The 288,358-nt window shown below is 40.2% G+C and overlaps 2 protein-coding genes and 2 pseudogenes across 2 annotated transcripts; 2 read left to right on the plus strand and 2 right to left on the minus strand.

The window, feature by feature from the left end:
- Positions 1-263: 263 nt before the first annotated feature.
- On the minus strand, positions 264-108,396 carry PRKAR2B (protein kinase cAMP-dependent type II regulatory subunit beta). The gene is made up of 11 exons (XM_061197601.1): positions 107,904-108,396; positions 77,515-77,550; positions 39,307-39,359; positions 32,003-32,086; positions 22,258-22,364; positions 18,642-18,795; positions 13,900-14,001; positions 12,423-12,497; positions 3,214-3,279; positions 2,947-3,085; positions 264-548 (listed from the first exon to the last, which is right to left on the minus strand). Exons 1-11 carry the CDS (start codon positions 108,211-108,213, stop codon positions 415-417), a joined length of 1,260 nt encoding a protein of 419 aa, XP_061053584.1. The 5' UTR covers positions 108,214-108,396; the 3' UTR covers positions 264-414.
- A 50,933-nt stretch (positions 108,397-159,329) lies between these two features.
- LOC133096590 (large ribosomal subunit protein uL22m-like) lies at positions 159,330-160,290 on the plus strand (annotated as a pseudogene).
- A 45,778-nt stretch (positions 160,291-206,068) lies between these two features.
- On the minus strand, positions 206,069-233,524 carry PIK3CG (phosphatidylinositol-4,5-bisphosphate 3-kinase catalytic subunit gamma). The gene is made up of 10 exons (XM_061197602.1): positions 231,518-233,524; positions 228,347-228,412; positions 228,009-228,234; positions 226,453-226,556; positions 224,017-224,163; positions 222,529-222,619; positions 221,479-221,609; positions 220,390-220,501; positions 219,036-219,193; positions 206,069-206,347 (listed from the first exon to the last, which is right to left on the minus strand). The coding sequence occupies exons 1-10, from the start codon at positions 233,510-233,512 to the stop codon at positions 206,069-206,071; spliced, it is 3,309 nt and encodes a 1,102-aa protein (XP_061053585.1). The 5' UTR covers positions 233,513-233,524.
- Positions 233,525-233,976: 452 nt separating this feature from the next.
- LOC133096591 (calpain-15-like) lies at positions 233,977-237,844 on the plus strand (annotated as a pseudogene).
- Positions 237,845-288,358: the final 50,514 nt, after the last annotated feature.

Genomic DNA, 288,358 nt, shown 5'->3' on the forward strand with positions numbered 1-288,358 from the left:
ATTCACTGCCAAGTTCCCTCTTACATGGGCGTAGTCATAACATATCAATCTGAGTGAGTCAAAATGAACACACATTGCCTATGACAACATCCTTTAATTATCTTCTTAAACACAGGTACTTCCAGTATATTATAATCATCTGAATAAACCTTTCAGTCAAATCATAATTTTGTGGAGTAGAAAGTCATTTTATCAGTATGTCGATATTTTTTTGATCTACTCTTTTAGAAAGTGATGTTAAAGCCTATTGACTATTAAATCACTACTCTGTTTACTGATACACTGTAAATGTAAAAAAAGGAAAAAACCTGATATCACAGAAAATGCTTGGCATCTACACAAACACATTCTCAGTGGACTAACCACTACTGTGTAATTTTGTCACTATAGGTCTTCTTGCTCCATACTTTTGCTTCATGCAGTGGGTTCAACAATATCCATGTTTGTTCCAAACAGGGCAACTAATTGTTCTTCATAGGTAGCGATGTTCCTTTTCATAATTTCCATGCAAGGTCCCAAAAGCCTTTCAAATGCTTGCACATCCATGGCTAAGAAGCAGGGAGAATAAAAGAAAAATAACATTCTTTGCAAATCTGCAGAATTTCTAAGTCATTTATGGTATCTATTCTGCATATGACAATGATGCAATGGCATTTTTAGATAAATATCAGATACAAGGAAAAGGCATAAAGATAAAAACATTCCACTTCAAAAAGGAAGCAGCCAGTGTCCCTCGGCAGTATGATGTCCTATTGGAGGTTCCTGATCCAGGTTAAAAGAATGAGGGACTGTTATGTCAAGACCTTGGAATTTTAAAAATAAATTGGTTTTGATGTCACCACCTTAGTAATATGAACTCAAGGGCGGCAAGGGAGTGCTTTCTATCTTGTTTTCCCTTCTCAGGGTTTACGATGCTATGCTGTGAGGAATCCAAATGTTACCTTTTATGATTTTTATTCTTTCATACTATGGTCAATTCAAAACGGCAGCCAAAATAATGATTTTATCCACTGTGTAAGTATGTATTCTATGTCGCTTAGCTTGCCTATCTCGAGCATTTTCTAAAACTGAATTTATAATATACACATGAAAATATGATCGTACTATCATACAAATACAAATTAAAATACTTTTTTTTTTGCCTCTCAAATTTGCAGAAGTAAAAAAGGCAATGTTGACAATAGAGTGAACAGACATTCTTGCACTGCTGGTACATGTAAATAAGTACAAATAAAAGTGATCTCGCAATATATATCAAAAACCATAAAAAGAAAAACCCACTTCCAAAAAGCATTTCTCAGGAAAAGTCCTATATATGGAAAAGTAGTCTCCGCATACAGCCACACAAAAAAGCTCTCCCCCCACCCCCAAAAATGGAGCCAAAACTCCCAAAATTATTTAACAGTGGGGAAGGATTAAATAATTCATAATGTGTATATTTACCTAATGTTACAGTCTGATGCAATAAATATGAGAAACTGCCTAAGCTATAATGGATGAAAAAAAGCAGTTTACAAAACTGTTTTAAAACAGAAAACCCATACAAATAAAAAAGATGAGAAGGAATTATAATAGGATGTGGAAATTGCTCGGTGGTGGTGGTATCGGGTGACTCTTACTTTTTCCTACTTTTTCTGTATTTCTCAAATTTAATGTGAATATAATAATTTATTATAGAAAAAAATTAATGGGATTTCACTCACATCGCCTTTACTCCTACTGTCTAATACCTCTACTCAGGGAAATTACCTGTCAGCTTCTAATTGTCTTCTTTTTCATCCAAGTATAACCCTTGATTAATATTATATTATTTAAAACCTTTCAAAAAGTAAATTCTCTAAGAAAATTCTGAGGATATTTGCAAATCTTAAGAACATCGAAGCTAAATTTATGCTACTGTACTGAACTGCGGATGAAGAGCACAGAGTGGCTAATTACTTTTGAATCATTTCCTTGAAGAAAATGTCACCTAGGGACTTCCCTGGTGGTCCAGTGGTAAAGAATCCGCCTTACAATGCAGGGAATGCGGGTTCCATCCCTGGTCAGGGAACTAAGATCCCACATGCCGCGGGGCAACTAAGCCCGCATGCCACAGCTACTGAGCTCACGCGCCTGAACTAGAGCCCGCGTGCTGCAAACTACAGAGCCCACGCGCCACAACCAGAGAAGAGAAAACCCACACGCCACAACTAGAGAGATGCCCGCGCGTTGCAATGAAAGATCCTGCATGCCGCAATGAAGAACCCATGCGCCGCAACTAAGACCCGACACAGCCAGAAACAAATAAAAATAAATAAATAATAAAAATAAATCTTTAAAAAAAGAGAGAAAATGTCACCTATACTCATATCTCCTGAATTATATTTTTCATTATTAAACTAAGTTATGTCTCATATATAAAATCTCAGCTATATATAGATGTCTTCTAGCTGAAGATGGCATTTCTGCTGAGCTGCTGTGTGGTACACAGAAGTAATAAACAGCTGAACAAGATTTTATTGTGCTCTGACAAGCTTGAACCTTTGATTCCTAGTACAAGATGAATAAGTATTCCTACAGACATTCCAGCTTTCCCTTCAAAGCTTAGTGTACCTTATAAAAATGCTGTGTGAGCCTTCTTTTTTTGAGGAACACAGTGTATGTTGTTTATTTTAAAAATTCGATATAAAACTTGGTACTCAGGATTCTTATTTTAACAACATACTAAAATGTTATTTCATGCCTATAAAGAAGAACACAATATATAAGTGTGTGAAAATTTTTAAAGGAACAAAGTTGGCTTCTACAAATCGACTTTATAATGCAATGAATCCTAACCTTGTTGTATTTCGTGGGGACCATAAAACTTGTGAACCCAGTAAGATAATCCGTACAACATGAATACGTACAATGCAGACAGAACGATTTCAACCAGGGCAAGCATGCCCAGGGCTGCATGAGTCCTACCTAAACATTTGACGGTCCCGATGGCGTGTGCGGAAGCAGCTCGGGGCTTGTTAGTTACCAGAGCAAGTTCTCCGAAATACTGTCCCCGAGAGCACCGAGCGATTTCTACTGCACCGTTCTCCTCCGCCTCTGACTTACCCTGACAAGGTGATGGAAAGTATTAACTTTGACTCAGTTTAAGAAAAATAAAAGTTAACCTTAGTCTAAACATCAGAAGGAAAATCTATTATGTTTCTTGCTAATATTTCTTGGATTTTTAGGACTTACCTTCCTTTTCATGGTAATTTTCACTTCTCCAGATTCTACAATGAAAAAAGAATCAGCCAACTCTCCCTATCAGAATAAAACAAAAACGGAGGGTGAAAATGCAAGTTTAGCTGACGGCAATCCTGGCGCCCATCAGGCCCCTGAAATCAATCCCACCATGATTTGCCTGAAAGGTGAAACCCCACAGGAGCAGGCTATGTCCCCTTCTAAGTTGAGACGTTAAGATCAACAATTACATTGTAACAATTTCGTTTGTAAAAAATTATCTGAAATGATATACTATCTAGCATGGTATTTCTGCTAAAACTAGCCAAGAAAATATGGCAAATAACACTGAGGTAAGAATTTTGCCTGAACTGCAGCCTGGATAAAGCACATACATAGTTAGAAATGCTAGCACCATTTCCCAGCAGCATTGCCTCTGTCAGCTGCTCCTATGCTAAAACGTGCCACTCTGTGTGTCCTAATCTACAAGCATCAGCATGGTGACCCGAGATAACCCAGTGACTCCCAAAGAGAAGAAAGCAAACAGACTTCTTAGGGAGCAGTATGTGTGGGCCCAGATGTCTGTCCTGCACCTGGCTGGGGACCAAGCTCTAGATGCCAGTTTACTGACAAGCCACCTCAAGGCCCCAAAAAGACTTCTAAAAGAAAGTGTTGCCATTTCTAACTACACATAGCCATGTTCTCGTTTTGGATTTTAAACAAACTGCCTTCACTTCCAATGATGCCTTCTGAATTAAGTACAGTAGTATAATTACAGAAGATAGCAGATACTGACTTTCCTAAGCCTCTCAAAGTGATTCTGGAGAAACTTAGGTATTTCAGAACTCTTTAGTACAATTCAAGAAATACCGTATCAGATTATATCACAAGGAATGTTGAGTCTTGATTATACTATACTATAGTGCAGACCTGTATGTTTATAAATGCTTAAAAGACAACTAGTATCTAAAGACACCTTTAATAAACTCTAAGTATAGTATACATATCTCCTTTCCCTTACCTTTATATCAGGTTTTCATAAGAGCTTCATGTTAAAATTTCAAGTATCTTAAATCATAATAGGTCTATTGACAGCCATGTAATTTTGTTTTCAAAACGTGCTCAAATTGCATGTAAAACTAACAAATTAAGTCCTGCAGGTTGTGCCAATGTCACTTTCCTAGGTTTGATATTGTACTAGCGATGCCAAGATGCACTGGGAGAAACTGGGTGAAGAGTTCATGGGACTTTTTGCAGCTTCCTGTGAACCTGTAATTATTTCCAAGTAATCTAAAAAAAATCATTTCAAAAGTGCTCTATACTTTGCGGTTTTTCAATTTGTATCGTAGACCCTCAGCCTTGTTCTCTAATTTGTCTCTACGTCGTCCCAATCCCTGACTGCACTAATCTGTATGTATGTGGGAAGTGTGGGAGGATTGATTGATTTACTTGTTTATTTGCCTTCTAAAATAATTACTCTTGAGAGACCTTCAAGATGGCGGAGGAGTAGGACATGGAGATCACCTTCCTCCCCACAAATACATCAGAAATACATCTACACGTGGAACAACTCCTACAGAACACCTACTGAACACTGGCAGAAGACCTCAGACCTCCCAAAAGGCAAGAAACTCTCCCTCGTACCTGGGTAGGGCAAAAGAAAACAGAAAAAACAGAGACAAAAGAATAGGGACGGGACCTGAATGACTGGGAGGGAGCTGTGAAGGAGGAAAGGTTTCCACACACTAGGAAGCCCCTTCACTGGCGGAGACGGGGGGTGGGCAGGGGGGAAGCTTCAGAGCCACAGAGGAGAGCACAGCAACAGGGGTGCAGAGGGCAAAGTGGAGAGATTCCCACACAGAGTATCGGTGCCGACCAGCACTCACCAGCCCGAGAGGCTTGTCTGCTCACCCGCCGGGCGGGCGGGGCTGGGAGCTGAGGGTCGGGCTTCGGTCGGATCGCAGGGAGAGGACTGGGGTTGGCTGCATGAACACAGCCTGAAGGGGCTAGTGCGCCACGGCTAGCCGGGAGGGAGTCCGGGAAAAAGTCTGGACCTGCCGAAGAGGCAAGACACTTTTTCTTCCCTCTTTGTTTCCTGGTGCGCGAGGAGAGGGGATTCAGAGCGCCGCTTAAAGGAGCTCCAGAGACGGGCGTGAGCCGCGGCTATCAGCGCGGACCCCAGAGACGGGCATGAGACGCTAAGGCTGCTGCTGCCACCACCAAGAAGCCTGTGTGCGAGCACAGGTCACCATCCACACCGCCCCTCCCGGGAGCCTGTGCAGCCCGCCACGGCCAGGCTCCCGTGATCCGGGGACAACTTCCCCAGGAGAACACACGGCGCGCCTCAGGCTGCTGCAACGTCATGCCGGCCTCTGCCGCCGCAGGCTCGCCCCGCCTCCTCCGTACCGCTCCCTCCCCCCGGCCTGAGTGAGCCAGAGCCCCCGAATCAGTTGCTACTTTAACCCTGTCCTGTCTGGGCGGGAAGAGACGCTCCCAGGCGACCTACACACAGAGGCGGGGACAAATCCAAAGCTGAACCCCAGGAGCTGTGCGAACAAAGAAGAGAAAGGGAAATCTCTCCCAGCAGCCTCAGGAGCAGCAGATTAAATCTCCACAATCAACTTGATGTGCCTGCATCTGTGGAATACCTGAATAGACAACGAATCATCCCAAAATTGAGACAGTGGACTTTGGGAGCAACTGTAGACTTGGGGTTTGCTTTCAGCATCTAATTTGTTTCCGGTTTTACGTTTATCGTAGTTTAGTATTTAGTTTATTATCATTGGTAGATTTGTTTATTGATTTGGTTGCTCTCTTCCTTTTTTTTTTAATATATAGATATATATTTTTTTTCCCTTTTTCTCCTTTTGTGAGCATTTATGTGTATGCTTCTTTGTGTGATTCTGTCTGTATAGCTTTGCTTTTACCCTTTGTCCTAGGGTTCTGTTTGCCCTTTTTTTTTTTTTTTTTGTATAGTTTTTATTTAGGGCTTGTTATCATTGGTAGATTTGTTTTTTGGTTTGGCTGCTCTTTTTTTTTCTTTATTACTTTTTAATTTTTTAATTTTTAATAATTTTTTTTACTTTTTATTTTAATTATTTTATTTTATTTTTTTCTTTATTCCTTTCTTTTTTTCTCCCTTTTCTTCTGAGCTGTGTGGCTGACAGGGTCTTAGGGCTCCGGCCGGGTGTCAGGCCTGTGCCTCTGAGGTGGGAGAGCCGAGTTCAGGGCATTGGTCCACCATAGACCTCCCAAGGCCACGTAATATCAAATGGCAAAAGCTCTCCCAGAGATCCCCATCTCAACACTAAGACCCAGTTCCACTCAACAACCAGCAAGCTACAGTGCTGGACACCCTATGCCAAACAACTAGCAAGACAGGAACACAGCCCCATCCATTAGCAGAGAGGCTGCCTAAAATCAAAATAAGGTCACAGACACCCCAAAACACACCACCAGATGCGGTCCTGCCCACCAGAAAGACAAGATCCAGCCTCATCAACCAGAACACAGGCACCAGTCCCCTCCACCAGGAAGCCTACACAACCCACTGAACCAACCTTAGCCACTGGGGGCAGACACCAAAAACAACGGGAACTACAAACCTGCAGCCTGCAAAAAGGAGACCCCAAACACAGTAAGTTAAGCAAAATGAGAAGACAGAGAAACACACAGCAGATGAAGGAGCAAGGTTAAAACCCACCAGACCAAACAAATGAAGAGGAAATAGGCAGTCTACCTGAAAAAGAATTCAGAGTAATGATAGTAAAGAGGATCCAAAATATTGGAAATAGAATGAAGGAAATACAAGAAACGTTTAACAAGGACCTAGAAGAACTAAAGAGCAAACAAACTATGATGAGCAACACAATAAATGAAATTAAAAATTCTCTAGAAGGGATCAATAGCAGAATAACTGAGGCAGAAGAACGGATAAGTGACCTGGAAGATAAAATAGTGCAAATAACTACCACAGAGCAGAAGAAAAAAGAATGAAAAGAATTGAGGACAGTCTCAGAGACGTATGGGACAACATTAAACGCACCAACGTTTGAATTATAGGGGTCCCAGAAAAAGAAGAGAAAAGGAAAGGGACTGAGAAAATATTAGAAGAGATTATAGTTGAAAACTTCCCTAATATGGGAAAGGAAATAGTCAATCAAGTCCAGGAAGCACAGAGAGTCCCATACAGGATAAATCCAAGGATAAACATGCCAAGACACATTAATCAAACTACCAAAAATTAAATACAAAGAAAAAATATTAAAAGCACCAAGGGAAGAACAACAAATAACATACAATGGGATCCCCATAAGGTTAACAGCTGATCTTTCAGCACAAACTCTGCAAGCCAGAAGGGAGTGGCAGGACATATTTAAAGTGATGAAAGGGAAAAACCTACAACCAAGATTACTCTACCCAGCAAGGATCTTAAAATAAAGGATCTTAAAATAAAGACTATTACAAGAGACAAAGAAGGACACTACATAATGATCAAGGGATCGATCCAAGAAGAAGATATAACAATTACAAATATTTATGCACCCAGCATAGGAGCACCTCAATACATAAGGCAAAAGCTAACAGCCATAAAAGGGGAAATCGACAGTAACACAATCATAGTTGGGGACTCTAACACCCCACTTTCACCAATGGACAGATAAACCAAAATGAAAATAAATAAGGAAACACAAGCTTTAAATGATACATTAAACAAGATGGACTTAATTGATATTTATAGGACATTCCATCCAAAAACAACAGAATACACTTTCTTCTCAAGTGCTTATGGAACATTCTCCAGGATAGATCATATCTTGGGTCACAGATCAACCCTTGGTAAATTTAAGAAAATTGAAAACGTATCTTTTCCGACCACAACGCTATGAGACTAGATATCAATTATACGAAAAAAATCTGTAAAAAATACAAACACATGGAGGCTAAACAATATACTACTTAATAACCAAGAGATCACTGAAGAAATCAAAGAGGAAATCAAAAAATACCTAGAAACAAATAACAATGAAAACATGACGACCCAAAACCTATGGGAGGCAGCAAAAGTAATTCTAAGAGGGAAGTTTATAGCAATACAATCCTACCTCAAGAAACAAGAAACATCTCAAATAAACAACCTAACCTTACACCTAAAGCAATTAGAGAAAGACGAACAAAAAACCCCCAAAGTTAGCAGAAGGAAAGAAATCATAAAGATCAGATCAGAAATAAATGAAAAAGAAATAAAGGAAACAACAGCAAAGATCAAAAAAACTAAAAGCTGGTTCTTTGAGAAGATAAACAAAATTGATAAACCATTAGTCAGACTCATCTTTAAAAAAAAGGGAGAAGACTCAAATCAATAGAATTAGAAATGAAAAAGGAGAAGTAACAACTGACACTGCAGAAATACAAAAGATCATGAGAGATTACTACAAGTAACTATATGCCAATAAAATGGACAACCTGGAAGAAATAGACAAACTCTTAGAAAAGCACAACCTTCCGAGACTGAATCAGGAAGAAATAGAAAATATAAACAGACCAATCACAAGCACTGAAATTGAGACTGTGATTAAAAATCTTCCAACAAACTAAAGCCCAGGAGCAGACGGCTTCACAGGTGAATTCTATCAAACATTTAGAGAAGAGCTAACACCTATCCTTCTCAAACTCTTCCAAAATATAGCAGAGGGAGGAACACACCCAAACTCATTCTACGAGGCCACCATCACCCTGATACCAAAACCAAAGATGTCACAAAGAAAGAAAACTACAGGCCAATATCACTGATGAACATAGATGCAAAAATCCTCAACAAAATACTAGCAAACAGAATCCAACAGCACATTAAAAGGATCATACACCATGATCAAGTGGGGTTTATCCCAGGAATGCAAAGATTCTTCAATATACACAAATCAATCAATGTGATAAAACACAGTAACAAACTGAAGGAGAAAAACCATATGAACATCTCAATAGATGCACAAAAAGCTTTTGACAAAATTCAATGCCCGTTTATGATAAAAACCCTCCAGAAAGTAGGCATAGAGAGAATTTACCTCAACACAATAAAGGCCATATATGACAAACCCACAGCCAACATCGTTCTCAATGGTAAAAAACTGAAACCATTTCCTCTAAGATCAGGAACAAGACAAGGTTGTCCACTCTCACCACTATTATTCAACATAGCTTTGGAAGTTTTAGCCACAGCAATCGGAGAAGAAAAAGAAATAAAAGGAATCCAAATTTGAAAAGAAGAAGTAAAGCTGTCACTATTTGCAGATGACATGATACTATACATAGAGAATCCTAAAGATGCTACCAGAAAACTTCTAGAGCTAATCAATGAATTTGGTAAAGTAGCAGGATACAAAATTAATGCCCAGAAATATCTTGCATTCCTATACACTAATGATGAAAAATCTGAAAGAGAAATTAAGGAAACACTCCCATGTACCATTGCAACAAAAAGAATAAAATACCTAGAAATAAACCTACCAAAGGAGACAAAAGACCTGTATGCAGAAAACTATAAGACACTGATGAAAGAAATTAAAGATGATACAAACAGATGGAGAGATACACCATGTTCTTGGATTGGAAGAATCAACACTGTGAAAATGACTATACTACCCAAAGCAATCTACAATCCCTATTAAATCCCTATTCAATGCAATCCCTATTAAACTACCAATGGCATTTTTCACAGAACTAGAACAAAAAATTTCACAATTTGTATGGAAACACAAAAGACCCCGAATAGCCAAAGCAATCTTGAGAAAGAAGAACAGAGCTGGAGGAATCAGGCTCCCTGACTTCAGACTATACAAGAAAGCTACAGTAATCAAGACAGTATGGTACTGGCACAAAAACAGAAATATAGATTAGTGGAACAGGATAGAAAGCCCAGACATAAACCCACGCACATATGGTCACCTTATCTTTGATAAAGGAGGCAAGAATATACAATGGAGAAAAGACAGCCTCTTCAATAAGTGGTGCTGGGAAAACTGGACAGTTACATGTAAAAGAATGAAATTAGAACACTCCCTAACACCATACAGAAAAATAAACTCAAAATGGATTAAAGACCTAAATGTAAGTCCAGACACTATCAAACTCTTAGAGGAAAACATAGGCAGAAGACCCTATGACATAAATCACAGCAAGATCCTTTTTGACCCACCTCCTAGAGAAATGGAAATAAAAACAAAAATAAACAAATGGGACCTAATGAAACTTAAAAGCTTTTGCACGGCAAAGGAAACCATAAACAAGACAAAAAGACAACCCTCAGAATGGGAGAAAATATTTGCAAATGAAGCAACTGACAATAGATTAATCTCCAAAACTTACAAGCAGCTCATGCAGCTCAATATCAAAAAGCAAACAACCCAATCCAAAAATGGGTAGAAGACTGAAACAGATATTTATCCAAAGAAGATATACAGATTGCCAACAAACTCATGAAAGGATGCTCAACATCACTAATCATTAGATAAATGCAAATCAAAACTACAATGAGGTATCACCTCACACCGGTCAGAATGGCCATCATCAAAACATCTACAAACAATGCTGGAGAGGGTGTGGAGAAAAGGGAACCCTCTTGCACTGTTGGTGAGAATGTATATTGATACAGCCACTATGGAGAACAGTATGGAGGTTCCTTAAAAAACTAAAAATAGAACTAGCATACGACCCAGCAATCCCACTACTGGGCATATATACCCTGAGAAAACCATAATTCAAAAAGAGTCATGTACCACAATGTTCATTGCAGCTCTATTTACAATAGCCAGGACATGGAAGCAACCCAAGTGTCCATAGACAGATGAATGGATAAAGAAGATGTGGCACATACAGACAATGGAATATTACTCAGCCATAAAAAGGAACGAAATTGAGTTATTTGTAGTGAGGTGGATGGACCTAGAGTCTGTCATACAGAGTGAAGTATGTCAGAAAGAGAAAAACAAATACCGTACACTAACACATGTATATGGAATCTAAAAAAAAAAAAAAATGTTCTGACGAACCTAGGGGCAGGACAGGAATAAAGAGGCAGACACAGAGAACGGACTTGAGGACATTGGGGAGGGGGAAGGGGAAGCTGGGACGAAGTGAGAGAGTGGCATGAACATATATACACTACCAAATGTAAAATAGATAGCTAGTGGGAAGCAGCTCCATAGCACAGGGAGATCAGCTCGGTGCTTTGTGACCATCCAGAGGGGTGGGATAGGGAGGATGGGAGGGAGACGCAAGAGGGAGGAGATATGGGGATATATGTATATGTATAGTTGGTTCACTTCGTTATAAGGCAGAAACTAACACACAATTGTAAAGCAATTATACTCCAATAAAGATGTTAAAAAATAATAATAATATAATAAAATAAAATAATTACTCTTTTCTCAGCCTCACACACCTTGAATCTTGTTTCACATATATTGAAAAAGACAATACTTCAGATAAAGATTACAATACAGTGTAATATTGTGATACAAAAATTACAGAATTTGTTAAAAATCTGTTTAAATCATGCAATCAATGCTTCAAAACTGTAACTAGGAAATAAGGTACTATCGTTGGTATGCTTTAACTGTGTTCATAAATCCTACTTCTTGGTAGGTCTGTTCTAACCAAGATGCGTATGTATTGCTTCTGGTTCCAGTGGGATCTTAGAAAAGCATTAGGGGTTAAAGAGCATGCTGGCCCCTTAGTGCCTGTAGTGCCTGGAAGCCAGTACAGTACATGGTGCAGTGTGTTCCCTTCTTGGTTTATTTCATCAGGAAGCAGCCTCAGGAAGTTTTGCCAATGAACCGATCATGCAAAATTCTACATCTACCAATGCTCCTTCTGGGTCCTTATTAATAAATCTCATGGAGTGATTACCATTTGTTTTCCTCTTATAAATGACATTCTTTATACATGGGACCTTCATGTCAGGTACAAATATAAAATTATGCAGAAATCCATTTGATGATTTAATACATATTCATTAAGAGTTAGTTACAAAAATAAAAATACTCAAATAGCTTGATGGCTGTAAATTAAACCATTTTTAACAGGTCATTTGGTAGAAATGATATTCATTTAACCCATCACTACATACTAATTATAGACACACATGAAAATTTTATCAAGACTTACAGTGTGTAAGAGTCTTTTGGAAAATAACCCCAAACTGAATTCCATAAAAAGTATTATACCTGAGCAATGATTTGTTCTCCATCGTTGTATACTTTGGTGCCTATCACATCTACCACTTTCAGGCGCTCAGAAACCTATAAAGGAAAAAAAGATAATACACTTGATAATACCGTATTTGTATTTAATAATACAAACACAGTTGTATTTGATAATACAAATGGGTTTGAACTGTGCAGGTCCCCTTATATGCAGATTTTTTTCAATAAATATACAATTGGCCCTCTGTATCCACAAATGCGGAACCCGGGGGCTAAGGAGGGCCCAGTGTGAGGGACTTGCGCATCCGCAGATTTTGGTATCCACCGGGGTGGTCCTGGAACCAATCCCTGTGGAAACATAGGGACAACTGTATTAAACAGACTAATCAGGTAATCGTAACTATTTCAGGCGTTTAAAAATGGTAGCCTATAGGCCAAATAAATTGAGCAGTGTGTGGGTTTGTGTGTGTGTGCATGTGTGTGTTATATTAATTAACTGCCAGCATTTTAAACAAATTTTTCATAAAAACTTGAATTTCCAGCTTCTCTTGAAAAATCAGGGCATTCAGCAACACTCAGCCCTTATTTCCATGCAGCAAAAATAAACTCTGGTGGGCTAGCAGCTGTTTCTTTAGATGGAGCACATGTTTTCAAGTTTACCATTTCTTCTTTTTATGTACCTAGCTCTGAAGGCGTTTGAATTTCCAACCCCTGACCTATTTTTATTTAAAGAGATCTGCTGCTGGAGAAGTTCAGCTGCCCAATATGCATTCTGAAATGTGGCCCGAACTGCTACTCGGTGGATACTGACAAGCCAACAAAGAGACATGTTAGCAGACTGGTCCGTCAACCCCAAGGATTCTGGCCGAGATGCTAGAAGGATGGCACTGCTATCGCTAAGGTGAGGAAGAGAGGGAAGGAGGTTTGGGACGTGTTAGGTTTGAGATGTCTTTTAGACATCCCAGAAGAAATGTTAAATATGCAGTTAGATAAATGAGCCTAGTGTTCAAGGGCAGGGTCTTGCCCGGTGATGTCAATTTTAAGAAGCATCAACATAATAGACATTTAAAGCCAGGGGATTTGCCAAGTTCACCATGTGAATAAGTGTAGCCTGAAAAAAGAAAGAGAGACCTTAGACTGTCAATTTTAAGAGGAAAGGAATAAAGAAGGAGAGGCCAGTGAGGACATTCTGTATTTAGATAACCTCTTCCTATAAAGGCTATTGCCTACATTTATGTGACTAGTTTAAGTTTGCTTTTAGATAGAGACCACATATAAATCTGCTATAGATGCTCCTAGGAGTCTATTACTTGTAAACGACAAAACAAATGCAGTTACAGGCAGTAAAAGAGATACTAAGTTATAAAAACACCGTAATCTTTTCCAATGAAAATATGGATAGATTATTATTCAAAGAAGCCTTCTACAGAACTAAGTATTCCTAACAAAACAGAATCTTTTAAAGCAAAATAAAATAAAAGCACAAACATATACTTACTTCCAAAGATTTAAGGAATGGCAGTGACTCAATAAAGCTTTCATACATTTTTCTCTTTTTGGCATTATTTTTTACAATTATCCTCCTGAAGGTTACCCTGTCCTAAAGGCAGAATATCAAATACAAAGATAGTTAAAAGGTAGACTTTATGGAGAAAGAAAGTTTGAAGAAATAGTTTCATTTTATTCCCTGTAAGGAACAAACAATAATTGAAGATTTTGAAATAGAAAATTAACATTACTAAACTTCTGACTCATTTCAGATTTTTATTTCTTTAAGCATAAATATAGAACCATATTCATGTTTTTAAAGAAAGCAACAGTTTACTTTTTATTCAGAACAGATCTGACCAACATGTAACTGGCGGACTACACCCACTAGGTGGCGCTGTCGCACCATTTAAAAAATATACCAGCTCCTTGTTGGTTTTCCACCCCCAGCTTTTTGAGATACAATTGACCTACAGAATACTGTGTAAGTTTAAGGTACACAACATGTTGATTTGATATATATTGTCAAATGATTACTACAGTAGGGTTAGTTAACACCTCTATCACCTCACATAATTACCACTTCTTTTTTGGGGTGACAACGTTTAAGATGTACTCTCTTAGCAGCTTTCAAGGATGTAACACAATATTGTTAACTATAATCATCATTTGTACACTGGATCCTCAGAACTTATTCATTTTATAACTGCACCCCCCCCAGGCCCTGGCAACCACCATTCTGCTCAGTTTCTATGAGTTCAAACTAGCACTGAGTTCTTTTGCTATAGATAACAGCCTTGGAGGGTTACAATTCGGTGGGACATGACTAGCATTGTTTTTGAGTTATAACTGGCATACGACATTATATTAGTTTCAGGCATACAACATAATGATTCAATATTTGTATATATTGTGAAATGATCACCACAATAAGTCTAGTTAACATCCGTCACCATACGTAGTTACAGAATTTTTTTTCTTGTGATGAAAACTTTTAAGATATACTCACATAGCAACTTTCAAATATACAATACAGTATTATTAACTGTAGTCACCCTGCTGTACATTACATCCCCAGGATGTATTGATAACTGGAAGTTTGTACCTTTTGACTCCCTTCACTCATGACCAGCATTTTTATAAAAAAAAACAAAAAACAAAACCAGAATAGGAAATCTGAGTGTGCATCCCTTTTAGTAAAGTGTTGAGTTATATATTTATTTCAGTTATACACAAAGGCACACACACACATGCACTGGTGGTGACATTTCCTAATGTGTTTCTTGTGGGTTGCGGTAAAAAATACATGAAAACCAGTATCAGAAAATGTTTTTAAATCATGAAAGTACAATGTAAAGAGATGTTGGAAAATTATTGACTCTAGGGTTTTTGTCACCTTTTAAAAAAGGTGCACAGAAAAACTACAACTTTCTTGAGTAGACTCTGATTCCAGTGTTTATCATGCTCATCATTCTAAAATGTTCCTATGTTTATACTACTTAACCTCAAAGATACCACACTGAATTAAGGAACTAGGGAAAACTTTAAAGATAATGGCTCAAAAAATGGTTTTCCTACAAATTTTATATTTTAAAAATTCCTACAAAACATTATTTTAGTTCTCAGTTAAGAGCCCCTAGAATTATGTTACTTCGGCATACACTGATAACTGTACCATCTTAATAGAAAATAAAATTAATTGGGATATGTTCTTTAATTAATAAATTACTATGCCAACATATTAGCGCTGAATTTAAATGAACTGATATGATGGAGAAAAATACCAGTGAGGATATAAGTCTCTAGGAAATTAAACATCCTGTTCTCCAATTTAGTTTACTACAATTTTATAAGGGCTGTAATTTGGACTTGTTGTACTCTTAAATCATTTTTATAAAAAGAGAAAAATTTTCAAGATAATTAGTAAAAATATTGAAATAATTTCCAAGTCTCGTTCTGCATCAGAATCAGCTGCTGTTTTTTAAAAAAAGGTTTATTCTAACATCCCAGACTTTAATGACTCAAAATCTCTGCATATAGCACTCTATAATAATCTGTATTTCCTAAAAGCTCCCCGAGTGATTCTCATATGTAATCAGGTCTGGGAACCAGCTGCAACACCATTTTATGAACAGAGTTTACTGCAAAACAGAGAAGACTAGAAATAGGTTAGCAATTTAGAAATTAACCGTAATGAGCTACACGTCTCAGGAAAAATTTTCTGTTAGTGCCCACCTCTTCACACCCACTGTGACATATAAATAAAATCCACAAAGTCCCATTTCAAATGTTTTCATCCTAGTCATTTCAATCAATCATTGCCCCTCTGAATCACCAGCATGGTCCTGTAGATCAGTTAATCCCCCAAGGCTAACAGAGACCTAGTCTTATTTACAAAGTTAGACTATTCTACAAAGGACTTTTCTCTTGAGACTTGCTTATCTTTACACCTGCACTTATGTGGCAGAGCTGCAACCTGTTGGTCTTAAAAGCAAAATCTCTTTTCTACTCGGCTTTTGCTGAAAGGGGGCTAGTTAGGCGAGCTGCTAAGAAAGCAGGTTTGAAGTATTAATTATGTTAATTATTATAATTTTTTTAAAACACCTATTGCACTTATGCACATCCCCAAGGTGATTATCACAAACTGCCCACTTTCATAAAGCTTGAAACATGTACAGATTAGTAACAAAATCTCTGAAAATGCTTAATCCTACCTGAGAACATAAGTATCACACGCCCTGGGAAATGCTGGGCCTTTGTCCCTAGTTCAAGGTTCCCTCCAGGGCTGAGAGAACTATCAGTATTCAAAGGGCAACCCGCTAAGTGTGTGACCTTGTTCCAAGGACCTGCAGGGAGAAGGCTTCCTTACCATGTGACAGTCTGACCCTGGCTGGCAACCCTATCAGGATGATTAAATTTTAAATGATACCTTCCTTAATGAAAGAGATAGAGACCCGCGGCTGCGAGGGCAGGCAAATGCTTCCTAGGGGCCGAGTCCGCTCGGTTTGGAGTGTTTATTTTGCTGGCTTTGGGTATTCAAATCTTTGATAGCCCTTAAGACACTTCAGCTCCCTTCCACCTGAAACAATTCCAATTTTGCTTCCACCACTTAAAAAGTGACTCATCACATTTTTAATAAGTAAACAGCAACTGCCTGGGTCTAATAAGAAGAAATGCACAATATGTCTTGTTTCTCTGATCAAGAGCTATTTTTATCAGTTGGATCCACGTCGGAGTCAAAGGCTGAGTGGTGGCTGAATAATGTGTAACTTCTCTGAAGCTACAGTCCTTGGGAAGGAGATTGTTAGCAAACTTCCTGTTACTTCAACCTCGCCTCCTTCCACAAAAGGATTTGAGAGAAATAACCGAGTAAACGCATGTCAAAACTATAGGATGGGATGTTTTCAACAATTTTAAAAGGAAATACAAGTATTGTCAACACTCCCTTTAAATCAGGACTGTTTAAAGTATGTCCTGGGCACCGGCAGCCACTGGTGTCTCCTGGGAGCTGGTGAGAAATGCAGAATCACAGGCCTCATCCCAGACCTGGTGAATCTGAATCTGCATTTTAACTGGATTCCCAGGTGATCCCTAAGCACCAGATTAAACACAGTCCAGAATCAGCTTGGCTTGGGTCGGCTACTCTGCATCCTAAGATCATCTATGAAAAGAATCTCCCTCCCCCACCAACCCAAATGTTTGGTTTTTTTTTTAATATTTATTTACGTGGCTGTGCCAGGTCTTAGTTGCGGCACATGGGATCTTCGTTGCAGCATGTGGGATCTTTAGTTGCGGCGTGCGGGGGTCTTTAGTTGCAGCATGCGAACTCTTAGTTGTGGCATGCGGCATCTGGTTCCCTGACCAGGGATCGAACCCGGGCCCCCTGCATTGGGAGCATAGAGTCTTGGCCACTGGACTGCCAGGGAAGTCCCCCAAATGTCTTTAAACCAACTTTTAAGTCTTGTAGAAACAGCACAATTAAGAAATTTTCTTTAAAAGCCCAGGTCTGAGAGTCCCAACCCTGAGTCTGATTAAGTTTGTCTGTGGTAGGGCCTAGGTGAGATAATTTTTTTTTTTTAACACCTCCAACAAATTCTGATGTGCATCCACGTGAGAAGCACAGGCACCAAGTATTTTTTCTCCACACAGCTGCTTGGCAATGCAAAGTTGTTACCAATCAATTTATACAGCACAGAGAGACTCAGTTTATAGTGGTTTCTCAAGCATGCATGAGAATCACCCAGTGGGCTTGCTCAAATACAGACTGCTGGGCCCCATGGCCAGAGTTTCTGAGTCAACGGGCCTGAACCAGTAAGTGGGGCGTCAATTTGCATTTCTAGCAAGTTCCCAGGTGATAGAGATGCTACAGGTCAGGGGCCCACACTCTGGGAACCACAGATGATAATATTTACCACAGATAGCTATCTGAAAAAAACAGCACTGAAGCCTTTGTTTGTGTGGCTGGTTGGTTTTTAAGAGTGGGTAAAAGAGGAACATTTTGGATCTGAGTGTCTTTCCCACGGCCAGTAGGTTAAACTCCTGACTCAAATTGGGAAAAGAACATGAAGTTTTAACTCAGCACAGTCTTAGTGTCCAATAGTTCAGCATCTAGTAGTTGCTTAATAAATTCCCTGATGACTGATGATGATCCCAAATAAATCTACCTATTAGAACTAAAATACTGTAGCCACCTGGCTTCTGTCATAATGATTTTTACAAATGACATTCAGGTCAAATAAATAGTTCACTCACCAAGCCCCACAGAGCACCGGGAGAGGTAGCAGTGATTGTAGCTGCTCTGGGCGTATTGTACATTAAGGCCAGTTCGCCAAAACTCCCACGATTGTCATAGTTGCCAACACACCTTCCAACACCATCACATTTCACGTAGATATCAAATGTTCCTCTGTTACACATGTGAAAAAGAAGACGCAAAAGTAATTCAAGTAAAATCTCATCACGATAAAACATGAGCCCTGGGAAATACAACCTCATTCTTTTTTTAAAAAAAATCATTTATTGCTTAGTCTTATGGCTGGGACATCATAACACGTTCACCCAGTTAAAATTTTAAATGTCTAGAAGGGTGAATAGTGCCCTGGCCCAGCCATTCAGTTTCCTCCCAGATACGCCACTGCTCCCAGCTTCTTCTGCATCCTTGCGGAGATCTTTACGTCGGGGAGCAGCGGAAGCTGGGCGGGCGCACTGGGAGTCGTCCACAGGCACAGTAAGGTAACGCGAGTCCTCCCTGAGACTCAGGACACACCCAAGGGTGACAGCCGAGGATGGGCTCTTATTCTCCTTTCCCCTCTAATGACAACAAGTAATAAAAGGGCATCAGTATGTGAAAAAGACACCACCAGTTCCAGACAAGCAGGAAGAAGAGACCATCCACGGGACGAGGGTAAGGCCCATACATGTGTCTGCTGTCTCATCGTCTGGGGCAAATGAGACTAAACAACAAATATGTAAGGTATTGAAATAAACGATAAAAATATAACTAAGACTGCAACCAAATGCAATATGCAAAGACAACCATCTGAAGGAATGTGTGTGAATCTGCTGACTGCAGTGATCTCTGAGTATAAGAATTGTGGAGGATTCTAGGGACATTCACTACGTAATTAAAGAGTTTTTGTTTCTAAAATGAATATGTATTACTTTTGAGATCAGAAGAAAAGACTTTTTAAAAAGAATATATAGCTCTAACAATCTGGTCAGGCACTGCTGTACAGTACTTACACGGTCCTTTAAAATCTACAGGAGGGGCCGGCAAGCTGAGGCCCAAGACTGGCTGCCTGCTTCTGTAAATCAAGTTTTATTGGAAGGACAAACACAGCGGCGCTTTCTGCATTCTCTGTAGCTGACTTGTGCTATGACAGCAGAGTTGAGTAGCTGCAACGTAGACCTCATGGCCCAGAAAGCCTGCAAAATTTACTCTCTGGCTCTTTATACCATCTGGCCCTTCATGTTAGACTGACCCCACAATCTAAAAGTGGTAGAAATTCAGGCTAAATATCTGATCCTGGTCTTTTTACAGTCGTTCTGTGCTTATCTTTTAATTGGGTTTTTTTTTCTAGGCAAGTAAAACTGTCACTGCGCTGCATATTATCCAGATCCTGTATTTCTGGAAACTGCATTCTTCTTGTGGAGAACTGTCTTTCCATGTACTGTATCTTATCAGAGAACACTGTTTCAGGGCTTGCTGAAACACCTGTGAGGGCAGACAGGAGAAACTCTTTGGCTTTATTCTGTTGGCTAAACTCTAGCAAAGACAAAACAGGGAGTGCTTTTAAGATTAAGAAAGGATTATTAATGGTAAAGATACAACAAAAGCAAACACATAGGATATTAGAGACAAAAGATATTCATGAATAAGAATAACTGGCTTTTAATATAATTCACAGCTAGAATGGCTGTTTCAGGAATACCCTCTGGAATTTGTTTCATGAATAGTTATTTTTCAAGTATAGATTAATTTTTCTATCTATACTCTTTACACGTTTGCACTAAAACTGTTTTCTACTTTGAATAGGATAAAATACACAACAAATGTGTTGATGAGAAGTATAGTGAGATACTAGTCCAGCTGAAATCATATCAGTTTAAAAATCTGCTGAAATACCGTGTGCTGCCTTTTCATATAGATTTCTCCCCTGAGAACGTGAGGCCCTGGGCAGGGCAGAGCCACGAAAAGAGCACACACAGTGGCCAAGAGACCCGGATGCTGGGTCGGCTCCACACTCATCATCTGGGTGACCTTCGCCGACTTGCATCACTTCTGTGGGCCTAAAAATTGTCATCTGTCAAAAGGGTGACGAGGATGTAACTGAAAAGGGAAGGTACTATATACAAATGTAAGGCGTTTTTATAGTCAAAATACCTACTAAAAGAAAATTATTCCTGTACTACCTTTGGGGTTTGCATAGACCCCCTACAATTCAATACGATTAAACAGCTGAGTGAATTTCTGAGGTGTTTCATTGATGAAAGCTCTTAATGGTACCAGAATCATGACTTTAATTTACATGTGGGACAATTCTAAAATCATAGAGTCCAGCCCCAGCCCTGGCTAGTGCAGCTCTCCCGGGTCACCACGGACTTAGGGATGAGGGACTGAGGGACTCGGAGAGCATGTGCTACTGATGCATGAAAGGTACCACCCACAGAGCCCAGATCAGGGAACGAGGGCTAAGCAGACGGGGGCGGGGGGTGTGATTTTCTGCGGAGCCTCTGAGTAGAACACAACTTGGCCCAGAGAAGCAAATGTAATCCGACAAATCAGGCTGGGAGATGATCTGTGTTCCATGCAAGCAGGGCGGGGGTTGGTGGTGGTGGGGTGCTTGGGGAAGCCAAACGTCTCATCCCGACCTCATCACCATGTTACAGAAGTGCAGAAATGAAGACCCAGTCCAGGCTGTGCCCCACCTTTTACATCTTAGGGTTGTTACCTAAGTATTGCTAAAAGCACCCTGTTCTTTTTTTTTTTATGTTATTTTATTTTAATTTTTTATAGCTGATTTTAATTTAATTTTATTTTTTGATACAGCAGGTTCTTATTAGTTATCTATTTTATACAAATTAGTGTATATATGTCAATCCCAATCTCCCAATTCATCCCCCCCAGCCACCCCGCTTTCCCCCCTTGGTGTCCGTCCATACGTTTGTTCTCTACATCTGAAAAGCACACTGTTCTTTGATGAAGTCAAGCACAACTTAAATTTTCTGAAATTAGATTTTCAATATAAATGCAGGCCTTCTCACTTAAATAATTCCTCTACAGAGTTTTTAATAGACAAATATAATAATGCATAAACGATTTCTGGAAAGACACGCAAATTACTCACTCTGCTGATTAGATGATGCTAAAGCAGTAGGAAGAGAGACTAACTTTTCACCTTAGGCCCCTCTGAAATATCTGAATCTTTTAAGCCATTAGCATGTTTTACTTCATTAAGTAATGACGGAAGAAACTTTTTAGAAAACATAATAACAGATTGAGTTATACGGATTCAATATCCCAGATGTTGTATTATGCTGCTATTCTCACAGTAACAGCCATCTCTAACTCTGTAACAGGCATCACTACCTCTCAATTAGAAGTTAACAAATGAGGAGGCTCCCAGTAAATGACAGATTTCTAGATTAACCAAAAGTCACCAGTCTCCCATACACGATGCCTCTTTCCATGATGTAGCACGGTTTCACTGCATGGGTTCACTGTAGGTGTGTAGGGCCAGTTACACAGGAATAAGGGTCAAGAGGCAATAGCAATTATCGTACATTAATCTGTCAGTCGTTATAATAACCACTGAGATTTCCACAAAAGGTTCATTACATTTCAGCTGTGAAGCTACACAAAACTTACCTATCAATTACATAAAAGTTGTCGCCATCATCACCTTGATCAATTACATGTTCTCCTTCCTTGACCAATTTTTCAAACATGGCATCTAATACTTGAGACATCTGCTCCTATTTTTCAAAAAAGAAAAGACAATCTTGGTTTATCTAGAACATGTTTAGCTTTACATTTAAAAGAACCATAATTAGCTTATACTTCTGTGAACAAGCTCAAAGAAATGGAAATATCATCATGGCCATTAAGTCCTGTCAAAAAAAATACACAGAACAGTCCTCCTCACCACATACAAACCAGATGATTATATATTTACTCTCATATTCAGTACCTGAATAAAAGTAATTATAATTAGTCTATTTCAGAATATTTGAAACTATCACCACTTTAATATGAAAAATTAACCACCAAACCATCATATACCTTGTGAAATATAATCTCAGCAACTAAAATGATCAAGTTAATAAAGAACTACTGCAAATGTCTTTTAAAGATACCTAAACTTTTACAAAACTTCCCTATTTTGGTCATCACTAGAATTTATATAGAGATTACCTAAATATTTAGTGAATTTAAATCCTGACTCCAATCCTTCTTGGTTTAGCACCAAAAACAAAATAGAACCAAACCAACAAAAGCAAAATCAAAAAAGATTGTAGCAAATATTCCATCACTCTCTTTTGTCACTAAGGTTCTCTTCAAGAATCAACCATTTACCTCCCTAGGACAGATTTATTAAAACTGAAGCCAGAAACATCAAACCTATCAGTCAACAACTATTTAAAAATTTTTATTCTGCTAAAGTGTGCTTGTCAAGGCTTAAGGATAAACCTCGGCTAGTGAGAATAAACTAGGAGGCAAGAGAAATATTTCCTCAGAACAAATACAGGAACAATTAAAAAACCTTTGAATAGTTAAAAACAAATGGATATGGAGAAACAGTATGGTGCACAGTAACAGAAAAATCAGAAGTCATAAGAAGGCTTCAAGTCACTCCCAGGCCAAAATCAATTACTATTATAAACAAATTAAGGAGCTGAAGACAGATTAGAGGGGGAAAAAGATGCAAGTGGAAAACACAGATTGAAGAAACAAAATATTCTGTATCAGAGCATGAACAGACCACGTGTGATTCTCTTCTTTTTGAGACGCCATTAACATTTCATAGAGACTATCAAGGTACGACTCCACAACCATGAGAATGGGAAGGGGAAACTGGAGGAGAGATTTCTAGAGCAAAGGGAAGTTAAATGGGGGCAGAGAGAGCATGCAGCCCAGAGAAGGGCAGGTGGGCCTGCAGTGTGGAGAGGCTGACCACCTATCAGAACTCCAGAGGCTCCAGACTGGGAAACAAACACCTGGTCCGGTCAGAACGGGACTGAGACACAGCTGAAACAGGTAGACCGATTCAAAATCCTCCACAATCAGTTGATACCTTCCTTCCAAATGCCTCAACCCTGAACACAGAACACCTGGCAACCAAATATTAACCCCAATTCTTCCCAGACAAAAGATCAGAGTCAGGTTCTTGGGAGAAACTAAATAAATAAGAGAGAACTAGAACAGTTACTGTGAAGACCGGTGCCCTGGAACAAGGACCTTCACTTGCTGGGATGAGGGGTTCCCCCATGTTAACAGCTGGCCCCCTGTCACTTAACCAGCAGGACACTGGTGGACAGCCCTGCCATACTTATTCAGGGCTCCACATCAGCTTTCCGTGGCCCCTCTGGTAGCCTACAAGACTAAGATAAACAGCAGTATAACACCAAATGAGCTAGAAAATTCAAGAACAGTGACGAGCTTTAAGAAAGTTCTACTTTGTATACCCAGAGATGTTCAAGACAATGTTATATCCATGAGATGAAAAACAGGATATTTAGAAAAAGAGCCAATCAGAGAAGAATGGGTAAGTTGAAAACTGAAAACATGATTACCAAAATTTTTTCTTCCTTTTAAATATTTTATTTTTGAGAGCAGTTTTAGGTTCACAGCAAAATAGAGCGAAAAGCATAAAGAGTTCTCATAAACCCCCTGCCTCCCCCCAGCCTCTCCCCTACTGTCAACATCCCCACCAGAAGGTACATTTATTACAAGTGATGAACCTACACTGACATCGTTATCACACAAAGTTAGCAGCTGACATCTGGGTTCACCCTTGGTGCGGTGCTGTACACTTGGTGCGTTTTGACAAATGTATAACATGTACCCCCCATTACAGAATTTTCTTGTAAAAGAACTAAGAAGGTAAATTAAAATAAAAACTTCGAAGAAAGTCGACAGATGAAAAGACAGGAGTTCCAGACAAAGTGATATTAGAGATAACAAAGGGGAGAAAATAATCAAAGAAATATGGGATGAATTTTCCAGAACCACAAGATGTAAGTTTTCAGACTGAAAGGGCTCACTCAAGGGCCCGGCGCAATCAAGGACCAGAACCTCCACACCCACACGACAGTGTGATTTTAGAACATCAAAGATACAGACCTGACCTGCGAAGCTTCCAGAAAAGGGGAAAGGAGCTCTTAAAAACACAAAAAGATGTTCAACTTCTTTCAAACTAAAGAGGAATGCAAATCAAAATTGAAAGGAGTACCCTTTTTCACCTGCCAGATTCAGAAAGATAAAAATGTTAGACTAACACACTGGTGGAGATGGTGTGGGAAGGAGGGTTCCTCCCGCAGATGGCTGATGGGAATGGGTCTCAGAGGGCGCACTGTCGACAGTCGGTATCATTTCAAACGCGCTACCCGTCACCTCACTCTTCCTTGTCTAGGAAGTTATTCTATAACACATTTGTGAAATGACATGTGCATGGGCATTTTTCACTGCAAAATGTGCATTGTAATAGCAAAGAATTGAAAACTCAAGTTTATCTACAGGGCTCTGGATAAATAAGTTTGATACATCCATGCATTGGAAAGCTATGCAGCTATATATAAAAAAAAAAAGTATGGATTTTAAGACCCCCCTATCTTTTACTGGAGTTGCTGACAAGCACGAGAACACTCAAAGAAGGGCAATCAGGAAATCTGAAACCCTGCTGCAGGAGGAACCTCAGCGAACACATGCTATCTGCTGCCACAATGATAATGTTGGTGAGTCCAGAGGCCAGAACTGGGACTGCTGGGTGGAAGTTTCTGGAGATTTTGGAACAATGTAAAGACCTGCCTAAGAAGGACAGCTGTCTAGCAGTGACAGGGCAAAGAGATGAGCTCCCTGTTGCTGTCAAGACAGGCTCCCCATCTTCCACATGCTGTCAAAAGGGCTCAGTGGTTTTCAAACTGTTTTCTGGAAGCCAGGGATTTTGAGGAGGTGCTTCAGTGATCGATTCTGTAAACAGTTGATTTTTTTAAACCATTTTTAAAAATTGAAGTATAGCTGATTTACACTGTTGTTAGTTTCAGGTGTACGGCAAATGGATACAGTTATACATATACATTTCAGATTTTTTTCCCTTACAGGTAATTACAAGATATTGAATATAGTTCCCTGTGCTATATAGTAGGTCCTTGTTATTATCTATTTTATATATAGTAGTGTGTATATGTTAATCCCAAACTCATCCTTAAAGTGTGTTCTAACCATTAAATATTAAAACTAAAGTAAATCAACCTGTTCGGATGGATTATATATACATTTTTTATGACGTAAAATTTCATGTCACATAAAGTTAACCATTTTAAAGTGGACCAGTGGCCACAAAGTTGTGCAACCACCACCTGTACCTACTTTCAAAACATTTCTGCAAAAGCAAACCGTGCACCCATTAAGCAGTCATTCCCCATTCTCCCCTCCCACTAGGCCCTGGCAGCCACCAATATGTTTTCTGTCTCTACGGATTTACCTATTCTGGATATTTCATATAATGGAATCACACAATATGTGATCTTTTGTGTCTGGCTTACTTCACTCATTATAATGTCTTCAAGGTTCATCTATGTTATAGCATATATCATACTTCATTCCTTTTTATGGATGAGTAATATTCCACTATATATATACCAACACACACCACAATTTACTTACCCATTCACCTGTCGATGGACACTTGGGTTCTTTCCACCTTTTGGCTATTGTGAATAGTGCGACTATGAACATTCATATACAAGTATTTATTGGCACACCTGTTTCAACTCTTTTGGATCTACACATGGGAGTGAAATTGCTGAGTCATATGGTAATTCTACGTTTAACTTTTTGAGAAACGGCCAAGCTGTTTTCCACAGTGCCTGGACCATTTTACTTTACCACCAGCAATGTACCAGGTTCCGATTTCTCCACATCCTTGCCAACACCTGTTATTTTCCTTTTTAAAAAAATGATACCCATCCTAGTGGGGGTGAAGTGGTATTTCATTGTGGTTCTGACTTGTATTTCCCTAGTGACTAATCATGCTGAGAATCTTTTCATGTGCTTATTGGTTATCTGTATATCTTCTCTGGAGAAATGTCTATTATTCAAGAACTCTGCACATTTTAAAGTTGGGTTGTCTGTCCTTCTGTGGTTGAGTTCTAAGTGTTCTTTCTGTATTCTGAATACGAGGCCCTTCTATAAAGCTCTTCTAAGAGTTTTATAGTTTTACAGCTTACATTTAGGTCTTTGATCCATTTTGAGTTAATTCTTGTACATGGTGTGAAGTAGGAGTCCAACCTTGTTCTTTTGTGTGTGGATATCCAGTTGTCCCAGCACCATTTATTGAAAAGACTGTTCTTTTCCCAGTGAATGATCTTGGCATTTTTGTTGAAATCAAATGGCCATAGATGTATGTGTTTGTTTCTCGACTCTCAACGCTATTCCATTGTTATGTATGTCTATCCCTATGCCAGTAACACACTGTTTTGATTACTGCAGCTTTGAGGTAAAAGTTTTGACATTGGCAAGTGTGAGTCCTTCAACTTTGTTCTTCTTTTTCAATATTATTTGGGGTGCCTCTTCTTGTATATACAATGTTAATACATTAGACAACAGCAAAATGCAATGTGTTTTCACGGTTTAGCTTTATAATACATAAATGCTACCAATTTAAACTGTTATAAAAATAAATACTGATAAAAATAATATTAAGAAAGAATATGAAAACTCTATAAATACAGATAAACTGTTAGAAAAAAAAAAAAGAACTGGGCAAGAACTCTATGTGTAGAGTTTGCTGCCACCAAAATTTTAAAAAGAATATACCTGTATATACATAGAGTAACCCTAGAAAAATACGCATGATAGTGCTAAAAGAACTTGGCTCCTGAGAAACTGGATTGCTGGGAGACAGGGACGGAAGGCAGATCTCCTTTCACTGACTACTCTTTTGTTCCTTTTGAATTTTTGTAAATTCTATATGCATACTGATTTAAATTTTTTAATTAATTAAAAAACCAAACTCTCCATTTAAACAGAGAATATAACATTACATCTTTATGTGGGTAAGAAAAACTTTGAGAAGAAAGATGGTGATGGGTTTGCAGGACGTGGCTTTCATCCCCTCCCTGGGTCCCCGTGTGAGCTCTAGCACCTATGTGTGAAACAGCAAGCAGCCAGGGCTGAAGATGAAGCCAATGGGGAGCAGTAAGACAGTGCCTTCTCGATGTGGTGCTAATTGGGAGTTCATCAACCCAGGCGACATACGGTCACCTATCAAAATTATGAAGTTTGATTAAATGGTTTACTAATATTTTATTTTGCTCATTATTTATATTTCAACTCGCTTAGAGCAGACAGAGGGGGGCTATCAGCTTTATTGATTAGCTAGCTCTAGCCCTGAATGTCAAATGGAGAAAAAGATGACATATAGTGCTATAGCAAATTTTTTTTTTGTTATCTTGGAATTAGCTGCATTTTAAAACGTTATCCAGTTTAAGAATTTGTACATGGATCTATGAAAAAGTAATCCCTGATAAAATACAGAACTATTTCTTTTAGAACTTCTCTATGTGACAGGTGTCTGTTCTAGTCAATCAAAATGTAATTTCCCCATAATTATGCACAGAGTGAAAAGAACTAGGAAATATTTAATATGCAGAGGCTTATCTTGGTGACTGACAGCTACTGTAGGAAATCACATCTTATTCGCCTACAGAATGTAAATTAGAGACTGAGCTCGGTAAAAGGGCTTTGACTCCCTTAAAAAATAACAATTTACTCTCCATTAATGAAAGAGCCTATCACATAGCATAAGAAGATTATTTCAGTTTGCCTAAAATTAGAAATATTTCAGAAGAAAAATGGCCTACTGAGTCGAGCATTAAAATATTCATGAAAAGAATATCTTCAAAGAGGTTAATAATTATAAATGCTGTGCTCAATGTATGAATATACAGAACTCCAAGGAAAAATGTTCTGAGGTCTAGGAGGTGCTAGATTTTCAAGCTAAACAACGCCTTTAGGAAAGTCAAGTGAGATAGTGGATGCAAAGCCAACACTGTTCTTCTTGCTGGTTAGTAATTACTGCTTCCCCTTCCTCCTCCCAAGTTTTTCCATTTCAGGAAAAGGTACCACCTCCGCAGCCAGACACTGGGGGTCATCCGAGACTATTTCTGTCGGGTCCCGGTTCATTCAGTCAGCAGGTACCAACTTCTGCTCGTCCTGAGTATTTTATGAAACCATCCCTTCCCCCCTCCTCCTCAGTTGGGCGTGTTTCTTTTCCCTGGACCACAGCATGGCTCTTTCCTGGATCCATTTCCTGGCATGGATCGCGGTGCGGTTTCCTCACTGAGCTCCTTTCCTTTGTTCCTGACCTATCCGTCTCTCGCCTCTAACTCCACCCCCTACCCTGCCACCACAGTGACCTCAGACACACCTGACTGTTACTTTCTCTGCTTAAAATGCTACTGTCTATAGTGTGTGTCCGCTGCTACGGTGCAGCATGCCACGCTGCTCCTTCCTGACACGGCACACACGTCTGAGCCCCACCACTGGATGTCTTCCACTTTAGACTCCAGCGTTAACGCGCTCTGTGCTTTTCGTTCAACTGGCGATTTCCGACTCATTTTCTGAGGCTCATCTCAGGTGGCCTCTCCAGCTTCCTGGATTCTCACGTGGGGCTGAGAGACCCTCATCCTCTCATAGCGCCCTGACCGTATTACAGCATTTATCATGTTTTACCAAATTGCTTTGTATGGGTATTTGAATCCCTCACTAAATGATAAGTTCCAAGAGCACAAGAACCATGTCTAAGTATTTTTGTGGCATCCTACGCTTCATACAGGCCCTGGAACATAGTGGGTGGTCAAGGAACTGACCTGAAAGGAGCTGCTATATGATAGGCAGATTATATAAGTGGAATATATAATTCAATTTAAATGCATCTGGGTTATGACAAGAAACATATACGATAAAAAACTAGAAAGCTGCTTAAAATATGAACTTAAAATCTTCAATCTGCTATGTTTGGGGATAAATTTCTTATTCCAGGTGGTTATTTGCTGAGAAGAATTAATTGTTACTTATTTATATTCTGTATCATTCTTAGAAGGATTTAAGATAGTAGGGAAATAAATCAAAATGGTATGAGCTCAAATTCAAAAAAAGATCTTTTGGAAACTATCTAAATATATTTACTTCCTCCCTATGAAACATTCAATAATGATAACTTATGAACTTGGTAATTTCATCAACAGGCTTTTTCTTTTTTGTCCCTATGAACTGTGACCTTTAAAATATATATATTGAAGACCTTCATCAGAGCAGCGAAATCTAAAAAAAGGCTTAAAAAATGCCTATGTTTATAAAAATAACCATTTTAATTAAAGATGCTCCCTGCCAGAATATACCAGGAAAAGTTTTTTTTTAAATTATTTTAAATGCAACCAAAATTTTCACAATGCTTTAAAAGAGTTACAGTTGAAATGGCAAGAAAAATCAATTTAATTTAGAGGATGGAATAGAATAGGCAGCATGCCAGGAAATTATAACTGGCAGTGATTTCACTCATGCCTGTTCATCACTTAGTGTTTGACTCCACAATATCACTGTTCGGTCACTGCTAAAGCACTAAAATACCGGTTGAACTGAATAGGGAAGCATGCAAACAAAATAACATATGGTAGTACCAAAATACTGACCTCGAACATTTTCACATTGGGCTCTGGTCCTTCCTACTCAAAGTATGGTTGTGGGCTGACAGCGTTGCCATCACCTGGGACCTTGTGAGAAATGCAGACTCTCAGGCTCCACTACTGATCTACTCAACCAGAATCTGCATTTTTAACAAGATCCTCTGATGATATACAGGCATATTAAAGCTTGAGAAGTACTGTTTTTGGTGACCCTGAAATTCTCCCACGCAAAGCTCTGGCCTGAAAATAGAGAACCTTCTTGGCTGAAGCTTACCCCTAAGGATAAAACTAAGGATTAATTTCACAGCTGTCTTCTGTGTGTATCTGAAGCAAAAGAATTAAATACTTAGTTTAGTTCCAATAGCAAAATTATCATCTTATACACACACATAAAGTTGTATCTTTCCACTAATAATTATTTGGTCTCATTCTGGTGGGAGATCATTAGAGATCATAGTTTCATGTCCTTTATTTCACAGAATCATTATCATTCTAGATAAATGAAATCTGAGATTACTTGGAAGCCCATCAAAATTTAACAAGTTCCTTTTAGTCACTTATTCTACTATTTAATACTACCAGGAAGATTTTCCATTCATAAACGAAATTCCTAAATTTTCTATCTTAATCCCATTTCTTATTCTTCCATTGTTAGATAAAACCACCAGCAACCCTTTCTTTAGAGCTCCTAGTTTTGCAGACTTGGTGATAAGTAGAGGACGTGGATCAAAGTGGACAAAACTTGTATTATGTGGCCCTAAAACAAAATCTCCAAAGTCACACAATATAATCTGTGATCCTGGAGGATATAACATTAACATAAATGGTATAAGAAACCAAAGAGCTTTTAAAAATAATTTCAGGGTATAATATGACCCAGCATAGAAGATATTGTATAAAGCAGTACTTTCCTCTTTATAAAAAATGGCCTTTTTAAAAAGACCTCTCTTAAAAGAGTGGGTCTTGATTAATGCGTTCTTCTCTACGGCATCAATCCGAAAACTATTAAGATGTTGAGTTTGACCAAAAAAGAATCGAGGTAAGTTACCAAAGTTGACTCAGGTTTCACATGGGGAACATGGCAGCAGGGGCTCTTTCCCAAATGACCATATAGCAGTGAATAAGCATAATCCGTGATGATGGAAGCAGAGCATTTAGGTCAGGGTGAAGGGCAAAGTCTGAACAGTATGGTCACTCTAGAAATACACCCCATACCAAAGACTAGAGATTTCAAAATCTTTACAAAGAAAAAAAAACCCTCTACCTTTAAAGCCAAGTAAAACTTTACTTTAAAAATATGTATAATATGAAAGTCATACATTAAAATAATGACTATTACTGACTGGTGAAAGAGGCATTCCCCCATGGGCCCTGTACATCCCTACATGTTCCTGTTGAGTGGGCGAAGAATGCAAAGTCTTAACCTCTCTTCACCTGGGCCACTTCTCAGGGCTGTGTTTGCAGCAAGTAACCTTGAGGGATGAGAAGTCTTCCGCTGACAAACAGGCGCTCACTCCTTGCTATGACAGCAGCGACCTCCCCAGCTCCTAGAACACAACCCACTGCGTATGCAGACATCTGCAGTGGGGCCTTTACATCGCCCTGGGTGATGTTAGCTTGTAAAGAGGGTGAAGTCCAAGATCCTGCACAGTTCTCCACACGAACACTGAAAAAAAACCATTGCTACTATTGAGATTTTATCTTACCGGATCCAGGTTCTTAAACAGCAGGATGTCTTTGCAAGCTTCTTGCAATCGATTTCTTTGATCATCAGTTTTTGGATGTATAATCTAAAAGGACACCAAATAAACAATTAGTCTACTCACCTTATTCATATGGGATAAAATTTCCTAGCAGGATATTAGAAGGAAGAACGGTTAGTGCTGAGGTTCACTTTAGGTGACTAGACATTAACTACCAGCCTGCTAAATAGGGGAAAGTAATACAGTTTGTCTCAGGGAGGTGGTGTACATTCATCAATGCAGTACTTGAAAGTTTTTTCAAAGGAGTGTTTCCCCCAGGTTAGCAAGTTCATTCTGTAAGGGTCTGCATTGGCTAATCACTAAAGACACCAAGGCTCCAGTCAGCAGGAACATACAAACGGACAACATGTTGTAACAGCTATGCTGAAAATCTACAGACTGCCTTTATTCTGCTTAATACTCTTTAATACTGTTTCATACTCTTTACCACTGAATTTAATACTCTTTCAGGATGTAGCTCTTTCCTTCAAAACTTGATAAAGCCTCTAGACGTGAGTAAATTCTTACCTGTGTATTGCATTAGATGTTAAATACATTTTTATGCACAATGTATATATAATAACTATGCCCACGGAGAGTGATTTTCCACAGGGAGCAAGCAATCACGCACTGTCACACCAAGGAGACTATGGATCTGAGGGAGAATGAATCCAACAGTCTTGGTGCGCTCATCTGAGAACGAGTTCAAAGAAAACCAGTGTACTGTTTGCTCAGAAACTTTCATTCCCGAGGGTAAAGGCCAACAGAACGCCTTCTGCAAGTGCGGCCAGCTCTCCTGAGTCCCTTCTGACCAGCAGAAGGCTCACCGACTTGGACCCAAAAGGCCCATTCTTCTGTGAACGCGGGTACTGTGTAACTATAAAATGAGTCTGCGAGGCAAGAGATGGTCCTAAAAGCAGAAGACATCGAGTTGGTCTCCTGGAGACCCATACACCATCTTTTCCTATTCTAACATTCACACACAGAGTGACTGCAAGAGAGGAGGCTAAGCAGGAGCCCCACCGTCACAGCAACCAGGATCGGGCAGCGGTGAGCTTTGTGCCCGTGAACACATCACAACTCACAACGGGAAATTAAAATCGGCATTTCAAACCCATCTCAGATGGCTGAAAATCAGGCCCAAGAAAAACTGAGGGAATGTACAGTATATGTGTACTATTTATGTGTGTACTGCTTATAGACTATACACGCACAAAAAAGCAGTATACACAGTATACTGCTACATACTATTAGCCAGTGAGAGTGGACGTTGCTGCAGTTTTTCCTCCAAGGGTAAGGGATATGCAAACTTTTGTTTCCTATCTAATCAATATTCACCTCAACCTAGATTCTACGATGGCACGTGGACCCAGAAAAAGCAGATCCTCCTGCCTAAGAACTCACTGCTATACAAAAAACTTTTAAAATTTGGATATGAACTAAATCATGCCAACCAAAATTCACACGTGCCTACTTCAAATAAGGAAGGCTAACACAATAAAACAAAAAGTTATTTCTCACTTCACAAAAGCCATCTGGAACTTAGAACTGAAGCAATCATAAACGTTTGCCTGCTGAGAAGCTCTATCCTCAGAGAGAAAAGGTTGGGGATAATGTGTCGCTGATGTTGAAATGACTTCCTAGGCCCAAGATGGAGCCACCTCTGTCCGGGGTGCCACGTCCGCAAACCAAAGCTTAGATAACTCTCGTGTCCCTATAAATGCCCCGCTTTGCCAGAAACACAGAATATCCAGTCAGCCAATCCCCAAAAGCCAAGCCAAATCTGGGCTCTACGCTTACTTCCTTGTTCCTTATTTATTTTCTGTTTTTCTCTTCCTTGTTCCTTACTCTTTATCCTATAAAAGCTTCCTACCCTCCACCCCATTTTGCAGCTCTCTGAACCCTTGGGAATGGAGACTGCCCACTTCGTGCAGTGTTAAATAATGTTTGTATCACTTAAACTGTCTTTTTAAATCATTTTTAACACCAGCTTGTACCTGCTTTACCCTTGTCATCAGTTTAAGTCTTTCTCTCCTGACCCATTCACTTTGTATGAACACCTCACACAAAATCCCACCTTTTGCTTTGTGACCACCTAGAGGGGTGGGATAGGGAGGGTGGGAGGGAGGCGCAAGAGGGAGGGGATATGGGGATATATGTATACGTATAGCTGATTCACTTTGTTATACCGCAGAAACTAACACAACATTGTAAAGCAATTATACTCCAATAAAGATGTAAAAAATATATACATATATATAATGGAAAAGAATCTGAAAAAGTTATATATATATATATATATATAATTGAATCACTTTGCTGTACACCTGAAACGTTGTAAATCAACTATACGTCAATAAAAAATTTTTTAAAACCCACCTTTTTCCTCTTCTTTCTCTCTCCAGCTACTTCTCTTATGAATTCATATTTCCAAATCTTGTTTCTCCATCCTGCCACCCTTACTACTGTCTACTGCTCTCCTCTTTGTTTCCCTTTTTCCTTTCTTCCCTCTCCCTGCCATCACTCCTCAGTGCCCAGAGTCCGTTATCTATCACAGCCTCCACCCCCGGCCATGAAAATCCTGCTCTGCATCCTGGAAAGCAAACAGTCAGAAATCGGGTGAATCTTTGAAGCTCTGGCTCCCCTGCCCTGTACCAACTGCTCAGAAGACGCTCTCCTACTTCTAGAGACTCATTTCCTTCTGTTGGATTTGGTGTGATCCGACATATGAGATCTGCATCTGGATAACTAAGGCCTCGGCAACGTGCCCAAATGTGATTTTTATTATACTAGAGGCCACTTTGTTTTTTATTAAAATTTATTTCTGATTTCAGGATAAAAATCTTATTGGTTAAACAAATATTGATGTAGCACTTACTATGTGCCAAGCACTGTTTTAAGGGCTTTAAAAATTTTTAAAGGGCTTTATTACTAGCTTTATCCTAGTAAGAGATCCCATGAAGCAGGTGAATGCTAAGTGAAATGAGTCAGACAGAGAAAGACAAATACTGTGTGATCTCTCAAGAGAAAAAAAGTAAGAAAATTAACTGGCCCAGGTACCTTCTTCCATGTCACACAGTTCAGAAGCTGTAGAGCTGGGATTCACCCCAGCTGTAGGCTGGCCACAGAGTTCATACTAGAAACCAGGGTCAGCAGACCATGGCCCGAAGGCCAAATTTCTTTTTGCATGACCCCTATGCTAAGAATGATTTTACATTTTTTAATCATTGGGGGAAAAAATCAAAAGAATGTTTCCTGACACATGAAAATTGTATGAAATTCAAATTCAAATGTCCAGAAATAAAGTTTTCATGGGTCACAGCCACAGCCGTTCATTTATGTGTTGTCTATGGCTGTTTTCCTGCTATAACAGCAGAGCTGAATAGTTGTGATAGAAACAGCACAGCCCCAAGAGCCTAAAGTATTTATTCTCTGAAAATAGTAAAATTCCCCCCAAAAAAAGCTTTACAGGAAAAGTCTGTCAACTCCTGCCATAACCTCTGTTGTCTTTCAATCAAAAATAAATTAGAAAAACAATAAGTAACACTGAATTACATGTTTTCTTTAAAGGAAACACTGTGCATCTATTTTGTTAAGCAAGGGAAGTCTGTACAAGATATTTTCATACCTGTCCAATCTATTCTCCACACAGAGCTGAAAGTAATCTTTTAAAACTTTAAATCAGAGCACCGCATTCTCCAGATTAAAACCTCAATGGAGTCCATCACATTCACAGAGAATTAATCCCCACTCATTCTCCACCCTCACCTCAGCCACTCAGCCTCACAGCCACACCTGCTTTTATTCAGAGCCTCCGACTCCTCCCACTCTGATGGGCTTGGGTCAACCCAAAATGCACTCCTGGGCTTTTGGCAAGACACTCTCCACGTGCATCCTCTGGTCTCACTTCAAGGAGCCCTTCTCCAACTATTCCATTTCATTAGGGACGCTGTTGATCTGGGGGGTTTGGTTTGGTTTTAATTCCTACACCCTGTTACACTGTCCTTTTAGCACTTCATATTTTGTGACTGTTAATCTACTAGCTTGTGGTGGGCTTCTGCTATTAGACTCTAAGCTCCAAGATGGCAAGAACTTCTCCGTCGTGCTCACCACTGTGTACCCAGCACCCGGCCAGATATGCAGAAGGCACTCCCAAAACACTTCATGGAATAACAGAAGAAAGAAATGCTCCATTCTTAAATTTACCAGCCCTTCTCTGCCAGTTTCTACAGGCTAGATGTATATAACCCTTACATTTTCATTTGTTAAAGGTATTCCAACCAAAATCTAATTTGTTGTTTTCCAAAATCAGTCTTAAGTGTTTGAATTGTCTTTGAATACATATCAAAGAATAAATATCTGTTTATACTACTCTGAGATTTTGGGATTTGATAATATAAATAGAGTCTCTGAAATAAGACAAAATGTCCAAATGAAATGTTAGTTTATCGAAATACACTTCATGTTTTCCTTACAGACATTTTCCAGTATCGGTTTAGAGCCAATTAAATTTTGAAATCTGTAATGATCATTTCCAAGGGCTATGGTACAAGTGCCTTATAGTATCTAAGACAAAAAATATTACAATATTTTAGTATTCTAACATTAAAATATTTTAATATTTAATATTTATTAAAATGTTTAATATTTTATTTTAAAATATTTTAATATGTAAAAAAAATTAGTTTTTAGTAGAGAAGAGTCAACCTAATGGATAACCCATGACACTTCATTATAATGATTAATATATCATTAATAAATTAATTTAAAAAATTAATGTTGAAGGGTGTTACAGGGACAACTCGGGGTGAATGCCCAACCCACAAAGATGCCTCCTTCTCTAGGAACTGCCCTCATTTATTTATTTTTTAAACAATTTTTTAAAATTTAAGCATTAAAAAAAAATTTAAGTATGGTTAATTTACAATGTTATGTTAGTTTTGGGTATATAGCAAAGCGATTCAGTTATATATACATATATATACATATACATATTCTTTTTCAGATTCTTTTCCATTATAGGTTATTACAGTATATGAATATAGTTCCCTGTGCTATACAGTAGGTTCTTGTTGGTTATCTATTTTATATATAGATAGTAGTGTGTATATGTTAATCCCAAACTCCTAATTTATCTCCACCCCACCCCCTGTTCTTCCCGTTTGGTAACCCTAAGTTTGTTTCTATGTCTGTGAGTCTATTTCTGTTTTGTAAATAAATTCATTTACATCATTTTTTTAGATTCCACATATAAGTGATATCATATGATACTTGTCTTTCTCTGTCTGACTTACTTCACTTAATAGAATAATCTCTAGGTCCATCCATGTTGCTGCAAATGCCATTATTTCATTCTTTTTTATGGCTGAGTAATATTCCCTTGTATATATGTACCACATCTTCTTTATCCATTCCTCTGTCAGTGGACATTTAGGTGGCTTCCATGCCTTGGCTGTCATAAATAGTGCTGCTATGAACATAAGGGTGCATGTGCCTTTCTGAATTAAGAGTTTTCTCTGGGTATATGCCCAAGAGTGGGCTTGCAGGATGCCCTCATTTATAAGTGGGATCCCCCAGCCAAAGTCAGGCCTGTGAGAAACTCTCCACGGGGAAGCTGGGATTTTGAACTGAGAGAGACACATTAAGAGTAATGGGCAGCTGACTCCCTTTCAATGTCGATACTCTTAGGTGCTGCACGAATGCTGTGGAAGGACCCCAGAGGGGGCTGGCTCCTGCCTGCTAGCCACAGCCTAGGGTTTTCTTTAACACTTTCAGGAATTCTACAAGATTTCCAAGCATATGTCCAATAATTCCCCAATGTTTTCTTTTGTATTTTATCTCAGTGTGATTGTTTCTTTCCCACAGCCAAATGAATTTTAACTGGTATAGCCTCCCCAGCAGGACTGTTAGAAATTAGTTGGAGTGATCCAGCCAAACCACTTTACCAATCACGTGGACCAAATGGTAGCTAACAGTTTTCGAGTCTATGAGATACTGTATATTGTTTTCAAAATGTATTTTTAAATGTTCTTTTCTATTTAGATTTTTACTAAGGTAAACCAGCTCATCGAACATCTCAATTACCAAGTTTTATCATATACATTTATACACAAAGAACGTTGTCTTCAAAGTCACCCACTAGTGTTTCTGCGAGATACATAAATAAAGTGTAGGAGAGGGGAGGGTTTTTCAGACTACATGGAGGGGTAACAGCACATTACACATTAGAGACGATACCTTGATCCTAAGGCAACATAATTTTCAGACTGGAATTTATGGACCTGATCAAAATACATAAGTTATAGTACTGAGAAATGAACACTGCAAGTCTGGTGCTGCGAATCCCCGTGGGGACAGGAGTGAAATGGGATTTTCTCCAAAATCTTCTGTGTCATTTAAAGCTCCTGATCTTTCTACCACTGGATTTTATTTACATTTCAGGGAGCTTAATGATGTAATGACTTAGGGATCCAGTATCTGCTTTTCTATGTTAAAACTCAATCTTACTTTAGTATTTTTCAGAGCTACAGAAACAGATTTTTGTTTTATTTAAGGCCAAATAGAAGAAAAGAAACTTTTGCAAAGTATGTACTCAAAAAAAAAAAAAAAAAAAAAGTACATGATTACTTTCCATTTCCAGGCTCAGTAATCTCCTATTGAGTTTACTTTCTACTAAATAAATAATAGGAGAATGGAGCTAAAGGACACAGCTTTAAAACTGTTTCAAACCAAACTGGACAAAGTCTTGCAAAAACATTAAGACCTCCAAGAAATCAGCTTCTGAGCAAACTATCAGACTCATAGATTTTAAAACACAATAACTGCTGTACTGACATTTTAGATGTAATTTCACTGTGATTTTTTGTTGTTGTTTCAGAGTAAGCTTCTGTTGTGATAAAACAGTAGGAGCAAAAGGCTTTTCCCAGCGTTTTTCTTGCCTAGAAATACTTACTTGTCTAAGAAAAATAACATTATCACTTTGGGAAAGATAGCTAAAAACATTTTTCATCACACACTATATTTTTGCAAGAGAAATAAAACCATCTTTCCTCTTATCCAAAGAGAGAGACGCTTTGGATCGAAGTAATTATACAGAACATGAAGAAGAAGTAAACTATCAGAGATAAGACTAGGAAAAGAAACAGTCAAAATTAATTCCATTATGCCTCCTGTTAACCTATATGCCTGTTAACACCTTTTCTATTATTAGTTTCTTTATCCAATACGGGAGTATAATTTAAAATCAACGCATTCAGTAAATTACATACCCTGGACTCAGCATCATCTTCTTCTTCATCAGGATTATAAGCTTCTGCACATACTATAAAAATAAAAATGGACATTTTAAAGATTCCTTCACCAAGAAACATGCTACAATAAATATATCTTTAAAAATTAGTGAACAAAAAGAGTGCTGTGGTGTAAAAAACCATTAATTCACCTCACCCAGGGCAAGCAGTCTACCCCCCAAAGCCAGTTTGCTATTGCAATTTATAAGGAATTTACTACAATATAAAGCTGCACTTTAAGACACTGATAACTGCTTCCTTTCTCTTATTCAGAGAAACATAGCTAACCTCTTTCACCTTCATTTCCAAGCTATAGAAATGCATAAGATCAAAAAATTACCTGAAAGAACACACACACACACAAAGTCTAAGTCTGCTTTGAAATGATCAATTTAATCAAGCAGTTATGAGTAACTTTCATAAATTATCCATAACTCAATCTTCCAGGAACAAATACTATTAATATTTTGCATATTCCTTTCCAGTCTTTATTCTGAGCTGAGCTCATACTGCATCCACAATTTTAAAACCTGCTTTTTCATTTAACACTTAAGAATTCTGTATGCCATTGGAAACATTTTGTAAATATTGTTTTAAGGATTGCTAATTATTTACATAAGCTATAATTTACCACACCCCTAATGCTAGACACGAAGCTGGCTTCTGTTAAAACAACCTTGCAATAAACATCTTCATGCATAAATATTTGTCTACATTTCAGATTATGCTGTGGAATTATTCCCAAATGTTATTTTGGGGGCTAAAAGGCATGACAACTTTTAAGGCATATTTATCACCATGTTTCTTCCCAATGGGATTATACCCATCCAGTGTCCTATAAGAAATGTGTAAGGAGACTCCTCTAAATGGTACCGCAGACTTAGACATCAATGCTCAAAATCTCTGCCAATTTAAATGAAAAAAAGATTTAAATTTTTAAGTATTACTGAATTTGAACAATGTTCAAATGATTGTAAGCTGACTGTATTTCCTCTTTTGTTCCTATGTCTGAGGCATTTATTTTTGTATTTGGTTTTCTTTTTGACTTATACCAATTTCTCAATACCACTTCGTCATATTTTTTATAATCATTTTATCCAGTTTGCTTTTTTTTTGGCCATGCCATGTGCCTTTCAAGATCTTAGGCCCCCAACCAAGGATTGATCCGGGGCCATGGCAGTGAGAGCGAGGAATCCTAACCACAGGACCACCAGGGAATTTCCTCCAGTTTGCTTTTTAACTATAATTACCAAGTTTTTTTTGTTTTTGTCTTTGTTTTTTTTAACCAATTATGCATGCTGTTTGTTTTTAATGTAATGACATCAGGGAAGAAAATTCCCCAATATGATTTAAACCCAATGTTAAACATCACAAAGGTACCATTGCTTTTGAGTTTGGTATTTGTAAGTCTTCTTTATTTGCAAATCTACAGATCTGTAACTTCTCTTCTTTCACTTTGTAAAGGTAGACCTTTTTACATTTACCCTTTAATCCATGTGGACTTGATTCTGGCATGGATGTAGAAATTTAAAGAGCAGAGGACAGGTGAAAGGCTGACAAATGTCTTTCCAGGGGCCTCAGGATGGTCTCAGGAGTATTGTCATCTTTAGTTCAACGACTGTCATTATTATTACAAAACCTGCCGGTAGCTTTCTTTTCTCCAGGCATTGCTCTATACACCTAGGCCAGTGAGTGCTTCTTAACCAGGGCCTATTCTGCCCCACAGCATGATATTTAGGCAATGTCTGGAGACATTTTGGTCGTCACAGTTGCGGGGGGTTAAGAGGAAGCTGCTGGGGGAAGCCAGGGATGCTGCTAGACACCCCGCCCTGCACAGTACAGCTCCCTCTCCCCCTCTCCCCAAGAAAGAACGACCTGGTCCAAAATGTCAACAGTGCTGAAGTTGAGAAACCCTGACCTGGTGTATATTTTCCCCTTCAATCTCGCAACAACCCTAAGATAGGTGTCATAATCACCACCTGGCAGATGAAAGAACAGGGCACAGTTACGTATCTTGGCCAACATCACACAACATCGCACATCATCCTGTAGCACCACAGGACTTGACCCTAGGGCTGTCTGGCTGACTCCAAAGGCCTTGTTCTTTTCTTTTTTTTAATGTTTTAGAAAGCAGCTTTATTGAGATAGAATTCACATGCCATACAATTCAGCCATGAAAAGCGCGCATTCAATGCTTTTTGGTATACTACATTATTAACTTTTAAAACCTGTGGTAGAATATATATAACACAAAATTTGCCATTTTTAAGTATACAATTCAGTGGCATTAAGTACATGCACAATGTTGTATAACCACCACCACTTATATCCAAAACCTTTTCATTACCCTAAGCAAAAACTCTGAAACCACAAAGCAACAACTTCCCATTCCTCCCGCCCCCCGCCCCTGGTAACCTCTAACCTTTCAGACTCTGTGAATTTGCCTATTCTAGGTACCTCACGTAAGTGGAATCATATAATATTTGTCCTTTGTGGCTGGCTTATTTCATTTAGCATGATGGCTTCCAGGTTCATCCATGTTGTAGCAGGTGTTAGAACCTCATTCCTTTTTATGCAAAGGCCTTGTCCTTAACCACTGTTCTGTGCTTGACGGCTTTGGTGAATTCACCAGCTCAATGCCTGGACATCAGCATTCCGCCTCAGAAACCTAACAGAAGGGGACCTTCTTCCCGGGACAGGCTCCCATTAAAGAACCTCACTGACGCATATCACCAGAATGGCAGCTTAGTAACTAACTTCCCGAATCAGTATGGAGTCAGCGTTACCAGCCAGCTCTCTCCTTGCAGGAAGACCACAGGAGAAGCCAAATCACAATTAAAAGGTTCCTTGGTGAGAAGGAGATGGGAGGAAGAGAGAGTTTGTCAAATAAATTGACTATTTAATGCATCAGTCTGGGACAGCCCAAGGCATCCATACACAATACACATGGCCCTGCTCATGTGGCCCAGACTCTTGAACTGTGTTGCTGCAACTTTCCTAAAAGCAGGAGAGCATCTACCTCTAAAGCTTGGCTCCATAACTTTCTGTATCCATCTTTGACCAACCTCACTGGCAGGACTGATACATAATTTGCAGGGCTCAGTGCAAAATGAAAATATACGCCCATTTTCAAAAGTTAAGATTTTTAAGAGGGCAAGAGCAGAACACTAAACCAAATTAGAGGCCCTTGTGAGGCTGGGGCCTGTGAAGTCAACCACTGTCATAGGATCTATATGTTCAGTGAGGTGACAGCGTCGATAAGATACTATGTTCTTTAAGGTAACCTGTTATAAACAGCCTTGACCCATTAGTGTTGATCTTAAGTTTTAATTCACAGAATGAAATCTTAATCCTCTAATTTCTAAGTTTCAAGTCCCTAAATGCTGACTAAAAATCATCACTAGTAAGAATCTATTTTCTTTCTAAATAACTTATCAATTGCCCCAGTATTATTTATTACTTAACACCCTTCTGATCTGTGATACCTACCTTATCACATGTTTGTTTGTTTATTTCTGGGCTATCCATTTCATTGAACCATTTATTGTGCCAATATTACAAGGTTTAGTTCTTGGCACTGATGTGCAATTGTTTCACTATATTAAAATTCACCTACTGCCTCCTCCTACACCCAAATCAAAATACAGCACCTGCAGTTTTGTGCACAGCCATGGTGGCTCACACCTCCTTATCTTCACTGCCACAGTCTCCTCCTCCTCTCCGAGCCAGCCCTTCTCTCCAGCCCCAACTAAAAAGTCCGATTAAGAGTCACGTGTTGACCTCTCGCCTGCACAGGGCTAACTCAGGATACCCCACTGCTGTGCTCCCTTTGCATTGTCCCTAGAGTGTGGGCACAGCTCATTACCATCACCTACCACACTTCACTCTACCAAAGATGTTACCATCTGTTGCCCCTTCAGGCTGGAACTGTAGCCCTTCAGGGACTGACTGTGTGCTTTGTTCATTTCTATATTTCCCTAGCACTGACCTGGCACAGTGCCTGGCTCAATGCATTTTTTTGAATGAATGACTGACTGATGAACAAACAAGCTTGACAGTCCTTGAAGGCAAACACAATGTCTCTTTTAAATATCTCCCAATAGTCTACCTGTATTATACACTCTCAAACAAACACACGTAGAATGAATGAATGAATAAAAAGTTGTTCTTTTTTGTTAAAATATCCTGCACCATTTGTCCAAAAAAATGGGGACAGAGAGGTTGAGTGAAAATGAGGACCTTTTGTCTTGTTCACCAAGGGGCCAAGCACAGAGATTAGGAGTTCAGTAAATATCTATACAAGGAATGAATGGATGAAAGACTATGTCTGGATGGATCCTCAAACCAAAGCCTCCAGATAACCTGAGCTGCCTCGAATTTTTTTCTGAATTGTAGCCCCTCCCTCCTGGGCAATCTGAAATTGAGCTGAAGCTATATATTCTATTCTTTGTTTGGCAATTACACAGTAATGAAGAGCAGAGTCTTTTTCTTTATGTGAACCCTACATTGGGTTTTTCCTGTCATGTTGTGCATATATGTATTTCGATAATACATTAGTCATCTAGAATGCTCCAAGAATTTAAGTAGTTTCCCACATTGCAGACAGTGTAATGTGCACTGGTGTAGCCAGACAACTGTCAGGGTTTGCAGGACAGAACAGGGAAATGAGAACTATATTGGGTCTGCATCTTCTGGGGCTTGGCCCTCAATCTCTTCATGCACTGCGTGCGTGCGTGCGCACGCACACACACACACACACACACACACAGTGTGATAGACAAGGGACAAGGGTTTCTTTTTCCTCCTGGTGCCAAATACATGTTGTCTTTTCCAACACCATTTCTCCAACTCTCTGACACCAACCGAATGTCCAACAATTCAAATCAATTCTGACACTACCTACCCGCAGTTAGCATCAGATCCCACAAGTTAAAGGGCTCAGTCCCACAAGAGTGCCCCCACTTCAGACACCAATCACAATTCCCAGGCTACCCATACTTCTGACCGACCAGCTATAAACTGGGGGTTCCCATGACGCCCTCCTCAGGTTTGATAATTCACTAGAATGACTCACAGAACTCAGGAAGTGCTTTCCTTACTCTTAGCAGTTTATTATAAAGGATACAACTCAAGTACAGCCAAATGGATGAGATGCACAGAGCAAGATATAGTGGGAGGGGGTCAATGCCCTTTCTGGGTGTGCCACTCTCCCGGCTCTTTGTTGTGTGCCCCAATCTGCAAGCTCTCTGCACCCTGTCATTTAGAGGTTTCTATGGAGGTTTTATTACATGGGCACCAAGTGTTAAATCATTGGCCTTTGGTGATTAACCCCATCTCCAGTCTCTCTCCCGTTCTCCGAGGTTGGGCTGAAAGTTCCAAGCTTCCAATCAAAGTTTGGTCTTTCTGGGACCAGCCCCCATTCTGAAGTTATCCAGGAGCCCCTCAGCCAAGAATCACTGGTTAGCACATCAAAGAAACTCAGGAGATCCCCAGGGTTTTGGAAGCTCTGTGCCAGGCGCCGGGACAAAGACCAAGTATCCCTCTTATTATACCGCACAAGGGATTACACCAACTCCCAGGGTTTTTCACCAAGTGCCCACTATACTTTGTCGGGAATGTATAAAAATCAGTACAGTCAAAACAACTGTGACCTGGACAAGATTACATAACCCTGTGCGCTCTGACAAAGCTAACAAAGAATAAAGGAAGCAGACCAAGCCCCATGAGTCACTGGGCCTCAGCACCTGGCACGGAGCCTTGCACACAGTATACCCTCAATAAATATTTGCTGAAGGAATCAAAAGCGAATGTGGCCTGTACAGAAAGACTGCATGGTTTAGAGGCCTAAAACCTAGGGAAAAATGGACTTCTACAAAATATATGAAATTTACTTTCCCAATGTTCTCAATACACTAAGATTCCAGCACACTTATTTAAATGATAATCAGATTAAAATAAAGCTATTATAACAGCACAGGTGTATTAGACAACAGAGCTCTGATTCAATATGGTTAAACTTAGCTTACTGAAGTGGAAATGTCCTCCTACAAAGGGAAAAAAAATGTACCTTTAACAAATACTAGTTTAAGGCATGCATTTTCAAACAAGAAGATTAGCTGGAGGAAGGGGCGTAAAAAACAACCACCCTTTTTTTTCAATATAAAACACAGATATACATACAATTCTTAACCAGATATATAGTATATCTGTTGTATTAAAATCTCATGGGGGGGTGTGGCAGTTAGGGAGAAAAAGTCTAAAAAGACTTGGGGTAGACGCAATGACAAAAATAAGATTGAGCGACACTGGTACACAGGTATACTAGTTGTAAGTGAGTAAAGGGAAGAGGCACAACGACAAGCCATAGACTTTCCCCCTCCCCCCTTCACTCACATTTCTGCCCAGGTAACTTGGTACCTATCTGCTGTGACATATCAGTGATCACCTTAAAGTGTAATTCATAAAGCAAAGGCATTTGGACAATATGTCAAAATACAGACGTTCACATTTAGATCCCAAATCACATTCAAGCAAAAGGACCCACAGGAAATCTGATTTATTCATTCAAAAAAATAGTTTTTGAAATGTGGGAGGTGATGCAAAAAACACGATGCAAAGTACCTATATTATCACTCTGTATTATACTATGTAAGTTGTTACATCTATGTATTTTATATAACTTTATTTTTTATCGAAATATAGTTGATTTATAATATTGTGTTAGTTTCAGGTATACATGATTCAGTTATACATACATGTATCTTTCTTTAGATTCTTTTCCATTATAGTTATTATAAGATATTGAGTATAGTTCCCTGTGCTATACAGTAGGTACTTGTTGGTAAATATTATATAGAACTATGTACCATGTATAAACCATTTGTTCTCTCGGCGATCACAGCCTAGAAAACAAGAAAATAGAAATAGAATAGCCACAATAACACTAGTGCCACGATGGAGGTGTGTACAAAGTATGTAGGAGCACAGAAGAGAAAGGGGTGACCTGCTGCTCAGAGAACAAGGCTTTGCAGAAAAACAGACTCTCTAAATAGTTAATGAAGAATGGGAAGAAGTTTCCTGAGAAAAGAGGAGATTGTTTTGTTCACTGCTGTATTTCTAGCACTTGGAAGAGTGAATGGGACACAGTAAATGTTAACAAAAATGGCTGAAGAAATGAATAGTTATTTTAGTATCTCTTCATTGCCCCTTAGACCGATGGAAACTGCATCTGTCAGGGTAGACTGGCTTATGCTACAGTAACAAGCATCCCCAAATCATCGTGACTTAAAACTACAGAAGTTTACATCTCGCTTACACTATATGTCCATCTCAGGACAGTGGGTACTCTGCCCCATGTGTTCTTTACAGAGGGATGCAGGCTGACAGAGCTGCCACCATTTAGAATGTCACCAGTCCCCAAGACAGTGGCAAATTACTCACTGGCTCCTGATGGGGCTCAAGACACAGCACCGCAAAACATGGTACCCCAAAACATGGCACACTGGCATACTATCTTAGGCTGAAGGAGTTTGAGAAAATCTCAGAAGCAGGAAGGTCACTCTGACCTTCACCCCCCTCCCCTGCCTTTCTTCCCTGAAAGTAGGAGATAAACCTCCCATGTGAAAGATACCTTCTCCTTGTACCAGGAGGAAGGGAGACATTCTTATCACCAGGGCAGAGAATGCTGTATAAACAAACTTTGTTACTCCTTCACCATTTAACTACCCACAGCCCAAATCCCTTTGTCTTGTCAATTCTTCACAAATTTACTGTTTTTTTGTCTAAAAGGTGTAAAAGCCTCCTGCTCTGGTCACTTCTTTGGGTCTTCATTTTCTCGTGAAGGCTCCCATGTATATGTAAAACTTCAATAAAATTTGTATGCTTTTCTTCTCTTAATCTTGTCAGTTTAATTCTTAAGCCCAGCCAGAGACCCCCAAGAGGGTACTGGAGAATTTTTCCTCCCCTCTGCTCCCAAAGCTTCAGCGTGGAAGTGATGCATGTCACCTCTGCCAAGAAGGAATGTACATCACATTTCATAGGACAAGTGACATGATCTTTCCTAACGTCACGGAGACATGGAAGTGTGATCTTACCATGTGCCCAGAGGAGAGAACACCGTCTGATGGCCCTAAACCCAAGGATTCCTCTCCCTCCTTCTCTCTCTATTAGGGGCTTAAAAGGGGAGGGAGAGAGAGAGTATTGAAATCAACCTCACAGTTTACTTACAAACAGTGAAAAAAAACTTAACTTAAAAATCTACAGAGTAAGGGTGGCGCAGTGGTTAAGAACCCACCTGCCAATGCAGGGGACACGGGTTCAAGCCCTGGTTCAGGAAGATCCCACATGCCGCGGAGCAACTAAGCCCGTGTGCCACAACTACTGAGCCTGCGCTCTAGAGCCTGCGAGCCACAACTACTGAAGCCCACGCACCTAGAGCCCATGCTCCACAACAAGAGAAGCCACCGCAATGAGAAGCCCGCGCACAGCAACGAAGAGTAGCCCCCGCTCACCAAAACTAGAGAAAGCCCGCGCACAACAATGAAGACCCAATGCAGCCAAAAATAAAATAAATAAATTTTTAAAAACTCATTATAATCTACTATGTTACTGCCTATATTTCAGCTATAATACAAAAAGAGCAATATAAACACATCCTGAACCTATCTTGCAGAAATGTTGGCAAGCTTCATTAAATAGTACTTAAGTGAATATTTAATTCCCAAATCAGTTATGTTCATGTCAGAAAAATTTTTAAGATTTTAGCCAAGATACTTAACTGTATAATCCTGTCTTGGTGAAATGAAAGAAACACAGCTTCCACTTAATCTAGTTGGTTTTACCTCTCCCTAAGGTTATCAATGGGGCTTTAAGAATCAGCCCCTCAAAACCATCTTCTGGTTCTCTATAAAATTTTTTTTAATTTTATATTGGAATATAGTTGATTTACAATGTTGTGTTAGTTTCAGGTGTACAGCAAAGTGATTTAGTTATATTTATCAAGAACCATTCATACCTCACAAGTAAACCACCATGTTCAGGACACTATTGGATCAGTGTCACTAAGATACTTAAATGAGCAGCAAAAGAGAGCTTCAAACAAATGAGAATTTGCCCATCACTTGCTATTTTCCTATTATTAAAGCTACAGAAACCAAAACATTTTTTAATCTGTTTTTTAAAAAACATGTAGGAAGCAACCTAAATGTCCATCGATAGACAAATGGATAAAGAAGATGTGGTGTATATATAAATACATATATACATACATTTATATATACACAATGAAATATTACACAGCCATAAAAAAATGGAATCTTGCCATTTGTGACAACATGGAAGGATCTAGAGAGTATTATGCTAAGTGAGATAAGCCATACAGATAAAGACAAATACTGCATGATTTGACTTACATGCAGAATCTAAGAAGCAAAACGACCAAACCAAACACAGACTAATAGACACAGAGAACAAAACAAGTGATTGGCAGAAGGGAGGCATTAGGGTGGATGAAATAAGTGAAGGGGATTAAGAGGTACAAACCTCCAGTTATATAATAAATAAGCCACAGGGATGTAATATACAGCATAAGGAATATGGTCAATAGTATTGTAAGAACTTTGTATGCGGACAGATAATTACTAGACTTATCCTGGTGATCATTTCATAATGTATATAAATATCAAATCATTATGTAGTAAACCTGACACTAACATAATATTGTATATAAACTGTATTTTTTTAAGTGTAAATTTTTCTTCAAAAATGCCTCCCAAGGAAAAACAAAGGACTAACTATGTCACAACCCATATACACATGGTAAGTAAATTTTTATTCTAGACTTGGGTTCCAAAGCAATGAAAAACTTTAGTTATGAAGTACGTGGACTCAATCATTGAATCTATCCCCAATCCACTTTCTTTCCACCACATGTTCAACCCATATACATTCAGTCTATAAAATATCCATCACCTCTTTTAATAATTAACTCGTTTATAAGGAGTATGGCACAATTAAGAGGACAAAGCATTCAACACGTTTATAAAAAGAAGCATGTCTATCAACATGAAGTGTTTCTGTGAGGAGGAATCCAGAATAGGATAGACTCAAATACTCTACAGAATACCACTGTTCATAGGCTATGAGTAGCCTGTGGGATTCAGAGAATGGAGGAAACACCATATGTGACCTCACTCCCTCTCACATGGAACAATGGTCCCCCTGTAGCTACTGACATTCCTTCCATCAGTAAGGATTTAAGAAAATTAACAATGTGAAGATCCAAGAAAGGTCAAGTGCATGTAATCAAAGGACCCAATTTCTGGGTATTTTCCAGATCATATATTCCAAACAAATGTTCTTTAAGTAAAAGTATAAAAACTTACAAATGACCAAGAGTAAGACAAATAGATACAATAAAAGAGCCTTAAGAATAATTCTGAGAACATATTTTGATAACCATTAATGCTTCAAAGCCCTTGTATGTGCTTGCCACTAGCCACTACAATTCCTCAAAGATATTCTCCAGAACTATTAAGTAGCAGACAGCAAGTGGATCTGTTTGTACTAGAGGACAGTGGTGTAATAGAAATTATATTTATGCTTTGCTGAAAATGGTCTAAGGAAGACTTCTGAGCATTATATTTGATGCATAGTGTGGGTTTTCAGAAATTAATAGCCAAGGAGAAATCAAAAAAGAATTCTAATTCTTTGATTAAAAGGCCAGCAAACAGTTTCCTAAGAGTTTGTGCAAATGCTCTATTGTTCAGATAATGTGATCACCTCTTGGCATTGGTCTGAGACCTTGAATCACATTAAAGTAATATGAACACAAGTTCTAGCTGATAATGAATGATACACTCATATTTATCAAAATAGAATTTTGTCCTTCAGACACAGCAGAGCTACGTAAAGCTTAAAAATAATTTTGTTTACTGTTTTTGAGACTAACACTGTCTAACATGTACCTATGAGAGGATTACAGGAACAGAAAAACTACAGATTCTTCTAATTTATTAATAAACTTTCAGAACCAATATCATTTGTCAAGATGATTCTTGGATGTGATATTTGGACTTAAATATAGCTAGAGTTACAGGAAAATAGTTTAGTCAATTTCCAGCTTCCAGATTTAGTAATAAAACTAAATGTAAGCATTACAGGAATATCTTTCAGTTAAGTCTCTCTATGTGATTATCAGAAGTCTAATAAGAATTTCGATGCTATTTTAGAAAAATATCATCTAACTGTAACAGGACAATGCATACTAACATCCAAACACTTATAATATATAATATATATACACAAGTAAAAGCAAGTCAGTCTAGCTTATTCATTATTTAAATTCAAAAGAAATTAATCCTAATAAACAGCTTAGTAGGATTTTCTTCTCCGAGCAAAGAAAAAATCCATTTCTAATTTTTTAAAGAGAAACTTCAAAAAAAAGTCAAGATTTGTGAGGCAATAAATGATAATGAATTTAAAAGAATTTTTAATTTAAAAAATGATATAAAGTTAAGATAGGAGATATAGAAATAAAATAGCAATTAAGCATTTAAAATCTAATAAATTAGCAAAATGACATGATTTTACCAAAATTTCATTTTGGAGAGGGTGCCCAGCTTAGAGTGAACTTTTTCATACACTGCTGTGAAACTCTAAGCGGCGGGTGGGGTGGAGATGGAGGGGTCAGTCTGAAAATAGTTATTAAAAGCCTTGAAAATGCTCGTGCTTAATTCAGCAAGTGCTCTTCAAGTAATCTAATCTGAAGACATCCTGACAGCTGAAAACAGAAGAAATGTAAATTCCCAACAATAAACAAATGAATTATGATAGATATCCATACATACTACTGATATACTCTACATCCATTTAAAGATTGTGTTTTACAAAAATATCTAATAACACAGGAAGATGTTCACCAAATCTGAATTAGGTTGCTTTTTTTGTTTGTTTGTTTGTTTTTAAAAAAACAGGTTTCAAGACAGATAAATGACCTGAGCCCACAGATAGTATGCATGAAGTCTGCAGAGGAGATACCAGAGTTCATACGGTGGTTTTCTTCTTCGAAGTGTGATTGTGATGATTCTACTTTTCCTATTTGTGCCTTCCTAGGTTTTCCTCTTTTTCAATGTGCTGTGTTTATAATCAGAAGTAAAGGATTTTTTTTCCAAAAAGAGATGATTGTAAAACTCTTTGAAACATTCATATCTCAAACATAAAAGGGCTTAAAAACATAATAAATGTTGTTACCTTGCCAAAAATCACTTTCTTTTAAATGCATCTAATCCCTTTTCAAAATAACTTTTATAATTTAATACTTCCTAAAAACATACAGCTTCTTCAATTGGCAGAATCAAGGTACAAAAACTTATTAGAAAGTAGTTACGAAAAAAAATCTCATTAACGATATTATTGTAAAACTGAACTCTTTCTAATAGAACTTTTCACATAAAATAAAAATACTGACCTGATGTCTACCTTAATCTTATAAGAATATGGCTTCCTCTACACCTTGAATATTAAAAAAACATCTTCAGGTGTTCAGAACAGCAGAGTGAGGAGTATGGCAACTCCTCACCCCAAAAGCAACGATAAAACAAAATACAATTTTCACAAAAAAAGTAAAACAAAAACATTTCAGGACTCTGGAAATCAACTGAAGGCATACAAATTGAAAAGCATTTATTCATGAAAAACTACTGAACCTCAAGTTAGAACAGCGGGACTGTAAAAACACTCCTGCGTTCTTCCTTTACTCCCAGCTACTACCACATTCACAACACTTCTGACACCACGCGTGAGAGAGAGCTAATTCCCACACTAACCCATCCTCCTTCAATAGCCGGATGTCCACAATTCCATTCAGTTCTGACACTATCGACCTGGAGTTAGCATCAGATCCCACAAGTCAAGGGTTTAGTTCCACAAGACCACCCCCCACTTCAGATGCCAATCACAAGTAGTAGGTCCCCAGGTTACCCACAACTTCTGTCCAACGTGGCTATATATTTTAGGTCCCCAAGGCCCTCTCCTTGGATTTGATCATTTGCTAGAACAGCTCACAAAACTCAGGGGAACATGTTTACCAGTTTATTATATAATAAAGGATATGATAAAGGGTACAGATGAACAGCCAGATGAAGAGATACATAGGACAAGGGCTGGAAGGGCCCCAAGTGCAGGAGCTTCTGTCTCCGTGGAGTTGGGGTGCATCACCCTCCCAGCATGTAGATGTGCTCACCGAACCCTGTACTTTGGGGATTTTTATGGTGGCTTCCTCACATAGCCTGATCATCATCACATGATTGATGATGATTAACGCAATCTCCAGCCCCTCTCCCTTTCCCAGAGAATGGCAGGTAGGGCTGAAAGTCCCAAGCTTCTAATCCTGGCTTGGTCTTCCTGGTGACCAGCCCCCATCCTGAAGCTATCCCCAAGCCCACCAGAAGTCTCCTCATTAGAACAAAGACATTCCTATCACCCAGGAAATTTCAAAGGATTTGGGAGCTCTGTGTTACGAACAAGGATCAAAGACCAAACATTAGGACAAAAGATGCTTCTACCGCTCTTACGACTTAGAAAATCATAAGGGTTTTAGGAGCCCTGTACCAGGAACTGGGGACAGAGACTAGTATACATTTTTTCCATTATTTCACAGGGAGTCTACGGCATTCCTGCTTAGGACTGCTACCCCATATGCCCCAGCCCCAGGATGGTCAGCAGCGTAGTTTTACCAGCTTTGCCGCTGGAGGTGGCTAACTTAAGAGTAAAGTGCAAAAAACTCCATGCCCAGCAACACAGTTGGGAATGGTGATCATGGTGGTAGACAAACAGCAAGGCTAGCAGGTTACCTAGCTGGAGGCTGTGGTCCTGGCTGCAGCAAACATCACACTAACAGACTAACCAGAAATTTTTAAAAATGAGACAACCACAGAAGAGCTTCAAAAGCTCTCCAAGCAACCATGGCCCACTGGAAGGCTGTGTGGGCACACAGGAGAAACCGGACAGGGCCCAACCTATCCAAATATCCCCGGCTGTCCATGAGACTGTAGCACATGCAGAGAACACAGAGATGGCAGTCAGATGTTAGATACACTTTAAAACTACCTGAAACAATTCAAGAGAAAAAAACCCAAACAATCCAATTAAAATATGGGCACAGGATCCGAAGAGACATTTTTCCAAAGAAAGCATACAAATGGCAAGCAGGTACATGAAAAGATGCTCAACATCACTAAGCACCAGGGAAATGCAAATCAAAACCACAATGAGATATCACTTCACATCTGTCTGAATGGCTATTAATTATCAAAAAGACAAGAAATAACAAGCCATGGTGAGAATGTGGAGAAAAGGGAACCTTTGTGCATTATCAAATTCGTGCAGCCACTACGGAAAACAGTATGGAAGTTCCTCAAAAAATTAAAAATAGAACTACCATACAATCCAGCAATTCCACTTCTGGGTATTTATCTGAAGAAAACGAAATCACTGTCTTGATTATTTACAGTAGCCAAGACGTGGCAGCAACTTAAATGCCCATCCATGGGTGAATGGATAAAGCAAACGTGGTATTTACATACAATGGAATACTATTCAGCATAAAAGAAGGAAATCTTGCCATTTGCAACAACATGGATGGACCTTGAGACCATTATGCTAAGTGAAATAAGGCAAACAAAGACAAATGCTGTATGATCTCACATGTAGAGAATCTTTAAACAAACAAACAAAAAAATCCAACTCACAGACAAAGAGAAGAGATTGATGGTTGTCAGAGGGGAAAAAAAGCTACCGAAATTTGAACATGCTCCCCAACTCACACAGAGATCCATCAGCTAAAGGCATTTGACTATAACCTCTAACCAATCATGGACTGAAAACTAAGCCATGCAGACACAGGGGCTAACCCTGGAGAGCCAGGGTTAAAATTTTTTTAATTAAAAAATTTAAGGGACTTCCCTGGTGGCACAGTGGTTAAGAACCCACCTGCCAATGCAGGGGACACGGGTTCGATCCCTGGTTTGGGAAGATCCCACATGCCGTGGAGCAACTCAGCCCGTGCGCCACAACTACTGAGCCTGTGCTCTAGAGCCCGCGAGCCACAACTACTGAAGCCCGCGCGCCTAGAGGCCGTGCTCCGCAACAAGAGAAGCCACCGCAATGAGAAATCCACGCACCACAATGAAGAGTAGCCCCCGCTTGCCGCACCTAGAGAAAACCGGCGCGCAGCAATGAAGACCCAACGCAGACAAAAATAAATAAGTAAATACAATTTATTTAAAAAAAGAAAAAATTTAAAAAGCAGAGACATTAGCATCTACACACCATGGTGGAGACAGAGTCCATAGATTTAGCCCAGCAAAGTTGCTAAACAAAAAAACAGCAGAAACAAGCCTGACATGGAGTAAATCAGAATTCAGAATTGCTACAAAATATAATCTAAAATGCCAGCTCTCAGCAAACTTGTAAGGCATGCAAAGAAACAGGAAAGTGTGTTCCATACTCAGGAAAATAGGCAGTCAATAGATATTGTCTCTGAGTGGGCCCAGCTGTTGGCCTTCTCAGACAAAGACCTCAAAGCAAACCATAATGCTTTGGAACTAAAGGAAGCCATGTTTAAAGAATTAAAGTATGATGACAATAACTCAATAAAGAGAATCTCAATAAAGAGGTAGAAATTATGATAAAGAAACAAATGAAATTCTGAAATAGAAAAGCACAATAACTGAGATGAAAAACTCACTAGATGGGTTCACCATGTCTGAGCTGGCAGAAAAAAGAATCAAGAAACGTGAAGAAAGATCAACAGAAATAATTCAATCTAAAGAACAGATTAAAAAGAATGAATAAAAATGAAGAAAGTCTCAGAGACCTGTAAGATAACATCAAGCATACTAACCTGCACATAATGGCAGTTCCACAAAAAGAGAGAAAGACGTAGGAGAAACAGGAAAAAATAATGGCCAAAAAACTCTCAAACTTTATGAAAACTGTTAACTTACAGATCTAAGATGCTCAATGAACCATAGCCTAGCATAAACACAAAGGAATTCATACCTAGGCACATTTTAGTTAAACTGTTAAAAGTCAAAAACAAAATCTTCAAAACAGCTAAAGAAAGATTTATCATATATAAGGGAAAAATAAAATAATTAATGGTTAACTTATCAGAAACAATGGAGATCAGAAGGCACTGATGACATATTCAAATTGCTGAAAGAAAAACATTCTCACAAGAATTCTGTATCCAGCAAAACTATCCTTTAAAAATGAAGGTGAAATGAGTTCATTCTCAGATAAACAAAGACTAAGAAAATGTGTTGCTAGCAGATGTGCCCTACAAGAAATACTAAAGGAGGCCCTTTAGGCTGAAAGGAAATGACACCAGAGGCTAACTCAAATCAGCAAGAAGAAATGAAGAGCACCAGAAAAGATAAACATTTGAGTAAATATAAAAGACTGTATAAATACACACATTTGCTCTTTTTTCTCTTAATTTTTACTTTAAAAGACAGGATTGCATAAAGCAATAATTATAACACCAAACTGTTGGGTCTGTAACATATATAATACATATGTCAATAACAGCACAGTGAGCTGACAGTCTAACCTTGCCTCCTTCCACTCCTCCAAGTTCACACACCTGAGCAAGGCAGTCTGATCATTCCATGTGGCTATCCCCACGAAGAGATCACCTCTTCTCAGTTTGTTCCTGGGTAATAACTGAGGTGAAAGGGGTGGCGAGGACAATATGGACTTATTTTGAAACATCAGGAATCCATCTTGACCATTCTTGGGCATGATACATCTCTGACCAAAATTTTTAATGCTTCTCCCAACATACAGAATAAAGCCCAAATTCTTAACAAGTCTTTAAAGGACCCCCCAGCCCATGATCTGATTCTAACCTATTTTTCAAGACTTTCCTCCTATAATAAAGCCCATATATTTCTAACCTTATTAGACTATTCACTATTATCTCAACACATTATTATTTCACGTGGTTTCCCCACTGGAAATGTATCCCTTCCACTCCCCATTCCCAAAATCCTACTCTCTCCTATCAAAATCCTACTCTCTCCTCAAAGCTCTGCACAAATGCCACATCCTCCCTGACACTTTCCCCAAGCACGAAAGTTAGAATTAAAGGTTCCCTTCTAGGTAGGAACACAGAGTGCACCTTATTTGTATCTTCATTTCAGTGGAATCATGTGGGGGGCTAAATTCTAAACAATATATGAGGCAAAATCTCCAACAGTCAATGTTATTCTTGAAAATCCCACAGGAAGCCATTGCTGAAGATGGCCATATAGTTCTAAGTCCACAATAATGCGTTTTCTCTCCAGCATTAGAACAGATTGCTTTTTCTTCTGTTGGGCAGCAGAAGTTGTTGCTGGCTTACATTAAGAAGCCATGTTGTGTGGAAAATGGATTCCTTTGAACCCTGGAAGTGCTGTTACTCTGAGAGGCATACAGGAACGGAGCAAGCCAGCGAGAAGGGTAGACCCCCATCTCCGCCTCACCCACTGAGGGCACAAACTCACTGAGTGGACTGTCCATCTGTTCCTTTGCGCACAAGCTCCCTGTAGAGTGTGTACTATGGAATCGGAGTGGTGGCACCACAACCCAGCTCTGCTGTGCCGTCCTACAGCTGTCTGGTAGGGCAGTCATGGGTACAAGGTCAGCTCTTCCACAGGCTTGGGCACAAGCTAAATCCTCCTCACCTTTAGCAATCTCACTGAACAGTGTCTTGCGAATAGTGAGTTAATGGTAAGTGCTTTTTAATTTAACTGAAGGGACGGCACAACCAACCAGATACAAAGCCATCTCTTCTACAGTTATCAGAGTATAAACATTCCAAAAACAAACATTTTTTTGCACCAAAAAGCAGTTCTCTCACAAATTACAAACCCTTGCAAGTCTAGGGAAAAAAATCCACTCTGATTTAAAAATTCAATAACTTTGCAAAATACGAAGGAGCCAGGTGGTTGGCTGCTCTTAATGTTCAGAAGAAAATAACATCAAAAAAGTTTGTGAAAGGAAAATTACAGTGACCTTTAGCCTCCCATTTTATCTCTTAGAAAAACTTGTATAAATGTAAAGTATTATTTCTTCCTCGAGGCGCTTTCCATTAGTACCCAGATGAATTGATACTCAAGATAATAGTTCCATTCTTTTAAAGAGAAGCGACATTTGTCTGGTATTGGTATTTACTGTCACTCTGCGTGTAAAGCATTATTCTATCATGAAACGGTAATGTTTCTCAACAGAAAAAGACAAATCCAAATGGGTCACCTGCAGTCATACAGGCAGGTGGTGAAACAAGTGACAGGAGCGTTCCTCACACCCAGAGCTCAGGGCTCATCAACTGTCTTTGATTCACAAAGGTACTGAGTACACTGCAGATGTCCCCTTAGGCTGGAAAGGAAGTTCACGAGCCATGGGAGAAGCCGCCTTCCACAAACACAGAGGGCTTCTTCAGGGCAGTCAGTCTAACCTAGGAATCAGCTAGCAGACAGGATCCTAATAACCCAAAATAGGGCAGATAAAATTACTTCCCGGGGAGGTCAGGGTTTCCAAGCCCTGTGTCCTAGCAGACCCCTGACAGGAAAACGAGACAACTTCCAGGTCAATCCAGGATGGCTGGGCTAATTAATTAGAACCCTTTCCTGGGATCTTTGGGGGGCTTGAACCAGAGGGAATGTCAGGTGGGACTCTTTCTGGTGGCTACTGCTGTAAAGTGTGGAGCTGTGGTGGTCATATTCCCATCATGTGGAGAAAGCAGCCTACAGCAGGGGAGAGAATCAGAGACAAGAGATGGGGAGATCCCTACCAGTGTTCAAAGCCCAGGTGCCAGGTGCCCAGCTGCATTCCTGCCCTCCCTGTGGCTGGATGATTTTGTGAGAACCCCACCGCCACCATTATTTCAATAAACTTTCCAGTTTCACTTGATGGAATTCAACATGCATTTCAGTCACTCACAATCAAGGAGACCTCAGAAATTAAGGGGAACACTGGTTCAGAAAGATCAGGACAATAAGGAAAACAAGATAATAAAGGTCCAACCAATACCAAAAATAACTAAAAATAAAACCATACAGCAGTCACTGATAAGGAAATAGTATTTGCAAAATAACACGTTCAAAATCTAATGACTATTCAATGGAATTCTAACAACACAAGTGGGTGATACGTAACTCGGGGACCATGTATGGTTCTGACAGAAGTACCCATGATTCTTTATGTATGATATTAGTCAGAGAACGCAAATGATAAAGGTAGTCTGCAAAACTGAAATTCTTCTCTTCCACCAAGTTTTGCTGTCTTGCAGAACAAATAAGGTTGGCCTTAGGTCTTCAATTTAGTTTTTATGTTCCATGGATTTCAGAACCATTGACTGGTATTTTTAACAGTTTTATTATTTTTATGAAAATGACACACGCACTCTGCAAACAACTCATTTTTTAACTATTAAAGTTTTGTTTTACTATACGCAAAATGCCTCTAACTTTAGCGAAGCTAACACACACAAACGACCTTTCATTACTGACTATTTGTAAAGCTGTGCTTGGTATTTATGACAATAAAGTACTAAAAAGGGTCCCTGCACCCTACTAGCTTATATCCTGCTTAGGGAGATTGATTCATCTAAGACAGGAGTATAAATTATTATCCGTGGTTATACAGAGTGACTGATCTACAGTGTGGGGAAAGGGCATGGGATTTACAAAAAACTGAGGTGTATCCCAGCTCTACCACTTTTTTCCTGCCACTTATTAATTGTGTGACCTCTTTACATTACTAAGCATTATCAATCTCAACTTTTCTCAGCAGTAAAATGTGGCTATTAAGACCTACCTCACAGAGGTGCTGTGATTAAATAAATGCCAGCTGTATAAGAATCACATGAGGTGTAAACCTTGAAAAACAGATTGACATATTTGGCTTAAGCTATCAAAAGACATAAGGACGGAGTAGACTAGATAAACATTCACACTTGCCTATGAATGAGACTAAGCTGCGGTCCTTTGCACACACAATTCCCCTGGAACGCTCCCCCCCCGCCCCCCCTGAGCCCTGCCACCCTGTGCTTCCTACCTGTTGGCCCAAATGTCACCTCCTGGGAGAGGCATTCTCCCCCATGCCAACAGGTGTCATGAGTCACTCAGTGAAGAACTGAGTCACCCCACAGATTCTTATTCAGGATGACACCTGAGTGGGGCTTTAGTCCCTAAGAAAGTCTGTGCTGAAGAGCACACATCCATAGGGAAACTCACTGGGTTCAAGCTTTACCCCCCAGACAAGCTGAAGGATTTTGGACCAGTTATTTAACTTCTCTGTGCTTCAGTTTCCTTGTTTACAAAATGGGGATAAAAATAATAACTTACTCAAAAAGTTGATGAGAGGATTACATGGCATATCTTAAATCAAAGAATGTTTACAATACAGTAGGCAGCCACAGCTAGACTGGATGGGGAGGTTTGAGTTAGGGGTAACAGAAAACAGGGTTACAGGGTAACTGAGTCTAAGTTCTTCAGGGCCTTGAGTCGAATATCAATTTAAAATGTATAGAATTTATGATGTGTGATACGTAGGATATTATGACAAAGATGTGCCAGATGAATTAGGAAAAAGAAGGAAGACTAAAGCAAGAGAGATTACTTAGCCTTGTTACAGCGACCTATGTGTGTTGTAAGTGGTACGGTGCCAATAGAAATAGAAAGAAAGGAGAAGCCACAGTGAAAGTCAGCACTAATCTAGCGACAGACTAGATACGGGGCCAAGGTTATCAAGTGTACACATGAATAATTTAATTAACAGGTATGGTTTCTATCAAGAACTCACTACAGTACAACGAAATCTGATTATCACATTACACTGAGTTACTGAATATCAGAAACAAATGTTTCTAATGAAACGAATATGGGTATTACTAAGTATAAGCCAATAAGAAGCAGTATCTTTTTGAAGCAATATGAAATTAAAACGTATTATTTTTATGGTACAGAACAAGAAGTAAATTCTAGCACAGTAATATAATATACCAATGAAAATTTTGAGAAAGCAGTCTGTTAAGATGCATTTTTTATACTTAACTCTTTCAAGAAGATATTCTTTTGAATATTAATTCTAAGTTATTCTGCAACATCAACTTTCTTCAACATTTGCCTAAATGATGATTTCAAACAAAAATTACTTGAACAAATATAGCATTCTGGTGAGAAAAAAGTTAAACATCATTTACTGGGAACTCAATTTATTCCCTCTACCTGCATTTGTATCTTTCACTGAAAATTATTAAGACTAGAAAATGTATAGAAAGTAGGAAACTAATAGATGATCCTTCTATGTCATACACTGTGCTAGGGACCTGAGCTCACTTAATCCTAACAACCACTGTAGCGGGTAGGGCACCCAATGTCCAGTTTATAAATGAAGACACCGAAGCCAGAGTTCACACACAGCTAGCACACCAGGGAGCGCTTGGATTCTTACCCACGTCTTCAGATGCCAAAGCACAGGAATTTTCCCCTACAATGCCCAGTCTCCTGGGTCTACATAAAAACAAAACATATCACGGATAGCCAAGACAGGGATTTCATGAACCAACTAGGTAAACGGAGAAAAGGGGAACAGCATTCATCGTTATTATAAAATACCTTTGCAAAACACAACTGGCTATACCTATGAAGGACCTTCATAAACTATGGAGTTTATGCCTTTATTTTGTTTCCACAAGAAAGTACTCTTCATGACAGCAGGGAGCTTATGTATCTTGCTCACCATGGCAAGGCCTCAGATCTACAATTAAGAATTTCCAGCACACTGAAGAAACTCAATAAATATTTGTTGAATGGCAGTAGTTCCATCTTCGTCAGCAGAATGGAGTATTTGAAAGAGCACAGGGTTGGCAGACAGAAGGTCTGAATTTGAATCCTGTCCTGCCCCTCTGTTGCTGTTACCCTGGACAAGGGCTTAACCTCTGTGTATCAGTTTCCTCACCTGTAATGTTAGGACAATACACTACCTGTTCTATAGAGGTGCTTTAAGAATAAAATTAATTACTACATGCAAAGCACTCAGAACAGTTCCTGGCTTACGGTAAGCCCTCAATAAATGGTAGCTATTATGATTATTCAAAGGGTTTCTCAGTGGAATTCCAGGTTCTAATTATATACAAATTTGTACACAGAATGGACCCATAGCATGGAACTAAAATTCTAACTTTTCAATATAGAATATCTTTACCTCATGCATACCACATTTCTAATGCCCTTAGTACTTCTGAAGTTAAAAAAGGAAGAATTAAAAAAAAGAAGTCAGTATTTTATGGATGAAAATGGTTTTGGAAGGAAAACCATGAGAAGTGGTTTACACAAATGTTCCTTATGTATTTATTTCATTTCTCTGCTAGATTCCCAATCTAAAATTAACCTTAAGTAACAGGATTTGAGTCATCGAAACAATACAACATACTATTTCAGAGCTGCACATGTCCTTAAAAGGCACAAATTACAACATATACTAATTTCCTATGTATGAAAAAGTGTTCTTGCAGTTTTATAAAACTACACTGTGATTATTATTTTAAAAGCCCTGAAGTATATATAATCTCAAAGAACATGAAAATATGATGCAGAAACAAAATGTCATTTCCCTATGCCATTTCTTGCTCTACGGTTTGGACAGAACAGAGGTTGCTTGTTATATATACTGACTAGCACATCTGAATCATAATTAATGCCTCTTGTTGGGGTTACGAGGTGCTTCAACCAACAGTTTCTAAATAGATAATTCCTAGTTCTGATCCCTCATTATTCACCTAAAACAGGAAAGCATATTCAACAATGTTCTCTGAAATATACCTAAAATTCACAGCTGAATTCTGTGTTACAAAATGTGTTTTGACTTGTACTAAAATAATAGTTGATATGTGTCAGTTATATTTTAAGAACACAATTAATAATTGATGTTATGATCGAGCGGATTCATTCTAGGAATATAAGGATAGTTCAATATTAGAAAATCTGTTAATACAACTTAACATATCATTATGTTAAAAGGGAAAAAAAAATGCTTGTATGAATGCCATGAAGGTATCTGACAAATTCTATTCTTAACTTAAAAAAAAAAATCTCAGTAGTATTAGTAATGCTACTAGGAAACATATTATATTCTTACTATTCTGTAGGAAATGGGTTAAATATTTTACATTGATTATCTCATCAATCAGTTAAGAATACCCCATGAGTTAGGTACTCTTACCACCACAGAAAATGAACTAAAGTTCAAAGAGACTAAACAACCCTCTCAAGGTCAAGCAGTTAGTGAATGGCAAAGCCCAAATTTGAACCCAAAGCCATCTGACCTCAGAGCTCAAACACTTAAATCAGTAAGGGAAAAAAAAATTTTTTTGAACAGGCAGTTAACAGAAAAATAAATACAAATGGCCAAAATTAATGAAAAGATGCCAAGTCTCGCTCATAAATTTTTTTAAATGCCAACTAAAACATACTGATCTATCGAATTGAGACAAATTTTAAAATTCTGCAATTATATGTTAAACATGAGTATAAATTAGTATACTATTTTAAAGGGCAATTGGACAATGCCTACACAAATTTCACATGCTCATACCTCTGACTAAGCAATTCCACTTCTAGAAATATATCCAATGGATGTACTTGCACAATCATGCAAAGACACATGTACCTAAAATGTAAACACCCTGTTATATAAATTTTAATGTATCCATATAATAGAATACCATTCAGTCATTAAAATAAGAATGAGGTACCTCTAGATGTAAGGACATGAAGAGTAGTACAGGGCATACTGTTAAGTGAAAAAGGCAATATGCAAAGCTGGATATAATTTTAATTCTAACTAAATATGTATGTGCATAAAAATGTCCAGGAAAGTACTCAAGAAACCATTAACTGTGGTTACCTCCAGGACAATGATTGGAAACAATGGAAGAAACAAGCACCTGTAGTGTTCATTTTATACCTTTTGTACCATCTGACTTTTTACTATGAGCATGTACCAACTTTATAACAAAGAGATCTTTAAATGATATAAAAGGTACATTATGCACTGATTACAGCTATAAAAAACATGGCTACTGATTCACAAAGATTCCATTTTAGAAACATATTAATAGTTGCACTTGATATATAGTGGGAAATGACCTCATCATTAAAAAGGCCAAAAAGAAAAAGAAAAAAAGATGCTGACTTATTGTTGCCGAAGATAAGGGAGAGCTGAAAATGATTTCAAATCAACACGGAGAACATGAACAAACCATCACCTCTCGGCCCTCCCCTCCGCCCATGCCCACCTCCCCTGGTGCTTCTCATCTCACCCTCTCCCTTCTGTCCCCAAGGAGCATCTCACATACTGTTTTTAGACTGCTCAGAGTGCTGGACTCAGTGGTTCCTAGTTTATACAAACAGATGTTAACTCAGTCTTTTTATTTTCTAGAGGATCCATAATTGCAATAATACAATTCTATAAACCAAGCAAACATGACTTATTCAGTTCCAAGCACCTTCCTTAGGTATACTTGCATCACTAATCTTCTGCTTGATTTGCAGACATCCGAAAAGCATACAGATGGTAGTCATGACAATATAAACTAAATTGATTTTTCCCAATATTAATAATTTCTTTTCCTTCTCCAGGGAGAAACAAAGAGGCATAATAAACCTCACTAAACTGCAAGCAAATCGTTTCTAAAAATGTAGTTAATTCTACGTATAAACAAGTAGTATCATGGTTTATAATATTTCCAGATACTTATCCATTAATTTGGGTGGCAACACAGTATTTTCAGATATCTAGCTGAAAAGGAAAGGGGATAATACTTAAATTTAGATCAAAATTAATCTGAATCAAGATGTCAAGGGGCAGAGGCAGAGCATAAGTCACACCAGGAACTGCTTTTTACACACTTTGTATAAGGACCACTTTGGAAAAGTTGGTTTTAATAAATGGTAGCATCACATGCTACACCAGTTCAGGGTGACGATTTTTTAATAAACCTTTTCTGATACTAAGAAAGAAAAATAAGAAAAAAAAAAATCTGAATCACTCAAACTGATGGCTAAAAGCATCAGAATGTAAACCATTCTGTAATTTTGGGCACAGAAAACTTGACTAACCTTGGCTGTTAGTAAACAACAACAATAAATTAAATGCTTCATTTGTAAGAGTATGTGTAGAAATACAATGCTAGAATGGTACTAGAAACCAATGCTTTTCCTTTGCTTTGTTGGAATTTAGTATATAAAATATATAACATAATTTCAAAATTCAGGATGAAAATTATAATGGAAATATAGCTAGGAGTTGTTCGATTTAGTGTACTCCAGAATCTTCACAAACAAGGGCATGATTTGGCTGTGAAGTATCCAAGATTTTTATAGTACTACTAGCTTGTGACTTCCATTTAATAAAACTGTTAAAAACTACTTCGATTCAATTTTAAAGAATAAATTAATCATATTAAAAAAATAAAAACATGACCTTAAGCATGCTAAACTCTTTGTGCCTCAGTTTTCACACCTGTAAAATGGAGACAATAAGAAACCCTCCTTCAAAGATGGTAGCAGTGATTCTCGTGGGTTATCATGGGGAAGGCGGCTAAGAAGCAGTGCCTGGCACACAGTCCATCCTGCATATATTTTAGTATCATCATCACCACCTACAATACCTTCACAAATTAGACTACGACGGCTCATAACCAAAATAAATGGTCCTTTGAATAAGCTTTTGAGCAACTTCTCGTTAGAGAAATTTATTCTTTGACGAAAGCAAGGGGGAGAGCTTTAGGAATTATAAATTCCTGAAAAACATTCATGACTGTTAAAAACAAGACTACAGGCCCAAAATGGAGTTGCCTCTAATAAGCCTCAGGTCACCAAACTGAGACTTGACTTAATTACAGTTTCTGCTCTCCCAGAAACTGAATCTTAAATCAGCCAATCAGGAGTTGCCTGGTCAGCCCTAGGGAGGCCATCTGCCTGATAGACCCTGCTACTCCCTAAAGGAAAGTGACCTTGCAATAACCAACTCACTTTTTTCCTAGTGTAACTTCCTTGTTCCCACTCCCTTCTGCCCATAAAATTCTTTCACTTGGGGCAGCTCCTCGGAGCCCCTTTCTATCTGCTAGATGGGACGCTGCCTGATTCGAATCAATTTTTCTCAAGTAAACTCTTAAAGTGTTTAATATGCCTCAGTTTATCTTTTAACAGGACTCACAGGCTGCCTTCAGAATATGTAAAGGTCTCTGCCTCTGAATCTCTGTCCAGGATGAGACATACAGGGTGATTCTCCTGCGGCTACAACAACAAACCAAGAGACACCAGTCCCTCTGATTATACAGTTTAACAGGAAGAACCCCTTCTGAAAGATTTAACTAGAGAAAAACTTCAATTTTACTTAACTTCTAATTTAACTGCCTAGGTGATACAACATGAATGTTTATTTTTTTAATCAATAAAAATAAATAAAATAAATAAGAATAAATAAATAAAATAAATAGTTCTGGATTATAAGCCTTTTCACTATTCTAATTCCCAGAATAGCTCTCAAATCTAAGAAAGTTACTTAAAATAGATTAAATCGTCCCCTTCACGTAAATGTGCTGAAGAAAAGAAAAGCAACGCTATAAGAGGGCCACAAAATCTGAATAAAGTGAAAATACCAAATAAAAAGGTAACTTTAAAGTAGCGGCTTATTTTTAGAAAGCCACAAGAGTTGAAGTTTTCAGTTTCTACAGCAGTTCACCACTCAGCAACCTGTTGAAACTCAGCTGTGAAAAGAACCCTAGAGCATGAAAGCCATGTACATTTTCTGGAGCACTTTGCGTCTGGTACCCTATTTATGTTATGCAATGAGCATATCAAACTACCTGCATCTGTTCTTAAATGAGAGCTATAACTGAGAATTCTGCTTTAAAATATCTAAGTAGAGGGTCAGTTCCACCTTTTTTGATGAAGGTCAGTAAAGATGATGACATTCATAATTCCATGAAACAAATATAATGATACAATTATTTAAGCTGTTTAGTCTTTCAAATGAAAGGCTCCTCTTTTCTACCATCCTGAAAACAACATACCGTTCACCTATATCTTCATTTTTTAGCAATTTGATTATACAATCTTATGTAAAACAACAACAACAAAATCAATGTTCTCTGATTTTAATAATGCAAGACTGAAGGTAGGAAAAAATGGTGGTGGTGGTGAAACCCGCTTATTACTTGGATACGTTCTGTGGTTTTTAGCTGTACCATTAATTTTCAGAAAACGTGATCAAATGATTAGCTAGACACTGTTGGCCTCTCAGAGTCTCAGAATCCAATGACAGTAACATTCTCCAGTAATCAGCTCCGAGAAGCAGCTGGTTCAATCTGATTAAGGGGGGAAGGGAGGGCTGTACATACACGCATTTAAAATTAAAGGTTAAATCTTAAAAAGCAGATCATATAGCTTATAATTTAGGGGAGACTGAAGTTGCTTTTCTGTTTTTATCTAAAAAGCTAAAGGATGTTACATTTGAGAGAAATCTCTCCCATCTCCCCACAAATATCAACACAGTGTTAATTAAGTTAATCCAAATTTGAAGTAAGGGAATCAGCTATAAGAGATCCACTGAATTATGCACTTTGGCCAATTAAAATTAAGAGGGAGAGATTATAGGAGAAAATATAGATACTAATATTGTGGCATTTTGATTAGATTAAAATTTGACAAATCGAGCGTAACGATATATAAAAGTTTATTTAGCACTCATGTGTCAGGCACTGTGTTTAAAAAAAAAAAACCAAGAAGACTTTGCCTACATCTCTTCATGAATTACAACAATTCAGTTTTACAGAGGAGGGTTTAAGTAAGTTGCCCAAGTTCATACAGCTAAACAATGATGCAACTAAAATCCTAAACTACGTCTGTTGGCCTCTGGCCCAGACCAGTGCAAAACACGCTGCAGGCTCTCGTTGAATATTTGATCAATAAATGGAAGAATGGCCATTCCAAGCTCTTCGCTTCTATACCTCCTGCCTTCCGTACTCACGGTAAACATCAGGAGGTTAAGGTGCTCTCACTGGGAACCTGACAGAGTTAGCCTTAAAGAAAGTTTAGTTAAACAAGCATTCATAGTGAATAAATTATAACCGAAAACACCCTCCATCCAACTCTGCCCTATTTGCTCTGTCATCCTTGGTCATCCACAAGATGCAAGACCCTCCAGACAACCACCTTTCCCCAATTTCATCTCCACACTTTAAGCTTCGCCACTGGTCCCGGAAGGCAGGGCATGTTTACTGTTGCTCTACCCAGCGCCCAGCACTGTGCCTGGTGATGCTAACTGCTCAATAAATATCTGCTCAACAGCTGACCTGTGGGACAGCCCCCTGCCCCGCTCCACTGTAAGAATACCACTACTCTCAGAAGGTCCCACCCCCTACACACGGTGGGATCCGAATGATAGTAAGGGGTGCCCCTGGCTCCCCACTCTGGTATCCAGACCAGACGTGGTACTCCTTGCCGATGCCCTGCTCCCCTTAGATTTGTGGCATTCAGGCACCCTCCAGACCAGCATCTAGCTCTGTCTTCTTTCCACTCCAGTTTTGCCATCATCACAGAACACATCAATGTCCATGCCCACCCTCAATTTTTTTTTTAATTCCTTGACTCCAATAAAGCTTCATCCAATATCCACTTTAGCAGTCTCACCCCGCAACTAATACACGCTGGTCATGACTCCTCTGGAATCTTAAACCCCATTATAACACATCTGGCCAATTCTTCCCATTTTTCTAGGATGCCCATTTCCTTACTTTCCATTCTTTTTTTTCTTTGACTTCATCCAGAAATGCCCTTTTCCCTCAGTTCATTAATTAGGATGCTCACGGTTTAGTAGAGGGAAAGAGACACGAGAATAACCACAATATCAAACGATGTGTAATAGTAAGAGCAGCATGGATGCATACTCTATTCACAGATGGCATCCAGAAAGAAAGAAAGGGTGCTGAGTGGTGGGGAACATGGTGCGGGGTGAGTTGTCCCAAGGCCAGACAAGCGAAGCCTGTGAAGCGTTCCCAACGTGAGGAGGCACATGGATGCCGGAAGCAGAGGTAAGGACACGTGTGCCACGAACCTGGGGCCGGCCCGGCCCGCCCCTCCCCTCCCCCGCACACCAGCATCCTACCTGTCCAAGGGCACCACTCACATTGCAGTCTGCTCTTACAAAATGCCCAAGTGGTAAAATATGGTTTTTGGTTTTGTTTTAATCATCAGTTCCTTTAGATAAATGTGCATTTTCCCTTTATAAAGCTTCTTATGAGAACTTTCATGTCTCATACAGATCACACCGAGGTCATGTCACCTAAACCTCAGGGTACACAGTGAGATAAGTCCAGAGAGCGGGAGCATCTAATAGTAATAGTTGTACTATTACCACTGGTACAGCGATGTGTTACCACCGTGGCAGTTTCACTACCGTTTACAAAAGGAAGGGCCTGCAGTGGACCGGGGGCGAAGGGGCAGGAGGAACTGGTCCTTCACACGGAGAGTTTGCAGAGCAGTGACCTCCACTCTGATCACGCTTAGAGGACGGCTGCGATAAGTTCAAATGTCCACTCTATCTCCTCCTGTCTGTTTCAGAGGCAGTGTCCAGGGACCAGGGCACACAAGGGGCTGAGCGGGCTGCACAGGCCTCCGTGCCATCTTTCAAATCCCTCCACATCTGCTGGCCTGAGGACACTACAGGAGCAGGAGACGCCCTGCCCAGCCCTGATCTGTACATCAAGGTTTTACTACTGCCTCTCTCTTTCCCTTCCCCGGGGGTCCCTAAGAGAACTTTGGAGAAAATGCAATAAAGCTCAAGAGATAATCTCCCACTGGCCTTGAGATAGTTTATCAGCATTCCTGAGCCTAACAAAAAAGAACCAGAGACTGAACACTTGCCGTGGAGCCCACTGGGCTCTGTTTCGCACTGCATGCCAGAAGCACCAGTCAGCTAGTACTGCCAGAGAGGAAGGAGGAGGGAAGAGGCTGAGGGTGCGAAGGGAGCAGCACGTGCTCTGTTCACCTGCTCTGACTCGTGATGAATCCCAGGGGAGGGTCTGTTTTAACAGGAGCCTGGGAACAGAAAGAGAACAGGGACGGAGGTGATTTGGAACCACTCCCCCCCCCCCCAAAGAGCCCCGGGACCTGTGCTTTGGCCTCTCAGAGGCCCTCTCCAGGTCCACCTCCCTGCCCAGCACGGGCACCTCTGGTTTTACCCAGCTGCCTCAGTGGAACTGTCTGACTCTTGATCTCAGCCCCACCCAGGGTGTCGTCTTTCTAAAGGACTCTCTGTGTCAAGTTTTGCAGTCCATGAGCTACTTCTGACCCCCCTCAAATCCAGTCCAGGCTCCTGGAGCCCCCTGCCCGTCTAGGAGACCCACGTGGACAACAGGCTGAGAGTGTGAAACTAAACTGGGGAGAACACTGTGTGAAGTGTTTTTCATGGATTATCTTGTTTAATCACTACAATCATTCTGTGAGATAGGTATTATCTCCATGTTCTACCTGGAGAAACAAAGGCAAGTAACCAACACACACACACACACACACACACACACACACGCGCGCACACACACACACACACACTTTTAGTAAGTGGATATGTTAGTAGCAGAGCAAATACTCCAACCTAGGTCTCTGAATCCAGAGCCTATACTGCCTCCCCTGATAAGAGAGATGCTAACATTTTGAAGCAATGGTTAAGTTAAAGGCAAAAATAACTCCTGGCCTTCAGCTGCTGCTGTCCATGGCCTTGGGCATCTGCTTACTCCAGGCCACAGGTGACTGATGGCAGAGGTCAAGTGCAGAGCAGCATACTATGAAAAAGGACTTATAATAAAAACAGCCCTACTAGTGATAAAACACAAATACTCCACTTATCTTCCTGCTGAAACCTATGTCATAAGACCAGCTCAAATGGCACACTTTCTGTGAGCCCCATGCCCGGGAAGAACTATACATTTTCTCCTTTTCACTTTGTGGATACTGTGGTATTTAGCACACTCTGAGTCACAGCCAGCTTCGCTGCTAGACTCTGAACTTCCTAAGGGCCCTGTCTTACTCTTCTTGCATCCCTAGCACTGTATCTGGCACAAAGTAAAGAATCAGTAAACGTCTGCTGAACGGATTAGTAAATGAATTAAAGTAGTATTCTCCTGGAATGCATTATCTAGTGTTGGTGATTACCAAGCTTGAAATGAGCTTCTAATAACAAAATATAAACGTAAATATATTCATACTAGCAAATTGGTTTGAAAATATGAGAATGACCTCTGGGAAAAAATAATTTGGGGGTTAAAAGCTCTTGTCAAATAACTTTAAAATAAAAACAACGAACACCAAGGCTACAAAATCTTTCCAAAACAAAACAGAAGGAAGCATATGCGCCCTGAATCAAGGAAGCATATGTTCCCTGAATCAGATTCAAGACAAGATCTGAACTTCTGCTATTTCACTACTTTTCTTGGGGACTTAATCATTTTCTGTTTGGGGTGATTTTACTGAGTTTTTAATGTGCCATTTTACACAGTGGGTGTGTGAGATTCAAAGAGTTAATTTCACCTCTGAATTATTCCAAATGCTAGTTTAGGGAAAATTAGAAGATTTTAGATCTGTTAAAAATATACTATAGAATTCAATGCTCATGTTATGGCTAAAAATTGAAGAGTGGCTAATTATCTACATGTGAAAAGAAAATTAGCCAATTCATAATTTGGAGCTCCATTTTCACTTCTATTATAAGAAATAATGACATATTAGAGCAAGTAATGCTCAACAGCAGTCCGTGAAAGCAATACATGGCAATCAATGGGGCATCGTGACCAGACAGTGGACATGCCCATACAATGTAAGAACTCATAACAGGTGATAACTGGGAACTGCCCCACTGTTGGGGATAACCGTCAGAGCTCTAAAAAAGCAGATTTCAAAATTTCAGGGAGCCATTTTGTGAAAGACAATGACAGCGGAGTCATGACAATTAAATGCAATATAAAATCTTTGGATGAGCCTGAACAAAAAGAGACAGAGAGAGAGGGAGAGAGGACACAGCAAGACAACTGAGGAACTGGACCCTAGACTATAGATTAGATAACAGCATTGTATCAAAGTTAAATTCCCTGCACATTATATTATTCAGAAAACGTCCTTGTTCTTAGGAGACATGCATGAGGTATGTAGGATTCCTAAAAGGTTCAGTTAAAAAACTAAAAGTGTGTGCCAGTGCATGTGCAAGGAAGGAAAGAAAAGAGCATACAAATGTGGCAAAATAATAACAGCTGGGAAATCTAGATAAAGGTGTTCAATGAACTATTCCTCAAACTTTTCTATAAGCTTGATTTTTTCAAAATAAAATCCTGAGATTAAAAAAAATTCAGAGAGAGGTCTGACCTCCTAAGAAGGCACTGGCTCAAGATTAATGGATCATTTCAATTTGTTTTTCAATTCAGAGCCAAAACCACAGAGAAAAATCATTATACTCTTTTTTTAAAAAAACTTTAATGTACAAACAATAAAAAGAGAGGCCCATATTAAAGGATGAACATCAAATAGTGTTATGACTCTTTAAGGCCTTTTTATGACAGACTAAGACACAGAGTTGAGCATTTTATTGTTTTGTTTTGTCTTAAACTATATTCAAGAGAGCTGACCACTAACATTTTTGAGAGCCTAGACACTCTGCTTTATTAAAACCATCTAACTTAACCATCATAACAAAGGTGAATACAGCTGCTGTGACCCCAAAATGAAAGAAAATGAAAATAAGGAAGTAACACTCAATGAGGTAAATAACTTACAAGCAAATTTACACAGTAAATGGGTGGTTTGAACTCAGGTCTGTATAACTCTACATCCTAGGGTCTTTCCCATATAACATACTAGATGAACAACAAAGCAACAGGATTGTTGTCTGGTTTAAGTTTTACTCTTCAAAGATTTATTCAGCTACTACCTCTACTACTACCAATAATTTTTAATAATAATTACAACAATAAATGGTATGTTTCCCGTTTTTCCACTAAAAAGAATAATCTTCCAAAACAGAAAGTCCATAATAAGCTCTAAGAGAAATTAAATGCAAAACTGTCAGTGTTAATTCTATCAAAACTCTAAAATAGATTATGTATATGACTTCCGTGTATTTAAAAAGACATAAGAAGTGATTATTCAGAGTATAAATGGATTAAAAAAGAACAAAAGCAGTATTTCTTTTTCTTTTGTTTAACAATAGGATTATGGGGTACTGTAAGGTTATGGATGATCATACTGCAATATATAAATGTATCAAATCAACATGCTGTATACCCTAAACACACACAATGTTACATGTCAATTATATCTCAATAAAAATATAAGTAAACAAACAAGCAAACAAAGGTTATGGGGTGCTGTCAGGAAGATACCAGAGATACATTTACCTGGATTTCAAAAACATCTGACAAAATGAAGCAACTGACAAAGGATTAACCTCCAAAATTTACAAGCAGCTCATGCAGCTCAATATCAAAAAAACAAACAACCCAATCCAAAAATGGGCAGAAGACCTAAATAGACATTTCTCCAAAGAAGATATACAGATTGTCAACAAACACATGAAAGGATGCTCAACATCACTAATCATTAGAGAAATGCAAATCAAAACTACAATGAGATATCATCTCACACGGTCAGAATGGCCATCATCAGAAAATCTACAAACAATAAATGCTGGAGGGGGTGTGGAGAAAAGGGAACCCTCTTGCACTGTTGGTGGGAATGTAAATTGATACAGCCACTATGGAGAACAGTATGGAGGTTCCTTAAACAACTAAAAATAGAACTACCATACGACCCAGCAATCCCACTACTGGGCATATACCCTGAGAAAACCATAATTCAAAAAGGGTCATGTACCACAATGTTCATTGCAGCTCTATTTACAATAGCCAGGACACGGAAGCAACCTAAGTGTCCATCGACAGATGAACGGATAAAGAAGATGTGGCACATATACACAATGGAATATTACTCAGCCATAAAAGGAAACGAAATTGAGTTATCTGTAGTGAGGTGGATGGACCTAGAGTCTGTCATACAGAGTGAAGTAAGTCAGAAAGAGAAAAACAAATACCGTATGCTAACACATATATATGGAATCTAAAAAAAAAAAAGGTCATGAAGAATCTAGGGGCAGGACAGGAATAAAGACGCAGACCTACTAGAGAATGGACTTGAGGACATGGGGAGGGGGAAGGGTAAACTGGGACAAAGTGAGAGAGTGGCATGTATATATATACACTACCAAATGTAAAACCGATAGCTAGTGGGAAGCATCCGCATAGCACAGGGAGATCAGCTTGGTGCTTTGTGACCACCTAGAGGGGTGGGGTAGGGAGGGTGGGAGGGAGAGAGACACAAGAGGGAAGAGATATGGGGATATATGTATATGTATAGCTAATTCACTTTGTTATAAAGCAGAAACTAACACACCATTGTAAAGCAATTATACTCCAATAAAGATGTTTAAAAAAAAAAATCTGACAGTTTCATCATCATAAGTCTTGTAGAACTTATCCTATTTACCCTATAAGGCAAGACCCTACTCTTCCAAATGCCCACCTGTTTTTATCCATTAATCACACTCCACTATATGCCTTTCATTCCTGAACCAAGTGGAAAACTAACTTATGAAACCCTGAAACTGCTACAAACTCTTAAAATTCTAGGAATTAATTTTGTTTGAAAATACTGAGTGAAACTGATTCCTTTTACTTATAGAAATAAAAACCAACAGGTTTGTGGGCAGGCACTGAAAACTCATGAGGAGAGTTCAGCAGAAAAAGTGTTATTTATAAAAATGATCTGAAATTATGTATTTGTTAAACACATCCTTAATATAAACATTGCCCTCATCCTCATGAACCATAACAAAAGAAAAAGGTATAAAAGGGAGAAATGTTTTGTTCGAAGTATTCAGGTTGAAATATTTACTTTTGATAGGTGCGGTACGAATATCAAAAGCCAAAACCTCAAAGATGTAGGAAACTCAGTCAAATTAGGAATATATCATAACACACTATTTTTAAATTTTCATTCAATCAAAAGTGATTGAAAAAAAAAGTGATTGAATACCTAGCACTACACATAGTATATTTATTGTTATAATGTATACATACAGTACTTATTGTTGTAATTATTATTAAAAAATAGACAAGTAAGGGGCTTCCCTGGTGGCACAGTGGTTAAGAATCCACCTGTCAATGCAGGGGACACAGGTTCGATCCCTGGTCCGGGAAGATCCCACATGCCGCGGAGCAACTAAGCCCGTGCACCACAACTGCTGAGCCTGCGCTCTAGAGCCTGCGTGCCACAACTACTGAAGGCCAGGCACCGAGAGCCCGTGCTCCGCAACAAGAGAAGCCACCGCAATGAGAAGCCCACGCACCGCAGCGAAGAGTCGCCCCCGCTCGCAGCAACTAGAGAAAGCTCGCACGCAACAGCGAAAACCCAAAGCAGCCAAAAATAAATAAATAAAATAAATAAAAAAAAAAAATAGACGAGTAAGAAATAAACTCTTGTATCAAGAAGTAAACTTTCTTTTTTATTTTTTTTTATTTTTAAATTTATTTATTTATGGCTGTGTTGGGTCTTCGTTTCTGTGCAAGGGCTTTCTCTAGTTGTGGCAAGTGGGGGCCACTCTTCATCGCGGTGTGCGGGCCTTTCACTGTCGTGGCCTCTCTTGTTGTGGAGCACAGGCTCCAGACGCGCAAGCTCAGTAGTTGTGGCTCACGGGCCTAGGTGCTCCGCGGCATGTGGGATCTTCCCAGACCAGGGCTCGAACCCGTGTCCCCTGCATTAGAAGTAAACTCTTGTATCCTACATTTCTGGTTGACTTATTTTTTTTCCCTTAAATTACAGGTTTCACATTACAAATTTAAAGTTACAATTTACTTCTGAAAAGAAAAAGTATTTCTGAATTAAAACTTCATCAAAAAAAGATACCCTAAGAAATATTTTTAATTATCAGATATGAATTTCCCTATTTTAAGTAGATATCTATTTATGTTCAGGAAATGCTACTTCAAAAGAAATTGAAGTCTACTACTGCATTGAATTACTTTTCGTGACTAGATTAAATTAACAAAGAGAACTGTAGAATTTCCTCCCCAAGATGTCTTAAGACAGTTTCTGTTTTCTTTGTCAAAAAAGTTTTAGACAAAGACCATTGTTCTTTTTATCCAAGGCAGTAAATATAATTTTATTTCCCTTGCCTGAAAGACTGAAAATGTGTATAAAATGCTTACCACAGTGCCTGACCCATCAGGGGTATTCCATAAGTCAGTTCTCCTTTCCTTCCAATAATTAATGTCAAAATTCATTCTCATAGTGCTTTCCAGCATGTTATATTATTAGGGTAACAATATTTACACCTTTTAAGGCTTTTACAATATGACTCCTGAATGTTGATATCATTTCATTTTTCTTTAAATCAAACTGCTCCCTGTTGTTTTCACTGGCATTTCCTATTGCCTATCACTTGGAAAAAATGCAACATTTGACTTGAACGTGTATTTCTTTGCCGGCATTCTAGCTTGTCTACATTTCCAGCCAATCTTGCTGAGACACACTGGACACAGATTTAGCAGTGGTGGTGGGGAGTGAAATAAGGGTGTTTCAAAACGAACCTATATACTAGAGCCCCTGATCCTTCAACTGATGCTAAGTATACTGAACAACAAATATTAATGAAATTTGCCCAGAAATAAATGTCTCATGTCAGTTTGAGGCAGAAAGGGAGACAATTTATTCTAAGAGTCTTAACTATGTTCCTACAGAAAGAATCTTACATCACGGAGACAAGATATCACACTACTGATTCTGTCTTATTGTTCCTCTCTGTTTCCACCACTGCTCATGAAAGACTACATATTTATTACACCAGAATACGATCACTCTTGATAGCTCTACTCTGGGATAAAGTCTGATTGATGCCTTACTGACATAAACATAATCTCTCATTCCATGAAAGGCATTATAATCTACACATTGTTTTCAACATTAAAAATAGATATGTCTCAACATTACAAAAAGCTCAGGAGGATAAAGTAGATACCATGACAATACAGCATATTATCCTAATCCCTGTCTTTTTCCTTATAGACCTGGTCACCACCTAATAAGAGTAAATTACACCAGTAACTGCTGACAAATTAAAAATAAAACTCAATCTTAAAACACATTTAATAATATAGCACAGATGGAAATTAGGTAATTTTATGAAACAAATGACTCATTTGTATTATATAAATGTCAAAGATGATCTGTTTGAAATTATTTCTTGTGTTTCTCAACCAAAAAACTCTAGTTATATATAAAAGAAAGTCATTTTCTCAAACCAAACATGGTAGTACTTCACTTGTCCTCTATCTTTAGAGAAGAAGGTATTTCACAGAAGTGAATTTTCCAAACAATAGTTTATCCATTTCAGCGCCCAAACTCATTTAGGATAGAAATGCTTTCAACTGTGTACTATACTTCCCCAGCAATGTAATGTAGGTGGTGCCCAGTATAGTGAACCAAATTTAAGCACCTGTCAATGGTTAAGGTCGCCCTCACTGTGAATATGCAGAAAGTTACTGTGGTATCTCTAGGACAGCAATAGCCCCTGGGGCATGAACAAATATAAAGCAATTTGCTCCTATTCTGAATAGGACCCCATGATGACAAGGTCTTATATCGGAGTGTTATGAGTTTTCCTGTCCTTTATTAAAAACTCTCCATCCCTCCCTGTTTCTAGAGTGTCCTTTACCCAAGTTCTAAATTACTGCTTCTAAACTGTGACTGGCAAACCAGATAACCATGTAGATAATAATTTATCAAGAGCAGAAATAAACAAACTGGGGTAAGAGTCTCCATACATTAGCCTCAGTGCACAGTGTGATTTTAAGTTTAGCCACTCAGTGGGTATTTCCAATTATTTTCTAGTTCTTGATTTTATCAGATGGTTGTGTTTTCTGGGAAAATGACTGACAAATAAGTTATTACTCTATAGCAATTATTCTTTTCATACCTTCTTATCCAATCCATTTTAAAAATGTCACCATTAGTGAGCAAAATCCATCATCAGACTTACCTGAGGCACGTCTCGTAAATCGGTTTATTACTGGAGCTGAAAGAGAAAAGCGGAATAATATGATTAGATAAAATTTTAATTTATCCAAAACCCTGAAAAGGACCTAAATCGTTAAGTGATCCCATAAATTAAATAGGAGAAAGATATGAATGAATAAATAATGTAAGAAGAAAACCCATTAATATATGAAAATTAAATGTTTAAATTCACTAGTAGCCAAAGAAATATAAATTAAAATCAATATTCCACCTGTTAAATTAGTCCCCTCAACACACTTTAAATGAAACTCCCTAGTTATGTGTGGCTGAAACTACTTAACTGGGACAGTGCCAATCTATATATATTTTTGTAAACAATTTGGCAATTACATCTAGTGCCATAAAAGGTGTGTCTCCTTTAAGAGAGTAACTCTACTTTTAAGAGATTTATCCTAAAGAAATATTACTAGAGAAGGAAAAAGATACACACCCGTGTGCGCACACACACACATCTATTCAACAGCATCATTTTTACAGTGAAAAAATTTGGAAACAAAACTAAAAATGCTCACATATACTGATATCATTATTAGGTAAAGGATGGTATATTTGTGGTTTTGACAATTTTTGTGCAACCCAAAGGTCTATGATATGCAAATCTATCCGTGGAAGGCTGCAATTTCAGGCTGGTGTATGGGAGTGCATTGCTCAGCTGGTAAGCCCACCCTTGGCCCACTCCCTGCATTCAACTTAGCTCTGTTGTTTCTTCTTGGTTTTGCTTACAGATATCTTACAGTTATCTCAAGACATTAGGTTTTTAAAAACTTTATTTCTTGAGAGGAGCAGGTAAGTTTACAGTTCATATTATATACAGAAAGGACATCATGTATTACACAGTATATTTTAGTAGCAGGATGTCATGGGTCTACTGTGATACTTTTTAATACCTCAATACTTTTAAAACAGTAATTATAAAAAGACTGTTTACACTATGGAAATAGGTCAAGTAAAAAAAGAAGACTTAAAATTTTTGTCAGCATTACGGTTATAGAGCACAAAAAATATAGATGCTTCGGAATAAGTACTAGAAGAAAACTCTGTCAGATGTTTCACACTAATCCTTGCAACCATTCTATTAAGTAGCAGCACCGCAACATTACTGATGACAACATTTTACAGTAAGGCTCAGAGATATGGATTAGTTTGCTTTAGATCACATAGTCACCCTGTGGCAGAGCTTGAGAATTTGAACTCAGGCACTTCTAGCACCAAAATGCTGCCCCACCAAGAACAGAAAGCAAAAATACTGATGCCTGAAATCACCATGTAACAGGTAAATATTTCCTTCCATATTGATCTCCATTGTTACTAAGGATTAACTGTGTGAAATCATTCACAAACCCAATTATTAAAACACTATAATTTATAGCAAAATTACATACTCTAAACTGAGCAAGAGAGAGAAAACTTCCACTATTTATATACCAAAATAATTCAGCCATATAGCTGCAAAGTCACAAATTACTTATATAAAAATCTTTCATCAGGTAAAGTGTAGTTATATTTTATATATCGCACGCACAAAAAATCTTCCATCAGTTTTCTTGGACACCTTCAACCCCCTTTTTCACAACTCTTTCAGAACCTAGTCTAAAAAAAGCCTCCCCAGCAAGCTACAAGGACAGGGGAAACTTCAACCACAGGAATGCAGAATAGATAGTGCTGGCAGACCAAGGCAAGATGAAGGTAAAAAGCATATCTCAGCCTTGGGGCAAGAAACAGAGCAGACACTCTCCTCCCCCTCTAGTCTCTCTAGACAATGAAATCACAGCACTGTGAGCTTCTGGTTTGAAATGTTCGGACATCTTTGTTCCCTTGGGGTCCCTTAGGTTTCTGTGCCCTTTTTTTTTTTTTTTTTTTTGGCCACACTGCACGGTTTGTTGGATCTTAGTTCCCTGACCAGGGATTGAACCCAGCCCTCAGCTGTGAAAGCATGGAGTCCTAACCACTGGACTGCCGGCGAATTCCCTGTGTCTTTCTGAAGTGTTTAAGGCAGAGATTTTCAACGAAGCGGCATCACCATCTAGGAGGTGTATTCTAAAGTTGTGGGAGCAATTTTTTCAACTGTCACAATAATTCAGAAGACATCCTTGGCATTTGACAGACAACGTACAGGACAATCCTATACAACAAAGAACTGTCATGAATCCCAAAACTTTTGTCCTGCACTACTTTCACATATCCCACTGGACATTCATGTTGGCAAACAAGTCAATTTATAACCACCTGAGCCTAAATTCTAACACTGTTTATACATAAATAGTATTATTATATGCAGTTTTAATATACATCAGATTTTCTACAACACAAATACAACATAAATCAAAGGAATTTGGGGGTTTTTTGGGGTATTTTTGTTTTGTTTGGAATTTTATTAATAGATGTTCATCATTTCAAAAAATCATGTCACTGCTATATCACTTGTGGTATCTGAATAACCAGTACAATACACCTGATCAGACTACATTTGCAGCTTTCATATTCTTAGTGATTCTACATGTAAGTGGGAGAATCTAACTGCATTATGTTTTCTTGTGTACCTGTAAGCGCATACCTACTGAAACACATTTTACTTACTATAAATTAATTGCCCTATTTCTCCTTTATATTTTTGCTAGAAATTATATCAATTTTTAAATTGTACGTAGAGAGGTTCTATGACTGTGACTTCCATTTCCCAATAGTCAACGGGGCACAGGACTGGGCAGTTAAGAAGATGGGGGCACCAGGCATGTGGTACCCAGTAGTTAAGGTAAACACTGGGTTTTGACAAAATTACCAAAAATCCAATCCCTCAAAACATATCCCTTCATATCCACTTGCAGGGATGAAACACAAGTGTTTCCTGCACCGACTCTTGGCAAGCTAACAATAACCTTCACAATTTTTCTAGACTTTTTAGTTTAGTTACCAAAATGGGGAAGAAGATTGAGACTCAGGGTGGAGGCTCTGTTGTAAGTAAAGCGATGTGCATCTGGGCATGGGGTGCCTGGTGTTTTCTCTCTCAGGAACCCAAGTACAGGGAAGGGGAGCAGGCGGAAGGTGAGGAAGGACGCCCCACCGGGCGCCGACTGGGGTCAGGAGGCGTGGGCTCCACTGCTGGCCCCATCGCCTTCCGGGAAACCCTGGATGAATCGTGTAACTTTGACCTAAATCCTCAATTTTAAAAACATGCAAGGTAAGACCTGCCCTCCTTAATTCAAGAGGGGTTTTATGAAAAAATAAATAAACATCTTTGAAAGTGCCCGTAAACTATAAACTCCTATTCAAATACAAGAGATTGATGTTTACTATGAGCTAATATTACCAATTTTAACATTACATTTTTTGCATATACAAAGTAAACAGCAGCACAAATTCACAAAAAAGTTAATAGATGATGCTTTAAAATGTGCTAAGTCAAATTAGGTTTCCTCAGACTCTTGGTTTCCACCTTTATGTTTTCCTATTCTATAGATATTCTGTAAGTGTATTTATACACACACACACACACACACACACACACACACACACTAGGAGAATACAGAAGGAAAAATATAGAAAACGTATTATCTGCCTGGAGAAACAAATATGATTTAAGAATATACTAAACGCCCCTAACATTTTAAGGAGATATAACCTAAGATCTTAATGAATCCTAAGGAAAAATACAGAAATGTTTATATCGGTTTGACTTTCTCCCAAGTGCCATTCCAGCGCAACACTGAGAGTCCTGTGTTCCTATGAATGTCTTTGCGCTTGTCTATCCAGAGATCCCATCAGTTCCCAAACTAGACGGGTCTTGATTCCTCAGCCCCCAGAAGTATAACTGATTCAAGTCTTCTTTAATCCTGGAGTATCCTTACACGAAAAACGCTCTACTACTTGAGGTGGCTGAATGAGCCTCTCTGTTCCTAGCAGTGAAAACAGCCTCCCACACCTGTGACTGGAGCTCCCCGGAGCCAGCAGGACCTGCTTATCTTCTCACCTCTTTATGCCTAAAGCCCAAGATAAGCAGTGCCTGGTAGGTAAGAGGCACTGAGTCAACAGCTGTGGCGTGAATCAATCAACTCTGTGAAGTAAACAGAGCAAGTCTCCTTGTCCCACTTATTCCACTGTCTATTGGATGTGGATGCCGGGCACTGGGAATGTGACAGAGTCCCTGCCTCTGAAGAGCTTGACCAAGTCGGGGGTATTTTCACATACTATGACTGCAAGGGCTTATGCCATGCACGCAGCTGCCCTAACAGAAAAATTTAGGTAAAAAGAGAAGTTCCGTAGAAGACTAGAAAACTTAAGAAATTCTATAAAAACAAAAGCAGTCAATTGAAAGCATGAACCAATGAGTTTGGCCTTCAGAAAGGAAAGCCAGGTTGATAGTCATGCAGATAGTTTGCATCTCTGAGCATAATGCTGGGAGAGAAGTTCCAGGTTAAAGAAGTAAGAGCCCTGAGTTGTGATTTATGGTCATTAAACACACACACACACAGCCACCCTATCTATATTGGAGCCACATTGGTTAAATGGACTTTTGCAGAAAAGTGTTCATATACCCTGAAGTGAGATGTACACAACAATCTTGGAGTCAGCACAATAATTAGCACCCCTAGCCTCCTATGAGTCGCCTTTTCTAGCAATGAACACTTTCCAAATCTGCTGTCTAAATAAAAGATTCTAGAAGTTATGTCAATTGAAACCATGTTAACTAATTATATTTGACAGAATAAATACTTAGCTCAGAGTAAATTAATTTCTCTTATGCCTGGGCTTCAAAAATTAAAACTGAAATAAGGCTCACCCTTGAACCAAGGAAGAATTAACTTTTTAAAATATCAACAGCAACGAAAGCAAATAAACAACAACAAAACCTGAAATATTTTGCTAATTAATGTAACAGGCACAATTTTCAAACGTTTTTATACAGGTTTAATTTCTGACACTGAAAAGGACCATTTATTTTCTGTGTCTTTGTGAAAGCCATGTCTGCTCAGAGTACTTCTGACTGGACATGATGGGAACTGTTTGAGAAGCCGGCATTTGGGGGACCAATTTTCTTCTCCCTTTTTGATTATACAGCATGAGATCAGGCATCAACCTACCCTACACACAGAGCATGGCTGCAGGTAGGGCTGAGTGAAATGAAATAGACATTCAGCTTTTTAAAAATGCCAGCTTTAAAGACCACTAAAAGATGTACAGTTTTGTTCTTTCTATTCACAGAGCAAACTCCTCAAAATATAACTGATATTCTAAAATGCTGAAGTCATAAAATATAACTATTACCCTAGGGGGAAAATACACTCCTAGTTACTTTCGCTTACAAAGGAACTTGATTCTCTACTTTTTTTTTTTAATTTATTAATTTTTTTTTTTTTTGGCTGTGTTGGGTCTTCGTTGCTGTGCGTGGACTTTCTCTAGTTGCGGCGAGCCGGGGCTACTCTTCGTTGTGGTGCGCGGGCTTCTCATTGTGGTGGCTTCTCCTGTCGGGGAGCACAGGCTCTAGGGCACGCGGGCTTCAGTAGTTGTGGCGCGTGGGCTCAGTAGCTGTGGCTCACAGGCTCTAGAGCGCAGGCTCAGTAGTTGTGGCGCACGGGCTTAAAAAGTCCCTCTACTTTTTAATTCATGAGGATTCTACCAAAAATACCCTCTTAGAAACAGGAAGAAAAATATAGCTTTAGCTAGCAGAGTCCTAAGGTAGCTAAGCTTATAAAACCACACACAGAGCTGATGCAATACCAATGTCGAGAAAAAGGCTCCCAAATACTTTTAGGATTTTAAAATGTGGGCTCAGAAGAAAAGCAGGAGATGGGAAAGGTCATTGTCAAAACTACATCAATTCAGGGACTTCCCTGGTGGTGCAGTGGTTAAGAATCCACCTGCCAATGCAGGGGACACGGGTTCTAGCCCTGGTCCAGGAAGATCCCACATGCCGCAGAGCAACTAAAGCCCGTGCGCCACAACTACTGAGCCTGCGCTCTAGAGCCTGCGAACCAAAACTACTGAGCCCGCGCGCCTAGAGCCTGTGTTCCGCAACAAGAGAAGCCACAGCAATGAGAAGCCCATGCACCGCAACAAAGAGTAGCCCCACTCACCGCAACTAGAGAGGGCCTGCGCGCAGCAACTAAGACCCAATGCAGCCAAAAATAATAATAATAAAAAAAAACTACATCAATTCAATCTCTGCTTCCGCATATGCTAAAACTGTCTCTTCTAAATTTATGGGATCAAGTATGTGCTAAGCAGATTTATGGAAACTAATGTTTTGTTTGTAAGAGTGAACAATCCAGGCTAGACCACTAAGAATACTAGGAAAACCAAAAGCTCGGAGAGTTTGAACTGTCACACATCCCTGAAGTCACAATAAAACAGACCCAGAAAAGGGTAATTAAGAAAAATAAAGGGCTCTGAAATGAAGACTAACTGAGAAAACAATCAGGGGAATGTGATTAAGGTTGGCCTAATCATAAAAGTACAGTTTTAGAAAATACCATATTCAAATCCTCCCCCTTGTCTTCACAGAATGAAGACGTTCCTGCTGTTCTAGGCTCAGCTCAAATGTCTCCTCCTAAAGAAGCCTTTCTCTAAACATTCTCCAGGTCCTCTCAATCACATCATCCTGCTTCTTTTCTTCCAAGCATTATCAGAAGACATCTAGTGCATTATGTTTACTGTGTTTCTTTACACACTACTGAGAGGGCAGTGTCCTTCCTTGTCTGTTTTACTACTGTATCCCCAGTGCCTAGAACACTGCTTGATATAATATGTATTTTGTTCAACAAATACTGAATGAAAAGTGCTAATGAAAAATTAATATAATAAGGGTATTCCCTGACACTTAAAGATTATTTGGACAAATGTAAGTGATAATTTATATACATGTTATATTTATGAAACCCATAAATTAAAATACACTACCAGCTGAAACGTAAAATAGACTTAAAAACAGTAGACCCTGACTGACTGGCATTTGGCTTTTTGTACAAGCAGCAAAAAAGAAATCCCATTTATGTCCATAATTACAAAAATGTAACCCAGATGCTAGTTTCCAGCAAAAATAATGAAAAATTTCACAAGATAATTAGTGCGGAAAGCAATGGCACTTCTCAATTAAAATGTGGAAAAGAGGATTTCAAAAGCATCCATGTTTCCAACAGTTTTATTTTTAATCAAGGTGAAACTGACATACAATGAAATGCACAACTCACTGAGTTCTGACAAATGCATACACCTATATAACCAACACTCCAATCAACATATAAAACATTTCCAACGCCCTGGAAAGGTTCCACAAGCCCCCTTACGGTCAATTCCCACTATCCCTTAGGAAACTACTGTTAGGATTTCTACCACCATAGCTTAGTTTTGCCTGTCTGTGAATTTCATATAAATGTGAGATTTATTCTCACTGTTGAGAGGATCAATAGTTCTTTTTTATTGCTGAGTAGTATTTCATTGTGTGAATGCACTACAATTTGTTTATTCATTCTCCTGTTGATTTTTTTTTCCAGTTTGGGCTATTGTGAATAAATCTTCTATAAATATTTTTATACAAATCGTTTTATGAACATATACATTTGCTTTTCTTAAGCAGATGCCTAGAGTGGGAATGCTGGTTCATAGGTGAGTGAATGTTTAACCTTATAAAAACCTGCTGATTTCCTAACGGTTTGTACCATTTCATACTCTCATAGGTAATAAACAAGAGTTCCAGTTGCTCTATCTCTTTGCTAACATATGTCATCTTATTTTAGCCATTCTTGTGTTTAGTGGCAACTCACTGTGGTTTTAATGTTAATTTCCTTAATAACTAAAAATACTGAGCACCATCCCATGGGCTTATTGGCCATTAAGTCTTTTTTTTATTTTTATTTTTAATAAAACAGGTTTATTATTAAAGGACTTCCCAAGTCTTTAGTACTCCAAATGACATTTGTTTTTTGGGTTTTTTAAATAGATCTTTGTTGGAGTATAATTGCTTCACAATACTGTGTGGGTTTCTGTTGCTCAACAAAGCAAATCAGCCATATGCATACACATGTCCCCATATCCCCTCCCTTTTGAGCCTCCCTCCCATCCTCCCTATCCCAGCCCTCTAGGTCATCACAAAGCACCGAGCTGATCTCCCTGTGCTATGCTGCTGCTTCCCACCAGCCAACTATTTTACATTCGGTAGTGTATATATGTCGATGCTACTCTCACTTTGCCCCAGCTTCGCCCTCCCACCCCATGTCCTCAAGTCCGTTTTCTATGTCTACCTCTTTATTCCTGCCCTGCAACTAGGTTCATCATTACCATTTTTTTGTTTTTTTAGATTCCATATATATGCGTTAGCATATGGTATTTGTTTTTCTCTTTCTGACTTACTTCACTCTGTATGACAGACTCTAGGTCCATGCACCTCACTACAAATAACTCAATTTCTTTTTATGGCTGAGTAATATCCCATTGTATATATGTGCCACATCTTCTTTATCCATTCATCTGTCGATGGACATTTAGGTTGGTTCCATGTCCTGGCTATCATAAATAGTGCTGCAATGAACATTGTGGTACATGCCTCTTTTTGAATTATGGTTTTCTCATGATATATGCCCAGTAGCGGGATTGCTGGGTCATATAGTACTTCTACTTTTAGTTTTTTAAGGAACCTCCATACTGTTTTCCATAGTGGTTGTATCAATTTACATTCCCACCAACAGTGCAGGAGGATTCCCTTTTCACCACACCCTTTCCAGAATTTATTGTTTCTAGATTTTTTGATAATGGTCATTCTGACAAGTGTGAGGTGATACCTCATTGTAGTTTTGATTTGCATTTCTCTAATAATTAGTGATGTTGAGCATCTTTTCATGTGTCTCTTGGCCATCTGTATGTCTTCCTTAGTGAAATGCCTATGTAGGTCTTCTGCCCATTTTTTAACTGGAGTGTTTGCTTTTTTGATATTGAGCTCCATGAGCTGTTTGTATATTTTGGAGATTAATCCTTTGCCTATTGTTTTATTTGCAAATACTTTCTCCCATTCTGAGGGTTGTCTTTTCATCTTGTTTATAGTTTCCTTTGCTGTGCAAAAGCTTTTAAGTTTCATTAGGTCCCATTTGTTTATTTTTGTTTTTATTGCCAGTACTATAGGAGGTGGATCAAAAAAGATCTTGCTGTGATTTATGTCAAACAGTGTTCTTCCTATGTTTTCCTCTAAGAGTTTTATAGTGTCCAGTCTTACATTTAGGTCATTAATACATTTTGAGTTTATTTTTGTGTATGGTGTTAGGGAGTGTTCTAATTTCATTCTTTTACATGTAGCTGTCCAGTTTTCCCAGCACCACTTACTGAAGAGACTGTCTTTTCTCCATTGTATATCCTTGCCTCCTTTGTCATAGATTAGTTGACCATAGGTGCGTGGGTTTATCTCTGGGCTTTCTAACTTGTTCCATTGATCTATATTTCTGTTTTTGTGCCAGTACCATACTGTCTTGATTACTGTAGCTTTGTAGTATAGTCTGAAGTCAGGGAGCCTGATTCCTCCAGCTCCGTTTTCCTTTCTCAAGATTGCTTCGGCTATTTGGGGTCTTCTTTGTTTCCATACGAATTGGAAAATTTTTTGTTCTAATTCTGTGAAGAATGCCATTGGTAGTTTGATAGGGATTGTACTGAATCTGCAGATTGCATTGGGTAGCATAGTCATTTTCACAATATTGATTCTTCCAATCCAAGAACATGGTATATTTCTCCAACTGTTTATGTCATCTTTGATTTCTTTCATCAGTGTTTTATACTGTTCTGAGTACAAGTCTTTTGCCTCCTTAGGCAGGTTTATTCCTAGGTATGTTATTCTTTTTGTTGCAATGGTAAATGGGAGTGTTTCCTTAATTTCTCTTTCTGATTTTTCGCTGTTGGTGTATAGGAATGCCAGAGATTTCTGTGCACTAATTTTGTATCCCGCAACCTTACCAAATTCATTGATTAGTTCCAGTAGCTTTCTGGTGTCATGTTTAGAATTTTCTACATATAGTATCATGTCATCGGCAAACAGTGACAGTTTTACTTATTCTTCTCCAATCTGTATTCCTTTTATTTCTTTTTCTTCTCTGATTGCTGTGGATAGGACTTCCAAAACTATGCTGAATAAGAGTGGCGAGAGTGGACATCCTTGTCTTGTTCCTGATCTTAGTGGAAATGCTTTCAGTTTTTCACCATTGAGTATGATGCTTGCTGTGGGTTTGTCATATACGGCCTTTATAATGTTGAGGTAGGTTCCCTCTATGCCCATTTTCTGGAGAGTTTTTATCATAAATGGATGTTGAATTTTGTCAAAAGCTTTTTCTGCATCTATTGAGATGATCATATAGTTTAATTTGTTAATGTGGTGTATCACATTGATTGATTTGCATATATTGAAGAATCCTTGCATCCCTGGGATAAATCCCACTTGATCATGGTGTATGATACTTTTAATGTGCTGTTGCATTCTTTTTGCTAGTATTTTGTTCAGGATTTTTGCATCTATGTTCATCAGTGATATTGGTCTATAATTTTCTTTTTTTGTGATATCTTTTTCTGGTTTTGGTATCAGGGTGATAGTGGCTTTGTAGAATGAATTTGGGAGTGTTTCTCCCTCTGCAATTTTTTGGGAGAGTTTGAGAAGGATAGTTAGCTCTTCTCTAAATGTTTGATAGAATTTGCCCGTGAAGCCATCTGGTCCTGGACTTTCGTTTGTTGGAAGATTTTTAATTACAGTTTCAATTTCATTACTTGTGATAGGTCTGTTTATATTTTCTGATTCTTCCTGGTTCAGTCTTGGAAAGTTGTACCTTTCCAAGAATTTGTCCATTTCTCCTTTCTCTAGTTGTTTTAAGTGTAGGGTTAGATTGTTTATTTGAGATTTTTGTTTCTTGAAGGGAGACTGAATTGCTATAAACTTCCCTCTTAGAACTGCTTTTGCTGCATCCCATAGGTTTTGGGTCATCGTGTTTTCATTGTCATTTGTTTCTATGTATTTTTTAATTTCTTCTTCGATTTCTTCAGTGATCTCTTGGTTATTTAGTAGTGCACTGTTCAGCCTCCATGTATTTGTGTTTTTTACAGTTTTTTTCCTGTAATTGATTTCCAATCTCATAGCGCTGTGGTCAGAAAAGATGCTTGATACGATTTCAATTTTCTTAAATTTTCCAAGGCTTGATTATCAGTGACCCAAGATGTGATCTATCCTGGAGAACGTTCCATGTGCACTTGAGAAGAAAGTGTATTCTGGCACTTTTGGTTGGAATGTTCTATAAATATCAATTAGATCTATCTGGTCTATTGTGTCATTTAAAGCTTGCGTTTCTTTTTTTTTTCCACACACACACACTGTATTTTATTTTTACAAGAGATAAATAGACTGACACCAAGCATTGTAAATGGATGACCACAACAAAAGCAACAATTACCAAACACGAAACACACTCATACTATGTCATAATATTGACATTCAGTCCAGTAATCCTCCACTGTAACAGCTCCTTTACTTTGCAGTGAAAATTGATTTGTATATTCTTTGCCTCTGAGTCCTTGTGGGATTTTTTTTTTTTTAATTCAAACAGAAAGTCACAAAAATTATAATCATCCTCATCAGTTCACTCAGTCCCATGTAATTTTTTTTTCATCTTGATCTTTTGTTAGCACTTTTATGAGTTCATCAGTTTTTCATTAGAGTTCTGAAAATAAAGCTTGTGTTTCTTTATTTATTTTCTGTTTGGATGATCTGTCCATTGGTGTAAGTGGGGTGTTAAAGTCCCCTACTATTATTGTGTTACTGTCCATTTCTCCTTTCATGGTTGTTAGCATTTGCCTTATGTATTCAGGTGCTCCTATGTTGGGTGCATAAACATTTATAATTGTTATACCTTCTTCTTGGATTGATCCTTTGATCACTATGTAGTGTCCCTCCTTATCTCTTGTAACATTCTTTATTTTAAAGTCTATTTTACCTGATACGAGTATTGCTACTCCAGCTTTCTTTTGATTTCCGTTTGCATGGAATATTTTTTTCCATCCCTTCACTATCAGTCTGTATGTGTCCCTAGGTCTGAAGTGGGTCTCTTGTAGACAGCATATATATGGGTCTTGTTTTTGTATCCATTCAGCCAGTCTGTGTCTTTTGGTTGGGACATTTAATCCATTTACATTCAAGGTTATTATTGATATGTATGTTCCTATTACCATTTTCTTAATTTTTTGGGGTGTTTTTGTGGGTCTTTTTCTTCTTTTGTGTTTCCTGCTTAGATAAGTTTCTTTAGCATTTGTTGTAGAGCTGGTTTGGTGGTGCTGAATTTGAATTCTCTTAGCTTTTGCTTGTCTAAAAAGCTTTTGACTTCTCTGTCGAATCTGAATGAGATCCTTGCTGGGTAGAGTAATCGTGGTTGTAGGTTTTTCTCTTTCATCACTTTAAGTATATCCTGTCACTCTCTTCTGGCCTGCAGAGTTTCCACTGAAAAATCAGCTGATAACCTTATGGGGATTCCTTTGTATGTTATTTTTTGTTTCTCCCTTGCTGCTTTTCATATTTTTTGTTTGAATTTAATTTTTGTTAGTTTGATTAATATGTGTCTTGCTGTGTGTTTCCTAGGGTTTATCCTGTATGGGAGTCTCTGTGCTTCCTGGACTTGGTTGACTATTTCCTTTCCCATGTTAGGGAAGTTTTCAACTATAATCTCTTCAAATATTTTCTCAGACCCTTTCTTTTTCTCTTTTTCTTCTGGGACCCCTATAATTCGAATGTTGGTGTGTTTAGTGTTGTCCCAGAGGTCTCTGAGATTGTCTTCAATTCTTTTCATTCTTTTTTCTGCTCCTTGGCAGTTATTTCTACCATTTTGTCTTCCAGCTCACTTAATCGTTCTTCTGCCTCAGTTATTCTGTTATTGATATTTCCTAGTGTTGTTCATCTCTGTTTGTTCTTTAGTTCTTCTAGATCTTTGTTAAACATTTTTTGTATTTTCTCAATCCATGTCTCCATTCTATTTCCGAGATTATGGATCATCTTTACTATCATTACTCTGAATTCTTTTTCAGGTAGATTGCCTATTTCCTCTTCATTTATTTGATCTTATAGGTTTTTACCTTGTTCCTTCATCTGTGATATATTTTTTTGCTGTCTCTTTTTTTTTTTTTATTAGTGGGATTGTGTTCCGGTCTTACTGGTTGTTTGGCCTGAGGCTTCTAACACTAGGGTTTGTAGGCTATTGGGTAGAGCTGGGTCTTGGTGCTGAGATAAGGAACTCCATGAGACCTCACTCCGAGGAATATTCCCTGGGGTCTGAGGTTCTCTGTTAGTCCAGTGGTTCAGACTCGGAGCTCCCACCGCAAGAGCTTCGGCCTGACCCTGGGCTCGTGAACCAAGATCCTGCAAGCCACCTGGGGCAGCAAAAAAAAACAAACAAGAAACAACAAACAAAAAAACACAACAATAACAAAGTAAAAAATAAAATTAGACTAGGAAACTAACAGATATGTTAGGAAGAATATAAAAATAAAAATATAGATAAATTAACAACCGGAAGGTACATCAGTACCACAATAGTAAAAAAGAGGGGGAGGAAAAATTTTAAAAAGGTGGGGGGGGGGAAGGCCTTGGCTGTGGAGGGTGGGGCCTAAGCAAGGGTGAGGTTTGGGTGGTGGGCGGGGCCAATGCTCAGGACCCACAGGGCTGGAAAAGGCTCTGGGGGCTGTGGTGGGTGGGGCTTAGGCTCAAGGAACAGAAGGGGCCCAGGCGTGCCCCCCACCCCTGGTCTCAGAGGGCAGTGGACCTCACCTGGGAGTCCAGCAGGCTTCCTGGGCTCAAGTGGGCAGGGCAAATGCCCTCCTCTCCTCTCCTGCTCCTCCGGTCTGGGAGGGCCCCTCCCACCTGCCTCTCCTGATCTCCCTTGCCTCCCTCCTCTGCCCCCAAGGACCCACGCAGCCTGGAGGGGACTTGGAGGGCAGGGGATCTGCCTGGGAGCTCAGCAGGCTCCCTGGGCCTGAGTGGGCAGGGCAATTGCCATCTGCTCCTCACCCACTCCTCCTGGAGGGCCCCTCCCACCTGCCTCTCCTGGTCTCCCCGGCCTCCCTCCTATGCCCCCAGGACCCATGTGGCCTGGATGGGGCTTTGGAGGGGGGATACCGGCCTGAGAGCTCAGCAGGCTCCCCGGCCCGAGAGGGCCAGGCGATTGCCCTCCGCTCCTCTCCCGCTCTTCCTGGAGAGTCGCTCCCGCCTGCCTCTCCTCATCTCCCCAGCCTCAGGGGCACCGATCCTGTCTGGCCTCCACTTCTCCTTTCCCCTCAGTCCCCCTACATCCTACCGGTTCACTTTGGGGTTCTTCCCGTCTCCTTGGGTGTCAGAGTCCCCCACCATGGGCCGGCAGGCACCCTAGTTGTGGGGAGACACTAACTCCACATCTTCCCACATGGCCATCTTCTTTTATGTCTTCTTTATTAAACTGTTTAGGTCTTTTGCTCAGTTTGATTAGCGGCTTTTTGTTATTGAGTTTTAACAGTTCTTTTTATATATTCTCAGTAACAACTAATTAGAATATGCAATAGAAAAATATCCCAGTTATAATACCAACAAAAATAATATGTTACTTAGAAATAAAACTAAGAAAAGACAAGAAAATCCTTTATGGAGAAAATGATAAAACACTGAAGAAATAAAAGGAAGACCGGATAAATAGAGATATGCAATGTTCATGGAATATTTATGTCTCCAAATTTGTTTATAAATTCCAACAAACACCTAATAAAGTTTTTCACATCATTGAGGAAGCTTATAGTAAAAGTTCTGTGGAATAATAAAAGCCCATGAATAGTTAAATAATTCTGAAGAAAAATAAGGTGGATGTACTTACTTACCACATATCAGGACCATATAAAGTCATATTAGGAGAAAGAGAGAGTAATGAAAGAATGGACAAACCAACAGAACAGAACAGACTGTAAGTACCTTCACATAAAAATGGAAAATTGATGTTTAAAAATCAGTGGGGGGAAAAAAGTCAATAAGTGATGCATATTTTTAAAAAATGAAATGAGATTCTCATCTCATACCAGGCACAAAAATAAATTATAGATGGATTAAAACCTTAAGTGTGAAACTCAAGACTTTTTCATTTTTACAAGAAAATGAAGAGCTTATCTTTTTAATTCAAGGTAGAGATAGATTCCTTAAGGCACAAAAAAGTATAAGTATAAAGGAAGGGATTAATGTTAGGCTACAATAAAATCAGGAAATTCTGTTCTTGAGTGAAATGGTATGAACATGAATGAAAAGAGTGAAATGGGTGAGGGAAATTAAGGGGTACAAGCTTCCAGTTACAAACCATGGGGATGAAATGTACAGCATGGGGAATATAGTCAATAAAAATGTAGTATCTTTGTATGGCAACGGATGGTAACTAGACTTATCATGGTAATCATTCTGCAATGTATACAAATACTGAATCACTATGTTGTGCACCAGGAACTAACAAAGTGTTGTAGGTCCATTATACTTCAACAAACAAAGAAATAAACTCATAGAAAAAGAGATCAGATTTGTGGTTACCAGAGGCAAGGGTTGAGGGGGTGAGCAAATGGATGAAGATGGTCAAATGGTATAAATTTCCAGTTATAGGATAAATAAGTACTAGGGATGTAATGTACAATGTGATTAATATAATCAACACTGCTGTGTGCTACATATGGAAGTTGTTAAGAGAGTAAATCCTAAGAGTTCTCATCACAAGGAAAAAACACATTTTTCCTTTTCTTTTACATCTATATGAGATGATGGATGTTCACTGAACCTCTTACGGTCATCATTTCATGGTGTACTTAAGTCAGATCATTATGCTGTACACCTTAAACTTGTACAGTGCTGTATGTCGATTACATCTCAATAACACTGGAAGAGAAAACAAAGGAAATTCTGTTCAGCCTACATAAACAAAATGAAAAGACAAGCCCAAAACTGGGAGAAGATTTTTTTCAATGCATGTTACCAACAAAGGATTAGTAACCAGAAAGTGGAAGGAAGGAAGGAAGGAAGGGAAGGAGGGAGGCAGGGAGGGAGGGAGGGAAAAGGAAAGGAGAGGAGAGGAGAGGAGAGGAGAGGAGAGGAGAGGAGAGGAGACACTCATACAAATCAGTAAGAACAACACAATCAGACAGGAAAAATGACAAGAAAAAAAACTTTTTTCACAGAAGATGAACTAGAGATATGATCAATGAAGATAAAAAAGATGATCAAGATCACTAGTAATCAGGGAAAAGCATATTCAATTTACAATGAGATTCCAATTTAACATCCGTCTTATTGGCAAAGCTGGTTAAAATCTGACAATATCAAATGGTCGCTTGAATGTGGAGAACCAAAAACTCTTATACTACTGCTGAGAGTATAAACTAGTATAACAGCTTTGCAAATATGGCAATATGACGTGCAGTGACAGCTGGGCATTCCCTACGACCAGCCTTTCTACGCTTAGGTGTATACCCTAGAACTGCAGTCCTCAAACTTTGTGGTCTCAAAACCTCTTTACACTCTTAAAAATTATTTGCTTATATGGGTTATAGTCATCAATACATAGTGTATAAGAAATTAAAATTATTTTAAAAATATTATTTCACTTAAAATTAACAAGATGATTATGTGTTACGATAAATAACATTTTTATGGAAAATAACTATATTTTCCAAAACAAAAAAAATTAATAAGAAGAATGACTCTGTTTTACCTTTCTGCAAATCTAGTATAATAGAAGACAGTTGGGTTCTCATATCTGCTTCTGCATTCAATCTGTTGCAATATCATACATTATGCAGCCTCTGAAAAACTCTACTATATACTTCTGAGAGAATGGGAGGGCGAGGGAAAAGGGAAAATAACTTATTACTATTATTATAGTTTTCACTCCATAGACTCCCTGAAAAAGTCAAGGAGTGGGAGATGAATGGTTCTCCAGGGGTCCTCACACTTTAAAAAACTCTAGTACATTTGCATAATACACATACATGCACACACACATATTATGCTCACTGCAGCACTGTAATAACAAATAGTTAGAAACAAGCAAAGTACTTGTCAAAGAATGGATGAAGTGTCTACTTATATAAGGGTATACTAATAGGAGTTTTAAAAAAATGAACAAGAGCTACATGAATCAATGAAACATTACCTCTAACACTGTTCTCAAAAACAAGCGGAAGGATGATAATTTACATAAATGAAACTTTCGTAAGTGGCACAATTTATATGAACTTTGAATACATGCAAAATATCATTATTTCTAATCTATGAATAAATGCCTTTGTAGTAAGAGTACAAAATATAGGAAGTATAAACACCAAATTCATCATAGTGGTGGTTATCTATGGAGAAGGAAGTTAAGAGAACGGGATAAGAGAGGGGTACACAAGGAGACTCCTACTGTACATGTGATATTTTCTTCAAAGTAAAAAAACTGAAGTGTTAAAATCCGTTAGAGACAGGGGATGGCTCATGTGAGTGTTCCTTATTTAGTGTCTGTTCATTTCTGTATATTGGAAATATTTCATAATTTTTAAAAAAGAGAAAAGGGACGGAGGGATGGAGGGAGGGAGAGGGAAGAAGAGGGAGAGAGGGAAAGAGAGAAAATTTCTGCTCTGCTTGGTTTTGGAGATAAAAATCTCTCAGTATACTCAATATTATCAGCCCAACCAGATTAATTCACACTGCTTTTTTTTTTTTTTTTACTTTATTACCTTTGACATATAAAAATTGCATATATTTAAGGTGTGCAACTTGATGTTTTGATATATGTATACACTGTGAAAAGATCATCCCAATCAAGCTAAATAATTTAACCATCACCTCTACAGTCACCACTCTGTGTGTGTGTGTGTGTGTGTGTGTGTGTAGTGTGTGTGTGTGTTAAGATTTAACTTAAGATCTATCCTCTCAGCAAATTTCAAGTATACAATACAGTATTGGTAACTGTCACCATGCTATATACATTAGATCCCAGAACTCATTCATCTTGCATAACTGAAGCTTTGTACCCTTTTAATGCTAAATGTGCTCCTAAAATACATTTCACAAAATATCCTTTCTGCAAATGCATTTTTCTTAAAATCTGAACACTAAAATACCTTTTGAATTCTTTTTAAGAAATTATAAGGAAATTATTTTAAGGTATTATGAGGAATCAAAGATCATAATATTGTTTAGTTGGTAAACTGTTGTTAATGACAGTCAAATAAGATATCAAGGACTTCCCTGGTGGCACAGTGGTTAAGAATCTGCCTGCCAATGCAGGGGACACGTGGTTGAGCCCTGGTCCGGGAAGATCCCACATGCCACAGAGCAACTACGCCCATGCGTCACAACTACTGAGCCTGCGCTCTACAGCCCATGAGCCACAACTACTGAGCCCACGCGCCACAACTACTGAAGCCCACGCACCTAGAGCCCATGCTCCACAACAAGAAGCCACCACAATGAGAAGCCAGTGTGCTGCAACTAGAGAAAGCCCATGCACAGCAACAAAGACCCAATGCAGCCAAAAATAAAATTAAAAAAAAAACAAAACTAACGTTAAAAAATCAATGACACCTTAAAAAAAAAAAATCAAAGACCTGTGAATAACTCTGTGTAAAAGCAAAGATATCCAAAAGAACTGTCTTTTTTTTTTTTTGAAATCTATTAAGATAGCAATTTGTAGTGGAGCAAGTACAGAATGATGGGTTTTCAGAATAAAACCACATTCTAATGTAAAACTTAGGTATAAAAGTTTCTCCCACCATGAGCTTACTTTCATAAATATTATGACATGAGGAAATGGCAACAAGCTGTCAAGTTAATACAACCAATTTTTTCCAATTAATTTATATTTCAGGTACATATTCATGTTTTTTACTATAAGCATCTGCCTCATTTAAATTAAGTAACTATTTTCAATATCCCTACTTACTCTTTCCCAAGTTTGTTTTAAAATAACTTATTAAAACTTGAATAAAACCATAAACTTGGAGATTTTGCACACACAAATTTATTTATTCTACCAGTTAAACACTGATTCTCAAGGGAGAAGATGGTGTGAAAACAAAGCAAAGCTTTATCCCGTTGCTTTTTTTTAACCTTATTTTTTTTAAGTCAGACTATTTTCCTTGCATTTCAAAGGAATTAAAGGAGGACTTGAGACTTAAAAGAGCACGTTTTTTTTAAAAAAATTTGAAACACTTAGCTGAAAGATCTGAAGACTTTACTTTTATATTTTTCATTAATAACATTTTCTTTAAGGACTATTACTACACTGCCTTGAAAGCAATCTTTAGTTTCTTACATTTCAAATCAAACTTCATTTTTAAAAACCGTCAGGTTCTAACTTCTAAAACTTGCCCTTCCTCTCTTCCTTCCTTCCTCTGTTTTTTTAACAAACCCATATATAAGGCTTAGTATATGCCACACACTGTCAACTCATTTATTCTTACCAGAACCCTCTGAGGTAAGTACTACCATCATTCCCATTTCATAGATGGGGAAACTGAGGCACAGATGGTAAAGTAACTTGTTTAAGGTTCCAAAAGTTATAAATGGTAGAGTCAGGATTCAAACCTAGAGCCTATGCCAAAGTGAAGTCATATTCGTAAAAACTTTCCAGTGTTTCTGATTTTTCAGCACTACTTAAAAATTTTTAGCAATAAAAGCAATCTGTTTTGTTTGTTTTCCATAAACTACCAGGTTTAAGAAGGAGGCAGAGGAAAGGGGCTCTATTGACTGTGTTTATCAAATTAGTGGCGGGAAAAAAGTAATATGAGTAGGAAAGAATAATAATAGAGGTAGATGATAACACATTCAGTTTAGGACAAAATTATCTGGAGGTGCCTAAAGAAGATGCAAGCAGAGGTGGCTGGTAAGCAGGGAGATATGTCAACCTAAATCTGCAGGCGAAAGGTCTGCGCTGGAGCTACAGTTAAAACTGGAGGGCTCCAAAGGGCTCACCTCGGGGGGTGAGCAGGATTCATGCAATAAAGGGAGGAAGACAGTCTGCTTTCAAGGTGGCAGGAATGAGGCAAGATGGAGAGAGAAAACAGAACAAAGTAGGTTCAGGGCAACAGATGCATTTGGGATTTAACACAGGGCTCACAGAAGCAGAAGCAGTGACACGGGAAGTTTAGGGGGGTCAGAACGTCTCCTCGATGAGAATGTGCAATCCTCACCCGCAAGGCGAGCCTGTGCACTTGTGTTCTTTGCATGTGGCAGAGTGATCAAATATCAGGCCAAAATATAATATGCCACCTTTTTTTTTTAAATATAATGAAGTCTAAACCTATGAAACTGAACACAGGCTAAGGTTTTTATATTTCATGAAAACATTTTAAAATGCATCAATATAAAGGATTATCAGGAGGCTATTTTTAATATTTATGCGCCCAAGAAGGTTTCAATCACTTTAGAAATACACACTTACAGGTATTTACTATTATGAGACATTCAGTATTCAACTTGAGGTTAATTTAAAGTGTATTTGAGCACCTTCTGTGGGCCAAGTGAGATGCGTGCAGGAAGGTCTTGGAGGGAGGGAGCTTATTCCTGTGTTTCCGTGCCTGCCTGTGCCAGGCACATGTGACATCCGCCAAGCTTACTCTGAAGTAGGGCACGTTCATCCTGCCATTTTGACACCATTCATGTCAACCTGAGAATCTCATAAGGATTTTCTGGTAGGGTGAACTGTAAGCTAACCTTTGGAGAAAAACTGGGATTTGGCAGAAAGTTAAGGAAAGAGGACTGGGTACCCAGGACCAAGAGAATAACTTAGGCAAGAATATTTGGCTACATCAATTTCGAACCATACTGTGTGCCTCTATAGTGTTTTATCTACTACCCACCGGACGTTTATAAAAGAATCGCCTTTCTTTCATGTCTTTTTTCACTTAAAATGTATTTAATAGGTAATACAAGTATATGACAAGCTTTTTTTCAAAAGTTACAAAAAGGAAGATAGTGAAGAGGCTCCCTCCTAACCAACTGTCATCTCCAGAGATGGCCTTCCTCAGATACCCTATGTAACTGCATTTCTTTTAAACTATTTTATTTTTTTCCTTAGGATGTTGCCTGGTCTTAATCTTTTAAACTGTTTTAAACTTTAGATTTTCTTCTAATTCTGATTGGCACTTCCATGACTAAACTTAACTGAACACCTGTAACATGGTATGATTCTGTTTGTCACATCCCCAATATGTGCACCAAGGATATTAGTACTCTATAATCGAGGCTGAAGTTCAAGGTACAGACAGGAATACAGATTTAAAAGAAAAAGCCTAGATCTTACCTGTCAGATAATATGATTTTATTTCCTTTTTATAAGATAGAATTTTCCTCTTTATTCTGCCAAAGTTCGGCTGAGTCAAACAATTAACTTACCTAATGAATGTCTATTAAAAAAGACACACACACACACTAGGACCCTGCGTACCTGCAGGTCCTTTATAATCCAGGAACTTAAAAGAGGAAGCCAAAGTTTACTACAGCTAGCTTACATATTAGTAGAATATGGGTTAAGTTCTATTGTTAGGATTGTGGTCTCCAAAATAGGGTCATGCACCCCCAAGGCAGAGTACAAGGCAATCATTTAGGGTGTAGTAAAAATTAGAACTTGTTTACAATTACTTGTTACTTTTCCCTTTCAAAATTTATACTGTGGGATGCTTTCTCATATACATAGTAAGTTAATATACTGGTACACGCACAAAATTTATAAAAACATACATGGGATGTGTATACTCAAATATATTTTGCTAATGACTGTACATAATCAAAAAGGTTTTGAGAATTAAACAGCTCAGTATATGAGGTGTTCATTTTTAAAATAAACATTTTATTGAGCTTCTAAAGTATACGAAGTGCTGGGACTTCCCTTGCGGTCCAGTGGTTAGGACTCCACACTTCCACTGCCGAGGGCCTGGGTTTGATCCCTGCTCAGGGAACTAAGATCCCGCAAGCTGCATGGCGTGGCCAAAATAAAATAAAATAAAGGTTCTCTTTAAAAAAAAAAACAAAACAGTATACCAAGTGCTAATTTGGGTAGAATAGACGGAAAAAACAAATTGTAAAAGGGAAAGATCAATGCTGGGCTAGGCTGTAAATTTTTAGAGGGAAAAGTTGGAAGCTTATTTTTTGATATGTGGTTCTTTTCAACCATGTTACTGCTGTAAGAGTTACTAAAAATGAAGTCTGTGTACCATGGTTAAGGAGATGGGCTCTGAACTCAAGACTGTCAGGTTCAAATCCTGACTCTACCACTTACTTTGGGGGGGGGGGGCTGAATGATATGTATAAATAGCCTTATTCAGCGTCTGGCACTTAAGCAGCCAAAAAAGTTAACAATGATTAAATAAAAAGAATATCATTTAACAAACATTAGCTTTCTATAGCAACTGAAATGAAACAGCTGAGTCATGTTTTAATTCAGAACCTTTTGGAAAGATGCTTTTTGAGTCTAACCAAAATGTATTTAAACCAATGGAAGCTTTTTCCTTCTCTTTTATCCAAAAAAAATTCCCCTCAATATCACTCGCATTAACTATTTTGTCTTGGAACAGCTAATGTAAATTAAACAGTGTCAGTCCCCAGCCAAACAGATACCGGAATCACTGCATACAGTGTATCTTCTTGGCTTCACTTTTATGTAGAACATGTGTTTATATTTTGACCTTTTGTCTTTTTCTAAAACACAGAAACATTTTTTAAACAGTAGCAACTGGAATGATGGGTTTTTTTTCAGTTTCCAAACATATTAAGCTACACATGGCAGAGCCTATTGCTGAAACATTTATAAATGTTACACCAACTGTGTTTATATTTCTGATTTTTTTTAGATTGTTTTGTTTTCATTTAAGCCATGACCTGAAAATTTTAGCTCAAATTCTTTCCACAAAATAATTACATAATGGAACAGTCTGAGTCATTTTGAATTTCCTTAACACAAAAACTCACTCCCATAAAATAAAGATAATGATCAGTATCACAGTGAGGTTTTTATATGGGGTTTTGGGACCAACCCAACCACAACTAAACGGCAAGGATAAGGCGGAAGGACAGTAAGAACAGGACCAAGAACACGATGACAATAACTCATCCACCTCAGAAAAGTCACTGCACTCTTTTTTCTTTTCCATTGTCTCTTCTTAAGCAATTGATACAAAAATAAAACCTAATACTAGATTTCACCGCAATGAAAAAAATCAAAGAGAAAAAAAAAATTGGTAATTCTGAAGGCAAAAGAACAAAAGTACTTCTCTTTAGCCTAGACTTTTAGACCTTATCTATCACCCTGATGGAAGACAGAAAGGATTCATAGTACATAAGTTAATATAAACAGCACACGAATTGTGATAATTCTATGAACAAAAAGACCAAAACAGACTAAATCTGGGCAAGGAACGTCTCCGGCTTTCAGCTGCTCCATCTGTTAAATGAAATAGACAACATATTCTATCTATGAGACAGTCTCTGACAAAAGGATTGTTTCTTAAGAAGTCTAGAGATAGTAAACTTAAGAATAATTATTTCTTTTTTCTTAAAAAAAAAAAAAGGAAGGAGTTGGCTCTGTATAAATATGTCTGCAGTGAGTGAATGAGCACAGCATCCTACCTCCCAACTTATACACATTCCTCCTCCTCATGGGCTAACCCAGGTCTCGGCCCCTTTACTCTGTGACTCTTGACACTGCTAAGGCAGACCCCAAGGTCAGTCATTCAGTCACCTTCGCTGAACCCCTCACCCCCATCAACCCCAACCTCCACCGCAGGCCTTCTCTATTGCTACTACTCTCATTAAATGGCTTTCTTAATGGATCACAAATAAACTCCTCCTTGACAATTTCAAAGGTCTCTTGTTCGTACAGCTGAAAAAGAAACACATTTGTTTTTTGACACAGCTATGAACAAAACCTTGACAGCTGGAAATTTACTGGAATCCATGGAGTGAGATTTGCAACAATAAATAACCATTAAATATTTACTCTGTCCCACCCAGACACAGTACATCACTTTATGTGCGACCTCAAATGGAAAGCTTACTTACATGTCTTCAAATGGAAAGCTTATAACGCTCTTACATTAAATAACAGCTAAAGAGTTTGGTTTTTAAGATATGAAAGTATCCAGTGCTTCAATTTTTGTTTAGGTATCTTCATTCTCTGCCATCCCTTCAGAAAAGGTGTAAGTTACTCAAAGAACCCTTCACAAGTTCCAACTAATTTTACTCCTCTCTTCCGCCTTCTCTCTCTCTTCCCATCCCTCCATCCCTCCCCTCCCTCCCTCTTCCCAAAGTTTAAAGTAATAGATGGATAAGAGTTTGAGAAAGGACACTCTTTCAAAATCCTTTGATTTCCCAATTTCAATCCCTAAAGCAATCTATTTAATACTACTATTTAAATGAATAATGTTCTTAACCGTTCTTCTTTGAAAAATCACAATTACCATCCATAACTCAAAATATTTTTAAAATCTTCTCTAACGTTACTGTTTTAAGCTCATAAATAAAATAATGGCTTCAACATTTTAGCCATTGGCATGAAGGATGTAATCCACTTCAGGAGGATTTAAAACTACTATATAAATTTGTAATAGCCAAAGACCACGAAGTCTCATTAATTACAAAATACTGGCGTGCTGAGCTACAAATTATCAGCTGAAAGGATGTTGGTTTTATTACTATGCAACATAACTTCACATTAAATCCTAAGAGGAACTGCCCAGTAAGCTCATTTCCTACTTCATCTTTCTATAAAGTGCAAACGTTAGATTCATCTCCACCAAGCACAATGAAATTGCTACTCAGAAAGAACACATTTCTGGACTACTTCTTATAAATGAGATCATTTGTTTAACAGGTAATCAACGCTCGCTGGGTGCACTATCCTAAGGACCTGGCCAATATTACTCCATTTATCCTCGCTAACAACTTCACGAGGCAGGCACTGTTACTATGATAACATGTCAACATGCCTCACACAGCGCCTCATACATAAAAGAAAATAGATGTTGTCTGAATTTAAAGTTAACCCCCCAAAACTGACTTCCATGAACATTTTTCAAACCGATTAAATGGATTTAAGAGTTTCATAATATATTAAAAAGATATTTTAACTTTCAGTCCATTGCGTAAGTACCACCGCTAGAATAAATGTCTTTCTTTAGTCATATGTTGACAGCTACATGAAGTAGGAGGCAAGAGCTAAGGATTGGCTGCTTTGTCCCACAACAGTCTCTAATAGCCATCGAGAGAGCAAGTTCTTAAATAAGGGCCCATAGAAGTGAGCCTAAAAAATCGGCCAAAGCAACACTCCTTTAAAGCTATGATTATTACTCTCTACAGTTTCCTGCTGTCAGTTAGGCCATGAATGCAACATACAGATCAACCTATTTTTTCACTCCCAGTATGAACAAGCTTAAGAACGTTTTCACAGCAGATTCTTGGAAAGTCAATCTATTACCCTGACTGCTTTGCCATCTCATTTTTGGAAGACCACATACGCCATTTCAGACAGATGAATTTCTGACTTTTATTCTTCAAGCTACAATGAAGCTTAGTTCTTCTAATTCTGTATATAACAGAGATGAAGAATATTTGCTCTAAGAGGATTTCTTAGAATCCTCTAAGAAAAATTTTCAGACACATGAATGTTACTCTTAACTCTCTTTCAACCATTTCCTCTCATGATAAATACCTTTGTTCCCTTCATCTCCCACCATAAGCTCCGACTTTCCAATATTTTGCATAATTTTCAGGATCTCTGGTAAAGTCTCCACAATCCCCTTAAACTGTAAAAATGCAAAGGTAGATAAAGTTCTCCAAAAACATCTGACGTAAATCAGAGTTAAGAGGATTAAGTCACAGATTTTACATGCTAAATTTCTATCTATGTACCTTTGACATGCTTGCTTATAAGCTATGGTTCTATATTTTTGCCTTGTGTATCCATGTTGAACTCCAGATCTTTGCTTTCCATAATACAGAACATTAGGTCTTCCATATTTTATATTAATTTATTTTTCTTCCAGTTTGATTGCTCTTCATGTGTCCATATGTAATTTGTTACTGACTACTTGTCAATTGAGAATTTTATTTACTTCATTTTATAATTTCAGCCATTTCACTGAAGAAATTAATTGAGCAATACAAGATCTCACAATGATGCCTGTATTAATTACCACAGATTCCACTCCAAATTGGTACTGATTCCAACTCTTTGGCTTACTGTAACCCTAATAAATTCCAAGCCTGGGGACACTGCCCTTGCAGAAGAGACATGTCATGTTATATTCGCTTTCTGTAGGATGGGGAAGAGGGAGGCAGAGACTCCATTATAGCTTTTTTCAGGACTTCAAGAGTTCCCAGAAAGGGGATCGCCATATGCCATTCTAACACCTAACGGTTGCCCTTTTAACAAGAATTGACAGCAAACTGAAAGTAAACATTAGAAGTGATAAAATTAGAAAAGAATAGAAGGGGAATGGGAAAGCAATCAGCAGAGGAAGGAATCCTTTGGAAAGGCAGGAGAGAAGTCAAGACCACCTTCACCCATCTGACTTTTGGCCTAGGGCCATCAATGGCCATGGTCCCAAACCCTGGTTCACTTGCTTGATTCAACCACCATACTATGAGTTCAAGGTCATATGCTTGATCCCTCTATGTGAGTCAATGGGCACCAGCTTCACGGTCAAAAACTTGCCTTTTTGCCCAACCTCTCACAAATATCATCGACAAATACATTGTCCTAAGGGATTCATGAGAGTGGGTATGAATCAATCAAAGCAAATTTATCACCATTACTAGAAAAATAACCAGGAAAACCTGACCTGTGAGTCAGCCCATCGTACAAATTCCATTAAGGGAGAAACCTCTGATGGTCGTGGGTCAGAGAGATGTGAGTAAGAAACCAGGCTCTGCTGCTTACTAGTCCTATGTGTGACCTTGGACAAGTTAATTTTTCTGAGCCTTAAAGATAAAACACATTAAGGACCTCAAGTAGAGCTTGACATACAAGGGATGCTCAAGTGATGCCAGCCCCACCCCCTTCCAGAGATAAAATCTGGAACTTAAGAGCACAGGGATGGAGCCAGGCCCACAGGTGTTCCAATCCCTGCAGCACACTAGCTGTGAAACACTGGGCAAGTGACAGTCTCACCTTTCTTATAAAGCTGGGATAATGAATTAAAACATTCAGATAGTGCCTAGCACACAGTGAATGTCAATAAATGGCAGCTATTTTTACACTGTTAATAAGAGAAAGTGATATTATAATCATCATTATCTGTTGACCAATATATCTCAAAGTGTGGTCAGGGAACTGTAGATATCAGAACGAGCTGGGATGTCTGCAAAAAAAAAAAAAGAAACCCGATGTCCACCCCAACCTATTCAAAAAAGCTCTCCAAGAATAGTACCAGGTAATGTTCATTTCTGAATCAAACATCCTTGAGATGTATACAAAAGTTTAAGAACGATTGATCCATTTGGTCTTGTGCTATGTCTCAGTAAATTAAGACTTGTCTTCTAGTACTTTACTCTTCTTTAGTACTTACTTTTCTAATTCTTTACTATGACAGGAGGATTACCCAGTATCTGGTATTTTTTATATTCTAGCACTTTTTTAGACCTAGACATTACACTGATAGGCTCATACCTATTGTTTCCCCCCTCCCCGCCCCGCAATGTCATTATTTTGACTTTTTCTTCCCCTCTGACGGAGGGCTGGCAAACTATGGCCTTGGTCTGTGGCCAGTTTTGTACAACCTTAACCTCCAGAAGAGATATGTGTTTAAAGGTCAGTTTAAAAAAAAAAAAAGAAGAGGAATATGCGATGGAGACCATACATTGCTCACAAAGCCTAAAATATTTACTTTCTGGCCCTTCACAAAACAGTTCGCCAACCCTTGGTAGTCTAAAATTCTCTTTAAACTGGGGGTCTCACAATTTACTTCAAAAAAATTAAGAGAGAACTGATTAGAATAGAAACTACTCTAGGGCTTCCCTGGTGGTGCAGTGGTTGAGAATCTGCCTGCCAATGCAGGGGACACGGGTTCGAGCCCTGGTCTGGGAAGATCCCACGTGCCGCGGAGCAACTGGGCCCGTGAGCCACAACTACTGAGCCTGTGCTCCACAACAAGAGAGGCCGCGATAGTGAGAGGCCCGCGCACCGCGATGAAGAGTGGCCCCCGCTTGCCGCAACTAGAGAAAGCCCTCGCACAGAAACGAAGACCCAACACAGCCAAAAATAAATAATAAATTAATAAATTAATAAAAATTACCTTAAAAAAAAAAAAGAGAATACTCTGAACAGATATTTTTTACTACACCTAGAAAAGGGAAGTACCATCACCAAAGTTTCTGTTATACGTATATGCATATGTGTGCGCTGGATAATGATCAAATTGCTTGCAGTTAGAACAGTCTTTGGGGGGTAGGAATGGGGAATAAATAGGGCAATTGGTTAACAAATATTTAGTAAAACTCACACTGAGTAATTTTTACAATAAAGGTGCTTTGGAGACCATAAAACCATATAAAATGATCCCTACCACTCAGAACTTAACAGCTTATTTCACTGCAAAACAAAAATCGAATCTGTTCTGTGTATAATCTACATTGTTGTAAAGAGAAAACAGAATCATAAATGCAAAGTACTTCAAAAACATTATACAAAATATTTTAGTTATACTAACAATATATTGTACTGAACGAATATATGTTCTTTACCAAGTCCCTTAGCCTTTGCTTTTCTCCAATCTCGGAAACTAGTCCTTTTTTTTTTCTTTGTGTGTGTCCGTGTGCATGTGAATGTACTCGTGTGTACATGTGTGTCTCAGGAGCATAAAAGAAGTATATATTAGATGTCTCTACCCTTTCTGTGTCATTCATCATTGGCTTCTCCTGCCCATCTATTTAAAACATGTACTCTTTTATCCTTTTCTCATTTCTAATAAGAAAAGTATTCGATTAAATTCTTGTGCAAAATGAACAATGAAGACTATGATTATCCTACCCCTGAAAACACTACAAAGTCCAAAATTAAAATTTTTAAAGTAACAATCTTCCCTTTTATCTTCAGAGAGCACTAATTTCCAGTGCTTTTTGTGATTGCTTCGGACAAGCTAAAAATACCTTAATTTTATAACACTTTTCAACACTTTTGCAAAGAAAAGAAACACCTTCCTAGGAACATATACAAGGAAATGACACTTTAAAATGGTTTCATTATATGAAATGCACTGCGGACACACAAACCACAAGAAGTGTAAATAAATAAAAGCTGGTGCGATGCTGAATGCATGGTTACTTTACACCACAAAGAAATAGCACTTGCACATTTGCACACCCGGGTATTTTAGCTTGGGATGCCACAAAGATGGGATTTAGGCATGTTGTGTAAATACAGAAGGCTGTTAATGTGTAAGTGTGTCTGCGTGTGTCAGAGAAAGAGGGTTATAAGCAGAAGAGGTAGGACCTGACAGGAGCAACTATTTGAGAAAATCCCTTTTTCTTTCCCATTCATTCTTTCTAGCTTCAGTATCTGGCACAGTCCTTACAATTACTCACTGGCTTTTCATTCTAAAGACAACCGACAAGCTTTCAGAACTTCTTACAGTGTTTTTCACACACTTTTTTTTTTTTTAAGGCACCAAATCATTCAGTATTTGTTTTAAATAAAAAGCAAACCATTAGCCCGTTTCTTCATTCCAAACACCCCACGGATTGCAGGCGAAACGGGATCCTTTGTTGTGTGTCCCAAGATAGTACAACACGGTATTGCTAAATTGGAAAATAATAGATGACTGTTTCCAAGAATGCCAAAGCTATCACCATAAATTTTGTTCTGCCCCGTGGGTCCAATTTCATGCTCCTTTTAGTGAATCTGCCGTTCTAACAACAGTAAAGCCAATCCGATTGAACACCCCTCGCCTTTTCGCTTTGGACACTCCATTAATAAATATAAAGGCTGAAAGAAGATGCCAAGTGGGCCAGCTTCATTTATGCACAGTGACATCCGTCAAGGGAAATTTCTCCAACCCCAGTGAAAGTTGTTTCTCAGATGCCCACCCCAAACTGGCCGGCCTCTGCCTCCGAGCCCAGGACGAGAGGGGGCGGGTGGGCAGAGAAGCCTCACCTTTGGGCTCCCCACCTCCAGAGGAGGGGACGAGGGGGAGGGCACAACGAGAGCGCGGTGTAGGAAAGTGGGCGAGCGGGAGAGACAGAAATGGATGCTGAGGGGGTGGGCGCGAAGGGAAGGTAGGGAAGGTGGGGAAGGCGGGGAAAGGTGGCTGAGCCGAGCTGCGGGATCGAAGGGCCGAGGGGGAGCGGCGGGGGTGGGAGGGGGCGCGCGGGGGTCGGGTCCTTACCGTTGAACGCCCCTGCGTCCGCGGCCTCCTCCTCCTCCTCCTCCTCGGCGTTCTCCGAGCCGCTGTGCATGGGCTCCTCGGCGAAGTTGACCCCCCTGCTGGGGGTACCGCCCCCGCCGGCGGCGCCCGCGTCCCCCCAGGTCCTGCCCTCATGGCCGAAGCGCGCGGCGCCTTTGCGCTCGTTCTCCTCCTGCAGGCGCGTGAAGTGCTGCAGCGCGAACTCCAGCAGGTCCGCGGGCTGGTGCCTCAGCACCTCCACCGTGAAGCCCTGCAGCAGCTCCGTCAGTCCCGCCGGAATCTCGATGCTCATCCTGCCTCCCCTGCAAACGGGCGCCCGGGCACCGCCCTCGCCCCCTCCCCGGACCGGTCTCGGGCCCCGCGGCCGCCGAGCGAGCGGAGACGACGCTGCTTGCGCTACCCGCTGCGAACGAGGCGCACTGGGCCCCGGCGGCCCGGCTGGCCCGTCCCGCGGCTCCCGTCGCGCGGCTGCTCCGTGCGGCGGCGGCGGCTGAACGAGCACGGCCTCGGAAGAGCTGGAAGCATCTCCAGCTCCTCCCGCTCCCACCGCGGCCGCTCCTCTCCCCTTCCTGGGCCGCCCCGCCCCCGCCCCCGCCCCCGCCCCGCCGCGGAGCGCGGGAGGGGGCGCCGGCGCGCCCCACGTGACCCCCGGAAACCATGGCAACCTCCGCCTGCGGGCGCCGGGTGCTCGGACAGCTGAGGGGCTGAAGACGCAGGCGGGCGCCGGCTGGCTGGCTGGGCGCACTGCTAGGGGCGCGGTCGGGGCGGGGGCGGGGGGGCCCCCGGGCCCCCCCGCCCCCCTCGGCACTACCCGGGTCATCACCCGGCCCAGGCGCGCCTAGCCGTCCGCCTGGCCGTCCACCTGTCCGCACGCCCCGGAGCGGGCGGGCCACTCGGCAGAATTCCCACGCGTCATTCACCAACGGAGTCCACGCAGAGCTGGCGCCACTCGATTTGCTCTGAAACTTCGGCCTCCACCTCGGTAGCGGCATTTATTTTCCTCCGAGAATCTAGTTGGATTGATAAGTGTGGGTGATGTCTTTTGTTTAAAGTCGTATAGTGGTACTGGTTCTCTTTTGGACAAAGAAATAATGCCCCATCTTTGTGACACCTTTCTTTTTCTTTCGCCACATTTTATCCAGTCTTTCTCCATCCATCCTGTTTTATTGTTTTGCTTCACTGATACTATCCCATTGTCCACTTTATGCAGTTACTACTTGTTAAGACAAATGTGCCATTTATTGTGAGGCACTTAAAGTCAGTCGATGCCCTTCAAACAGGATGGTGCAGCAATTTGAATAAAATGTCAGTGTCAGGACAGATGGCCCTCAAGCAAAAAAACCTTTGCCTGATTAAACTGTTATTGTTTATTTTTAAAAAGTTCCCTTACGCTTTCAGTGGTTTTGAATTATATCTCCAAAAATAGGAATATGTACTTCACTATAAAGAGAAATAGAATTCGAGATGTGTGCTTTAAAGAAGTACTGGACTTTGAAACGAGGTTTATTCTGCGAATGTTTACGGTTTTGAATTAGAAAATGTCTTTTGCCAATTAAATGGTATTTAAAAACACATCATTTTTTACCATGACCATCATTGTAAAATAAAATATCTCAAGAGCAAGCTCACTTAGTTTATCTTTCTACCCACACACACACACAAAAAGTAAATACATGGTTCAGAAACGTCAAAGACTAGAAATCAAGATGTAACAAACTAGTCCCTTTAATAAAAATACATTTTGACATTAATCCTTTGTTTATGACACAACTTATATTCACTCCATGAGTGAATGTTTTCTTTATTTCCATTTTTTAACTTCATAATAATATGTTGTTTTTAAATATAGTAAGGTACTTCTAATGGTAAGGGTCAAGCATTTTAAGAATTAAGCTTTTATGAAATACCATGATCCTTACTTCATGGCCCACAATATTAGTCAAACTCTAACCATATAAATATTATATAGACCATATAAACATTATTATCTTTATAGACCCAGTAATTTAAGACAAGTTTGCATCATCTTTCTTCATTTATGATGATGTTTTTATTAAGATTAACAAGAAAATGCAAAATATAGTAGCTTAAACAAGATAGAAGTTTATTTCTCTGTAATGTAAATGTAAGCAGCTCAGGGCTGGCAGGGTGGTTCCAGGATCATTAGGCACCCAGCCTCCTTCCAGCTTGTTGCTATGTAATCCTAAATTTGTTGTCCAAATTGCTGCTCTACCTTCCAGTATATACATCCATATTTCAGCCAAGAGGAAAGTGGAAAAGAGAAGGGAACCTCCCCTCCTACCACATACACATCCCCCGTCTAAGGACACTTCCAGGAAGTTAAACACACCAATTCCTCTTATATCCTCTTGGCCAGAACTTAGTCAACGGCCACACCTATGGTGTGACAGATTGCATTTTCCAAAGGTGGCTTCAGAAATCTCACCTGTGCCATGTGCTCTTCAACAGTGTGACCTTGCCACTCCCCCATCAAGAGTTGAAGCCTTAATTCCCCTCCTCTTGAATCTGGGTGGGCTTGTGACTGCTTCGATAGAAGTCGTGCCAGCATGACAGAAGCAGCCAGCCGTGTGATGCCCCATCCCAAGTCTCTGAGCATAATAAAAAGCTTGTTTTCAGCCCCTATATTTTGAGGTAATTTATTACTTTCCACAACAATAGTAACTCAAATGCATGGCTATAAGGAAAGCTTGGGAATTTGAGCTTTATTTTGAGCAGTCCTGTGCCAAGCAAACATTGGGAGATGCAGGAGAACCAATTCTGGGAGCAATAATCAGTGTCTGCCACAATGCTTAACACCCTTTCCCCCAGGAATGACAGAAGAAAAAGCACTACTTCCCCAAACATTAACAAGAGCCATATTTCAAAGTAGCATCCTATATTTTGTGTTTCAAAATGCCATTATTCCTTTTTGTAGATTTACTGTATGAAGCATGGTAGATGGGTCTGTCATCAACTACAATGCCAGGGTCATGTGGCTGTCATTTCTTTAGGGGTATAGAGGTGAGTCAAGCATGAAATGCATAATTGGATTAGATGACCTATATGGTGTCTTCCATCTTGGGATATTCTACAGTAGTATAATATTAAAAGAAGACATGTTGGATTTAAAACATCTTTGCAAACAGCTCTCTGATAACAATTTTTATTTGCGTCCGTTCTTAAATCAGTAACCATGGCCTCAAAAAGTAAAGCTTGATCCTCATATTCCTATTATGTTAATATTGTTCTCAGAACAAACGTTCACTTCTCAAATCATATTCTGGCTTTATTCACTACCCCATAACTGTTTTGGTAATATTATATGATTTCCCTTGCTGTCATTTTCAGAATATTTCCTTTTGAATGTTGAAGTACAGTGACAGTGACTTATGAGGACCATTTATCTTTGATTTCTTTAAAAGAACATCATTGATACTGACTCTTTGGTTGTTGATTTACAAAGCAATTTGCACTAGTTTCTCAGAGAATCAGAAGCAATTGCAAAAGGACTCAAAGAGTTCAGCATTGGAATGAAATAAGAGTGCTACCAAATTTGTTTTTGCACATGGGAAATTAAACAGATATTAGACAGAGACATCAGTTTGTTGATATGCTGCAGCTAAAACAAGACAACAGCATGGACAAGCCAATAGTTTGGGCAACCTTTGTAATGGATAATAATAACTACGGCCAGTCAATCATACAGCACTTCTTATCAATAATTCATATATTAACTATTGATTATGTAATACATCAATAGATATATCCTGATCAAGCCTCTTTGGTGCAAGAAATATATACCCACTCAAGGAAAAAAAAAGTAGGCCAATTGAAAGGACACAGGGGCTGTGCTTGCGCAGGGCCCACTGTGGCTATCACTCTTAGTCTCATATACCTTTAACAGTTCAGCACCGACTACAGTTTTGGTGTCTCTAGTTCATATTCTCGAGAGAGAGGATCCAGTGCAATTGGCTGGCTTGAGTGAGAGGTTCTCTCCTGGTTGAGTCAGTGTGGCCAGTGGGGTACAGGATAAGAAAATGGTCAGGTACAGAGGAATGAATAAAGAAGATGTGCTATATATACATATATATATATATATATATATACACACACATACATACATATACACACAATGGAATATTACTCAGCCATAAAAAAGAATGAAATAATGCCATGTGCAGCTACACGGATGCAACTAGAGATTATCATACTAAGCGAAGTAAGTCAGACAAAGACAAATACCATATGATATCTAATGTGGAATCTAAAATATGACACAAATGAACTTATCTACAAAACAGAAACAGACTCACAGACATAGAGAACAGACTTGTGGTTGCCAAGGGCGGGTTAGATTGGGAGTTTGGGATTAGCAGATGCAAACTATTATATATAGAATGGATAAACAACAAGGTCCTACTGTATAGCACAGGGAAGTATATTCAATACCCTGTAATAAGCCATAATGGAAACAGAAAAAAATAAATAATAAAAAATAAAGAAAGTGGTTAGGTAGTATAAATACATGACAAAGCCCGCCTCTTCAGCAGAGAGTGAAGTCCCAAACATGGACACTGTCGGTGGTATAGGCACCACACACTTACATGCTAAAAGATGGTCACCTCATAGCCTGAAAATCTTGTAAACATTTGCACTGAGACAAGATAAAATGTTTAATCTCTAGATGCAGCTTTTCAAAGGATTGTCTCTAGAAGACCAATGGTTCTCCAACTCGAGGGAGCACCAGAAACACTTGCAGGACTTGTTCAAATACACTGGCTGGCCCAACCCCCAGATTTCCAGATTCAGTAAGTCTGAGGAGGAGCCTGAGAATTTGTTTTTCTCTCAAACTCCCAGGTGATGCTTATACTGTGGGTCTAGGGACCACACTTTGAGATCCTCTACACTAGATTCCCCAGGGAAGGGTTTATACACATACCATATGTGTTCTGAGAAAACAACTGTTTGCAGTAACTTTTTTGCTTAACGTCAGAGCGTAAGTTTTTCTTTGGCTAAATGAGGACTAGAAGCAACTTCATTATTCTGTTCTCCTTTAAGGCGTCTTGCAAAGTTAAAGAGATTCTCAAAAGCAATAGAGGATGGGTCCTTAAATGCTACGTTTCATAAATAGAATGTGGGTTTCCTGTTAAGGACTAGGGTGGACTCTCGAGTTTATCTCTGCTTCCTGAAACTCTACTAAAATAATGGCTAAAGGAATGGGGAAAATAAAACTATAAACTCATAAGGACAAAAGAACCACAATAAAAATTTTACTTAACAATAAAAAATTTTTAATTATTCAGCTTTCAAAAGGAAGGAAATTCTGCCACATGCTACAACATGGATGAACCTTGAGGACGTTATGCTAAGTGAACTAAGCCTGTCACAAAGGACAAACACTGTGTGATTCCACTTATATGAGGTATCGAGAGTAGTCAAAATTCCTAAAAACAGAAAGTAGAATGGTGGTTTCCAGGAGCCTAGGGGAAAGGGAGATGAGGAGTTGTTTAATTGGTAAAAGAGTTTCAGTTTTGCAAGATGGAAACATTCTGGGGTTGGTTGCACAACAATGTGAATATACTTGACACTACATAGACTTAAATATATTTAGCACTACTGAACTATAGACTTAAGAATGGTTGCGATGGTAAACTTCGTTTTGTGTGTTTTACCACAGTTAAAAACTTAAAAAAATTTTTTTAATTAAAAGAAAAAAACAGGAGAAGAGACAAGAGAGCAAGTGACAGTTGTCTACCAGAACTATGGAACTAACTGAGCAAACTAGAGAATGCTGGAACACAAGCTCGGGTGAGAGGTCAGTGAGAGGAAGCCAGCAAGAGGCAAGATCGCTTCTGTGTCCCAGGGCTCAGAGCAGAGAATCTGAAGACACTGGGTGCCCCTGAAGGGGGAGAAGGAGCAAGGGTTAGTGAAATGTTTGTAACGGGTGTTGACAACACTGTCCACTCTCTGGCCCCTCCTCTGTCCTACAGAGGCGAGCAACTGCTCTCCTTCACTCCCAGCAGGAGATGGAGGCATTGACTTTCTATAGAGGTTGGCACAGCTGATTGTGGGGATAAGGTTCTCTACTGAAAGGAAGGGGACTGATTCTGATCTGGTGAACTACTTATCAGTGGCCTCCTTCCCCTACTGGACTCTGCAGATTCTGATTTGGAGATTTACACCCTCCTAGGCAGGAAATCAGAGGATTCCTTTTTAGGGAACTGACCAACCCAAGAAACAAGACCTACAGATGCTGACATTTGAGGTTCCCTCGGTGAAAAACTTAGCTCTCTGTCTTTTCACCCCATTTGAAGTTCACCAGTCAATAACCACCCCCACTCCTACACACCTCATACACATGAATTCAGGTAGGAATCACCCAATCTCCAGGGAAAACTTTTAGCATGAAAGCCTGAGATGAAAATAAATGAACTAAAAAAATAAACTCAGAGAGGTAAAGGCTGCAGTGAACAGAAGAAAAATCAAGAAGCACTTTAATATCTTCTGATATAAAATAATAAAAATATAACAATTGTTAACATTTGTTTATCAGATACTGTTCTAAGCACTTTAAGTCTATTAACTCATTTAATATTCACAAGGACCCTATGAGATATAAATATTATTATACTACAGATGAATAAACCAAGGCACAGAGAGGTTAAGTCACTGCCCAGGATCACACAGCTCACAAATAGTACTGGCATGGGACCCTAGGCAGTCTGGCTCTTTAGCCAGTCTTCTGTATTTGAAAGGAATAAGATAGAACTCTCAGAAATTAAAACTATGATAGCAAAAATATAATCTATAAAAGGGTTCAAGATAAAGTTGAGGACATCAGAAAATAGAACAAAAAGAAAAAAATCTAGAAAATGGCAGAGGAAAATAAGAAAGAGGATTGATCCAGGAAACTCAATATCTGAATAATAGGAATTCAAGAAAGAAAACAATGAGAAATGGATAAAATTGTTAAAGAAATCATATAGGAATTTTCCCCAGAGTTGAAAGATATAAATTTCTAGACTGGAGAGGACCAATAGACAGGCCCATGGGACAATAAATGAAAACACTCTCACCAAGCCTATAATACTGAAATTTCAGAACAGTAACAAAAACAGAAGAGTACAAAGACAAAGAAAATCATCAGACTAGTTAGCAGCAGCACTGGATGCTAGAAAACAATGGAACAACATCTTCAAAATGCTGAAGGAAATTATTTTCAACCCAGAATTTCTGTATCCAGCAAAATAAAGGTAGAATAAAAGATATTTTCAGACATATCAAGTTTTAGATAATACAAACTCCCATTACTCTTTCTCAAGAATTCGAGTAAGTTTTATCAAAGTAATAAACTGAGAAATAGGAATATATAGGTTACAATAAGCAGAAAGCAACTGATATATGCTCCCACTGCCACATCAACCAACCTACCTGCACCACTACTCACATACTCTACCTTCTGCCTGCTCATCTGGATGTCCATGCTCTGTCTGCCTGTGCCCCATTCTGTTCCCTTTGACCTACTCAAAGAAATGGCTTCTGAAATTTCTCCCTCTCTCCTGTGTCATCAATGTTTCCCTTTCAACTGAACCCCTCAGAGTCAAACAGATTCTAGGGGACCCCTGACTCTTGCCCCCTGGTATTCAAGTCCTATAGAATAGTGTGATTTGTACCTGTCATTTGCTTCTAGCCAATCAAATATGGCAAAGGTGAATGGATTTTGCAGATGAATTAAAGTCCCAAAGCAGCTGAGTTTGAGTTAATCAAAAAGGAATTTATCCAGGGCTTTACTCTCTCCTGAGGGGAGAGAGTCTCCTTCCTGGCTCCCTGAAGTAAGCTGCCATCTTGAGGAAGCCCAGGTGAAACACTTTCTTCACTTAATTTTCAGGACACTACTTTTCTTCGTTCTCCTTCTCCCTCATGGCTATATCTTCTCAGTCTTATTTTCCTGGATATGTCTAATCCTTCTGTCCTCTAAATGTTGAAGCACCCCAGATAGCTTCTTTCTCCATACTCACTTCCCAGGTGATCAAGCCCAGTGGCTTTCCATACCATTTATATCTGAATGATTCTCAAATTTCCATCTCCAGTCCTAATCTCTCTCTGAACCCAATACCTCTATATCCAGCTGCAGTGAGATGTCTAATAGGCACCTCAAACTCACCACGTCCAACACTGAACTCATTGTTACTAGGTCTGCTCTATCCACATCACCTAGAACAATGCCTGGAACATAGTGGGTACTCAATATTTATTGAGTAAAAAGAAAGAAGGAAAGGGAAAAGAAAGGAAGAAGTTGTTTGGGGGAGGGGAATGCACGCAGAAGGAAGGCTAAGGGAATTCTTAGGATGATGGTGAAGAAGGCCTGAGATAGCAGCTGTTTGCAGGTCTAGAGATCGTCTAGGCCCAGTTGAAGCAGGAAATCAGAGACATACAGAAGGAAATCCCCAAGGAAGAAGAAAGGCACTGACAAATTATCTAATGTGCTTGATTATACTGAGAAAACTACACCTCTGGCAGAGAGTTCAGGAAATGAATGAACAATAGTTTAAGAGAAAACTACAACTGAAGAAAACAGCAAGATCTACTCCAGGGAAAGCAGAAGGTTGAACAAGAAAGGAAATAAAATCAAAGAACACTATGTGACTTAGCCATGAGCAATATTTATGTAGTCATAACAATGAGAACTGATTCAACCAAAAAGTGTGGTATGACTATATTGGGCAGAAAAAGAGAAAAGGGAAGAGTGCATCTGCGTGTGTGTTTATGTGTTATGGGAGCATGGCATAAGTGCACTAAATCCTGACATTCTGTAACAAGGAAGTCAATAGAAATATCTAATGGGAGAATCAAGAAATAGTTAACATATATATTATTTAGAAATATGTCATTAAGTAGCAAAAGAAATAACTTAAATTTAACTGCAAGTGGTTGTTTCCAGCAACTGGGAATGACCTACACATACTATTGATACTTTGTTAAACTAAAGAGTATGAATTTCTATGGCAGGTACTAAGTTACAGGGATTCCCACATTTCATATAACTCTTTCTTTTTTTCTGGGTTCAGGAGATCATACAGCTGTGATTTTCCAGTCCTTATTTAGTGGGCTGAACATCTCATGGGAAAACCCAAACCTGCATCAAGTTTCATGAATTTTAGAAATCGGTTGCTCCTAAGACAGGTAGCTACTTTTTACAGGGAAGGACCTTCAAGGTATTCATTCTCTAAATATCCTATTTATTGTCTCACTGAGTTGAATGTTTATGAAATTTTCCTTTGTTTTATAATATCTTGTTCTACTTCAGTTATGTCCTTTTTTTGTTCCTCGTGTTCTGTCTCCAATTTAGTTACTCCACTGTCACTTGTGAAATTCAAGAACCAAGGTTCCCAGGTGTAGAATTCTCATGCTAATCAGCATCCTTCTGGGATCGAATGTTCCATTTTTGCTTTCAGTCCTCTTAGAGCTAATGTGTGCTTTATCTGAAGAAAAGTTTACCCTTTACCCTGCTTCAGGGTCACAGTATCTTTTGTTTGTCGAACTGCATGGTCAAGAAAATTCTAGTTGGCCTTTTTCTTGCCAACAGAAACAAATTACACATGTATCAAAGCAGAAGGGGATACTTGGAGGTGTTTAAATTACATTTTATTTACCATTTTAAAGGTAGATCTTCTGTATTTTCCAACTCTCTTTTACTGCCCAAGTTCCAGAATTTGTAAAAACACATATAAGCCAAGCCTACGTGGCAAACATAGAGATAGCTATCATTTTTGATAGACTCGGGGTCATTCAGATCTTTTTGTGCATGAATGTTTTTGTTCATCCGCGATCAGTCCTTGATGTTATCCCTCTGCAGAGGACTCCAAAATGAATTAGATTTTTAATTCAGGCATCTCTTTTAACCAGCAAACCCACAATTTCATTCACCTGCTGGAAGACTTTGCATGGCTATGTTGCCAACACCTCAAATTCAATCACCAAACTTGTCAGAAACAAAAATTAAGCTCTGGCCCCACAGAATTGTTTTTTCCCCTTTGTTCTCTATATCCATAAATGGCATCATAACACCTTCTAGTCATTGGCTTACAGTCACTGTTGACCTTTGCCTCCCACATCACAAAGTGGATTAGTTGTCAAATCCTGTTGATTCTATTTCCGTGCTGTCTTGCTGCCATTTGTCCTCTCTCTGCCATTCCTAATATCTCTGTTTCAGTATGCTCAGGCTGCCATAACAAAATACCATGGACTGAGTGGCTTAAACAAGAGAAGTTTGTTTCCTCACAGTTCTGGAGGCTGAAACTCTGAGATCAGGGTGCCAGCATGGTCAGGTTCTGGTGAGAGCTCTCTTCTGGCTTGTTGACAACCTCCTCACCAAGCCCTCCCATGGCCTTTCCTCAGTCTGTGTGCTTGGAGAAAGAGGATAATCTCTCTTTCTTTCTTCTTATAAGACCACCAATCCTATTGGATTAGGACCCCATCCTCATGACCTCATCTAACCTTAATAACCTCCTAAAAGCCCTGTCTCCAAATACAATCGCACTGGGAGTTAGGGCTTCAACATAGATATTTTGGGGTGACACATTTCAGTCCATAGCACTGTGCCAGGCTGGGGCTTTGTCACTTCTTGCCAGACAACTGTCTTCTAATTAACCATCCTCTCTCCAGTTTTTCCCATTTCTTGTTACACATTATTTTGAAAAATCTTTCCTGGATACATTTGTGTTTATGTCACTTTCTGCTAAAAAAAAAAAAAAAAAAAAAAATCTTCCAATGACTTTTTGTATCCTGGAGAATAAAAGCAAACCTCATTATCATGAAATTCAAGGACTTTGATAATCTGATTCCAACCTAATTTCCCAGCTTTAGCTCAAAGTCCCCATGATGCCATTTACACCACAACCAATCTGGGACACTTGCCTTTCTCTTAAAGTACCTTTCAATTTCCTGCCTCCAAACCTTCACTTACTATGTTTGCCCCACCTGGAAACCCTTACATATCTTCACCAGTTAAAAATCCTACATCTTGGTCAAATGCCACCCCTCATTCATGAAAAATTCTTTGATCCCCTGGCCAGAAGTAATCACTCCCTATTTTGTGTATCCTTTTGTATTTGTATTATAACTTTTTATTTTATTTGTGGAATTATGTGGTCTCCCTCTGGAAAATAATCTGCTAGGAGAAAGAGGTCATGGCCTGGCTTGCATATGATACAGCAGATCCTTGCAGGGCTTAATACCTGCAGGCATTCAGTGAATATTTGTTAATATGAACCATGAATCTATTAACGGGAATTATAATATTTCATAGTCAAATCGACATAAGATAGTATTTGAATCAGTGATTTTCAAGCTATGTTAATTGGAGCCATATTCTATTCCATACCTCAGGCTTTGACAAAATATTTTATTTGAAGAAAGGGTTTTGTTGCCAAATATTTTAAACCATTGATCTTACGCAACTCCTTTACTTTGTAAATGAGGAAAATGAGGCCAGATGGAGATTAAAAATGACATTCCCAAGGTTTCCCAGCTATTTAGTAGCAGAAACAGAATCAGCAAGATATATATACAAACTGCATCAACTGGAAAGGTGTATTTGTAGAGCAGCTTAGTGACCTCATCTTTTCTAAGATATTACCCTGCTACCAGGAAAATGAAGATAACATCTGAAACGAAGCATAGTAACTCAAGTGAGGGCACCTAAGGTTAAGTCTTGTTAAATCATTTCTTCCAGGCACTGTCTGGTACTTCAAGACTGGGCAAGATCTTGTTTTCTCAGGAAATGTGTTATTTTCCATGGATCCTAATAGAATAAGCCTATCGTCTTAAAAGGCTGGACACAAGCTAAAAATCACATAAACTCTACAAAATGTAAGGATTGAGCAAAGATTTGAACATATAGTGTTCCCCATGATTTCTCAGAGACGCTGTCAAACTAGGATCATGCAATAACTAGGAAATCAAATATATTTACTGCTTGTGTATGCTTGCATCTATGACAATGTTAATATCATAATGGCATTCTAGCTGTTGCTTAGTTCTTGATTTTTTAAAAATTTCTTTTAAGGCAGGCCCGAAGTTCACAAGGTCTCCAAAAGATGAGAAAGGATTGAAGAAGCATGGAAAGCTACCCAAAGTATTGTTTTAACTGCAATGTTACTTTACAGTAGTACTTCATTCTTAATACAGCACAGCGTGACAAGGCTTATCTATGTATTTAAATAGAACCTGCCACTTAAAGGACGAAAAGCTCTGTGAAGCATGCCTTTTTTGGTATGAAATAATCCAGGGAGGATGGGAAGCTATTGGGAAGAGAGTTCATCATCCATAAGAACAATAATGTGTCCAGGAGGCTACTTCCTGGTCCAATTTATGTATTTAGATTTGATTTCCTATTTTTGGAGTACATCCCAATGAATCAAAAATACTAATGCTGAGAGTTGCACTAAGCAAAATGAATAAGAATAAGCCTTGAAAGATATTTGAAATGCACCTATCTTCCAGGATTAAAAAATGTGGCAAGTTACCTGTTTGACATAGATTAAGGAACATTTCCTTAATAGCTGTAGTGGCTCTCTGAGAGAATTCTGCCATGAAGTCAACATTATTTAAAGCACCTACTCTGTGCCAGGCACTGTGCTAGGAGTTCTGGTTACACAAAGGGACAATTAGGATAGAAGTAAAAGGTTCCTGTCCTTACATTCTGGTTAGAGAGACTGACATTACACAAATAAATAGAAAACAAATTACATAATTATGAAGAAATATAGGATGAGTCTGAGAGTGCATAAACTGGGAGACCTAATTAATTTGGAGGTGAGTGGAATGGCGTCCTCCTAGTCGACTGCTGGTATTGGGTATAAGCATGCCATCTTCTGCTATTAAATCGAGGCAGAGGATGTTAGTGGCAGGGCCAGAGCAGCTGATAACATTATGCAGATCCCCAGCTCAGAGCCAAAGTCCCCGAGACAGCAGCTGGCAAAACGTAGCCATAAAACTACCATACTACCGAAACTACCAAAACTTCCATAAAACTACCTCCCTTGAAATACATCTCCCCACAGTGTGCAGGGACCCTGTTGAGTCCCCCACCAAGCTGGCTTTATTGTATAATTGCAGGAGCCCCTGATTCTAGTGGGTAGGGGGACAAACAGGTCAGCATTAGTCATGAAAAAAATACTTGACAATCTTTTTTTGTTTTTTAAAGCTGGCCAATGGTTTAGTCATAAGACTTCATAAATGGTTTTAATTTTGTAAATTAATTATTAATTAATTTATTTATTTTGGCTGCGCCATGTGGCATACGGGATTTTAGTTCCCTGACCAGGGATCCAACCCGTGCCCCCTGCATTGGGAGAGTGGAGTCTTAACCACTGGACCGCCAGGGAAGTCCCAATATTTTTAATTTAAAACAATTTTTCTGGGTGATATAAAAAGAGAGAAAACTTGAAACACTCACAATTGTAATATTTATCCAAAGCTAATCTTTTCTCCTTTCATTATTTATACACTGATGAGTTTCTTCCATGAAATTCTATTCATTTTATAGTTCAGATTTAATAATTGTTAATATAACAGAAACCTAAATTTAAATATCTCTACCCACTCTTTATATATTTTGGGGGCTGTTGTGCATTTTTATTTTTACCCAGAATTTTCTTCCTAAGGCTTGAATGTACTATTTTATGTCAAATAATTCCTTAAAAAGCTAACTTATTTCTGTGTTCTTGTGTTCAGTGTTCTGTGTCACACATCTCCTGATTGACCTACCCTCTTTTTTCTTCCTATTTTTTATTTGTCATAGTTCTCTGAACAGAAGAACTCTATTCACCCTTTGTTCTCCATTCACGACTTCTGGAAAACTTGGCTACTTGGCTTTCCACGGAAAATTATTTCTGAGTCTGTCCATCTTTTTACAAATTTAGACCCTAAACACCTACAATGTTATCATTTTCATCGACCATCAATGTTCTATAGAGAGCTGTCACATTCTACCCTTGATTCAAGGTCAGTCTCCACTGGCTAATGTCTTTTACTCATGCTTCCTGAGTTCTGAGTTCACTGACATCCCTCGTGCCCACCCCACCATTCAATTTTCTCCACTCAATTTACAAGTAGCTTACCTTTTTTCTTTAAGTTTCCTGTCAGTTATCCAATCCTCTTCAGTTTTAGAAAAGTTGAACACATCCCTTTAAAATATGCACTATCATGTCATGGCCCAGCCCTAATGAATGTTCCTTCTCTTTTTTGGAAGTTGTAAGAGGAAGGCTGCAATGCTCACATATGCCATAAACCACAGTAAAGCCAGACAAAACGAGCACTGAATGCTGACGACTAGGTTTGGGCACTTTGCCTTTCTGGGTCTCAGTTTTTTCTACAAAATGAAGGAATTAAATACTCGGTAATCTCTAAGGTTCTTTTTAGATCTAGAATTCTACGATTCTAGGTATGTTTCAATAGAAATACTTCACATCCTATACAATGTACATAGATGTTATAATTTTAAACTCTATAGGAAATCAACTCTGTTTAACATTCCCTTTATTTAATATCTCTTCCAATTTTGTTTTGCCTCCTTTCACCCTTTAAAAAATCTTACTTTTAAGATTCTAATAAAAATTTAATTTTCTTTTCTCATTTTAAAAATATTTTTTCCTCTTCTTTGCCTCAATCACTCTATAGTTGCTTACACTGAATCTAGACCTACATATTTGTCACCAAAATGAAAACAGAATCCATCTGTTCTTGTCATCCTTATAATAATATTATTTTTGTAGGTTACAACTTACATATGCTCTTTCCCTTATTTATACAGTGTACTGGCCTTAAATCTGTGGCACAATTTTTAAAAATAGTATTTTAAACAATAATACATGATATTATTTGAAAAACAAGAAAATACTAAGAAAATATTAGAATTTCCCATATTCCCTATATCCAGAGACAATAGCTGTTATTTTTTAAAACAAGTTTGGGATCACACTTTATGTATTATTTTCTCCTGATTCCTTGATCCACCGAACAGATTGCTTCTACCATTTCTAATTCTGTCCTCTTTATTTATATAGCTGCACTTTTCTCTAAATAAGAGATTTCCAATCTTTAATAGCTCTTTGCTTTCACTGATTATGCACAGAAAATTTTGCTTATTAATGTTTCATTAGCATTTTACCATGGAGTATATTTTCAGAGTTTCTATTGTTATGCATATTGCAGAGGGTTGCATGAATATTCTTGCCTTATTTCAAGCTTTATCCATAATGTATTGGAATTCTAATCACATTTTTCTAGCATTTTTATGTATTTCACACAGTTAGAAGGCAACCCATATGCTGACTCTATTTTTAAAAGATTTATGTCTCGTATTGACGACTGTCTCTTCAGATAAAGGCACCATTCAAGCTCTTTTTGGTCATTCTGTTATTGATTTTAAGATACTGGGAAGTCTAGTCTGTCATCTTCTTTTTGCAGCATAATTTTAGGCATGAGGTATTATTCTGTCGCTTGCTACTACTAGTCTTTGCAATAAAATTACAAAAACTTTTTAATCTGAATCAAAAAGTGTGGAGCACCTCCAATTACTGCTATTCTTTTGTTAGCTTCCTTCAATGAAATAGTCAAAAGCACTGGTGTAATGGATTTTATTATTTCCCTTTTCTCCAGAAGCAAACCGAATCTATATGCCAAAGGCTTATTTTAACAGTAGGGGAATTATTTGCAAATGCAGTGGTAAGTCAGTCTGTTCCAGGAACTCTCTTTTTCCTCCTGAACTTTATTATGCTTTCTAACTCTCAGACGTTTTCCTCTGCCACTGAAAATACAGTCTCCCATTAGGAAAATAAACAGTACAATCCCAGAGCATTAGAAGGAGTCCTGTTTCATGCCCTAATACTTGCATAATCCTAAGAGGCTCTCCTTTCAGAGCTGGACTGCATGGGCATGAATCACCCCCTAGTAGTCTCGGTGTCACTCACAAGTTGTTGCAGACTTCTCTTTTCTCTGGGGAAAAAAAAGCCCAACATTAGGTAAACTCTCCTATTGTTTTCATCTTCTCTTTTTACTGATATTTCTTTACTTACTTAGTTCCTACTTTCTTACTCATCCAGCTAGCTATCAAACCAAGGACCAATTTCTCCTCCATCCAACTTGTATATATTAGTCTGCCTCTCAGTAAAACTTCCTCGAGTCAGTGCCCTCTTTTACCTTTCCCAAGCTAGGTTGACTCATTTCTTTTTTTTTTTTAATTGAAGTATAGTTGATCTACAATGTTGTGTTAATTTCTGCTGTATAGCAAAGTGACTCAGTTATACACATATATGCATTCTTTTTTTATATTCTTTTCCATTATGGTTTATCACAGGATAGACTCATTTCTTCTTTAATTTCAGGGATTTCTTCTTCTGGATTGATCCCCACTCTTTCGGCTGCCTCCGTGGTGCTAGGCGTGCCGACTCCCTTCCTCCTCCTGCCTTCTCCTCACCACCTCTGTCTCACAACCTGACCCCACTCTCCAATCTCACACATGCTAGGTTAGGCATTTTACTTGATGACTTTTCTGATTCCAAGCACAAAGCGCAGCTACTCTCTTATCACACGTCCTTGCTTGTTTGGGAGCAAGTTATTATGTTTTATACGACCATGTTCGAAAAAATTCAACTTTAGTTTTTATATTTATTTGTCTTTAGCTTTGCTTTCCTCCTTGATGTTGGTCCATAGTTGAGTCTGAGAAGATGAAAGCTGAATGGACAAGGAATCAAAGACTAGAAGAGAAATAATCCACACTTAGGAGGAATGACATCCACAAATATCAGAATCAGAAGAAAGTTCAGAGGGCCCCCTCATCCTGTATTAAATGTAACGTAAATCCACAAAAGGAGAGGTTCATAGGGAGGCATTTATACTTAGCAAGAAGGACTTGTGTCTTTCATGAAGACCCAAACCATAGAATTAATTGACAATATGATCAACTGATTTTCATTCAGATTAAATCTTCTGTTGAGATGGGTAATGACTGTAACTTTGGTTATCTTATGGGGGCTTACGTCTCTGACAGCCATCCCCTCCCCAAATATTAACACTCAACTAGCAGAGCTTCCTTTGCCTCTAGGCTCCCAGATCTTCCTGCAAAGACAGTCACAAGGATTTTAGATGGAAGGATCAACTCTTGGTGCTTGGAGGCATTTTTAAGAAAAAAAAAAAAAGATGATAGAGAACTCAATATTTTTTTAGTCTCTCTCTAAATATACATACGTGTGTACATATGTATGTATATATAAATATATATTTTATATATATGAGTGAAATTATAAATAATGAGCATATTCTCTTGACTTCAGAGATTATTGCCATAAAGAGTAATCATATTTTCCCACAAAATATTCTCCCACAATCATAAATAGAATATCGTACAGACCACGATCTGATCGATGTGATCAGAGTGGCACTTTGCACGTTTTAAAATTATAAAACATTTTTTTCATATATTCTTACAGAAACCACGACATTCTGTGCTCCAAATATGTTGACTTGGCACCTCCCTAACTCATTGGGCTTCTGTGGTTTTTAGTTATTCTCTGAGCATTTTTGTCTGTGCTGTGCAAGAATGTTTTATAAGCAGCATTTTTTTCTGATTACTCTTTCTCCCTTTTTTCTTTTTCTTCCTTCCTTCCTCTTCTCTACTGTATTAACTATTGCTATGTAACAAATTACCCTCAAACTTAGCAGTTTAAAACAACAAATATTTATTAGCTCATAATTTCTGTGGGTTCGGAATTCAGGAGAAACTTAGAGCAGTGGTTCTGGTTCTGGACGGAAGTCAAGCTGCAATTTAGGGCTGCAGTCATCTGAAGGCTGTGCTGGGGCTGGAGAATCGGTTTCCAAGATGGCGCACTCAAAGGGCTATTGGCAGTTGGTCCTAGTTCCTCTCCACAGGTTTACTTGAGTGTCCATACAATATGGCAGCTGGCTTCCCCCAGAGCAAATGTCCCAGAGAGAGAGCAAGGAGGAAGTCACATTTCCTTTCATGAGCTAGTCTTGGAAGTGTTACACAATCTTTTCTACCATGTTCTGTTCGTTAGAAGCAAGTCAGTAAATCCAGCCTACACTAAAGAGGAGAGGAATCTAGCTCCACCTCTGAAAGGGAGAATTATTATTACCAAACCAAACTTGGGTCCGCTCACCCGCATGCAGTAGAGCCAATCTACCCTACGAGGAGTCCAGGACAGCTAGTGCTCAGAAAGCCCGAACTCCCAGATGTGTTTCAACAAAGCATTTTTAAAGGACAGGCGAGGGAGGGGAGTTCCAGGGTTTGTGATCAGCTCGTGCAAAATACTCTGATTGGTTGATGGTGAGGTAACAGGGCGGTGTCACAGGGGTTAACATCATTAATCCTTAGGCCTGGCTGCTACGTGCTCTGGGTCTGCAAGTAGCTAAAGCCTTCCATTTAGCGAGGGTTTTAGCATCTGTAAAACCACTCAGGAAATGTGCATCAGATACTGTTATCTAGGTACTTCAGAGAGGAGCTACAGCAGAGGATATGAGGGAAGGATCTGTCCTGGGAAGATGGGGTCCTGCTTGGTTACATTATCAAAGAAATTGTGGGCATATTTTAAAACCACAACATCTACCTCCTTCTCCCTCCCTTTTTTGGAATTCTTATTCGATGAAAGAAAACTGTAAAACACCCATGTTGCTGTCTTTCTTCTAGAAACTAAAATAATGTTCCCTGGAAGAAACAGAGTAGCAAAGGACTAAGAACCAGAAAGCCAATTTACTCTCAGTTCTCTAGTTAAGAAATTTGTTATCTTAGGTGAGCCACTTAACCTTACTTGCCTCAATTTTATACATTGTTAAGAAACTTGACACTCTTTAAGCTTCCTTTTAAATTAAACATTCTATTTTACTACAGCTGGCCAATAGGCGCAGAAAAAGATGCTCAACATCACTAATCATTAGAGAAATGCAAATCAAAACTACAATGAGGTACCGCCTCACACTGGTCAGAATGGCCATCATTAGAAAATCTACAAATAACAAATGCTGGAGAGGGTGTGGAGAGAAGGGAATCCTCCTACACTGTTGGTGGGAATGTAAATTGGTAACAGCCACTATGGGGAACAGTATGAAGGTTCCTTAAAAAACTAAAAATAGAGTTACCATATGATCCAGCAATCCCACTCCTGGGCATATATTCAGACAAAACTGTAATTCAGAAAGATACTACGTGAACCCCTGTGTTCATAGCAGCACTATTCACAATAGCCAAGACATGGAAACAACCTAAATGTCCATCAACAGATGAATGGATAAAGAAGATGTGGTATATATATATATATATATATATATATACACACACACACACACACACACACACACACACACACACACACAATGGAATACTACTCAGCCATAAAAAAGAACGAAATAATGCCATTTGCAGCAACACGGATGCAACTAGAGATTGTCATACTAAGTGAAGTATCTCAGAAAGAGAAAGACAAGCACCATATGATATCACTTATATGTAGAATCTAAAACATGACACAAATGAACCTATCTATGAAACAGACTCATGGACATAGAGAACAGACTTGGGGTTGCCAACAGGGAGGGGGATGGGGGAGGGGTGGAGTGAGAGGTTGGGGTTAGCCTATATAAGCTATTATGTATAAAACAACAAGGTCCTACTGTATAGCACAGGGAACTGTATTCAATGTGATAAATCATAATGAAAGAGAATTTAAAAAGAATGTATACATATATATGTATAACTGAATCACTTTGCTGTACAGCAGAAATTAACACAACATTGTAAATCAACTATACTTCAATTTAAAAAAATTTTAGTGCTTCCCTGGTGGTGCAGTGGTTAAGAATCCGCCTGCCAATGCAGGGGACACGGGTTTGAGCCCTGGTCTGGGAAGATCCCACGTGCCGCGGAGCACCTAAGCCCGTGCGCCACAATTACTGAGGCCGTGTGCCACAACTACTGAAGCCCGCGCACCTAGAGCCCATGCTCCACAACAAGAGAAGCCACCGCAATGAGAAGACCTCGCATCGCAACGAAGAGTAGCCCCCACTCGCTGCAGCTAGAGAAAGCCCTCATGCAGCAATGAAGACCCAACGCAGCCAAAAATAAATAAATTTATTAAAAAAAATTTTTTAAAATACAAAAAAACCCCACCAAACCCAAAATTCTACTATACTTCATTTATTTATTTTTCAGGAAAGTAATACCTAACATTTGTTCTTTCACAGCCCCAAAGATTAAATTCCTAGCTCTTTGGGGTTTTATTACTATATAACTAGTTGGCTACCTATTTGTGCTCCAGTCTTATTTACCTTTACCTCCCATTGGTAATATGTGGGTTTAAAGTCAACACCAACTTATATCATGGTTCCAACAGGGAAGAGACGGCATGCCTAAAGTAGATAATGGAGGAGAGTTTAACAAAGAGACTTCACGATGGTGTGGACAGGAATTAGGGAGACCAACAAGGCACAGTGGGGCTAGCAACACCAGGAACCGTTACCACCACGACGCCAAAAGGGGAAAAGGGGGAGAAATGTCCCGACCTCATTTTCCTCCTTCTCTCTGATCTCTGATGTCCCATTTATTGGTCAAACACAACCTTAGCTGGCTAAAGAGTAGACCTAATAAACAGAAAATAGGCAGCACACCCCCTAAAATGAGGTTAAAATTATACTTTGAACATGAAAATAGGAATAATTAAAACATTATAGATAAAACCAGACCTACCTAGAGAGGACCCAACAGACTGTGAGCACCCAAATATAATCTGGATAATCTGTGTATCACCTTAGGGGGGCAAGACTCAATGGCGATTATATCTAAGAAAATTATATTTAGTTAATTATATTGGATTGTATCTAGAGAATGAATGTGTAAATAGAAATAAATAGAAGGATATTGAGAAAGAAAGGCTGTGACAGTTTCTCTAGCAGCGGCTAGAGGGATGGTGCCCTGACCCACGAACACCAGTATCTTCTGTGAGGCGATAATGACTGATAGCACGCACTGGGCTATCACTGCTCAGTGACACTGGGCATGAAGAGCATCCATCTCTCACCCCTTTGCTGTGACCCATTCTCTTTAGCAATCCTTTGATGGTAATGAAGGAGAAGAGGGCACGAGAGAATGAATGGTCACGTCCCAGGTCTCCAGTGAGTCCCTGAGATGGGACGCCAGGTGAGGGTCCTTGGCTTTGCACAGGAAAGAATTCAAGAGTGAGTAGAGAGTAGAGTGAAAGCAAATCTACACAGGACGATACACACTCCACTGACAGAATATGGGCTGTCTCAGAAGGGGAGAGGGCCCTGGGTATGGAGTTGTTAGTTTTTAATGGGCTGGGTAATTTCATACACTAATGAGTGGGTAGATTACTCCAACTATTTTGGGGAAGGGGTGGGATTTCCAGAAATTGGACCACCTCCCACTTTTTGGCTTTTTATGGTCAGCCTTGGAACTGTCCTGTTGCTGGTGGGTGTGTCATTTAGCATGCTAATGTATTACAGTGAAGGTATAATGAGGCTCAATGTGTAATGGAAGGCAAATCTTCCACCATCTTGGCCCTAGTTGGTTTTAACCAGCTTTTGTTATATTCTGTTTTTCTCAACGACTGTGTCCCCCTTCTCATTCTTTTAACAGTTGTGCCCTGCCCACTTCCTTCCTGTCTCATTAATCCGAGCCCACTTAGATTTGTCTATCATGAAAGAATGTGCTCATCAGAGAATAAAAATCTCCAAATCTTTCATATTTGTTTCTCTTACTATAAATAAATAAATTTGCTTTCTGGTGGTTATGTCTTTGTGAGCTTGACTAAGGTGTGTCCTTCCCCAAAAGATGGATATTGGCATGGGAGCAGGTCAGCTTTCTGTACCTACAAAGCCCAAGGCCCAGCCCCTGGATTGGGGGAACTCCCTGCATGGAAATGAAGCCTGCTCTGTGAGGACCTGCCATGTGTACTTACCTGTCTGGGCTCCACCACAGTTTGTTATAATTGCTCGTTTAGTTGTTTGTCTCTCTTGCTAGGCTCTACGCTCTGTGACTGACTTTCTGGTTTATTGCCAGAGAACAAGATTAATAAACTACTTATTGAAATGAAGGAAGGAAGGAAGGAAGGAAGGAAGGAAAGAACTTGTCAAGGTGTATATGTGGATCTTCCCAAAAGTAACCCAACCTCACTCTGAAAATTTTCTTTACACTTGCAGCACCTTAAATTGACATTGTGTTGTGTAGCTTATCTGAACTCTTACTCTCCCTCTGTCCTTGGTTTCCTCGTGGAGCATCTTTCTGTTTTATCTTTCCCTATTACTTATTTGGAGCACAATCCTAATCTCTTTTCATCTCAGAGAATAATTTTTTGCTTGTGCCTTTACCCTTGTTATTCAGCTTCACCATAATGCTTTCATCTAGGTCTGCTTTGATCATTTTCATTTTTCTTTCTTTCTTTCCTTCCTCAGTTTTTTTTCCTTTTCTTTCTTTCTTTATTATTTTTATTTTTTTGGTAAGTGGGTGTTCAGAATTCTGGTTATTGTTAGTTTTCCCCTTTTTTGCTCCCACTTGTCTTTCCATTTCTATTCCTTTCCCCTTGCTCTCACTGCCTTAAGTGGTCTTTCTCAAGCCTTAACCCCTTATTTTCTTCTATTTACTCCTCTGTCCGTATCAAGTGAGGCACAATTTTTTTTCTTTTGCCTAAGCATCTGTATGTTCCTGGTTATGGCTGCTGCCACATGCTTCTCTGCCTCACTGCTCTTTTCTGGCTCTGAGAAACTAGATTTCAGTTGCCGTTTTTAAAAAGTTTTAAAATGCAAATTTTCAAACACACATAAAAATAGGGAGAATAATAGAAAGAATCCCTATCACCTAGCTTCAACAATTATTAACATTTGCCAGTTTTGTTTCTAGATGTGACCTTCTAAGATTATATGTTACTGAACTTCTCTTTACCTCCAACCTGCAAATATGAAACGGATTGTATTCAAATGCTGTCTGGAGCCATAGAATGTCGAGGCAGAGTCGGCCGCTCACTGCTCTGTTCCCATCACACACTCTGAACAAACCTCTACTTAGGTAGTTTTCATTCTGCTGTTCTGATACCGTTTATGTTTTTCTTTCTCTGTTTCTCCTAGACTGTGAGTTATTTGAGGCTGAGAGTTTTATCTTTTTCCTTCTATCCCTAGCACCTTGCATGCAGTGCCTGGCACTTAATGGCTTTTAACAAAAAATTCTTGAATGAATGAATGAAAAAATATACTCCAATGACATCTCTATTTCAAGTAAAATATTCAGGTATTCTGGTCTACTCTCATTTATGTCTCTTTCCAACTTTTTTCTCAGAGGCAATGCAGTTTTTCACTTAGTTGATTTAGGTTTCATGTTTTGATATAATTCATACAATATCTACATGGTAACTATCAACCATTTTGTTTCTAAATAATATGAACACCAGCATTTATGTACCCTTATTATGTGCTGGGCACTGTATGAAGTCCTTTGCAAATGTTATCTCTATTAATCCTAAATCACAAAAGACCATGAATGAGAAACTATTATCATCCCCATTTTCCAGATGAGGAAGCCATGGTCCAGGGAGAACAAGTCACTTGTCAAGGTCACATCACGAATGAATGAAGTCAGTATTTAAACCTATATCAACTTGATTCCAGAGCTTGAGCATCTAACCACCATGCTACACTGCCATAGAAGTGGTCTTTATCTTTGGTTGGCTCAGTGCTATTTGTGTCCAGCCAACTGCTCTAACTCCTTAGACACTGTGTCCAAAATAAATAAGAAATTGCATTACTCCTAAGGCTCAAGTCTTGCTCTTTCTGCTCTTTCACCCTTGGCAACTGAATCCTTGCAAAAAATGTCTCTTGAAGTCTTCCCCAGTGAGTTTACAATCTGAATTCCCACACAAAATCCTCCTGCAGGCCCTTGTTGACTACTTTTCATCTTCTCCTGATGACAAATAGTCCTTTGGATGACTTCACGATATATTTGCCTTTCCTCCAGAGACTGAAAGTCCTTTCCTTCTCCTTGTGGAAGCACAAGTCCACACTGCCAACAGGACACTTTTTCCATCTTTTTTCTTTACTTTTTGTTCCTGAATTCTACTTCTGCCTTTTTCTTACATCATCACTTCAATTAACGTGGTCTTCAGATCTCCCTGTCCTGGGCTCATTGTGATCACGTCTCTGAGCGGTAGAGTGGACATGTGTTTTTCTGTGCTCGGTATCACTTTGGGGCATCACCTTTCACACCTATCCTTCTCGATCCTTGTGTTCTTGTAGAACTGGCTTCCCCCCAGCTCTAAGGGTGAGACCATGAACCAGGCCTGGCCAACCATTTTCTGAATTACTCCAACCATAGTAATTGGATCGGGATGAGCACATGACTGATGATGAGTCAATCAAATCTTTTAAGGGGACTTGTGCTACTAAGCAAGGGTCACTCTTTCCCAAGATTGTAGGGACTGAGGATGATCTAAGCCCGAAATTGCTGAGGGCCATCTCTGCCACAAATAGAGAGAGCCTGTTTGAGAATGGAGTATTCACAGAGAATGCAATGTAGAAAAATGGAGAGACAGATATTCTTGACCCCATCGTTTACAGCCTGAATCAAACCATGCATAAGGGTGCCTCAACCTCTGACTGTGTTAACCATCAACAAGAAAACACTCTACAGAGTAGGTATTTATAGTGTTATTACAAGAAAGAGAACAGCCCCCTTTATTAAATATACATCCTGTGGTTGATTGGGTGTTGAGGGAAGAGGCCGATATAAGAGCAGAAAGTTTCAAACCATGCCCTGAGCTAGCCTGAGGGGTTCCATAAAAGTTTCTTAGGGGACACCATGGAAATCAGAAACCAGGGCTAAGAAGAGGTCTATATTTCTTTTCTATACTGGGCTTTAAAATAAGGTTTCTGAAGAAAGGCTCTGTTGCTAACAAAAGCAAAAACAAAAATCCTTTGAAAATTGTTAACGTACCATTTATGTTAGTTCTCCTAGAAACCCAACTTCTTCTATTTTCTGAATCCTGCTTTGCAGCCCACTTTGGCTGAGTTTATACCCTCAACTACACAATCATTTAATTGCATTTCTTACTTCTTTTTCTTCTCCCTCTCAGGGATGATAAATCAGGCATTTACTCCACATATTTTTCTCTCCTTTCTCCTGACTGTCAGCCAATTCAGATATTCAGAAAAATTCAAATTCAGCAAATATTTATTGAGGGCAAGGTAGTGCTATGTGCTGTATTCTGTAACATTCATGAATCCTTTCAACTTCCTGACAGGTGGGTAGCTATTTATATTTGTGTTTAATGAATGAGGTAAAGTGATCATCTCAAAGGTCACAAGGCAAATGGTTGATGGAGCTAGAAATACATACTCTACTATAGTCAGGTATAATATAAAAAGCCTGAAGTTTGGGAACAGACAGGCTTGGATTTGAATCATGGTTTGTTACTAACTAATTTTTGGAACTTGAACAAGTTATTGAAACTCCCCGAGTCTCAGTTTTCTACCTGTAAAATGTAATATTCTCTACCTTGTAATGACATATGTGGATTATATTAAATAATGTATACAACACATTAGTGTAAAGTTGGCTCAGGAACTGTTAGTTTCCTTCCACTCATCAGGAAATACCTGTATTCCTCTCTTCAGGATGATCTGCATGGAAAACAGGTCTCTGTTACATATTTAACTCTCTCTAAATACTGTTTTCCATTTAGATGCTGGGCCATGTATAACATATTGTGCTAGAAGTCATAATATTTAGTCATCTCATTATTGATAAGACTCCTGTTGGCCAGAAGAGAGCAAAGGCCTATTACTGTGGATTCTCAACACTAGGATTCGTAGTAGAAAAGAACCAACACCAAATTATTTTTTAGTTTTGAACAAGAAGGATGAAGCGAGGAGGATCTGAAGATTTTCCACAAATTGCAACTTCTCTTCAGCCATCTGAATCTAGCCATCATTTACTGAATCAACAATTATGGATTTAGGCCTAATGTGCACTAGGCATTGTTCTAGGGGCTGGAGATACAGTGTGAACAAGATGGACCAAATCTGTGCAGGGGATGGAGGTGGATATAGATGATCCATCCATTCTGCCCTCCTGCCCTTCATGGACCTTATGCTTGCTGCAGTAGTTTAGGGCAGGGGCAGCAAATTATGTTTTGTACAGCTGAGCTAAGAATAATGTTTACATTTTTAAAGAGACCCTCTGTAGCCTGCAAAGCCTAAAATATTTACCATCTGGCCCTTTACAGAAAATATTTGCTGACCCTGGCTTAGAGTAACTTATAGCTTCTATCAAGACCAGAGTAAACAGTTTCATGGTTAAACATTAGTCTTTTAAATTAATAATTTGTATTTATATAAAGCATTATTAAATATTATTTACTATGATTGTTAAACAGTATTAAAGAATATAAAAAGTAATGGGTAGTGGGAGGATAGGCTTTTTATATCAATTTTGTAAGAAAATAATCTTCTTTTGTAAGTCATTGGACTATAACGTTGTTTTCCTAGACTCTAACCTCCACATAAAATGTGGACCTTCTCGATCTAGCTTTTCTGGGATTTTTCTGTTTGTTTGTTGTTTTTTTCCCTGTACCAAAAACAGAGGATTACAAGATGACCTGGAGAAGGGCCATCATGCCCGATGACGATGGGGGGAAGACAGAAGTTACTCTGCTGTCACTCCTGCCCTTTAACAGTTGCTACTTAAAAATCTCTTAGTCTTTCCATCTAAATACCTGCATTCCGAGACAGCAGAAGCAAGAAGAACTACAATCCTGCAGCCAGTGGAACAAAAACCACATTCACAGAAAGATAGACAAGATGAAAAGGCAGAGGGCTATGTACCAGATGAAAGAACAAGATAAAACCCCAGAAAAACAACTAAATGAAGTGGAGATAGGCAACCTTCCAGAAAAAGAATTCAGAATAATGATAGTGAAGATGATCCAGGACCTCGGAAAAAGAATGGAGGCAAAGATCAAGAAGATGCAAAAAATGTTCAAAAAAGATCTAGAAGAATTAAAGAACAAACAAACAGAGATGAACAATACAATAACTGAAATGAAAACTACACTAGAAGCAATCAATAGCAGAATAACCGAGGCAGAAGAACGGATAAGCGACCTGGAAGACAGAATGGTGGAATTCACTGCTGTGGAACAGAATAAAGAAAAAAGAATGAAAAGAAATGAAGACAGCCTAAGAGACCTCTGGGACAACATTAAACGCAACAACATTCACATTATAGGGGACCCAGAAGGAGAAGAGAGAGAGAAAGGACCCAAGAAAATATTTGACGAGATTATAGTCGAAAACTTCCCTAACATGGGAAAGGAAATAGTCACCCAAGTTCAGGAAGCACAGAGAGTCCCATACAGGATAAACCCAAGGAGAAACATGCCGAGACACATGGTAATCAAATTGGCAAAAATTAAAGACAAAGAAAAATTATTGAAAGCAGCAGGGGAAAAAGGACAAATAACATACAAGGGAACTCCCATAAGGTTAACAGCTGATTTCTCAGCAGAAACGCTACAAGCCAGAAGGGAGTGGCATGACATACTTAAAGTGATGAAAGGGAAGAACCTACAACCAAGATTCCTCTACCCGGCAAGGATCTCATTCAGATTCGATGGAGAAATCAAAAGCTTTACAGACAAGCAAAAGCTAAAAGAATTCAGCACCACCAAACCAGCTCTACAACAAATGCTAAAGGAACTTCTCTAAGTGGGAAACACAAGAGAAGAAAAGGACCTACAAAAACAAACCCAAAACAATTAAGAAAATGATAATAGGAACATACATGTCGATAATTACCTTAAACGTGAATGGATTAAATGCTCCAACCAAAAGACACAGGCTTGCTGAATGGATACAAAAACAAGACCCATATATATGCTGTCTACAAGAGACCCACTTCAGACCTAGGGACACATACAGACTGAAAGTGAGGGGATGGAAAAAGATATTCCATGCAAATGGAAATCAAAAGAAAGCTGGAGTAGCAATACTCATATCAGATAAAATAGACTTTAAAATAAAGAATGTTACAAGAGACAAGGGAGGACACTACATAATGATCAAGGGATCAATCCAAGAAGAAGATATAACAATTATAAATATATATGCACCCAACATAGGAGCACCTCAATACATAAGGCAACTGCTAACAGCTATAAAAGAGAAAATCGACTGTAACACAATAATAGTGGGGGACTTTAACACCTCAGTTACACCAATGGACAGATCATGCAGACAGAAAATAAATAAGGAAACAGAAGCTTTAAATGACACAATAGACCAGATAGATTTAATTGACATTTACAGGACATTCCATCCAAAAACAGATTAGGGGACCCAGAAGGAGAAGGACACAGCCACTTCTGTGCCAGTGTGTATTAAGCAGAAGCAAACATATCCAGTGTTGGCAATCGGTTTAGCAGTTTAATAATTTGAGTAGATAAAGAAAAAAGGGAGGTGCTGAGACAAGAAAGATGGCTCTTCTCAAAAGCAAAAAGACGTCTGGACTGATAAGAGGGCAACTGAAAGAGGAGCTGAAGATAACCAGTACTTTCTCAGTGCTTTGGTTTGCTAGCTTCACCCTTAATGGTAATGCAGAGCCTTGGAGTCCCACCCTCTTCTTCCTCTTGTAAACTGCTTCTAGGTAACAAGACTATCAGCACCCACCCTGAGCTTGTGATAGGCTGTCCTGGTATCAACCTAGTATTGAAGAGACTGTGCCAAACCGAGCTCGCAGACCATGCACACCATTTGAGGAGGCTCCCAGTTCTAGCACAAGTGTCCCCACTTAGGGGTCAGCAGGGTAGTTTCAGCTCTTTCTCTGACTTGTTGTTGGATCTTAGCCAGCTACTTAGCTTTTGAATGCCTAAATCCTCACATTTGTAATGTTAAGATAATGCCGACTTTTATTTCAGCTTCCGGGAATAGAATTAAACTGTATATGGACACTGATGTTCCCATAGTAACAGTCAGTTAAGGTATTTAGCATGCCACTGGAGGCAATACATTATTTATGATAAGCACTTGTAAAAACTCCTAACTATCACTGTAATGAAAGATTCTTACAGGAAATCCTGGGGATATACTTCATTAATTTGCACTCATTACTTCGGGGAGAGTTCATTATTCTGCTCCAAACCATCTAATTCTAAATTTGCAGAATAAAATCAATTAGCACATGCTGGAGCTGCTGAATTCAAAACCAGTACAAAGTGCTCCTCGGCCCTTGTAAGTGGAAAGCAGAGACTGATTTCCTGGGACTATTTGTTAAAAGGAGGGGGGAGTCAATGGGTGTGGTTTATCTGGGTAGAGTTAGCTCCAAATTGGGGCTAAACAAGAATGTTAGGCAGCTCTACCAAAACAAATTTTTGTACTATTATTATTGTTGTTGTTATTGTTTTGGGAAATTTAAAATACACAGTAAAACACGGAAAATGTAATAATAATCACCCATAGTATCATAATTCAGAGATTGTATTAACATTTTTGGTTTACAGCCTTCCTATCTTTTTTCTATACTTACATTTTTCCAAATATTGTTTTGTAACCTGCTTTTTGATTTGTGAATATTTTTCTGAGTCATTAAATATTTTTCCAGAACATAATTGGCTGAATATGCCATCGAAGGATGTATTCATTTATTTAACCAATTTACAGTTGTCAAACATTTAAGTTGTATCCTGACTTGTCGTTTAATTAAAATCAATTCATTTGTCAACTTGAGATCTCATGTTAATTTAGCTAACAGATCTTAGACTTATAAATATCTTGATCCATTCACAACGCTTCCATTACTAACAACACTCCCTTTCTTCCCGGTGATTTTGCTATCAGCCTGCTAGCACAATACACCCAAATTCCCCTTCAAAAGCAAATTCCCACGAAAGTCTCAGAAGGAGAGGGTCATTGCTTGAATTTTGTTTTTCCATGTTCTTTGGTCCTTGCATATGGATCTTTTGCTTAAAACGTTATCTTTTTCTTAATCTTACTGAAAATTATCTTTTTTCTTTCAGAATTCTTTCTTCCTTTAACTACAACATTGATCTCTTCATTTAAATTCAAATCCATCCTTCTAATTCTCTTTTGATAATGGGATTTGACTTTCTCTTTTAACGGGGTTTTATTCCCTCACCCAGCAGACCTTAAATGCTTTAGTATCAAAGTTCCTTTAAAAATGTATTGAGGACCCCAAAGAGCTTTGGTTTATGTCAGCTATAGCTATTGTTATTTATCATATTAGAAATTAAAACTGAGCAATTAAAAAATACTTAGTGTTTCATTTTAAAGTAACAATAAGGAGCCTATTACATATTAACATAACATATTTGATGACACATAACTATATTTTGCAGAGAAAAAAAATTCAGTGAGAAGAATGGCATCGTTTTATATTTTGCTAGTTTCTTTAATGTCTAGGCTAACAAAAGGCAACTGGATTCTCCAATCTGCTTCTACATTGACACCATTGCCATATATAGTTTTGGTTGAAGTATCTGAAGAAAATCCCACCTCACACAGATATGTGATTGGAAAGGAAGCACTCGAAGACCCACCGAAGGGTCTCAGGGACTTGCAGAGATCCTCTGCCCACACTTTGACAACCACTGCTCTAAACTAACTCCAATTGCTGGACAGTCTTTTCAGGCTTCAGCTTCCTTTTTGTAAAAATATGGTGGTAATAACAGTATGTCAAAGTATTTTGAAATTATAAAATGAAAAATGCTACAGTGACAGGCAGAAATCTCTACCTGTACATAAAACAGGAAACTACTTCTTATGGGGCATTTGGGAGACATGATGCTATTGAAACCAAGCAGGACCCTATTGGCTCCTGGGCACAGAAGACTTTCCATGTCCCCCGTTTCTTGTTTGTGGGGAACAGACTCCAGTCTCCATGACCTTCCCTGAGTTCCAAAGGGCAGATTCAAACTGTTGCTAATCAGGGAAGGGAGGGAATGCAGACAAGGAAGGAGCAGCCAAGAAACAATAATGCAGCCTTGTGGCAGGGTCCTGGTTCTGCTTCAAGGGATACACATAACAATATCTCTGAGCTCTTTACAAAACTAAAACTCCCAACAAATGCAGGATGTCAGCATTCTTCATTCCAGAGAAGACCACCTGAGGCCAGATTAAAGGAACCAGAGAAGTCTTCAAGAGATCACCTGAGACCAGATTAAAGGAGTGCAGGCCCTGCACACACCCTAATATTATCAGCAACCCCACCTTTGAACCATTGCTATAAAACTCCTCACCAAATCCTCCCGGATTCGGACACACAGTTTCAAGGGCAAGAGCCCACTGTGTTCCCCTTTGCCTGGCAAAGCAATAAAGCTATTCTTTCCTACTTCACCCAGAACTCGGTCTCCAAGACTTGATTCGGCACTGGTGCACAGAGCCTGAGTTTTTGGCATCACTATCCAAAGTAACATGGGTGCCAAAGCAAGGTGGTCTTTCCAATAGGTGTCACACTCTACCACTGCAACCAAAACCTAGGAATTTACTGAAGAAAAAAAAAACAACACCCTATTTTCAGGAGGGTAAGATGTGAATTTTGGTTCAATTTCAAAATGAAGGTATATCTCTCTGAAACCCACTGCCAGTAGTTATCTTGGTATTCTTTGACCTATAAAATGGATTCATGCTTTGTTTCTTGGAAAATGTTGAATGTGTTTTGTTTTAACTTAATTTAGGACAGGGGAGGAACTACTGTCTATGTACATTAGGAGTCAGAATGTACAGTTTTTCATGGTGGACCTCATGATGGGTTCTGTGTGCTGCCACCGATCCAGTCTGAGCTGCACTGATTGCTCTGTACATACTCTGCAGTGGGCTTGTCTGCACACACTCTGTGAGGCTGGAAGGCTGGGATACCTTACAGGGCCTATTTCACAGCAGTACACATTCTGCTTAATCTGACACAGTGACTCAGCCTACAAAGGAGGGATTTGGGGGCAGGAGGGCACAGAAGCCTCTGTCCTTAATGCCCTCCAGAGGTCCAGTAGATTGTCTGCCCCTGTAAGAATCTGACCTTGTGTCTGGCTGTAACTCTGCTCTCAGCCTTTGAGGGACCAAGCATGGGGTGGGGCACAGATGTTTTCCTCCTATCTGCCCCCAACTCTGGGTTGTATCTCAACATGGTGTTGAACAGGGGTTGCAGCCTGGATTTCAGAGATACTGAATGTGTCTGCATTTGGTAAAAGGAGATAATGGGCTGGGTGAGGACAAAACAAGAAAGGATATGATAGTGTTTTGAAAACACTTTAAGTCCCATCTGAGTGTAAGAACTGTTATTGTTTTTAAATGCCTAAACCTTCCTTAGTGTGAGGAATGGTGGTGAATAGGGACACACCAGGCCTGCGGAGAATCTTTCACTTGCTTCTATCAGGTCAGAGAAAAGAACATGCTGGATCCTTCTTAGTTTTTCTCATTACGCTAATCCTCTCCGTGGAGTTCCTGAAGTTAAGTTGATCTTGGCTAAAAAGCCTGTTGTTGATCCTCCACCCATCCCCTCTGTCACAAATGAAAGGTACAGTCTGGTAATGAACATTTTTATCTCCCTATCTAATCAGGTGACTAGTTCTGCCATGCAAAATTGATTGCCGCATTCGTTATCAATGACTTTATTCTTCAAGTCTTTTATTCTTCTTTGACACCTAAAAGTAGCCAATAAAACCCCTGCATATACTCTTTATGAGAATATATCAGATACTTCAGTGTGCACATCCAACATTTTAAAAATTCTCTATTAATTAGTTCAGGTAAAAGTAAGCAGAGCTTTGGCACTGAAATAATTTTTGGATTTATAAATTGATTCTTGAGTGAAATCGTAGCTTCTTTGTGTTTAATTAGACTTCAATTGCTCCACTTAGAAAAGGTCACCTAAATTTGGAAAAGATAACTGATTCTGACTGTGACAATCTCATGCTTGTTGAATTCTATCAGAAAGGAAGTTCTTTCCATTTATTAAGTAGCATTTATCCTCACTTTTGGTAAGCTCATTTTGATGAGCATTGCCTCATATACTTTTGCAGTGATGGCACACCCCAAAAATCTTGGGTTCTAAAGAAATGAGGCAATCACATTTTAGCGGATTAGACTTTGATTCCTGTCTCAGAAGCTTTATCAGCTTGCTATGTGCAAATATTTTAGACTATGTTCACCTAATTTTCATTGTTGCAATAATGGAACTGTGTTTCCTCTGGGTCTATTGCAGGTTGAATGAGAAAATGTCTCTAAAGCACTTCGAGTTTCTAGAGACAGCTGGGTCATAAATTAAAGTGACTTATTTTCTAGAGAGCCAAGGTAGAACAAACTGGGTGACTGAGGGAGAAGGCTCAGCAGGAGTCAAGGCAGAGGAACTTGAAAGAAGGAGCTCTGAGCAAACTGCACAGGAGTTGCATGGGTTTCTCCGGCTGGCTGCCATGTTTCCCATGGCAACGTGAAGCTCTTAGGCTACGTAGCATCCATACCGTTCTTCGGTTCCATTGAGAATGGAGGTCTAGGGCTGAGCCCTAAACAAAAGGCTCCAGCTCTCCTGAGAACCAGGTCAACTAAGTTTATATCCAAATATTGGACAAAATGAGAAAAATATTTTAGCCAAAGACTATATCCCAGAACATCTCACATAGACTACTATTCAAGCATCAACTGAATTATTATTACTATTTTTTTACTCCTGACAATAAATAAATAGGGATTTTTTCCAGCTTTATTAAGATACAACTGAATACAACATTATATAAGTTTAAAGTTACAGCATGATGACTTGACATACATGCATTGTGAAGTGATTACCACAACAAGTTTAGTTAACATGTATCTCCTCATATAGTTACCCCCCCAAAAAAAAGGTTTTTCCTTGTGTTAAGAAGATTTAGGATCAGCTCTTTTAGCAACTTTCCTATATACCATACAGCAGTGTTAAACTTTAGTCATCCTGCTGTACGTTACATCCCCAGGACTTATACCTGGAAGTTTGTACCTTATGACTACCTCCATCCAATTCCCCCTCCCCCTACTCCCCAACTTCTTTTTTCTTTGTGAACATTTAATATCTACTCTTTAGCAACTTTCAAGTATACAATACAGTATTGTTAACTATAGTCACCATCCAGGGATTTTTTTTGTTTAAAGCAGGTATCACCTTCATTTTGGGGACCTTTCTAACTTATCCATAACATGTGAGATATTATACGTGAGGTATAAATACGGTAATTTCAAATACTGTGGAATTACTGCAATGTTTAAAATGTAGTTTTGCATTACAGCAAAATAGCAGCCTAAGCTGTCATGTTCCTGTAGGTGTGTCTGAAAGGAAAAGGGTGACCACATCCAAGTTTGCAATTAGGAAAAGAGGGACAGAGATAGGGAGGGCTATCAAAGCTGCCGCCGCTGTAGCTCCTGCTGCAGTTGCCCTGATAAAGACAGGAGGAAGTAAGCCAGCCTGAGTCCTGGGCCTTGAAGAACTTGATCTACCAGTAAGAGAGGGAAATAGAAGCACTAAAGAAGCTATCAGCAGTTTGTTCAGAACAGTTGAACAGTGTTATGGAAGACGAACTGGTTTCCGTTCTCCAGTGTTTCTAGCGAAAAGACTTGCACTCCTGTTTTACATACAATGTCCACACTAAGAATGTAGACTATCTCACAGGGATATCTTTCCAAAGCCTCTAGGATGTGAGTCATTATATCAGAATCTTGAGTAAAACACAACTTAGTTATGGAGGAATTGCAGAAAATGACATTTCATCTCCAAGTCTAGCTAACACAACAATTCCTTTAAAGCACTAGTTCTAGGATTCTTTACTAGTTACTGGTGAGAATGTTCCCAGGACAGAGGGAGCTAACTATTTCACATGACCCAAGAGAAGCTGACCAGTGATTTTTCCCTCCTCTGTTTTCTCCTTACCCAATGGCCCGTATTCTCTATGACACCGCTCTCAAGAAAGGATTTGGTCAAGTCCTTTCTCCCAAGAGGCAGAAAAAGAAAATAACGTAGAAAGGTCTGATATGTTTTCTTTCTCAGGGGTATTCTAATTAGGGAACTAAGGAATGAAACTCTACTTGTAGAATTTCAAGCATCAGCTTGAAAGCATCAGTGGTAGGAATTTGGGGCTGCAAGGCGAACGTTGTCTATTCTACCTGGTTTTCTCTCTGCCATTAGCAAGGCAAACCCCAATGGGTTCCCACCAGCATGGTGGACATCCCCCTTACAGACCCTCAGAAATCATACTTGTCTATGTTGTGTGTCAGGGAAAATGGCTGCATGGAGAAAGCATTTCCTCATGTCTTGTCTGGCACTGCCTCAAGGACTGGATCTAATGCGACTCTACAGCAGTTATACTTTTATATTTTTATATGTAAGACACACTAAAAATGTAATCACATTCACTCCTCTCCAAAAATCTATGAAATAATTATTATCCCTGTTTTATAGATGAAGAAACTAAGGCTTAGATAAATGACTTGTACAAGATGACACAGGTGGAAAAGGTAGAACCAAGATATTAAGTTTGGGTCTAACATCAAAATCCATGTTCTTTCCACTCTGCCACCATACATCTCAGTAATAACACCATTCTAAACACATATTGTAGTATGTCCAACCAGTTTTGAGAGACAATTTCCCTGATACTACCTATGACTCTGTGGTACCTCATGGCCACTCAAAGACCATTGAGGTGGGAAGACAGGACCCCTGTGCACCAGCAGGAGTGAGGTCCTGTGGAGAACTCCTCTCTAGTCTGCTGGGGTTTGGATGGACCTGGTCATTTGTCCTACCAACAGCAGCCAGCAGAAATTTTTTTCTTCTCTTTAGAAAGGATTGGGGAGTGGGGAATAACCCCATCCAGACATTTCCAAGGGCAAACCCGCTAACTGACACTTATACATATACACAAATTGTTTGCATTTTATGCGTTCCTTACTGGAACCTTTTCCTCCTAATATCTCTTAGGAGACTCTTCCCAGAGAACAAAGTAGGCACACTGGAATCATTACTATATTTTAAATGACTGTATTTTCCAAGACACATATTCAGAATAAAGGATTTTTTCCTGATTACTGAGCTTATTTTATGAAAATTCTTATAACTATATTCAAATTACATAACCATTTAGCTATGGTTATAAATCAATTGCTATTATTGAATACAGTAAAAATTACATGACAGTAGAAGGGGTTTGGGACTATGCTATATTTATAGTAAGCAAAGTGAATTGAAAATCTGACGTGATAATCGTCATCCTTAGGTAAAAAAACTTAAAGAACAATAGATTCTGATCACATTATTCTTCTTTTAGAATCTGAGAGCAAGCAAAACCTCTGATCAATGGAATAAAATTTCAGAAACTTTAGCACACATAAACAAGAAGTTGTAATTAAGGTATGATTCTTCTGTAATCAGCACAACGCCTAAAGTCTGCGGTGTCTGTACAGTCCACTATTGGTTTGTTAAAATCCCAAAATACAGAGAAACAAGCTTTGTTTTCTCCAGTGTGGTCAGTAGCCTGAATTCTCTGAAGTCATGGTCACCAGGGTAGTTCCAAGATGGCTGCCACAGCTACAAAGAATGATGATTCTACTGTTACCACTTTTTAAAGTTCTTAGTTAGCCTTTGTAATGGAATTCAAATTGTGCCAGCCATCTTTTATTAGTCAGTCCCATGGGATTTTTATTGTTATTTTGAATAAGATCTATTTTTGTTTAATTCTATGGGAACCACACATAGTTTGTACATTTGCCAGAAATTTATTTTCCAATGAGTATTACTCAATTCTAAATAAGTACATTCTGCATTTTTATGCTGGGACGCAGTAGGATGAGTTCAATTAGGAACACCATTTAAAATTATATAAAGTAGCTTGGACTTTTTTGTAACTCTAATATTCTGGTAACTAAGAGTGAGCTTGAGTTTTGTTTATTGTCTTTCAAAGTGATCTGTTTTAAACAAAAATATCTTCTTTTATAAAGTTATTAAGAACTGATCTGTTACAACAGTGTGGCTTATTTGTTGATTTACAGGACAGCTTTGATTTGTATAGCTCTTCAATGTGTTTATTCATGCGTGGAGACAAACATTATGTTAACTACAATAACCAGATAATTGATATCACATGTCCTGTTCACAACAGAAAAAAGGAAATATTTTCTTATATATGGAAATCCTGAGCTTCTTTCCAGAGGTAGGAAGACCTTTTGTTCTACTGCACTGAGTGTTAAAAGTATGGATATTAAGACTACGTCTTTTTGACCTGAGAAAAGCAGAATATTTTCACTTGCAACAAAGTTTTTTAACTCCCAGAACTGGAAGAAGAAAAAGGGGCAATCTTAATACAAGACAACATCATTGCAAGGGCAATCTTCAAGTGTCTCATACCCTGAGAGATCCATAGATGTTATATTCTATTCAATGGAACAACAGAATCTTTGAGCAAAACTGTCTAAGCAAAATCTATAGAAAATGATGAATCCTGTACTAAAGCTTAAATAAATAATAAAATTACAAAGCTTCTACAAAGACAGTTTGCAGAACATTAAGAAGGAAACTGAGGGGATTTTTAGTAAATGCCATTTATTCTCTTGTCAAAGAAGAAAATAAAACAGGGTTTTCTTTGTTTGTTTTGTTGATTTAGTTTGATTTGGTTTTTTATTGTAGAGACATAAAACATGGAAGACTATATGACTTAAACTGGTCATGAAAGTAATTATTTGCCCAAATATCTAAGTTATGAAATAAAATTTCATGTTTTATTGTATTTTGTTTTGCTTTTCAAGTGAACAGAGTTTTGAAAAAATGTACTTCTTTATATAGAGAAAATGATAAAGAGTAAAGTTTAAATGTTCCATAATCTCACTGACTAGATAACTATGTTGACGTTTAAAACCTTTTTAAAGTAATACAAGCCCATGTTTTAAAAAAACTCAAATAGTGCTGAGAGGTGTAAATGAAAAATAGATGTGCTCCTTCCCACCGACACCCCTCCCCAATCACCAGCCTCTTTTCCCAAAGGACCAATTTTTTTTTTTTTTACAAATCTATTTATTTATTTACTTAGTTATTTATTCTGGGCTGCATTGGGTCTTCGTTGCTGCACGCGGGCTTTCTCTAGTTGCGGAGAGTGGGGGCTACTCTTCTTTGCGGTGCGCGGGATTCTCATTGTGGTGGCTTCTCTTGTGGAGCACGGGCTCTAGGCGCGTGGGCTCAGTAGTTGTGGCACGCGGGCTCTAGAGTGCAGGCTCAGTAGTTGTCGTGCATGGGCTTAGTTGCTCCACGGCATGTGGGATCTTCCCAGACCAGGGCTCGAACCCGCGTCCCCTGCATTGGCAGGTGGATTCTTAACCACTGTGCCACCAGGGAAGTCCCCCAAAGGGCCAATTGTTAATAATTGCTTGTATATCCTTCCAGAAAAGGGAATGTATCCCCAGACACCTGTATATATATGTGTGTGTGTGTGTGTGTGTATGTATATAATTAAAAATTTTCACACTCATTTCATTATATTTTTTTAAATATATATTTGCAGATCTTCCCATATTAGCACACACAGAGCTATCCCACTATTTTTAACAGTTGTATAATAGTTCATTATATTGTATACAGTAAGTATTTAACCAGTCTCCTATTGATTAACATTTAAGTTGTTTTTATTTTTTGTGAATATATCTGTAAAGACTTGGCAGTTGAATAGCTGGTGAAAAGATATCTACATTTAAAATTTTGACATAGATTGTCTAATCTGTTGAATTAGTTTTCTCTCCCACCAATATTTGAGAGTTACTATTTCTCCAGCACAGGTATTATCAAAATTTTAGGTTTTCTCTCAAGAGAAATTCAATTTATAGTATTCCACTTTCATTCTTTTTTAAATCGACATTTAACTTAAGTGGACATTTTATTTAAAGAAAAACCAGAATGTTTTTGCTTTTGGAGTATGTGATGTCTTACCTCAGTGATATGTGGACCCATGAAGGAGAAAGAAAATATTTTGATTTCATAAGATTGGACTGGCAAATGTGGCTAAAACCAAGTAGACCAATGAATTTTAGGACACTTTTTAAAAAGAAGATTAAACTGATGACTCTCCTGTTCAAAAGATCATGTGCAGCTGTGGGGAGGGGAGAATGGGAAGTTGTTTAATGGGTAGAGTTTCAGTTTTGCAAGATGCAACGAATTCTGGAGGTTGGTTGCACAATGTGAATGTACTTAACACTATTGATTTGTACACATAAAAATGGCTACGATAGTGCATTTTATGTTAAGTGTATTTTACCACAATTTAAACAAAGATAATGTGCAAAATTACACATCTATACAGAAAAAAGAGTTCTCTAAAGTATAATTTCAGAAGTGTAAGGGAAGAGCCTGTACCAAAAATCCAGTCAAGTACCTTCAGGGGCCAATTAATGCCATCACATAATCAGATAAGGTCCAGAATGCAAAGCTCCCTGGTAATGGACTCCAATTTAATCTAAGGCTCAAATGGCTAATATCAGCAGCAGTAATTGTTCCTCTTCTGATATGGAAGAGTTGTCTGCTGTACCTGATAACCACCAGGACACCTCCCCAACTGGGAAAGCACCTGTTCTCTGGGTTCTGATCAAATATGTCTTCAAATAAACTTGCACTCATCATCCTCAATTCTAATGAGCAGATTTTCCACCTGGAGTTGAAGACGATGCAGGACCACCGAGAATAGGAAGACCACAGTGAGGACCATGGGGCTCTGAAACACACCATTGTTTAAAAGCACTCTATAATATTTTTCTTTGTCATACCTCACAGTCACTGTGTGAGAAAAACCAGAATGAAAGGGAGAGTGAAGTCTCCAAAACTGAGAAAATAATAACTTTGTTCACAATGACTTTGAGTCTCAGGTCCTGATTAAGAGAACAGACAAATCACTTATAAAAATAAAATGCATTTATGTTGGAAAGATGACACAAATTTTAAGGAATTATCTAGTTAAAGTGTTAAACTAGATTCAATGGAAGTTGGACAGTTGCTTGCTGGCATTTGTACGTTACGTTTTAGCACAAAGCAGAGATTGTCAACCTTGGGTGTACATTACAATCACCTGGGGAGCTTTTAAGTCTGATGTCTTGGAGTCATCCCAGACCAATTAATCAGAATCTCTGAGGTCGGTCTCCAGGTAATTCCAACGTGCAGCTAAGGCTGAGAACCACTGGCACAAAGATTCTCAACTTCAGTGTGCATAATCCTTGTGGGGTTTTCTCCTCCCTCAACAGAAATTCGGTTTAGTAGGTTTGGGATTTTCCCAAGATTTGCATTTCTTACATGCATCTCAGGTGATGCTGATGGGTATGGCTCTGGGGCACACTTAGAAAAACACTACTACAGTGACTGAAATTCCTGATTTTTCATCCTAATCACTGATCTCTTCTGCTTCTCAATGACCCTGGTCCCCTGGGCTTTGTTAATAAGGTTCTTTACCCCAAGCTAATAATTGTTATTGCTTGGCCTCTGGAACATGCCCAAGATCTTCACATATCCCTCGCAACTGAATGGCTCTAAAATGGCCACATAATCCAATGAAGTCCTGACCAAGGTTGAACAGGGTGGAAAAATTACATCATGGTCTCTGCACGTCATGCTTTCGCTAACAACTCCTGGAGTCATACTTTAAAAAACACCACCACAATATGCAACACTATCACCAACATCAAAATGTATCATTAGGGCTGTTCTGCTGAGTCACTATGAACCTGAGAATATTTTTAAGTAAACTTTCGCAGAATTGGTCCTCTGAAGTGTGCATTTGCATTCTTCCTTCTGAAGTTTCATGTTTATTAAATTCTACCATGATTACGTTTTACTGCTGCTCAACTAATCACCTTAATGTCACTGGCAAATGATGGTCTTATGTCTGTTCCATGACTCAAGTTATCAAGAGAAATATGAAATATTCTGATGCTCAGGACAGGTCCTGTACATTTGCACTTTCTATTTCCCCCAGGCCCCCCTAGAACTCTATATGTCTTGTTTGAATAATCATACCAGAATGGGGTGGCCGGAGTCAACACTGTGGAGTGAAAGAGAATGGGCTGTGGGAAGAGATGAATCTAGTTCAGATTCCCTGCTTCACTTCTAGCTGTGAGATCTTAGGCAATAACTTAATCTTACAGCACTTCATTTTTTTTTTTTTTCCTTCTGGAAATGTGCAGCTAAAATACCTCCCTCAAAGGAGCATTTTGGCAATGATTAAATGAAATGCAGAAGTGTTTCACACATTGGTTGACACACAGTAAGGTGCTTGATAAATAGGGTTTTTTTTTCTTTCATGTAATATATGATTGATAACATGAACAGCTGAGAGTATAAATATAGACATTCTTCTAACTTATTCAGCTCAAAGAAATTATGGGAAAGGAAAAAATAATCCAAACTAGTGTTGGACTAACTCTCAGAAGTTCACTCAACCAAGGGTGACTGGGTTAACTCTAGCATCAGGCAATGTTGGGCAGGGGACACTCTGGGTCCTAGGTGGGATTCAAGCCAGGAGACCTAAAGCCAAGGCTGAGAATGAGGCATGGGGTGAAGCCAAGGAGACCAACCTGAGCCAAGGAGAGGCAGAGGCCGGTGCTCAAAGGCAGCGGAGGTCAACACTGAGCGACAGCCAGCTCTCAGTGAACCTGGAAGAAGCCTAGAGGAGGCAAAAGGTCGGCCTCAAGGAAAAGACCAGGAGCCCAAGAGTCTGCATGGGGGAGATGGTGGAGCCTGGGCAAAAAGGGACTCTATGGCAGGAAGGGCCATGCTGAGGTCATCTATGAGACAGCTTACAGTCTTCAGAGTCACTGTCATCTTTTTATATTAGCCTGGCTAAACTTTTCTGTCCTCATCATAGTCTCTCCTTCTGGTAGGCTTTCTTTGATGGGTATAAATGTATTCTTCTATAATTAGACACTCTGCTAGGAAGTGTAGGCTAAATAACGTAACTCTAAAATCTCAGTGGCTTAACACAATAAAAGTTTATTTTAAGCTGTATAGCTTAAAATAAATACAGTCCACTGTATAGCTGTGGAGGTGGGTAGGAAGGGGACTCTGCTTTCCATTATGGTTTATCACAGGATATTGAATATGGATCCCTGTGCTATACAATAGGACCTTGATGTTTATCCATTCTATATATAATAGTTTGCATTTGTTAATCCCAAATTCCCAGTCCAACCCTCCCTGCCCCCCTCCCCCTTGGCAGCCACAAGTCTGTTCTCTATATCTGTGAGTCTATTTCTGTTTTGTAGATAAATTCATTTGTGTCATATTTTAGATTCCACATATAAGTGATATCACATGGTGTTTGCCTTTCTCTTTCTGACTTACTTCGCTTAGTATGATAATCTCTAGGTCCATGCATGTAACTGCAAATGACATTATATCATTCTTTTTTATGGCTGAGTAATATTCCATTGTGTGTGTGAGTGTGTGCGTGTGTGTGTGTTTGTCTTCTTTATCTGTTCATCTGTTGATGGACGTTTAGGTTGTTTCCATGTCTTGGCTGTTGTGAACAGTGCTGCTATGAACACAGGGGATGCATGTATCTTTTTGAATTATAGTTTTATCCCAATATATGCCCAGGAGTGGGATTGCTGGATCATATGGTAACCCTATTTTTAGTTTTTTAAGGAACCTCCATACTGTAAATTGGCAGTTACCAATTTACATTCCCACCAACAGTGTAGGAGGGTTCCCTTTTCTCCACACCCTCTCCAGCATTTGTTATTTGTAGACTTTTTAATGATGGCCATTCTGACCAGTGTGAGGTGGTACCTCATTGTAGTTTTGATTTGCATTACTCTAATAATTGGCAATCCAACAGGGATTCTTAATTTCTTTTTTTTTCTTATTCCTTTTTTTTTGTCATGTATTCTTTTGGAAGTTAATTGAAAATTTATGGACTTTATCTCAGCATAAAGTATTTAATTGTGTAAAAGAAAATGCACAGTATTACAAAGGAAACCAACTAAATCAAAATACTGTTATCAAAATAGTAAAAATACAATGCTGTGATAAAGTAATATATGTGCTTCTTTATCAATATGTGATATTTTTCACCCAGGGCATCATTGTGCTGGAGGACTTCCAAAGAGTCACTGGGTACTCACTGCTAAACCTGAATCAGGGTCAGCACCCCAGTCAAGCACTTACCATGTGCGTCTGTACATTGTTCTAGCTATCTACTGCTGTGTACAAACTACCCCTAAAACTTGGTGGCTTAAAACAACAATTTTATTTTGCTGGGCAATCTGTCTAGGATCTACATGGCATCCCCTAGGGTAGCTGGGGTTTCCAGTAGGTATCTTCCAAGATGGCATCTGCATTCACATGTTTGGCACCCCAGTGCTCCTCGGCCCCCATCTCCGCATGGCTTAGGCTTCTCATGGCATGGTGGTCTCTGGGTGGTCATACTTCCTAGGTGGCAGCTGGCTTCCAAGAACAAGTATTCCAAGAGATACAAGTAGAAGCTGGGACTATAAATATGGATACTTTTCCAACTTGATCTAGTCTGTGAAATTATGAGAGAGGGAAAGTAATTCCAGCTAGTATTATACCCTCAGAATGTCACACAGCCAGTGGTGACTAGGTCAACTCCAGCATCAGGTGATGTTGAATGGGGGCCATAGCGTCACTTCTGCCATAGTCTAGTGGTCAAAATAGTCATAGGGCTCACCTGAATTCAAGGGGGAATGGACACTGACCTCACCTCTCAATGGGAGGGATATCAAAGAGATTGTGGCCATCTTTAATCTGCCATATATATAAAATCTCATTTAATCTGTGTAATAACACTATGAAGTAGGCATCACTGTCTCCATTTTACTGATGAAGAGACAGAACCTCAAAGAAGTTAAGTATTTTGTACAAAGTTACAAACCTAGTGAGTTTGAAACTAGGCTAGTCTGATTCCAATGACTGGGCTCTTAATTACTATATATTCTTTATTCCACTTGACTTTACTTGAATCTATTACTTAGAAAGCAACACAGAATCTATCAGAAAAGTAAAACGGTACTATCCAACATTCATTCTCTCCCTCTTCCCAAATTTATTTGGAATAGCAAATCACCACACTAAAAGGCCATATTCCACAGTCTGCTTTACGTATTTTGTCCAATGAGATATAAGGAGTGTTGTGTAACTTTCCGACAGTGTCCTTAAAGAGAGAGTTCTTTTATCTCTTCTGGGTGTCATGCAGACGTGATCACTGGCACTCAGTAGCAATTTTGGAACATGAGGCAACATGCTAAAGTGGCAGAATAGTAACAGAGAAGAAGCCTGAGTCTTGATGATACTGCCCTTGAGAAGCTACCTCTGGACTCTGTTAATTGAGGGAGAAACAAATTTATATCTTGGTCCAAGCCACAGTAATTTAGAGTTTTTCTGTTTCTTACAGTTGAACCTAATCCTAAATAATATAGAAGAGATATGTGTATGAGTATAAACTTAGTCATGACAGCTTTACCTTAATGATATGGAAGTTTAAGGAAGCAGGAAATCATCAACAAACTGAAACTGCATCATAGAGAAGAGGTGTCTGAGAGCAGTTCAAGAAAGATTGGAAAACTCTATGTGTTTGTCCACTTTAAAATACTACAGAGTGACTAGCATTATTTGCCAAGGAATGGCAGATAATTGGAGGCAAATTCTCAGGCCATGCTTGTTTTTAATACGTATAAATAGGGCTGCCCTGAGGGAAACTTATAAACTGTACCCCTCTCGAGTTTCTTGACCATTGGTGATGTTTTCTTAGGATTGGTTCTGGGCCCAACAGTCTTTTTATTTCCTTCGGTGGTCTGTGTAATGGAACACAGAAGTAGCTCATTATATTTCCAAAATAAATTTTCAGCACAAGAAGAGACAGGCCCTTAATTTGGAATGGTTTTGATTTAGTTGGAGAAGTTATCAGAGACCATGCATAGAAATGAGATTCATCCACTGAAATGAGAAAGAATGTCTTTAAGTCTCAGGGTCCCTCAGTGAAGGAAGTGGGCAAGATAGTCCCCAGGGTTCCTTCTAGTTTTAGTCTTTAGTATGAAGATGAAAAACCATACGAATATGATGGTCAAAGCTGAAAAATATCCAGTAACTTTTAGTGGTTCGTGTGAGTATGTTATTAAAGTGAAACAGTTGTAAAAGCAAAAACATATACAGTTAATTGTGTGGTAGTTCTTACCTGAGCATGTGGGTCAGCATTCTTAGTTGCAAGCAGAAGGAATTCTGACTGATTTAAGCAAAAAAGCAATTTCACAAAAGGCCCTTGGAGTAAGTCACAGCATCTCCAGGAAGGCCACACTCAGAACCCAGGTGAGAATCAGAGCCCAAATCATGCCAAAGGACACATGTCTGCTGTTCCCACTAAATGTCTGGGTGCCCCTGTGGGCTCCACAGGGCACAATGAATTCTTGACCTTTCCAGCTTCTTTGCCTCACTCATTCCAGATTTAAAGTCTTAGCAGAAGCATCTGATTGGCCAAGACTGCATTACACACCTGAGCCCAAACTTCCAGGGATGGTGAAATCAAGGATCAGGATCTTCCACTGAGACTTATGTAATGGGGAATTCCCCCAAACATAGGAAAGGGCTCCTTCAAATTCTCTACACGTTTCCACTACATCTGGTATACTGAGGATCATCTCTATTAAGTGTATCTACAAGTGTATTTATTATATAGGTTCTGCTGCATGATCAGAGACCCAAAGTAACTGTGACTTACACAGGGTAGAAATTTATCTACTCTCATGTTACAGTCAGGAAGTAGATGGTCCCAGGCATGGGATGGAGGTTTTGCTCCATGAGGTCATTCAGGGATCCAAGTTTTTTCCACCTTATTGGTCTATGATACTTAGGATATTGCCCTTACCCACACAGTCCAGTATGACATCCACACCCACACTGCAAAAATGGAGGAATGATGGGCATGCCCCTCCATTAAGACACATCCCAGAGTTGAACATATTTCCCATCACATGCAACTGGCCAGCTCTTAGTAACATGACCACACTTAATGGTACAGGAGGTTGAACAATGCAATCTTTTTACTGAACATCTATGTAAATGTCTACCAATCAAGGGTTCCATCACTGTAACAGAAGGGAAGAAAAGATACCGGAGGACAATCAATATTGAAGCAATCTCTCCCTCAACAAATAGCAGGTTGAAACTTTAGCAAATAAGATTAGACAAGAATATAATAGAATTTTCTGTGAGGGTTACTGAACACAGTTACTTTAGAATGTGAGAAATGCCTCCAAATATCTTAAAATGGGACAGTGCTTCGTATGTAATGAAATGCGTTGAGAAAAGGGACAGTTCATGCTCAGTCTCAGCCTTAATGTTTATATTCAGAAATGAGAAAGGTTAAAAGACAGGACTGAATGAAAGTTTAAAGGTCTTTCTTGGGGCAGATTGCTATAGCCAGAGTTGGATGCTTGGCGGAATGTAGCGGGTCAATCCAAATGCTCCTCTGGGTCTTTGTAGAAAATGCAGTGGCCCCTAAGGAGGTCAGAGAGGCCTTGGGGCTAGAGGAAATAGAGAAAACACCGGGAGAAATTCACAGATGAGAAATACAAGGGCAAATTGGGTGCAAGTTCAAAGCTGTGGAAATAGCATGGAAAGTTAGAGGGCACTTGAACGTCTGAGTTATCTTGCAACATGCTCCTTGGGGCAAAGAGTAACGGGGCTCTAAGCCACTGGCAGCAAGGGCGGAGGGCAGTGCCCAGAGAATGACAGCTGGGTCAGAACCTCCCAGGATCACTGCCGCCCCTCCGACAGGCTCCTGGGCTGACTCTTCTGAACCACACTTTCTGAAGCAGTCTTCAAGCAACTAATTTCCTAGGAGAGCAGTAATGCCTGGCTCATCTCCACCACTGTACATGTCCCAAAAGCTTTTTATAGGCATTCTCTTTCCTCGTGCTTTCAGGTTTATTATAAAGATATACATGTTACCCAAGCAACCTATGTGTGTCACACGGAGCTTTGGTTCAGTATTAGTGTTTCTGATGCCTTCTATTTTTTTTTCACATTATATAAATTTATTGAAAAACACTAATAAAAATATAGGTTCCTGGACTGATACTAACACTTCTAATATAGTATTAATAGTAACCAGTATTTGTTTATTGACTTAGTGCTTCACATGTACTTTCATATTTTTAAAAAATTGAGGTATAATTGACATACAACATTAGTTTCAGGTGTACAACGTGATGATTCTATATTTGTATATATTGGGAGATGATCACCACAATAAGACTTATTCACATCCATCACCACACATACATAATTTTTTTTGTGTAAGAACTTTTAAGATTTACTCTCCTAGCAAATTTCAAACATGCAATACAGTATTATTAACTATAGTTACCATATGGTACATTACATCCTCATGACTTGTTTATTTTATAGTTAGAAGTTTGTACCTTTTGTCTCTCTTCACTCATTTTGCCCACCCCTAACCTCTTCCTCTGGCAGCCACCGATCTGTTCTCTGTATCTATGAGTTTGGTTTTCTGTTTTAGATTCCACATATAAGTGAGATCATATAGTACTAGTCTTTCTTTCTGACATTTCATTTAGCATAATGCCCCCAAGTTCCATCCATGTTGTTAAAAATGACAAAATTCTTTTTTATGGCTGAATGATCTTCCATTGTGTATATATACCACATTTTCTTTATCCATTCATATGTCGATGGACACTTAGGTTGTTTCCATATCTTGGCTATTGTAAACAATGCTGCAATGAACATGGGGGTTTCTTCTACTCCTGGTCTACTGCCGTTAATTTGAGGCAAGTCCAAGGAGTATTTTTCAGAAAAAGATGGCTAACGGCCTATTTATTGCTTTCCCTAGTACAATAACATGTTCTAAATTCTTCCCTATTCCACCACTGAACAAAAACAACAAATCAATAGCCTTGTCCATTGATGGATGAATGGATAAGCAAAAATGTGGCATATACATACAATGGAATATTATTCAGTCTTAAAAAGGAGGGAAATTCTGACATATGGTACAACGTTAATGAACCTTGAAGGCATTTTGCTTAGTGAGATAAGCCTGTCATAAAAAGACAAATACTGTATAATTCCACTTATATGAGATACTACAGTAGTCACATTCACAGAGACAGAAAGTAGAATGGTGGTGGCCAGGGCCCAGGGAGAGGAGGGGAATGGGGAGTTAGTGTTTAACTGGTATAGAGTTTCAGTTTTTGTAAGATGGTAAGACATCTGGAGATGGATGGTGGTGATGGTTGTACAACAATGTTAATGTACTTAATACCACTGAACTGTACACCTAAAAATGGTTAAGACGGTAAATTTTGTGTTGTGTATATTTTACCAAAATAGAAAAGATTTGGAAAAAAATATCAGTAGCCTCATCTGAGTTCCCCATGGATACAATGGACTGGTCTTCCACATTCTTCTCTCTTTTCTAGTACCTACCTTCAGACTTCTCCAAGCAGTGTTTTTATAGTCTAGTTCTAAGTGTCTAAGTTCTAACTGTCTGTAAGTGCTATAATATCACTGGCTGTGATAGGTTTATAACCTCTTTGTGGGGATTTATCAACCCTCCTTCGTGGCTTCCTTCAAACTCTGTCTTTTTTCTTATTTGACTTTATTTTTATTTCTCAATTGTCTACCTTGCTCAGATCCTATGTCAGTGGTTAAGAGCACAGGCTCTTCATTTAGACTGCCTGGATGAAGTCCTTGCTCTACTGCTTATTTTCAGTGGGCCCTTGGACGAGTGACTCAACCTACCTGTGTCTGTTTCCTCCTCTGTATAATGGTGATAATAACAGTATCTAGGCATGGTATGAGCTTTTAATACACATAAAGGGCTTAGGACAGTGCCTGTCACATAGTAAGCACTCAAGGAATATTTGCTATTATAATAAAATTGACTATTATTATTTCCAGAAGTTCTTTCTGGGAGTCTTCAGTAGGAAGCATCTCTTGATGTTCCTAGCAAGTCTGCCCTCCCTTGTTCTGGTAAGAATACATCTCTTTACTTTGGGTAACTGCCATTCTAAGTGATTCTATTAATCTTGGTCCCACCCAGATTCCAAAGCACTGTATGGGCATTTAACCCAGGCCTGGCCAATCAGACAGTACTTCATTTCTCTAGCAGCAGTGACTGGTTCAAAGTGTGGGCCTGGGATCCAAGGAGGGCCAATCAGAGTTCTTCTTTGGCACTGACAGGCAGATGCTGGCATACAGTAGTCTGTCTTTGCGCCAGGGCCGCTGAGCTGAGACAATGAAAGCTTTGAGATACAGGCAGCCATCTTCCCTGTCTGCACAGAGGAAGCCCATCTGAGATGGGAAGCAGTAAGGCCAATACCCACAAGAGAAAAGAACTGAGAGATGGTGGGGTGGGGTAGGGAGGAGAGGGAGAGACAAGGGCCTATAACTTTGAGTTTTGGGGGCTGGCAACCCTCTGTCAGCTCCTATCCTGACTTTCCCAGATCTGGAAACCCAGAGAGTCTCTTTTTGCCTAAGGTGGTTTGAGCTGACTTGTTGTCATTGTAACTAAAAAACTCATGGCTAGGATGCCCTTTACACTCAATTTGTCCTTCTCCCCTTCCTTCCCTCCCTTCCATTCCTTTCTTCCCAGACCCCTGAGTGACAAGGCCCTTGTTCTGAACTGCGACTGCCAGACTCCTACCCTGCAAGACCCACTTCTCTTCTTTTCTTGATTCAGGAGTTTTCCACCTCTAGCTAATTTTCCTAGTTTCCTTTGCTGGGATCACCAGCTGTGTCCTTATTTCCTCATTTCTTCTTAAGTCTCTCCTCACTGCCTACCCCCCTACCTCCCGACCTTTCTTGTCACCTCAGACAACTTCTCTGTCTTCCTGTGAGCAGATGTATCAAGCTCAGCTTTTCCTCTTTTGCTTTTGTTCTGCATCTTTGCAGCTGGTACCTTTATGCCCTTCTTTTCTTCTGATATTAATCTTGGGATATTTGCATAAATGTGTTCCTTTTTTATACAGATATCACATAGTAACCCTCTTGCACCCCCCCCACCAACTTTGTTTTTTTTTTTTACTCTAGAAGACACTGCTGTGTTATGTTTCATTCCTGAAACACTTCCCAACTATGCATTCCTCATCTCTGGCTGCTCCCTGTATCCAGTGAAATTATCAGGCCCTAAATGAAAACTACCAGCATGTATCTAATTTCACTCTACTCACGCCAATAGTTTTGTTTCTCACTTATTCCTCCAGTCAAGCCCCAAACCAACCCCTTTATCTAGGGCTGTTATATTCTCTGAGTTATTTAAAGGCACGTTTAGCTCTTACTTAGATTACAATTCCAACGGATAAATGTAGAAGGAATTAAGAATATAGAAAGTCAACATTAGGCACATACCTAGTGGTAAGTGTGGTAGGTAAGAACCACTGATGGATGCTATACTTAGTGAGCAAAGTATGAGGAGAAACAGGGTATTTGCATAGTCTCAAAGAATCTCCCCACAAGATATATATTGGTTACAAAGGGGAAAATTATAACTTTACACTAGAGAAACTTAGAAGACGTCACCTTAACCAGGTGATCAAGATGAACGTCACCACTGGTAAGACATATCAACATCATATAACCATAATATAATGCACTGAGAAGTGTACAATATTCCTTCTGAGATGTTCTTGCCAAAAATGTACAACCTCAGTCGAATCATGAAACATCACCAGACAAACCCAAACTGAGGCACATTCTGTAAAATAACTGATTGGTCCTCTTCAAAAGTGTCAAGGTCATGATAAGGAAAGACTGAAGAACTCTTGCAGGTTGGAGGACACGAAGGAGTCGGGAGAACTGAAAGCATTTGACCCCGGATTGGATCATGGACAAAAAAAGGACAGGAGAGGACAAGCGGGGAAATTTGAGCAATGTCTGTAAATTAGGCAATGCTGTTATCGATGTTAATTTTCTAATTAGATAACTACACTGATTTATTGTCTGGGTTACAGCCTGGGCTAAGGATTTTATAAAAGCTGCTCAGATGTTTCTAATGTGAAAAATTTGAGAACCACTGATCTCAGTTTATGGCAAAGGAGGGAAGTCTTAAATACCAACAACGGCCTGTAAACTAGCTGCAGCCTGTCCCACTAGCCCTTTTATATCAAGTCCTTGCGAAGACTGCAACTAGCCACCACCTTGGTCAGGACTCTGTGATGAACTGGACTTAGAGGCGGGGCACCAGCAGGTCAGAGAGAAGCCAGGTGTGACTGCGCCCCACGTCCAAACCTCCCAGCCCCACCTCCTATCTGGCCACTGCCGTGATAACCAGTTTCCTGTGGGCTTTGATGGACCTCGTGCGGATGCACTTGAGCCTGTGCAGTGAACCTCTCAGTTCTGGCCTTGGGGTTTTGACGATGCTGAGGCAAGGGACGCCTGTGGGAACCCACCCAGCCCAGAAGCGTGGGGGAATTAACGACCGTTCCCCATGTCTGCCCCTCCGTGGACAGTTCAGAGGTGCTTTCCATCAGCTCTTCAGAAGGTCTGGTCAGGACGGAGCACCAGGTGTCCTTAGCAATGGCCAGTTCAGTTTCATATCCTTGTATTGTTTCTCTCTCCTTCCCTGTTCCCCTCTCCTGTCCTGCCCTATTGCTCCCAGAATCACATTCCCCAATAAACAACTTACAAGTTCCAGGAAAGATGGCAGTGGCAAGACTGAACGTTTGGATGCGTTATGGATGCAGAATCTGAGGGGGAAGCTGGTCTTGGGGTTTCTTTCATCTCATAACATTTTACCCTAATCACATATCCACACCAGTGCTTCTCTTGAAATTTCTCGAAAATGGGAGAATAAAATTGTTTATCCTCCACAGCTACCTGAAGAACCTCCTCAGAGACCAGCTGAAATCTACCATTGTCGAATACAAAGTACAGCAAAGACAAGATGTGGTATTTGGCAAAACTGATTCGAGGAATGTCCACTGACCAGGCTTTAGCTCAACTGGAATTTAGTGACAAAAGAGGGGCCCAGATAACAGAGGAGGTTCTCTTAGAAGCACAAGATATGGCAGCGAGAGACCACAATGTGGAATTCAGATCCAGCTAAATATATACAGCTGAGCCCACTTCAGGGCGAGGCCAGTACCCGAAACACATCCGATACCACCATGGAGGTGGCTTTGGGATCATGGAGGTTTGGTGCCATTATTTTGCGAAGTTGGTGGAAGGCCTCCCACCTCCACGTGAGATACCAAAGACAGTGTCACCCACACCAAAGAATATATTCAGGAGCTTTGAAACCGGACCATCACATTCACACTGTGACGGGGAAATTCAGAATCCACAGTGTATATATTTTACCATTTGTTTCCTAAAAACCAACAAAAATTAAAGACAAATGCTTTTTATGAAGAAAAAACCCACCAAATCTGAAGGCTCTGTTTTTCAGAGAATCAAGGCCAAGATACCTTTGGTGAAAACAATAGAAGGACACAACATTAAGGCCACCCTGGAAACTCCAGGATGTCTGATAAGATTCTCTTCTGCTCTTTGGGCTTTCTGCCCCTCTTGCCTTCTCTTTTTTATGGGAAGCAAAAATGGCTAGTCCAGCATCCGCCTGCTTTCCCTTTTGGCCAGTCTGCCCTAATCCTTCAACTTCCCTTTGCTCTCCGTCTCCTTCACTGGCTCCATTTGCAGCTGACAGCTCATCTCCACGAGCCCCTCGGCCAAAGCCAGCAGCAAACTGGCTGCTTAAACAGCTTTCCTGCTCTGCTTCAAGCAAGTCCCCCTGGTCAGCTCCTGCTGCCGCCCTGGCAGCTCTCCTTTCCTCCTCCAACCTCGGCATCTCTGCGTTCACAGGTAGCTCTGGCTGCCCTTCCCTTCTGACCAGTCGACTGCCACCCAAGTTCCCCATCTGTACCTTCAGGCCTTGCAACTTTCCTCCAGGGCATCACCGGCATCGCCTCATCAGCTTCTTTTCACACACACCGCTCATGCACTCATGCTCTTTTGACGAGGGCAGCAGTGCTGTGGGGCAAATGGAGAAAGAATCAGTGAAGAAATAGTCCCTAAGGGCTGTCTGTTTGACTTCTTCAAGACAGCAATAATGTATTGATTCATTTGGTAAATGTTTATTCAGCGCCTAATATGTGCCACTCATTGTTCTTCGGTGCTGGGAATATAGCAGTGAGTAAAACAGAAAGTCCCTGCCCACATATAGCTTACATTCCAGTGAATAATGATAACTTAGTGATAGAACTGGGACTGAAATGCTACATCTCTCTTTCCTTCGTTTCACGCTACCTTTTTCCTTAATGACAGGCATAGCACTCAATCCATACCTTATAGCTAAACTTTCTTATTAGTCTTCTGACTCAAGATTAAAATTTGTCTTTGACCCACTACCCCAAGCCACCTGGGCTCTTCTCCTCTTTTGAGAGAAAGCTTGATACCTAAATGGTCTTCAGCTGTAAACTATTAAAGGCTGTTTGGCCTACCTTTCCCTGCCTCAGCTGGGACCACACAACCTGAACGGCAGGAATTGGCACTTAGAGCAGGACAGAGGCTCAATGCTCTAGCGTTTTCTCTGGAGCTGCAGCTCTTTTTCATTGATGTCTCTTTGTGGTTTTGAAAATACTTTGCCACATTCTCAGATCTGTAACTTAATATTTATTATAACAATAGAAAACTCTTCCTTATGTAACAGCCTGCTTTAAAACCATCGTTAGTCTTAGCAGAGGGACAATTAGATAATGAGACAACGGATATCTGTGATATCTGCATAGGAGCAGTTCAGCTTCATAGATGGGCAAGCTGATTCAGAATGAGGCTGAGGGAGAGACAGTCTTTCTTATTTCCCCTCATTCCCTGCAAAGGTAATGGAAAATGACTGGGTGCTTTTTCAGTTTGAAGTGCACTCTCTTTGGGAATTTGCTGGTTTTGTTTTTGACGATAAAGGAATTTGTACCATATGCTCCAGGTAGAATGCTATCTAACTTTTCTGTTTTCAAACATAATTTTGGGAAAGGGCATCTCCATTTCTTGATGGATTTGAATGATGGAGAACTCACCAACTGACTTGTCTTTACAAGGTCCATCTTTCCATGGCTCACATTCTGACTACCCAAGATGATTTGAGGGGTGTAAGATCTCCACTGGGGAGATTTGGTCCTTGAAAATTTACCTTTATAGATCAGTTATGTCGGATTAAGTATCACCTTTCTGTTATTAACAGCTTCTAAAATATAAATATTCTCTGGAAGGAGGTATAGGAGAGGATATATAATTTTCCCTGTACCCGTCTAGGTGCTTGACTGAGAATCCCTAGTAATAAAAGACAGATTAACAGGAGAAAAACAAATTTAATTACATATGTACATATGTGCTGGAGCCCCACAAAGACATGAGATTCAAAGAAGTGACCAAAATAGGAAACTTTTATACCTTTTAGACAAGGAAACAATTTGTGAGGAATTGACAAGACAAAATAGTAAAATGATGAAGTAATAAGTTTGCCTTGTTTGCCCTTGTTGGCCCTAAATGCCCTCCCTCTGGTGACTTACCAGGGATGCCTTCTGCCCTCCTGGTACACGGTACCTTTCACATGGGAGATTTCTCCTCTTTCAGGGAGACGTAGGTGGGTCAAAGTGTTCTTCCTGCACCAGCTGTCTCTCAAGTACCTTAATTCAAAATAATCAGGATGCCAAAGTGGCATATTTGGGGGTGATATATTCTGAACCCCTACAGAGGTAACAAATTGCTTTCTTTACACATTAGTGAGTTTTATCACATTCATCTCAACTTGAAAGAACTCTGCAGAATGAACCCTGAATATCTCTCTTTTGGGGAGGGAGGTAGAGAGCCTTGAACGGAATGACAGACAGGCATTGAAAGGCGGTATGAGAGTCCCAAGGACCAATAAGGGGCTGGGTGGCTTTGTGTGATTATCAAGGATGTCATTAGGGTGATGCTGGGAGAGGAGGGAGGCCCCGGAGGGTTGTCTTTCCTGTCCTAAGGATTTTGTTTTTTTAAAGTGTAAACTCAAGAGTGTTTTCTTTATGTAATGTCCTAAGGATTTTGATGGCTCTCCTTCCTCCGTGGACATGAAGTAGTCGTGCTGCTTCCGGGAGTGAGCCCCTCTACCTCTACTCCCCAGGGTAAGCCATGTCTCTCAGCCTTTTTCCTCACTCTGAGTTAGTCCAGACCACAGAAGCTCATCTGGGTTTCAGGATAGGCAATCATGGCAATTTGGCTTAGGTATAAAATAAAACCAATTTTATTTTGGTTTCCTCCAAAAGCAGTGAAAAAGGACAGCACAAAGGTTATAAACAAGGTAAGTTTGCCAGAGTGTGGGAAGGCTCTCCATATAAGGCTTTATCTTATAGATGCCTTTTTAGAATTCAGTGGTCTTGTCAGCCTGCAAAGATGCCTTTTATATAAGCCCCAAGTCAGAAAAAACTTAACACTAGCATACAAGGCAATGATCTTACTACCCAGGAAGCTACTTCTCTCAGTCCTTTTGTCTGGGTTTACAGCCTTGAAATTCTTATTGCGTCAGCCCAGAGACAAATCTCCCCTTAACTGTGCTTATGCTTCTGGGCTGAATTTTCCATTTATGTCCACTACGGATGATGACCACTACACATGCCTGACCTTCCAGGGGTGGGATGCACTTCTGTGAATAACAGCAGCTCACTCCAGTAGGGACTTAACTGGACAGAGAAGAAGGGAAGAGTATCCATTGACCTTTCTGGAATGGGGGCACTTCTAATACACCCCACAAGTGAGCAAGGGCTCCAGGCAGTGTTTCTTTTAAAATTTGCATTTTTATTGTTAATGGAAAATGACAAAACAAACTTACATATGGGTTGCTTTATAAAGTTTAAACTAGTTTTCCCATTGCTATGACATGGATTGAAGGTGGCAGTAAGGATATCTATAATATATTCTCTTTAATTTCCCATATCCTAATTTCAAATGCTTCCATTTGCAATGCTTGAGGAATACAGATTGCCTTTAAAATTGTGATTTTTATAGCTGTTTTGTTTTTCATGTTGATAAACTTAAAAAATATCTTCAGCAGTCTCGGAAATGATCTTCTGTACTTGGAGGGTAATGATGTGATGACAGTTTTTCTTCTTTATAACTCCTATCTTTTTGGAACAGGCTGTGATTGTGGGTGGATTATTCTGATACTATTGCTTTGTCTGTGCAGTATTTTGCCGCTTAAAAGTAAAAGTTTTCTCTGTTATCATTAAACATGCATCCTTGCTAAACATGCCATGGTAACTCTCTAGATATAAATGAGTCTTTAGATTGGATATTTCAGTTCAATGGCTCTTACATTTTGGCATGCGTTAACATCACCTGGGAAGATTTCTAAAATGCACATATCTGGGTGTTACTGGGCATAAGACTGAGTAGCCTGGGTCGGGGCCCAGGGATCTGCATTTTAAGCTTTGGCCTGAGAACCACATTCTGGGGGTGAATCACAGCCTGAGAGCTGATTTCTCAGCCTCAGCGCTATTGCCATTTTGGTTGGATGAATATTTGTTGTGGAACTGTTCTCTGCATTATAGGATATTTAGCAGCATCCGTAGCCTCTACCCACCAGATAGATGCCAGTAGCATCCCCACCTATTGAGATAATCAAAAACGTCTCCAGACATTGCCAAATGTCCTCTGGAGTGGTGGATTTTGCAAATCACTGGCTTAGGCTCTTTGCTCTTCCTAATTCAAACAACCTAGCCACTCAAGCATTCTTGTGAGTGATGGATTTGTATATGGGACTCTAGTCCAAACTTAGTTGTCTCAGAACTCTGTATGATAAAATGAATCTTTTGTCATGGAGGGCTCAAGCTAAGGGCTCATGACCATTTCCAGCCCCCAGACAATTCTTATTTGACCATATTTTTCTTTTAATTATTAAAATTAGTTGCTAACATTTACACATTTGGGAAAAACTCATTTCTAGATTTGCTTGAAAATTCAGAAGCTCAGACCATATCAGTCACACTGCTAAGAGTCAACTGGACCAGGGGAACAGCTGCAGTAGAGACCCAGAAGTGGGTTCCAGTTTCCCAAGTCCTCATTTGGCTGACCTCACTTATCCAAGTACCTGTCTGGCTCCTAGAAGCACTGGATTTGCAATTCCTGGTTTAAAAACTCCAAACCACTGACTGAGAATGGAGCACTCCATATGGAATAATTCTGCTAGGGCTGACAGCTTTGATGTTAACTTCTGAATGTATTCAAAGATTAATTAGATTGTGAGGCAATGGGCCAAATGTTTTAATCTCCTGTAATCAATATATCTTCCAATTTTGTAATATATTTATATGGAGTTTTATCTATTTCCCCTTTCTGGAGTAAAATCTGGATCATAGGCATTCAACTCCCATTGCTAATTTATCACATTCCACTACTACTTTTTGTTGTTGACTAATGCAGCTCTGCATGTCTATTGAGAATTCTCTTTCTCAAGTGCTGGTTCTTTTTTTTAAATTGAAGAATAGTCAATTTACAATATTAGTTTCAGGTGTACAACATAATGATTCAATATTTTTATAGATTATACTCCATATAAAGTTATTATAAAATATTGGCTTTATTCCCTGTGCTGTACATTACATCCTTGTATCTTGTTTATTTATTTATTTTTATTTTTATTGTGGTATAGTTTATTTACAATATTATATTAGTTTCAGGTAAACAATATAGTGAATCAAATTTTTATAGATTATACTCCATCTATAGTTATTATAAAATATTGGCTATAGTCCCTGTGCTGTACAATATATCCTTGCAGCTTATTTATTTTATACATAGTGTTGGGTTGGCAAAAAAGTGCCTTTGGTTTTTAGGTAAAAATAACAGACACATTTTTCATTTTCACCAAGACCTTTATTGAACAAAATATTCGCTCTTTTGTTCCACTGTCTTCTGCCATTTTTCAGGCAACTTCATAATTCCATCTTCCCAAAACTTTATATCTTTTTGAGCAAAGAACTGTTCCAGGTGCCTTTTACAGTCTTCCAGGGAATTGAAATTTTTTCCATTAAGAGATTTTGTAAAGACCTAAATAAATGGAAATCCGAAGGTGCAATGTCTGGTGAATACAGTGGATGAATCAGGACTTCCCAGCCAAACTCTAACAGTTTTTGCCTGGTCATCAAAGAAATATGCGGTCTTGAGTCATCCTGATGGATGATTATGCATTCTCTGTTGACTAATTCTGGACGCTTTTCATCGAGTGCTGCATTCAGTTGGTCTAACTGAGAGCAGTACTTGTTGGAATTAATCATTTGGTTTTCCGGAAGGAGCTCATAATAGAGGACTCCTTTCTAATCCCACCATATACACATCACCTTATTTGGATGAAGACCGGCCTTTGGTGTGGTTAGTGGTGGTTCATTTCATTTGCCCCACAATCTCTTCCACTCCACATTGTTGTACAGTATCCACTTTTCATCACCCCTCACAATTTGTTTTAAAAATGGAAGGTTTTCATTACGTTTAAGTAGAGAATCGCATGTGGAAATATGCTCAGGAAGGTTTTTTTCACTTAACTTATGTGGAACCCAAACATCAAAGTGATTAACATAACCAAGCTGGTACAAATGATTTTCAATTCTTAATTTGGATATTTTGAGTATGTCGGCTGTCTCCCTGGTGGTATAACGTTGATTGTTCTCAGTTAATGTCTCGATTTGATCACTATCAACTTCAACTGGTCTACCTGACCATGGAGCATCGTCCAGCGAGAAATCTCTAGCACGAAACTTCGCAAACCACTTTTGACACATTTCTGATCAGCACATTCTCCATAAAGGTGCATAAATCTTTTGTTGCGTTTCAGTTGTGTTTTTACCTTTCTTGAAATAGTAAAGCATGGTATGCTGAAAATGTTGCCTTTTTCTTCCATCTTCATTAAAATGGCTACACAAAAATTCACCAATTTTGATAAGTCTTTTTTTAAATGGACACTGATGACAGCTGTCACACACAGTCTAACAAAACTGTTTCAAATGAAGTTAAGGACAACTGAGTGCTACTAGAGCCATCTTATAGACAAAAATGAACAAACCTTTTGGCCAACCCAATAGTTTGTACCTCTTAATCCCCTACCCCTATCTTGCCTTCCCACCCCTCTCCCCACTGGTAACCACTGGTTTGTATCTGCGAGTTTGTTTCTGTTTTGTTATATTCATTTTGTTTATTTTTTAGATTCCACATATAAGTGAAAACATACAATATTTGTCTTTCTCTGTTTGACTTATTTCACTAAGCATAATACCCTCCAGGTCCATCTATGTTGTTACAAATGGCAAAATTTCATTCTTTTTTATGACTGAGTAATATTCCATTGTGTATGTATGTATATGTGTGTGTGTATGTGTATATATACATTCCATGTCTTCTTTATCCATTCATCTATTGATGGACACTTAGGTTGCTTCCATATCTTGGCTATTGTAAATAATGCTGCTATGAACATTGGGGTGCATGTATCTTTTTGAATTAGCGTTAAGTGCTGGTTCTTGATAGACAAATGAACCATTTCCAGGAAACAGAGAAACAAAGGAGAAAAGGGTCTGTGATGCACAATTACCCTTACCCTACCTGAACCTATGCTCTTGTGTGACTAACAATTGTATATGTGATGGCTAGAAACTCAGACTTATGACTGATTTCAAAAGAAAGATAGAGGAAAATGTTGCAGGTGGGGCTGACTGGCTTCATGGGCATGTGACTGTACATTCACACGAGGCCCTGTGCGTAGAAGGGCCCTGCACTTCACTTAATGCTCTGCTGTTGCCATTGTGAATTTCTTTCTTTCTTTTTTCTTTAATTCATTGCAATAGCAGAAGACTAGAAACAGGGAAAATGTCCATCAGCAGAGACTGGGTGGACAGGGCACCCAGTGGAGGACTCTGAGGCTGAAAAATGAACAAGGAAGATCCCAACATATTGCTGCGGAGAGATCGCTGGGGTGGGTTGTTCTGTGAATAAAGCAAAGTGGGTGTCCAGAATGGGCAATGTTTATCAGTTTATCATAAAAGGATTTAGCTGAGGAGCAGCCAGGTGGAAGAGAAGCATAGGGCAATGGATGTGGGAAGGAGCGTGGAGCTTCCATGATGCACCACTCTCCCCAAATCTCCATGTGTTCACCAACCTGGAAGCTCTTGAAATTCTTAATAATTTTTGAACAAGAGGCCCTGTAATTTCATTTGGCACTGAGCTCTGCAAGTTATATAGATGGATCTGTCTGGAGGAGGGGATTTTAAATTTTCTTTAGTTTTATTATTATGGGAAGCGGGAGTGTTCAAGAACATTAAGTTCAGGAATATATTATTGTAAGGAGAAACAAGTGCTTTTCCCTTGATGAGATTGAAATACATTTATCCAAGAAATTAACAAACAACCTCTCAAAACCAGCTATGTGTGAGGAACTGCTAGGAGGCAAGGAAACAGAAGACAGAAGGCAGTATAGTGGTGTGAGCCAGGTATAAATGGATTCTAATGAATTTAGACAAACCACATAATTTCTTCAAGTCTTAGTTTCTTTATCTGTAAAATGAGGATAATAGTTTTGATGTTATGAAGTTATAAGGTTTAAATGAGATAGTGTGTGAGTACCTCATACAGTGATTGGCACATAGTAAGTCCTCAATATATGGCAGTTATATTAATATGGGGCTTTGCTCTCAGGAGTCTATAATCCAGAAGAGGAGACAGATGTATCAAATCATGGCAGTAGAATCTGGTGTATTAGCTCAGGCTGTTACAACAAAATATCATAGACTGGGTGGCTTAAACAACAGAAATTTGTTTTCTCACAGTTCTGGAGGCTGGAAGTTGAGATCAGGGTACCAACATGGTCAAATGGTCAAGTTCTGGTGAGAGTTCTCTTCCTGGCTTTGGGACAGCTGCCTTTTTGCTGTGTCCTCACTTGGCAGAAAGCTCTGGTGTCTCTTCCTTTTCTTACTAGGACACCAGTTTTATTGGATCAGGACTCCACCCTTAAGACTTCATTTAACCTTTTTTAAAAAAATTTATTTTATTGAAGTATAGTTGATTTATAATGTTGTGTTAATTTCTGCTGCACAGCAAAGTGATTGTTATATATATATATACATACATATTCTTTTTCATATACTTTTCCATTATGGTTTATTACAGGATATTGAATATAGTTCCCTGTGCTATACAGTAGGACCTTGTTGTTTTTCATTTAATCTTCATTACTTCCTTAAAGGCCCTAGCTCCAAATATAGTCACATGGGGGGTTAGAGTGCCCCATATCCATTTTGAGGGGGTACAATTTAGGCCATAACATCTGGTATAAGTACAACCAGGGCATAATGAATGCCCAGCTCTGCTAGTAGAGGGAGGTCAGAGAAGGCTTCACAGAGGAGGTGATTCCTGAAATGCATCTAAAATGTTTTAATCAAAGAAGTATTTGCTCAAAATAAATCGAAGAGCATAGAAGAGTATACAATAAAAAACAATAGTCTCCCCACCTCTCTCCAGCCTCAGGTTCACTTTCCATAGTTCATGCTATGGAATGAATGTTTGTGTCCCCTCAAAATTCATATATTGAAACCATAATCCCCAGTGTGATGGTATTTGGAGGTGGACAACTTGGGGGCTAATTAGGTCATGAGGGTGGGGCTGTTAAGATGGGCTTGGTGCCCTTATAAGAAGAGACACAGGAGGAAAGAACTTTCTCTCCCTCTCCCCCTTCCTCTCTCTCTCCCCCTGCTGCCCTCTCCCTTTCCCCTCCCCCTCTCCCATGAGGATACAGTCCCCAATAAACCACAAAGAGTACTCTCACCAGATACTAGATCTGCTGGCATCTTGTTCTTGGATTTCCCAACCTCCAGAAATGTGAGAAATAATTTCTGCTGTTTAAACCTCCCAATGCCATTGTATGATATTCTGTCATAACAGCCTGAACTAAGACAGTCAATATTAAAAAATATTTGTATTAGTTCTCATATTTGACACTCTTCTCCACTCCTTCCAATGCTAGATGTCTATCTTGGTTTTTTTTCCCCCCTGGTTCTTCAATTGGTTATCTTTGTGACTGTAAATAATTTACTTCAACCTGTTTCTTGTGTCATCAACTTTCAGCATTATCTATTGACTCCCAGCTTTATAAAAAGAAAATCGTTCCCCATCCTTTTCTCTAGCTTTCCTCCTCCTGCCATGGCCCTCCTTTTGTCATTTTTATCTTTTACATTATCAAGATTACCAATTTGTATTCTGTTCTGCTACCACAGTCAAGTCTTCCTTGCAAGCCAAAAAAGCAACTTTTGTGTTATTAGGCCTGTGCAAATGCTGGCCCAAGTTATGTGCTTGAAATACTTTCACTTCTTTACTGAGCCAAATGATATAAACTCAGCACCGGTAGGAGGATTTCTTTTCTTACAGCTTAGAAATTTGTAAGAAAGTCAAATGGAGTTCTCTTTTCTTATAATTTAGAAATTTCTTAAAACCATTATGTACTTGAGTTTGCCACATATTTAGATATATTTTTCTTGTGGAGTTTTATTTTTAAGTTTCTAAATGCCTCTCTCTCTCTCTCTCTTTTTTCTTAAAGCACTGGCTTTGACAAATTCTACTCCATCATACCATCTGTCTTAGACCAGGTTGTTATAACAGCGTATCACAGACTGGGTGGCTTAAACAACAAAAACTTATTTCTCACAGTTCTGGAGGCTGGAAGTCCAAAATCAGGGTGCCAGTACCATTGGGTTCTGGCGAGGGCCCTCTTCCAGGTTGCAGATTGCAACTTCTTATTGTATCCTTAATGGTAGAGAGCACAGAGAGAGGAAGCAAGCTCTCATGACTCTTATAAGGGCACTAATCCCATTCATGAGGGCTCTACCCTCATGAGCTTATCTAATCCTAATAACCTCCCAAAGACTCCAACTCTTAATACTATCATGCTGAGGGGTAGGATTTCAACATATGAATTTTGGAGGACACAAACATTCTGTCCATACACCATCTTTTCCATCAAGATCACCCTCTCAAAGACCTCCCTTTCGTCCAGAGAACTCCATCCTCCTACTTCTACAGGAATTGCTTTTTTCCTAGACCTGAACTACAACTATCATTCTGGAAATAACAGGACTTTCTTTAACAGCCCTTTTGTGTTGCATCTACTGTTTCCTGAATCCCATAACTTCTTGTTTCTTGGTTCTCTCCCTCATTTTGCAAAAATAGATCAAGAAACTTCTTAAAAATAGTATAAAACATTTGAGATATGCATGTCTCAAAGTATCTCAGTTTTGTTAACACATTTGATAGTTTGGCTGGGTATAGTATTCCAGTATAACCAGAATAGTGCAATTTTCAACTGGTTTTGTCCAGCCCTGTCTTGATATATTCATGTTACCAACATCCCACAAAATGTCTTAGGTACACCATCAGAGAGTGGATAATCCACCCATACGAATGAGTGCCCCATCAAACTGGACACTCATGGATGATGACCAGCCATTGACAACAAGGGTGGAGTTTCTCACTAGAGACTGCAGCCAGTGTGGACAGCCCAGCACCAAATCAGTTTCCAGGCAACCAAGTGACATCTGTCATAAAAGCTTTCCCCATCCTGCCAATTCCTTTCGTAGAGTTTTCTTCATTCCTTTCTGATGTGGTCCCTTTGCCTTTTTCTTCCCTTTCCTGGTCCATATTTTATCTAGGCTTTAGAGTGGAAAAACTAGCCCTTCACGCATGCAGATGTATCTTTCCGTCTGGTCCTCTGTCTAAAGGCTTTTTCCTTTTAATTTTATAGTCTTTGTTGCTGCTTCCAAAGTGGGTAACTCATGCCTATCTGAGTAGAACTGAGTGGAAGAAAATAGACCCTAGGGGTTCACATGAGTAGGTAAAGAGGTTAAAGAAACACACAGGAAATATACAGATTCATAGTCCAAGATAGTCCACAACAGATTGGAAATTATTTGCTGTTAGACCTTTGAGAGCATAGCTCCATTGCTTTCCAGCACCCACTGTTACTAATAAGAAATCAGATGCTAGTTTGGCTTGTTCTTTTGTGGCTGACTTGTTTTTACTTTCTGGAAGATCTGAAGATGTTCTCTTTATGCTTGGTGTTCTGAAATTTCATAATAACATGTTTAGGAATAAGTATTTTTAAATTTTTGAATTAGGTATTTAACAGATCTTTTCAACTGGAAGATTTGTGACCACATGGCTTTAAAAGATTTTCATTATTTCCTTGCTAATTTCTTCTTCTTCATGGTCTCTGTGCTCTCTTGAAAGTTGACTTGTTGAATGCTAGACTTGCTGAATTAGTCATCTCAACTTTTTTTATTTTTTATTGTGGTAAAATAAACAAAATATAAAGTTGTCTCAACTTTTATCTCATTTTAAAATTTCTGTCTTTTTGTTCTAAGGTTTGAGCAATGTCCTTGTCTTTTCCATTCTTCTATTACATTTTTTAAAATATTAGTAATTAATCATTTCTAATGGTTCATTCTGTTTTTTGATTGCTCCTTATTTATAGTGTCTTCACCTTGGTTTAAGGATAGCTAAGCTCTCTGAGGATTTTCATTAAAATTGCTTTGTTTCCTGAATTATTTCTGTTTTTCCAATTACTTATCTTGGTCTCTCTTTCTTGTTGCTGCTTTTCTTCTTATGGCTGGTAATCCTAAGTTGTCTGTTCATCTAGAAGAAGAAGAGACTGAGTAGCTAGTGTGGCTTTCTTCTGCTGTAATGTAAGAAGGACTCTTCAAGGTGACACTCTGCATGGGGTGACACTGAGCAGGCAGGGCTGTGGCTCATAGTCTTTGCTCTCAGGTGAGCAGGGTAGGGGCTGCCCATCAGGCTATGGATCCTCCCAAGCAGCTGAATGAAAAGGGTTTCACTCACAGACACCATCATCCACTCTAGAAACCTTAGCTTCTGTCATTTAGTTCATGTGGAGCTAGATAGCTCAAATGGTTCAAGTTTGAAAATACAGTACAGATCTTCCTAGACTTATGAGGGGGTTACATCCTGATAAACCCATAGTAAGTTGAAACTATCAGAAGTCAAAAACGTATTTAATACCCCTAACCAACTAAACATCATAGCTTAGCGTAGCCTGAACATGCTCAAAGCAGTTATATTAGCCTACAGTTGCACAAAATCATCTAACACAAAGCCTATTTTATAATAAAGTGCTGAACATTTCATGTCATTTATTGAATACTGTACTGAAATCGAAAAACTGAACAATTGTCTGGATAGAGTGGTTGTATCAGTTGTTTACCTTCATGACGGGGAGCTGTGTTCCTGCCCTCATCAGCATCATGAGAGAGTACTGCACTGCATATTGCTAGCCCAGGAAAAGATCACAATGCAAAATTCGAAGTATGGTTCCTACTGAATGTGTGTTGCTTTCACACCACTGTAAAGTAAAAAAATCCTAAATTGGGGACTGTCTTTGTAAACCAATGGAATTTTCCAGTGTAGATGCTTTGTTTTAAATTAGTGAGTTTTAAACTATTTTTATTCTTTTAATTGGACTGAAGACAGTTTTAAAATTTTGAATATGAATTTACTTGCAATAGGAAATATTGCAGAACTAGAGTGTGTAGATGTATGAATGGTTTTAATGCCATAACTGATTTCTTTAAAGAAGGACTCACCTGTGTATTGGGCTACTACAGCTTTTCAAGTAGACATTTTCTTAGCAATTAAACTCAAATTCTGGAGTTCTTACCCCCTTTCACTTTTATTTGGATGTTGTTTCATGGTATATGCCTAGCTTTTTTATGTCTCAAAATTAAAACATTATATATATATTTATACTATATATATACTATATATATATATATATATATATATATACACATTTATATGTGTATATATATACTATCACCAATTAGTCAATGTAGAGTTGGGTAGTTACAATGGTTCTGCTTAAAAAAGAAATAAAACTCTGGTACCTCCAAATGAGAAAACATTTCCCAGTCTCTCCACTTTTCCTTTCCTCCTCCTTCCTTCCTACATAGACGTTTAATAACGGTTCAGAAAATGTCTATTCAATCAACTCTTTTTAACATCCATTACAGGAATCCTGAATCCTATCCAACATTATCTTGTTTCTACATTGCAAAATTTAAGGCGCTGGGATCTTTGTGGCCTAAAATTGGTAAACTGTCCTTTTGCTTATCTGGGTTGCCTCTACTTAAGTCCTAGGTTTTAACTTTGGGTAGATCCCGGGGCATATCTCATCTTTTCCTTCCCGGGGTTACTCTGGAACCTGAAGAGTAGCTCCCGCTAACTCCATAGAGGAACCTGTTGTCGTCTCCTTCGGGATCAGCCTGGACCAGCACGACTCTCAATACAGCGAGTGAAGCTAAACAACCTCAGACTCCTCCAGCAGAATCTTAAGACTCTCCTCGTTCAGGTGAGATCCCCAGTTTTCTGGAGATGGCAGAAGCCCAGGCTGGGATTCTGCATGCCTTCAGATTGCTGCAGAGCCCCACAAATGCCCCACGAAGTCCACTCCTTCGTGGAGAGACAGTCTGCTGTCTCTCCAGGGTGGAGGCTGAATGCTGAGCTCACACTGTCCATGCAGAAACCCTAACGGTGCCCCCGTAGCCAAGAGCTAGCGGCCTCTGCTTCAGCCCAGGAGACCCACAAGCTCGAAGTAGAGTTAAGGGTCCAAGGGCAGGGGAAGGGGATGCCTGGACCTCTTAAAGAGGCTCCCACCCCTTGATGCCCTCACCCCACACATCTCTTATGGAATCTACGCATTTGTCACCGGCAAAGCCCACTGGAGTCTCTGGGAAAAATAAAATGGAACCTAGGTGAGAAGGTCTAACCTCCTCTTTTGGGCTTCGTGTAGTTTCACTTGCCTTAGGGGGCCGCATGCAGAGGCCTTGCATCTAACAAGGATTAGAGTTCCCAACGCAGAACCGCAGCGCCTGACACCTCGACTCCCGCGGGCCCTGTGGAAAAGCGCTGCCCACAACACCGCGATTCAACACGGGCGGCTGGCCTTGCGCAGAGACCTGCGCGGCGCACTTCCGTCTGGAGCGCGTGAGCAACGCGCCTGCTCTAGACCCAGGAGAACTCCGCCCCCTCCGCCCCAAACGAGAGCCTATAAAGCAGCCCCGCCCACGGCCTGCCCCAAAAGGAGCTGGGTCTTCTACTGGCTGGAATGGCAGGGGGCAGGTTAGGGAGGGTCGGTAACAGGCTGAGTGGCCCTGTTTATCTGTTTTGTTTTGTTTTTTTACATTCTGTTTTGTTGCCCTGCCCTGATCCTTCCTTTCCGGATGGTAGTTTCATTCCAGGCTAAAGCTTTCAGAACTCGAGTCCCCAGCTCCTTTACCCTAGTAACCTAAAGAGGGCAACCGGCCTCTAGGGGTTATATTAAGTGCTTGTTCCCTCTTGCCTGCCGTTTACTAGAATTTACCCAAATACCAGTAAGTTAGGTGCAAAATCAGGTACCTTCATGCAATAGATGTTCAGTTCAACGAATATAAACATTTTAATAGAACAAATTGAAATAAATTCTCTAACTGGTCTCTGTGCTGTGCCTCCAAAGAGTGGCCCGGTGGACCTATGTCCCCATCTGCATGTCCTTGCTCAGCCTCTGCTTTACCCTCCTAACCCCCCAGCTGCCCCGAGTCCTTCCTCTCAGTCTAGGATACAAGCATTCGCCTAATGGGTAACTGGTGATGGACACATGGTAACCAGGGGAGAAGACAGACAAGGACAAGAAGGAGAGTGGCAACTCTAAAGCAACCGACGACACCCTGTAATGGCGTTTGAAAGTGGCTCAGCCCAGCTCACTATCAGAACCACGCTAAGGAAGAGACGGGTTGTGAACTTATTACTGTCTTCTCAAATACAAGCTGGGATAGCTGGAAAATCTGAAGAAATGTAACAGTGTACTCAGATGTGTTGCCCACCTAGTGGGAGCGTCAGAGAGCTTGCTCTTAAGAAATTGAAATAAGGTAGCTGGCACAGAGTTAAACTATAAAATCAACACAGCTTGGCACAGAATACAGGACCTGGAATATGCAAAGCCTTTTAAAAGACAATGCCTCCCACCCCCAGGCCCAGTCCACAGAGGCAGTAACCTGACTGATGTTAAGCTGAATCAAAGAAATAATATGAAAATCAGGAGCATGGTGATCAGCTTGGGAGCATAGGAAATTGAGTCACCAGGAACAGTTAGCAAGGGCCTCCAAAACATTGTCCAGGGGAGAGGGAATAATCCCCTCCCACTGGCCAGACCAATCACATCTTGTAGGTGGAAGCATCAGGCTATGTCAGCCTAAGGCTTTTGAGCACTGGAGAACTCTTTGTTCTGATTTCCTGCTCTCTAGGCGATCTCTGATTATTATCTGACTTCCTCTCTGGTTCTGCTTACAGAAATGAATCTGTTGTGAGGGATTTTAGGATCCTATTCCTTATAACGTTATTTATTTTTTCTGATTGTAAATGAACAAAACAGCATTTTGACCACTATATTATTTGGCTTCCCCTGTAGGTTAACCAACCGGGGAAGAAAGGGCTGGTTATATAATATATGTGTTCCTGTCCCTGTGAGAGGTACTTCTCATTGTCAGTGAACGATCTGGCATTCCATCTGGGGGGATTCATGGATGTGAGTCTGCCCCTGAGGAGATGAATATACTCCGGGAGCATCTGGGTTTCGGAGCCTGGAATGGGGAAGGCCTGATTCTGGAATGAGGAGAGTTCCCTTGGTGAGGACATAGCCCCTGGATCCTTGTTTCCTATGTGATAGCATATGATAAACCCATATGCTTGTAGCTGCTGTTATTTTACCATTTTTAGGCAAAGATAAAATGTTCAATTCATAATGTAAGATACAGCGCTGACTGTGCATGGCATGCCCAACATTAACATCTGGTTTCTAGAACAAAGGTGTGGCATTGTTTCCCCTCATATTCATCCTTTTAAAATTTCCCCTTCACTCAGTGTAAAATAAACAATGTTTTAAAATTTCAACTTAATTAAAATCCTGGTGCAGATGCATTTATAATTAGGCCTACCGATTAAGAAGGGAAAGGAGGAAGGCAAATGAATTATTTCAACCCTAAACTCACCCTCTCCTATACCCCTACAAGCCAGAGACAAGATGAGATTTGTGCCAAGAGATGAGAAGAATTTCCATCCTGTTTGGATTATGCTGAGATGCTTTTGGAAGATGCGTAAGAGAAGAAAACAGAGTGACAGGAAAGCACAATTCCCTATTTACTTCTTTTTTGGATACACATTTATAAACCCTCAGCACCATGCCCCAAGAAGGCAGGATTTCCAATCCGAAGCAAGCAGAAGCAGTAGCTTTTAAAATAGAACAGCAGGATTGCCTGGGAGGGGATCCTAGCTAGCGATAATGGCTGCCGTTTCCATGGCAATTGCAAGCACAAGTCAGATTCACCTGCAACACCGGCATCTCTGCTCCTTTTGTTCAGGGCAAACTACCATTTAGCAGCAGACTGCACTGTTAGCAAGACAGACATTTAAGTGAATTGGATGCCACCTTTCTGTGTACAGATCCTTTGTCCTCTAATGAATCTGCAGCTCCTGTTAACATGGTAACAGGAGGGGGCTTGAAAAAAATACTGTTCTGAAAATGTTTGTAGTCTCACCTGGGCCAAATTTTTCTAAGAGTTTGTCTTTAATTCTCAAATCCAATGATTCCCAAGCCCTACCATTCCTCAGAATCCCCTAAATCTGCAAGAGGCAAATTCCCAGGTGCCACCGCCCAGAAAATCTGATTTAGTAAGTCTGAGATGGGGCCCAGGACTCTGAATTCTTAATAGGTTCCCTAGCTGATTCAGATACAGATGGTCCCGACTCCACTTCTAAGAAGCCCTGTTTCGGGTATCCGAGGATACCGTTCCCTTCACGGAAAATCATGAGTTGAATCTCGGGGATTTTCTCCACAAGGAATCTATTTTGAATGTATTCGGGCCATGTGGCTTTAGTCAGGCAGCAAAGTGACTTCAGGATAGTCCTGGGCTTTACACCGTTTGCCTTGGGGGCTTGGTTCATTACAACTCGGTGGCAGGGCTCCCTCAGAGGGTACCCTATGCCTGCTGTTTTCATCCAGAGAAAAGACAAGGAACACTTTTCTGCAGCACCTGGCCAGCCAGCTTCAGAGAACAGGCAGGGGGAACTGTTATTTGCAAGTTCAAGGCAGAGATGAAGTTCTAATCGCGTTCCGCCCTCCTCGTAACAGTCAGTGTGGGCTTCATCTTTAGGAAGGCTACAGCTTCACAGCTTCACGAAGGGAGAAAGTGTCCCTTTGATTTCCTGTTCTTGCTGATGCTAGGTCCCCACACCTTGGAGAAGTCTTCCTGTAGCAACTTCTTCCTTCATCCTTCTATTTTTCTAGCCTCTAGGCTTTAGATGTGCTAAGACAGCCTCACCCCATTGCTTTCTTTCAGTTTCTAGGTTGCCCTAGATCCTTCTTTGAACCATATTCTGTTTGTTAAATAGATAAAGGATCTCCACAAGCACCCGCCTCCAGGGACAGCCTCGGAAAAGAGTCTGGCATGGCTGGGCAGCCTTTCTGAAGGTAGACAGGAGTCACAGGCAGTGGCTCAGGTTGAAATTCAGAACATCCCAAGTGAAACTTTGCAGGGAGATGCTTCCCTTGCCCCAAGCCCGCAGTCCTCAGTTTCAGAAATAACTTCATGTGCACATGCCAAAGCGCTGCAGGTGGTACTGATGCTTTTATTCAAATGCAGTTTCTCTTTGAAGGAGAACAAAGTAGATGTGAATAAAAGTCCTGTTTTGGGAAAGGAGAAGTAAGTGATGCACTGATAGAAGTGATGCAATGATAGATGCACTGATGCACTGATAGATATTTGGAATGTGAGAACTCTTTCCTAAGGCTTTATCCTCAATGACTTAACTTTTCTTACAGCAGGAGAAGCCCAAATCACAGAGAGGACCTGGTGACCGCTGTGTCACTGACACTTTGTGGCTTTTCTCGTTTTCACAAAATGGGAACAACAGGACTGGTTTCCAATGCGATGAAAATTCAGAATAAAATGTCACGTGGGCAGTTGTTGACAACTGCTTTACTTTTTAATCTACTAACTTTTGTGAACTGGAACCTCCCTTGCCGATAAGTGCAGGGCCAGCTTCGTAAACAAGTCACAATTGAGGTCGGAGCACAGGGGTGCTGGGCTATTATCCTTGTCAAGGGAACTCCGTGGAGTTCTACTAAGAAGGCGACGGTAGCAGGAAGCAGTGAGATGTGGTGGTTAAGCCTGCAAAGCTTTGGCACCAGGCTGCCTGAGTACTAATCCATACTCCCCACATACTCAACAGACTCCTTGTCTGTAAACTGGGAATCGTGAGAGCTACATCCTGTGATTATGGTGAGAGGCAGACAAGTGGATGCATGTTAAGTCTCTAGCAGAGGGTGGGTACTTAGCCAAGTTTGCTATCCTGAATGTGGAGAATCAAATGTGTGCATTTGATATCACTTCATGGAATGCTTGAATTTATTTGGAAGATCAGGGAGACAGAGCTATCACCACTTAGACTGGAAGAGTTAGCTCTCTGGTTGCCCTCTGTGTCCCTGGGATGGGGCCTGGAATTAGCCACCGTGAATCCCTTAATCAAGCAAATAGGAGAGAGCATGTCAATAGCCTTGGACTTGGCTCTAATCATTCCTGTTTCTGGTGGTCCAGGACCCCCCCTTTTATCCACACCAAACTTCCATTATCAGATTCTCTTTAGCAGATCTTGTGCCTCACGCCTTTAATATCCAGAAGTCCTATTTCTTCTCAAGGTCTGCTCACTGCGTCTAAGGTAGAAAGAGGGGACACTATGCCTCAGTGGAATTGTTTCCTCCTGTGCAGCTGAATGAGGTGGAGAGTTTTGAGTAAACAAGGACAAATCCAGCTCTCTTCATCTCTCTCCCTCTGCCTCAGGTTGCTTGAGTGCTGTCCTGCATGCTCAGTGCAACACGGTGGTGAGGAAGACAGATGCAGGCCCTGTCCTCGTGGAGCTTACAGTCTAGAGGGAGAACGATCACAGACAGGTAAAGGACAAATAAATAATTTCATGTTGTTGAAAATAGTCCCATGAAACACACAATTACCTTCTGGCTCTAGAATTGCTCCTCATACTTTCTGGACTACAGAATCAATATGGGCCCTTTTAAAATAGAACATTATCATTTCCTTTATAGATAATCTATCTTTATTTCTCTAATTACCATGTAAATTACCATCTCTAAGCCTTTGAGCTACACAAACAAATATCAAAGATTTAATAAACTCTCAACATTTGAAAAAAGCTTAAAATATGTATCACAACAGAAAAGGAAAGTTATATTATCCAATAACAGATATACATTATTTAGCATAGGCAATCATTAAAGATACAGATGTAACTGTAATTTTAACCTTTTAAGTGGACAAGTGAAATCGTGTGATTGTCAACATTAGTTGCTACACTATTCAGCAGCAGCAAGGATAAAGTATTTTATCTCATTGATAATGTTTATATTATTGCAGAAAAATGCTAAACATGATAATATTACAATTATTACTAAAGAAAAGAATGATTGCAACAAAAGATGAATATCTATTTAAATTAATATATATATTAATTGTAAAATGTAGAGAATATGGGGTAATTTTTAAATTATTATAAGACTAAAATATTCCATTAACATGCTTTAGTTAAAAATTATAATTCATGTTGTGACCAGAGCTTCAAAGGAAAGGTATTGGGATCATGCAAAGACCTTGTTCCCTCTGTGGCTCTGAGTTCCCCTGAGCCCTGGTCCACAGCGGCACCACTGGGCTCCCCCAACCTCCCAAAGGGCGGCTCAGGCCCAGGGTGCCCGTCCTCTTTTACTCCCGTGGAGTCCTAACCCGGACACCGACTCCTCAGGGCAGAGAGCCTGCGTGAGATGTTAGGAGGAGAGCAGCCGGCCTGAGCTAACGAGCATTGCTGCTGAGTTAGGGGACTGACTGAACTTGACCTTGGACGGAAGAAAAGCAGGCTATTCAGTCAGACAAACTTTGGCTTAAGCTTTGCCTTTGCCACTTGTTAGTTGAGAGACCTTGTACAGGTGATTCTCAGGCTCCCCTGAGAGCCTCAGGGAACCCTAGGCACCTTTCAGATTTTGAAGCCCATCACCCTTGGATTTTTTTTTTTTTTGAGATATAATTCACGTACCATGAAAAGTGTACAATTCAGTGGCTCTTAATAAATGTACTAGGTTGTGCAACCATCACCACTATCTAATTCCAGAACGTTTTTCTCACCCCAAAAAAGAGCCCCGTACCTATTAGCATTCACACAGCGTTCCTCCCCACCCCACCCCTGGCCCCAGCCATAGCCCCCAGGAATCTACTTTCTGTCTCCACGGACTTGCCTATTGCAGACATTTCATATAAATGGCATCCTACAATATGTGGTCCTTTCGGACTGGCTTTTTTCCCTTAGCATAATGTTTACAAGGGTCATCATGTTGTAACATGACTCAGTACTTCATTCTTCTTATGGAATAATATTCTCCCTTGGGTTGAGTTAGCGCCAGGGGTTGGTGAATTTCTATAGGGCCTACTTCTCTGCACAGATTTGCTATTGACGAGCAGTCAATACCCACCTTCCCCTGAACCTGAGGCCTGTGTACGAACGCTTTTGCTTTTAGTGACTCCTAGGTTCTGGAGATGTGTCTTTCTTGGGCTTCTGTCGAGATGTAAAACAGAGATCATAGTTATTATCTCACAGGTTATTGTTAGGATAATTGAAACAGGTGATAGGAGCATCTACCCTCTCCCTTTGTATTGCCTATGCTGCATAGAGAACTCTGTTCCCACATTAAATAAGACCACATCTAGCCTCCCTGCTCCTGTGACCTGGTCTGGACACGGGGCTCTCTGAGGTGGTGGGACTTATGATTAAGCTGCGTCCTAGGTTCTGGGGGTGCTTCTGACTATGGTGCTGGAGATTATATATATATATATATATATATATATATATATATATATATATATATATATATAATCTGGTGCTACTTGCTTTAGCTCCAGGGAGGCAGTAAGCAGTGGGTGTCTGGAAGAAGCTTGGCTCAGAGAGTTTGTTAGATAAATGCCTGAAAGGAAAGCTAGTGAGTGTAAGTGACTCTGTGAGGCCCCTCAGTCTCCACTGAAAGTGCTGAGTGGTAGCTGGTATCTCTGTGCAGAGAGTTCCTTGTCTTATGCTGCGGGTCTTTGGCCAGCCAGTCACCCTTCTCCTTGGCGCTCCTTTCCATCAGGGAGTGACACTTTGGAATTGTCTTTAGAATAGATGGGGGACACTTCTTGGGCACTGAGACTCCTGGCTGGGCATTGGGATTTGGCAGAAAGTTAGAGCCTTGAACAAACCAGCACTGCAGGACTCAGAAATTCAAGTTAAAAGAGAATGGTCTGGGGAAAGAGTAGAGAGGTGACAGCACACTGCTTCAATTTTGGGGGGCCCCTCTTCTGTGAGCCACCCTTCTCATCATCCCACTTATCAGCCTCCCTCATTCTTATCACCTGGGGCAGTGATTCTACATCATCCCTGTGCAGCAGAATGACCTGGGGAGATTTAAATCACCTGGGGCCAGACAATCAGTAGGTCTAACAAGGTCTCCAGGTGGTTCTAGTGAGGCCCACGTTGAGGGGCACGGAGTTGGAGTTTCTCCTCACTCACCTCCAAGGAAGCCTCCTACAGGCTGCCATCCGACAGGCAGCAAGATGCAGTCTTCTGTACATTTGGGAGGAAGCCAGCTCCAGGAGCAGAGGGGACCTCTGACCAAGCGGGCCTTCGTCGGGGGCATTCGTGGGACTCCATTCTCAACTCTTTCGGTCCCTGTTACTGCTCACCCGGCTCTGCGGCTACGGGCAGCCTCTCCTGGGGCAGGAGAGTCTTTACCCCAGAGCCATCCTCGGTTCCAGTACTCGTGGAGGGGAAGTAGTCAGAAGCAGAGGACTTAGGCTCCGGGACCATCTCTAATGAGCTCAGATGTTTGATGGGCAAGTTATGTGACCTTTGTGAGGTCCACATTTCTAATCTGAACAACCTCCCTTATATAGCTGTTGTGAGGCTCCAACAAAATAATGTAGTCACGAAAGCACACTGTAAATTGTGAAGTGCAATAAAAAAAATGTTCATTCTATTATCATGGACCTCCAAGCCACCTTTCCCTCTCAAGTGCTTCAACGTCTCGCCAGTGGATCGAAACTCATCTCTGTCCCTGGAGTTGGGGGCTCAAACACCAAGGAGCTGGGAGCAAACCTGTTGGTGAGTAAACCTTGGTAAACAAGGTACCGCCAAACTGGATGTTGTTGTTGTTTGTTGTTGTTGTTTTTCTGACAAAGGGGAAAAAGGAAAGAAAACACAGTGAGCTCTGCGTGACTGAATTTGTCAGAGTCCTCGGTTCCAATTTGGGTTGAAATGATGGGAGATCAGGAAACCAGGAAAAGGTGAAGACAGCAGGAGGGATGGGACAGTGCATTGGGGCCCATGGAGGCAAGGGCCTGGGGAGAGCCCTTCTAGGGTTGGGCCAGGTGGCAGTGTGGTGCCGGGGGGCTGCAGCCTGAGTGCATGGAGAGGGAATGAAGCCTGGACCACAGCCTCCTCTGAGACCCTCCATAACCCCCCAGCTGCCTCAGTGCCCCTAAGGGAGCTCCAAGAGGGCCCCCAACGTTCCCCGTGGGCCTGGGGTGGTTCCTTTTCCATCACAGGAAATCCCCACTGCTCTCCCTGCACCCTCCTGGCTAAGGCAAACACGATTCCCACACTGGCAGGAGAAAGGGGCATCATTTGTTGCATCAAAGGTAGAGGCAAGTGGAAGGTGCAGTGGACCCGGCAGCAGGCCTGGTTCTCGTGAGTAATGCCCTTGATGGGGAAGTGGGGAGATGAGGAATCTGAGCAGGGGGAAGTGGGTGGGGAGTGCGGGAGTCTGGAGGGCTTGTAGTTTGCTGTTGCTGGGCAGGGCTCTGAGGAAAGAGAGGAGGGAGAGAAAAGAGAGCCCCAGGCCGCATTACTGCAGCCACCACGGCTGCTGCTGTGCCACAGCTCGAGCTCGCCAGAAAGCAAGTGGTTCTCCTCAGAATGAACATCGCTGAGACCCCCAGAGAGCTTGGATGTAAGCTTGCGTGTGCTCAAGTCCCAGGGATGCGGCTCTGCGGAAATACCTATATCCAACCCCACTCGTGTGTGATTCCTTCCCATTTATGAAATGCTTCCTTTTATAACTTTCTGATTCTCACAACAATCCTGGAAGGCCAGTCAAGCCAGTTTTATCAACCCATTTTATAGAGGAGAAAACTGGGGTCCTGAAATGTGTAGTAAATTATCACCGAGTCTGGATTTGGAAGTGGTAGAGCTGGGAGTGGAGCACGCGTGTGCTGACCTGGAGTTGTTTGTCTTGTGCACTTTTTGGTTTTGCGTCTCCAGTGATTTGGAGGTGGCCTTACCAAGTCTGTGATGCTGCTGGGCCCTCCGGAGCGGCGTCCCTTCATCCCGCCCTGCTGGGCAAGTGCTCCGCTCGACCACTTTTGTGTCTTGGCTCCTCTGGTGAGAGACTGTGGTTTGGCTGATGTGTGAACTTGAGCTCCTGCTTTTGCTCTAGGCATTGTGTGTATTTAATCACGTTTGACGGAATTTACTTTAGTCCAAGTTCAGGCCGTTCGCTTTCTTCCTCTCATTGTTGCTTTCATTTTTACTCACGCTCCGTGCAAGTGATTTGTCTTCTCTTAGGCCTCAAGTACACACTTCCCTCCCCTTGTTACCGAGTCCAAGATTGAGGGCTCGCTTCACGACAGGCCGATAAATCGAGAGATGAGTTGTCGGGGCAAGGAATAGCGACTTTATTTGGAAAGCCAGCAGACCGAGAAGATGGTAGACTAGTGTCCCAAAGAACCATTTTGCCCGAGTTTGGATGCTAGTTTCTTTTCTAGAACAAAGAGGAGGAAGTGAGGAGGTAAAGTAAAAAGGCAATAAGTTGTAAATATTTTTTGGTTCCGCCAGACTCTGGAGGGGCTGTGTTAATTTCTTCTTTCCTGCGGCCATTCACAGGTGGGCCTGGTCAGGATGTTTCCCGTGTGCTAAACAAAGGTATCTTAGCTTAACACACAGGCATGGGAGATGGGGTTCCTGGAGATGCGCCACTGTGTATACTTGAAGCTGTAGGCACCATCCCTTTAGTGAGTAACTTGTAGCAAAAGCAATAGAATACAGAGGTTAAAGAAAAAGAAACAGATCCAGTATGGAGTCAGATTTGTTCTTCCTGATTACACCCTCACCAACCCCGACAGCCACAGAAGATGCTCTCCCTCTTCCCCTTGGAAGGGCCTTTGCTTGCGGAACAGACTGTTGCCTTGGAAAAAGAAGCCAGAGTTCTCTTAGCTTCTTGGCTCTTTTTCTTCTTTAACCTGAACATTTGTTTTACTCTTCCTTTCTCCGGGTCAGGTTTACCAAGGTTCCCTCCTGGACTGTCTTGAGACTTCCCTGGAATAGACTGCCTGAAGTTTTCCTGCTGCCTCTGGACACTTTCCCATTTAATTATTTAAACTAAGAATTATAATAACTGCTTGTTCTGGGTTAAAAAGGAAACTAGGAGCCAACATTCATAACGTGCAGCTCCCTTCTGAGCTCAAGAGGTGGCCAGGGGCCCGACTGCGTGATGCTTGCATTTCCCGGCGCGTCCAGGTTTGCCGTGTGTTCGCGTGATTGCCACAGCAATGAGGTGAAGCTGGCAGAGAAGGAACTATCATACCTGTTTTACAGAGGAGGAGACAAGAGGATAAGAGTCAAGTGTCATCTGACTTCATGTTTTGGCCTTAAACCTATGTATCTGAATTTTGCATAAGAAAACCCATTGTTTCACAGTAGAGCATAAAAGTTCAAATATAGAGCCCAGATTAATACTGGGTGTTGTCTCAGTCTGCTCGGGCTACCATAACAAAATAGCACAGACCGGGTGGCTTAAACAACAGAAATTCTAGGGAATAATTAAACTCAAGGTGTGGTCTTGAGAGCTCAAGGTATTAGGAGACTAAGGTGGTTTATGAATGGTCTTCTGCAGAGTGCTCCAGAAAGAAGTGGTGACACAAGTGACTGAGTTTGAGGTGAATGTGTAGTGAGGTCAGAGTCAAGAATGACAATGAGAGGCTAAAGGCAGTATTAAAATTTGGAAGTGGAAATGGTAGGATTCTGCACACAAGCAGAGCTTGAAAATACAGCACAGCTTCTACCCCAGATGACTGCAGAAAAGTGGGAGCCTCTGCGAGAGTGGACAGTGGAGTTTCCTTCTCTGCAAGGATAGCAGAGGACATAGAGGGTGGGGAACCTCTTTGAATAATAAAAGTGTTTGTTTACCATCAAACGAGGAATGACAGCTGACAGTCGGTCTTAAGAAGGAGGCGAATAGTGGGAACTTGGACTTGAGGAGCAGAGTGGGGAAAGGGATAGATGATTAGAGGGTTTTGCAATGTTGATAATGTCCAAGGATGGTAGTGGGGTTGCTGGAACTCTGATGCAAGTTGGGTTAACGTTGGTGCCGCAAGCCTGGTTTTTCTCCATGCATAGGGCCCTTTGCTGTTCTATGTCCTTCTGTGGGCAAAAGTGAAGTCGACGGGGACACAAGGAACGCTGGGACTTTTGTTTCCTCCTAAGGGAGTAATTTTCCACTCTAATCTAAAGAAGCAACTCTCCTGATAGGACTATCCACCAAGAGGTATTAAGTGTTAATCTGAAATTTTAATGCCATAAATACTTTAAACATTAAGCATTTCTCAACTGTTTGCCTTTGCTACACTCTATAAACTGAGGTCAGATAAAAATGTGCATCTGTGAAAATGGTTTTCTGAAGAGTGTTTATCAATTATAATTTAAATTTATATAATGAAACTCTTCCCCTGAAAATATACATATTGTGGTTTTGTAACAAGGAGAAAGAATTCTGTCAGTGTGAATAGAGGGCCTATTTGGTCTAAGTTGGCAAAGCAGAAAGGAACATTCTTCTTCTTTGCTAAAGGATTAGGGAAGTCTTAAAATAGTCATCAAAATTGTCAGATCGGGAATGTTTTTGTGCAATATACAAAACATTCTTTAGCTTACTCACCATGATTTTGACATCATCTTCTCTGTCGTTCAGACCTACTCCTATATCACCAGGCGATGAGGAGTCAAAAATTATTTGGGGAAAGCCCCAATTCTCTCACAACAGATAAGTGATTACTCTCCAGGGAAACAGAGCTGAGGGTTCTTGAGCTAATGATCAAACCCCTGAGTCCACATCTAGCTTGTTCATTCTGACCCCTGGGGGTCGGCTTCTGCAAATGCGTCCACACGCTGGGACAGTATACACGTGACTACACTTTGGCTGGCACTGCCTTTAAAAACAACTTTCATTGAACTGGAGCAAGAATGTGAAGCCATTTATTACCAAACTGAAGAGAAAAGGGCTATTAAAAGGCACCTGAATGCAAACGTGAGCTCATTGAAAAATAAAACCAAACAAAGGACTCTGGAATTTACTGGCAATTATGATTCCCCAGAAAAGGGTGTATTATTTATAGGGTGGTTAGGGAAGGCTCTATGATGAGGTGACTACGTCTCAGCTTCTCAAAATAGAAAAAAATGACAACCCAATGGCCAGTAAGGTGTTAGTTGATTGGCCTAAGATGTCACCTGTCACTAGAGTATTTTATTCAATACTTGACACAAAGTGCATTGGGATAATCCATTTGCTCTCTACATGTGGCTGGAAAGCAGGCAGGGGGTGAATATGTGTGAGACGTAGAGGAGGATTCTTGGAGAAGATGGGCTTTGAGCTGAGCTTTAGGGAATGAGTAAGGTTTTGACAGAAAGACAAGGGAAAGAATGACATTCCAGGCTGAGGGAACAACTTGAACAAAAGCCCAGAGGTACTGGAGTACTTACTGTGCTTATCGAAGTTAGGTACAACAGACTGTGTTAGTTTTTTATTACCGTGGGAAGAGGGAAGAGGGCATCGTTCTCAGTCCGGAAAACACACAGCACCTGAGGTATCTCAAAAGGAGAAAATTTAATGCAGAAAATTGGTTACATGGCCAATGGAAGAGCTAAGAAGTCCAACAGAGGTGGTGAGACAGCTCTAAGTTTAGCAACAGCAGGAAGCTGCTACCTCCAATCGGGCTGGAGGGACAAAGTGGTGTTACCAGAGCCTGGGTTCTGGGACCATCTTTTGGGAGCAGCGACCAGAGTAGACCTGCCTACGTACGCTAGGTCCATGGAAGACCATGTCCCACGGCAGCTGGCGATACAGTCAGATGATGATCTGAGGCCGAGAGAGAGGGAGAAATACCCAGGCTTCTTCCCAGCTCCTGCCAGGGCTCCTGCTGGCCAACTCCACCCGGAAGCTGAAGGGCAAGGGAGCTTGGGAAATGTAGTTTCCTGCGACACAGAGCAAAGGGAGAAGGGCAGGGTGTGGATCTGAGAGCGGACAGGCAAATTATCCCCAAGGGGGTGAGGGGAGCAAAAGAGGAAGGGCAAGGCAGTTCTGATTCTAGGAGATTATAGGCTGAAAGGGAGGGGCAGATAAGAAACAAATTATGGCAGCCTTTGGTGGGCTAAGGAGTCCGGGCTTTATTTTTTTCTCCAAAAGGAGCCACAGCAGGATTAAAAAAATGAATTTCTTTGAGTTTTTAAAATTATAAAAATAATATACATTCATTATAAAAATATTCTAACAGCACAGAAATGTGTAATATAAGAGTAAAAAGTAAAGGTTCTTGATTTCCTTTCTGACTGCCTTGCTTCCCACCCACCACCCCACTCCCCAGAGGTTAGGAGTTGGGGATACTACACAGACACTCTAGAAGTGTATACAAATACTACCGCCACACACACACCACTACTACTAGTACTACTGCTACTTATAGATATAGGCATAATATGCCTCATTCATGTATTTTAATATGTATGTATTTTATGTACATATGAATACATAAATGGGGCATATTTATATTGCATATTTATATGCAGTATTATAATGCATGTTTATATTGATATTGAAATGCTTAAATGGACTCATATTAAACATTCTCTTCTGTCATTTTGTTTTTTCCACTAAAAATACATCTTGGGCATTTTCTGTGTCAGTAAAAGCAATATATACATCTACCCTTGGTTTTATTAATGACTGTATAGTATTCTACAGCATGGAATTTATTTAACCAGTGCCTTATTAACAGGCATTTAGACTGTTTCCAGTATTTTGTTCTTATGAACAATGTTGCAATGAACATCTTTATACATACTCTTGTATTTTTGTCCAAGTCTGTAGAAATACAATTGCTGGGTAAAGGGGAAGGTACATTTCTAATTGAAAATATATGATCAAATTGCCCCCACTAGCAGTGAATCAAAGAGTTTCTCCCACCTTCTCAATGCTGATTGTTATAAATGAAGTCTTAGCTAATCTGATAACTTATGTTGATATTTAATTTTGTTTAAAATTTATATTTATTGAATTATAAAGAAATTAAATATTTTCCCTATATTTATTAGTCATTTGTATGCCCTTAGTGCATTTTTCTATTGAAAGGTCAACTCCTTTCTTACTGATTTTTAAGAGCTTTTTGTATTTTATAGAAATTAGCCCTTAGACTTTCACTTGTGTTGCAAATATTTCTCTTTATTTGCTATTTGTCTTTTGACTTCATGATTTTTCCACCAGACATTTGCTTCTAACTTTCCCCCTAAACATTTGCTTTTAATTATAGTCAGTAGTATTTTAATGCCTTCAGAATTTTTTTTCATCCTCGAAAAGCATCTCCCAATACTGTAAAAATATTCATCCATATTTCCTTCTATTACTTTCATTTTTTATATTTAAATCTTTGACCTATCTAGAATTTATTTTGATATAAGGGGTGAGTTACAGATTTTATTTTACTTTTTTCCAAATAGCTGCTGAATTGTTCTAAAAATAGTTATTAACAATTTATTAATAATAATATTTTTTCTTCACTAATTTGAAATGCCACCTTTATCATACACTAAATTTCCATATGTATTTGGGTCAATTTCAGGAAAAATTTTTATCTGCCTCTTTCTACATGAATCCCATATCATTTTACTTAAAGTAGCTTTATTTTTTTTAATTTTCATATCTGGTAGGGCTAGTCATCCCTCATTCCTTTCATTTTTCAGCTTATTACACATATATTGTTACATATGTGTTCTCATGCAAGGTTTGCTGAATAGAAGACAACCACTCATAATGATGATGATGATGATGATGACAATGAATTTATTGCATGCTTATTAAGTGCCAGATCTTGTTCCAAGTGCTTTACTATTATTGATTAATCTCTGCTATGTTGTGAATACTAATATTATTATCATTTCCATTATGGACACGAGAAACCGAGAGGGTGAGGCCCTTATGCCCTCCTCAATATTTCTTAGTCTAAAAATTTCAAGACAAGGATTCATCTTCATCAGCTTTCCATGCCAGGATACCTCATGTGTCATTAGCCAAGCTATGGACTGGCTCATATTCAACCGTCTTCGGGTGAGGTCACAGTCTCTTGGAGCAAAGCAGAGCTCCTTAGCTTGGGCTGTGGTGGGACAGGCATCATGGCTGATATATTTGGTACATCCTCTGAATTACATCATTTGTGGAGTGCTTTCTCTTTTTGTTTGTTTGCTTGTTTTGTTTTTATTTGTATTTTATTGTCTGCTCTTGGAAAAGAAATCCATGTCTACTTAGGGATTTTGAATATGAGCAAATGAACTTCAATAAAACTTCTTGGGGGCAGAATCAACCTGCCTTATAGGAGACATAGGTGAATTCATATGTGATCAGGGTTTTTTGCCATGGCACAACTAAGAAATATTTAACAGGTTCACTAGATCTGCTGGGCAGTCAAACTTATTAGTGAGCTTTATCTGGTTGGCCTATCCAAGACTCAACTCTCAGGTTTAATAGTGGATATGATATTAGGTTGCAGCATTAGTAGTTGAAGCATTAGAGGAAAATGAGAAAATATAATGGATATGACACATGCTACAAATAGATGGCATTCACACTCAGAGTATTAAGAGCCTTTATAACCATCTTCTAAAAGAAAAGGTTTTTCTATAACTCTGCCAGAGAGAAACCTCACTGTTTGCTTTGAGAGAACATTCCATTAATTCTGTGGTGTATAAAGGGAGTTGGAGTTTTGCATTTGTGAAAGTCTCAAATATTTATGCATGACACTGGTGGATATTAAGGTGTTAGTATTACCTGTGTTTTTGCGGGAGCTATCTAAAGAACGATCCAACTGTTGAGGGAATCTAAAAACACCTGGATCTTTTAAGCTCATATAGAATTAAATAGTTTTCTACTAGAGTCTCTGGCTTACTTTTGAAAGCTTCCTCTGCTTTTCTGACTTATCATGGTTTGTTCTTTTAGAGGTTGCAAATCTCCCCATGAAAAGAGATCAAAGTGCTGGAGTATCAGAGGGCTTGAGTGTTGTTTTTAACCAGGACAGCAAACTGGAGAAAATGATATATAATAGTGTGTAGAAGATCTCATATTGGGATGATTGTTTAATATTTGCATTTTATTCACATTCTTAGCAGCTACTGGGAATTAAACACGGAAGGAAAGCTGTAGGAAAATCATCAACTGAATATCCATGCTGATGGCTGACACTTGTCATGCTCTGCCTTGTATCCAAGTTATTTGTGCCCTTTATCCCCTCATTAGACCCTAAAAAGATCCTCGAGAGTTGTATCTAAGTCATCTTCTTAACCCCCCCAGCGACATGAAGTATTCAATAATCATTGTGCCGAAATGGAATTTCATTTAAAAACAAAAATTTCACAATTTTAAGGAAACTAGGATTCCATGAGAATAAGCATCTGAAAAAAGCACAAATTAAGGACAACATTATCTGGAGAAAAGGTTGTCTTAGTGTGGCAAGCTCTTACTGCATTAAAATGAATTATAGTTATTCCATGATCCATTATCAAACTTTTCTAGATGATGAATGCCTCAGCCAAAACACTCTAGGACAGCTTTGGAGACAATGAATATAAAGTATAACCCGAGGGCAGGCTACCATCTAAATATGCTGGCTAGAAGGAAAACTGAAAGAACCCCAAATTAAAAGCCTCATATTAATTTTTACCCGCCACTCTTCTCTTCCTCTTTTCTAAATTCTTAGAGAACTCGCCTCCTGCAGGAAAAGTTATTTTTTCAGCCCCTTTCCTCACAGTCGCCAGTCACTGGTTTCAGATTTTCGGAAGACTGTGGTATCTTAAAATCTGCTGATACTAAAGGCATCTGGCAAAGAGAAGTTAATAACCTTAAATTAAGGCACTTAAAAGCACCCATGGAGGGCTTCCCTGGTGGCGCAGTGGTTGAGACTCTGCCTGTCAATGCAGGGGACACGGGTTCGAGCCCTGGTCTGGGAAGATCCCACATGCCGCGGAGCAACTAGGCCCGTGAGCCACAATTACTGAGCCTGCGTGTCTGGAGCCTGTGCTCCGCAACAAGAGAGGCCGCGATAGTGAGAGGCCCGTGCACCGCGATGAAGAGTGGCCCCCACTTGCCGCAACTAGAGAAAGCCCTCGCAAAGAAGCGAAGACCCAACACAGCTATAAATAAAATAAATTTAAAAAAAAAATTTAAAAAAAAGGACCTTTTGAGTTTGGCAAAGCTGTAAAATAGTAATGAATATCATATCATTTTTTAAGATGATGCTGTTTCTGGTAGGTAATACTTTTCCTTTTGTATGCAGTTCATTTGCCACAGTATCCCTTGAAATTGATAGGGTCAGATCATCTCATTTTAGAAATAACAACAGGGAGAAGTGAAAGCAGAGAGCAAGTAACTCATTTGTACAGCATCACTCTTGTCCTAAATTATCAATAAGATGTGAAACTTTTGCTCAGCATTTGCAGTAAAGAACCAAGCCCAAGATGAGACCTATAGAGAAGAGGCATAATATGTTAGTACCAGAGTCGTAGTTCTAGAATAGAAAGAGATTAATGTTAGCCTAAAATCCAATGTGAGGTTGGCCTTAGGGAAGACTCTGTTGGTTCCTGGAGTTGCTGTCAGAACTGGAGTGGTTTATTGAGGCACCTCATGGGTGCTTTTTTTCTTAAGGGCCAGTAAACAGAACAGATTTTCATCTAGTGTCATTACACAGAGGTCACACCTGAAAACAAGATAGGTAAGCTGACTTAGTAAATTGTTGACTCTTCTGATCTTAAGTGTCAATGATAGGAGCATTGATTTTCCTGGTATTATCTCTCCGATTTGCATTTATTTATTTATCTATCTATCTACTTATTTATTTATTTATATTGAAGTATAGTTGATTTCCAATGTTGTGCCGGTCTCTGCTGTACAGCAAAGTGACTCAGTTATACACATACAAACATTCTCTTTGATTTACCTTTTTTAAATATAAAAGTTTAATTGAGATATAATTCACATACCATACAATTCACCCATTTAAAGTATAGCAACAGAGTTGTGTAACCATCATCGCAACCAATTTTAGTACATTTTCATCACCTCAAAAAGAAACCCCATAACCACGAATAGTTACTCCCCTACCATGCCCTGCCCCAGGCCTGGGTAACCACCAATCTACTTTCTGTCTCTATAGATTTGCCAAATCTGGACATTTAATATAAATGAAATCATACAATATGTGCCTTTTGTGACTGGCTTGTTTCACATAAACTTGGTATGATGTTTTCAAGGTTTGTCCATGCTGTAGCATGATAGTACTTTATTCTTTTCATTGCTGAAAATATTCAGTTGTACACCACATTTTAATCCATTCATCAACTGGTGAATTTTGTGTTGTTTCTAATTTTTGCCGGTTATGAATAATGCTGTTATGAACATTTTGTACTAGTTTTTATGTGGACATAGTTTTCATTTCTCTTGATATATAACTAAGAGTGGAATTGCTGGGTCATATAGGAACTTGATGTTTAACCTTTTGAGGAACCATCAGACTGTTTTGCAAAGCAGCTGTGCCATTTTACATTCCCACCAGTAGTGTATGAGGGTTTCAATTCCTCCACATCCTCACCAACGCTCATTATTCTCTTTTTGATTAACTGTCCTAGTGGGTAGGAAATGGTATTTCATTGAGTGTTTGATTTACATTTCCCTGATGGCTAATGATGTTGAGCATTTTTTCATGTGCTTATTGACTATTTCATATTTTCTTTAGAGAAATATCTATTCATATCCTTTGCTCATTCTTAAATTGGACTCTTAATTCTAGTCTGTTGATCTATGTGACTATTCTTATGTCAGTATCACATGGTACTGATTACCGTACCTTTGTAGTTAAGTTTTGAAATTGAGAAATGTTAAGTCCTCCAACCTTGTTTTTCTTTTTTGAAATTGTTTTAGCTATTCTGAATCCCTTGCATTTCCATAATTAGAATCAGCTTGTCAAGTTCTACAACAGAGCCAGCTGGGATTTTCCTGAACATTGTCTTGATTCTGTAGAACAGTTTGGGGAGTATTGCCACTTTAACAATGTTATCTTCTGATCCCTGAACATGGATGCTTCTCCATTTGTTTAGATATTCTTTAATTTCTTTTAATAATGTTTTTATAGTTTTCGGAGTATAAGTTTTGCACTACTTGTTAAATTTATTCCTAAGTGCTTTATTCCTTTGGATGTTATTATAAATCAAATTTTTTCTTTATTTCTTTTTCAGGTTGTTTATTGCAAATGTATAGAAATACAATTGAATTTTGTACATTTAATTTACTTTTGCTCTAAGGTAAACTTACGCTGGTAGCAGAAAAGAGCTGCAAGATATATTTTTTTGTTCTAAGTAGATTGTGCTAATGAAATAACACATTGTAGCCCAAGCAGTGTCTTTGTTTTATCCTAACGACTGAAATATGTCATCAAAAAGCAGATGCATAATGCAAAGTCATTTAAACATATCGTATTCATCCCATAGATGGTTTCTGACGCTCAAGTAGCCCTGGAATAGGTGAATAGCATCATCTATTTCTACAGGTACTTAATTTTCTCCAGCAACAGCTGATAATTAACTAAGGGCTGGCGTCCTAATTCTCTTACTTCAAGTCTTGACTCTGATGTTAATTCCCCACAAGGCCCTTCCTGACCCATCTATGTATGGTTGTCCTCCTGCATTTACTTGGTAACAAATCACCTAGTTTATTTCTTTAATGACACATTACAATCTGTAATTATCTCATTTGTTTACTTTTTATCTCCACCATACGATGCAGGTCCATGAGAACAGGGACTTGCCCTGTATTTGTTCACTGCAGAATCCCCAATGACTAACTCATACTACTTTTTGGTGCACAAGTGAATAAATGGACTTTCCAAGTATAAAAGCATAACATAGACAACTACTAAACATACAAAGCAACAAACAAGTGACGCTACATCACACTTGTATACGCTTTTGATGGACACCCAAAAGGATTGTAGAGATATGGATGTGATGGGTCAGAAAGACTCGCTCATTAGCTAAATGCCTCACCTCCTTATATGAGCCTCACAGCTTGGGTTCAAAGTTGGTTTCCTACAAAAAAAAAAAAAAATCAGTTAATACATACCATGGATCTTTAGTGTTGCCCATCAGTAATTGAACTCATGGATGTTAGATCTGCTGGTGTCCATGGTGTATTTTGTGGTTGTCTAAGGAAAGTTCATGAGATGATTTTTTAAAATCTGAATACATTTAGATCCTAGTAATTCTAGTTGTCACAATATCAGCCGTTTGATTATTTAATCCAATTAATTAGACATTCTGAAATCTTTGGTTCTGTTCTGCAGTTTTTCTATCCAAAACTGTGTAAATTCAAACTATTCGCAAGTCAATTGACATACTTGGTGAAGGCAAAATATTCCAAAAATTCAAAATATGCCCTACATATTTCACTGAGATAAATATAAAATTTTAAGAGAGTTCCAGGAAATTTGAGAAAAAGGGAATGCAGCTTTTACTTATGAATCAATAGCATATTTCACTTGTGATTCGCAGAAACAGAGGATTGAACTTAGAGGGCAGGGCCGCAAAGAAAATGATGAGCCTTTATTGAACTTTGCAGGTGAGCTGATGGTGGCTCTTGCTTACACAAATCCGATGTTAATTTGGGTTGCTGGCTCTATTTTCCTTCTAAGAAGAGCAAAGGCTAGGAAGGGTAACAATCATTCATCAGTGATAAACATTTGAAGAACTTGAGCTCTTGTGTTTTAGAATATTTGAAAAGCCAAGTTGCCGCAAGAAAGTTTTTCCTAAATACTACTTTATCCAGATTAATTAGGCAGTGTAATTTTTTCCTAAATGTGAGCCAGGAAAAGATACAGGCAGGAGACTTAATTACTCTGTCTCTGAAGGAATTGTCTGTTATTAATTCTGAATTCCAAAGATTTTCCATGGATCCTGGCACATACGTGTTTGATAATCACGCTGAAAGAGAAAGGACATTATTGTGAAAGTAAATTGGATACATTCAGCCTTGACCTCATGGCATCCTAAGTGGTGAGGCTGACTTCAAGTGGAAATGGGGATATTGTTTTGGAGGCCTTGCTTAGTAAGGGGTCTGGAGTAAGTGCTGTTCTGGCTACTATTTCTTTCCCTTGTCTCTCCAAGACTAGTCACTGTTATAGTTGTACTCCTGATCTATTAAATACAGTCATGCAGTCTCTTCCATATCTTAGAATGATACCCTCTTTCCCTGTGTGATTTGCTTGCTTTTCATTTGTTCTATTGATGTTGGACATGGGGGAGGACCCTGAAACCAAGATACTGAGCTGATGCCTTAAGATGTCAAGAGTTCCCAAAGAAGAAATAACATGGACCTCCCGAGATAAGCATCCCTAAATTAGAGGCAAAGGTTAAAGAGGCAGGCTGATTTCTTCCAGATAACAGCCCTGGTTGTTATGAAGGTGGGAAGGGGAGGAAACAGGAAGAGGACGGTGAAGTGCTGCAGTGGGAGGAGTTACTTATATAAGTCTCCTGGTTCACATTATATCCCTTAGAGCCAAGTAGGAATCGTCCTCAACCTTGCTCCTGTGGCACTTTGGGAATCAAGGTATCAATAATTTCCTAAAATTATGCAAAATCTGATAGGTTGGGTTTGTTTGTCTTTGTAACCCTACCCAAGAACTCTATAAGATCAGAGCTATTGAAAAAGGTCCTGGAAGTGATACTAAATATGCATGGCTCTTTTCCAGGCCATTTTTATCTAATCTGAACATGAGAGCATTGGGAATTCAGATTCAAATAACTAACGATAATCAGTGAGCTATCTCCTCTTGTTCCCTGAGGAATCCCTACCGCCCATTCTGATATACACTATAGGACTTCTTCCACTTCCCTTTGGTAAGCCAGAACTGGCAAATGCTTCAAAAGATGCCAAAAGCTACCTGGGAGAATCTTTCTCATAGAACCAGCTGGTAAAGAAAGACTTGATACTACGTAACCTTAAGCAAATAAGCCCAGTCACTGCTCCTAGAGCTACAGCTGAGAAGCCCTGGACTTGACCCTTTAATAGATGGCCTGGGCAAGGGGTCAGGGGGAGAATTCCCAGGCTGCAGCACCTGCTTCTTGAGAAGGTGCATGTGCAAGTTTCTTTAGAAAAGGTTTCCAGGGAAACAATATAACTTCCTTTCTCTTTTGCTTAAATATACTAAGCACTAAACGTGCCTGCTGGTGCTTGGAGTTCTCGTTTGAAGTCAGAAGCTGCTGAAGAAGAGTGTTTGCATGAAACACACCCACATAGCCAGAAATCGTTTCTTATGCTTCCTTCACTAAATGTCAGCTGCATACTTAGCTGGAGAGAAGTAAATGACCTGGGTTCATTTGTGCGGTGAAAGATAGAGAAAATTAACTTGACTTGGTTGAATTGCCTTTCTTCCCTGTTATTGTGATGGCTACTAATTAATGATAGTGATGTTTGCATTCAGCAGTTGTGTCCTACCAGTTAGATCCTATATTAGGCTATGTAGAAAATGTGAATACAATAGAATGTCTTTATGTATATTTTTTAATATGCAAAGAAATATTCAAGCAAGAAAATCAGAAAACTTGACCAAAATGTTTCTATACTTACATATCTCCATTCATGGCCAAAGACTTTCAGAAACTTAGCCTGTTACCCTGCCCTTGTTTCCAGTGTAGTAGGGATAAATCTTGGCAGCCATGTTTTCACCATGTGACCCCCACGTCCCTAATCATAACTGATTGGCCCTGAGGTGGACACCTGACCAAAGCTGAGCCAGTCGTAACCTTTAATGCAATTTAATTGGACCTCAAAGATGCTGGAGGTTTAAACTAGACCATCAAACCAGAGGAGAGCTGAGAGGCAGCCCTGCTTAGTTACTGCTCAACCAACAGGAGGAAAGCTGGTTTGCAGGGAGAGAGAATTTTTTTTTTTTTTTGGCTCTAGAGTGAACTGCAAAATCTGTCCAGAAAGGGAGCTTTCCTAAATTATATTTTATTAGGCAATATAGATGAACCTCAAAAGCATTACGCTATGTGGAAGAAGCCAGGCACGGAAGACCACATACTGTATGTTTCCATTTATATGAAATTCTAGAAAAGACAAAACTCTAGTGATAGAAACATTTCAGTGGAGAGATGGGAGGGTATTGACTACAAAGAAGCATGAGAGAACGTTTGAATGATGGAACGGTTCTGTATTTTGATTGTGGTGGTAGATACATGGGTATATACATTTGTCAAAACTCATCAAATTGCACATTTAAAGTGGTGAATTTTATTTTATGTAAATGAATCTTCGGTAAAGCTGGTGGAAAAAGGTGAATAGGAATTAGTAGCCTTGCCAATTGATTCCAGTTGGTCTGACTTGCTTTAGGCTCAGAAGAACCCAGGGACTAATTTGCATTGATTAGAATAACTCATCAGAGAAAGATGCTATTTAGATTTCCTTGGTATCTGATGTTGGCATAGAATAGAAATTATTTCTCCTTTGAAGTCCTACTCAGAAGACACCATACTTAGAAACTTGTTAAGATTTCCATCATTGTAAATACTCCTAAGAGTCACACTCCAGGTATGATGCCATTGAACTTTTCATTTCGATTTCTCAAGATTCTTCAGCCTTCCTTGAAAAGGAGCAGAGAAATGACAGCTTTCATTTATTGAGCAATACCAGTAATGTAGAGCCAGACACTCTACTTAATGCTTCACTTTCATTATTTCATTTCATCTGCACAGTAATCTTGCAAATGCGGTACTGCTGTCCTCCCAGTTTACAGAGGAGAGGGCTGACATTTAGAGAGATTAGACAGTTTTTTCAAGTGACAATCAGTGCTTGAATTTGGAATGGTCTAATGCCAAAGCCACTTAACTACTCTCTTTACTGCCGCACCTACTCCAGACTTCTCCTGCAACATCTGGCACAGACCCTCGAATGGATTACTGCCAAGTTACTGGCTAATGGTCCAGCATTTCCACTAGGAGCTCTCAAGCCTCAGACTCCTTTCAGTCTCCATAGATTAAAGGAGTCAAAACCATCTACCCAATGAAACCCGCAAAACATTCTCTGTCACCGTGAAGAATGATTGTCTAAGCGAGGAGGTGCTTCCAGTAATTGTCTTCTCTGGTTTCCAGAACCATGAGTTGGAGAGAGGTCAGGGGTTTGGCAGTGGTTTGTGGACATGGGATTTCCCCAATGGAAGCCCTCAGTAGCCACAGGCCGGTTGTTTTGTAGCACAGGTGCTTGGTGATGATGCAAAGGCAAGCTGCTGGGTGGGAGGCCTGACTGGTCCCTAACAGCTGGTGTTATACATCTGGCGATGGGAGGTGCTGTTCAGCCACAAACCTTGCACGTGGCTGGAAACGGTGGGGGTAATGGTGGGTGCATCTCTGCAGATAGCAGGGACCTACTTTACCTCTTAAGTGTAATCAAAAGAATTCTGAGTTTCATTCTCTGAGTATAAAACTTCTCCGATGACTGGCCATCTGCTGTGAAACACAGAAGTGCTGCTGAGGTGCTGCAAAGGGATTTTATGTTCCTTGGTAGGTCCCCATCCCCATTATATCCTCCAAGTCAGATCGACCCGTGCATGGTGAACTCAGACTCAGAGCCCAGCTCCCAGAAGAGAAAATTCTTACCAAAGCAGCAGGCAGTGAGATTTAAGCCGCACTAATCAGCAAATGTGTAGGAAAAAAAAATCTGACATTCATGAGAAGTGAAAATGAGGCAGTTTGCACCTCCAAGGGGAGCCTTAACCATGAGCTAGAGAGCTCAGCATGGCCACACGGGCTGCACAGGTTTGAAGAGCTGAGAAGAACTGAGCCGGGCAAGGCATCGCTTAATGATTGAAGAGAGCAGCCCTGGAGGCCCCCCTCCAAAAGCACTGACACTTTAGGGGGTGGATGGGGCCAGCCTTAGCGTAAACAGATCACAATCAGGCAGGGTCCGGTAAGACAGGAGGCTTCGCCATTGTCGTCTTTATGCCAAGAAGTTCCAACAACAGCTTTGATGTCAGTGCTTGATAATTATTGACTTCACGTGATTATTTTCCCTCTGAGAAAATTTTCTGAGCTTTTAAGGCTCCATGTAAGCTAAAGGATAAGATTATCATGCAGACTGCATTTTTTCCCCAAAATGAAAGACTTAATTTTTTATCCCTTGTTAAGAAATTCAACCTGTAGAAAGTCAAATTCCCCAAAATCCAAGAGAAAAAAATGAATGCAAGGCAAAAAAAAAAATCACTACTAACGGTTTGGTGTGAGTATATCCCCCAGGCTTTAATGCATGTGCAAACCTACATGTTAGCTTGAACGTAACTTTGATGTAACACTGTCCTGTAACCACCTTGTTTCACTCCTCAGCAGGTCATAGATGTGCCTGGTTGCCAATAGATTTTGATCTGCCTTTTCGAGGGCTTCATTGCAGTCCAGCGTATGGATGTGATTTAATCAGTGTGCTATTGAGAGGAGCTTTTCAGTTGTTTCCAATTTTTGGTTATTACAAAGAGTGCTGGCAACTGTTTTTATCCATAAGTCTTTGCGTACTTGTCCAAGAATTTCTGAAGGATAAATTCTTGGATGTGGACTTGCTGGGTCAGAGAATAGATACTTTCTTCATTTTCTAAATTTTGACAAAATACCAGGCATGAATTTACCAACATACTCTGCTTTCAACAGTGTGATAGACTGCCCTTTCTCTCAAAGTATCGCGAACTCTGGGCGTTACCAATATTTGCTTATCTAATGGGGAAAAGGAACTTGGGTTTTAATTTGCATTTGTTTAATCAACAGTGATTTGGGGTCTGCTGTCATATGTTTAATGGCCACAATGCATGTTCTGTGTGTGAATTAAATATTTTCTAATGAGGTATTTATCTTTTACTTACTGAATTATTAGAGATTTTTAATATATTAAGAATATTAGCACTCTGTTATGTATTTTGCTCACAATTCAATCTTGTTGGTAACAGCAGAAAGTAGCAAACAGGTTTACTTACCTAAACTATGTGATCCCCTAACCCCCAAAAAAACCCCACAAAAATTTTCATTATTGACACTGTATTAGTTTCCCAGGGATACCATAACAAAGTATCACCAACTGAGTGGCTTAAAACAATAGATATGTATTCTCTCACAGTTCTGGAGGCTAGAAAGTCTGAAACCAAGGCATTGGCAGGGCCATGCTCCCTTGGAAGCTTCTAGTGGAGGAGGCTTCCTTTCCTATTTTACCTTCTAGTAGCCCCAGGAGTTCCTGGGGCTTGTAGACGCATGATTATAATCTCTACCTCCGTCACAAGGCATTCTTCCTTCCCTTCTGTTAAGTATACCACTCATAATGGATTAGGGCCCACCTCATCTTTTTTATTTTTATTTAAAAAATTTTTACATTCTTTTTTTGTATTCTTTTCCATTATGGTTTATCACAGGATACTGAATATAGTTCCCTGTGCTATACAGTAGGACCTTGTTGTTTATCCATTCTATATAAAATAGTTTGCATCTGCTAATCCCAAACTCCCAATCCAACCCTCCCACCCGCCCCCCTCCCCCCCCCCCCCCCCGGCAACCACAAGTCTGTTCTCTGTCTGTGAGTCTGTTTCGTAGATAAGTTCATTTGTGTCATGTTTTAGATCCCACATATAAGTGATATAATGCGGTATTTGTCTTTCTCTGTCTGACTTACTTCACTTAGTATGAGAATCTCTAGTTGCATCCATGTTGCTGCAAATGGCCTTATTTCATTCTTTTTTTGTGGCTGAGTAGTATTCCATTGTATATATGTACCATTTCTTTTTTATCCATTCATCTGTCGATGGACGTTTAGGTTGTTTCCATGTTTTGGCTATTGTAAATAGTGCTGCTATGAACATAGGGGTGCACGTATCTTTTTGAATTACAGTTTTGTCCAGGTATATGTAAGGCCCACCTCATCTTAACTTGATTACATCTGTAGACCTTATTTCCAAACAAGGTCACATTCACAGATACCAGGGGTTAGGACTTCAACATATGTTTTGGGGGGACACAGTGTAACCCACAGCAACGCCCATCATGAAGTGTGTACCGTCACCAGCAAATTATAAACTTTTTAAGGACTGGGACTGGGTTGGTCTAGTATTGGATATGGTTGGTCATATCCAATACTTCACACAGTGTCTAGTAAGTAGTGGGCACTCAGTAAAGATTTCTTGAAAGAAAATTTGAATTTTAGGAATATCTGAACCTTCAGACATTGAAAAATGTATGCAGAGAACACACGATATCAGATTCCTTCTTTTATTTAAATTTGCATTTAACAATTTGCAATGAAAATATAAATGCAAGTGGGGAGGATGGGACTGTTCGGAAGAGGGAGTGGCTAGCTCTCTGGGCTCACTTAAGCCAAGGTGTGTGCTTTAGTTCCCCAGCATCTGTCCTGAAGATGAGTTTTTGGAAAATGCAGACAAGCACCCAGACTAGAACCGGATTTCATGACCAGAATTATTCGGTTGGATTAAACAGAAAATAATACAGCAGAAACTTTAAAAATCCAAATTTCTTTTTTCTTTACATAGTAAAATATAATTGACAATTTATTTCACAAGTCAAAGAGAGCCTCACTTACCAAATAAAGGCCAGAATTTGCTGCAGAAACTTACTTTCTAAATTATTTTTCAGACTCATTTCAAAAAATAACTAAGTTCCATTTATATAGCACTAACAGCCTCCAAATTATGCAGAATTCCGACATCTAACCTTTCTTTAAAAAATAATTCGACTCTTGTAAAAGATATATTTAACAAAGTTAATTTTTTAAAATTAAGAGTTTGCTCTAGGAGTTGACATATTTTATTACAGTTTCCACTTCCCCCTACTCTCACCAAAGTATCACCGAAGCCAGTCAAAGGCAGTCATGTGGGACTAGGGCTAGAATATCCCCTTTGCTTTAACTTTAGTGGCCATAGTTCCAGTTGCAAAGCCATGGGCCAGTGTTTTAGGACTTCACGTACAGCTGTAGAGATGAGGTATTGCAATTAGAGCAGAAGAAACATTTTGATCTGGAACGTTAACCTGCGCTCACACAGGCGTGGTCTAAGTGTAGGCTGGGCACCAAAGCCGTTGTTCAGATGCGCCCAGTGTCAGCTCCGTGGGCTTGTGAGCTGGGCAGCGACACATGCTCAGAAGGTTTAGTGCTCTGCTGTTGCCGTCTTGAATTTCGTAATGATTTGTGAACCACGGCCCCCGCGTCTTCATTTTGCCCTGGGCTTGCAAATTAGGTAACCCATCCTAGATACACATATATGCTGCTTTGACCTGAACCATCTGACTTGTGATCTCTGTTTTCATCTGGCACTGAAGATAGAGTAGGGGTGGTTCCCCAACATCTCCTCCCAATAGCAAGATGACCCAGGTTCTAGCACATTTTCAAAGGTATAAAAGTTGTGGGTCATTGGGGACGATGAAGGAAGCACACAAAGGTGATTTTTGTTTATTTGTAGGTCTACAGAGTTAAAATTGTACCTTCATTGGAATATGGAAGAATCAACCCCAATGTGATACATATATATACAAAAACAGCGTTAACAAAAGAACTGGTTCTTTTGAAGAGCAAATTGTACACACATGCACCAATAGGCTAAATATAAATACATTCCTCTGTCATTCTTCTATCATTAAGATGATTTCTTGAGCAATTCAAATAAAAAGGGGAATTTGTGCAAGGTCTGAGCTTGACTGTGCTTTATAAGAATAAAGAAACATCCTCTTCTGAATGAGAAAGCATCATTCTTCAAAAGAATGGTGGAGAATAGTTGGTTTAAAAATGCTATAAAATGTCTATTCTCCATTAACACAGAGGAATAAACATTTCATTACAGGCATGGTCCTCTGTACAGAGTGATAAGCGTGATTTTAAAAGGATGAGTTGTCAAGGAAGAGGAGCTTTTTCTGGATACCTTAGGAGCTGGGGCAAGGATCAGTAGAAAAGGAAGCACTGTCACCTGCACCTTCAAGGGTCATGCAGGGCTTTTGAACCCTGCTTGCATATTAGAATCACCTGGAGTACTTAGAAAAACACTGATGTCTGGGCCTCATCCCAAACTAATTGATGACAAGTGGAGGTGGGTGCGCAGGCAGAGTACTTTTTTAAAGTATCCCTGGTGATTCTGATTTGCAGCCAGAGTTAAGAACCACTGGGCTTTTGCATACTCAAAAAGAAAGGCTTGGGCTACACCAAAGTCCAACAGGTATCTATTTAGAAAACTTAAAAATTAAATATATATTTATATCTCATTAAACTTAAACATAGACACCATTAACAGAGTTATTTCTATGTCAAGTATTAACTATAGGTCATTTTAAAATATTTTATAAATAATTTCATGATCTTTCTCTGTTAACATTTCCAATAAATAGAAAATATTTAAGAGAAGAAAATAGTTTTTAAAGAAGACATTTGAATTGTTTTTAGAAAATCTGAAGAATGTGTGGGAGTGTAAAAGTCCTTTACACTGCAAGATGCATAGGGCAAGTAGTGTTCTTCCTAACTTGGAGAACTGTTTTAGATATTAAATATCTGCTTCCATTAAAAAAGAAAGAAAAAACTGCTGAGACCAAAATTTGAAATTAAGGCATTTGGAAACATCCATAATTTCAGGAATGTCTCCTTTAATAACGTACTTTTTAAAAACTCCAGCAAACATCTTTACAAATAAGTACCTAAAATTCTAGTATCCCTAGAGGAGAAATTCTTTTCAACTACTTTTGAGTTCTAGGGTAAAGGTATTCTTGAAGATTTCACAACTCTGCATAAAGAGCTGTGAGAAGGTGGAAAGTGAGGAAGAAGAGAGGCAGGGAGAAAGGCGGGGGGGGGGGGGAATATAAAGGCCCCAAATGAGTCCCTTTAGTTACTTCCTGTTTCTATGCTGAGAAGGCTATCATAATTGCACTTGAGAGTTTGCTCTGTGGGCAGAGTTGAGACAGATTTTGCTATTCTTAACCCTGGAACCAGACCAGCGGAGAAGAGCCAGGGCACAAAGGTTCAGATGTTCCATTTTGTGTTTGTGAGTCTCAGTGGTAAGAGAACCTAATTACAAAAGACCCTGAAAAGACTAGCTCGCTTTCCTTGCTTTTAGTACATCGCTAACGTCTGCAGCCATGGAGGGGATGTTCGGAAGTGTCGTTTACGGAATGAGACAAAGGTTACAATGATCATATTTTTTTCTTCTGAAAAGAGTTTGAGAAACACAAGGATAACCCAAATTGAGAAGAAGCCCAGATGAAAAGAGATATTACCAATTATTCTAAAGAATTTCCAGAAGTACTCAATAGTATGATAGTCAAAACATCAGCCCCAGTGAGGGAGGAATTAGGCTGTTTAAACTTAGAATGTTCTCCAACATCATGGAGACAAATGAGAAAAAAACAAACCTGCAAATAAGGCTGAAATTGAACATCACTTAAACAATCAGACGTGCCAATATTTTTCTCCAGTGAAGAGTTCAGCTAGAGAAAGAGCTAGGTTTCTCAAGTGGCAGCTTTCATAACGTCCTATGACATTTTACATCAAGTTTGATGACTGCCGTGCTGACTTAAAGCTTTTAAATTCTAGCCCAACGTATTAGGCAGAATGTTTCTCCCCTTGTTTGATGCCAAGAACAAGATGTAGGAACCAGTTAAACTGCACAGTCCATCCTTTGTCTCTGCAAACTTCAATCTGATCCAGAAAATACTTTTTAGCATCCTCCTCGCTCTTCCCCACTGTCAGGGCATCCCGAATGTATTCGATATCTTCTTTGCTGGTTAACTGGGGCATTCCTGTCATCAGCATCATGGAGAAGAGGATGATGAGAAGGTTTGTGTGATGACGAAGGGCTAGGTAAGCCTTGACGCAGACATCCTGGATAAAGGGAAAGAAAACGCTGTTAACTGTTGTTATGGCATCGAAGTAGGCTGCAGACCAGCAGGCTGTTTTGGAATTTACATGGCATTATCCTGTCCCTGCGAGGAAATCATCACAAGCAAGGCAGGTCCCCTGCCTCAGATGAAAAACTTGAGAACACAGACTGCTTTTATAATCTCTGAAGCAATGTAGTTTGGTTGCACACCCAGGGTGTGCTCAAGGAAAACTAACTGATACAGTAAGTTTCATCTTATTTCTTACTCTTTTTACTTCAATCTCTTTTTCTAGGCAAATGAGGGTGGAAATTTCTGTAGTCTCTGAAGAGGAATGAGTCAGTTTTTGAACACCATCCAGGAATCACATAACTTTATGTAAGCGTAAATGATGTTTGCCAAGAGCTAATGGAATCCAAAGAAGGGATGGAAATGTGGTGTTTGAGATTTAGGTAGTTTTCATCTTTATTTTCCAATGTGTCCTATCCTAAGAAAACAGATGAATTAGTTTTTCATTGTCTGACTCTCCAAATTGTTGACTGACCTTTGGAAATTTAAAATAAATTCTGAATACTGAGTGAGAGAGGGCTTTCAACAATGCTATGGCTGCTGCCTTCTCTAAAAGCCTTGGAGTAGGTGACAGGTGAGTTAAGCCCACTTCTGAAGCAACAGGCATGCTCATGCCAATTAAATTGTTCCAACATGAAGAAAAAGTTGCAAGGTTCCCAATTTTACAAAATCAGAATAGTCCAACCTTAATATCATAATTTGGCAAAGATGGCATATTAAAGAAAACTGAAATTAATGATTACAGGTTTAAATATTTCAAATAAAATACTGAGTAAACTGTTAAGAGAATAACACTCCATAGGCAACTAGGGTTTATCAGAAACTTGCAAGAGTAGTTCATCATAAGGTACTGGATTAAAACCCACTTTTGATTTTTATAAAAGTAACATGTAATTTAACATGTGACACAAATGAAATGTTGTGAAGAATGATCTGAAATTACCAGTCACAATCATTCTGAATAATGAGTCTGGGAAAAAGAAATGTATAAGATCAGAAAAGTGAAGGTAAAATCATCAGTATTTACAAATAACCGTTGTCTTCTAGGAACACTGAAGGGGAAGAAAACTAAAATACTATTGTAACTAGCTTTTATTAAACTAGCTTTTTATAAAATTAATAAATAGAATGCTATAAGTAGGAGCCACCAGTTAGAAAGTAAAAAGACGGATGCTGTGAATAATGGTAACAAAACCCCCATGATTCCTGAGATAAACACCTACACAAAACATGCAGAACCCATTTTTTAAAAACTGTAAACATTTACCGAAGTAAGTAAAGGAAAACTTGAACATGTGGAGTGACATGGCATGTTCCTCAGTGATAAAGCTGTTTATTATAAAGATAAAAATTTTTCTCAGATTAATCTATAAATATAATGAAATTGAATAAAAATTCCTATTGGATATTTAAACCCAGATATGTTTTTAAGTTCATCTGGGATAAGTAGGGCCCGAGAGAACATTCTGAAAAAGTATAGTAACGAAAAACAGTGCTTGCCATCCTAGATATTAAAGCACATTATAAAACTACAATATTTAAAACTGTGTGATATAGTACCTATTCTTCTCTAAAAAAGGTAAGAAATTTTGTGGAACAGAATGGAAAGTTCAGAGACATATCTAAGTATATATTAAATATATAATAAAGGTGACTCCTCAGATTAGTGGGGGAAAAGATTATTTGATCAACAGGGGTGATACAATTGGCTCATAATTTGGGGGGAAAATAAAGTTTCTCCCATGTGGTATACCAAAATAAATTCCAAAAGAATTAAACATTTAAATGGAAGAAGGGAAAATATTTAAATAATCACGGAATGAGAAAGGAAGGACTTTTTGAAGCTGATTTCCAAGGTGGAATCCATAAGGAAAAGATGGAGAGATTGCAGAAACTTCAAATTTTTGAGAAAAAAAAGCTATAAACAATATTAAAAGAGGGAAATGACAAGAGAAAACATATTTGCAACATGACAGATCACTTCTTCATCCCTAGCCCCCGATAGCTCTTACAAAGCAATGAGAAAGAGATAAACAGTCGGCTAGAAATATAGGCCAAAGATATAGTATATCATACTATAAGACATAAAACCAGACAACATATGAAAAAATATGCAACCTCATTAGTAATCACATAAATGTAACTGAACATGAGATGGAAACATTCACATACCAAATTGGAAAATCTTTTTTTTTTTTTAAATTTTTAAGGATAATCTCTAATGTTCACCTTTCATAGCCTGATGGTAGATGGGACTAGATGGTAGATGGTATACTTTTCCTCGCAGACGACTGACAACATGCATCAAAAGCTTTAAAATACTTATAAATGTTATATAACTTAATTGTAGTGGTGGTTACATAACTGATACATTTGTCAAAATTCAAAGAACTGTACACCTGAAAAGGCTGAATTCCGCTCTCTCTGAATTATGCTTCAATGAACTTGACTTAAAAAATGTTAGAATCCTTTTACCCAGCAATTTCCAGGCTAGGAATTTACCTTTAAAAAATTTGGATAATTTTGCAGTGATTTATCTACAAGAATGTTCATTAGAGCATTGTTTAACATTGTGGAAACTTGAAAGCAACTTAAATAAACTTAAATATCCTACACTCGTAGATCGATAAAAAGGGTTTATGAAAGTATCTACATAGCTCTGTAACTACTAGAATGATCCTGTAGAAGAGTATTTAATAAGCATGTAAAAGCGAGTTTTAAAAAGCAGGTATGAAACACCACATGTAATACAATCCCATTTTGGTAAATGGACACAAAATACTTACATAGAAAAAAAGAATATAAGTTTAGCGGTCAAAATTTTAGTAGTGATTTTTCTTTTTGCTTTTATATGATCTTGTCTGTGTCACCTGCACGTGGCAGGGTAACCCCAATGATAGTGGGGGTCAGGCCGGTGTCATTCTGTATGTCAAGGCTGGATTGTGTACGCATCACCGTGTCCAGGTACAAAAACCCATGGACTATTCTGGCATTTTTTAAGTCAGACAATATATATAAAATGCTCAACATAGAGGGTGGTACATAAGGAGCATTCAGTAAATGTTAGTCCTCTCCCTTCCCTACCTGGAGGGGAGATCAACTCTGCATCTCCTCCCTGCTTACTTACCACAAGGCAGGAGACTCAACACTGTTTGGGCTGTTCCTGCCTTGGTCCAGGCACCTCTTGCGCCCTGGAAGCAGCTGTGGTGCATTAGCGCTCTTGCATTCTTAATGATTCCACTTACATTCGGAAATCATTTTCTTTTGCTCATCCCTAGGACCCACTGAGGTCTCTCTCATTTCTTGGCAATTACACAGGCTAGGGGCAGACTTCACCCCAGGCAACAGTCTCATTAATTGGCCAACTCGCACAATTTTCACAAGGGCAGATATGGGGATGCCTTTTGATTTTGAATTAGAGGACATTCTGATTTTTAATTATTTTCTAGCCTTCTGTACACTGGGGGCTCCGGGTAAACCCCCTGCTGTCTGAGCCCACTGTGTGGTCAAACTCTTTAACAGGAAAATTTTGAGGAGGAAAATTAATCTGCGGTCACGTCATTATAACACCAATCCATGGGTGCTCAGTAAATATTTAAGTGGCAATGCACCGATTCACCAATCGCTGTAGCCACAGAGAGACATATGAAAGGGAAGAAACTGTCCTGTTGTTCTCCAAGGCCACCTCTCCTATATAAGGAATTTCTGCTGGCTTGAATTTATTCGGTTAATTCTAATTTTCACACCCAAGGGTCACTTCTATGAGAACGAAATTTCATCTCCAAATTTAATCACACGCTCCATACTGGTCAGACACGCTGTGTAAATTCTGTTTGGCGGTGCAGACTTAGAGATGTGGTACAGACTTAATTATCTTTTGCTTAAAGGTGTGTGGAGCAGGGGTTAAAAGCACACAGTCACACCTCACTGCCTGGATTCAACTTGTGCCTTTATTATCGACAAGCTGTTTGTCATCAAAGAAGTTACTTAACCTCTCTGGACCTTGGTTTCCTCATTGTAGAATCAGAATAATAATAACAACAATACCCGTGTCATGGGATTGTGGTAAGATTCAAGTGCTATGTAAAGGGTTGGCTATTATTATTGACAGTGTAAGAAGTCACACACTTCTCATCACTGAGGAGGTCACCTTGCCATCTAGACCACCTGTCCAAAAAGTCCCCTCCGACAGCAGAGACCTAGGGGTGGGCTGGGCCAGGGCAGGAAGGAGATGAGCCCCACTCCCACCAGAGTCAATGGAGGGGGTGTCTTGGCGCTGGCCCCAGGAGGTGAGGGGGAGGATGGAAGCATATAGCACACTGGCTACATAGCAGATGGTTCTCTTGCTAGCAGGGGCCCAGGTGGGCCCTTGCTCGGCCTGCTCAAGCCCCAGGGGTTTCATTTCTGCCCTTGGACTCAGCCATAGGGTCTGTCTGAGCTTCCTGACCGTGCTGCCTCAGCAGAGGCCTGTGGTTTGAGGGGCTGTGAGGATATGGCTTGGGGAGCTCGGGGGGAAGCACAGAACACAGAAGTTATTGGCTGTAGCAACAGAATTTTCCCTTCTGCCAGGGCTGCCGGCCACTGACCACATGCATCCTCATCATGTCCTTCTCAACTGCCGGTTGAGGCTTTGTACTATGGAGCAGAGAAGAAGGGGGAAAGGAAGAACCTGATGTCCGGGACTTGTTAACTAGTGTGAATGTGGGGAACAGTGTAACATTGTTACTGTCATTGGCTGGACCACTACCCATTAGTAGCTAATAAGTAGATTGAGCCTATATAGTAGGCAATCTGCTCTTTATTTCAGAGTTGATTCAAATGCCTTAACTACAGCAACCAGTACCAAAGGAAAGGTTGCTTTTTACAGAGCTACCCCTCTCGTAAGTCTTAAGAACAAAGGAAACTATTACCATTTCAGGGTCAACACTTTGACTTGATTCGTTCACTGGCCCAACTTATCAGTTTACTATACTGAAAACAAAGTCCTTTCTACGCATAATCTATTAATTTTTTAACCACCAATGAACTGTGGCTGCTTTAGACAGTCCAAGGTCATGTGGAATAGTCCTACTTTTTCTGAAAACCAAACGCCTCCATTCTCATCTAGAAACAAAGTGGAAGTGAAATATTACTGTACACAGCTACAAAAATGAGGAAGTAACCTCAGGGCCATAAAACAGAAACTCCAGAAAAAGAAGCCAGGCTGAGAGGAGAGAGAGAAACAACACTCACATATACTCATCAATGAGAAGAAATGTCCTCACCCACCTACTTTTCCTAAATAGTAATGCAGCCTCTGTCTGCCACATTACTATCACTATTAGTTTTTCTCCCCTGTCTCCTTCCTCAGAGACAGGGGAGAAAAAATAAGATTTGTCAAAGAGAATTTCATTTTTTTTAATAAAAATCAATGAGTTGGCTAAGTAATGCCTTTAGAAGTTATTTTGGCAAAACAGAGAAGGTCAATGATTAGGACATAGTAATGCTGGAATCTGGTAAATCTGAAAGAAGAGTGTGTCTGACACTTGGTCGTGCATTTGTGGAGTTTGACTTAGGATTGTCATCTTTAAGGACTTAGAAATGATTCCCAGACTAGCTCTGTCTACCAGCGGGAAGGGCTGTACTGCCATCTTCTCAAATATTTAGCTAGAAGCTCATTAGAAACCTAAAGGTACAATTAAACTGTTCTACTTTAGTCAACTATTCTAAACAGACTGTATGTATGTGTGTGTGTTTATTTGTGCCTTGTTCCAAAAAGGGTTGAAGGTGCATTATTTGGATACACAAAAGTCACAGTAACATTCATCAGAAGTGGGTAGGAAAAGCAAAGGGATCCACAATGGGTTTGGAAAAGAGACTAAAACTATACATCACAAATCCTATATTCTTGCTAAGGGCGGCCTTCAAATGTATCTTCAGCCAAAAGGGAAATCGAATCAGTTACTTCATCCCATGTTCAGAAGATTTTAAAAAACTATTTGTTTAGGAGAAACACAACTTTTCTAAGACCTGATAGAACTTTTGCAAGAGGATCTTTATAAAAAGTACACTTTGTAACGTGGTGAATAATGCCCTCGATAATATTCTGATGCAAGACAAAACAATTCTCCAAGAGAAACTAAACACTGAGAGAAGGATGCCAGTTAGAAGGTTAATCTCGATAAATGTTTAAAAGTAACAGGGGTCTAATCTTAGGAACCGAGTGACACCACATGCTGGTGGATTAATGCACAAATCCAGTCCAAGGCCACCTTTCCAGTCTTGTGCTCATATCTTTTCCAGAAAAGTGATAAAATTTGGCAAGCTTATCTAAGTCCTAACAATTCTACAAGCCCACGCAAGTCTGCATCTGGCAGAGAAATCACACCGACATATGCAAGCGTCTACCCATGGCTGATGCGGACACTTCTCTGAAGGCATCTTCTGATGGACAGCGTGGAGAGAGGAGGAAGTACTGGAGTCTTCAGTACTGGAATGCAGGAGGCTGAGCTCGACCTCGTTAATGGGCCAGGATGTAAATCCCAAGAGGATGCAAATCCTTTATCGACTCAGTATATTAGGAACAATTCAACAAACTCATCTCCCTGTTGACTTATAATAGGCCTTTATTACATTAATTTGTGATTAATCATTTGAGCTCCAAGTGACTTCTTTGCTTGGCTCTCTAATCCCTAATCCAGCCCATGCACTGCTTCAAATTGGACGCAAATCTCCCTTCTCGCCTCAAATTCCACTACACACGCCCACGTATACCTAGCTTCCATCCATTCTGGACGACCGTACTCTTTGTTCCTAAAATACTGATACTAAATCCTAACTTCATGCCCTTGCTCATGTTCTTCTTTCTGCCTTCCTGCATCTGCCAGGCAAAATGAAAATGAACTCGGACCTTAAGGCCCCCGATAAAAACATTCCCTTCACTCCACGGCCCTCTTCTACCCGCCAGGACAGGAATCATTGCTCCCTCCGCAAACCGTTGGTGAAATCCTCCCTACAGAGCTCTGTGCGCATCTCTTCGGCTGAGCTCTGGGGCCACGCCCCTGCTCGTGTCCCCTGGGCCCAGCAGTGTGTCTGCCACACCGTAGATAATCTGCAAATGCACGACGAATGAATGCTTCATGTGCCGAAGTCAAGGTCAATGTGGGGCAAGATTCATTGCTTTAAAATCAGGGTGAATTAGGGAACAGTCATATCTGAAGGGAATTCAACTGTAAAGACATGAGCCTTCCCTGGGCCTGGCACACGACCTGAGAGGTAGTCGTGTGTTGAATGGGCGTGCCATCTTGGATAGGGACAAACAGGGCCTGGTGACTCAGGACGGAGCAGGAGGCCGAGAAAGCCCAGCCAGGCAGGTGCCAGGTACAGGCAGTTGGAGGGATACACACGCGCAAGCGAGTAAGGGGCGTCGGAGCCTAGGACTGGGGAGTACCACAGAAGAGTGTCAGAGGTAAGGTCTCCGTGGTGCCCCCGGTCCCTGTGGCTGGGGTTAGGGAGAGCACGGGAGCCTCCAGCAAGGCGAACGGCAGGGGGGAGCAGGGCCTCAGTCCTAGAGGCATGTTAACAGGCAGGGTTCACAGGAGGAACTGAGGCAGAAGTAGTTACAACCGCCTGGCATCTGAGGTGAGAGTGAGACCACTGCAGAGATGAACTCTGAATGTAGGTTCGTAGGAACCCGAGCCAGGACTCTGTGTAGAGACTGGGGGCAGGGCTGAGCCTGCTGGGTGAGGGGCCTGGGGACGCCCTGGCTTGGGGACAACACTGCCCATGGTGGTGACCCGGCGGGGGCTGATGAAACTGGCCTCCTAGATTAAAGCAACACCGTGTAGGGGCTCCAGACTTCTCTCCTATCAAACCCTCCTTAAGAGTGACATCTAGGGGCAAGTGCCTTTTAAACGCGCTCATCGCCGCCTACTGTGCAGAGCTGTGTACGTGAAGAGGTTACTTGACTCCCCTGATTCCTTCAGCTCCATCCGGCAGCACGCATTTGCTTAGCTCCTACTGTGCACAAAGAACATCTGCAAAATGCCTGCTTGCTTCTACAAGGCCAAGTTTCACACTCCTTGCAAACCGTCCTATGTTGAATGTACACTACAGGTTTATCCTGAGTGTCCCATCGGCATGACTACTGCTCTGACTGGGGGAAAAAAAGTAATGTTTATGTCACTAAGGAAATCGCCACACAAATACGACTAGGCACCAGATGACGCTTACAGGTCTGTATTATTTACCAAAACATCAGATTTCATAATTAGGCTCACTTCCTCTCTGGATGTGTGGTATTTAACCGCATCTTGAAGGCTTATTCACTAACAGCTGTGCAATGGCAGCTTGTCAGTCTGTACCTGAGTTACCACTTCATAAACTCCCAGAATACGACGTATTGTGGGGAAGGAAGAAACCAGAGGGGTTCTCTAGTCTCATTCATCTCCTCCCCGGGGCAGGAATTGCTCCTCTACCGACTGGTACCTGCTGAGGGCATCCTAGGTCTCAGGACCCACGTGCGGGATGCAGGTCAGACATGGCCCTGCTGCCCAGAGCTGCCTCTGGGAAGGGAGAGACAAGCAGCAGACGGTGCCGAGAATTGCCTGCTGTGATGGATGCTCCGAAGGCAACACGCAGCGCGCTGTGGCCAGGATGACACGAGGGGCCTCATCCAGAAGAGGGCTCTGAGGGATGACATTTGAGCAGACGGCAGTGAAGGGCGTTCCAGGCAGGAGGCCCGGGCTGGGGGCAGGTGCAGAGGAAGGCCGCCCTGACCCAGTGAGAGAAGGAAGGCTGGTGCCATGGGGAGAGGCTAGAGGGGGCAGGGGCTTGTAGGGCGAGCTTAGATGTTCAGATATGACTCAAAATGAGATGAGAAGCCACTAAATGGTTTAAAGTAAGGGAGTAACGTTGTGTCTGCTGCTTAAGTTCAGTTTTTAACCAAATTCTGATTAATTTGGTCTTTAAGGTGATAGTGGTTGAAATGGGATTAGAAGTCAGATCCAAACTCAAATTCAGAGTTTTTCCAATTATGATGTCCCCTCTTCATTCCTTTCCTAATCAAAACGACAAGTGAGAAGTACAGAGTTTGAAACATTTAAAGCTACAATGATACCATTGATGAAAGAGCTTATTTAGGTAAAAGACCAAATATTTACAGAATGAAGGAAAACCACTAAAATGTTGGCAGTGTTATTTTTGGAAGGTGGGATAGTGGGTATTTTATATCCTGATATTTTTAATACTTTGCTGGCTTTTTTTCTTAAGGAAACATTTGCTACTTTTAAAATTGAGGGGAAAAAAAAAACCCACGTTCTTACATAAAAGTAAATGAGAAGCCACATTTCATTTGCCAGTGATATCAATGTATTTGCATGTGAGTATGTTCTATATTTGTTCAGGGACATTTCAAATAAAGTGGTTCTAAAATACAGTACCAGTGGGAAAACCACTGTTTAATGTTTTCTCTCTTTAGTAAGGGAGAGATTTTTTTTCTATAGAGAATTGATTTATCAAAATCATCATCATTGCGATGTATCTGTTTAGCACCCTGTGTGTAGGATGCTGCTCCAAAGGCAAACAGATAATCTTGGGTTCAAATAGTAGGCTTTGGTTTTGTATGTTTTTGTCTTATTATGGCTTGTTTGTGAACTCCGCCCTCTTTAGAAATAGCTCATGAATCTGGTCCTAGGCTAAATGAGCTACCTTGGAAAGAAGAGGGAGGTGGGACAGAGTCACACTTTCCTCTTTCAGTTCCCCTGACTCCGTCCTCTTGCCATGAGCTGGGTAGGTTTTTAAGTCTTTGTGGAGAAGGCTCCCTTCATGCTCAACAAAAAGTGGGCCAGCTCTTCTCCACCCTTCCCAACAGGTGATTCAAACGTGCTGCGTGCATTCAGGAACCTTATCAATGCAAAATTAGCGATTTGCTGGAAACGAGGATTACCTTTCATTCAAAATGTAAATATATACAACATCTTCCAGCCTACCTAGAAATGGCAGCTTTGTTATACAAGATCCTGGGATGCTATTTAGAGAGTTGAGAGATGTGTTCCCTGACCTTGAAGGACTTCATCTCAAAAAGAGAGCACAAGACGAAGAAATAGAATATCTTCTGGAAGGCTTAGTAGTACGTAAAAACAAAAAACAAAAAACTGTCAGCAGGTCTGAGTCAAAAGATGAAAAAACTCGCTGCTCATCTTTGTCAAGCTGGAAACTTTAGAAATTCTGCAGATGTAGCACTGTACACATATATGTATATGTGTTCAGCCTTTTTCCTGATGCGACTGAGGAGGGTGGGAAAGGCTTGGAGACCAGCAGATAAGGGGGCAGGTGGGGGAGAAGGAGCCTGAACCCCTCACTTGCTCTTCAACGGGAACAATGCTACTTCGTTGTGTTTTATGTATTACAGATCTGCTTGAGATCTCATTTCACAGAGGGCTTCTCAACCTAAAAGTTTTCAAAGTTCGAGCACCCCCTGTGATGGATATGACAGTGGCGGCTCCGTTGATTGAGTTCCTGCTGTGGATTAGGCACTACGTCAAGCTTTCTACATATTTCACATAAATAATCCCTAAAAAAACCCCCACATGAGGTGGGCCTTAGAATTCCCATTGCACAGATGAGGAAACCAAGGTTCTGAAAGGATAAGCAATTTGCATCACATCCATAGCGATTCAGCAGCAGAGCCAGGATTCAAGCTCAAGCTGATCTGCTCCGAAGCCCATCCTTTCAACTACAATGCCAGGCTGATCTGTGTTTAAGGCTAAAGTCTGTCCATTCAATCAAAGAGTATGCCAACACTGCAAAACATGGACGTATGTAAGTACAATAAAATTTACCAAGGTGTGTTTTTGGCAGTACACATGCTGCCTACATGTTGCTTTAATGAAAGAGGTTCTAAATGCTCAAGAAACAAGCTTTGGTCACAAAAAGGATGGAGACATGCTCCCAGACGGAGAGGACAGACTCCCTGCAAAGAGTTGTTGCTTTGGGTGGAAGCTGCCCAGATGGGGAGGCAACCTTTGGGGGGCCTCCCCAAACCCCAATCTTTTCATTAAAGAATATTTTGAAACTTAAAACGACAACAAAGAAGACTACAGGAGAAGTACTGCTAGGATTTTAGGGGTGACACGGGTATTATAGGGTCTATGGGAATGTTGTCAACAACAGGACAGATGGGCATTCATTCTGGAGAAAACCACTGGCCAAAAAGACCTCGTGTCTGCCTGAGTGTTCAAATGGCACTATTGCTGCTGTGTTTGTTCAAAGGAGATGAACCCCACCTCCACGAGAGGAGAATTTAGTATTTCCCGCCTCCCCTTTAAGTGGTAAAACTCTTCCAGGTTTGTGTGTGTGTGTGTGTGTGTGTGTGTGTAACCATTTTTCTCTTCCAGGAAATTATCACAATATGTGACTTTTAACCTTAAAGAAAAACAGGACTGAAATGTGTCAAATCCCTGGAAATAGTCTGAAACCCAGTTGAGTTTACGCAGAAAAACACACTAAAAATCCTAAGACCATCTGGCCACAGAGATCTCAGTTTCTCTGACAACCACCCCTGGAGCTGTGGGAGGGGAAGTCTGGTAACCACCACATCGAAAATCAGCCAGGAGAACAAACAAGCACAGACAGGTTTCAAAACAATACATCCCAGTTCCTGTTCCACTGAACGTCAAGGCCCATGTCATCTCTCAAGGTCAACATGGTCCTCAAGTAGACACTCAGGAGGAAGAGTCAGTCCTGAAATGCTGGTACAAATCAAACCATGTTTCGGAGGAGCTAAGGGAGGGGGCTATTTAAAGGGAGCCTGAGACAAATGTGCACATAAAGTAATCACTTGTTGCCTCTACTGATCTGTTTTGTGTTTGTATGGCTCTAAAACAGGTATATTGCAGTAGCAATGACGACTTTTCTGAGTTACGTTCATTCACAGTTATTAAATTTGCAAGAGTGAACATTTTACTCCTTGGGTATTTGAAATACCATTTGATAGTCAAAAGTGAATGTAGACCAGGAAGGAATAGAAAGAGAAAGCCGAATGTGGACACCCCCCCAGGGAGCTGGGAGACCCATGGAGGGGCCGGTAGACAGGTGAAGTGGGACAAGCCAGAGCTCTCAGGACAACCTGTAGTTGAGCTGACAAGGTTTCAAATGAGAGAAGGGACCCTCCTTTACAAAAAGAGACAAGCTGGAATTTCCTGTGTTAGTAACTGATAAATACACACCTGTAGCAAAAATCAAGAGAAGCTCACCGTCATTGGCGAGTCCTGAAAAATATATGTAAAATTCGCATCTTCTAGGCAATGTCTTGATTAGGTAAATATTCAAAGGCTAAACCTGCTTGCCAGGTGCTCTTCCTTAAAGCCCTGTCTTCAGGGCTGTGTCATCCTGCTGTTCTGTGTTCTCCAGTCTCACCGATTATGGAATGCTTGTATTTGCTGTCTGGTTTTAGGAGAGGGGCTTACTGAGAAGCATCATTTTGCACTTGGGGAAGGAACAGAGGCAACTGGGGGGAGGGGGTGGGTCACACCAGAAGCAGGTGGGCAGAGGCGAGAGGAGCATCAAAGCGAAGTGACAGGTGAGGGCTGCAGGCCCCATCTGGTTGATGTTCCCAGCAGGTGGTCGAGAGGGAGGCCAATTACCTGAAATTTCTGGAAGTGTAGACTTGTCTTCTTTCCAGAAGTCCCCATGACAAACAGGAAGTCTGGAGTTAGCACAAATGGCACTCTCTCTTTATTAATGCCCAGGAAACTTTTGTAATTCCCAAGAATGTGCCCAAAGTCAATATGAAACAGATTTCCTTAAGAGAAGAAAATGTCTGACGTCATTATACTGGCATCAGCACTTGCAAACAACACCCTGGTTTGTTCATTTCTTGAAATATTTTGAAGTTGCCTGAAAATGAGCTATCTTGGGTGAGAGAGCTATTTTTACTCTCTGCTTGTGATGTATTTTGTCTTAGCAGGTGTGTGTAGTAGTAGCCACAAAGCACTCTTTGAAACAAGCGTAGTTTTGATATCCTTCTGGTGTTCTTTCAATGACAGCCAAATGCCATTAAAAAAATTCTTGTCTCAGAATTATTCTTACAAATATAAATCAAAACTCTCTGGCTTATATGTCATCATTATGCCCAAGACTCTCTTATGCGCTTTATGTAACTCAGGAGAGACTGTTTCACTCTGTTTGGGGGAGGGGCAGTCACCTTTTATTTTTGAGTAGCAGGCTAGAAATAAATCATTTTGCATCTCCTTTGGGTCAATTTCACCATCACCACCACAATTCCCTTCCTCCCTTCTCATTTACAGAGCTCTCTATCATATGAATGATCCATAAATGCATTATCTCTTGATTCCCACAGAGAGTTAGTGATTTACCCCGATATGGTGTTTTTTCCAGACTCTACTCTTAAATTGGTCCAGATTTCTTAGAGGAAAATGTCACGGTATGCAGCCAGTACTGACCACTGTCAGAGAGTACAGTGACCCAGCGAGGAGCAGTGGGTGAGGAAGGGATGGCATTTCAGATTGAAGGGTATCGGAAAAAGGTGACTCTTTTTGTTGCTTCTCTGCACCATCTGACACTGTTGATCACGCCCACCTTCCTAGCTTTCTAGCTCCTGTCTGGCTTGCCCTTCTTAATTCTCCTTTGCTGCATCTTCTTCTGTTACTCACTCCTGGGTCCTCTGTAGGGTGATCACAGCCTCTGTGTCCCTACACAATAATGACCTCTAGATCTTTGCTCCAACCTTGAGCTCCGTTTAAAAATTACTCTGTGCTGGGGAAGGGAGGGGTGGGGGGTTAGTGTTTAATGGGTCCAGAGGTCCCATTGGGGAAGATGAAAACGTTCTGAGGATGGATGGTGGTGATGGTTGTACAACAATGTGAGTGCAGTTCATGCCACTACAGTACACACTTAAAACTGGTTAAAATGGTAAATTTTATGTTATGCATATTTTACCACAATCAAAAAACATTACTCTATAAAAAATAAACTCACCTGTCTCTGAGATCATAATATTGTCATTGTGTCTGTCACCTATTCCAAGGACAAAGGTTGCCACACAGTAGCCAGCACAGGAATAAACGAATCTCTCCACCGCTGCCTGAAACTAGTTAAAATGCAACCAAATATTAGTTGTGTCCTAACTACAAAGAGCAGCGTGAATCTATTACAAAGGACTCCCCAAAAGACACTGTTCTGGGAATCATTTTCAGAGAGCAAGTTAGTGGTACCTGATATCATTAATGTTCTATCTATTAGGAGCCAACTTTCTCATTGCTTTACTTACATTTTAGGTGAAGATACAGTGAATCACAGTAGCATGAGGAGGAAACAACAGTCAAAGGACAACAGTAATTTAATCAAAGGGTTCACTGCCTTTCCATGCATCATTTGCCAACGCCAGTACAGAACCTGTAATGATTCCTCCTTCATTGGTGAACATATGTTTTGCTTGTGACCACTTAAAAGTACGCATGGGTTCACAAATCCACATTTTAACAGACTAATAAATGCTACTAATTACATTTCCTCCCCGAAAGGCTGCTACCCACGCAAATGAGAAGTGCTAATCCTCTACAACAGAAGTTTAACCAGCAGCTGAACAGCTTGTGAAGGACTCAGCGGATGCACTTCCGAGGAATGGAAGTGACATTTTGAGCATCCATAATTTACCATTTAGATTAGGGTGCAGTGGTAAATTATAAATTACTTTTTAGGGTCTGTAGTGTTTCCAGGTGGTAAAGAGTTTATCTGTGGTAACTAAATTTTTCTGCTGAACGACAGAAATAGATGGTCATAAAAAGTGTTAACAAGTTATTTCCCAGAACCAAATTTTATGCAAAGCAGGCCTGATAATCAAAGGAGAAGCAAATGCTCAGCGAGGTCTGAGGAGCGCCTCTGTTTTGCACAGATCTGCTGTGTCACCAGGGGAAAGCGCTTAAATCCCCAGGAGCTCAGGAGGAGGCGCTTCGCCAGTGAGTCAGGAGGCATGGCACTGGTGGACCCCTTAAAAACACGTCATCATTCTGCTGTATCATGATAACTGGTCAGGAGCCTTCAGAGTGGGGAGAAGCAGAAGCCCACCTTTTCTTCAATAGGGCATTTTTCTTTGAGCCAGTGATTCAGGACTTCATCTTTAAAGGCGCCCGTGTTGCCCACTGTGCTTTGCTGAATTTTGGCGATCGTCGTGGCGTCTTTCACGATCTCGATCATTCCTGCAGGAAGATGCACAGAGTCTGATGTGAACTGGGGCTGAGTGCCTGACCCAGAGGAGGAATGGCTGTGTCTTTGTTGAGTGGAGGGCAGAGAGCTTTCTTAACCACAGGGTTATTTTCCAGGTTCGTGCTGGTGGTTTTCTTAGGAGGAAGAGAAAGAAAAGGAGGCGGATAGGGAAGTTGTGTGGGACCTGCTTTCACTCTCCCTGAATGAAAAGAGGAAAGGGTTGGTTTTGAATAAGCAAAAGCATTAATGTGCCGAACACATCCTTCTTCCCTTGGCAACCTTTGCCTTTTCCTTTTTTAAATTCCAGGATCAAATGGGAATGATGTTCTCTACTTCTCAAATTGGAAACTTGACTAAAAATCTGTTTGATTGAAATTAAAATGTGAAATGTCTGTAAAAGCACCTAAGAGGAGAGTATGTAATAGCTTTGATAATGTGAAGGCTGGGATGGTGAAACAAGTGACAGATCTTTCCGTCTACTTTTAAATGTTATTTGTGAGAGAGAAGTTTACTGTGCAATGAAACGAGTGAAAGTTTAGCGGTGGAGAAGAGGAAGGAACAAGTTCTCACTAAAATCATTTCCATGTACAGTCAGTCACAAGGAGTTGAATCATGCATTCATATATTTTCAACATGTCCGTATTAAACTGAGTCACATGCACCAGCCTTGGAACATCTTCTTCCTTTTTATATGGATTATGATTGTAAATTTTCTGTTATTAAATGCCTACACTGAAGGGATGATGGCCGCTTGGCATGCGGGATCTTAGTTCCTCAACCAGAGATAGAACCTGTGCCCCCTGCAGTGGAAGTACGGAGTCTTAACCACTGGAATGCCAGGGAAGTCCCATGGGATGGCGGTCTTTTAAAATGAGCTGAGCAGTATATTCATCTTCTGAGGTCCCCACGTACCTATTTTGTCACCAGTTGAAATGCAACCATATGGCAGGAGGCACAGATCCAAAGATTCAGTCTCCCAAATGGACTCCATGATTCGTAGAATCTGGGCATCAAAACACAAAAACGTTTCCATTATAAATATGTATTATTCTTCTCTGTTAAAAACAACAACAGTCTTCTCTGGTAGCACAAAATATTGAAGTGAACATAAAATATGTAAGTAACAAATGTACTTTTATTTATCAACCTGGTACTCTAATGTTTCCCTTCCTTGGGAGCCTGTTAATTTTGGTCCCTGAGAGGCACCTTGGGGAAGAGAATAGTTGGATTTCTCTGGGGGTAGGTTTTAGCCATGATTTATCTATTATTCAAATGTTCCTAGTTATGTGTATTTTACCACAATAGAAAAAGTTCCACTCTAACATCTTTACACATTTTTATCCATAAGGCACTCTTGGGCTACAACCAAGGCAACAATAACGATGATGATAATGATAGCTTGACATTCACCGAGGACCGTTTTATGTTGATCCTTTTTATTAACCCCCTAGTGTGGGTATGATTACTGTTCCCATTCTTTTTCAGATTCTTTTCCATTATAGGTTATTACAAGATATTGAGTAGAATTCCCTGTGCTGTACAGTAGGTCCTTGTTAATCTATTTTATATATAGTAGTGTGTATCTGTTAATCCCAAACTCCTCATTTATCCCCCCTACCCTTTCCCCTTTGGTAACCATAAGTTTGTTCTCTATGTCTGTGAGTCTATTTCTGTTTTGTAAGTAAGTTCATTTGTATCATATTTTAGATTCCATGGTTTGCCTATTTTAAATAAATCACATGAAATATTAGAAATTATGTTACTTCTACAGTATTGAACTAGGGTATAGAGAATATTACTTTACAAATCTGCAAAGCTAAAGTTTATGTTAGATAATATGAAAATGATCAACATTGATACCTTCACCATCCATCTTCTGTTATAGTAATCTGTTCACTCTTGTTACGTAACTGCATGAATTCTCCAATCACCTACCTGTTCATCTTCTCCCTCCTTCCTATCACATCATTCACTTCAGTTTGTGTATGTGGATGTGTACCAAAGGTGATGTATCTAAGGAGAGCATCTGAGAGTGTCTGGCTATGTCTATGGATATGAATAAAGTGGATACTTGGGGGTAAATAGGTTTCTATTCCATGTTGCCACACTAGGAATGTGGTGTATAAGAAAGAGGTTAGGGGAGGGAAGTGTGTCTGGCTATTTGGGAACGCTGGGTATGCATCTCCTCAGGAATGGACAGAACTGTGAGGCTGACTAGATTTCGTATCTAATGGTCCACGGCTATATTCCCCCAGTGAAAACTCTATTATGTCATCTTTGATCACTGTTCATCATACAAAATAGGAGAATGGAACAGGGTCAGTAGAAGGCATTTCTTTAGATCTAGTACAGAATTCTTGTTTCAGATAACTGAAAAAAAATTCCTTAACAGCAGCACACCTGTAAAATCAACATGTCCTGGCGCAGATCGTCGCCGTGTTTAAAGATAATTCCAATTGTTTCATTTGACAGAGCTGTAGGGTCGGCACATTTAAACTCAAGCCACAGGGGCTTTTTCTTGGAGGCCATCACTTTACATTTTTCAATCTGTAAGAAAACAGCCACATGTTTCCCACACACAATTGAAGACACATTGTGGAGACGCACACCCTCTTGCAAAGCATCTCTGTAAACACCTAGGACAAAGTCCCAGTTGGAAAAGGATTTTCAATGATTTGGGTAAAAATGCAGAAGTCATTTTCACCAAATCCAAAAATGCTAGTGAGAGCAAGTTACAACACTTAAACCAGTGGTTCTCAAAGTGTGTTGCAAGAAACCCTAAGCATCTGTGGAGGTGCCTGAGAGGTGCGGCATATCCCATCCTCTGTACACCCCCCTGCCGTAGGACTCTTGTACTTCCATGTCCCCTCTAACAAAGAGCAATTGTGCTGTTATTTGTCTATACATATCTGGCCTCCCTCTAAGAATTAGTTTGGAAAAAAAAAGAGTTCTATTGCTACCATAGTGTCTAAAAATGGTTGTCAAAAATCAGATGCAGTCTAATTCCAGGCCAAATGTAACAAGATGAAATTTAACAGCAATAGATGAGACTCTAGCACTCAGGCACAATGCCTGTCCCCTCCCCCAAACTCCCATAGGTCAAAATAAATTCAAGGTGGGAGAAAGGTGGCTTAGCAGCCACTCATTCGAAAAGAGAAAATCTTAGGAGCTTTAGCCAAAAGTGAATTCACCAAGGATCAAAAATGTGGCGTGGTCTTTAAAAAAAAAAACCAAACACAGTTTGAAGCTGTATTAATGTATCATTATTCCTACCAATTTCTAACTTCAAAAGGACAGTGGATAGTGTGTGCTTTTGCTAGAGAGCAGTTTACTGCTAATTGTATATAAAATTAAACATGGATCAAAGACTTAAATGTGAGATTAAAACTATAAAACTTCTAGGAAAAAATATTTGTTACTTTGAATTAGGCAGTGTTTCTCAACTTTGGCACTGCTGACATTTTGGGCCGGATAATTTTTTGTTGCAGCGGGGACTGTCCTGTGTATTGTAGGATATTTAGCAGCATCCCTGGTCTCTACCCACTGGATGCTAGTAGCATTCTCCCAGTTGTAACAATCAAAAATGTCTCCAGACATTACCAAATACCCCTTGGTGGAGGAGGTGGAGGTTCACCCCTGGTTGAGAATCGCTGGATGAAGCAAATATTTCTTAGGACACGAAATTCATGAAACATAAAAGAAAAAGTGATAAATTGGACTTAATCAGAATTAAAACCTTCTGCTCTTCGAAATACATTACTAAGAAAATGAAAAGGTAAGCTGCAGACTGGGAGAAAATATTTGTAAACTATATACCTGATAAAGGATTTGTATCCAGAATATATAAATAACTCATAAATAAAAAGAAGGTGGTAACCTAAATTAAAAGTGAATGGAAGATATGAATAGAAACTTCTCAAAAGAAGATGGAAACTTCTCAAAAGCACATGAAAAGATGCTCAACATCACTAGCGAAATGCAAATAAAAACAACAGTGAAGTACCACTTCATACCCATTTGAATGGCTAAAATTAAGAAGACTGATGATAACAAGTGTTCTCTAGGATGTGGAACAATCAGAGCTCGCATACATTGTGGTGGGAATATAAAATGGCATGGTTGCTATTATAAAATGGAAAACCAGTTTGGCAGTATCTTATAAACACACACGTCCCATCTGACCCAACTATCTCACTGTTAAATATTTACTCAAAAGGTGAATGGAAAACAAATTGTGGTATAACCATACAAGGGAATACTACTCAGTCATAAAAACGGACAGATCACCAAGACACACAGCAACATGGATGGATCTTAAGAGCATTATGCTAAGTAAAAGAATCCATATACAAAAACTACATACTGTATGATTCCACTTCATGACATCCTAGAAAGGGCAAAATTACACGATAGAGGACAGATCTGTCATCCGGGATGGAGGATGGAAGGAGGAAAGGACTAACTGCAAAGGGATATGAAAGAATTTTTTCTATAAATTTCTATGGAAATATTCTATATCTTGATTCAGGTGATGGTTATATGGTTGTATACGTTTGGCAAAACTCCTTGAACTGTACACTTGCAATGGATACATTTTATTGTATACAAATGGTTTCTCAAGAAAGCTGATTTAAAACACAATGGATGGAAGATTGCCTGGTGTTGAGGTTTTTAGTATCTAGCGATTAGGGAAGGGCTTGATGGAAGCCCATCTGGGGACTTTCCAGCTTCCCTGTCTCTCTATAAACGTCAGCTTTTATCCACTAGGCCCAGTAAAGCAGGCAGAGCCATCGTCACGACATAAAGACCATGGAGAGACATCAAGGCGATACCTACCACCAGTGCTCCCGCTTTCAGTCCAGGGTCATACGGAACTCTGAAGCTTTGGGGGAGATTCAAATTCTGTAGGATTTCAAGCTTTTGCTTAAGTTGGGAAATAACTGTAATTGTCAAACGCACACAAGAGTTACGTGAGTTCAAGAAATTACCGATATCATCTCTAACATTTCCCAAGGCCGCAGGTATTGACAACATTCTATATATTTGGTAGGGTGAGGAACAGGAGAAGAGGGGGTAGGTTTCTGTCTTTGAGGAACTAACCACTGAGGGTGGCAGGATAAGTCAGGCTTGCTGGGAGCAACATAACCACGTACACACATTACAACAGGGGACAGAAATATCTGAATATATATGGGATACCCAGGCAGTCAGAGGGAGAAGGATGCTTTATGGATAATGGTAAGGAATTACTGTAGTTTTCTCTCCAACACGTGAAGCTCTAAACTGCCATCTGATTTGGGAAACAGGTATCGGGAGACCATATTAAATAGAATTCGGTTAGGGTTTGGGAAATTCTTTTCAGAAGAGGAAGTTAGGTTGTGTGGAGGCAATATGACAGCCTCAAAATTGTGAAGGCAAAATACATAAATTAAAAATTACTGCCTGGGTACCAGACAGACTGGAGGCTGGTACAAATGTTGCTTTTCTTTCTTACAATAAAAATAAAAGCAAGATTATTATTACCATTATTATTTTTAGAAGAGACCATTATTGGTTTATTGGAAAAGATTCAAAGGCAAAAATGGCAAATCAAAATATCCAGAAGTTTAAAATACTCTCTGAGTATGTTTGTGAGCGTCCATTATGAGCCATAGTGGTGGATCGAGATATACAAACGTGAATAAGAGATAATTCCTAGCTTCAAGGCTCATACAGTTTAATAGACCAGAAAGATGTGTTAATGACTTTAATTTAATGTAGTATCAACCAAAACCTATGGGAATACAGATAAAGAGTGATTAATTTTCCTAAAGCAGGGGCTGAGGGACAGGATTTCTTAGGGATAAGAAGACAACATTGGAACACAGAGGAGGTGATATATATGTTTTTATAGGAAGTACATATATATAAACATATATATGTACATATAGCTATATATGATGTATATGTATACATATATACAAAAAATTTAAAATAACTTCTCAATAATTCATTACTTTAAAAGACTGAGGACTTGAAAATTAGATGCATGTATTGAGAGATGGCGAAGAAAGGGTATTTGGAAATAACTAATCTTTTTTGTGTGTGTGCATAGTTGCTCTTAAAAAATACATCTTACATCTGCATAATGCTGTTTTAAGTTTTCAACGAGTTTAACATCTATTATCATACATTCATCATGAAAATATATATGTAGTTTTAAAAAATATTAACTTGTAAAGGGAGAACTTTAAATTTGCTTACTCCATGAAGACAGAAGATTAAAAAATGTATTCTTGGCCACCTTGAGGAAGGTGCGACTTGCCTTCCAGAAGGAAGAAGGATCACAGGAGCGATGGCATTTGGAGACAAAGGCATTTGGAAAGAGAACCAAGAGAACAGAGCCACCGTACCTTGGGAGCTGACGTCATACTTTTCAGCAGAGAGCGATTTAATATCAATGGTGACCTTTTGTAGCATGTCAATTACTTGGACTTGCTGGGTGAAGTCGCGTAGCATGGCCGTGCCACAGCCCCTCAGATAGGCTTCCAGGATCACTGCAAACCTCTGCTGATAGTGTCTGGACTGGGCGATCTCACTTCTCAAGAACCAAAATAAGAAGTGACCAATTCGTTTGTTCTGAGGGTGAAAACAAGAAGGTTGCCACCATTATGACTAATGCTCTAGATCTATCAGCCAATTCTCTGTAACTTTTTAAATGTCACGCTCTTATCAAAATGGAAGTACTTACTCTCAAACCACGCTTCAGCAGAAATCTGGCAAGCGCACTGTCATGGTATGGTTCAAATTTCACAGCCTAAAGGAAGAACACATTGGCATTTGTGGGATTGCATTCTCCATGGATTAATCGGGAAACAGGAAACGGAGAAAAACTGGTGCTCTAGAGGCCTTAGTGGGTTTGTAGGGATAGGGCGACGAGAATCTGAGCAGTCACTTAAGTTCAATCCTTTCTTTTCAAGGACAGTTTGGGCCAGGGTGAACCACTCACTGAAGGACCAGGATTAGAAGCCAGAACTCTTGACTCACAATCACGTGCTTTTGATGACTTCAGAGATGAAGAGGTGAGGGCTTTTGTTCCCATGAAGGCTTACCTGATTTGTTGGAAAGATAGAAGGGAAAGATGGAGATGGCTATAACACATCTATAAAAGTGGAAGGGAAGAAAGGTTGTTGGAAAGAAAACAGACAGTGGGGATATTGTACATGCAGGGAGAGAAATGTTTGTTAGATGTGAAGATCCTAAAAATCCTATAGCTTCTCTTCTGCTCAAGTTGTGTGGTTGGCCTCTCACTGGCAAGTCACTGTGCTGCCTCCCAGGTTCTTACTGCAACTGAATGGTCATTACTCCCTGCCATGATGCAGTGTATACAGGGCTATTTGTCTGAAAATCTCTTGTTTTATCTGGTTCCTCAGGTTCAGCAGTGTTTAGTAATTTTCACATCACTTGGCTAATAACAGAGATATTCATATAGGTGGCAGCTCTGTGACTGAGGAAAAAGAACCAATGACAAGTGAAAAATAGGGGCTGGACCGAAAACAGGGCCCAGGTGGGTGGTTGCCCCAAGCTCGCTCCCCGCCCCCCACCCCTGCCCGCTGCAGCCTAGCCAATTAAAAACAAAACATAAAAAATAATTAAATTCTGGTGGGTGCACGGATATTTGTTACACCATTCCCTGCTTTTCTGCAAGTCTGCAATAGTTCATAATTTTAAAAGCCGTAAGACTAACAAAAATTGTTTGATTATTAGACATGCACATATAAAATTATAGGGTAGATGTCATGTATAAGCATAAAGAGAGGTTTAAAATTAAATATCTCAGAGTATCTCCTTTATAAATAGAAACGGTCTATCCTTTTTTCCTAAGAAATAAGAGATATTCCCATTCCACTTTATGTTTTAGGGCCTGGGGGCTTTTTGGTATGATTTCCAATCCTTACTCTGGTTTTTCAGTTTGGAAATGATCAGAACAATACTGACTTGATAATATTTCAATTATCCCCGTGCTTTCAAAGATGAGGTGTGCTCTAATTGGTGCCACAGTAGCTGCAGCTAAGATCTTAATTCTGAGACTGTGGTTATTTAGCCACCAGTAGTCACTTCAGAAATGTTAAGTTTCTAACCCAAACGTGAGTCTTTTTGACCTTCTCCGTGTTTCACTTCTGTAAAGACGATGAAGATCTCAACCAGGAGACCATTTTAATTAGGAATGAATGAGTCATTTGGCCATATCTGCAGTGTCTCAAATAGTTTTACAAATGACTACTCTTCTTCAAATTTAGGACCACAGATTCAATGTTAATATTACTTATTGATCTCTTTCATTTAAACATTTCCAAGAAGAACACTACTCATTTTCCAACTCTGCAAAGTTTACTTGTGAAAATGACAATGTAAGATAATTCATGATAGCCTTGGGACTTGGAACAGATCTCATGCAAATTTGTTTTATGTTCTTTTTGTAATGGAGAGCTAGAAAACTGAGGATACTTTGAGTTTTCTAAAATTTTCATTAGTGTTTATGCCAGCCTCTGAACTCATGGCAGAGAAAAACATCGGTTATATTTGATAGATGAAAGCAAAGGCCAAATATAATGTTTCAAGTATCTGCCTAATGGGAAGGTGAAGATTCAAAGTTGAGAGTATCCAAAATTCGCGTCAGAAAACTTCAGAAACTTCCTATAAATATAGATAATGATTAGATAGTTTGGTGTCCACCAGTCAGCCTGGCTAATCCTAACCATCTCAGATCAAACATCACCTACTCAGAACTGTCCCTGGCTTCTTCAATCTAAATCAAGTGTCCCCAGAACCCCTGAGTCTTTTCTCATAACACTCTGTAGCTTTTCCCCAAAGTGTCTGTCACAACATGTTACTCAATATCTGCCTGTATGTGTACTCATGTTGTGTCAGTCTTCATGCACCACAAGCTACACTAGGGCAGAGTCCAGCCCTGTTTTGATCACTGCTCTATATCCAGCAACCAGAACTGAGGAAGCATTCAGTCTGTGTTGTTGAATTAATGAATGAACACTTCTGCTCTCTAAAATAGAATTCCCTTCCAAGTCCTTTCCTTCCTCCTCCTTGTCAAGCAGCACAATATAATTTGAGAACGGCTATCGTGAGCAAGAGAACGCTTCCTCCTTTCTTTAACGTCCTAAGGAAACCCTTGATTTAGTCAAGGGTTTAGCAAATGATTTAGTCTCTCTGGACCCCAGGGAAAGGCATGTGAAGAGGAGTGGACACACAGTACCAGACCTGTCTAAAGAGAGGGGCTTTCAAGGTCCCATCCAGATATGAGATGTTACTCTATGAATTGTGACAAATACAATCAGAGAGTATGATGTTTTTCCTCTGGGACACACTATCCTGACACTGCTGGGTTGATGCCAGATATTGGGACTCAGTGAAAAGAGCAGGGCCAGGAGTCAGACCTCCTGGGTTTGAATTTGTCTTTCAAAGTATGTGACCTTGGGCACATTACTTAGCCTCTCTGTGCCTCAGTTTCCTGATATATACAATGCAAATATTAACTTGACCTCTATCATCGTTGTTGGGAGAGTTAAATGTGATAATACGCGAAAAGCATGTAGATCACCTGGAGCCTTGGCACAAGGGAGCATTCGATAAGTCAAGTCTATCACGGATACAGTAAATGAGAACAAAGTATTCCCACGGGAACGGTTCTCCTAAAAAGCAGAAATAGTAATGTCATCAAAATGCTTGTCAACAAGCCCTCACAGACAGTAAAAAAGTAAATGGAAGAGTTTACTACTTTCTGAGGTAGTTTCATTAGCTCTCTTTTGACTGATCGTGACTCTCTGGACAAGGGGCATTGGAAGACAGCTGAATGGGGCACCTGTGCATGTGCAGATAAATCCCTTGAGACGAGTGCATCCCCTACCTGGACCAGCTGGAGCAGGTAGTGTAGCACGTCGTCGTCCTCCAAGCTCTCCAGTTTCTGCACTGCAATGGCTCTTACGTTTTCATCCGAAAAGTTGCAGTCCAGGAGTTGCATTGTTAATCCAACATCCAAAGCGCTTTGATCCCAGACCTCCCTTCTGGCTAACAGCTGATATGTTTTGGCCACGATTTCTTGCTGTCCCCATTTCACTGAGCTAAAGAGCTTAGGATACGCTTTGGGATCCTTCAGACTTTCATATCTGAAATGCCAGAGCAGCTCTTTGTCTTCGGCTGTGAGAGGGTTAAGCGGATCAGTGGCTATGATCGCCTCTAGTTGCTTCCGAAGCTGATTGGGCATTTCTGCTCGAACCCGGTCCCCTTCCGGGTCAGGGGTGGGCCGATGCTTAGGCAAGGCTATGGGGTGACAGTAATTGTCCAGAAGGATGGAGATGGACATTGAGTTCTCCTTGTCCGGGTTGGTGGCCGACGTGAGCTTGTCGGCATTGAAGCTGCCTTGGTCTTCCGCCTTCCCGGATAGCTGCCACATGTGGAGCACGTACTCCCCGTGGCGCAGGAGGAACCGGTGGTCTATCAGCAGCAGGTTCACGTAATACAGAAGCTGAGCTTTGCCTCTGGACTCGGGACCGGGAGCCTCCGCAGAGGCCTTACCGGACAGAGCTGGAGCTTTGCCGCAGTAGATCTGGAGGTTCAGCAGAGCCCCTTTGGGCAAGTCTTTGATCTTGATACTGAACTCAAGCCACACATTCCAGAGCACCTCCTCCGTGAAGGGTTTGGGGCTGGTTCTCCTTTGGCAAAGGACTTGCTGCCCATACTGGATATTTGCCTCCACAAAAACCGTGAGGTCTGCGTTCCGGGGCAGGACGGGGATATCAATGCCTCTGATTTTTACCCTGAACTTGCGGTCACAGTCCCACAGGGACACGGTGAACACGCTCTCGTGGTCCTTCCCGTGGATGGTCAGCTGCTCATGGTAGCCGGTGACCCCCGTGCAGTCGTCCACCAGCGGCCACTCTTCCTTCCTCACCTCGTCCAGGGCTGGGTCCGGCGGAGCGTCAAGCACCAGGTGAATCTCTTCCCCGTTCTTGAGGCACTGCCTCACCCACTGGAAGTTTTTGATGGGCGTCTCACCCACCAGGTACTCATCCCGGCCACAGACGCGCAGCACAAAGTCCTGTTCGTTCTGGCTTTCAGGGATATCCATCAGGGACTTCTTCTTGGCCATCTTGGTAAAGAAGCTCTGGAGGATGGCGCCCGGGGTGTCATCGGCCGAGACCTTGATGGTCTGGCTGGTGGTGCTGCGATGAATGACAATGAAGATGTAGTTGTTGGTGATCTTCTTCAGCAGGTACTCGGGGAGGGGCTTGGACGTCACCCAGGGGTGCATGGCGTAGAGCTTGGGGTCGCGGCCGGCCACCTCGGCCATGCGCGGGGTCACCAGGCGGCGGCGCGTGAACTCCAGCTCGTCGTCGTGCACGTTGCTGACGTCGGTGACGTCGTAGCCAATGAGGGCCGTGAGCTGGCGCTGGAAGGCCAGCGTCTCCTCGGAGGGCGCGAGCCTCTGCACCACGTGGATCTGCCCGGGGCTCCGGTGCAGCACCTTCCAGTAGCGCAGGCAGTCCAGGGTCTGCACCACCTGGTACTTGTCGTAGATCTCGTACCACTGCCCCTTCTTCTGGTAGAGCAGGAGGAAGTGGTCGGGGCTGAGCCGGTGGTAGAAGTCGGCGGCCACGCTGGTCTCCAGCGCGCGCAGCCACACCTGCGCCTTCATCTGCTCCACGTTGCCGTGGCCAGCCACGTGCAGCAGCGCCGTTTCGGGGGTCTTGGTGTTGCGCTGGCTGGTGGGCAGCACGAACTCAATGGGGATGAGCTCCATGGAGGACAGGCTGGCCGCCGCGCTGCGCGGCTTCATCCTCCGGCGCCTGCGGCGGTTGTCCTCCCTCAGCACCACGTGCTGTTCATGGCTCTCCAGCTCCATGCCCTCTGCGACCTGGGAGCGGAGAAACAGAGGGCTCGGTCACAGGGCAGGCACTTGCCCTTTATGGTTTCCCGCGAGCTGGCAGAAGGAGAAGGTGTAGACGAATGACAAGGACGTGCGCACGAGGATACATGGGCTTTGGAGTCGGGGCCCAGGAATCCTGGCCCCCGCCACTTAGAATCTGGGGCATGAGCCCTTTAAATAATCTCTGAGCCTGTTTGCTATCTGTCAAATGGGGTTAGCAATACCTCAGAGAGGTAAGTAAGGTGAGAGTTAAATAAGGTAATATACTTGTTGAGTATGGGCCATGGGTAGATGGGGATTCATTAATCATTCTCTCTGCTTTCATTTTGTTTGAAAATTGAATTTTAAAAGAGAGAGGTAAAGCACTCATCTAGCACTGTGTCTGACCTACTGCAGTAGTTCTAAGTGGTAATTGTTGTTAAGCATACTGAAGCGCATGGATGAGTCAAATTATCCAGTTAAAGGATCATGTCCTGGTTTATAAGGTGCAATGTGAGGTGCTGAAAAACCCCCTCTGAAAATAGGCCTTTGACTTATTTCCTCTTCGTTTAGTCTCATTTGTCTCCTGGGGAACCCAGACACCTTACCCAACTGGCCTCACGGTCCCTTTTCAAACTTTCTGGATCAGGTATCTGCTCCCTAGGCAACTTCCTGTTTTTGTTTTCTTTTCATTTTTTTCTTTCTTGTTAGGAGAGGTAGTCATTTCATTGATAAAACTCAGAAAGATCAGAATTGGTGAAGTTGCACTCAAGAGCATTTGCAGATATTTAAAACTGAATCATGAAATGTGTAAGCATCGTGGCTGTCATTGCTCCATTAGGGCAGTACCTTAGGGGAGTCCCCAGGGCTGTACTCTCCAAATATGAACATTCAGGTAATTTTAACTTTGTACCAATTCATCCCATCTGCCTCTGGAGAAGCCACAGGATGGAAGGAAGGACCTGCTTTTGGGCCCCAATCGATTATTTAACTTCTTTTTGCTCTAATATTTTCATCTCTACAATGAGAATTCACCAATTTGTTCTCAACAATTTATCCACTCTACCTTCACAAAGCATTTAAGTATAAATGTGACTTATTGCAGTAAGAAACTCTTCAAATAATGATTGAAATGCTAAACATCTTAAAATTGAAATATGAATAAGGTATTTTGACTTTACTATTTAGTATCCTTTAATATTTTGTAAGATGTTCTAAATAAGAATCAACTAGTGAAACAAAAATTAATGTTTCAGAAAATATTATTTACTTCTTAAAGGACTAATGTTAGTGACACTCATAAGTACTTATTTCCTTAAGAAATAGTGGAGCATTTGACACATACCAGAAAGGAGAGTTTGATTAAAGGGTAAGAAAGGCAGGTTTCATTAGATCCAAACTTCTGTACTCGGCTTAAACTTACTTTTAAATTCAGCAGTCCCTCTCTTAAAATATTACGAAGTTACACTTAGTAAATACATGAAATCAACTGTCCCAAAGGACTGTCTCTTACAGCTTAAGACCTTCACTATTTGCTCTTTTGCTACTTTACAGAATAACAAAGAAGAGAACTGTAAGTTACGTGAATATTGGCACTAACTTGAAATAAAATAGGTCCAAATTTAGGCAACATGCAAATACACAGCAATCACTTCTGCCTCCATGACATCAAATAGACTTACAAGATACGAGGTGCAGAAGAAAACTGGCTGACTCAATACTCACTGCTTTCCTTCATGGTTGAGGCTGTGAAGCTTTCTCCTTTTACGAGAAGATGTTAGAAACACCGTTCAGTACACTAATCGCAAAGAGTGCACTTGTAAGAACGTGAAGGCTGCTGACACAGCCCCCCGTGCCCTCCCTCTTCCTCCCCAACAAAAATAAAAAAGGACTGATGCACCTGCAAAGCTATTGCCGGAACCTTGTGGATATCCACATACACGGGTTGGACTAGACAATGAAACAGACATTCAGTGGCAGTATCATCAGATGAGCGACAACAGTTCCAGATAAAAATCTTCTGGCTGAGAAGGAAGTGTCACTATTCTGAGTCAGACCCAACAAAGGGCAAAAAATAGAAGGAAGCAATACCTGATAAAGCAGCGGAGGTGATGATGTTGAAGGATCATTTGTTTAATTTCTGAAAACAAAACAAATTCAAACCTACCCAGTGTGCTTCTAAACTCTTCCGCTTTTCTGGGTCTCCCTTCATATCCAGATGCAGAGGAAGTGTTGCAGTTACCAGGAAGGAAGTTTTAACCAAGTTGATTATACGTGTGATTGCTCATTTAAAAAGTGTCAGAAATGCATTTCCTGTTAAAGCACACACAGAGAGCCCAGCACGAATGTGAGCTAAGTTGACTATATATTTTTTACTCTTCGAACTAATTTTGTAAAAAGTGTGAGAGTGGAAATGAATTAAAATGACATAGACCTAAACTGAAAATACATTCATGAGACACAAACACACAAAATGTTTTTCTGGCTAGTTCTCAGTAGAAGGAAAGGCCTCATAGCCACAATATTAGAGAAACAGCCCGGTGGGAAGATTTTTACTTTTATTTTTTTAAAACATCTTTATTGGAATATAATTGCTTTACAATGTTGTGTTAGTCTCTGCTGTATAACAAAGTCAATCAGCTATATGTATACATATATCCCCATATCCCTTCCCTCTTGCATCTCCCTCCCACCCTCCCTATCCCACCCCTCTAGCTGGTCACAAAGCACCGAGCTGATCTCCCTGTGCTATGCAGCTGCTTCGCATTAGCTATCTATTTTACATTTGGTAGTGTATATATGTCCATGCCACTCTCTCACTTCGTCCCAGCTTACCCTTCCCCGCCCCGTGTCCTCAAGTCCATTCTCTACGTCTGAGTCTTTATTCCTGTCCTGCCCCTAGGTTCATCAAAACCTTTTTTTTTTTTTTTTTTTTTACATTTCATATATGTGTTAGCATATGGTATTTGTTTTTCTCTTTCTGACTTACTTCACTCTGTATGACAGACTCTAGGTCCATCCACCTTACTACAAATAACTGAATTTCGTTTCTTTTTATGGCTGAGTAATATTCCATTGTATATATGTGCCACATCTTTTTTATCCGTTCATCTGCTGATGGACACTTGGGTTGCTTCCATGTCCTGGCTATTGTAAATAGTGCTGCAATGAGCACTGTGGTACATGACTCTTTTTAAATTATGGTTTTCTCAGGGTATATGCCCAGTAGTGGGATTGCTGGGTCGTATGGTAGTTCTATTTTTAGTTTTTTAAGGAACCTCCATACTGTTCTCCATGGTGGCTGTATCAATTTACATTCCCATCAACAGTGCAAGAGGGTTCCCTTTTCTCCGCAGTTATTGTTTGTAGATTTTTTTAATGATGGCCATTCTGACTGGTGTGAGGTGATACCTCATTGCAGTTTTGATTTGCATTTCTCTAATGATTAGTGATGTTGAGCATTCTTTCATGTGTTTGTTGGCAATCTGTATATCTTCTTGGAGAAATGTCTATTTAGATCTTCTGCCCAAATTTGGACTGGTTTGTTTGTTTGTTTGATGTTGAGCTGCATGAGCGGCTTGTATATTTTGGAGATTAATCCTTTGTCAGTTGCTTCTTCTGCAACTATTTTCTCCCATTCTGAGGGCTGTCTTTCCGTCTTGTTTATGGTTTCCTTTGCTGTGCAAAAGCTTTTAAGTTTCATTAGGTCCCATTTGTTTGTTTTTATTTCCATTTCTCTAGGAGGTGGGTCAAAAAGGATCTTGCTGTGATTTATGTCATAGAGTGTTCTGCCTATGTTTTCCTCTAAGAGTTTGATAGTGTCTGGCCTTACATTTAGGTCTTTAATCCATTTTGAGTTTATTTTTGTGTATGGTGTTAGGGAGTATTCTAATTTCATTCTTCTACATGTAGCTGTCCAGTTTTCCCAGCACCACTTATTGAAGAGGCTGTCTTTTCTCCATTGTATATTCTTGCCTCCTTTATCAAAGATAAGGTAACCTGACACACGGCTGGGCGGGGCTCATCATGGTGGTGGAGAACCAGCACCCCAAGTCTTACCTGCACGTGCAATGCGACTGCTCAGACAGCTTCAACGTGGTGTCCACGCGTGGCAGCCTGTGCACCCAGGACAGCGTGCCGCCCCTGCAGAGGCAGGTCCTGGCGATCCTGTCCCAGCTGGAGGGTAACGCCAGCTTCTCCATCACCCACCGCCTGGTGCACTGCAAGGTGGTCCAGGCCTTCCTCAGTGACTGAACGGCCTCCAAGTGTAGCCACGGCCCCCCACTCACGCCCGAGGTCGCTGGCCTGCATGGGCCCTGGCTTCTGTGACCACCCTGCCCCCCATGCCTGCGCCCATATGCACTTTACGAGGGAGACCCCAACACAGGATGCTTGAACCAGAATCTCAGGACCCCCATCCAGGGAGTGCCAGCGGCATGGCGCAGCTTCTCCTGGGCCTTCCTTCCTGCCCTTCCCTCCTACCCAGGACCTCATAGCCACCAAGCAGAATACTTCGAAGCGGCCTCTAGCTCGAGGGAGCTGTGTGCCAGCTCTTCTGACCAGCCCACCTTGAGATCTGGCTCAGACTGCCAGGGCCAAGGTGAGGCTGCCCCTTCCCCATGGGCCTGGGGCCTCCTGCCTGGCTGAGGCAGCCAAGAGCTCCATTCACAAAACCAAATCTGGGGGGTCAGAGGCCAGGACCCAGGATGAGAGCAGGGACCACCCCCTTGTGAAGGTCAGAGGCCAGAACGCCAGGTGAGAACAGGGACCACCCCCTTTGTGGGGCACGAGGTCAGGAGCCTTTTCTCCCCAGTTTGCCCCTTGGTCCCATCTCCCCCCAAGCCCTCATGAGGCAAGCAGGGGTTCCTGGAGTCCCAGCAGTGTCCCAGGAGGCAGGTGCCTGGCGACCATGGGCTCAGGCAGGGGTGGGAATACTATGCTATTTCTGGAGTGCCAGCCAGGATCGAAGCCATGCCCCAGGCTGGGGTTGCGGCAGCGGGTCAGGTGGTCCTGAACCCGGGCCCAGCCCTGTGCTTGGTGAGGGGGTTTGTCCTCAGCACCACCTGACCTCTGCTGGGAGGAACAGAGTCCAGGAGAACTCCTTGGCCAGCCCTGTCCAGTCACATGCAGGGTGTGGCCCCTCCCAGCCCCGCCCTGCCTCAGAAGCCCAGTGTCCTCCCTGTGGCTGCTCAGCCCTGAGTTCTGTGTCTGCCCCAGGATGACTGAGGCCAGCTTCCTGGGCCACCTTGCCTCACTGCCCTGCAGCCCCCAGGCAGCAGGTGGCCAAGTCTATGGCCTCTTGCTTCCCATGGGGCTTGCAGGGGGGTGGGTTTACACCTGGAGAAGCACCCAGAAGCACTAGACTCCCCTTTGGGCCTCCTTTATATTCCTCCTTTTACTCTGAGCTGTGAGTATTTTTAACCCTGTACATATGGCAGCTCTTCTGACACAGAGGCTATTTTATCAATTGTCAGTACCATCCCTGTAGGATGATTCTCCATGGGTGTTTCCAGACTCAGCCTCCAATGGACCAGATAAAAATGTTTTGTTTTGTTAAAAAAAAAAAAAAAAAAGATAAGGTGACCGTATGTGCGTGGGTTTATCTCTTGGCTTTCTATCTTGTTCCATTGACTGTATTTCTGTTTTTGTGCCAGTACCATACTGTCTTGATTACTGTAGCTTTGTAGTATAGTCTGAAGTCAGGGAGCCTGATTCCTCCAGCTCCGTTTTTCTTTCTCAGGATTGCTTTGGCTCTTTGGGGTCTTCTGTGTTTCCATACAAATTGTGAAATTTTTTGTTCTAGTTCTTTGAAAAATGCCATTGGTAGTTTGATGGGGATTGCATTGAATCTGTAGATTGCTTTGGGTAGTATAGTCATTTTCACAATATTGATTCTTCCAATCCAAGAACATGGTATATCTCTCCATCTGTTTGTATCATCTTTAATTTCTTTCATCAGTGTCTTACAGTTCTCTGCGTACAGATCGTTTGTCTCCTTAGGTAGGTTTATTGCTAGGTATTTTATTCGTTTAGTTGCAGTGGTAAATGGGAGTGTTTCCTTAATTTCTCTTTCAGATTTTTCGTCATTAGTGTGTAGGAATGCAAGAGATTTCTGTGCATGGATTTTATATTCTGCTACTTTACCAAATTCATTGATTAGCTCTAGTAGTTTTCTGGTAGCCTCTTTAGGATTCTCTATGTATAGTATCATGTCATCTGCAAACAGTGACAGTTTTACTTCTTCTTTTCTGATTTGGATTCCTTTTATTTCTCTTTCTTCTCTGATTGCTGTGGCTAAAACTTCCAAAACTATGTTGAATAATAGTGGTGAGAGTGGACAACCTTGTCTTGTTCCTGATCTTAGAGGAAATGATTTCAGTTTTTCACCATTGAGAATGATGTTGGCTGTGGGTTTGTCATATATGGCCTTTATAATGTTGAGGTAAGTTCCCTCTATGCTTACTTTCTGGAGAGTTTTTATCATAAATGGGTGTTGAATTTTGTCAAAAGCTTTTTCTGCATCTATTGAGATGACCATATGGTTTTTCTCCTTCAATTTGTTAATATGGTTTATCACATTGATTGATTTGCATATATTGAAGAATCCTTGCATTCCTGGGATAAACCCCACTTGATCATGGTGTATGATCCTTTTAATGTGCTGTTAGATTCTGTTTGCTACTGTTTTGTTGAGGATTTTTACATCTATGTTCATCAGTGATATTAGCCTGTAGTTTTCTTTCTTTGTGACATCTTTGTCTGGTTTTGGTATCAGGGTGATGGTGGCCTCTTAGAATGAGTTTGGGAGTGTTCCTCCTTCTGCTATATTTTGGAAGAGTTTGAGAAGGATAGGTGTTATCTCTTCTCTAAATGTTTGATAGAGTTCACCTGTGAAGCCATCTGGTCCTGGGCTTTTGTTTGTTGGAAGATTTTTAATCCCAGTCTCAACTTCAGTGCTTGTGATTGGTCTGTTCCTATTTTCTTTCTTCCTGGTTCAGTCTCAGAAGGTTGTGCTTTTCTAAGAATTTGTCCATTTCTTCCAGGTTGTCCATTTTATTGGCATATAGTTGCTTGCAGTAATCTCTCAGGATTTTTCGTATTTCTGCAGTGTCAGTTGTTACTTCTCCTTTTTCATTTCTAATTCTGGTGATTTGAGTCTTCTCCCTTTTTTTCTTGATGAGTCAAGAAAATCAATTTTGTTTATTTTCTCAAAGAACCAGCTTTTATTTTTATTGATCTTTGCTATTGTTTCCTTCATTTAATTTTCATTTATTTCTGATCTGATCTTTATGATTTCTTTCCTTCTGCTAACATTGGGGTTTTTTTTTGTTCTTTCTCTAATTGCTTTAGGTGTAAGTTTAGGTTGTTTGAGAGTTTTCTTGTTTCTTGAGGTACATTGTGTTGCTGTAAACTTCCCTCTTAGAACTGTTTTTGCTGCATCCCATAGGTTTTGGGTCGTTGTGTTTTCTTTGTCATTTGTTTCTAGGTACTTTTTGATTTCCTCTTTGATTTCTTCAGTGATCTCTTGGTAATTTAGTAGCATATTGTTTAGCCTCTGTGTGTTTGTATTTTTTACAGTTTGTTTTTTCCTGTAATTGATATCTAGTCTCATAGAGTTGTGGTTGGAAAAGATACTTGATACAACTTCAGTTTTCTTAAATTTACTGAGGCTTGATTTGTGACCCAAGATATGATCTACCCTGGAGAATGTTCCATGAGCACTTGAGAAGAAAGTGTATTCTGTTGTTTTTGGATGGAATGTCCTATAAATATCAATTAAGTCCATCTTGTTTAATGTATCATTTAAAGCTTGTGTTTCCTTATTTGTTTTCATTTTGGATGATCTGTCCATTGGTGAAAGTGGGGTGTTAAAGTTCCCTACTTCAATTGTGTTACTGTCGATTCCCCCTTTTATGGCTGTTAGTATTTGACTTATGTATTGAGGCGCTCTTATGTTGGGTGCATAAATATTTATAATTGTTATATCTTCTTCTTGGATTGATCCCTTGATCATTATGTAGTATCCTTCTCTGTCTCTTGTAATAGTCTTTGTTTTAAAGTTTATTTTGTCTGATATGAGAATTGCTACTCCAGCTTTCTTTTGATTTCCATTTGCATGGAATATCTTTTTCCATCCCCTCACTTTCAGTCTGTATGTGTCCCTAGGTCTGAAGTGAGTCTCTTGTAGACAGCATATATATGGGTCTTGTTTTTGTATCCATTCAGCCAGTCTGTGTCTTTTGGTTGGAGCATTTAATCCATTTACATTTAAGGTAGTTATCGATATATAGTTGCTATTACCATTTTCTTAATTGTTTGGGGTTTGTTTTTGTAGGTCTTTTCCTTCTCTTGTGTTTCCTGCCTAGAGAAGTTCCTTTAGCATTTGTTGTAAAACTGGTTTGGTGGTGCTGAATTCTCTTCACTTTTGCTTGTCTGTAAAGGTTTTAATTTCTCCGTGGAATCTGAATGAGACCCTTGCTGGGTAGAGTAATCTTGGTTGTAGGTTTTTTCCTTTCATCAGTTTAAATATATCCTGCCACTCCTTTCTGGCTTGCAGAGTTTTTGCCGAAAGATCCGCTGTTATCCTTATGGGGAGGGGGTGGGAAGATTTTTAAAGAGCCTAATTAAACCCATTAGTCCTGCAAAGCCCATCAATTAATTTTCCCTCATGGGAGTGCACGTGACTCCTTATTCATACCCTGTAACAGAGGCATAAGGGAAGAGAAACCTAGTGATCCGGGGGATTGAGTTATGAAGCTGAACGTTTTCAAATACAAAGTCTGCAAGTTCACTTCCTTAGGCTGGTGAGACAGTTCTCTATTTTTTCAAAGCGTTTGGTCTCCAAAATATCACTGGCTCAAACTGAAAGTACAGTGTGCATGTGTTTGTGTGTCTGCTAGGGGTGGAGACTTACTGAGAGCAATGATTGACTGCAGACAAAATAGAAGGAGGTTTGTTGGTGTCCCGGGGATTGCGGGCTGAGCACTGCCCCACTGAGCCAGAGGGTCACTGGGAGATGGGATCCTGATTCCCAGGCGAGTAGAAAATCCATAGAAAAGCCATCCTCCATCACTTTTACAGCAGCTCTGTATCTCCCAGGTGACCTCTGTTCCTTCTGGATCCTGAACCAGTGCCCCCTCTCCTCCATCTCAGGATTTCCTATACTACAGTTCATCCTCCAACCTAGGCTCTTATGGACTCCGGCTGAGGCCCAGGGACAAGAGGGAGAATGGCCTTGGCCTCATTGGTTTCTTGGAGATGGATAATTAAGAGTTCCTCTCAGTTATTCTGACATCAAGATAAATGATTGTCTCATCTGATCTATTTCCTTTCACAGTAGTCCTCTTGGACTTTAACCTTCTACAAACAGTGCTGTAATAGTTGACATCAGCAGGCAAACTATTTAACTCAAAGGCTGCCTCCCTCCCAAATATTTAGAGGGATCTTATCAGTTTCCCAAAGTATATAGGAATACACCCTTAGGAAACTGGCGGCTTTAGAAGCCTCAGAGTTGGCATTCTTGGTTGATTCAAGGGAGGGACCAAGGAGCCACACCTTAGAAGTTTGCCAAGCTGTACTTCACCCAGAATGGGAGGGATAGGTGGGCTGGGTGGGAGTTTGGGGCTGGTAGGGCTGACCACAGGACCATGAGCTTGGCCAGCTCTGTTCCACAGATCATTCAACAGATTCCTTCCCTGCCCTGGCTCTGTCACACAGAGGAGGCCAAGTCCCAACCAGACACCACATACACACACACACTAATTATCTCAGAAATGCTAGACTCCAGCTCTTGGGTCTCTTTGCCTCCGTAGGAACTACTTAGCTAAGTCCAATTATGCAAAGGTTGTCTGTTCTATGACTAAGCTTGCAAATACTTCACGCTTTTTTGGTGGTTTGAGATTAAGTACCCTGCTCTTCCACAAATCCTAATATAGCCACTAAAATTTGACTATATGTAGTAGATGTTTCAGGGGAGAAATAATGGCCAGATTCTCATTCCTGTATGTGGATATTTCCTCCATGCAGAAGAATTCTTTACTAGTTGGGGCCTCTTGTATCCCCAGATTTTTCAGGTTAGAAAACCCCTCAGCCTTATCACTATCTTGTTTTATTACTATGTTTTTCTCTTTTCTTCTTTTTTTCTCTTCTGTGAATCTCCGTTTTCCATATAGTAGACATACATGACATTTTGACTGAAAATAATGCAATCAAATAGCCTGACCATCTTTATCACATCCAACCATCATGGGAACGACAAGATCAAACAGATTAGAAAATAAGAACAGAGTAAGAGGTGACAACAGTCTAGAAACAGATGAAGAATGAATTATTTGCTATGAGGAAGGCTGCTTTGTGACAGCCTTCAGAGAAAGTATTTGTGGTCTAGTTAGAGAGACAAGATATGCAGATGAAAAAAATAATGTACAATGTGATAGTATGTATAGGCCTAGTGGTTTTAAAAGTGTATTATGTAACAGTCCTTACATAATACAACAGTTTACTGGAGGAGGTCACTTGGGGTGAGATTTCAAGCAATTTAAATATGCAAGGGGAGGTCCAGGATTTAAGGCAAGAGGAATCAGCGGGGAAAGTCTTCAAGCCAAAAAGTATTTGAGGGACAGTGAACTGATCAGTTCCCTGAACTGGAGGGTTTGTGAAAGACAGCATTGGGAGATATGGGAAAGACATAGGAAGACAGGCCTGTGTTCTGAAACTTATTTCATGTCTTGGTGCATGTAAATAGTAACAACATTTGTGTGGTACACTGGGTGCAACGGACTAAATGTTTGTGTCCCCCCAACTCCCAATTTGTATGCTGAAATCCTAACCCCCCAATGTGGTGCTATTAGGAGGGGGGTGGGCCTTTGGGAGGTGATTAGGTCATGAGGGTTGTGCCCTTATAAAAGGGTCCCCAAAGAGCTCTCTTGCTGTGTTTCTGCCCTGTGAGGACACAAGGAGAATATAGCAGTCTGCAACCCGGAAGAGGACCCTCACTAGAACCCAGCCATGTTGGTGCCCTCATCTCAGATTCTTAGCCTTCAGAACTGTGAGAAATAAATTTGTTGTTTATAGCCACTCAGTCTATTGGACTTTGTTATAGCAGCCAGAACTGGCTGTGACACTGGGATAAAGTGAAGAGGTTCCTCAAAGCATGAGACAGTGCCTGTATCTCCAAGGGCCTGGGATGCCTTTGAGGCACGCTGGTTGGGAAGCTGTTATTTAGAGTAGCTATCCGACTCAGACATGTGGGTATCTCGCAGCTTGACAAAGCATTGGAATCCATCTTTTCATATTTTTTAGTTCAGCCTCAGATGTTTGAAATGAAGGAAATGATAGCAAAGATCAATAAAACTAAAAGCTGGTTCTTTGAGAAGATAAACAAAATTGATAAACCATTAGCCAGACTCATCAAGAAAAAAAGGGAGAAGACAAATCAACAGAATTAGAAATGAAAAAGGAAAAGTAACAACTGACCCTGCAGAAATACGAAGGATCCTGAGAGATTACTACAAGCAACTATATGCCAATAAAATGGACAACCTGGAAGAAATGGACAAATTCTTAGAAAAGCACAACCTTCTGAGACTGAACCAGGAAGAAAGAGAAAATAGGAACAGACCAATCACAAGCACTGAAATTGAGACTGTGATTAAAAATCATAGTAAAAGTTTAGAGAAAAGAAGCCACAGGAAATCAGTCACAGTCAATGCAACCCCAAGGATCTACAGTCAGATCCCGGTGCCTGTGGGGACATTCCATTCTTATTATCAGAAATTGACCACTGAGGGCACTTTTCTCAGTTTCCTTGTTCAGCTCAACTTGGCCGATAAAGTTTAGTAAGCACTCGACAAATTTCTAGAAAAGATTTTTCTGTAAATTGACTCTTAGAAGTCCAAATTCCTTGGCGTGATACATCAGACCCTTTATGATCTATCCCTTATAGTCTATGGACTGTACTATGCCATTTTCTCTAAGGGACTTGAGCATCCCTGGAGTGTGGTATCTGCTGGGGTTCGGGAACCAGTGCCCTGAGGATACCGACAAACCATGGTATGCAGTTTGCATAACCTCCCCTGGGAGGGCTTTCTAGTTTAGGGTTAGGAAAGCTTTCCTCCATTTGTGATCACCACAGAAGTAACAGTAACATCAATACTACCAAGAACAAACTCTTCCATAGCTCTTTCCACGTGTCTTACATTATTCTAAGCACTTTAATATATTAATTCATTTAATTCTCACAACGTTCCAAGGAAAAGGGCGTTACTATGACGCCCACGGGCAGATGTTGAAAGTAAGGCACAGGGGAGTTCAGTGGCTTGCCCCAGGTCCCACAGCTGCTAAGAGGTCATTGTCATAGCGCTTCTCCGGGGTGACAGCTGTTTACCAGGCTGCCTCCTCCGCGAGATTGTGAGTTCTTGGAGGCTGTGAATGCTCTGTTCACCACGGAATTCCCCAGGCCTAACACAGTGCTTGGCACATACAAAGTGATGGCCTCAGTAACTATTTGTGGATTAGATAATCTGCACGGAGTATCTCTTTTTGGAAAGTCAGTGGATTCCCTTGTATTTACAGGAAGCAACAGGGATATTGGATGATACCCCTGAAGCCTCCCAGATCAGCTGAAACCCAGGCATCCCCTCCCTCCCATGGAAACTCCTCACCCAAAGCCCTGTAAGCTACCTGCTCTTAAAACCTCAGCACAGAAAACTTGCGAGGATAATGGTGTGTAGAGTATGGAACTTGCGAAGGACCCCAGTTTGACTAATGTTAATTATAAGGAACTGTTCAATACAGTGCTTGAGAAATATCCCCTTTATAGCTCCTTTGCCTGATCCAATTTATTAGTTCTCTTTGTGGTTCCCTTATTAATTGTGACAGAAATATAAGACCAAAAACTGCCTGTACCACATCCTTGTGAGCAAGAAATTCTCCCATATGATGGATACCCAGACCCATCCCTGGGACCCTGCCTTCTGAATTACCTGCAGACTGTCTAGAATTTTAATCTATCTACCTACACACCTGTCCAATCACCTGCCTCTTCTCTATCTACCTCTTACACACGTCCCATGATCCTGACAGAGACAAAGCTGTTTGCAGTAAACAGGGAGTGAAGTTTCCAAGCCAGGGACGGTTCCTTCATTCCTGGGATTTTTCCTGTCCAAGGGCAGAGCAGAGAGTCCTAGGAGAGGGGAAGGCTTAGTAGACCGGCTTGGATGGAGCCTGCTTTCAAAGCCCTGGTCCTGAGGCTCCAAAGGTGACAAAATATCAATAGAAGCTGCTTCTCTGGCCATTATACAGGATGTTGTTCCTTCCAAAGCCCTGGATCCTGGCATAGAGTCTGGCAGGAGTCACATCCCGCTGGAAGGAAGCACAGAGGGTGCCCTGCCTCTCCAGGTTTAGGGAAAGGGTGCAGGGGCACGGACTGGGGGTGGGGAGGGTTTGCGGGCGTGGGTCCCCAGCCAGCTTTTTCCTGGCTGGGGACACAGCAGCACACGTTCCCTTGCTCTGTACCTGGGAGGAATCCTCTTCCCTCCAAAGCTCAGCCAGCTTTTGTTGCAGTTACCCATGTTGTGGGTCTGTTTAATCCCACGACAGTTTTCAGCAGATCGGGAGAAGCCCTGATGGGTGTATCTCAGTGAGGCTGTGAGTTTCCCCCGGAGCGTCCCCTCGGCTCCCCGCCCGCCGGCCGCAGCATTTCTCCTTTTCTTTTAAAGTGGATGCCTGGCCACCCCTCCCCTCTCTCCTTCCTTCCTTCCTTTTCTTTTAAAATAGTATTTACTGACTCGCGGGGGAGGGGCTTCTGCGCTGCTGGTAATGGTCTGTTTCTTGATGAGGTGCTGGCTGAACGGTGTGACCAATTTGTGAACTGTCACTTCTCTGTGTGTGTGTTATACATCAGTAGAAGTTCAAAAATTAGTACTTACCTAAAATTACTTTTACTTAAAAATGTCTCAAGTTTAAGTGACTTCCCCTATTTCTTAATTAACTGGGGGTTTATTTCCTTCTTTTTTCTCCACATTCTTGCAGTCTCCTTTCTATCTGAATCTTGCTATTTCAGCTGGAGGCCAGTGCTGGACCATCGTGTCTGCCTCTCAAAGCAGTGACCTCTGCCCAAACACTCCATCTTTGTATATAGTGGAGGGCCCTCTGGCAGGGCAGAATGTCATAAAGGAAACATGGTCCCATGTGGACTCATTTGGAGGGAAAGGGGTCTCTGATCCAAGCTGCTGTGTGGAATTCCACTTAATTATTCATTGACTTGTGCATTCATTGCCATTTGTTCATGCGTTCATTCAACATTTATTATTGAATATCATCCAAATGCTGGCACATGGATTCCTGTCTGCAAGGAGCTTGCAACCTAGCAGGCAGACAGGATGCCCACCTGTCATCATCATGCGGCGGGGAACATGAGCTGGACCCTGAGAGCTGCACAGGGAAAGGGTAATAGCAGTTTGGAGCAGGAGGCTGTCTTTTCCAACCAAGCCTTCCAAAGGGAAGGCCTCATTCGGGGTGGTAGGCAGAACGGGTAGAGCTCACAGGCAGAGGTGGGGGAAAAGAGCAGTCCCGCAGAAGGAATAACATACGGCGGTCAAAGCTCAGAAGAATGAAATTTCCTCAAGTAGTCCAGAATGGGAGAAGAGGCCAAGAGAGGGTGAGCTGTGGCCAAGTCATGGTGTTCCTGCCCTGGCCCTGGCAAGAAGCATTCTGCAGGAGGTGTTAAACAATTGGGAAGAGCCAAATTTAACAGGGTTGGGGGAGGGGCAGGGTTAGAGTACATCTTTAGGGGCCCCTGGTCTTTCTTCTTTCGATTAACAGCTTTATTGAGGATTACTTTATTACGTAGCATCCCGTTCAGTTTTAACCTTTCACATGGTTCTCTGACGCAAATGCAGCAGTCCTGATGTATTCATGAGTGTATGATAACTGTGGTAGTTGCTATAACAAAATCTCAGTGGTTTCTTTCTTTCTCACATCATAGTCCCAGGCTGGTTGGGTGGGGCAGGTGCTATTCTAAGCATTCGTTCAGGACCCAGCTCCTTCCAGCTCGTGGTTCTACTCTCCCCTTGGGTCTTGAGTCCTCCACTGGGTCTGAGAATGGCCCGCATCTCTTGTGCCCATGTTCCATTGGCCAGAACTCTGTCACGTGACCCACCTAACACCAAGGGTGGCTGGGACATACAGCCTATCCGCGTGCCCGGGGGGAAAGAAAGTAGGTTTGGCCAAGCCGTAGCATTATGTTTGCCACAATATATTAGAGATGACAGGGCTTTGATGAGCGTGATAAAATTTAAGTGCTATCGTATATCTAATTTCATGCATTATGAATTATTTCTATCATAAGACACTTAGAATATGGCCCATCAGCCTTAGGCAGTCATTGATGTTGTGATTATTTCTTGTTTCTATGTTGAGTGGTTAGTGATAACCAAAGGCTTTTACAGAACCAGAAACTGGCAGTTCTCCCTCTTGCTGTCTCCAAATTCCTCTGTAATAATTCAGTTCCTTCTTCACTTGCTGGGAAATTCTCTTCTAATCAGACAGGGCAGTAATCCAGAGGATACACAGAGGCGACTGGAGAGAGATTAGTAGAAAGCTAAGGAATTACGTTAGCTGACTTTGTCATTGTCAAGGCCAACCAAAAAATTCACATTTTTGGAGTAGCGTTTTGTCCATTTATCCTACTACCCCATCACTATTAAAGTTTATTTCTCATAATAAAAGTTCATTTTCATAAACTTGAAAAAGAAAACTATTTTTAATAAAATGTTTATGTGTATCATCAACAGGGTAGGGGATTGGTGGAAGGTCTGGGTCATGTAGTCATTTGAAGACCAGGCTGAAGGCTCTGCCATCTCCAACGTGGGGCTTTCTAGGTTGCCTCAAGCATCAACATCCAGCCAGAAGATGAGAGCAGTGGATGGTGCATGTTTATGGGTTGGACCTGAAAGTGGCAAATGGCATTTCCATCTCCATTTCATTGGTCAGAACTCAGTCATGTAACCCCACCTATTGCAAGGGTCTGAGAAATACTGGCCCTGTTGCAACTCAGCAACTCTATCCTATGTGGTGGAGGGAGGGTCATCAGTCTTTGGTGAACAAGTCATCTCTGCCACAGCGGGGCTACCAACTTCTCTTTCTTTAAACTTACACACAGCACCCTTGCCCTGCCAAAATGAGATGTACTAGGGATGGTGGTTTCAAGAAACAACGGAGACCTTGCTTGAATACAATGGTTCTAAAAGAATGAAATGCTTTGTTGTCATTGGATTGACAATATAAATTTGTTGGATTGATAATACGCGTACCAAACAGGGGGATAGATAGTGTGGATTGTTGTGTGGCACAAAGGTCCAAAGGAGGTAAAAGGCAAAAGCAGATGTGGTAGTCAGTAGGGCTGGTGACAAACACTCCAGTCTCCTAGGAGGCGGGTGGTAAGATGATATTCCCCACCCCCTTTGAAGTTAGGATGATCACTGATTTGCTTTGACCAATGGAATTTGAGCACAGAAGTGTGTCACAAGTTGCCATGTTTCCTTCCCTGTGCTGTGGAGAACTTGGAAGCACCTGTTGAGATGGAACCTTGTCACCCCGGCCCCTGCAAGACTGGGATCAGTAGAACTCTCCAGTTCTCTCGTGGTGAGTCAAGCTGCTGAAATCTCGGAGTGGTTTGCAACTGTAGACCAACCTAGTATGTTCTGACTGTTACATCAGGTAAAGGTCCTTCTTGAAAAAATAGGCTGACATAAGATTTTGCATCAGATTTTAAAAGGTTAAACGTCACTCTATGGGGTTTGAAATCTAAAGTTGCTTTGGGTGGAAGACTTTGTTGATATCAACATTAAGTGGTATGAACCAGTCCTATTTATTCATTAAAATACAATATTTAATTTTAAAATGCTTCAAAAGTGATGCTATAAACTTCATTTTTTATTTTTTATTTATTTATTTTCCTTATTTTTTTGGCTACGTTGGGTCTTAGTTGCGGCACATGGGATCTTCTTTGAGGCATGCAGAATCTTTTGTTATGGCACACGGGCTTCAGAGCACGTGGGCTCTGTATTTTGTGGCATGTGTGGGCTGTCTTGTTGAGGCACACGAGCTCGATAGTTGTGGAGCAGGGGCTTAGTTGCCCCACAGCATGTGGGATCTTAGTTCCCTGACCAGGGATCAAACCCATGTGCCCTACAGTGGAAGGTGATTCTTTACCACTGGACCACCAGGGAAGTCCCCAAACTTTTTTTTTTTTTAAATTAACTAATTTATTTATTTTTGGCTGCGTTGGGTCCTTGTTGCTGCGCATGGGCTTTCTCTAGTTGCAGCGAGCGAGGGCTACTCTTTGTTGCAATGCACGGGCTTCTCAGTGAGGTGGGCTTTCTTGTTGCGGGGCACAGGCTCTAGGTGCGCAGGCTTCAGTAGTTGTGGCACACGGGCTCAGTAGTTGTGGCACACAGGCTCAGTAGTTGTGGCACGCGGGCTTCAGTAGTTGTGGCATGCGGGCTCAGTAGTTGTGGGTCACAGGCTCTAGAGCATAGGCTCAGTAGTTTTGGCACACGGGCTTAGTTGCTCCGCAGCATGTGGGATCTTCCCGGACCAGGGCTCGAACCCGTGTCCCCTGCATTGGCAGGCGGATTCTTAACCACTGCGCCACCGGGGAGGTCCCCCTAAACTTCTTTATTATATAAAATATCAGAGAAAGAGCAAACATTTTATCTAATGTTTAAGCTACACAGTTATAGACAAAAAATAGCTGATTTTTATTTCCAGCTGTTTTAAAATAAGATATAATCATCAGAGTTTTCGATGCAGATTTTAGTAAAAGTAGATTTCATATAATTCTTTTTGTCTTTTTTTATGCTACTGTTCCTCTTTCCCCGCAGAGATTTTGTGTGGCTTTTCTTAGAACCTCCTCCTTCTTAATGGTATTGAAATAACTGGAATTAATACCAGAGGCTCTTTTTCTTCGTTTCCTCACTTCTGCTTTAAAAATTCTATGATTACCATATTTAAATTGCATTATCAGTCTATTTGCCACCAGTGCCAAGATTCACCATGGATGCCTTACATCCTGTGCCCCAAAATGCCTCGCGATAACAAAGATGATGACAATACTAAACCATGTGCATCCACCTTAGTGTGAGGCAGTAGGTTATGAGGGCTTCCTATTTTACAGGACAGCAGGAAGTTCAAAACTTGGTAGGAAACAGGGCTATGCTAGTGTTTTCCAAGGGTCAGACAACATCAGAACCCTCTGGGAGACTTGTTCAAAATGTGGGTTCTTAGTTTCACTCCAGTCTCCCTGAACCAAAACTTCCAGAGAAAGGACATGGGAATCTGCATTTTTAACAGTCTCTCCAGTTGATTCTGGTGGACAGCTGGGTCCATCTCAGCAAAGGCCAGAGAGGACCCCAGAGGCCAGCACAGGGCAGCATGCCCTCCTTGCCCTTCCTCTGTGGTGAGGATAAGGGCGCTTCCATGTGCCCATAAACCATTTGGGATGTGAGAGATGGTGAGACTGTTCAAGAGGAGAGACTCTCTGATAGGGAGTTTGAGCTTCGAGTTAACTAAATATTTACCCAAAGGAGACTTTTCACAATTGATAAGACTGAGGGACTTTAATTGGCAAGTTAATTTTTCCCTGTTGGTGGAAGTAGAGGCTCAAAGGCAAAATAATTCAGTTACAGGAACGAGATACCTTTTTTTCTTTGCACAACAGAATCATGGTCTATAAATATATTCCATACCCTTTAAACAACCCAGAATTTCCAAAATATAGTTGACATTAAAATGTTTTTTCAAGTGAAATTTATTAAAATTCTGCAGAAACTACTGTTCTCTGGAGTACATTTTGGGAAATGTTGCCCCACATTATTTTGCGTCTTCCTGTTGTCGAGTCAAACTTGGGTCCACTTGCCCATGCACAGTAAAGCCAATCTACTGATACCAGCTTGGGATGAAGGAAAGTACAGCATTTATTGCAAGGCGTCCAACCTGGGGCCAAAAGGGGAATAGGCAGCTTATGCTCAAAAGAGCAGAACTCTCTGATGGCTTTCAGGGAAGAGTTTTCAACACAGTGTGAGGGAGAGGTTCGCAGGGTGCCTGATTAGCTCCTGGACATTCCTCTGATTGATTGGTACGAGGTTACAGGGTGATGTTTAGCGAATCTCAATTATCAGATTTCTGGCTCAAACCAGTCTGGGGTCTATGTGCTTGTGGGCAGCATAGAGTTAACTTCTTCCACCTGGAGGGGGTTTCAGTATCTGCAAAACAGCTCAAAGGATGTGGCTCAGAATATTATCTACAGTCCTTGAGGAGGAACTAAAGGTCCTCGACTTTGTCTTTTATGGCTAAACTATTATTATTTTGTCGTGCTTATTTTCCTTTGTTTCCGCATTTTCTTACTTCTCTGATAACATACTCTTTAGAAATCAGGGAAGGCCTAGGAGGCTAAAGCTTTTCAACAGACAAGAGGCAGGGGACACAGGGGTTTGTCCCAGGGAAGGCCCCGCAGCGTCCTGCTTGGTTTCAACCTGTCTGTGTGTGTGTACCATGTGTATTTCTATAATCTTAAAAAACATTGGGGAGGAGCTTCAAGATGGCGGAAGAGTAAGACGCGGAGATCACCTGCCTCCCCACAAATACATCAGAAATACATCTACATGTGGAACAACTCCTACAGAACACCTACTGAACGCTGGCAGAAGACCTCAAACCTCCCAAAAGGCAAGAAACTCCCCACGTACCTGGGTAGGACAAAAGAAAAAAGAAAAAACAGAGACAAAAGAATAGGGACGGGACCTGCACCAGTGGGAGGGAGCCGTGAAGGAGGAAAGGTTTCCACACACTAGGAAGCCCCTTTGTGGGCGGAGACTGCGGGTGGCGGAGGGGAAGCTTCGGAGCCACGGAGGAGAGCGCAGCCACAGGGGTGCGGAGGGCAGAGCGGAGAGATTCCCGCACAGAGGCTCGGAGCCGAGCAGCACTCACCAGCCCGAGAGGCTTGTCTGCTCACCCGCCGGGGCGGGCGGGGGCTGGGAGCTGAGGCTCGGGCTTCGGTCGGATCGCAGGGAGAGGACTGGGGTTGGCGGCGTGAACACAGCCTGAAGGGGCTAGTGCGCCACAGCTAGCCGGGAGGGAGTCTGCGAAAAGGTCTGGAGCTGCCGAAGAGGCAAGAGACTTTTTCTTGCCTCTTTGTTTCCTGGTGCACGAGGAGAGGGGATTAAGAGCGCCGCTTAAAGGAGCTCCAGAGACGGGCGCGAGCCGCGGCTATCAGCGCGGACCCCAGAGACGGGCATGAGACGCTAAGGCTGCTGCTGCCGCCACCAAGAAGCCTGTGTGCGAGCACAGGTCACTCTCCACACCGCCCCTCACGGGAGCCTGTGCAGCCCGCCACGGCCAGGGTCCCGTGATCCAGGGACAACTTCCCCAGGAGAACGCACGGCGCGCCTCGGGCTGGTGCAACGTCATGCCGGCCTCTGCCGCCGCAGGCTCGACCCGCATCCGTACCCCTCCCTCCCCCCGGCCTGAGTGAGCCAGAGACCCCGAAGCAGCTGCTCCTTTAACCCCGTTCTGTCTGGGCGGGGAACAGACGCCCTCGGCGACCTACACGCAGAGGCGGGTCCAAATCCAAAGCTGAACCCCGGGAGCTGTGCGAACAAAGAGGAGAAAGGGAAATCTCTCCCAGCAGCAGAGGATTAAATCTGCACAATCAACTTGATGTATCCTGCATCTCTGGAATACCTGAATCGACAACGAATCATCCCAAATTGACGAGGTGGATTTTGGGAGCAACAATATATATATATTTTTTCCCTTTTTCTCTTTTTGTGAGAGTGTATGTGTATGTTTCTGTGTGTGATTTTGTCTGTATAGCTCTGCTTTTACCATTTGTCCTAGAGTTCTGTCTGTCCTTTTTTTTAAGTATAGTTTTTAGCACTTGTTATCATTGGTGGATTTGTTTTTTGGTTTGGTTGCTCTTCTTTCTTTCTTTTTTAGTATTTAAAAAAATTTTTTTTTAATAATTATTTTTTATTTTAATAACTTTTTAATTTAATTTAATTTAATTTAATTTTATCTTCTTCTTTCTTTCTTTTGTTTTTCTCCCTTTTATTCTGAGCCATGTGGATGACAGGCTCTTGGTGCTTCAGCCAGGCGTCAGGGCTGTGCCTCTGAGGTGGGAGACCCAAGCTCAGGACACTGGTCCACAAGAGACCTCCCAGCTCCACGTAATACCAAATGGCGAAAATCTCCCAGAGATCTCCATCTCAACGCCAAGACCCAGCTCCACTCAACGACCAGCAGGCTACAGTGCTGGTCACCCTATGCCAAACAACTAGCAAGACAGGAACACAACCCAACCCATTAGCAGAGAGGCTGCCTAAAATCATAATAAGGCCACAGACACCCCAAACCACACCACCAGACGTGGACCTGGCCACCAGAAAGACAAGATCCAGCCTCATCCACCAGAACACAGGCATCAGTCCCCTCCACCAGGAAGCCTACACAACCCACTGAACCAACCTCACGCACTGGGGGCAGGAAACAGAAGCAACAGGAACTACGAGCCTGGAGCCTGAAAAAAGGAGACCCCAAACACAGTGAGTTAAGCAAAATGAGAAGACAGCGAAACATGCAGCAGATGAAGGAGCAAGGTAAAAACCCACTAGGCCTAACAAATGAAGAGGAAATAAGCAGTCTACCTGAAAAACAATTCAGAATAATGATAGTAAAGATGATCCAAAATCTTGGAAATAGAATGGAGAAAATACAAGAAACGTTTAACAAGGACCTTGAAGAACTAAAGAGCAAACAAACAGTGATGAACAAAACAATAAATGAAATTAAAAATTCTCTAGAAGGGATCAATAACAGAATAACTGAGGCAGAAGAACGGATAAGTGACCTGGAAGATAAAATAGTGGAAATAACTACTGCAGAGCAGAATAAAGAAAAAAGAATGAAAAGAATTGAAGACAGTCTCAGAGACCTCTGGGACAACATTAAATGCACCAACATTCGAATTATAGGGGTCCCAGAAGAAGAAGAGAAAAAGCAAGGGACTGAGAAAATATTTGAAGAGATTATAGTTGAAAACTTCCCTAATATGGGAAAGGAAATAGTCAATCAAGTCCAGGAAGCACAGAGAATCCCATACAGGATAAATCCAAGGATAAACATGCGAAGACACATATTAATCAAACTATCAAAAATTAAATACAAAGAAAAAATATTAAAAGCAGCAGGGAAAAACAACAAATACCATCAAGGGAATTCCCCATAAGGTGAACAGCTGATCTTTCAGCAGAAACTCTGCAAGCCAGAAGGGGGTGGCAGGACATATTTAAAGTGATGAAGGGGAAAACCCTACCACCAAGATTACCCAGCAAGGATCTCATTCACATTTGACGGAGAAATTAAAATCTTTACAGACAAGCAAAAGCTAGGAGAATTCAGCACCACCAAACCAGCTTTACAACAAATGCTAAAGGAACTTCTCTAGGCAGGAAACACAAGAGAAGGAAAAGACCTACAATAACAAACCCAAAACAATTAAGAAAATGGTAATAGGAACATACATATCGATAACTACCTTAAATGTAAATGGATTAAATGCTCCAACCAAAAGACGTAGACTGGCTGAATGGATACAAAAACAAGACCTGTATATATGCTGTCTACAAGAGACCCACTTCAGACCTAGCGACACATACAGACTGAAAGTGAGGGGATGGAAAAAGATATTCCATGCAAATGGAAATCAAAAGAAAGCTGGAGTAGCAATTCTCATATCAGACAAAATAAACTTTAAAACAAAGACTATTACAAGAGACAGAGAAGGATACTACATAATGATCAAGGGATCAATCCAAGAAGAAGATATAACAATTATAAATATTTATGCACCCAACATAAGAGCGCCTCAATACATAAGTCAAATACTAACAGCCATAAAAGGGGGAATCGACAGTAACACAATTGAAGTAGGGAACTTTAACACCCCACTTTCACCAATGGACAGATCATCCAAAATGAAAATAAATAAGGAAACACAAGCTTTAAATGATACATTAAACAAGATGGACTTAATTGATATTTATAGGACATTCCATCCAAAAACAACAGAATACACTTTCTTCTCAAGTGCTCATGGAACATTCTCCAGGGTAGATCATATCTTGGGTCACAAATCAACCCTTGGTAAATTTAAGAAAATTGAAATCATATCAAGTATGATATCAAGTATGATATCAAAAAAAATGGTTATGAAGAACCTAGGGGCAAGACGGGAATAAAGACGCAGACCTACCAGAGAATGGACTTGAGGATACAGGGACGGGGAAGGGTAAGCTGGGCCAAAGTGAGAGAGTGGCATGGACATATATACACTACCTAACATAAAATAGATAGCTAGTGGGAAACAGCTGCATAGCACAGGGAGATCAGCTCTGTGCTTTGTGACCACCTAGAGGGGTGGGATAAGGAGGGTGGTAGGAAGGGAGATTCAAGAGGGAAGAGATAAGGGGATATATGTATATGTATAACTGACTCACTTTGTTATAAAGCAGAAACTAACACACCATTGTAAAACAAATATACTCTAATAAAGATGTTAAAAAACAAAACAAAACAAAACACAAAGCATTGTCATGCAGAATTGGTGGCTTCCCCAAATGGAAGACTCAAAGAATTGACTATTAGACGGCTGCTATGGGGAGTATGATGCCATGTTGATTTGAAGGTTGCAGCCTTAGAAACTGAGATAAAGGAATGAAGAAACTTGGAATGGAAGGTTCAGTGTCTTAATTTATGTTCCTCCAAAACAGCAGCCTCCAAAACTGAGACAAAGATTTGGGTGCAAATAGTTTATTTAGAAGATGATCCCAGGAAGCATGGTGAAAGAATGAGATGGGAAGGCAGAGTAAGGGGGGAAATCAGTAAGGGCTATGTTAATGACCACTGTGGGCATGGGGGCTCAAACCCTCTGGGCTGCTCCAAGAAAATGTGTAGAACATGCCCCCTCGCCATCCTACTGGCGGGGGAGGAAGTTGTTTATTTATCCCTCATTGGTTGAGGGTTGCTCCTGGCCACATAAATTCTTTCGCATTTCTGGCCTATGCTATGCTTGGGGTGAGCATGCCCTTGGGCAGAGAGACACAGGTACCTGTGGTTGGAAGCTGTTGGTGTTGGGGAACTATTTCCTGAAGACCTTGGAGGTGGACCAAGGGCATATGAGTGGGTCATTGACAGTGTCTGCTATATCCAAGTCAACTCCCATCTTTTAAGGTCATTGTTTCTGCTCTTATTGGCAAAAAGTTACCTCTTGTTCTAGGGTTATGTTACCAGCTGGAACTGCCTATTTTGATCCCGACTGTATGATCAGTAGTGATGCATTTTGAAAGGCTTGCTTACAGATTAATTCTAAAGACATCTGTTCATCTTGTGTTGCAGGAAACAGTGGTGTTCAAAAAAATCTGAGCTATGAGTGATTTAAAGTCTACATATAGGATGGAGCATAGACGGGACATTTGATGGCCAAGTCAGTCCTTGTGATTAGAACGTATCACTAGTGACCAGTAAAATGGTCTCAGTCAAATCTAGTCCCCCACGCTTGTACAACATGACAGGCCATCATGGTAATGAAATGGAAATGAACTGAAAAGTAGTTGATTCATTTTAATGAACATTTAGTGAGTCCTTATTGTGGCTTATAATGAAGAGCACACTGAAGGTGATTTTAGAATCACAGTGTTTTAGAGCTGCTGGGAATTATGCAATATGTATTATGAGTCTGTTTCGTGTTAGGAACATGGACTTAGGAACCAGACTGCTTGGGTCTAAATCCCAGCTCCAGTGCTTGCAAGTCTGCCTTGGGCAAGTTACCTCCTACTTTTGAGTTTTAGTTTATTCTGTATAATTGTACCTACCTCATAAAATTTTCAGGATTAAGTGAATGAATGTATGTAAAGCTCATAGAACAGTGCCAGGCACATGGTAAGCAGTAAGTAAATTTTAACCATTAACTAGCTCTTTCCTGTTTTACAGATGAAGGAAATCCAGCCTAGAGATGCTCGGTGACCTTCCCAAAGAGATGAGACTGGAACTCATGTCTCCTAATTTCCACAGTGATTTGTTTTCAGTACAAGCTGCAGAATGATGGCAGACAACCTCTAAAGGTGAGATCTTTATTATTATTTGAAAGACAAGGTGGGTAACATTTTGAGAGCAATTTAAAAAATCATAAATCTAACATAACATAGTATGTCCTATTTATGAACATTAAATGTAGACGGAATTAAAAGTAATGCGTGGAGATCACCATGGCATCAAATTACCATAGAAGCTTCCTGAAGGAGAAGAGCCTTGAGCCTAGTGCCTTTAAAAAGCATTGCATTTGGTTGGGAAGATAAAATGGGAAGAAAGGCCTGGTGGGAAAAGGGCACAACGGTAACAACAACCGGGTGTGTGTGAAGCAGTGGCTCCCGAGGAGACGGGCTGTGTCGTAGGAAACTGAGTTACATGGCGGTGGCTTGCAAGTAGGGTTCATGCATATGTTTTCTTTGGCCTATAGAGTTTGACAAAAATTTGAGTCAGTTACTTTATCTGACAAGGTTCTTCAGAGAAACTGAACCAAGAATATGTATATGCTACAGATTCTATTTCACTTCTAGTGATCGGTCTGCTCAAATTATCTGTTTCTTCTTGATTCAGTTTTGGTAGCCTGTATGTTTCTAGAAAGTTGTCCATGTCTTCCAGATTGTCAAATTTGTTGGCATATAATAGTTCATAGTATTCTCTTATGTTTTTTTCTATTTCTGCGGTATCGATTGACATTTCTCCTTTTTCATTTCTTATTTTGTTTATTTAAGAATATGTGTGTGTGTGTTTGTGTGTGTGTATACATGTGTGTGTATATAAAGAGACTGACTGATTGATTTTTAAGAATTGGCTCATGTGATTGTGGGGATGGTATCTGAAATCTGTAGGGTAGGCCAGCTGACTGGAAATTCAGATGGGATTTCCTTGTTACATTTTTGAGGCAGAATTTCTCATCCTTTCTTCTCCAGGAAACTGAAGATTTTTGCTCTCAATGCCTTCCACTGATTGCATGAAGTCCTCTCACGTTATTGAGAGTAATCTCTTTGCTTAAAGTCAACAGATTGTAAATGTTAATCACATCCACAAAATACCATCATAACAACACCTAGACTAGTGTTTGACTAAACAATGTGGTACCATGGCCTAGCCAAGCTGACACATAAATGAACCATCACAGCTACCAACATCAAAAAAAACCCTCTAGATTTTAAAAGGAAGAGCCAGATTTCTAGCTTCTTTGGAAAAATGGAAAGAAGTTCTTTGGATGAGGTTGGACTTCTGAGTTGTCTAAATCTCTACCCTGTCCACGGGCAGTTTGGGCTTGTGTCCTGAGCCCTGAGGGGGATGGAGGAACCTGAGTTTGGTAAAGGAAGACAAGACCTTGTGATAGAGGACATTGGATCTAAGTTCAGGAGAGAATCCTAGAGCATTACAACAGCAAGAAAGGAACTTAGAGATCTTCCAGATCAGTGATTTTTCTGTGGAGGCTGCTTGGCAAGGGGAAAAAGCAGTGGTGGCAGTGGTAGGATTTTGTTCCTTTGTGTGCTTTAGTCTAAGCAGCAATCCTTTTTTTTAAATTGGGGTATAGTTGCTTTACAATGTTGTGTTAGTTTCTGCTGTACAATGAAATGAATCAGCTATATGTATACCTATATCTCCTCCCTCTTGGACCTCCCTCCCCAACCCCCCAGCCGTCTAGGTCATCACAGAGCACCGAGCTGAGCTCCCTGTGTTATACCTCAGGTTCCCACTAGCTATCTGTTTTACACATGGTAGTGTATATATGTGAATCCTAATCTCCCAAATTCATCCCACTTTTAATCTGGTTTATGTTTTGGGCTGCTCAAAAGTTTGAAAACCACTCCTCAAGACCAACATGGCCATTTTACAATTGAAGAAACCATAGCCTGGATTCTCAGTGTGGGTTTCATATGACAGGCAATAGAAAGCCTCTGATTGCCCTTTTTTAAAAAATTGAAGTATAGTTGATTTACAATGTTGTGTTAGTTTCAGGTGTACAGCAAAGTGATTCAGTTTTATATATATATATATATATATATTCTTTTTCAGTTTCTTTTCTATTATAAGTTACAAGATATTGAATGTAATTCCCTATGCTATACAGCAAGATCTTGTGGCTTATCTATTTTATATATAGTAGTTTGTATCTGTTAATCTCAAACTCCTAATTTATCCCCCCATCCCCTTTGGTAACCATAAATTTGTTATCTATGTCTGTGAATCTGTTTCTGTTTTGTAAATAAGTTCACTTGTGTCATATTTTAGATTCCACATATAAGTGATATCATATGGTATTTGTCTTTCTCTGTCTGACTTAGTTTGCTTAGTATGATCATCTCTAGGTCCATCCATGTTGCTGCAAGTGGCATTATTTCATTCTGTTTTATGGCTAAGTAGTATTCCATTGTGTATGTATACCACATCTTCTTTATGAATTCATCTGTTGATGGGCACTTGGGTTGCTTCCATGTGCTGGCTATTGTAAATAGTGCTGCTATGAACATTGGAGTGCATGTATCCTATTGAATTAGAGTTTTCTCTGGATATATGCCCAGGAGTGGGATTGCTGGGCCATACTGTAGGAAAGCCTTTGATGACTCTTAAACATGGGGAGTTATGCAGTCATATGAAAGATTCACCAGGCTAGAAATAACTGAAGCAGTGAGAGACTGGGAGCAGGAGGGCTATGAAGAAGCCATTTCACTCTCCACGTTGAAGTACTCCCAGTCTAGATCAGGTAGTGGCTCGGAAAATAAAGAAAGAGCAGGAGTGGTAATTGGAGACAAGCCGGAGAGAAGCAACAAAGGCATGAGCAGAGGCAAAGGAATCTCCAGGGTGTCAGGCCTGAGAACCAGTAAAATAATGATACTTTTCGAAGAAATTGGAAAGCTGGAAAAGGATTCCATTGAAGGGCCAACTTCTTTCGCATCACTTACTGTATTTGGGCTTCAAGTTTATTTTTAACTGGGCTTAACTGACTTCATCCATTCCTTGAAACAAATGTTTCACTTTGTCTCTAAGGATTTGTTGACAGCATGTGCCAGGATAAACTTAGTATTTGATAGGAACGATGGAAAATTTGGTAATATTATCAATGTATAATGTATACTTATACTTTAGATTCTAAAAGATTTATTTAAAGACTTAAGAATCTTAATGCTTGCAGGCAAATGATAAACTTTAAATACATAGCAAAATAAGCCTATGCAGTATTAAACAAATTAAATTCTTATTAAAGAAAATGTGTGTAATAAATAATGTACCTTTAACCTCTGTGATGAATTCTATTGTAGAAATAGCTTTAATTAGCTTCAATGTGACTGTCTTTTTTATATATGTCCATTAGCACCTACCATAGTGCCCCCAAATTTGCGATTTAATCCTAATAAAATTTAATTTTAATATAATTATAATAGAATATAAGTGTTTTCTTAATTGAACTAGTCTAGTCCTCAGTCTGAATTAAACTCTGCCCAATCTCATCCTTAGATAATCCTCAGATAGCCTCTCTCAAAATGCTTTGTTTATCTATATCCTAGGTCAGAATATCCTCTTTAATTCCAATATAAAGGGATTCTCTAAACTGACCACTGACTTCAACAGGCAGCATCCTTACCTATACATTGTGTATAATATATTGAATAACTATATGTGCTAATGTTCTGTATAACTACATCATTCAAAGAATATATAAACTATAAGACCAGGGAGAAAACTGTAGAAGAGAGAAGCAGAGGAGACAAGGATGAGTTTAGGAAAAGAACTGAAAATCGAAGACTGGATTTTAGGAAACAACTACAGTTAGGGGCAGAAGAAGAAGGAAAATCCAGCCATTCACAGAAATAAAGAAGAAATATATAGAGAAACAGGAGAACCTGGTATCAGAGAAACCAAAGGAGAAGAGCTTTCTAGGAGAGGGTAAAGGTAGATGGTGGCCAAGCAGGCGAGAAGCAGACAATGAAAACTTCGAAAGGATCATTGAATTCGGTCAGGAAGTGTTTGGTCCTGATGTGGAGAGAACAGTTTCAGGGGGTGATAGATGTCACATCGAAGTGACAGTGGTTAGGAGAGGATGAAGGAGAGGGAATAAAAACATTGGCTGAAATTCCGAGAACATTTTGAGGACCTTTAACCAAGAGTTCACTGCTGGCTCCCTTGAAATGCCTCGTTTACTTCAATCAACTAATCTATTAGTGTCAATTACAGACACTAATAGATTGAAGTCAGTCTATTAGTGTCTGTAATTCATACTCAAAACAAAGACTCCATTTTTTTGGTTAATTACCCAAGACAGAATTTTATTAGCCAGTGAGCGTACAGCCTAATAATCAGCTGAGGTGGTCTGTAGTTGTGGTATTATTAAAATGGCTTGGATTAATATCCCCTTTACCATGGATTTATCTGTTCATAGTGACCACAGAGGCTGTCAACTATAGAAATAGAATTTTGGTCTCTAGATCTGTGGATCTAATTACTCTAAGGCTGGCAGAAAACAAGGACTCAAGTCATAGGAATTACAGCAAATTCTCTAAATTGTAAACACTGCTAAACATGTCACAATGGGAACATATTAGAAACTCCTTGGGGCATCCCCTCACTAGTCCTCCTATCACAAGCCTTCTGCTGTGTCTGCATTTGTCGGCCATTCTCTCTCTTGAAAATATCTTCCCTTGGTTCATCTGACACAAGCTCTTCTCTGGTTCCCTTCTTCTCTGACTGTCCCCTAAGTCTCCTTGATTCCTTTTTCTCTGGCAGCCCTTTAAAGGGCGCTTTCTCCTCCTGGATGCAGTCACCAGCTCTCTTCTTTCTTGACGCCTTTTTGTGGAAGATCTTGTATCCTCCCATGGCATCACCTGTCTCCTATGCTCAGGTGATCTCAAATCTACCTGCCCTGTTCCTTTCCCCTAAACTTCATTTTCATTCAATATATTCCCAGCTGCCTATTGAACAGCTCCTGGGAGGGGCTTCCCAGGAAGCTTGAACTCAATATGTCCAAAATCAAACTTGCATTTCTTCACCCAATGCCTCATTCCCCTCCAAACCTGTTCTTCTCCCCTTGGTTAATGGCTGCAGCATCTACCCAGCCACCTGAGCTAGAAAACTTGGAGCGATCCCTGGTGCTTTCCTCTGCCCACCTCCCACATCTAATTTGTCTCTGAATTGTGACCACTCTGCCCTTTGACATTTTTCTATTCATTCGTTCATTTGTTCAGTCAACAAATGAGTCTATTGTGTGCCAGCTACTGGGGTCACAGCAATGAACAAAACAGATAAAGTCCAAGTTCTTAGAACTTCTATATAATAGGGGGAAATAGGCGGTGGACAAATAACTATAGCTGGTATTAAGTGCTAGGAAGAAAAGTGAAGCAGGATAAGGGGACACAAACTCATAGAAGGGAGCTGCCAGTTTAGATACAATGATTAGCGAAGACTTCTCTGATGAGGTCACAAATGAAGAGACGTCTGAGCAAGTGAGGAGGTGATCCCTGTGAGTGTCTGGACATAGCCCTGCTTCTGCATTCTTAGCGGCCCTGCCTGGGTCCAGGCTTCATCACTGCTCTCCTGAAAGTTTTTGGGTTCCATGCTTCAAGTTTCATATTTCTGGGTCTTATATGACCTCTCATTCCTTCTTGGCCCTGGGACGTCCACCACATGGTCCAGTACACAGAACTCTTTCTAATGCTCTGAACATACCACACTTTTCACTTCCTTAGACATGTTTTATGTGTGTTCTTCTTTTTGCCTGGAATGCCCCCTTCCCAACACCTCTGCTATCCTCTCCACATCCTTAGAAACAGCCTTAAATCCTTCCTCAAGCAAGGCAAATAAGAACAAATCATTGAAAAAAAAATCAGTTTAAATGTTGCCTTTTTGGTGTGACATCTCCTTTGAAATTCCCACAAAAGTTTAATTTTCCTCTCCTCAATACTGCCAAAGCATTTTGTACTAGAATCTGCTGAAAGGGTTACCACATTTTTTCTCTAAAGGACCAGAAAGTAAATATTTTAGGCTTTGTGGGCCATATGGTATCTGTCATAATGACCCAGCTCTGCCATTGTAGCATGAGAGCGGCTGTAGACATTCCGTAAATGAATAAGAATGGCTGTGTGCCAATAAAAGTTTATTTACAAACACAGGCAGTGAGCTGCAGTTTGCTGACCTCAATCTATTGTCATCTTGTATCATATTACAAGTATTAGTTGATTTTTCTGCTTGCACAACTAAATCATGAGTTATTTGAGGATAAGGCCCCAGCAACTCTATATTACTCATTTTTGTGTCCTAGCCTGTGGTACATTGTGTTTTGCAAAGATGGGCCACAATGACATCTCCCATCCCATCTGCTCTTCTGCAGTGTGACCTGCCACCAGCCTTCTAGAGGTGGGGTCTAATTTCCCTCCCTTGGATCTGGGACAGCTTGTGACTCGCTTGTCACTGTAGAACATTGTGGAAGTGAGGCTGTGCAATATCTGAGCCTCTTGTAGCACTCACTTTGGGGAAGCTCCCTCTGGGAGTCTAGCTGCCATTCCATCAGAAACCCAGAACACGTGGTGAGGCCACGTACGGATGCTCAGCTCGGCAGTTCCAGCTGAGTCCCTATTTAAGTCATCCCAGTCCGGGTGCCAAACAGGTGAGTCCAGGAGCCTTCCTGGGATTTCAGCACCCCTCCCCCTTTCATTATTTCCGGTTCCTCAGCTGAGGCCCCAGATGTCCTATTGCAGAGGGGAATTGCAGCTCCCAGCTAGCCATGACTAAACTGTAGATTTGTGAACAAAATAAATGATTGTTCTTTTACTCTTCAAGTTGTTTTAAACAGATATAGTCGACACATAAAATTGTGTAAGTTTAAGGTGTACAAGTGTTGAATTGTTACACTTACCTATTGCAAAGTGATGACGACCATAGCTTAGCTAACACATAAATCAGGTCACATAATTACCATTTCTTTTTGTGGTGAGAACGTTTAAGATCTACTCTCTTAGCACCTTTCAAGTATACAATATGGTATTATTAACTATAATCACCATGCTGTACGTGAGAGTTCCTTATGTTTTGAGATGATCTGTTATATAGCAAAAGATAACTGGAACATAGCCCATGCTCTGATGTTTTGTTTTTATTTTTAACATCAAAGCAATAACAAAATTAAGAACCAGAATGTCATATTGTCTTTGTGTGATTTTTACTTTAAAATGTTTCAGTTTGTGATATATATAGGTTTAAGTTAACATTAACCTAAATCTTAGGGGCCTTAAACTAACATTTGGAGATGCTTTAACTAAAAATACACCTTCCAGGCAAGGTTGGTTAATTAGTCCTTAAAGCCCACTAACTAGGGGTCCATATTCCAAGGAGGTTCCCACTAGTGTTATATATATAGGCATCTAAGCTACACCATGGGACTTGTTAATTAGCATAGGGGATGTTAGGAATAATACTTCATTGGTGCAATCAACAGTTTAAAAAATATGTGGTTAGTTAGAAAGATTTAATGGATGCTATCTCCCTTGAATAAGTAAACCACAAGAATCATCAGGGCCAGCAGGAAAACATGTTTGGAGTTAGAACACAAACTCTAGAACACCATTTGTCCTGTGTTCCCTGCTTAATGGATGCCACCTGATAGCCCTAGAAGGTTTGCTGATTTTTTTCTTGGGTTATCATTGCCTCCGCCTCAGAGGGCACCCTTCTTGCAGGGTGCTTGTTGGAGTATATTATTCAGGACAGAGAACAGGGACTTCTCTTAGAGTTACCAGGTTTTGCTCCACTGGGCATTATTTGGTCTGAGCTTTCTATTATAACGTCCAGCTGGTAGTGAGTTTGCAGAGGTGAGAACCTTACTTCCTTCTAATCTGACAGTTGCAGATTGATCAAATTATCTTAGGTTGGTTTGCGATACTGAAATATTGATATCCCTGCCCTAGAAAGGTGATCAAAATATTTTCCGGCTTATATGGGTTTCAAATTTCAGGAGAAAAGGAGGTTCTTTTTGTCAGGCAGTGTATCAAATGGGGACAAATGCTGTTGATGATGTGATAGACGATATACTGCAATGAGTTTATTAATCAGCACCATTTCTGATTGTGTCTGTGATTTCCCCTGGAAGGTGACACAGCGCTGCCTAGCCCAGGGTTGAGAATTGTGGTTAATGAGCAATGACGGAGATTCATGAATAGCGTCACTTAGCATGGAAGAATCACTTACGCACCTTTGAGTACCATTTTGTTTCACTCTACGTGTTACCAAAGTTTTGATTTTCAGATGGATAGGGAATTGGCATTGATCTTTCCAGATTGCTATTTGTTTGAGAACAGTGTAAATAAAGAGGGCTGCAGAGTGTGTTAAAGGGCAACAGCCATTCAAGGAGATGCATGCCTCCACTCTAGTGTACATAATTACCAATCAGTCGGCCCATATGTTTTTAAAAATTTATTGAAGTATAGTTGATTTACATTGTGTTAATTTCTGCTGTACAACAAAGTGATTCAGTTATACATATATATACATTCTTTTTTGTATTCTTTTCCATTATGGTTTCTCACAGGATATTGAATACAGTCCCCTGTGCTATAATGGTAGGACCTTGTTGTTTATCCATTCTCTGTATAATAGTTTGTATCTGCTAACCCCAAACTCCCAATTCATCCCTCCCCAACCCCCGCCCCTTGGCAACCTCAAGTCTGTTCTCTGTGTCTGTGAGTCTGTTTCCGTTTTGTAGATAAGTTCATTTGTATCATATTTTAGATTCCACATATAAGTGATATCTTATGATATTTGCCTTTCTCTGTCTGACTTACTTTACTTAGTATGATCATCTCTAGGTCCATACATGTTGCTGCAGATGGCATTATTTCATTCTTTTTTTTATGGCTGAGTAGTATTCCATTGTGTGTGTGTGTGTGTGTGTGTGTGTGTGTGTGTGTGTGTATCACATCTTCTTTATCCATTCATCTGCTGATCGACATTTAGGTTGTTTCCATGCCTTGGCTATTGTGAATAGTGCTAGTGTGAATATGAACATAGGGGTGCATGTATCTTTTATTTTATTTTATATTTTATGTTAGAGTATAGTTGATTAACAATGTTGTGCTAGTTTCAGGTGTACAGCAAAGTGATTCAGTTATACATATACATGTATCTATTCTTTTTCAAATTCTTCTCACATTAGGTTATTACAGAATATTGAGCAGAGTTCCCTGTGCTATACAGTAGGTTCTTGTTGGCTATGTATTTTAAATATAGTACTGTGTATATGTCCATCCCAAATTCACAATTTATCCCTCCTCCCCACCTTTCCCCTTTTGTAACTGTAATTTTTTTTCTAAGCCTGTGAATCTGTTTCTGTTTTGTAAATAAGTTCATTTGTATCATTTTTTTAGATTCTGCATATAGGCGATATCATATGATATTTGTCTTTCTCTGTATGACTTACTTCATTTAGTATGATAATCTCCAGATCCATCCATGTCACTGCAAATGGCATTATTTCATTTTTTTAATGGCTGAGTAATATTCCATTGTATATATGTACCAATCTTCTTTATCCATTCATCTGTCAGTGGACACTTAGGTTGCTTCCATGTCTTGGCTATTGTAAATAGTGCTGTGATGAACATTGGGATGCATGTATCCTTTTGAACCATGGTTTTCTCTGGATATGTGCCCAGGAGTGGGATAGTCAGTCTGTCTTTAAGAGGCCTCCCTGGCTGCAGAGAACAGAGGGCTGCATAGTTTGTCACTCCTGGCACAGCTGGCCGCTTCTTCCTCTGATTTGCAGCTGTGTCCTCGAAGTCTGCTGAGATGTCCCACGGGCATCTCAAAACCAGTGGTCCAGAGCTGAACACATCATTCCTCCTGTGCAAACCTCCTCTTCTTCCTGTGTTCCCTATGTCAGTAAACGACCCTGCCATCTTCCCAGGTGCATAAGCCAGAAACCTGGGGCTTCTCTTTGACCCTTTCTGCTTCTCACAAGCTGCACCCAACCAACCTCAGGTTCTGTTGATTCTAACGCCAAAATAACTTTCAGAATACGTCTACTTCATTCTGCCGCACAGCCACAGCCCAGTCCAGGGTGCCACCATGGCATGCCTGGATGAGCTAATACTACCTAATTTCCTGCGTCCTCTTGCAGTAGGATATCATTTGGGTTAAAAACATATATTTATTTTATTCCTGTATTTTTCCTTTTCCCTTTTCCCAATTTAAGTATGTACAGTAATATCTACACTAAGTATCTACCATAAAGAATTGGGAAAATTAGGTGGGAGGGAGACACAAGAGGGAGGAGATATGGGGATATATGTATATGTATAGCTGATTCACTTTGTTATAAAGCAGAAACGAACACACCATTGTAAAGCAATTATACTTCAATAAAGATGTTAAAAAAAAAAGAATTGGGAAAAGCAGGATCTAAAAAATTCAATAGAGGGGGACCTTCAAGATGGCAGAGGAGTAAGACGTGGAGATCACCTTCCTCCCCACAAATACATTAAAAATACATCTACGGACTTCCCTAGTGGCACAGTGGTCAAGAATCTGCCTGACAGTGCAGGGGGCTCAAGTTCAATCCCTGATCCGGGAAGATCCCACATGCCACAGAGCAACTAAGCCCGTGTGCCACAACTACTGAGCCTGTGCTCTAGAGCCCACAAGCCACAACTACTGAAGCCCGCATGCCTAGAGCCCGTGCTCTGCACCAAGAGAAGCCACTGCAACGAGAAGCCCGTGCACCGCAATGAAGAGTAGCCCCTGCTCGACACAACTAGAGAAAGCCCGTGTGCAGCAATGAAGACCCAACGCAGCCAAAAAAAGAAGAAAAATACATCTACATGTGGAACAACTCCTACAGAACACCTACTGAATGCTGGCAGAAGACCTCAGAATTCCCAAAAGGCAAGAAACTCCCCACGTACCTGGGTAGGGCAAAAGAAAAAAGAAAAGACAGAGACAAACGAATAGGGACAGGACCTGCACCTCTGGGAGGCAGCTGTGAAGGAGGAAAAGTTTCCATACACTAGGAAGCCGCTTCACTGGTGGAGATGGGGGGTGGGAAAGGGGGAAGCTTCGGAGCCATGGAGGAGAACGCAGCAACAGGGGTGCGGAGGGCAAAGCGGAGAGATTCCCGCACAGAGGATCGGTGCCGGCCAGCACTCACCAGCCCGAGAGGCTTGTCTGCTCACCCGCCAGGGTGGATGGGGGCTGAGAGCTGAGGCTCGGGCTCTGGAGGTCAGATCCCAGGGAGAGGACTGGGGTTGGCTGCTGCATGAACACAGCCTGAAGGGGGCTAGTGCGCCACAGCTAGCTGGGAGGGAGTCCGGGAAAACGTCTGGACCTGCCTAAGAGGCAAGAGACCATTGTTCGGGGTGTGCGAGGAGGAGGGGATTCCTTCCCCATCTGCCCACAGAAGGCAGAACACCACCTAAACGAGCTCCAGAGATGGGCACGAGCCACGGCTATCAGCTCAGACACCAGAGACGGGCATGAAACGGTAACGCTGCTGCTGCAGCCACCAAGAATCCTGTGTGCAAGCACAGGTCACTCTCCACACCGCCCCTCCCGGGAGCCTGTGCAGCCCGCCACTGCCAGGATCCCATGATCCAGGGACAATTTCCCCGGGAGAACGCACGGTGCGCCTCAGGCTGCTGCAACGTCACGCTGGCCTCTGCCGCCGCAGGCTCGCCCCGCAATCCGTACCCCTCCCTCCCCCTGGCCTGAGTGAGCCAGAGCCCCCGAAGCAGCTGCTCCTTTAACCCCGTCCTGTGTGAGCGAAGAGCAGACACCCTCAGGTGACCTACATGCAGAGGCGGGTCCAAATCCAAAGCTGAACCCCGGGAGCTGTGCGAACAAAGAAGAGAAAGGGAAATTTCTCCCAGCAGCCTCAGGAGCAGCGGATTAAATCCCCACAATCAATTTGATGTACCCTGCATCTGTGGAATACCTGAATAGACAATGAATCATCCCAAAATTGAGGCGGTGGATTTTGGGAGCAACTGAAGACTTGGGGTTTGCTGTCTGTGACTGGTTTGTTTCGGATTTTTATGTTTATCTTAGTACAGTTTTTAGTGCTTGTTATCATTGGTGGATTATTTTATTGGTTTGGTTGCTCTCATCTTTTTTTAATTATTATTACTTTTTATTTTGTATTTTAATAATTTTTTAATTTTAATAATTAAAAACATTTTTTTTATTTATTATTTTTTTCTTTCTTTTTTTCTCCCTTTTCTTCTAAGCCATCTGGCTGACAGGGTCTTGGTGCTCTGGCCTGGTGTCAGGCCTGAGCCTCTGAGGCGGGAGAGCTGAGTTCAGGACATTGTACCACAAGAGACCTTCCGGCGCCAAGTAGTATCAATTGGCAAGAGCTCTCCCAGATATCTCTGTCTCAGTGCTAAGACCCAGCTCCACCCAATGGCCAGCAAGCTCCAATGCTGGATGCCCCATGCCAAACAACTAGCAAGACAGGAGCACAACCCCACCCATTAGCAGAGAGGCTGCTTAAAATCATACTAAGTTCACAGACACCCCAAAACACACCACTGGATATGGCCCTGCCCACCAGAAAGACAAGATCCAGCCCCACCCACCAGAACACACGCACCAGTCCCCTCCACCAGGAAGCATACACAACCCACTGTACCAACCTTACCCACTGGGAGCAGACACCAAAAACAACGGGAACTACGAACCTGCAGCCTGCAAAAAGGAGACCCCAAACACAGTAAGTTAAGCAAAATTAGAAGACAGAGAAACACACAGCAGATGAAGGAGCAAGGCAAAAAACCACCAGACCTACAGCAATACAATCCTACCTCAAGAAACAAGAAAACTCTCAAACAACCTAACCTTACACCTAAAGCAATTAGAGAAAGAACAAAAAAAAACCCCAATGTTAGCAGAAGGAAAGAAATCACAAAGATCAGATCAGAAATAAATGAAAATGAAATGAAGGAAACAATAGCAAAGATCAATAAAACTAAAAGCTGGTTGTTTGAGAGATAAACAAAATTGATTTTCTTGACTCATCAAGAAAAAAAGGGAGAAGACTCAAATCACCAGAATTAGAAATGAAAAAGGAGAAATAACAACTGACACTGCAGAAATACAAAGGATCCTGAGAGATTACTGCAAGCAACTATATGCCAATAAAATGGACAACCTGGAAGAAATGGACAAATTCTTAGAAAAGCACAACCTTCTGAGACTGAACCAGGAAGAAAGAGAAAATAGGAACAGACCAATCACAAGCACTGAAATTGAGACTGTGATCAAAAATCTTCCAACAAACAAAAGCCCAGGACCAGATGGCTTCACAGGTGAACTCTATCAAACATTTAGAGAAGAGATAACACCTATCCTTCTCAAACTCTTCCAAAATATAGCAGAAGGAGGAACACTCCCAAACTCATTCTAAGAGGCCACCATCACCCTGATACCAAAACCAGACAAAGATGTGACAAAGAAAGAAAACTACAGGTCAGTATCACTGATGAACATAGATGCACAAATCCTCAACAAAATACTAGCAAACAGAATCTAATAGCACATTAAAAGGATCATACACCATGATCAAGTGGGGTTTATCCCAGGAATGCAAGGATTCTTCAATATACGCAAATCAATCAATGTGATAAACCATATTAACAAACTGAAGGATAAGAACCATATGATCATCTCAATAGATGCAGAAAAAGCTTTTGACAAAATTCAACACCCAGTTATGATAAAAACTCTCCAGCAAGTGGGCTTAGAGGGAACCTACCTTAACATAATAAAGGCCATATATGACAAACCTACAGCTAACATCGTTCTCAATGGTGAAAAACTGAAACCATTTCCTCTAAGATCAGGAACAAGACAAGGTTGCCCACTCTCACCACTATTATTCAACATAGTTTTGGAAGTTTTAGCTAGGGCAATCAGAGAAGAAAGAGAAATAAAAGGAATCCAAATTGGAAAAGAAGAAGTAAAGCTGTCACTGTTTGCAGATGACATGATACTATACATAGAGAATCCTAAAGATGCTACCAGAAAACTGCTGGAGGTAATCAATGAATTTGGTAAAGTAGCAGGATACAAAAGAAATTCACAGAAATCTCTTGCATTCCTATACACTAACGATGAAAAATCTGAAAGATAAATTAAGGAAACACTCCCATTTACCATTGCAAGAAAAAGAATAAAATACCTAGGAATAAACCTACCTAAGGAGACAAATGCTCTGTATGCAGAACACTATAAGACACTGATGAAAGAAATTAAAGTCGATACAAACAGTTGGAGAGATACACCATGTTCTTGGATTGGAAGAATCAACATTGTGAAAATGACTATACCACCCAAAGCAATCTACAGATTCAATGCAATCCCTGTCAAACTACCAATGGCATTTTTCATAGAACTAGATCAAAAAATTTCACAATTTGTATGGAAACACAAAAGACCCCGAATAGCCAAAGCAATCTTGAGAAAGAAAAACGGAGCTGGAGGAATCAGGCTCCCTGACTTCAGACTATACTACAAAGCTACAGTAATCAAGACAGTATGGTACTGGCACAAAAATAGAAATATATATCAATGGAACAGGGTAGAAAGCCCAGAGAGAAACCCACGCACATACGGTCACCTTATCTTTGATAAAGGAGGCAGGAATATACAATGGAGAAATGAAAGCCTCTTCAATAAGTGGTGCTGGGAAAACTGGACAGCTACATGTAAAAGAATGAAATTAGAACACTCCCTAACACCATACACAAAAATAAACTCAAAATGGATTAAAGACCTAAATGTAAGGCCAGACACTATAAAACTCTTAGAGGAAAACATAGGCAGAACACTCTATGACATAAATCACAGCAAGATCCTTTTTGACCCACCTCCTAGAGAAATGGAAATAAAAACAAATGGGACCTAATGAAACTTAAAAGCTTTTGCACAGCAAAGGAAACCATAAACAAGAGGAAAAGACAACCCTCAGAATGGGAGAAAATAGTTGCAGACGAAGCAAATGACAAGGGATTAATCTCCAAAATATACAAACAGCTCATGCAGCTCAATATCAAAAAAACAAACAAACCAATCCAAAATGGGCAGAAGATCTAAATAGACATTTCTCCAAAGAAGATATACAGATTGCCAACAAACACATGAAAGAATGCTCAACATCACTAATCATTAGAGAAATGCAAATCAAAACTGCAATGAGGTATCATCACCTCACACTGGTCAGAATGACCATCATTAAAAAATCTGCAAACAATAAATGCTAGAGAGGGTGTGGAGAAAAGGGAACCCTCTTGCACTGTTGGTGGGAATGTAAATTGATACAGCCACTATGGAGAACAGTATGGAGGTTCCTTAAAAAACTAAAAATAGAACTACCATACGACCCAGCAATCCCACTACTGGGCATATATCCTGAGAAAACCATAATTCAAAAAGGGTCATGTACCACAATGTTCATCGCATCACTATTTACAATAGCCAGGACATGGAAGCAACCTAAGTGTCCACTGATAGATGAATGGACAAAGAAGATGTGGCACATAGGCACATATATACAATGGAATATTACTCAGCCATAAAAAGAAACAAAATTGAGTTATTTGTAGTCAGGTGGATGGACCTAAAGTCTGTCACACAGTGAAGTAAGTCAGAAAGAGAAAAACAAATACCATATGCTAACACACATATATGGAATCTAAAAGAAAAAAAGAAGGGTCTGATGAACCTAGGGGCAGGACAGGAATAAAGACACAGATGTAGAGAATGGACTTGAGGACACGGGGGGTGGGGGGAAGGGTAAGCTGGGACGAAGTGAGAGAGTGGCATGGACATATATACACTACCAAATGTAAAATAGATAGCTAGTGGGAAACAGCTGCATTGCACGGGGAATCAGCTCGGTGCTTTGTGACCACCTAGAGGTGTGGGATAGTGAGGGTGGGAGGGAAGTGCAAGAGGGAGGGGATATGGGGATATATGTATACATATAGCTGATTGACTTTGTTATACAACAGAAACTAGCACAACATTGTAAAGCAATTATACTCCAAGAAAAATGTTAAAAGAAATAAAAGTTAAAAAAATAAAAAATTCAGTAACTTCAACTATTGAGTTAAGTTTTTTCATGAGTAGTGAAACATCTGTGGTGAGTCTAGGGAGCTAGCTGGCCAGGAGTTCCAGGGTCTGCCAGGACCATCTTGGTGGTAGTGGTTCACGATAGCTTACACATCAATGGGGAGCATTCTGTGTCCTGTGCCCAGCTAACACTTCCAGGACTCTGTCAGTGATTGTAGAAATTTCCAGGTTTGTTGGCAGAAACCTACCCTCCTCCTCCCAGCTCTCTGATCTGGGGTTGCCTGCCCTCTTCTCATCCAGCCTTGCTTGCTCTTCCTAGCATATCATTCCCCCACTCCTCCTAGTAATTTATTATGATCAACCTATCCTTGTTGGAGGATGGGGGCTGGATGGAGGACTGGAGTTCATGGTAGTCATGTTATAGCTGAATTAGGACATCAGAGGGCATGGGTGAGGACTGCTCCCAGGAAGCCCCAGCAATCGGTGATCAGTCTTTGGACTGATATCTTCATTGTTTGGATTTATATGATGTTAGGGAAATTTATCGATATTGACATTTACAAACACTGTTTAATCGTACATACATACACTGTAAAACAAACAAAGAAAAAACGAAAACTGTAAAGCTTGGTTTGGTCAAGGTCATGTGTACACAGTTACCGAAGTTTTTTGCATGGGTCACATGGTTGTCTGCATAAAATAAATTACAGGTTGCACTCTCTGTGACTATGTTAAGTTCCTACCATTTATTATTATTTTTTTAATTTTTAAAAAAATTAATTAATTAATTATTTTTGGCTGCATTGGGTCTTCGTTGCTGCACGCGGGCTTTCTCTAGTTGCGGCGAGCAGGAGCTACTCTTCGTTGCGGTGCACAGGCTTCTCATTGCGGTGTCTTCTCTTGTTATGGAGCATGGGCTCTAGGTGCGCAGGCTTCGGTAGTTGTGCATGCGGGCTCAGTAGCTGTGGCTCGCAGGCTCTAGAGCACAGGCTCAGTAGTTGTGGCGCACGGGCTTAGCTGCTCCGCAGCATGTGGGATCTTCCTGGACCAGGGCTCGAACCCGTGTCCCCTGCATTGGCTGGTGGATTCCCAACCAATGTGTCACCAGGGAAGCCCTCCTAGCATTTATTTATCTTCATAAATATTTTGCCACAGAAATTTTGATGAGGTGGTTGAGAATGGATGCTCAGCTGTGGACCAAACACGTGATGCCCTGGAAGTCCAACTGGGGCCCCTTAAATGTGGAGGAAGAGCTGGGGTGAAGCCAATGGGTAGGCCCAGGGCTTCTGTAGAAGAGTAAGAATCACCCCTATTGTCTTGGGCGCCAAAAATGACCATGGTGAGCATGGGTTCACGCTAAGCCCACGGAAGCAAAGATCCTGAAGTGAACAAAGTCTCTTGAGTTGTAAACCCTAAGATCAGTTAATCAGAACTAACGCCAGAGAGAGCAGTCCCGTGAAGATGCAGTAGTATCGTTACAGCCAGGACTAGGCAGGATTTGAGAAATGCATACCCAGTAAAATGAGACACTGTGGATTTTTGATGATCTTGATTAATATACTTTTGGTGTCAGGAGTGACACAAAGATTTTGCTAAAGTAACAGGGAGATGACTGAAGCTGTGGAGACTACACATATGAAAACAGAAAGTGTAAAAATGGAGGCATTCAGATTTTCTTCCTAATGCCAGCTACTGCTTACAAAAACTGTCATCTTTTATTTCCTTAAGTGTTAGTCATGATCCTAAAAGCATTACTGGAAAATGCCCACTGCCTGCATAGCTGCAGGATCCATAGGGCAGGAAAATAGAAACATAAGTGGTTGTCCTTTTTATTAGAATTGATTTCAGAAAATTGTATTAACCTCTACTCCAAAATGTGGCCTTTATCTATTTCTAAATCTGGCAGTTATGGTTGGGGTTTGACCTTGACATGGTGTCCTTTTTTACCATGTGAGTACAGGAAAATGGATTGTGGGAGACATGCAGTCTAAGTAAAGGACATTTGAAGAAGCAAACCTGGCATTCAGATATTTAGATGAAGCACAATTTAATCAAAATTAGTCATGCAGATATGCTATCATTTTTGCTGATGATATTCTGAAGAATGCAGAGTAAACTTATTTTACCCACATCTCGACTGAGAAATGAAGACATTAGCAGGAAGTTACGAGAAGCAGGCAACATTAAAAGCAAATGAATTTTTGATTTTTCTTTGTTATAGTTCTGTTGTTTTTAAAAGAGCAGTGCTTTTCAAATCATAACATTAATCCAAAGAAGTGTAATTCTGCATGGTTAATGGGGACTGACTCAGCCATTTCTCTTTTCCAGTGTTTATAGTTATTGTTTGTGAAATTACTTTTGAAGCTGAGCCCTTTCTAAAATGCCCCATGTAATTCATTGTACCATAGATTCAGGTGGTAAATATCCATCCGTTACTGTTTTGAGTAGAACCAAGCGAAATGTGGTCGACTTTTTTGTTATTTCGAGCATTTTAAGGAATGATTTGAGTTTGTGTGAGATCTTATAGCGTGTGCGTTCAGTCACTCAAAGTCTTGGGTTTGGCTCCTTAGAAACAGGTACTGAGCTGAGGACTCGTGGGCAAGTGAGCTGGGCTCCCATCCTCCCGTATCAGTCAGTCATTGGCTGTGGGCTGCCCAGGGGAGATATAAATGCCCAGGCACTCAGGTCCTCTGCATGAGGTGGCAGCTCTGGTAGCCCCAAGGCAGTGCTCTGAATATTAGTTGGAGGCGTGGGGCTACTGGAATCAAAAGCACATAAAGGGATGCCCAGAAACAATACAGGAGTAAAAAGGATATGATCAGGAAGGAGCGCCAACAGGGTCCACTGCACTCAACTCATATTTATTGAGCACCTGCTTTGTGCTAATACTGTTCAAAGCTCTGAGGATTCAGTGGAGTATAAGACCATGGGGCTTCTGCGCCAGTGGGGGAGACAGATAATACGATAAGTAGGTAATAATGTGGATAATATAATAGTAACCACATGATTCATGTTATGAAGAATATAAAGCAGGGCAAGGGAATAGACAATGATTAGGGGTGCTAGATTAGATATGGTAGTCAGGGTAAGTTAAATAAACACATTATATACAAAATGTACTTGAGTTTCCATGGGGCTATCCTTCGGGAAGTATTGGCATTGTGTATTGTTTCTAGCTAGCCCTGGGAACTTCTTTCACACGGAGCTGAGAGAAGGGAAGTGAGCCTTCTATTTGAATAAAACTATCACAATAGGTATTCTTGACATGGGAACAGTAAACATAAAAGAACTTTAAATTTTTTCTCCTTTACATTTATTTCTAAATTCTGAAGTCAAATATTTGGGAAAACAAAGCCAGTTTAGTTTTTCCTTTGCATGTTAAGAATTCTGATAATGTACATTGGTAAGCATCTCAATTCTGATTAAGAACTTAAAAAAAAAATCTAACTTGTTTGGGGGAGAATGAGTGAAAAAGGAGGAAAACAGAGTCATTTGGCTTAGAACATAAAACGACCTGATGTTTAAAATGGAAGACCCTGGACAATCTAAATGACACAGTAGACTTTTGAAAGAAAGATATGTGATGAGGTCGCAGTGTTGTAGAGGTGACAATCAAGGTCAAATACTGGATCTTCTGTTTCAGAGGTGACTGGACTCTTGGTCACTGACTCAAATTAAAACTCACAAGTGACTGCCAAGCTGTTAACGTCTGAGGTTATGTTTGTGGGAGATCTCACTGGGGAGTGCCATTTTAGAAATCCTTTCCCCTGATTATTGCATCTGAGGCAACGTCTGGTAACCTCATTTTACTGTCTCACCACCCCCCTAATTTTTCTTTGGTCTTTTGGGCCAAAGGGATAGGCAAGAGGTGATGGTGGAAGGGGCCAAATAGGAATTTGCTAGAAGAAACAGAATAGTTTTCTTTCTTACTTATTCTCCATGATAAGTATTTCAGGGCTCTTCTAGTAAGAAATAGAAAAGATAGGACATAAAGTATAATGGCCATACGGTGTAATTTTTAGTAGGTAAAACTTCCCAGCTTTGTTTTTTTTAGTAACATCATATACGATGTTAAGAAATTAAACAAATGTGGATTTTGAAGCTTCATCAATGAGCATTAATATTATTATTAAAATGCCAAACTTTATTATAATTTAAAAATTAAATAGCAATTAATTAATTTAAATAACTTAATGTAACAATATTGAAACGAGTTGTATGACAACGCCCTTCAGGCACCTATTTTAAAAGCAAAAAATAGTACTATTAATGGACAATAATGTATATTACGTCAAAGGGGATCAGGTATTTTCCTCCTTTGGTTATCCTAATTATAAAGAAAATCACCTGGGGACTGTGACATTGGAATAAATCAAGAGCCATTTATCACTCGACAGTATTTATTGATCACCTACTGATCTAGGTGCTGGAGCTACAACGGTGAAGACCACAGATGAATCCTGCCCTCGTGAAGCTTACATTCCAAAGGCAGGATACACACACACATGTATACACACATTATGACAAGTGTTGTCAAGAAAATAAATGGAGCAATGGGATAGAGTAAGGGTTGGCAAACTTCTTCTGTAAAAGGCCAGATAATAAATATTTTAGGCTTCTAGGTTATATGATCTCTGTCTCAACTACTCAACTCTGCAGTTGCAGTGGGAAAGCAACCACATATAATATGTGAATGAATGGGCATGGCTGTGTTCCAATAAAACTTTATTTACAAAAACAACAACAGGTGAACAAGTAGTGGGCCAGATTTGGCCTGAGGGATGTAGTTTAATGACTCCTGGGGTAGAGTGGCACTTGGAGTGGGGGACGGTGACTTTAGACTGGGGAGGTTAGGGAAGACTCCTCTGAGGCGAAGCCTTTGCGATGACAGTAGGATGATGAGGAGCCAGCCAGGTGGAGCTTGGGGAAAGGGCATCCCAAGCAGAGGCAATAGCTAGGTCAAAGGTCCGTGGCAGGAACAGGCGTGGTCCCCTTGATGTGGGTGTCTGTCTCATTTTTGCTGTGTGATTTTGGACGAGCCACTGAATTCCTCCAGCCCTTTTCTCATGAATAGAAATGAAGGTAATAATACTCTGCTTGTAGGCTTTTTGTGAAGTAGTGTGTGTGCATGAAAGCATTTTCTGGGCAAATATTAGGTAATATTGTTAATAACTGGGATTTAGAAAAATAGGTGTGAATAAACTTTATATATGTTTAACAAATAGTTGTTGAATTACTTTTTGTTTGTAACTCAGAAGCAAAAAAATATTGTGAGACTCACAGACCTCAAAGTTTTTATTTTATTTTATTTTTGGCTGCGTGGCTTATGGGATCTTAGTTGCCTGACCAGGGATTGAACCCTTGCCCTTGGCAGTGAGAGCGTGGAGTCTTAACCACTGGACTGCCAGGGAATTCCCTCAGTTTTATTTCTGTGAAAGCCTCCTGGGCAGCTGATGAGCCAGCAATCTCACAAAACTGGGCCTCAGAATTCCTTCCTCATGCTGTCAAAGGGCTGGGAGCATCGTGGCCTGTAAGTCCGTTCATGACCTGCTCTGTGTGTCATTACAGTTTGTCTCCCCATACGTTACCCCAGGTGTATGTCGCCACACTCCGCTGGTGTCGCCATGCTGTGAACCCTTCTCCGCCCCACCCCGATCCTTTAAGCGTGTGGGGAGACCAGTGGGAGGAAGGAAAAGGGTACCTGGGGAATAATATTGTCCAGCACTTAACATCATCAATGTAGGAACTAGCCAAAGAGACCACTGCCTCGCTTTACACGAGATGAGAACTGGGCAGAATGAGAGCAATCCCACAACAGAGGCTTGTCTCAAAGCTTTTCTTTTCTTTTTTAAATTTTATTGAAGTATAGTTGACTTACAATGCTGTGTTAATTTCTGCTGTAGAGCAAAAGTGATTCAGTTATACATATATATATTCTTTTTCATATTCTTTTCCATTATGGTTTATTACAGGATATTGAATATAGTTCCCTGTGCTATACAGTAGGACTTTGTTGTTTATCCATTCTATATATAATAGTTAGCATCTGCTAATCCCAAACTTCCAATCCTTCCCTCCCCTTGCCCCTTGGCAACTGCAAATCTATTCTCTATGTCTGTGAGTCTGTTTCTTCTGTTTTGTAGATAGGCTCATTTGGGTCATATTTTAGATTCCACATATAAGTGATATCATATGGTATTTGTCTTTCTCTTCTGACTTACTTCACTTAGTGTAATAACCTCTAGGTCCATCCATGTTGCTGCAAATGGCATTATTCCATTCTTTTTTATGACTGAGTAGAGTTCTATTGTATATATGTACCACATCTTCTTTATCAATTCATCTGTTGATGGACATTTAGGTTGCTTTCATGTCTTGGCTATTGTAAATAGTGCTGCTATGAACATTGCGTGTATCTCAAAGCTTTTCTTTTTAACTAGGGAAGTGTCCATCAAGAATGTGGGAGTGAGAAAGAAACTAGTTTCTCTTCCGTGTAGTAATGTGACTTCCTGACTCTGTGGAAGGAAAAATGATTAGTAAATATTTTCTTCCTCATTGTGGGTTTAGGCTGTTCATGAGCAATCATGTTTGTCCCTGAAGGATGTATGGATGGACTTGGTGTAATGGGTCCATCTTAGAACTAGTAGGTGTTAGTAAACAGGTGAGTGCCCTCGGCTCACCCTTGTGGGGAGCCCTCAAAAGGAGAGTGAGTGGGAGGACTGCTCACCCTGGACACCCCCTCCCCTTCCAATCCCTGGTCGTCTAGAGGAACATGGAGACGTCAGTGTCTAATTGTAAATTGTCTTACTGAAGACCCTGCTGAAAGGCCCGGATGTCGGATGTGCTCTAGTAGGGGGAGGGGGTTGGATTCTGGGGTGAAAATGAATCCCTCTAGGTGAGGGGCACAATTTTCCAGAAGGGGCGATTTTCCTTCTGAAAACTAGAGGCAACAGTCTCTTTGAGGGAGATGCTTAGACATGAGGGTATTGGATTCAAGACGTGATCAGATTGGGCCTGAGCCCAAGCAGAACTCTGCTGTGAAGAGTTAACATCTTAGGTTCCCGCTGCCTGTGGACTCTGAAGAAAGTCAAACCTAGCACTGAGCTTAACCTTTCCCCGCCTACACTCCCTTTAAAATTACCTTGACCCTTCAGTAAAGAAGTTGTCCCAAACAGGCTGGTGTCGGTGCACTGGGGGAGCTGGATTTCAGGGTCAAGGCAGCAAAAGGGAGGGTCTGTGCTGCGTCTGTGGGACCATGAGTGGGGTCTTCAGCGGAGAGAGGGGCACCAAGGCCGTCAGCCCAAAGAGGAAACTCTTTGTCTCAGGAGCTTCCCAACTCTTCGCCCTTCTGTCAAAACATTGTGGGAGCTCGGAAGGTAGGATGGGAAAATTTCAAGTGTAAAGTATAATTTATTTATTTATTTATTTATTTATTTATTTATTTATTTATTTATTTATTTATTTATTTATTTATTTATTTATTAAACATCTTTATTGAAGTATAATTGCTTTACAATTGTGTGTTAGCTTCTGCTTTATAACAAAGTGAATCAGTTATACATATACATATGTTCCCATATCTCTTCCCTCTTGCATCTCCCTCCCTCCCACCCTCCCTATCCCACCCCTCTAGGTGGTCACAAAGCACCGAGCTGATCTCCCTGTGCTATGCGGCTGCTTCCCACTAGCTATCTATTTTACATTTGGTAGTGTATATATGTCCATAACACTCTCTCACCCTGTCACATCTCACCCCTCCCCCTCCCCATATCCTCAAGTCCATTCTCTAGTAGGTCTGTGTCTTTATTCCCATCTTGCCACTAGGTTTTTCATGACATTTTTAAAAAATTTTTTTCCCCTTAGATTCCATATATATGTGTTAGCATACTGTATTTGTTTTTCTCTTTCTGACTTACTTCACTCTGTATGACAGACTCTAACTCCATCCACCTCATTACAAATACCTCCATTTCATTTCTTTTGATGGCTGAGTAATATTCCATTGTATATATGTGCCACATCTTCTTTATCCATTCATCCGATGATGGACACCTAGGTTGCTTCCATGTCCTGGCTATTGTAAACAGAGCTGCAATGAATATTTTGGTACATGACTCTTTCTGAATTATGGTTTTCTCAGGGTATATGCCCAGTAGTGGGATTGCTGGGTCGTATGGTAGTTCTATTTTTAGTTTTTTAAGGAACCTCCACACTGTTCTCCATAGTGGCTGTATCAATTTACATTCCCACCAACAGTGCAAGAGTGTTCCCTTTTCTCCACACCCTCTCCAGCATTTATTGTTTCTAGATTTTTTGATGATGGCCATTCTGACCGGTGTGAGATGATACCTCATTGTAGTTTTGATTTGCATTTCTCTAATGATTAATGATGTTGAGCATTCTTTCATGTGTCTGTTGGCAATCTGTATATCTTCTTTGGAGAAATGTCTATTTAGGTCTTCTGCCCATTTTTGGATTGGGTTGTTCTTTTTTTGTTATTGAGCTGCATGAGCTGCTTGTAAATCTTGGAGATTAATCCTTTGTCAGTTGCTTCATTTGCAAATATTTTCTCCCATTCTGAGGGTTGTCTTTTGGTCTTGTTTATGGTTTCCTTTGCTGTGCAAAAGCTTTTCAGTTTCATTAGGTCCCATTTGTTTATTTGTGTTTTTATTTCCATTTCTCTAGGAGCTGGGTCAAAAAGGATCTTGCTGTGATTTATGTCATAGAGTGTTCTGCCTATGTTTTCCTCTAAGAGTTTGATAGTGTCTGGCCTTACACTTAGGTCTTTAATCCATTTTGAGTTTATTTTTGTGTATGGTGTCAGGGAGTGTTCTAATTTCATACTTTTACATGTACCTGTCCAATTTTCCCAACACCACTTATTGAAGAGGCTGTCTTTTCTCCACTGTATATGCTTGCCTCCTTTATCAAAGATAAGGTGACCATATGTGCGTGGGTTTATCTCTGGGCTTTCTATCTTGTTCCATTGATCTATATTTCTGTTTTTGTGCCAGTACCAAACTGTCTTGATTACTGTAGCTTTGTAATATAGTCTGAAGTCAGGGAGCCTGATTCCTCCAGCTCCACTTTTCGTTCTCAAGATTGCTTTGGCTATTCGGGGTCTTTTGTGTTTCCATACAAATTGTGAAATTTTTTGTTCTAGTTCTGTGAAAAATGCCAGTGGTAGTTTGATAGGGATTGCATTGAATCTGTAGATTGCTTTGGGTAGCAGAGTCATTTTCACAATTTTGATTCTTCCAATCCAAGAACATGGTATATCTCTCCATCTATTTGTATCATCTTTAATTTCTTTCATCAGTGTCCTATAATTTTCTGCATACAGGTCTTTTGTCTCCTTAGGTAGGTTTATTCCTAGATATTTTATTCTTTTTGTTGCAATGGTAAACGGGAGTGTTTTCTTAATTTCACTTTCAGATTTTTCATCATTAGTATACAGGAATGCAAGAGATTTCTGTGCATTAATTTTGTATCCTGCTACTTTACCAAATTCATTGATTAGCTCTAGTAGTTTTCTGGTAGCATCTTTTGGATTCTCTATGTATAGTATCATGTCATCTGCAAACAGTGACAGCTTTACTTCTTCTTTTCCGATTTGGATTCCTTTTATTTCTTTTTCTTCTCTGATTGCTGTGGCTAACACTTCCAAAACGATGTTGAATAATAGTGGTGAGAGTGGGCAACCTTGTCTTGTTCCTGATCTTAGTGGAAATGGTTTCAGTTTTTCACCATTGAGGACAATGTTGGCTGTGGGTTTGTCATATACGGCCTTTATTATATTGAGGAAAGTTCCCTCTATGCCTACTTTCTGCAGGGCTTTTATCATAAATGGGTGTTGAATTTTGTCAAAAGCTTTCTCTGCATCTATTGAGATGATCATATGGTTTTTCTCCTTCAATTTGTTAATATGATGTATCACGTTGATTGATTTGCGTATATTGAAGAATCCTTGCATTCCTGGAATAAACCCCACTTGATCATGGTGTATAATCCTTTTAATGTGCTGTTGGATTCTGTTTGCTAGTATTTTGTTGAGGATTTTTGCATCTATGTTCATCAGTGATATTGGCCTGTAGTTTTCTTTCTTTGTGACATCTTTGTCTGGTTTTGGTATCAGGGTGATGGTGGCCTCGTAGAATGAGTTGGGGAGTGTTCCTCCCTCTGCAATATTTTGGAAGAGTTTGAGAAGGATAGGTGTTAGGTCTTCTCTAAATGTTTGATAGAATTCGCCTGTGAAGCCATCTGGTCCTGGGCTTTTGTGTGTTGGAAGATTTTTAATCACAGTTTCAATTTCAGTGCTTGTGATTGGTCTGTTCATATTTTCTATTTCTTCCTGGTTCAGTCTTGGCAGGTTGTGCATATCTAAGAATCTGTCCATTTCTTCCAGGTTGTCCATTTTATTGGCATAGAGTTGCTTGTAGTAATCTCTCATGATCGTTTGTATTTCTGCAGTGTCAGTGGTTACTTCTCCTTTTTCATTTCTAATTCTATTAATTTGAGTCTTCTCCCTTTTTCTCTTGATGAGTCTGGCTAATGGTTTATCAATTTTGTTTATCTTCTCAAAGAACCAGCTTTTAGTTTCATTGATTTTTGCTATTGTTTCCTTCATTTCTTTTTCATTTATTTCTGATCTGATCTTTATGATTTCTTTCCTTCTGCTAGCTTTGGGGTTTTTTTGTTCTTCTTTCTCTAATTGCTGTAGGTGCAAGGTTAGGTTGTTTATTTGAGATGTTTCCTGTTTCTTGATGTAGGCTTGTATTGCTATAAACTTCCCTCTTAGAACTGCTTTTGCTGCATCCCATAGGTTTTGGATCGTCGTGTCTCCATTGTCATTTGTTTCTAGGTATTTTTTGATTTCCCCTTTGATTTCTTCAGTGATCACTTCGTTATTAAGTAGTGTATTGTGTAGCCTCCATGTGTTTGTATTTTTTACAGATCTTTTCCTGTAATTGATATCTAGTCTCATAGCGTTGTGGTCGGAAAAGATACTTGATACGATTTCAATTTTTTTTAATTTACCAAGGCTTGATTTGTGACCCAAGATATGATCTATCCTGGAGAATGTTCCATGAGCACTTGAGAAAAATGTGTATTCTGTTGTTTTTGGGTGGAATGTCCTATAAATATCAATGAAGTCCATCTTGTTTAATGTATCATTTAAAGCTTGTGTTTCCTTATTTATTTTCATTTTGGATGATCTGTCCATTGGTGAAAGTGGGGTGTTAAAGTCCCCTACTATGATTGTGTTACTGTCGATTTCCCCTTTTATGGCTGTTAGTATTTGCCTTATGTATTGAGGTGCTCCTATGTTGGGTGCATAAATATTTACAATTGTTATACCTTCCTCTTGGATCGATCCCTTGATCATTATATAGTGTCCTTCTTTGTCTCTTGTAATAGTCTTTATTTTAAAGTCTATTTTGTCTGATATGAGAATTGCTACTCCAGCTTTCTTTTGATTTCCATTTGCATGGAATATCTTTTTCCATCCCCTCACTTTCAGTCTGTATGTGTCTCTAGGTCTGAAGTGGGTCTCTTGTAGACAGCATATATATGGGTCTTGTTTTTGTATCCATTCAGCCAGTCTGTGTCTTTTGGTGGGAGCATTTAATCCATTTACATTTAAGGTAATTATCGATATTATGTTCCTATTCCCATTTTCTTAAATGTTTTGGGTTTGTTATTGTAGGTGTTTTCCTTCTCTTGTGTTTCTTGCCTAGAGAAGTTCCTTTAGCATTTGTTGTAAAGCTGGTTTGGTGGTGCTGAACTCTCTCAGCTTTTGCTTGTCTGTAAAGATTTTAATTTCTCCATCAAATCTGAATGAGATCCTTGCTGGGTAGAGTAATCTTGGTTGTAGGTTTTTCTCCTTCATCACTTTAAGTATATCCTGCCACTCCCTTCTGGCTTGCAGAGTTTCTGCTGAAAGATCAGCTGTTAACCTTATGGGGATGCCCTTGTGTGTTATTTGTTGTTTTTCCCTTGCTGCTTTTAATATGTTTTCTTTATATTTAATTTTTGATAGTTTGATTAATATGTGTCTTGGTGTGTTTCTCCTTGGATTTATCCTGTATGGGACTCTCTGTGCTTCCAGGACTTGATTAACTATTTCCTTTCCCATATTAGGGAAGTTTTCAACTATAATCTCTTCAAATATTTTCTCAGTCCCTTTCTTTTTCTCTTCTTCTTCTGGGACCCCTATAATTCGAATGTTGGTGCGTTTAATGTTGTCCCAGAGGTCTCTGAGACTGTCCTCAGTTCTTTTCATTCTTTTTTCTTTATTCTGCTCTGCAGTAGTTATTTCCACCATTTTATCTTCCAGGTCACTTATCCGTTCTTCTGCCTCAGTTATTCTGCTATTGATCCCATCTAGAGTATTTTTAATTTCATTTATTGTGCTTTTAATCGTTGCTTGGTTCCTCTTTAGTTCTTCTACGTCCTTGTTAAATGTTTCTTGCATTTTGTCTATTCTATTTCCAAGATTTTGGATCATCCTTACTATCATTATTCTGAATTCTTTTTCAGGTAGACTGCCTATTTCCTCTTCATTTGTTAGGTCTGGTGTGTTTTGACCCTGCTCCTTCATGTGCTGTGTGTTTTTCTGTCTTCTCATTTTGCTTATCTTACTGTGTTTGGGGTCTCCTTTTCACAGGCTGCAGGTTCGTAGTTCCCGTTGTTTTTGGTATCTGTCCCCAGTGGCTAAGTTTGGTTCAGTGGGTTGTGTAGGCTTCCTGGTGAAGGGGACTAGTGCCTGTGTTCTGGTGGATGAGGCTGGATGTTGTCTTTCTGGTGGGCCCGTCCATGTCTGGTGGTGTGTTTTGGGGTGTCTGTGGCCTTATTATGATTTTAGGCAGCCTCTCTGCTAATGGATGGGGCTGTGTTCCTGTCTTGCTAGTTGTTTGGCATAGGGTGTCCAGCACTGTAGCTTGCTGGTCGTTGAGTGAAGCTGGGTCTTGATGTTGAGATGGAGATCTCTGAGAGATTTTCGCCGTTTGGTATTACGTGGAGCTGGGAGGTCTCTTGTGGACCAGTGTCCTGAAGTTGGCTCTCCCACCTCAGAGGCACAGCCCTGATGCCTGGCTGGAGCACCAAGAGCCTTTCATCCACACGGCTCAGAATAAAAGGGAGAAAAAATGGAAAGAAAGAAAGAAAGAGGATAAAATAAAATAAAATAAAGCAATTATAATAAAAAATAAGAAAAAAAAATTTTTAAGAATAAATTTATTAAGAAAAAAAATTTTTTTAATTTTTAAAGATAGATTTATTAATTTTTATACTAAAAATAAGAAAAAATTTATTCAGAAAAAATTTATTAAGAAAAAAAATTTTTTTAATTTTTAAAAATAAAAAATATGAAAAAACTTATTAAAAATTTTTTTTTAATTTTTTAAAAATAGAAAATAAGGAAAAAATTATTAAGAAGACATTTATTAGGGAAAAAATAATTTTTTAAGTAAAAAAAAAAAACAAAAAAACGGACGGACCTAACCCTAGGACTAACGGTGAGAGCAAAGCTATACAGACAAAATCTCACCCAGAAGCATACACATATACACTCACAAAAAAAAGGAAAAGGGGAAAAGTTAATATATCCTGCTCCCAAAGTCCACCTCCTAAATTTGGGATGAT

Source organism: Eubalaena glacialis, chromosome 8, assembly GCF_028564815.1.
Source record: "Eubalaena glacialis isolate mEubGla1 chromosome 8, mEubGla1.1.hap2.+ XY, whole genome shotgun sequence".
NCBI lineage: Eukaryota > Metazoa > Chordata > Mammalia > Artiodactyla > Balaenidae > Eubalaena > Eubalaena glacialis.

Coding starts and splice junctions, on each gene's coding strand:
- PRKAR2B (XM_061197601.1), bottom strand. CDS start 108,213: ATGAGCATCGAGATTCCGGCGGGACTGACGGAGCTGCTGCAGGGCTTC. Junction 32,087..39,306: donor AAGATGATGCTGAGTCCAGG/GTATGTAATTTA, acceptor GTGTCCTTTTAG/ATTATACATCCAAAAACTGA. Junction 22,365..32,002: donor TGTTTAAGAACCTGGATCCG/GTAAGATAAAAT, acceptor TTTGAAAAATAG/GAGCAGATGTCTCAAGTATT.
- PIK3CG (XM_061197602.1), bottom strand. CDS start 233,512: ATGGAGCTGGAGAGCCATGAACAGCACGTGGTGCTGAGGGAGGACAAC. Junction 228,235..228,346: donor TGCTGAAGCGTGGTTTGAGA/GTAAGTACTTCC, acceptor TTTCACCCTCAG/AACAAACGAATTGGTCACTT. Junction 206,348..219,035: donor TACACTTCCAGAAATTTCAG/GTAATTGGCCTC, acceptor CCCTTTATCCAG/GATGTCTGCGTCAAGGCTTA.